Consider the following 268,888-nt stretch of genomic DNA (forward strand, 5'->3'; position numbering starts at 1 on the left):
CCTACCTGCACTTGCTATTTCTCTCCTCTTCTGTGTGTCATTGTTACAGGAGCAGAAGAGCTTGGCAATTTTGTTGGAAGGACTAATGAGACTAGGGTGGGTGTTCAATTTGTAAGGGTCTCTGCAGGAGAAGAATGAAAATAATATTGTACTGTATATTAGGTAATACCTACAATTTCTGTATCTAAATATATATGAAATGAACATGTAAAATGGCATGAATGGTAAACACATACTGTAGGGTGCCATTTCACACTAGTTTTAAGAATATGCTGCACAAGGGTGGAATATCATACACTGAGAGGGTCATTTACTAAAATCTGAATTTATCTCATTTAAATTAAGAAACCACAGCCAAACTCCCATACCTGATTTTTCCTTATTTATTATTTAAAAAGCTCAATTTAATCGGTTCGGGGAAAAAAAAAAGAGTTTTTCTCTCCGAATCGCTCGATTTTTCATAACATATTATTAGATTACAAAATAGAGGGTTTATATAATGGGCCACATGCCAGAGTGACACACCAGAGATGCATTACAATTACAGGACTTTTATCCATCATTGTGAGGATGCAAACATGGCTGATATTTATACTCCTTACAAGCAGAGGGAAAAGGGATATATCATGACATCATGGAGATTCATCAAGGTTTCAATAAAACTTTATGAACACCGACACTCTCTTCTCAACACTAGACAGAACAGTGTAAGGAAGTGGTCATCAACAGAATGATACACATTATGCTAATAACCCAGACTGAATACACTTCCGCCCAGCAACTAGGGATTATGGAAGTGTAGGGATTTAAAACCATAGGGTAGCATTAACCCTATGGGTCGCTACATCAGTGAGAAGGGTTTCTAACTGACAGTGTACACACTAGGGTTGCCACATTTGCCAGCAGCTAAACCCATAAAAAGGAGGCGAAGCAGATAGCATTGGGACGGGGCAGTGATTTTGGGGTGGGAATGATGACATCTAAGGAAGGCACAATAATGTCAGTGGAGTTATGACGCCGGGGCAGGGTTAGTGCATCACTAAGACGCAAATGGCTTGATTTCTGTTGCTTTCTGAATGTTTTCAACCGGACAGGTTTTGAACAGACAGTCCTTTGAAAAACTGAGACATCCAGTTCAGAACCACAGGGGTGGAAACCCTATCTCTATCTATATTCTGCCTGATGAGTAAGCCCAAACCTCTAATAACAGGTATGGGATCTATAATACAGAAATTGTTTATCAAAAAAAGCTCTGAAATACAGAAATGCTAATTTAGAAAAACAGTTGGTTATATTTGATTGATTGGACATTGATCTTTTTTCAACCCAACAACTATGTAACTATAATTTGCTTTTTTGTTTGTTTCTGTAATAATAAGAAATTAACTGTACTTGATAACAACAAAGCCATGTTTCGGGTTTCAGAAGGCAGAAAACCAAACAGAAAGTTGAGACCAAAACAGGCCTTAGAAAAACCGAACTCTTCGGGTCAAAACCAAACAGGTGGCAACCCTTGTACACACACTAGTCAAACACCCCTATTCAACAAATCCTTCTCACATTAGTCCCATCCTTGTTCTGAGCTTGTCAAATTTGGATTTTGGTAGTGGCTTTGTCATAGCAACCGCTATTATAGTGTCAATCTTGTGTTTGCCATAAAATAACTCACATTTGGAGCTTGTTGAATGAAGCTATTTCTTCTTCCAAAAACGACACTGTCTGGCTTAAAACCAGGTGGCATCCCTAGGCAGCAGGCTGGGTGTGTGATCACTGGGCTAGGGTTCCATAGCTTTGAAATCCGGCCCTGTTTGTACTGTACATATGTGGGCAGTAATGTGGGATAACAGAACAGCATTCATATAACATTTTTCCCTAGAATGGGGCCCTGGACCTTTTCATGGGCTTGACTGGTTTATAGGCTGGTAACATTAGGTTGCACATCTGAGTGCTATGTTATAAAGGCATTCACTATATATTTGTGCATTAGTGCGTAATTTCCCGCAGGCTGATAATGCAAAGCTGTTTACTAGTATGCCATTTGCTGCAAGAGCAGAACATAATGGGGGTGGTATGACTGTTTTAGAATAGGAAAATAAGGGGGGTGACAGGGTTTTTATTTTTTTTTTTGCAAAAAGCTGGTGTTCATCAGACCTATACAATTGGTATATGACTATGGACAGCACTCCAAGTACAGTAGTTCATTTATATCAATCCAACAGATTTCCTAAGCACCAGGCAGTCTGTGGAAATGGGAAGAATCAGTGCAGAATCACTTCATGAGCAGAACTGTAAGTCAGCAAAGTAATTTATAGTGTCACACTGCATTATGGGACTCTACTTAGTGAAGCAGAACGACGCTTGACAGTTTTGTTCCCCTTGAGGATTTTTTTTAACTGCCATAGGCTTTTCTTTGCACGGTTGTTTCAGATGGACACCTGACACTGGAAATTAAAAATGAGCAGTGAGTTTGTGCCAGCTGCCCCTGGGTTCCAAGGTCTGAAGCCTTCTGTGATGGTAGCACTGAGAGGAATTCTGCATGAGTAAATACAGAGCTGATTGTGGTACCAAACAGTAGCATAGAACCTCACCAACTCACTAATAGAATCATACCATTCAACTACTCCTCCTCGGTACCCTTCAGCAGCCATTATGAATGAGCAAACTCTTTGGATTTCAATTATTCTGCTCAATCTCTTATTACACCTTTCAAGATTGAGACCCAGTTAACCCTTTCCTATATTTGCTAACTGTGTAACTGAGTAAAGACTCAGTTTGAGTTAGTAAAAACACAGCTAGATTACTAGTATCATTTATCCCCCATTCCCTCTCAACATATATATGCAGACTGCTAAGGACATACTGTAGGTTTGTATTTGCACCTAAATACTATGAGAAATGCTGGTGGTGTTCCTGCTAAGATTATGTTGTCAAAACAAGTTGAAATGCAGATTATTTTAACAATCGTTTTTTATTATTTTTTAAGTGAAAAGTACAATATTTTCAAATGAACAAACAATAACAGTAGTGACAGTAAACATTATTAACTGTATGGAGTCTCTACCGTGTCTAGGATAACTGTAAAAATAACAAAATGCAAAAAAGGATGCTTTTTTGTTTTTGCATTTTTACACACCGCGATTGGCAATGTATAATGACATCTTTGTATCTGATACAATCTCCTAAATGTGTCCTGGTGTATTATTGGGGTTTGTTTTGCATGTATTTTTATGGTATGGCCACACAAAAGCTGTGTTTATACCATCTGATCAATGATCTGATTAAAACATATTTAATAACAAGAGATCTGTCAAGCATAGGGTGTTCAGGTTTTGCTTGATCATTAAGGATGGCTGGGCCCTGTGCCATCATTTCTACTGAAATGATGACATGATATTGTAGTTAAATACTTATATTTGACATTCCTAAAGCACTGAAGAGGGAACTGTTGTGAAGTTCAAGCATATATAAATATAATTTTCCACTTGCTGCATGGTGTAATACCCAAGATTTTTATTACACATTTCCACTGGTCTCCATGAAAAGTCCTCCCCTGCTGTCACCCTCCAGCACCATTCTGAGATTGTAAATTGCAGTTCTGAGAATGGTAGCAAATCAGTCAGATTGCAGTGGAGCATGACCTTTGTGCATCTGATTAAGGACCATTTGATGTGCATTTTAATAGGGTTGTATTTCTTAGGATGGTTATATAAGATTCATTGTAATGAAGCACTGACAGCTTTCATCTCATTGAGTAGGTTACACTGAAGTGGAAAATATTCTGTATGGTTCACTGATTAATAAGGTTTTGCTACATACATTTCCCCTTAAATGCAGGATTATGCACGACAAAAACTTTTTTTTAAAATGCATTAATAGGTTCTTAGCAATACATGAAACAACTATATAATGCATGTCTGTTAAAAATGCTGTACCTGTTTTGAGATACACATGATGTGATGTTTCCGATCTCCTTGAAATTCCTTGAAAGTGATTTATGGGCTCCCCCTCTAATGCGTAAAGGGGAACGGTTGTGAAAGTGAAAATTTAATATAAGCTTCATCATACTGAAATAAGAAACTTTCTAAATACAATCAATTATTATTGTCTAATATTGTCAGACAATTACTTTCACTTTCCATTCAGCACTTCCTAGATGTGACTGCTCTCCCCACATTCCCCCGTTCTCTTCACCATTTAATTGTGTAGCCAGGGCATGGGGATGGACATCAGGTCCCCCATTCTGGTGCACAAACAAGATTCTAAGATGATGCAAGGCTTGTCTTAATAACAGTGTGCTTGCTATAATTTTGAAATCCCAGACTGAAGGAAGAAAGATTCAAATAATTTATATAGTGTAATTAAAGTTAATTTTTCTTCACTAATGTGATAAAATAGGATTTTGAATAATTTTTTTGGGTGACGGGTCCCCTTTAATAATATTATTTATTTTCCCGACCCTGGAGACACTATAGCTGTGTACTGGATTTAACATTTCATTTTCCTTCATGTATATGGGACCTGTATAAAGAATGCTTGGGACCTGTTGTTTTCTGGATAACGGGTCTTTCCTCAATTTGGATATTCATATTTTAAATCTACTACACAATCATTTAAACATATATATGTTTTGCCTCTAATAAGGATTAATTATATCTTAGTTAGAATGTGCAAGTGCAAGGAAAGGAAATTATATTTTAAAAAATCTTAATCATTTGATTAAAATGGAGCCCATGGGAGATGGCCTTCACATACTTGAAGCTTTCTGGATAATGGATTTCTGGCTAATGGATCCTATACCTGTATACCTGTATAGAATTACACAAAATACAAAGCAAAGCAAAAAAAATGGGGTTGGTGGTCTGTACAAAATAATGAAAGGTATATGTCCAATTCCTTCTAGTTGCTCTGTGCAGCAGCTCAGTTGAATAAACAAAACATCAAAAATTGAAAGGAAAAGGAGCTCCAGCAGATTGACTGCAAAAGATTTATTCCAGGTAGTGGCAACACAACATGTTTCGGTTCAGAAACCCTTTATCAAGTGTACGGTCACACAATTCAAGTGCCGCTTGGTTATGTTCTCTCTCTCTCGCTCTATACAACCCAAAATCATCTGGGAAACTGAGCACTCCCCTATCATTCTGCAAATGGTAAGGTCCTTGTATAAATAAGGAAGGATATGGAAAGAGTGAGCAGGTTTACAACAGGAGTTGTAGATCCTACACCTGTAGCCCAGGCAGGACACTGACAGTTCCACCACATATTGCTTGGAGGGGATTTTGTTGTTGGTGCCAGTAACTTCTGCTACAATGGTAATGTCAGTCAGTGAGGCAATGGTACCAATACCCAAAATCAACCCAGAAATTCTATATGTAGGGCAAGCCTTAGTTACAGTGGGGCCTGGGGCAAAACAATCTGTAGAGGTCCCTTGTGTATGGGGATATTTACATTATGTATATACTGTATATGGGCAAACATAACTTACAATACACACTGTCCTTCTCTTGGTATCATTCTTGACCCTATAAGCAGTCCCTGCTCTGACGCGCATTTCCCACTGTATACATATGTACCCCCTGTGGGCACCATAAACATTGTGGCCTGGAGCTATTGTGGCCTCATTCTGTTTGTAATCATGACGCAGCTACTAGGGTCCAGCAGCTGCAGTGACATGCTGCACTTTGTAAGTTGCAAGTAAAGCTGGCCGTAGATGTAAAGATTTTAAAAAGATCCAATCGTGAGACCACAATTATCTCGAAATGATTGTTTAAATGTACGATGTGTCCATCAACTAAAAAGATAATTTCAGGTGATAGTGCCAGCAAAAGAGAAGAGTAGCTGCCTGCTTCGCCCTTCAAACCTAGATAGATTGCACTGGGACCAATAAAGATTTTTAAACCTGGACGATAAATTTTCTGACAGATATAGGCCAAAAAATCGTAAAATGTACGATTGTTCGAATTCTACTAACTGCATGGGGACCTTTATCCCACTCGCTCAGTCTCAACAGTGAGCCGCCTCATAGGAACTGCACAGAAATAAATAAATGTGGGAAGAGTTGGGAAATGGAAACAGGGTGGGGGGGACTGGAGTGGAGTCTAAGTAATCAGAAAGTGATTTGCTGCAGACTGTAAAGGTTCCCCAGTCAGATCACTCTATGTGGCTTTGCTAGCTGTTAATGTGTGTGTGTGTATGAGTGTACATGCGAGTGTGTGGTCCTCGCTCTTTCTGCTCTGTGACTGCATCCAGTCAGTGCTACACTATTACCAGCCAGAGCACACTGGAGCTGCTGATCGCCCTGTCCACACTGCCATCAATGACTCGGCATCAGAATATCGCCCGTCACTCCGCCTGACACCTCCGCTGACAAAGAATTAATCCCGGACAGGCCGGAGAAGAAAAAGGAAAATCTTTGTCAACTGATCATGATTTTCTTTTCGTGGAGCATTCCAAGGCAGTCTACACTGAAGGGGGTTTGCACGCCCCCACCTGTCAATCAGGAAGCAACCTGCCATAGCTCTCTATTTTCTTTAAGACCTCCTCCCCTCCAGTGCTTGAAGGCTTTCCCCTAGTATAAAAGAGAAAATGGGGGGGGGGGGAATACTGTCATGGAATGCTCCAGGAAAAGAAAATAACGGTAAGTTGACAAAGATTTTACTTTCTCCTGATAACATTCCCATGAGAGTCTACACCTAAGGGACCTACCTTAGCTGTCTTAGGAGGGAAAAGAACTACATCACAACATACTGCTCAAGAAACTTTATGGAGTTGCAGAAATGAGAACTTTCCCCCCGAAATTACTATCAGCAGATGCTGAAATATCAATTATATATGGTTTCACAAAATTTTAGGAGTGCTCCATACTGCTGCTCTACAGATATCTTCCAGTGATTCTAGCCCCTTAATTGCGCAAAAAACTGCCATATATTTGGCTGAGTGTGCTTGTACATCATCTGGAGCCTCCTTGCCTCTGCATTTGTATGCTAGTTGAATACTGTAGGTAGATCCCATGGCCTTGACAACTTTACCTGGTCTATTATGTTGCAATCCTTGCAGGAATTGAACAATCAAAAGATTAGCAGCCCATTTGGTTTGAGATAGGACTCATATTGCTGTGACCTTTTGATAACATTTTTATCCACTCCACTCTGTAGTCTTTATGTGCACAACATTTAATGAAAACGGAGCATAACTTTTACTAGTGGAGAATTTTCTGGCCTGAATCAAAGTCCTGATTATGGTGTAAAGCCCCTTACCGGAGCGGCGGGTCTTCCCAATACTGCACATGCGACAAGTGAAATGCAAGGCGACTATGCGTACCAACGCATTCCAAGAATGCGTGTGGGCATCTTGTCGCATGAACACTTAAAGGGGCCAAGCACTATTTTCAAAATGCTTGTTTATGAAGTTTACTTGTACCCTGGTGTTGTTACGTTATCTAATCTGACCGTTGCTGACCTCTGCCTTGATCCCCACCTGAGAACCTACACTGCCTGACCTCGGATCCGATGACTATTCTTCTGCATTCCCCGTCTGTACTGCAATATATGTCTCTCTAGCCTCTCTCCACTGCTGTGCTTCCTGTCCCAACCCCGGGTAAGCCTCCAGCCAGTGTGAGGTGCTTGAGGGTCTTGAATCATCTGAATCCGGCTTAACATACGGAGTCTGAAAAATTCAAAATTTGCCACTCGATCTCCATACCATCAGTGGGTCTGGATGGTAGATTGGACCCTGCTTCAGCAACTTGGGTATTATTGGGATTGTCCATGGTCTGGAGATCACATATGTAGTAGCTGCGGAAACCATGGTCTCCGTGGCCAGTAAGGGATCACCACTACTACTTCCATTTGTCTAATCTGGTTTTCGCCAGTACCCTCGAAATAATGGGTGAAGGAGGGAACACATAAATAAGGTCTTGGCTCCATGAGAACGAGAATGCATCCATTTGGATTGAAGGTCCTGAAACAGAACAGTGGAAGTTGTGATTTTTGTGCTGTTGCCATCAGATCCATCTCAACTGGTCCCCATTTCTAATTGATTTCCTGAAATGTGCTTCAATTCTGGGACCATTCCCCCAATCTGATCAGGAAATCTGCTGATACATGGTCTTTCCCTGGAATGAAGACATCAGTTAGGGATAAAAGATTAATTTTTGCTCAAAAACACATTTACCAAGTGATCTTCATCAACATGACTCTTTGTCCTGATTTGTTTCTTTACATACTGTACTACCGCACAGTTGCTGTGAACCCTGACAGCCTCAGCTCTGAATAAAAGGCCCTGAGAGCTAGTCGGATTGCTTCTAATTCTCTTTGATTGGAGGACCAATTCTGCTGGTACCTGTTCCACAGTCCCTGGGTTGACAAACTTCTTAACAGGGCCCCACATCCACTCTTGCTGCCATCATTTATCAGGTTCAGATGATATAAAATTGCAAACAGTTTCCCCTATAGAAGATTCTCTGCTTTTGTCTAGCATAAGAGATCATGGCGAACCTCTTCTGGTATATCTATCATCTTCTGAAGATTCTGGTAATCCTTGTCCCACTAATTCAACTTGGCAAATTGAAGAGGACATCTGAATGCTGCAACAGGAATTGTCTCTGCAGCTGCCACCATCTTGCCTAGTACCCACAAGACTTTCTTCACAGGAACTGATTTCATTCACATACTAAATTCTGCTGTCTGGGAGCCAAGTTTTCATTTATATAGGGTCTATCGAAACTCCCAGAAATAGTATTCTCTGGCAAGGCTGTAGCTGTGACTTCTCCAAATTTATTAGCTTCTATAGTAACTTCTGTAGAATCAAAATCACTTTGTCTCTGGGAATGTCCAAATGGATGTTTTCATTTTACCAAGATGTTGTTGGGGTACATATAGATTATGGTCACCAGTGTAATCAGTAGCCTTGGAAAAACCCGGGGAGCAATGGACAGACTAAAAGGGAGACTTGTATACTGGAAGTGTTCTTCTTGCAACACAAATCTCAAGTATTTCTGAAAAATAGCATTTTTTAAGTATATTTAAATACGCATCTGAGAGGTATATTTTATATATATATTAACCAATCTCTGTAAACTATATCTTGTAATGCACTTCTTAGGGACTCCATCTTGAACCCAGGCACATTGATCCTTCTGTTTGGCTAACTCAAATTTAGGATAGCACTATATTCTCCTGACAGTTTCCTCCTCAATTATTTAGGCACTCTCTTGATCACCCGTTTCTGTAATAAAGATTGAATTATTTCTTGCAATACTTGAACCTTTTGACTTTTTTGGGGCATTTTTGATAACGAAAATGTATTTTTCTCAGGTTTGCAGAAACTGAATAATGTTAACTTATTCTGATGGTCTGCAAGACCCAACAATCTAACATGTTTTGAGCCCATATATCCCAAAACCTCTGAAGTCTGCCTCCTACTGGAATATGATGGGCTCACTTCATATCATAAGTACTTAGGTTTAGAGTGTTTAGACTACCTTTTGCCTGACTAAAAAAAAGCGGAGACTGACCTCCTCTCCATCGCTGTGATCTTTGGTTTCCCTTGTCCCTTGGTCTCTGAAACTCTGATATATATTGTATATTTTCCAGAACTTTTTTTTCCTGTGGGAGAAATGAAGATTTTCCTGCAGTAACTTTAGCAATATGTATCCAAATCAAAATGACATTTTTCCTGCATAGGAGCTTCTTCCTCATCAACATATTCTTCAGATAAATCTGTATGGTAATCGGAGTCAGAGTTAAAGGAACCGTTCAGTGTAAAAATAAAAACAAGTTAAATAGATAGACTATGCAATATACAAAATGTTTCCAATATAGTTAGACAAAAATGTAATCTATAAAAGCTGGTATGAGGAGATGTCTAACATAACACAACTTCCTGCTTTTCAGTCCTCTAACTCTGAGTTAGTCAGTGACTAAGGGGGGGCTACATGGGACAAAACTATTCAGTGAGTTTGCAATTGATCAACTCAGATTCAAAAGCAACAGTTATGACCCATGTGCCCCCCCTCAATTCACTGATTGGTCACTGCCTGGTAACCAATCAGTGGAAACCAAGAGAGCTGCAAAGCAGGAAGTAGTGTTCTGGTTGTTATGTTACACATCCAGTCACTCCAGCCTTTATACATTACATTTTTGGCTATTTTAGAAACATTTTTTATTTTTCAAATCCTATTTCCCCAGTTTTTATTTTTACACTAAACAATTCCTTTAAGATCCTCATCTAAACGTGTTTGGGATCTTGGCCTTTTTAACAATTTATTGGTAGCTTTTTGTACTGCTGATTCTGCAGTATTAGTCAGAGATGACACCATCAATTGAGACAAATCTAAAAAGTCTTCAGACATTTCCCCAGCAGCCATAACTAAATATTTTCTGCACTTGCAAAGCAGGTCTCTCTCAGGCAGTACAGTTCTTTGTGCCTCAGATTCAAAAGGTCTAAAAAGAAACCCAATTATTACTACAATGCCATGCAGTAACACAAAACATAATGTGTACATGTATACAGGGCCGCCATTAGAAATCACAGAGCCTCGTACAACAAAACAAGCCCCACTCCAGATCCTGCCCACACTACAGTTAAAAGACCACAAAGACAGCAGCGCTAAAAATGGTAAACCCCCCACACACAAGTTAAAAAAAGCCATTGATGGTCAGGGCCCCCTATAAGTTAAAAAAATCAAAAAACTCTTGGCGCCAGGGCCCACCATAAAGGTTTTTTAAAAAAAACATTGGAGCCAGGGCCCCCATTACAAGTTAAAAATAAATAAAATGAGAGAATGTATTTTTAAAAAAACGTTGGTGGCAGGCGTTTAAAAAAAACAAAAAAAAACACATTGGTGTTCAGTAGAACTGAACTCATGACTTCAGGACTTTAACTTTGGCTCCTTTTGTGACTTTGGGTCTTTTTCCAGCTTCAGGACTTTTCAGCGCTCTTTTCATGGCCTCAGGTCTTTTCGCAGCTTCTGGGCTTCAGGTTTGTCTCTTTTTATGACTTTGAGTCATTTCACGTCTTCAAATGTGGCTTGTTTCGTGCCTTCACAAATTCAGCTTGTTTCGTGGTTTTAGGTCTTTTCACGGCTTTGGCTGTTCAGAAGAGGAGGCACGGCTTCGGCGCTGTCAAGGGGGCCCGGCTATTTCTAAAAAGTGCAGCACAGCCGGGCCCCCCTTTAGGTCTGGGCCCGGTACAGGGGTACCCCCTGTGCCCACCTGATGGCGGTCCTGCATATGCTCTTTCTTTGGATACATTCACCCCTCAGATCACCTAAGCCAGTGGTCCCCAACCTTTTTTGCCCCAGGCCAGGGACCAATGTAAAGCCCTAATTTTTTCCAAGAACCAAGGGGCGTCAACTGTGCGTGTCGCAGAGCCAGGCCAACATGGCCGGGGCGCCCCAGGCAACCTGGGCAACCACGGCACCAGCTAAATGCGTGCTGGAGTGCGCATGCGCGAAATTACACTCAGGTGCGCATGCACAGAAGCACAATTGAGGAGAAAATATCAGCACCAGTTGGGGAGAGATGGGACCGGACAATGGGGTAGGCGACAGAGGAGGTACGTGCCTTTCGCCCCCCCCCCCCAGCTTTGCGCCCTAGGCACGTGACTACTCTGCCTACCCCTAGTTCCGGCCCTGGCGTTTCGCGTCAAATTTCGTGCATCTACGTCAAACTCGGACTCGGCGGCCCATTTCAAGTCCGCGGCCCGGTGCTTGAAGACCCCTGACCCAAGCGACCTCTGGCTGGCATTTTACATAGTGCAGCAGATCTAAATAATAATAATAGCCAGGCATAAATAATAAGCACAAGATATAAAAGACAGGTCCCCAGATGGTTGGTACATATGAAACTCAGAAGGCAGCACACTGGATCAGCACAGGAATGTTCCACAGAACGCCAGCTTCCACGTGTCTGTTTAAGGGCACATTCCTGTGACATCATCGCTTCCTGGTTACCAGCATTAAGTACAGAACAAGCCCTGGTCCCATGGAAGGGCCCCCGGGTAGTGGTTTAGCAGTCAGCGCTAAGCACTGGAGCGTCAGTACAGGGAGAGAGAGCAACTGTGACTGGCATGCAGGGGGTGAGTCTTTTGCTCCAGGCTAGGAAGGGAAAAAAGGCACTGTAGAAGGGAGGGGGAGGGCTTAAAGAAAATGGAGAGCTATGATAGGCTGCTTGCTGACTGACGGGCAGGGGCGGGGAAATCCCCTCCGGTGTAGACTGCCATGGGAATGCAATGTGAAAAGGCTGCTACACAGTGCGAACAGCTGAGGAAACAAGCCGGGCTGCTGCTGCTGCTGCTGGAGTTGGACAAGTGACCCGCCGGGCTGTTCAGTTGCTTCTGCTGCTGGAAGTGCAGAGCGGGGAGAGCTAACATGACTAAAGTAGCGCCGTGCACGGATATGGCAAAGTACAAGGGGATGGTGCTTGGTGCTTTGACTCAGGGAGAGCAGCAGCGCCTGTATTCTGCGCACAGAAAGATGCTGTCAGCGAGGCAATGGAGGGGCAAAACACGCAGGAAAAGGAAGGAGCTTTTTTGGGGGCAATTGTGTTTTATGGGCTGCCTTTTGCTCATCAGCACGTCTGTCTCCCAGTGGACCGAGGCATCTGGTAAGTTCCCGTCATTAACGCTGCTTTAATGCTCACTACTTGGGAACCTTGCTGGTTCTTTCGCTATTAAGGCGCTAATTATCACCCCTACTGGGGGCAACAGAAGAGCCAAGCGTTTGTGGCTGCCCTGACACTGAAGGTCACATTGATGATTCTGCAGGGCATCTTTATTATCTCTCAAGAGCTGACACTTGTCTTGCACTTGTCCACAGTTGCTGCTGTTTTTAGTTGGCATGAGGAGATTGGTGCAGTTAAATAGCAAATCGGTTTAATGTATTAATTAACATGTGTTTGTGCTGCCTGTGTGGTACCCTAAGAGGTGAGACTGGTGAGATCTCTACATGGGACTTCACTTGGGCAACATCACATCCTATGTCAGAGAGATGGATGCTCAGCATGATGATGAACCGGGAAATCTGAGATTTAACTATACATAACAAATAATTTGACTTAAGACTCATTTACTATAAAATAGGTGCAAGTGCTGGCACCCAGCAAGTCCTGGGGTTTAAAATGATGTCCCTTACAGTGCCATTGGTTTAGTATCTAACTCTATAGGGAACTGCTACATTTGTGTCAGCTGTCTATATATAATAAAATAATAAACTATATCACTTGCCAAGTGCAAAGTGCTTTCTGTACCTTGTGCCTTGTGCCTTTTTTGCTCCTTTGTTGGCATCAGGTTTGTGGGTCTCAACAGTGGAAAAAAGAAGAAAAGGGGCATTATGGTTAAAAATGCATGTTTTTTGCACTTTGCATGTTTTGCTTGTTTGCTCTTTGTCTGCCTCTATGAAGCCCTAATCTGCATTGGGAGATATATATATATATATATATATATATATATATATATATATAGGCACATTATGTTGGAATGGTGAAGTGCTATTTGCTTCCTTTATTTCTGTAAAGTTTACAGAGATACACAGTGTGGTTGGTACAATACAAAAACAATTAGGAAGTCATTGAGCGAGGCAACTAGTGGCATAACAGTTTCGTAGCTGATCCTTCTGCGTTTTGTATCTGTCACCCATGGAAAAGTTAGCAGACAATTACGTGAATGTCGGTGTACAAGTGCAATGATTCATAAGGTTAAGCGGATTCAGAAAGGGAGGCTAAATCTCATTCTTTTTTTCTGATGGCTCTGCAACATTTGTCTTGACTCTTCACATTTTAACAATGCCATCTGCAATCTGTTCATGTATGTCGGAGCTGCACTCAGCTGCTTTAAAGGGAAAGAATTGTCTCATGTGAAAAAGATTGAACTTCACAGATGATCGTCAGTCTCTTGACAGTTATAAAAGGATATGGAAAGGTGACGGTGCTATTTATTCAGCCAGCTGGAGGCAGGGCCTGACTTAGAGATGTGGGGGCTCTCCAACTACAACCCTCCTGCTTGCTGAACTGTAACACCCCCTTCCCCCTACACATAGCTTGCAATCCCCAGATCCTAAATACAGTCCAGGCTGGAAGATATTTTATCTGTAATGACATTTCTTCCTTCTTCTGTCAGTGAATGTTACTTGAGTATGACAAGCGCTTTATCCTAAAAGGAAATTGTATCTATGTAACAAGTAGTAAATGCTGTCTGCTGCTTGGTAAAAGAGGTTATACTTCAGAAGGCTGTCTGTAACATTCCTGCACTGTGGGGTTCATTTACATAGGGTGCACGTCAGTAATATTCATGCAAAAATATTGTTTCCTGCTAACCTCTATATTTTGAGATAGCAATAGAAATCCAGGTGGGTACTCTGCACATACTAAAACATACGGGGCTTTATCTACAAAGTGCAGGGCAGGCTGCAAAGTGCAAAAACACAGGTTTATACCACTTTGTGTTTTGCACTTTTTTCATTCTTGCACTGCACTTTGCACCATGGATGCAAATACCTGCAAACCTTCTATGAACACAGAGCTGCTAGCATTTAGTAGTATTATATTCATGAGGGCCAGGCTGGGGGAAGCACTTAGGCATCTCCTTCTGTCCTTACCCCCCCTCCAACTTGCACATCATTTAGACACATTTTAGGGAGCACAGATTGAAGAGTATCCTTACTGCCTGCCCTCTGGAAGCTATGAGGGCAGGGTTGACTTGCACCCATAGAGCTGCGCTAGGGGGTACTATTTTGTACCTCTTACTGCTCCAGCACTTGTATGCAGGGCCTCTGTAAATGACTCCTATGGAGCAGTAGTAGCTGACAATCTGTGTATTATTGTACTAGAGGGAGTGAGCCAGCCATTGCGTGTTTATGGCCATGTGCAAAAAGGACACTAATTTGAAAAGGTAAACTGAATATGCAGCAGCAGTATCAGCATGTGTGCAGTTATACAGGAATAGGATCCGTTATCCAGAATACGAACAGAAGTTAGGCAGAAGGGGATGAAGGTATTGGCACTGGTCTTGCCACACGCCAGCAATGAATCCAACAATGAATAAAAAAGCCGATACCTTTTTATACAACAAACAGGGTGATCCCAAGCTTTATTCCATGGTGCTCTTGACATATTTCAACAGATCAAACATATCGGGACCGCATGACCCTTCATCAGTGATAATATACAAAAGAGACTATATCCGTTATACAGAATACCGCTATCCAGAAAGCTCAGAATTACGAACGGGCCGTCTCCCATAGACTCCATTTTATCCAAATAATCTAAATTTCAAAAATAAATGATTTCCCTTTTCTCTGTAATGAACCAGTACCATGTACTTGTTCCAAACTAAGATATAATTAAATCAGCAAAACCAGCATTTTGGGTTTATTTATTGTTTACATGATTTTCTAGTAGACTCAAGTTATGAAGATCCAAATTATCCTATTAGCTTTTATCTTGGAAACCCCAGGTCCCAAGCATTCTGCATAACAGGTCTCATACCTGTAACCCCCTGACACACAAGAATCAACAGATATTGTTTCTATCTATATACATCTATGCGGTATCAGCAATAGGCAACCACTTCTTGGATTCCACCACCTTGTTTTGTTTCAAAACATTACTAAAATTGTGTTCTAGTTTATACTTAAACACAGCCTTAAACAGTGCTGAGTGTTTCTTAACTGCCGTCTCTTTGGGTTTCTATTTTCCACTTGTCTTATTGTAAGTTGCTTTGTGGTTTTGTCAAGATCTTATCTTTTCCACTCTGTCAAAATCTTCTACTAATTGTCCAAAACGCTTTCCAGTTCTACTACATTTCATGAAGTGGTTTTGAAAAGGGGCAATTAAATGCCTTGGATGGGTCCATTAGCCTGGAATTCTAACCTGGAATTACCTGTTCAGCATTGAAGTATTGTCTATTAAGCATAAATGTATGATTTGATTTCATGTTGTGAGTACTACACATGATCCCATGTGCTGCCAGCACATTCAGTGACTGGATGTGATTCGTGTTAACTTTGTCAGTGATGGGGCCTGGAGACTGACACTGAGTGACTGAAAGGAGGCTTGGGAACAGGTGAGACGCAGTCTCTAAGTCACTGCATTAGCCCTGAGCAGCTGGGACGGTGGCAAGGAGAGAATCGCATTGCTTTCCCACACAGAAAAAGGTTTAGTGTTGCTGTGAAAAACATTTTTTTAACCTTGTTGTGGAAGAGAGCACAAATCAGCTGACTGATCTAAATCACGGGGAATGAACTGACATTTAGATGTATGGCACGAAAAAAGTATATTTTTATTTTATCAAAAATGTCTATAAATAAAGTAGTGTTATATGGGGGATACAAATTGTGCTTCTATGGAGGAAAACATTTAGTGATTCTGGTGTTTCCCATTGAAATAATTCAGAATACATAACATATAATAATTATTTACCTGTTTACTATATGAACTCAGGCAGGGTAGGACTGGGCTGGCGGGAAACTGGGAAAAAACTTGGTGGGCCCAAGCCAGCCCAGACCCGCTCCCTGATTGGTCGAACTGAAACAAAAACATGTGCGGCATGCTGCACCCACTGTTCGCACATGCGCATGGAGCGCCAGATTTTGTGCAGGTGTGTGGGGGCCCCTGAGGTTTAGAACCCGGTGGGCCTCAGCTGCGTCAGTCCAACCCTGAACTCAGGGCAGAGGATCACCATATGCAGATTACACTAAAATAGGCGGGTAATAGGTTCAGGGCCGGACTGGAGCCTTGGGGGCCCACCGGGGCTGCAAATGAAGAGCCCTCCTGGTAGTTCCGGGGGTCCCCTCCCAACCTCCAATTCCCAGGCCTGAAGCACCATAGAGCAGGTCCAGCTCCTTAAATGGCCAGCTGGGGGAGCAGGTCTGGGCCCATAAGGGCTGGGCCCCCCCAGGTTTTTTCTCAGTGTCCTGCCCGGCCCAGTCCAAGTAGGTTTATTCTTGTAGTTGTCTTCAAATTGAATATGTTTGTTAAAATAGTAAGAGGTCCATCCTTTATCTGCAACCAAGGGGATGCCACAAAATGCAGCGTAAATACATCCATACCTTCTTTTTTTGGTTAAAGGAAAACTATACCCCCAAAATGAATACGTAAGCAACAGATAGTTTATATCAAATTAATTGGCATATTAAAGAATCTTACCAAGCTATACATATTTAAGTAAATATTTAAGTAAATAATGCCTTTTTTTTGCCTTGAACCACCATTTCGTGATGGTCCTGACCTGACCAGAAATACTACAACTCTATGGGGGGAATTGACAAAAGTGCAGATAGACCATTTTTGGAGTAAAAGTGGTGGTAAACTGGTGTAAAATACTTTCAACATATTCACAAACAGAAATCCCCCTAAATTCTGACTCAACACCACTTTTAATTTTTTAATGAAAGAAAGACCGTTTAAAGACATTTTTATGAATTTATCTTTCAAACAACATAAAAATGGAGCAAAAAAAAATATTTTTTTAAATGGAGTAAAGCTCAGTATAACTCTTCCCCATGTGTCAGATAAATTCTAAAATAATCTGCTCTGCTTTGGTTCACCCAATCTTCTATGCACACCTCTTGTAGTTGCCCCATTGGCGAATTAATAGGGATTAGCATTTTATAGTCAAGGCACAAATTTCTGTCTAACCCTATAGGCTTAAAAGACTCATTAACAAAACAAGTAAAACACTAATTAAACAAAAAAAAGTGTATTTTGTACAATTGTATATGTCGTTTTTAACTCACACGTGTATTATTTTACTAGTTTTACCTTAATGAATGAGGCAATATTAGAAACTTGAGTGAATATATTATCTAAAGAAGTGAAGCCTCCAAGCCATTTTTTTAGTTTTAGCAGCAGACACTTGACCTAAGATAATAAAACATATTTCTGATACAAATTTCTATATTATGCAAACTAGCATTCTTTGTGTTTAGACCCTTTTTACAAAAGTGGAACTACACAAATAGGTAGATTTAGAAAATTTAGAAAAAAATAAACCCACTCCCCTGGAAATTCAATTTTGATGGCTAACCGACAGGTTTAGTAAGAGCTAAAGACAAATTCAGAAAAAATGTCATTAAAATGTTGTGCGAAAGACAAAATCTGAAAACTGTCTGTTTAAAAGACAAATTCACGAAAGTGGAGATAGAGGTTTGTGAATTTAGTCGGAGATCCAACATTTTTATGTCCGCTTTTATTTTGTCTCAATATCACCTCTTTTTTGAATTCTCCCCTAATTGTAACAGGAAAAAGTGTTGAAGCAAAAGACAGAACTCTGTCTGTTAATTGGCTCATGTGACCTAACATGTATGGTTTGTTTGTGTGCACCCAAGGGGTGGCCCTTATTTTTTAAAATGGCAGTTTCTCTTTAGGATTACCCAATGTCACGTACTATTAAAAAAGTATATTACTATGAAAATGGTTTATTTACATGAAGCAGGGTTTTACATATGAGTTTTTTTATTCAATATATTTTTATAGAGACATACATTGTTCGGGGGGGGTTAGTATGTTATAGAATGGCCAATTCTAAACAACTTTTCAATTGTTTTTCATTTTTTCTTGTTTTAAAGTTTTTGAAATATTTACTATTTCCATTTGACTCCAGCTTTCAAATGGGGGTCACTGACCCCATGTTAAAAAATGCTCTGTAAGGCTACAAATGTATTGGTATTGCCACTTTTTATTAATTACCTTTCTATTCAGGCCCTGTGCTATTCATATCCAGTCTCTTATTCAAATCTATGATTGGTTGCTGGGGTAATTTGAACCACTGACCCCATGTTAAATAAATGCTCTGTAAGGCTACAAATTTACTGGTATTGCCACTTTTTAGGGATGCACCGAATCCAGGATTCTGTTCGGGATTCGACCTTTTTCAGCAGGATTCAATTCGGCCGAATCCAAAATAGAGGATTCGGTGCATCGCTTCCACTTTTTATTAATTATCTTTCTATTCAGGCCCTATGTTATTCATATTCCAGTCTCTTATTGCTAGGGTAATTTGGATCCTAGCAACCAGATTGCTGAAATTGCAAACTGGAGAGCTGCTAAATAAAAAGCTAAATAACTCAAAAACCTCAAATAATAAAAAATGAAAACTGATTGCAAATTGTCTCGTTATCTCACTCTCTACATCAGGGGTTCCCAACCAGGATAGGTGCATTAGCAATGGTAGTTACTAGCAGAAAAGTACTATATCCAGAGAAGCTAAGACCCTGTACCTAAGGACATATGGAGCACTCTTTGATTGTTTATCTGCGACAGAGATAATGTGATCCATGAACTTAAAGGTGGGTGGGTTCACCTTTAAGTTAACTTTAACCTAGTATGTTATAGAATTTTATGCAACTTTTCAACTGGCCTTCATTTTATGTTTTTGTTTTTAATGATTTACATTCCTCTGACTCTTTCCAGCTTTCAAAAGGAGGTTACTGACCCCATCTAAAAACCAAATGCTCTGTAAGGCTACACATTTATTGTTATTGCTACTTTTCATTACTCATATTTTTATTCAGGCTTTCTCCTATATTCCAGTCGCTTATTGAAATCAATGCATGGTTGCTAGGGTAAATTGGACCCTAGAAACCAGATTGCTGAAATTGCAAACTGGAGAGCCACTGAATAAAAACTTAAAAACCACAAATAATAAAAAATGAAAACCAACTTTAAACTTAGATTATGGAAAAACAGTAAAGAATAAATAATGGAAAGTAATAGGAAAAAGTCTTTATTTCTGGGGAATAACCTAAAAACAACTTAATTGAAAAAAGTGTTTGGAAGGTGAACAACCCATTTAAGTTGGCAATACATTTAAAGATCCCCGGATTGGCGAGGTTGGTGAAAATTCAGGCATATCAATCCTGCATGTAAACTGCCCCTCACTGCCTGATATCTGAGTTGCTATTCTGTATTCAGGGAACCTTATTCTGTCTCTAATATTTATTCCAATATACATTAATGTCTGCACGGTGATTAAATGTGCCGGCTGTTTCCAGGCCTTGATCGCATAAGCCAGAAATGACAAGATAAATATTCACAATCAAAATTTGTGTAAACATGATGTTTTCCTGAAAAATAATTTTGAAGAATCAGTTAGATACAATATCTTCTGCTGCATGGCTCTTGTTTGGCAGTTGGTGAAAGCTTAGCCTGAATGATTTGTCACACGTGATTTGATGCTCACTTATGAATTTAATGATTCATTCTCACATGGACAGTGAGTGAAAAATCACAAATCTAACAAATAATGACTTCTCTGCATCACTAGAAGCTTTTTTTTGTTGCATTAACAGCATATTCTTACTCAGAGACTGTCATTTGCACTTAAATTTTACTAGATCCGGAATGCTGTTAAGAAGTGAGGTCTAATATCCATCAGTTATAATCAATAATCCATGAATGGAAGTATAGTGCAATATTAATAATAATAATAAGAAGAAGAATCAGTACTAAGAGATATATCTCTTCTTTATAAAATCTTTTCAGAAGCCCGTGGCTTGTACCAGTCAAGGTGTCCATACACAAATAGATCCACTTTATTTGTCCACCCAGAATTCACATCATCCCTGCGAAATTTCCAATATTTATTTTGCATGTAGGGAATATGCGTTACTATGGGTAGGAGTTTAAATTAGTATAATACACAAGAGCCACAAATATCCCGTAAATTATATAATGAATAAAGTACCCCCTCTTGTAAATTATAAGGATATTATAAGTTACAGAGGGGTTTCATAACCATATAAAAATACGAGGCTAAAGGCCGTGTGTTTTTATACAGGTAATGGAACTCAGAGGTAACTTCTAATATCCTCATATTTTGCAACAGGGGGTACTTTATTTATTATAATACAAAAGTTTCAGTGACTCATGCGACAGAAATGACATCACTACTCACCCTTTATAACTGATGACATCAGTACTCAACGTTTATAAGGATATAATTTACAAGATAATCATGGCTTTTGAGTATTATATCCTTATAATACACAAAAGCCATGAATATCTTGTAAATTATATCCTTATAAACGGTGAGTTCTAATGTCATCAGTTATAAACGGTGAGTAGTGATGTCATTTCTGTCACATGACTCACTGAAAATTGTGTATTATAATAAATAAAGTACCCCCAGTTGCAAAATATGAGGATATTAGAAGTTAACTCGGGGTTCCATGACCTGTATAAAAATACTCGGCCTTCGGCCTCGTGTTTTTATATGTTCATGAAATTCCTTGGTAACTTATAATGTCCTTATATTTTACAAGAGGGGGTACTTTAATCAATATATAATACATGTCCTGTAAATAGGGTGGCCACCTTTCCGTACGGCTGAGACCGGGCAGGGGGCAGGTCAGTGACATCAGTGGGTGGGGCAATGACATAGATGGGAGTGGCTGTGCTGTCAGGGGGCAGGGCTATGTTGCAGCGATTGGCTGATCGTCGTGTCAATCAAGGGAATCCTGCCCGGTTTTCCTTATTTTGAAAACCGGGCAGGAAGTTTTGACCGGGTCAAAACCGGACAGGTGGCAACCCTACCTGTAAATAATATCTTTTATAAATGGTGCTTAGTGATGTCATCAGATATAATAAGTGCTTAGTGGGGCATGACTCTTTAAACTTGTGTTTAGTAACCCGGTTGTCACCTTGGAGTTTCATGACCTTGTGGCCCCATGCTTTTATATGGACATGGATCTCCTACAATAGGGGGGTACATTATTGCCTATATTATTTACCATTCATTATAAAGGGGGTAATGACCATGTAAAGTCATTGAGCCACAGACTGCTTGTTTCTCTCTGGCAGAAAGCATTTCTCTCCTAAAGTGCAGGCACAAGTCACATGACTTGGGGCAGCTGGGAAATTGACAATATGTCTAGCCCCATGTCAGATTTCAAAATTGAATATGAAAAAATCTGTTTGCTCTTTTGAGAAATGGAGTTCAGTGCAGAATTCTGCCGGAGCAGCACTATTAACTGATTCATTTTGGAAAAAATGTTTTTTCCAATGACAGTATCCCTTTAAGCAGAGAATACAGCGGAACTTTTAGGCAACAGAAGGCAGATAGGACACGTTATTCTTGTACTATTTCATCAGAAGGAGAAGTGTCCAATATCTTGTCTCCCAGCTCTCTCTCACTTTAAAGGACCAGTGACAATAAAACATTTTTTTTAAGAATTTGTTAGTATGCTACGAAAAAAGACACCAACACATATTAAACTTTAAAGTTGCTAAGTCTTTATTAAGAAATATTTTACAGAAACTTGGCTTGAGCTCCTCTTCAGAAAAGACGATCGGCAATCCAACGTGCGGCACTCCATTTCTCCTCCCTGCTTTCCTTATAGGTGATAGACAGGGAGGAGGAAACGATGGATCATCGCCCTGTCGATGTTTCTGAAGAGGAGCGCAAGCGGAATTTCTGTAAGTTATTACTTAATAAAGACTTAGCGATTTTAAAGTTTAATATCTGTTGGCATCTTTTTTTCGTAGCATACAGATGAATTAAAGAAAATTTTTTTTTGCTGTTACTGGTCCTTTAAAGGGGTGACACCTTCAAGTTGACTTTTATTATGTTATAGAATAGCTAATTGTACACAACTTTTCAATTGGTCTTCATTATTTATCTTTTATGGTTTTTTAAGTTATTTGCCTTCTTCTTCTGACCCACTCCAGCTTTCAAATGGGGGTCAACGACCCCATCTAAAAAAACAAATGCTCAGGTCCTCCCCTATTCATATTCCAGTCTCTTATTTAAACCAATGCATGGCTGCTAGGGTAATTTGGACCCTAGTAACCAGATTGCTAAAATTGAAAACTGGAGAGCTGCTGAATAAAAGCTAAATAAGTCAAAAACCACAAATGATAAACAATGAAAACCAATTGCAAAGTGTCTCAGAATATCACTCTCTACATCATATGAAAAGTTTACTGAAAGGTGAACAACCCTTTTAAAAACCATGGGGTGCGGGAGATTTTTGGGAAGTCCTAAGGCTGCATTCTGTCTTAGTGCTCTAACCTTAGGCAGATAGGAAATGTTTTTTTTTTGTCCTATTTCATCAGAAGGAGAAATGCCCAATAACTTGTCCCCCAGCTCCCTCTCACTTTTATAGGAAAGCTTGACTCTGCTCAGGGCCGCTCCGGCCATGAGGCAAGGTGAGAATCTTGCCCCAGGCGGCACTGAGCGTCCAGTTACCAAGGGCGGCAAAAAGCCACCTCTGGTAACTTTAAGAGACGAATTTCTGTTTTTTAAAACAGAAATTGGCTCTTCTAGTGCAGCAAGCGCAATAGCGCTCACTGCACTAGCGATACGACCCCTCCTCCACCCGCTCCAACGCTGGAAATTAGAGGAGCGGAGCAGCCGGAGGGGCGGCCCTTGAAACGTGCCTGACTCTGCTTGTACTGGTGCTTTTCAGCCCCAAGATACCCCCAAGCTTATAAAAATAACTTTATTACAAGGTGGACTGTCCCTGTATAGGGACAATGCAAGCTTATTACTGGTTACTTTAATTCTCTAAGGCAAGGTACAAATTACTTTATTGATTTAGAAAGTAACACCATCAAACAATATCAGATCAAACAAAACAACAGCAGTGAAAATGTTTCATAGCATACTGTAGAGTTCTGCGTGGGTCCATTTTTTGGAACCCGTACCTGCAATCCACAACCCGGACCCACAACCTGCAATCCGCAACCCGGACCCGCAACCCGCATTCTTACCCGCTTGGACCCGCTACCCAACCCTACCAGCAAAAACCCGCAACCCGGACCCACTGACCATCAAGAATCAGAAAGTGCTGTCATTGTAAACCAGAAGTGACATCATCGAAAGTAGGTGTGATCAGGAAAAAAAAGGAGTAAAACAGGTCATTTTTGCCATTGTCATTGTAAACAGGAAGTGACATCACATCATCGGAAGTAAAGTGATCAGAAAAAGGAGTAAAAATCGCTATTGAGCCCGACCCGCAGAACCGCACCCGCGTCTGTACCCGTACCCGGAAATTCTACCCGCAACCCACAGGGTACCGCAGGTTTTTGCAGGTAACCCACAAGTACCCGACCCGCTGCAGGACTCTAGCATACTGTATTGCATTATTGTTAGGCTAACCATGAATTATACTAATTCCACAGTAGCAGTAAGACACATAAAAACCTCTAGAAAAAATACTGAAAAATACAATGGTAGCTTCTTCTCTGGCTTTAAAGAAAAGTGAGAGTTTCTACTTCTAAATGAAAAACATGTAATACTTTAAAGCAAAGCAGAAAAGGTTCTTATAGAAAGGTCAGATAGAAAGGATATCACTTGATACCAAAATCCTGCTTTGGAGGTTCTACAGGTAAAGAGCTCCACACTGCTGCTGTGAGATTTTCCTTAACTTTATACAAATTGGTAGATTTGCTATTGAAGTTAATAGCGAAACAAACAGTGGCATCAGTATAAGTTATCGCTGTCACCTAAAATCTTTTAATTTTATCCCCTCCCCTTGCCCCATTCCTGATAATAATGATGATGATAATTTGTTAAACTGAAATTGCATATCAGCAAGGATTTCTTCTTGGCTCTCTCGATTTAAAGGGTGGTTTACCTTAAATTTTTTCTTTATAGTTCTTAAAATACTTGCTTTCTTCTTCTAAAAATCTTTCCAGCTTTCAAATGGGGGTCACTGACCCCATCTAAATACCAAGTGCTCTGTAAGTATTTATTGTTATTGCTACTTTTTATTTATCATTTTTCTTTTCAGGCTTCTCCTATTCATATTCCAGTCTCCTATTCAAATCAGTGCATGGTTGCTAGGGTAATTCTGACTGGATTATGCTGTGTAAAATGAAGTTCATCGAAAAATCTGTGTAAAAGTGTGTTTAATTTTAAGCAATAAGAACTCCAGATTTGCCACCGTTATTATACATTGCTTCCGACCGAATCACTAAGAAAAAAACACCGATTTATGCTGGTTTTTGCTCCATTTTTTACATGGCAATGCCATTTTTTTCCGGAAAAGGTGGCATGGCAACCCTACTCATGAGGAAACTTTGGGCAACTTCAGAAAACTGGAGACACAAGAGTGGTACGTTCTGTTACTTCAAAGACAATAGGTGGCAGGATTTCTGTATATTCTGACACAATGAGGGAGGGGTGATCTAATGGTCACGGTGGTTCCACATGGGAAGTAGCTGTGTAATTACAGATCTGCATTGGAATCATTCACTGCCTCTGATCCTGCCTCTGAAACTGCCTGAGCCTTTCATGGTGAAAGGGATGAAGAGATATTAATTTCATGGCAGTACAGTTAATGAATACATTTGCATGAGTGGAAATGACTAATGTACACGAGATGTTCACGTGCACGTACCCTAGGCTTCATCCTCAATTAATTAAGGTTATTTTCAGCAGTGCTTTCTATATTACACATGGACCGACTCTTTGAAGTCCATTTAAAGATTGGCTTTTCAGCTTTTTCAAGCTAATCGAGCTTACCCTGATATGATTAGCTTGGGCAGGGAAACAGGCTTTCTCACGAGTAGCACAAGAAGGATACTGAGGCTCAATAACAAAGTGCCACTTCAGTTGCGCTTGCACAAAGATGCCCACGGTTGTTGTCACTAATCATTGCCATTCGTTAAAGGTACTTGTGCCAGTGCTGTTTCCTTACTGGTATAAAGTAACAGTCCTCTCTTGCTTTATGGCAGTCCAACATTAAAGTGCTGTTTCACAAGATACAGATCAAGATCAGAGGGGTCATGTACAACCTCAGGGGGTGCAAATGCCTCTAAGTGCTCATTTATAAGCATTTGCAACTCCTTTAGACCAAACTCGGCCCCTCCAAACTAAATCAGCAGCTTTGCGGTCTCGATATGGGGCCAATGGATCCAAGAATGAAGATTTCTATAATAAAGACAGACTGTTGATTGAGTCTAAGTAGCCGGATCATAGAGAAAACCCATCAAACCTAATCCCTGGCTATATTTGCTTAAAATGTAATATTTTCCCAGATGTTATATCATACTTCCCAACATTTGAAAACTGCAAAGAGGGAGAAAAATAATTTTTGACCACTCCCATTTTGTGGCCACACCACCTAAATACAGCATCTGTTTTACAAAATTTGGCAGGTTATGGGGAAAAAAACCATCTAAAGAAAAAACAGCACAGTTCTGGAAAAAAAGTTCTCTCGACAGATGAAACCAAGATCAACCTCTACCAGAATGATGGCAAGAAAAAAGTATGGAGAAGGCGTGGAACAGCTCATGATCCAAAGCATAGCACATCATCTGTAAAACAACGGAGGCAGTGTGATGGCTTGGGTGTGCATGGCTTCCAGTGGCACTGGGACACCAGTGTTTATCCATGATGTGACACAGGACAGAAGCAGCCGAATGAATTCTGAGGTGTTCAGAGACATACTGTCTGCTCAAATCCATCTAAATGCAGTCAAGTTGATTGTTAGGCGTTTCATAATGACCCAAAACATACAGCCAAAGCAACCCAGGAGTTTATTAAAGCAAAGAAGTGGAATGTTCTTGAATGGCCAAGTCAGTCATCTGATCTGAACCCAATTGAGCTGCATTTCACTTGTTGAAGACTAAAGTTCAGACAGAAAGGCCCACAAACAAACAGCAACTGAAAGCCGCTGCAGTAAAGGCCTGGCAGAGCATTAAAAGGAGGGAACCCAGAATCTGGTGATGTCCATTAGTTCAAGACTGTCATTGCCAGTAAAGGGCCTTCAACCAAGTATTAGAAATGAACATTTTATTTTCAGTTTTTTAATTTGTCCAATTACTTTTGAGACCCTGAAATGAAGTGATTGTGTTAAAAAAAGTCTTTAGTTCCTCACACTGTTATGCAATCTTTTTGTTCAACACACTGAATTAAAGATGAAAGTCTACAGTTCAACTGCATCTGAGTTGTTTCATTTAAGATTCATTGTGGTAATGTACAGAACCAAAATTAGAAACTATTTATGGACCTAACTGTATTTAAAGGAGAAGGAAAGGCTACAATCTCTATCAAAAAGGTCTATATAAATACACCAGTAAACCCTCAAAGTAGTTCTGCTCTGAGTCTTCTGTCAAAAGTAACTAAGCATTTCTTTCCTTCTATTGTGTACACATGGGCTTCTGTATCAGACTTCCTGTTTTCAGCTTAAACAACCAGGGCTAGGGCTTGAGCATGCTCAGTTTACTCCTCTCTCCCTATCCCCCTCCCCTCCCTGCTGTAATCTGAGCCTAGAGCAGAGTGAGCATGGAGAGACCCAGGCAGGAAGTGATTTTACACCAAACTAATATGGCACCAGCTATCCTAAACAAACAGAGACAGTCTAGAGCTGTTACTCAGGTATGGTAAAGCATTCTGCAGAATAAATATAGTGTTATAGCGTGCTCTAGTGTGGCTAATCTATTGGCAATAAACTGCTTTGGTAGCTTTCTTTCTCCTTTAAAAAAACAAAAGACAATATTATGGCTTGTGTTAGCTATAAAAAAAATCTAATAAAAAATGAAATTGTTGTGTTAAATGAAACTTCAAATTAACTGTTCCTTAAATGAAAAGTACAACATTTCTTGGTGGAACAATGAAATGAAATTAACTGTGTTTATTTATAGATATAATTACAATAGGCACATCAAAAGAGATGCACATTTACATTTTTCATAATGATCAGTTAGGAAAATTATGTTTATTCACCGTGGCTATGATCTTTTTGAAGTGGATATAGTGTTACAGTGGATAATACTGCATGAAGAATAGAAGGGAACCACAGAAAGAACTATATATAGTCCACCTGAAATTAAGCTTCCTAGATCTTTTATTTCCCTTCACTGCTTCTGGGGAAGCAGCAGTGCACTAGACAGCATTTCTACTGTAGAATTCAGTGGCAGCAGCAAAGGAATCACAAACAATTTAAGGCTGCTCTTTATTAGCAATGATGTTAGATGTGTGTAATGTTACCATGTGTGCAATACTTTTCTTTGATGTAACACAGCAGTTAAGGGAACCAGAATTCAGAGATTTACAGTATCTTAAGAAACATATCCCTTTGTTTATACAGGTATGGGACCTGGTATCCAGAATGCTCGAGACCTGTTTTTTTTCCGGATAACGGATCTTTCCATAATTTTGAACTACATATCTAATAGAAAATCATGTAATGTTAAATAAATAAATAAATAAAGGCTGGTTTTGCTTCAGATGAGGATTAATTATATCTTAGTTTGGATCAAGTACAAGGTACTGTTTTTATTATTTATTACAGAGGAAAAAGGAAATCATTTTTAAAAATTTGGATTATTTGAATTAAAATGGAGTCTATTGGAGCCAGCCTTTTCCTAATTCTGTGCTTTCTGGATAATGGCTTTCCTGATAATGGATCCCATACCTGTACACATACATTTAAAAAATTTGGAACATTTTAAGGAAACACATTGTTTATTAATTCTAGTTATGCTATATAATTTTATATGTTAAATAGAAAGTAGATATTATTTAAAGATTACCATAAGCACCTGCTGAAAGTGCTTAGTACAGGTATTGAATCCATTAAGCAGAAACCTGTTATCCAGAAAGCAAATATTTATATTTAAAAAATGGATTTCCTTTTTATCTGTAATAATAAAGTAGTACCCTTGTACTTGTTAACCAAACTGCATTAATCCATATTGGTATCACAACCATCCTATTGGGATTATTTAGGGATAGATTTCTCAAAATGTGAGTATGGAGTTTAATAAATAAAAACTCACCGACGTTCTCTTCATTCCTATGGAATTTTGAGAACAGTATTTATCAAATGGTGAGTTCTAATTTTCATCCATTGATAAATACTATTCTAAAAATCCCATAGTAATGAATAGAACGTGGGTAAGCTTTTATTTATAAAGCACCCACTTTTTGATCTGCCCCACTAATGTTTAAATAATTTTTTAGACCCAAATTATGGAAAACCCCTGTATGTGGAAAACCCTATGCCCGAACATTCTGGGTAACAGATCCTGTGCCTGTACAGTGAACTAGCTATAATGCCATGTATCTTGCTACAGACTATGGGCAAAATATAAGGGGGCAGATTTACTAAAGGGGCCGAAGTGTCTAACGTTTTCAGGGGCTTTGCCGATTTACTTACGGACGCAGGCGTCACTTCGCTAGCAAAGGAGACAGATGCTAGCGGTGATTCGCACTCTTAACGCCAGGTGACTTTCCACTCTGGCGAATGGACGTTACTCCACAAATTCACTAAAAATGCAGATTTTACTGAACGTTACCTCTTTCACCAGACTTGCCTTTGCCAGCTCAGAACAGGCGAAGTGCAATGGAGTGCATAAATCTTCCTCATTCTTCTGTTACTTACATCATATTTTTTGAGTGGAAAAACTTCAAAGTCCAATAAACGCTGGCTTCTTTTGCTTTTTTCAGGGTAATAAGCTGCAAAAGTGTTAAAATTTTTTTTTTGTGTAACCGGTTTGCCCCATACATTTTATAACATAAGGAAATATTATTTTACACTTTTGTTTTGGGCTTTTGTGATGGGCAGGAGTGCCCATACTTTTCTAATGCGAGGTCTACTTTTTGTCATGATTTCCCATTATGATCTACATCCATAAAAGCATTGTTAGCATTTTGTTCCGGGGGAAATATTACTTAAATATTGATTTATGAGAAAATGTATATTGCTATATTTAACAAACAACTATTTTTTATGTGACCATAACATAATACATATCTGAATGAAAATCATGAAATAGGAGGGTGATTTAGACAAGCTGTTTGTTGACAGTGTCTTGAGATCTACTGATCACCAGCTAAAGGGCTACTGGTAGATCCCGATCTACTTTTTGGGCACCCCTGGTGTAGGGCATTTTAACAACTCTATTGACTTTATTAGGGTTCCCTTGGCATGTGTAGGTATGAGTGTAAATGTAATGTATTAGATGCAGCATGTAACATAAAGAGTTCCATTCAACTTTAAATTTCCCACCGTCTGCAAATTAGCCTGAGCGCAAGACCTCTAGCGAAGTTGCACTAGGCAAAATGGAACACTTCTTCGTTTTGATTTGCTCTCATTGCCGAAGTACCGCTAGCAAAGGTTTGCCAGCATCCGATGCCCAGGACGAAACTTTGCATTCTAGTAAATTAGCATTTTCTGAGCGAAGTTTCACCTGGCGAAGTGTTGCGACGGGTGCGAAGCCGCCACTGCTGAATTTTCGTCGGTTAATAAATTTGCCCCAAGAGGTTTTCCTGATATAGGTATGCTGTGGAATACCAATAATGGTCAGGGCAGCTGTTATGCAGAACTAGGGTCTTAAGTTTGATTGGTTCCTGATAAAAACTATAATATTGTGTGTAAATGGGATAAGGACACCATCACTTCCTATGGTCTATAAGTGATCTGGAGCAATCCTATTTAGTATCTGTTTTATAAACTCAATATGATGCTTATATTCCCCAATATTTGTTTTTTTCTTTTCCTACATTTTACATTTTATATTACATTTTGAATTATGAGATGCTGTTAAGCAGGTGGTTTCAAGCGGTACAATCTCCCTCAACAGTATTGTTCAGAAATACATTTTTATTTTGTCTGACATGTACAGGCTTTTCCTGTTGTAACACAGGCAATTTACCAAGTATTTTAAAACTCCCACAAGGCAGAGGAGAAATGTTCTATTTCAGTGTTTCCATTGTGAAGAGCGAAGTCTACATAATGCACAAGATGTATTGCATCCCTCACTGGAGATACAAGTAATTGATTTAAAGGCATTGCTATAGATCTAGGTCTAGGATGTAACTGTTACCAGAAGTGTAAGTGATGTAACATACAAAGCAAAAAAAAAAAAACAATAAAGAATAGTATTAGTGAAGTGTTAGAAACAAAAATGGGTACATTTCTATTCCCCTAATTTGAAACGGTTCCATTTGCCACTATGGGGATATACTTGGGTATGGTCGCAACTGTCTATCGATGTCAGTCTTTTCCCTTGAATCTTTCGTGTTTTTTTAAACTAACCAACCACACAAAATGATTTTCATAATTTTATGTCCAAAAATGAGTTCCAACTCTAGTCCCTCTTTGCAGTATTAAACCCATAATCATTTATTTGTTATAAAGGGTAAGTGTGTTATTCTTTTCCTCATTATTCTTGTTTGAGCCGAAGACTCAGCTACAATGTGTACCTTGAAATTTTGATTTTTAAATGTTGGCACTGGTGTATGAGCTGTTTGTGTTATATGATACAGGGATGGGACCTGTTATTCAGATTACTCAGGACCTGGGGTTTTCGGGATAAGGGATCTTTCTGTAATTTGGAACACCATACCTTAATTCTGATAAAATCATGTAAACATTAAATAAACCCAAGAGGATTGTTGAGAAAAAGGAAGTAATTGAAGAAATGTGAATTATTTGATTAGAGTCTAGTCTATGGGAGGTGGCCTTCTTATAAGTCAGAGCTTTCTAGATAATGGGTTACCAGATAATTTATTTATTCTGTCAACAAGTTTATCATATAAATATATAACCCTTAAGTCTAAATCTAAAGAGAGTTTGTTCAAGTTTGTCAAGGCCTGCTGGCAAACCACCAGCATCTCAATGTATTTCATTTTTGTTTTCAAATCTCTTGGGCATTGGGCCTCGTTGTAGAGCCAAATACAATTATTATGCAGAATTCATGTGTTGCCTTCATGGGTCAGGGAGGGCAGAGATATGTCCTTGAAAACCCATTAACCTTGCTATTAATACATTTATTGTAAATGCAAATAAAGTCACACACCCTCACAAATATAGATATAATAATTCAATTCCAAACTCCATATCCACAAAACCCACCCTTGTAACTGTTGATAGTATCAATTCAATTCAATAAAACAAACTCGACCAAACTCCCATCCATGATTTTACGTTATTTATTAATAACATACCTCGAAAAATTCAGTTCGGGAAGAGTCTCATTAAAACCCTGAAAAATCTTGAATCGTACTAAATTTTTAGATTTGACGGATTTGAAACACTTGAGTTATTGCCTAAAAACCCAGAATTTTTCAGATTTTCGTATATACACAATTCCATCAAATTGGAAAAGGGACATCTGCCATTGGCTTCTACAGGACCTCGACAGGTTTGAGATGGAATATTTTCAGATTCTCGAAAAATTCAAGTTTTTTTTCCTCAAGTCAGAAAAATTTGAGCTTTAATAAATAACATTGCCTATACAAAGGATTTTAGTTCTCAGAACAGGACACAATTGCTTCATTTCTGTTTAGGGTGGATCACCGTGATCTCTCCTTATAGTGAAACTTCTTCCTCCAATAGATAATAATAATTAAAATGAGGCACATAAATAACTTCTTTCCATAGGAACCTGGTGAAGAAATTTGGTTTATACCTCCTGCTTTTATTATAGCCTCATCTTTATTATTAACAATGATGTTCATACCACTTTGTATCCATCAACATAGAAATTTACAGATGGGCACAAACAATAGCTATTACATTTTTGTCATCCCCAAATTTCCTGCAGTCTGCCTCTATTGATAGATATATGATGTTTTCTGCCAAACCTATTGATACCCCATTCTACTGGCAATGAGACCTTCCACTTTTACAACTGTTCATTCTTCAGTCTAAAAGAAATGCTGCCAATCTCTGCCCCAGCACCCCCCCCCCCGTCCTTCTGTCTGTTTTCTATTGTTAACAATATACATTATTAATCCTTTATATGCCAAGTTCCAACTACCACTTACTTCCACCAAAATATTATTCTGCCATCTGATATAATGAATACTTATCTAAGCATTCTGTACTAGTCATGACCTTCTACCATCATGCATTTGGTTCCTTGTTCTGGCCCAGTGTGCCATTCACCTCAGTTGACATTTCATCTTTCATATGCTTTGGCCCATAAAACATTTAAAAAAAACAATACCACCAAAGATGCAGAAGAGTACTGACAGTGCTGAGATGTATGAATGCCTTGCAACATTTGCTTGATGCATCTGGCACACCCTGTGTGTTTTTTCTGGCAAATTCTTTTGCTTCAGAACCACAAACTGCAACACCCCTCACCACATTCACATTATAAAATAAAAGTAAATAATAAAGGTTTGGCTTAAAATATGCTATTACAGAATATTTACATAGAGTAATTAACCAGGTTTCATTCTTTCTTAAATATAACCATTGCTCAGTCAGCAGCAGCAAGTACAAGGTACTGTTTATTAATATTATAGTTAAAAAGGAAATTATTGTTAAAAATGTATATTATTTGCGTAAAATGGACACTAGGGGTTATATTTATCAAAGAGTGAAGTTAGAGATCGCCACAGTCCGCTAGCGTGAAATACCGCCTCTCTCCATTAATTTCTATGGGATTCTTAATGGGGTATTTATCAAAGGGTGAACTTTCACCCTCTGATAAATACACCTATAAAAATCCCATAGAAATGAAAGGAGAGAGGCGGTATTTCACTCTAGCAGACTGTGGCGATCTCTATCTTCACTCTTTGATAAATGTACCCCAATAGGAGATGGCCTTCACATAGTTTGGATACATTAGTTTCATACCTTAAGTCTACTAGAAAATCATTTAAACGTTAAATAAACCAAATAGGCTGGTTTTGCTTCCAATAAGAATTAATTATATATTCGTTTGGATCAAGTACAAGATACTGTTTTATTGTTACAGAGAAAAAGGAAAACATTTTTAATTTTATTATTTGGATAAAATTGGGTGGTTTGCAAAAGCTATATTAAATTCGCGCAAAGGCATAACTTTTCGCATTGCGAATAGTTTTTCTGTTACCGTCTTTTATTACATTCCCCCGTATATTCAACTGTATTTATATCTTGCACTTTGAAAATCAATTTTTAATCATACTTCCTAGTAAGCAGAGCCCTCCCATCCAGGGGGGTCATGTTATTAGTCCACCACCCACCTTGCCGACCCTGACCCATAACCATGCCCATTATACCCTAAACACACCAGTGAACAACAATATACCTAATGGGGGTTATTTAGCAAGGTCTGAATATCCGAACCTCGAATAATCCGTAGTTTTCGGAGCAAAAAAAATAAATATTTTTTGAGATATATTAAAGTCAGATGGTCTAAAAACTCAGAATCCAAAACCCTAGCATCTAAAAGCTCTTGAGGTCCTGTATAAGTCAATGGGGAAGGTCTCAGTGTCTGTGCTGAGGTCCATACCGATATCCGATGATTTCTGCGCAAAAAACTAAGAAGAAATCTTAGTTTTTGCAGAAAACTGCAAACAATTTACTTTTCGGGGAATGCTCCGAAGTTTGCCCGACCCTATTTTTTTCTGTCTTTTTTCTTAATAAATAAGGTCCATTCGGGAATTCGGAGTTGCTGGAAGTTTGATATTAGAAATGCTGAGATAAGTTCGGACCTTGATAAATACCCCCATTATGTAATACACTTCTACAATGGAAATGCAATCAAAATGAGATTTTTAAGTTTCTGAGGGCCCCCTGACTGGAATACCCCCCTCCCAATAGCGTCCCTGAACATAATTTATTACCTTGGCTGGCCAAACTTCCTCTGAAGCTGTGGCTTTTGGGCGTGATTCAAATACCAGCCAAGACGGCTGGCATTTTTTTAGTTTTTGAATTATTTGATTTTTCTTCTGATCTCCAGCTTTCAGATGGGGGTCACTGACCCCGTATAAAACCAAATGCTCTTTAATTTTACAAATATATTGCTATATCTACTTTTTTTCTTACTCCTCTTTCTATTCAGGCTCTCCCCAATTCATATTCATAGTAAAGATTGTTTCTCCAAGTTATATTTATCTTCCATTGCCTAGATTAAAAAATAGACATTTTATATGAATCTTTGTTTTAAAGGAGAAGGAAAGGTAAAATACAATTAGAGTTATATACTGTATATTGCCCCTTGAGTGAAGAGCTACTTACAGAAATGCTGCCTCTATACGATTTCCCCTTCAGCTGTATTCCAAAAGCGTTGTCAAAAATATTGTAAAGTGCATATAATATAGAAGGCATCCCTCTGCTGATCGAAATCTGCTATATTAGGGCTTGCACATGCTCAGAATCAATCAACCAAGCCTGTACTTCCCCAGGCAAGCGAGGCAAGTGTTTTGGAGCGTTGAAATCATGAAGCGAGGGGTCATAGGGGAAGAATACATTTTGGCTATACGCACTTTCGGAACATAGACACAGGATGTGACGCGTACATCACCAAGATGCTGGTCGCAAAGTCCACAACAGGGATTTACTTCTATTTGCTGGTACAAGAAATCCACAGCGAAATGGGTTATTAAAGTATGGTGTTTCAGGAGGGGGGCATGCAACTAACAGTTTAGAATAGCTATTAAACATTAGCTTTCCTTCTCCTTTAAGAATCAAGTTTTTCAAGTTTTATCCAACTCTGTTAAAATTTTAACATAATGTGCTAAAATCATCCACTCTGGTTTTTTACGCTTATTTACTATTACATTTTCCCAAAAATTTGCTTTGTGGGAAAAAATCAGATTTTCACGATTTTTTCGGATTTTTCACCCGAAAACTCGGATTTTTTCAGATTTATTCACCCGATTTCTTATGCTTTTTGCCCGAAAACTCTTTCCCCAAAAAACTTTTTGCGTGAAACCCAGTGCACCTCAAGAAATCATTGGGACTTCTCCCATTGACTTATATGCCACCTCGACAGCTCTGAGATGCCGGATTTTCTGATCTGGGATTTTCCATCCTCATGGTTTAATAAATTCTGAAAAATTTGTGATTTTTTTAAAAGTCCGATTTAAAAATTTTTAAAAAATGTAAAAAAATTTTTGGGATTTTTGCAATCGGAGTTTAGTAAATAATCTTAAATTAGTAAATAGTCTTACAAATTGCAAGGCTACAGCAATAAGCAATTGCTGTATGCACATTCTTAATTCCATTTTACTTTTTAACATAGTTCAGGTATGGGACCTGTTATCCAGAATACTCAGGACCTGGGGTTTTCCAGATAAGGGGTCTTTGAATAATTTGGATCTCTATACCTTGTCTACTAAAAATACATTAAAACATGAATTAAACCCAGCAGGATTGTTTTGCCTCCAATAAGGATTAATTATATCTTAGTTGGGATCAAGTAGAAGGTACTGTTTTATTATGACAGAGAAAAAGGATATAGTTTTTAAAAATGTGAATTATTTTATCAAAATGGAGTCTGTGGGAGATGGGCTTCCCGTAATTCGGATCTTTCTGGTTAACTGGTTTCCATAAACAGATCCCATACCTGCAGTACTTATGTCCCAGTCTGTAAGCATTTACAGCATCAACACGTCATCTATTCTGTTTGCAAACTCATCTTCTCTATCCATGCTCAATTTTTCATTGAATGCACAATGTAGTGACATCCTTCAAAGAACAACAAAAGTACAAATCATTGTCAGTAACACTTGGATCCCTCACTGGTCTAGTAATAAGCACGGTACAATGGTTTTACTATACTGTTTATGCTGAATGGTCCCGTACAGCAGGGAAGATCCATGGGAGTACAGTGACTAAAGAATATCCCTGGTCGCTGGTCAGTGTGTTTTTCAGCAAGTGGAGAACAAGGGCTCCAAAATTTAGTCATTGTATTCACTTGGCGGTGTCTAACTAATTGGCACCTGTAGTGATTTGCACTTGTCTTATCCTTACTTTAAACTGAGTACAGCATTAACATTTCCTTTTCTTTATTTGGATGTGTCTCACCCATGCCTCATGCAGGGGCATTTCTGTCATGACAGTAGATACCCACCTTACCTCTGGCGGCACTGTTGACGGAGCAGCAAATAGCCACCTTCAGGATAAAGTAAACCTGCTCCCATTGAGCACGGGTAATTTTGAGATCAGATTTTCCTGTTTTTCAAGCAGCTCAGACTTGGAGACAGACAGGCTTTGCTGCCTAAGGCACCAGGTTGCCCTCGTCGCCCCTACCAAGGCTTACAAGTAATGGATTAAAGTGCAGTTTAAGAAAGTAAGCAATTATGATGACTGTCCTACACATAGAATAACAAGAAGAACTATGCAAAATGGATAACAAGAAAATGAACTTTAATTATAAAAATTATTACTTTTTTCCTTCCGTATGGGAATTCATAATTATAGCAAGAAGGCAGGGGCCATTTTGTGAACACTATTATTAAAGGAACAGTAAAACCAAAATATGAAAGTGTTTTAAAGTAATGGAAATATAGTGTACTGTTGCCCTGCACTGGTAAAACTGATCCGTTTGCCTCAGAAACACTACTATAGGTCATATAAACAAAGCTGCTGTGCAGCAATGACGGAAATTGAAAAAATGCTATATGGCTAAATAGTGGATAATAGATAACACCATTATATTCTACAGAGCTTATCTGTTATCTGTTGTGTAACCTGAGCCCTTTCTCCTTTGAATGACTGCCCCCATTGCTACACAGCTGTTTTATTATGACAGAGAAAAAGCCTTGCGTCATCTCAAAATCTTGTTTATGCACCAGAATGGGGGACCTGATGTCCATCTCCATGCACTGGTTACACAATTAAATGGTGAAGAGAACGGGGGAATGTGGGGAGAGCAGTGACATCTAGGAAGTGCTGAATGGAAAGTGAAAATAATTGTCTGTCTTGCCTCTATGCCTAAGGCATAAAGGAGGAGCAGGCAATATTTGATTGACAGCGGAGATTTTTAATTGAGTTTACCACAGCTATGAATGCATAAAAAATAAAAAAATGGATTTCATGTTTAATTTAAAAATGACTTTTATTATACAGCTTTTTATGTCTGGGTGACAGGTCCACTCTAATTACTAATTAGCCTTATTACAACATTTGTATTCTATGTGCACTGTATATTTTGAGTCAGTCCCTAAACCCAGTAAGTGACAGCAGCACAGAGCATGTGCAGTGAATTAGCAGAAAAGAAGATGGGGAGCTGCCTCTGTGGAGGCACACATATTTACTTCTAAAGGGTTGTGGTTGCTTTGGGGTGATATAGAAGCCAAAAACATTATGTACAACTACATAACTACTTCTTTAGTTAAGCTTTAGTTCTCCTTTACGGACAACCATATTCATTCCTTGTGTATGGGTGTGTTTACCATAAAGGCCCCCGTGCAGTATCGTAGGCCCGTCTGTTCATGTAATACAGAGCTGGAAATGCACAGAGGTTCAACCCAAGAATTCCCACAATGGCAGTGGAAAGTTGTGCAAGCAACACTTGACTGGGTGATGTGTTTTTGGTACCAGTGATCTACTATGTAGCACATAAATAACTTGCAATTTATTATCAAAATAATCTATACAAATAAACCTTCACTATAGCCAGCATACTCCTTTGCTTAAAACTGCCTTTTTCAATGACTGTTGATAAAGTACATAAGATCCTAGCAACCAGATAGCTGCTGAAATTTGGAATTCTGGAGAACCGCTTGACACAATGCTAAATAATCAAAAGGAAACATAAAAATAAAAAAATAAAGACCAGTTTCAAATTGTTTCAGAATATCACCGTCTGCATCAAGCTGAAAATAGAACTAGCCCTTTTGAGCTTTGGACATTCTTCTCTTGCAGTCCATCTCCAATGTAATGTGTTAATACCGAAAATTCCTTATCTATGAGTCTATTTCCAGGCCTCCTGTGATACCATTCATCTTCTACAAGAAATAATAGAAATGAAGTTGTGAGCGCTCCGACACTTCATGCCTTAAATAAAAGTAATGTTTTGCAGCAGTTACCAGACTGGTAATGTATATTAGCTTTATTAATGCCCTGTGGGCCCTGCACCCACCATGGTATATAGTATTGCTGTATCTATTTTATTTAACAAAACATCAATAACACAAAGTGAGGTGACTTATGTTACACAAAATGAGGCGACTTACTGTTGTTATCAGTTCCAATATCTATGGCCTCAGAGCATTGAATGTTAAGGACAGCCTGAGGGACAGTAGGCTGTCCTCATATTCCTGGACCTGTGGTATGATGACTTATACAACAATGTTGCTATACAATTTAACCTTGTTTTTAGAAAAGGGGTAGGGGTTTACCAAATTTGAGATTCTAGCAACCCTAGAATTCCAAATAATCAACATCATAATCAGTTAATATGCAATACTGACAGGGACTTGGCAAATCTTGACCTCTTTTAGGGTCTGGCCACACGAGCAGATTCGGGAAGAATAGTCGACCCAATGACAAATCTCCTCTTCTTCGGGCGACAATCTCCCAGAACTGCCTTCCCCCTGCCCTCCACCGGCTAAAATGATAATCGCCTGGGGCAAGGCACACGACACAATCCGTTTTCCGAAGTCGCTCAAAGTTGCCTCATGAGGAAAATTTCCTAGGTGGTACACAATAAGGGCTTTGATGGTAGCCCCATGTGGACTGGCAGACTATAGGAGGTTCTGTTTGGCAGTGTAATTAGGGGCAGATTTACTAAAGGGCGAAGTGACTAACGCTGGTGAAAATTCGCCAGCATGACGTCATTTCGGAACTTCATCGATTTACTAACGGTCACCGGAGTAACTTCGCTAGCAAAGGAGATAGACTCTAGAGGTTCTTCGCTCCCTAACGCCAAGTGAATTTGCGCTCTGTCGAATGGACATAACTAAGCAAATTCACTAAGATGGGGATTTTACTGAACAATACCTCTTGCGCCAGACTTGCCTTCGCCACCTCAGACCAGGCGAAGTGCAATGGAGAAGATAGGACTTCCTAAAAATTTAGTCCCAAAAAACGCTGGTGTCTTTTCTTTTTTTCAGGGTGATAGGCTGCAAAAGAGTGTAAATTTTTTTTGGGGTAACCTGCTTCCCCCCTACATTTCCTAACATATGGCACATAAACTATACACTGGGCTCATGTGTAGGGCAATATAAAAACTCTATTTTATTTTATTAAGGTTTCCTGGGCTTGTGTAATGTAATTTATTTGCTGCAACATATACATCCATTGATTTTAACTTCCCGCCATATGCAAATTAGGCAATGCTGGCGCAACTTCGCTTCGCGCAATAACTCTAGCACAACTTTGTCAGCGTTCGGCGCCCTGGACACAACTTTGGATTTTTGCGAATTAGCATTGATCTGGCAAATCTATGTATGCCAGGTCTGGACCTTTATATGCAGGGCACAATGAGTGTTACTACAAGAGCTATTGAGATATTACCGTGACTACAAAGAAAAAATCTGGATTATTGGCAGTGGAAAGGAGGTTGTAGTCCAACAACTAATGGAGGGTCAGTAGTTGCCCATCAGTATTGCAATAAGGGATGTTGGGGAAAAAGTAATAGTGATAATCTGTCCCTTTATAAATCCTTTTTCATCTCCTTCAGTTTGGGATAACAGCCTGGGCATCAGTCCAAAAATAACATGAGTGCAGAGATTTCAGTCAAGGAGAAAGGCTAGCCAAGCTAAGATTGTATATATTATAAAAGCTCTGCCCTAAAGGGGATATGATTACGTTGTACAAGCATATTAAAGACCAGTAGAAGAAAGGAGGTTTCAACCAAATAAGCATTTAAAAAAAAAAAATGTTTGGGCAATGGAGATGTGAATATGCATGCTCTGTTTGTTTTAAAGGGGAAATACATTAAAGGAAAACTATACCCCCAAAATGAATACTTAAGCAACAGATAGTTTTTATCAAATTGAATGACATATTAAAAAATCTTACCAAACTGGAATATATATTTACATAAATATTGCCCTTTTACATCTCTTGCCTTGAACCACCATTTCATGACTCTATCTGTGCTGCCTCAGAGATCACCTGACCAGAAATACTACAACTCTAACTGTAACAGGAAGAAGTGAGGAAGCAAAAGGCAGAACTCTGTCTGTTAATTGGCTCATGTGACCTTACATGTGGTTTGTATGTGTGCACAGTGAATCGTACGATCTCAGGGGGCGGTCCTTATTTTTTAAAATGGCAATTTTCTATTTATGATTACCCAATGGCACATACTACTAAAAAAGTATATTATTATGATAATGGTTCATTTACATGAAGCAGGGTTTTACACATGAGCTGTTTTACTCAGTATTTTTTAATAGAGACCTACATTGTTTGGGGGATATAGTTTTCCTTTAACCCCCTCTGTGTTTTGGTAAGCATACTTATTAGTCATATTCTATATATGGGAATGGTATAATCACAGAGGTTTTATGTTTTTATGTGGTGACATACATGGTTTTATTTAGAACATCAATGATGGGGGTCTGTTCTATTACATATAATATTACCATGTTTATAGGGCTCAGAAACATGTGTGTTACTATCAATTTTCTAAGACAGTTGTTGAATTGAAGCTATAATGCTATAACTGTATTGCTGAAGTTATAAATAATAAGAAAGGAATTTGGTTCCTTAAGGTGCCATGGAGGCACTCGTATGTCATTAACAAGGTAAGGATTAAAGAGGATATATAAACCTGAAAGTGAAATGTTGCCTAATTAAACAACTTAGATCAATAGCGGTAAAGGTGTTAAGGTTGTTTGTAAATGTCATTGCAATTGAAATCAGTATCTGCCTGTCATGTTCTGCTCGCTGGTCCTGACTTTTGAACAATGTAGCAATATTAATCTTTTCTGCAGCCAAAAAGGGTCTGTTAATCATCCGGGTTTTGCTACATTGTTTCAAAAGTCTTTTGGCCCGCAAGTCAAAGAACAGCAAGGGACTGGTAGATTCTGCTTTTACATGTATTTATTTATAAATCACTTTAAGAAAATTTCGTATTTGCGATGGATGTTTATCAGAAAGCCGCTTAGAATTCGATTTTCACTAATTTAAAAAACTTTATATTAGGGTTGATATCCCCATTAAGTCAAACAAAAGATAAACTAATCAAAAAACTTGCACACAGTTGACACATAGTAGGTACACATTTATTGTTCACAGCTGTTTTTACTCACATTACCCAGTCTTCTATTTCCTAAACCCCATGCCTTTTATATTGATCCACTTATTAGTCCTTCCTAGGCCAGTCTCTCTTTCTTCCAAATCTCTCTAATAAATCATCTTCCCTTTTCTTCTCATCTCATTATGCTTCTTATCGATCCTCTTATTGGTCACCATTGGCCTGTCGTTCTGCATCCTCCTCCTTTCTGATTTCTGTCATTATCTTTGTCTTTTTTACTCTAATTTATTATCTCTCATCTCAATTCCAATGTTTCCTCTTTTTCTGCTTTTTATCCCCAGTAAAACTGTGCTCAATGGAAAGTGACCTGCTGTGATTTTCTATTGACACTACTATTCCCGGAAAAAGCATTGGCAATAAAAACTGTGTGTGTATCATCAGCCTTAATCTTCCAGGTGCACATGTGACAGAGGCCTTTAAGATTTTTCATCTCAGACAAAACTCCATTGGTTAGATTTGCCCAGGGTTAATATAGTCATGTCCAATGGGCATCTGCCTCGATTTCCAGTCTAATAGCAATAAGCTCTCTTAAGACATGCATAAACTAAATGGCAAGTAGAAACTTTTTATTGTGTGAAATACACACAATGTAGTCTTGTTTACCCTTTATTCTGCAAGAAAGCACAACATTCAAAATCGAATCCCACATTTTTACTAAGATTGCTTTATACCTTAAACACACATCCTCTTAGGCAAGTATAACATTGTTGTGACGTTTTACCTAATTCTTTCTTTTGTATGTGCAAACCAAGAGCTTTTCCATTTAATTGGTATTCCTTTCCTAAAAAAGCATACTAGGTCACAAACAGAATGAAAAATACAGTAGTCCAAGTGGTATTCTAAAAGATTTAGGGGATTAATCGCTGACCTTTAGCTTTAGAAGCAGCAAACTTCAAATTAAACTCCGTACAGGCTGGATGGCTTAGTGGAAAAAACACTTGACTTGTACATAGTGCAGCTGGCTTTCATTTCAGCTTGCATTCTTGGAGATACAAAAAAATGTGTGGTTTGTTCTGCTACAAAATAGTCAGACCTGAATTCCCTCTGTTCCATTAAATCAAGGCAGATCATGGGGCATCAACATAAACGGAAACTGACACTCTGCTCGCTAAGGCATTCTCAAGCACAAATGACTGCTGTGATTGAACTCAATAAAATAAAGTCCACCAGACATAATAATTTGAGGATAATATAGTAATATCATGTACAGTCTTGGTTCAATGCAGAGCTTGTAACCATATATTCTATGTTATAAGTGAGTTTATAAAACAACATAAGAGAATATATACCACGCTTACAAGAGCCAAGGCGCCTTAATCTGTTTTACTTTAGCTGCAGTTCCATTGGGAGGGACCTTGCAGTAAAATGCCCTAAAACATGGTTTTACAGGGCAGAAAAGGAAGCATGAACTGTGCATTTTTGTACCATCAAATAAAACAGGGACGTGTTAAAAGGGACCTACACATTCCATAGCAGTGTTGCTTCACACAAATGGTGTTGGACTGCTACTCCTTGCTCACTCCTATATATTATTATAGGTTATTAAATCATGGCGAGAGCTGGATTTTTAAGCAGTCCTTCTCTGTTAAATCTTGTTCCTACCTAACAGCGGCAGATATATGCATGGACCGTGTTCTCTGTTCAAAAACTGGCAGAAATTATAATGAAAAAGAGGCAAACTGGGATATTTTAGTACCAGAACCTGGGACATGGGACCATGAACCCTTAAAACCATAACATATGGGAGTCCGCTAAGTTGGGCAACTTAACTGTATTTGCACCAGACATCAAATAAATAATTCGCCTTGTCTGCTGCTTCTTTATCATGTAATTCTGGAAAGACAAAACTGCACAATAGTCATACTGCTTGTGTTGAGCTGGTCGGCAGGGATCTGATTGGATAATTCCTGTTTTATGTGGGACGTACAGGGCAGTTGTTTCTGGAATGTTTGTGTTTTTGTAGGGGGTACATGTATGGGATCCATTATCTGGAAACTCATTGGGGTATATTTATCAAAGAGTGAAGTTAGAGATAGCTACAGTCCCCTATTTATCAATGGGTGAAAAGTCAAAGTTCATTCTTTGATAAATACGCCTTTCAAAAATACCATAGAAATGAATGGAGAATGGCGGAATTTCACTCTAGGGGACTGGTGATCTCTAACTTCAATCTTTGATAAATATACCACATTATGCAGAAAAGTTAAGAATTACGGAAAGGCCATCTCCCATTTTATCCAAATAAAAGAATGTAAAACTTATTTCCTTTTTTGTCTGTAATAATAAAAGTGTACAGTATACATGATCCAAATTAAGATATAGGTGCCGAGCAACTTCATTTCTACATTTTAGTAAAGCTCCAAAAGCCCAGAAATGGGCTGGCATTGGGGTTAGAACAGAACAGATCCAAGTACTTGTGAAAGTGAAATGTGGATATTTTGTAATGTAATCATTGAGCGGAGTAGGAAAGGTTGGGACTGCACAGAAATTTGGGGAGTTTATACATTTGCCTTGCTTCCTGACACCTGAACTATTTCTCATCAAATCCAGACAGTGTTAGTAGGTGTTCTGTATGCATGGCATATAAATGAACCAGTGATGTTACTGACATGGAAAAACGTTTCTGAAACAACATAATACAGTATATTGAAATAAAACCCTGCATGCATTAAATTCAGGATTCAGTTTGGCATTCGGTTGAATTCAAGTACTTTTGTCAAGATTCGGGCAAATCCTTAGGGTTCAGTTGAAAACCGAGTTACTTTTCAGCTCTAAAAATAAGTTTTTAATAATAACAATTTCTAGACAACTGAATGTGACATTTTTCTTATTTTTCCAAATGTAAACATTGAAATTGGGACTCAGATTTGGTTTGGTATTTGTCCTAAAGCCTAAGGATTTGGTGCATCCCGAATTAAAGTACAGTTTAGATAATAAAAAAACTGATTGAGAATAACAGAATCTCATTTTACTGGTTGTGAATAGACTTCTTTTATTTGCAAATGTTGTTTTCTTATGAGTGCGAGAAAAGAAAAAAGTCAGCTAATGGATTCAGCCTTCTGGTGGTGTTGATTGCACAGTTTGTATAAAAAATTAACACAAAAATTATTGTGTAAAGAATATTGGGTAAGCAAGTGTGCATTTGACCCACTAGTACATTGTGCATCTGCGGCAATATGTTGGTTGTTAGGTCAACATTGGACTGAGCAACACTATTACTAAAGGCTTGTATGCCCTTTAAATGCAAAATTGGGTTATTAAGGCCAAGCTGCCTGCAAATCTTAAGCACAGGGTATCCATCAAAAGCTATGACCCCATTGATTTCCTTGCTATTTCCTTAGTGAACAAAATAGGAGTTTATATACTCTATGTAATGCCTGTGAGTGGTGTCCTTATGAAATGCACCAGGAAAAATATTATTTAACATCTCTTAAGCACAACTGTCTCTAAACCACAATTGTCTCTTAACCACAAATGCTTCCAGATGCCTTTAAGTACAGTAGGCTAAGAATGTTGGGAGTTGTAGTTTCCAAAAGCTGGAAGATTGCTGGATTCACACACAGCCTTTCTATAACATCCCATGTTGTTGCATTTTCTCATTGGACAGTGAACGGAGCAAAGGAATGACTGCTCACAAGCAGCCGGCCGTGATCTCACTTGGAACTCGACCAAGTGTGTCAGTGTTGATCAAACAAAAACTCCACTCCCTGTGTAGAGGACAAACTTGCAGAAAATGCCCATGACAGAAACAATAAATAAAGACATCAGATAAACACGTGCGTTGTGCACTCTGCTGTCATTAGCTTGTGGATGGACTTGGCACGCTCTGGGAACTCTTCCTGTAATGCGGTTTCTAGGATTTCCTGCAAATTAATGATATGTTGCTGGGGTTTGCAGCTTCTCCTTTGCTGGGTTATTTTCCTTATTGCCGTTAGATAATTAATCAGTTGGGTTTTATCAGGTTTCCACCCAAAATCTTCTTTATATTATTCATGAGAATCATGAGCAAATGTATCCAGTGGCAGATTATGGGAGGATGACCATAGAGGCAGAAAGACATGGCAGAATTCCAAAGCTGTAGGGGTGTCAGGACTGTTTCAGGACATTTAGCAACCCAATGCACCCCACCTGTTATTTGCTCTCCTAAACAACAAGGGAGGGGGTTCACTAGTGTAGTGAGGACTATTATGTACCTCTGTCATGTTAAAAAATGATATTCCACTCCAAAGTTGACCGCTTTTTGTCTCTGGTCTGGAAAAATGTATTAAGATTGACACCCTATCTTATGGCACAAGCACCCCTGAGGGGACCCTGAGTGTCTTTAAGAAACACTACAGCTCAGCATAGCATTCAATTACAAATGCTAAATATTATGCTTTGAGCTTTTGTACCACACCAAGGCAACCACAACCCTTTTAGGGTAATAGCACATATGGCTGCTGGAGGCACTTTAAGCCCCACATTGAACAAAAAATGCAGTGCTAAAGCAGCCAAACCAGGCCCACCATAGACTTACAATGCAAATGCCTTTTCTGCTGACTCCCAGCTCATGTCCAGACTTCTATCTGTTCCTGGAGCTTTGGAACAACTCACGGTATACTGTACACTACAGTATAACATTACATCACAGCATAGCAAATGTATTCTGCGTGATAATTGATTAATAATCAGCCTTGTAGCATCAGACCCTACTTTCTGCTAAAGCTTTAATAATTTCCAATGATTCCCAGGCTTAGTTCTTTAGCAGCAGCCCAGAGTACAGTGAGCATGTGCAGGGTCACTGACACTCAAAAGATCTAATAAGAGCCGAAGATGAGAAGCTGTTGTGAATATCTTTTAATTGGTGCAGCAGTGAGTGCCTATTTATGCCTATTATACTGCCTGATTAAGACAGGGTATTTTTGCACCAGCATGTGAGTACACCTTGTGCATCATATACCACAAATAGGTATTTTGCTTTCAGACACTGTCTATATATCCTCCTTTGTGAGCACTAAAGTGTAAATAATCTACATTAAAAGATGTTGTTACCCATCTTCTGTGGTTTTGATTCCACCCATACATTTTCCATTGAGCACAGAAGCATTTACCTGTGCTGTTTAGACATGCAACACTCATTTGGAAGATTACCTGTGCAAACTAGTCTGGGCTAGTATTTATGGACTGAAGTTAAAATGGCAAAACTCTGTATTATACAACTAAGAAGCTAGCCCAACCCTGGCTTGTGTTTGGAATGAGTGTCCATCTTCATTTTGGCTCATGGCGGATGCTGGGAGTTGTAATGGAAAAGCAGTAGGGGGAGTAGTACATTTTTTGACATTCCTGACATAAACTTAAAAAAGCATACCAAGAGTGTTCTAGCTTTGTGGCCCCAATATGTTTGGAACCCATTGGCAAATGTTTATCGTTCTGGGTAGGTTTGGGAAAGTGCAGCAAATTAAGCAAATTTCTTTATAGTTTACTACTAATACCCCCATAGCTACTAATCATCAGATGCCAATGCAGTTAAGCATTTGCTTAAAGGAAACTGCTTATTGGATGCAGAGGGATACTACCTTGCTGCTGGGCTTGACACCTATTGAATTGTAGAATATTGTCAGGGAGATGCTGGGGGTGGGCTGAAGATGTAGGATGGGTGGAACAGTGATATAACGGGCAGAACAATGATGTCAGTGGTTGGAACGAATACATCAAAAGGTGGACTGTGGGCATACAAAGAAGGTAATATTGAGCAGAATTTGAGGCGGATCAGGGGCGAAACAAATGAATCAACAGTAAATTTGTATACCAGCGTCATTCTTGCTTGCTATTTTGCTAGCTAAGCTGGTGAAATACTGGTCAGATGACAACTCTACCAGCCAGCGCTAAGTGTGCTGTAAGCACTTTAATATGCATATGAACCATGTTGTATGACTTTGATTCACAAAGGCTATTTATTAATGAGTGGAAAATCTGTATCAAAGTTGTTGCCCAGAATAAAACACAGTTATTAAAATAAATATCTGTGAATTAATATACTGCTTAAAAAAACAACAAACATTTGTTTCTACTTAAGAGTTGCCTTTATTTCTTTATCAAGCACGTAATCATTGCCATTATCAGGTCAAGCTGATCCTAACTGTCATGTGCCAGATAGACAGCGTTCTGCCCTACAGCTATTGCAGAACTGTAATACTCGGCACAGAAGCTTGCCTTTCTTTCTCAGCATTATGGGGCAAATTCACTAAGCTGCGAAAATACACTAGTGACTCCTTTGCCACACTTCGACAGGCGAAGTTTCGCCAGGGCGCTGCTAATTCACTAGAATCCGAAGTTGCGCTCAGGGAGGTGAAACCTAGCGAAGTTGCACTAGCGTTAATTCATCAAAGCGAAGTTACGCTAGCGATGCCTAATTTGCAGACGGTGCCAAGTTAAAGTACAATGGAAGTATATGTAGCAACAAAAACATTACACTACACAAGCCTGGGAAACCTTCATAAAATAAAATAGAGTTGTTATTTTGCCCTATACATGTGCCCACTGTATAGTTAAGTTGCCATATGTTAGTAAATGTTGGGGGGAAGGAGGGTACCCTAAAAAAATTTACGATCTTTTTACGATCACCCTTAAAAAAGTAAAAGACGCCAGCGGTTTTTGGGACTTAGAAAAAATTTCAACTTTTTTTTTAAGCAAACCCTATCTACTCTATTGCACTTCGCCTGGTCTGAGGTGGCGAAGGCAAGTCTGGCGCAAGAGGTAACATTCAGTAAAATGCCCAAGTTAGTGAATTAGCGTAGTTACGTCCTTTCGCCATAGCGCAACTTTGCCTGGCGTAAGGGTATGAAGTAGCGTTAGAGTAGGTCCACTTCGCTAGCGAATATACGCCAGCACCCGTTAGTAAATCGCCGAAGCAACAAAATGAAGTCACACTTGCGAATTTGCGCTAGCCGTGCTTTAGTGAATTTTCCATCCTTTCTGCAGGAAATAGAATGCAGAAGAGAAACTCTATCCTGGGTCCAACAATACCAGTAGTGGTTGCCTAGTGGATCTCAAGTAGCCTTATTTACTCAACAGAGAGTGTGTGACACCAATATATCACTCCAATGAAGCCCTAACCATGGTTTCCAGCCATCTAAGAAACCTGAATTAAAGCTGAACCCTAAGGGTAAGGCCACACTAAGCGATAGCGCGGCGATTTGACTCGCCGCGACTATTCGCCGCGACTTTTAATCCTCAATCGCTGGCGAAACTTTGGCGCTGGCGTCTATGGGGAATCGCTGCGTAAAAACACACGCGGCGATCTTTTTTCTATTGTCGCTCGAAATCGCCTCGCTAGGCGATTTCGAGCGACAATAGAAAAAAGATCGCCGCGTGTGTTTTTACGCTGGCGATTTTGCGCGATTTCCCATAGACGCCAGCGCCAAAGTTTCGCCAGCGATTGAGGATTAAAAGTCGCGGCGAATAGTCGCGGCGAGTCAAATCGCCGCGCTATCGCTTAGTGTGGCCTTACCCTAATTCCACAAAGGTGTCCCTGACAGTCACTGCATTGTAGCCTGGGAGGGAAACGTTTGCAGAAGGTCTTAAATTATTTCTCCAGATTTTACATATTACATTTTACTAGTGACCTGCCCATTAAATATGCATAGGGTATAGGTTTTTCTAATCCTTTTATGTCTGTTTTAATTTCAAATGGAGTATATCATAACTTATCTGTACCAAACATCATGCCGTTTCTTTGATTAGAAAGAAGGGAAAAAGTGGTTAAATTATGTCCATGTAATCTGATCATGAGTTAAAGAAGAATACGTTTTGCATGTGCTTGTACATGATAAAACATATGGTATTTGCTCTTTTAACCTAACACTAGCATTTTAAACAATATTAGAGTCTCTGGCAATTAAATGTCTTCACTGATCATATTTCTGATTTGTAATTTGTTGTTAATTGGAAGATATATTTTAAGTATCATTACTCTCTCCACCAAATCTACTGCACTATTTTAGTTGTCCTGAAAATAAATCAACCCCTTGCAGGCCAAATTTCAAGACCCTCAATGATTTGAACAATAGAAACTAAGCTATACGGGTAGGGGACCGTTATCCGAAATGCTTGGGACCTACGATTTTCTGGATAAGGGATAGTTACGTAATTTGGATCTCTATACCTTAAGTTTACAAAAAAAAAAAAAATCATTTAAACATTAAATAAATCCAATGGGATAGTTTTGCCTCTAATAAGGAGTAATTGTATCTTAGTTGGGATTAAGTACAATGTTCTGTTTCATTATTACAAAGAAAAAGGAAATACATATTAAAACATTTTAATAATTTGAATAAAGTGCATGGGAGACGGCCTTCCTGTAGTTTGAAGCTTTCTCGGTTGTGGGTTTCTGGATAACAAATCCCATACAAGAGAACAGTGGTTATGTCTACCAAGCTGTACTAAGAAGTTAATATCAAAGGCACAAGAATGAAATGAATTGTAAACAAACTGCCACATGCAGATGAACAGTGCTGTAAAATGTAACTGACGGTAAATCTGTTTTAGTTTTAATTTAAACTGATGTGATTGGTAATGATTACATGGACCAACGAGCTGCCAAATAAACATTACCCATGTGACTTCTGGGTAGCAGTGGTATATGGAGGCCAAATTACAGCTGAAACTGACAAACTTGGATGGTTATTATAACAACTGTAAGAATGAATTGCTTTGTGCTTAGCAGCTAGTGCCTTATAGACAAAGGCTGGATTAAATGAACAAAATGCATGTGGGGAAAAAAAGAGAATGGGTATTGATTTTAAAAGCAGATGGAGCAGCCCACTTGGAGCCTTTCATTCCCAAGGCAAGATGGGCTCCAAATGTTGTTGCACAGTAGTGAGTCCTTTTAGGTTCCTTAAACATTAGTAAACATGCAAAGTTGGAATGATTATATTCATTTTTAGGAAGTAGCAATAGTTGAATATGATGCAAGTAGTCTTGATTGACAATGGGAACATCCAGTCTATCCATTAAGTTCCAAGGAGCACAAACAGCCTTTGGCTTATCTTAGTAAGATGCTGCCATTGTTGAACAACAGTTGGAGATTATTTGTACTTGAGAAGGGCAGACATAGTGATATTAAGGTGATACAGGTATAGGATCTGTTATTCAGAAACCCGTTATTCAGAAAGCGCGAGTTACGGGAAGACATATACCATAGACTCTATTTTAATCATATTATCCACAATATTTCCTATTTCTCTATGATAATAAAGCTGTACCTTGCACTTGATCCCACCAAGATATAATTAATCCTTATTTGATGTAAAATAATTCTGTTGGGTTTAACTAATGTTTACTTTATTTTTTAGTAGACAAAGTATGAAGATCCAAATAAAGGAATTACCCCTTACTGAGAAAACCACAGTACCCAAGCATTTTGCAGGTCCTATACCTGTACTGTACATCCTAGAAAAAGAGATGCTTATTGCTTTTTAACTCTTCTAATAGGATGAAAGATCAGGATAGGTGTTCACAGTAAAGACAAGTCTCTTACTAGAGGATCCTTTCATTAAATGGGTTATTGGCCCTGAAGAGCATATAGTGGAAGTATAGTGCTTTTACCCCTACTCAGTCATCACTCACTTGGGGGCAAGTTTTGGTTTCATAAAAACCAGGTGCACTGCCAAACAGAGGCTCCTGTAGGCTGTCAGTCCATATAGGGGCTACCAAATAGCCAATCACAGCCCTTATTTGGCACCCACAGGAACTTTTTTCATGCTTGTGTTGCTTTCTGACTCTGTTTACATTTGAATGTGGCTCATGGGTAAAAAAAGGTTGGGTAGCCTCGTTCTAGAGCATGCTCATGCTGATGCAATTAGTAATTATGGAAACAATGGTTTATCTCAATACTGTGCAGACAATAATTAGGAGCACCCAGGAACTTTAGCAAGAAAGACCTATGTTCGGTCATTGAACCCGAGTCTCTGGTGTCCTTAAATTTTCAGGCTGAAATATGACGTGGGCTCTGCCATCTTGGATTCGAAGCAGAGAGCTCTGCAACAGAGTGCTCCTGACAATTTAAATATGAAAACATTTAAAAAATGTCATCAAAAATGGTTGCATTGAGTTGTCCAGAACTTTAAATAAATAAACTTTGGCTAAATACTGCAAAAAGTAGGATTTTACTGAATCCCAAACCAAATCCTGCATTCGGTGCATCCCAAATAATGGTCCCCTTAATTTCCTTGTGGCTGAGGTTCTAAATATACAGTTAGAACGTTCTGTAATAAAAGATGCATCTGCTTGTCACCAAATATCTGATGGTTGCTGTGGGTTACCTGGACAGAGGTTTTGCTTTTTATTACTGTACCCTTTTAGGATCTGAGCAAGCATCTCACAAGTCAACACGGCTGGAACAATAATGTTTTATTTGAACAGCTTATTATATTCATTGATGACTTTAGATTCCTTTTATGAGAAGTTAGGAGAGTTAAGAAAGCTCAGCTTAGGCAGACCAGGCAAAGCTAAATAAGTACATTATGTACCTGACCTGTGCGACAAAAAAGTGAAAAAAAGTTTTATGCTATTATAAAAATGAGTCTATATTTGTAACAGTGCTAGCTGGTTTATATGACTTAGGGATGCACCGAACCCTGCTTTTCAGGGTTTGGCCAAATCCCCAAATCCAGTGGTACGAATTCAGCCGAATACGGAACCGAATCCCAACACTTCTTTTGTACAGGAAAAGCTGGCGCACGGATTTTTTTAAGTTATATATATTTTTTAAGTTATATAGGTCATACCAGCCAACATTTTGGAAATTAAAAGAGGGACAAAATAGTTGCCGCACGTAGCACAGCAATTTTTTTTTACAACGCCCATTTTTGTGGACACACTGCCTAATTACCATGTTCATTTTACAAAATTTGGCAGGTTATGAAAGTTTGAACACATTTCTGTGTTTTTTTTAGTTACGGTATTACAGTTTTGCTAATGAAGGTGAATTGCCCTTTAAGCTGTCACAGCTTCCCCAAGACACCTGTTATCTTATATTGTTATTTTAAGATTAATTAATTTTGTAATTACTTATTTACTTATCTGAAATTGTTACAAAAGTTTCCAAGTGCACCTGGTGGCTGTTCTGGGCTCTCTGCCAAAAGCCAATTAAGTTAGAAACATTGTTTCTTTTTCTGGCTGTTCAGTGCAGAGAAAAACTCGACTGTACAAATGAGGGACAGCAGGTTGAGAGGGACTGTCCTAAAAACGGGACAGTTGAGAGGTATGATATAGGTTTCAGATTCAGTTCGGCTAGGCTCTTGGGTTCAGCCGAATCCTACTTCTGATAAAAATAGCTCGGAATCAGCCAAATCCCAAACCGAATCTGGAATTCAGCGCATCCCTAATATGATTAAATGGGCCTTATTTATTTACACTGGACAAATTTGCCTGCAGCAAGGTAATCCAAGGTACCTACTAAGTGGTTGTTCTGGGTTGCTTCACTGGGGCAAATATGCCAAGTATTAGTGAATGAAACCCATTCCAGTATATGTGAAGAAGAATGTGGCATCAGAGAAAGCAAATCATTATCATTTTCAAAAATGATTTCCTGTTTCTCAGTAGTAATAAAACAGTACATTTTACTTGGTAACTAAGCTGTCTGACTCCTTATTGGAGGCAAAACAATCCTATTTGGTTATTTAACATTTAAATGATTTTCAGCAAGGTTTGGTGATCCGAATTACAGAAAGACCCGTTATCTGGAAACCCCTAGATCCTAAGCATTCATGATATATCAATTATTTTTAATTTTATGTTACCTATTATCAACAAAATCACTAATAGTGCAATACTACATTAGTACATGTAATTATTCCACAATTAGAATACATTTACCAGTCTTAAGGTGGCCATACACGGGCCGATAAAAGCTGCCGACAGACCGTGTTGGCAGCTTATTGGCCCGTGTATGGGGCCCCCGACGGGCTTCACCGATCGAGGGCCAGATCTCGATCGGATGGGACAAAAAATCCCGTCGGATCGCGGCCGCATCTATTTGTTGATGCGGTCCCGCGATCCGACCGCCCGTTAGGCTAGGGCCCACGATCGGATCAGCCCAATATTGCCCACCTCAAGGTGGGCATATCGGAGGGAGATCCGCTCGTTTGGCGACATCGCCAAACGAGCGGATCTCTCCATGTATGGCCACCTTTACAGTACATTACTAATATTTACTGCTTACCAGGGTCAGACTGGGCCTGCAAACTTAGACCCATTCCCTGAAAGAGACTTTGAGTGCTATTCCCTGACTTCCCTCCCTGGCCCGAAGCAGGAGAACCATGTGTGTGGGGGGGGGGTTTGGTGCAACTGGGGTCACTACCTTGTGCATCTAAACTGTGCAAGTTCAGGGACAGGTGGGGGGATGCCTGCGCCACCCCGTGACTGCCCCTCGTGAATACAGTGTTGCCAAATGCAGGGAGTGCTGTATTCTTCGGGTTGATGCAGGTCTCCTCATCTGCTATGCAGCCTCTTTTTTTGCCCTGTAATTCTCCTTTTCAAGAGCCCCACATACTGCTGGCAAGGCAAATCTTACCAGCAAGGAAAAGTGAAAGCAATACAATGTTTGTGTTTTATGAGAGCTGAGTGTGTATATTGGGGGACGAGTAACAAGGCAGATGAGAGGAGCTGTGTGTTATTATACGTGTGTGTGTGTGTGTGTGTGTATACTATGTACAATATATTTGTACTATGAAAATGCAAATATTGAAACATATGGAAGCAGTGATCAGACAAGACCATACATCTTTGATCAGTAAGCATAATGAGATGGCCTCAGAGTACTATAGGTTCATCTTGTCCATTACTAGAGTGATGTAATGAGGCCATGCATTAACCATTCAACGGCATTATTATCCCCTTGGATCCCCTCTCATCTGCAGCCCATATCGTCGTTAATAAAAACCACAAGCCCTTTGTGCTGCCGTGCCAAGCCAAGAAATTTAAAGTCTCTGCAGAATGTTACTTTTCTATCAACGATTATGTTCATACAGATATTGTTTCCATTAACAATCCGACTGCAAAAGTAACGCCCATTTCAGAGAGAACTCTAATGAGGTTCCATAAGCTAGTGTTTGTCTATGAGCTAAATTGCGGTTGTTAAGGAGAGGTTATACAATAGTCTCTATCTATATTAAAATATATTGAGGCGGGTCTAACCAGGTTCATTCTCTATTTTCTAGCCTGCCAAGAACATTAATAAACATTAATAGAACTAACTAATAGAGCTCAGATAATTATGCTTGTGTCTTTTACAAAGACATGGGGGTAGTTATTCAATCTGAAAAAGGATAAAAGACACAGATCACATAGCAGATAAACTCTGTTGAATACAAGAGGTTTTGATTCACGTGTAAGATCTAAAGCTGGCCATACACTCAAAGATCCGCTTGTTTGGAGAGATCACAAAACAAGCAGATCTTTCCCACCTTGAGGTGAGCGATATAGGGCTGATCCGATCATTGGACTCTAGGGCCCAATGACTGGATCACAACAACGGGTGGTCAGAGCAAGGACTACATCAATATGATGCGGTCCTTACTTTTTTTTTTGGAAGATTTCTGCCCAGATATTGATTGGGGCTTCATACACAGGCCAATAAGCTGCTAACACGGTCTGTCGGCAGCTTTTATTAGCCCGTCTATGGCCACCGTTAACCTATCATATTCTACAAAGCTTATCTGTTATTTGCTGTTTAACCTGTGCCTTTTAGCCCTATTTTACCTTGAATGGCTGCCCCATGGCTACAGAGCAGCTTATTTGGATAAACTACAGCAGTGTTTGTAAAGCAAACACACCAGTGGTACCAGTGCAGGGCAACAACAGTGAATTATATTTGAATTAATTTCATACATTTTCATTTTTTTGATGTTCCTGTTCTTTTAAGAGGACGAACATGTAATCCTGGTTCAATGATTACTGATTTTCTGCTGTAAAATAGGGCAGGAGCAAAATGCTTGTCCCTTTGAGCTACATACACTTGGCACATGCACGTAGCCTTTCCACCAACTGTATCTGTGCTTGGCATCTTCACTTAGTGTTCACTGGTGCTCCATTGACTTGCACATTTTGAATGGCATGCCAGGGTGCCAATGTTTCAAACCCTCCTGCCTTTCCTGTATGGAGGCATTGCCAGTACACACACTATGCAAATTAGGGGCGGGGAGGGAAATCGCATGAGTGTTTGTCACAAAACAAGGAAGTAAAAAATGTTGTGCCCTTCCCACCCTAATTTGCATATGCAAATTGGGATTGGATTCAGTTTGGTATTTGGCCGAATCTTTTGCGAAGGATTTGGGGGTTCGGCCGAATCCAAAATGGTGGATTCAGTACCATTTTTGATCCCAAGAGAGTTAGAAATTAACAAAGTTTCCAGCGAGACAAAGGAATCCAGTCTTGTTTTTTGCAGCACTGTTTGTTGGGGAGTGTGATGTCAGAAGTGTGCACCATTCTATGTTACCTTCGTGCCAATGATGTTTGTTTGCTTCTCCCATAGTTGCTGTCAAGTACATGCTGGGTGTTGCAATTACAGAATCTCTGTTTGTATTGGTCAATATTTAATGTACTTCTGGGGATCATAATAGAACTGTCGTGGATTAACTAATGATCCTAATAAGAGGATAATGTAAAATAGATACATATTAATGGGATGGACATGTTGCATAACTGAATTATTATTGTATTCCAAGGTTAGTACATATTGCATCACTCTGGTATTTACAAGGAGTGGCTAGTACTCAGTTGGCCTTTGCATAAGTCAGTTAATATATATATATATATATATATATATATATATATATATTTATATGTGTGTGTGTGTATATATATATATATATATATATACATATATATATATATATATATATATATATATATATATATATATATATACATACAAAAACAAAGAATTTAGCTTATCCATGTGTTGCAATTAAAATCAGTCTGGTGCATGGGTGTGTGGCTTATATCATATACAACTTTAAGGAGCAATTGGATTAGAGGGAACTTGTCTGTATTTGGTAAAAAGAGACACTTTTAGTTAAATGGTTTGTACAAAGTGTGCATAAGCTGATTCACCCTGCCAAGACAGTGTCCATACATCTGTCCTACATTTTATTTTTTTTGGGAGTGGAAAGACCATACCTGCTTCTCTCTTTATTTAGCATGACCTCTTCCAAAGAAACAGTCAGCATTATGGGCTTTTAAGTAATCTGTAGGACTGTGTTTAGAGGGTCGAGTGTTACTATATATAGTAACGTAGTAAGTTAGGTTGAAAAAAGACACACTTAGATCAAGTTCAACCTTTTTAGTCTATATTGTATATAAACTGCCTAACTGCAAGTTGATCCAGAGGAAGGCAAAAAAAAAAAAAACGGTCTAGTCCCTGGATCAACTTGTACTATGAGCTATCTTCCATAACCCTGTATTCCTTCATTTGCTAAAAAGGAATCTAATCCCTTCTTAAAGCTATATATTAAATCAGCCAGTACGACTGATTCGGGGAGAGAATTCCACATCTTTTGAATTTTAAGACAGAATCTCCTTTCTTCTAATCGGAATGTCAGCTGGAAGGACCCACTGGTAAATAAAGCATAAGAGAGGTTTATGTACGATCCCCTTATATATTTATACATAGTTAAGCGCCTCTTCTCCACCGTGATCAACCCCAACTTTGCCAGTCTTTCCTTATAGCTGAGATTTTCCTTTTACCAGCTTAATTGCTCTTCTCTGGACCCTCTCTTATTCAATAATGTCCCATTTGAGTTCTGGATATGGATCATAAGCATCATTTTTTTAAAGACTACAAGACAGGGACTTACTGGGTACTGGGTATAATTGGAAATCAGTTAAATCAGTTATAATAATAACCCTGGGGTACATACCAAGAAGGATTAGCGTTAGGGATCCAGGAAGGGGCAGGCTATCCCATCTTAAAACCAGGCTTTCCTGTTAAAAACTGGACAGAAGGCAAACATAGGTAGAGTTGCCAAAGGGCAGCTGCTGGGTGGGTGTTGCATAATTAAGATCAGCAGTAGGTAGAACACTAAAGTTGGCCTATTCCCAGTACAGACTGGCAGGATATTTGTATTCCATAAGGATACCATGCCTCATAAATGTGGCACAAACATAGTAGATGTGGGAATACAGTACTAATTCATAATTAAAATTGTCCAGATATCCATCAGGCTCTTTTGATTTTTCCTTTGGGACAAGGACTGCATGAAAATGTTGATGCAGTTTTCTTCTGACAGCTTGCATTCGCAGCAATTCTGATCACATTGTTTGACTGCTGGCCAAATTTAGGCGTATGGCCAGCTTTAGAATAATACCATCACAACTGACGTCCTTCAGAACAAAAAAATTTTCTTAGCTGGAACTGAGTTGGGCATATTTATTATGCTGTGTAAAAAAAAACTTGGGTGACTTCTGCCAGAAGCAATGTAAAATAATGGTAGGAAATCTGGAGTTTTAACTTTTTATACAGTTTTTTCCACTATTTATGTTTTACACAGCATAATAAATGCCCCAAATTGTGTGGACCTACACCCGCACTAGAGTCCTGCATCAATCTGCAAAGTTGGCTGTTTTTTTGGTGGAAAAAAGTCCTGATTTCTTGACTATAATCATTCCTCAAACACTCTTTTGTTGCTTGTTTCTGCCCGGTCCACTTTGCAGCGTGATTTCATTTCTGGATTTTAGAGATTTCACAAGTTACATTAGGTAGAGGGTCAGATCTTGGGAAAAGCAGGTAGCAGGTCTGTAGAGGTCTGGGTTGAGCACAAGTCTGTGTGTTAGGAACCATACAGGTCATGCTCTGAGCCCTAGGTAAAAAAGAGAAGCTCAGAAAGTAAATTGAACTAGGAGGATAAATTTGCACTATTTTACAGTATATTTTCTTAACCATATCATTGAATTTACCAATGAAAACTACACATCTATCCCAATAGAAACTTGCCATTTGAGTCTGACACATGGGGCTTTTGTACTTTTTGAAAGTATTGTTCCTTTAGAACAAGTACCATGCTGTTTTTATTAAAATACATCTTTGTTCAAGTGTTGTTGGAGAATGAGAAAGACGCGAGCGAGTCTCTGTCTATAAGCCAACAGGTGTCTCGTATTGGGATTCTTTTTTTTAAATGCAGAATGGTAACATTACTGTAGATCAGGGAAAATGATATTGTTTGTCAGAGTATAAAAAAGTAATACAGCCAGCAGTTCTTCTTGTTTCTAGTTTACTTAACAATTGTCTTTCCAATCAGTGTGAAAATGTGCACAGAAAGTTACAGAAATCAGATACTAAAGAGCTATGGGATCTGTTATCCGGAAACCCGTTATCCAGAAAGTTCCGAATTACGGAAAGGCCGTCTCCCATAGGCTCTATTATAATAAATTAATCCAAATTTTAAAAATTATTTCCTTTTTCTCTGTAATAATAAAACAGTACCTTGTACTTGATTCAAACTAAGATATAATTAATCCTTATTGGAAGCAAAACCAGCCTATTGGCTTTAATTAATTTTAACATGATTTTCTAGTACACTTAAGGTATGAAGATCCAAATTAAGGAAAGATCCGTTATGTGGAAAACCCCAGGTCCCGAGCGTTCTGGATAACAGGTCCCATTACTATAATAAAACTGATACTATATAATAAAACTGAAGCAATCGTATCAGGAACTCACTTAGTTTGTTATAGAATGGCAAATGCTAAGCAGCTTTTCAATTGGTTTCATTATTTATTTTTTTTATCGTTTTTTAAAATGATTTGCCTTTTTCTTCTGACTCTTTCCAGCTCTCAAATGGGGGCCACTGACCCTATCTAAAAACAAATGTTCTGTGTATATGGTTATTGCTACTTTTTAGTACTCATCTTTCTATTCATATTTCAGTCTCTTCTTCAAATCAGTGCATGGTTTCTAGGGTGATTTGGACACTAGCAACCAGATTGCTGAAATTGCAAACCAGAGAGCTGCTGACTACAAAGCTAAATAACTCAAAACCACAAATAGTAAAAAAAAAATGAAAACCAATTGCAAATAGTTTCAGAATATCACTCTCTACATCATACTAAAAGTTAATTTAAAGGAGACGGAAAGGCTGTATTTACTTGGGGGTGCCAAAAGTTAGTCACTCCCGAGTGATTGTATATACTTACCTTTCACCCTGGGCTGGTGCTCCGATCAGCAGAAAATAGGCCTGGAACTTCTTCCAGCGAGTGATTGGCTTCCTTCTACTTCTTTTTTTTGCGGGGGGCATGCACTGTAGCACGAAAAGCCAATCTTTAATGAAAAAGTTGGCTATTTCGTCCAACTTCGCAAGCGTCTGCCCTGGGAAATTTAAAGAAAGAAGAAGAAGGAAGCCGATCGGTATGTGGTGCTCACTGGAAGAACCCCCAGACCAGTGCAGTTTTCTGCTGTTATGAGCACCGGCCCAGGCTGTGAGTTAAGAATATACAATCACTTGGGGTGCCTAACTTTTGGCACCCCCAATTAAATAGGCCTTTCCTTCTTTAAAGGTGAACAACCCATTTAAGGTATGGTGATCCCCCTGCCCCAAGATTTCAGATAATAGATGCCATACCGGTAAAATGATAGAGATACAGTCATATGGGAGCAGCATATAAGGGTAAAATCACAGCTCTAAACCTTGCATATCTGCCAACAACCAAATGAGCAGTAGACAATCATTTAGAAGTATGGGTTGTCATACTAGCAAATACAGGCTCTGATCTGATTAATAATCAAACAATCGAAAGTTTATAAGGCTTTTCAACACAGTCACTCCTGACCAAGATGCCAGCTTATTAGCATGATGACGGAATATATTTGGCCATGGGTATGATCATGTGACCGGCTAAATCACACTAATAGCTAGTTGTTTGGCAAGGTCCATCATTGTGCCATCAGCTTTTGTTGTTCATGGATATCTAACATTGCACAGGGCAGTACAGAACAGTAATATTCAGCTGTATAGAACTGAAATTATATAATTTGTATCAACTCTGTGATGATGCAGCCGCACCAGTAAGTAATGTATTGTTTGCACTTATGCTATTAAATAAGTAAAATCATGTATTTATCTTGCCTTATTATTATCTTTTATATAGGGCTCTTACATTGGACACAGCTCTAACATTCTATAGAATTTTTTTAATAGATTTTTTGTACCAGTACCCTGCTCCTGAAAAGCGTCCTGTCAGACAGGAGTCATGCATTAGTATTTTATATTATTTTGTATTTAGAAGATGTTTCTTTCTGCACTGGGCTGATTTTAGTAAATGCAGAAATTATCATCCGATTTTGGTAGATGCAGAAAAATATCATCAGATTTTAGTAAATGCAGAAATGATCGTCACTCGCGCTGAAAATTATCTGTATCCTCTGCTGATTGATTTGGAAGATTACACAGCTAATTGCACATTATTAAGAAATATGTCATCTGTATGCAGAGCAGAGATGTGCCAACATGTGGCTTGCCAGCTGTCGCCCTAACTGCCGTTCCATTTTATATGTATCCTTAGCTGATGGCTTAAAAAAAAAAAGAAGCTCTCTATGAAGAAACATATCATCCAGACCACAAACCAAGCCATTTCTAGCCAGTGTTCTTTGCTTGATGCTGCACTTCAGATGGAAGGTTTAGGCAGCATGAGGTTGGCGGCTGCTGGTTGTTGTTGCCATAGATGAGATTTGAATTACACAGTGCTGTTCATTTTTGGAAAGACCCTGCAACAATGCCCACAAATCAGGAAACAGAACCAATGAAATACAGTGTACAAATCATAAGGGGTAATTTATAAAAACTGTCAAAACCAATTGGTTGCTATGGGTTACTAGACCTGGGGCATTGCCGATTACTTGCTATGAGTTACTAGACCTAGGGCAAACTCAGTTGAACACATTCATCAACACTAAGCAAATTTGCACCTGGACAGTAACCCACAGCAATTAGTTGCCATCAGTTACTGCAATAGTACAAATATGTCCATTGTTTGTAAATGACACCTAATGATTTCAATTATATTACTCTAAGGGTGGGGACACACTCTAATATTCCGGGGAGATTAGTCACCCAGCAACAAAACTCCTCTTCTTCGGACTTTGTTTTCCAAAGTCGCCCGAAGCTGCCTCACGAGGAAACTTAAGGAAACTAAGTACTCCGAGTGCCATCCCACTGGCGATTTACATTCTAGCCGGTGGGAAGGCTTTTCAGGGAGATCAGTCGCCCGAAGAAGAGGAGATTTGTCGCTGGGCGACTAATCTCCCCAGAATCTTAGCATATGTCACCACCCTAAACCAGAAAGACTTTTGTAAAAAAGGGGTGGTACAATACATGTGGCGCAAAGTTATTCTCCGTATGTGAATGAAACTTGCACAGAGGTAATGACATCATGAGGGGGAGGATAGTGACATCACAGGGGTGGGAACTGGGAAGATGACTGTGGTAGGAGTAGGATTTGCTGTAGATTGAGGGATTAAAATGGATCAGTCAGTGAGTTTAGTGAGTTTCAAGTGGAGTTGACTCTTGTGAAACAGTGTTCAAATGCATGGTTAAAAAATTCCCTGATGTTTGAGAAATGTTCTGTAAATTGCTTGGAAAAGTTCCAAAAACCCTCAGAATGCAGGGAATAATTATGTGGCTGCCTCAGATTTCAGTAGATATTGTACTCTTTCCCCTCTGTACCATTATACATTAGTGGACGATGGGAGAAGAAAAAGTGTTTTTTTGGGGGGTATTGACGGAAAACTGGTATTACTCTTTTGAGCGGGAATTCTAAAGGTGTTTTCTGCCCATGACGGAATCCTGGATTGCCAGATCTTTTTTAATGGGACCCAAAATCAGTCGTGATTTCACCTCAGGACCCTAGATCACTTCATTGCAGTAGTCTAGTTACTAGGAACAGTAACGCCAAAAAAATGAAAGTATTTTAAAGTAATGAAAATATCATGTACTGTTGCCCTGCACTGGTGAAACTGGTGAGTTTGCTTCAGAAAAACTACTATAGTGCCCCCAGCTTATTTAAATCGACAATAGTAGTGTTTCTGAAGCAAACACAACAGTTTTACAAGTACAGGGCAACACTGCATTATATTTTTATTACTTTAGAACATTTTTGATGTTACTCTTCCTTTAATGATGTTTGAGTGTTGAAATTTTGGCAAAAATCATGTTGCGATCCCTTAACTACAGATTTCAGTGACTTGAACTTGAAGTAGCGAGAGAGAAATAAATAGCATTTAGGTGCCAGAACATAGGTAGAAAAATATCAGCGTGGTCTTTCTTGAGAGAATTTATTGACCAGCATATAGCCTGCTGCTCAATTGCCTGCTGATTAAAGAGGTTGTTTCACCTTTAAATTAACTTTTAATTCAGAGAAAGATAGCCTGAGAAAAATTGTAGTTGGTTTTCATTTTTGATATTTGGGTTTTTGAATTATTTAGCTTTTTATTCAGCACCTCTCCAGTATTTAATATCTCTAATCTGGTTGCTAGGATGCACATTGCCCAAGCAACCATGCATTGATTTGAATAAGATAAATATGAATAGGAGAGGCCTGAATAAAGAGGCAAATAATACAAAGTAGCAATAACAATAAATCTGTAGCCTAACAGAGCATTTGTTTTTTAGTATGGATGCACCAAATCCACTATTTTGGATTCGGCCGTACCCCCGAAACCTTCATGAAAGATTCGGCTGAATACTGAATCTGAATCCTAATTTGCATATGCAAATTACAGACGAGAAAGGAAAAACAGTTTAGACGTCCTTGTTTTGTTACCAAAAGTCAGGCGATTTCCCTCCCCACCCCTAATTTGCATATGCAAATTAGGATTCGGATTCGGTTCGACCGGGAAGAAGGATTCGGACCGATTCCAAATCCTGCTGAAAAAGGCCGAATCCCGACCCGAATCCTGGATTCGGTGCATCCCTATTTTTTAGAAGGGGTCAATGAAAGGGTCAATGAAAGTGTCAGAAGAAGGCAATTAATTAAAAAACTATAAAAATGAAAAAGTGAAGACTGATTGGAAAGTTGCTTAGAATTAGCCATTCTGGAGCATACTACAAGTTAAATTAAAGTGAACCACCCCTTTTAAAGGAGAAGGAAAGGTTAAAACTAAGTAAGCTTTATCAGAAAGGTCCTCCTAAATATACCAGTAAACCCTTAAAGTAGTGCTGCTCTGTCAAAAGAAACACTGCATTTCTTTCCTCCTATTGTGTACACATGGGCTTCTGATCAGGTTTCCTGTTTTCATCTTAAACCTCCTTGCCCCGGGCATAAGCATGCTCAGTTTGCTCCTCCCCCCTTCTCTGCTGTAATCTGAGCCCAGAGCTATAAATCAGCAGGGAGAGACTAAGGCAGGAAGTGATGTCATACCAAGCTAATATGGCAGCTGCTTTCCTAAAAAAGCAGAGAGCTTCTACAGCTTTCTACTCAGGTATGGTAAAACATTTTACAGAATAAATATAGCATTCTAGCTTGCACTATTGCAGCTAATCTATTGGCAATAAAATGCCTCTGTAGCTTTCCTTCTCCTTTAAATGCTATGTCTGCCAGGGACGTTACTGTGCTAGATAAGGACTGAAGGCACAACTGAAAGAAACAATTGTGTAAGTTTACCCATATTCACTACAATTCCTGCCATAAAACAATGGTAAGGGGGGCCAACAGAAAAAACACTAAAACGCTCTGTGTTTACAGCCAAATGGGAAAAATTACAAGACTACGGCTTCTAATCAACAAATTACAGATTACACGGAAGTGCAAATAAACGCGAGGAACAAAGTGTGCCCTGTATATACATGCAATATCAATGATAACTGTTTAGGTGGAACAACTGGAAGACTTTTACATGCATTTCTAATGTATGTTTCTATGACTGCAAGTGATTATCTTCTACAGCCTTTGTAGGGGGAAGTTCATGCATCTCCTATAATTGTACATTGGCCTGAAAGGAAGCTGATTAGAACCCACTGATTGCTATAACAGCTCTGGTACGGCTCATTGATTCATGTTTCAAGAATCTTTACTGGCAAAAGGCTTTATTATTTAACTGTTACTGTAAATGCTATTGATCTTGTAGCAAAAGTGCAAAGCAGTTCCGTCCTAGTGGAGGACCACATGCCTGGACCACTTGATATAAGCCAAGGGTTCCTCTGACTTGTGAAATAACTATTGCTAATGTGCGGGTTTCCCGACATTTGTTTAAATGTTTAAACTAAAAATGTAGAAATACACGTATAGGACCTGTTATCCAGAATGCTCGGGATCTGGGGTTTTCCGGAATAGGGATCTTTCTGTAATTTTGATCTCCATACCTTAAGTCTACTAAAAAAGCATTTAAAAATGAATCAAACCTAATAGGATTGTTTTGCATCTAGTAAGGATTAATTATATCTTAGTTGGAATCAAGTACAATGTTCTGTTTTATTATTACAGAAAATAAGGGAATCACTTTTAAAAATCAAAATTATTTGATTAAAATTAAATCTATGGGAGATGGCTTTCCCGTAACTTAGAGCTTTCTGGATAATGGATGGATGCTACACTGTACTCTACAACCATTTATAAAATAGAATTACAAGCTCACATACATATATACTGGTTGTCTAGTCTACCAGTCTACATTTAGCTGGTTGAGTTGGGGGAGTTTTCTTCTGATTTTGGATATAAGATGCCTATGGTGTCCCTCTTTTTAGGAAAATACTAACCACACTGTGTAGAGTAAGCACATCTTATGGTTGATGTAATGGGGTTTGGAGTTCCTGGATATGTCCTAATGAAGCTCAGAGTGATAATCTAAACACCACTCATTGGTCATGTAGACCAAAGTGACTTCTTCCCTGCCTCTCATGAATACAGTGTTGTTAAACATAGGCAGCTCTGTATTCATGGATGGACACAGGTGCTGCCAGCGAGGCAAAAAGCGTGGTGGTTTTAGTCTGTTGTCAGTAATTGAGCCTTTAGCTTTTTTATTCATGGTAAGTCTTGTTATTATATATTATTTTTTTTCTGATGAATGAAATACTGTTTTTTTCTTTCAGGCTATAATAGTGTTGACTATTTTGACAATGATCTAAGCAATGCAATAGAAACCAATGAAAAGTGGAGTGGACGTGGGATACTTTGGACAAGTGATGAAAATGTGACTGAAAGCCAAAGAGAGACCAAGCATCGCAAGAATTGTACAGAACCAGGTACAGCTTACAGCTATATGAGTTATGGGATGCCAAACAGTGGAGATCTAATCATTGTATGGAACTTATAGTAATCACATTTTCATCGCCAGGTTTGTCAGCAGCCTTATGGTTATTTTGTGTAGAAATTATGTATTACAAATTCCACTTCAATTCTAATGCTGTTAGGGCTTTTCCAAGCTAATGGCATATTACATGTGGCTACATATTACATGTTTACTTGGGTGTTTAATGCTAAAAGTACTTTTTACTCCTTTGCTCCATTGTAAGTAGGGTGAATGCTGCCTCCCATTTGACATATCCATTTCGTTTTTCTGAAGGCTTAATGCAAATTGCCATTTGTACAAGCTACTGTTAATTTGCCCTGTGTTTAGGCTGTAATGTTGACTGATTATCATTAGGGACTGTGGCACCGGGGGCACTTTGTCTGTGTCACAAAAACACTGCATTTTATTCCATGAGAAGCACTCTGGCTGATGGACCAAAAGGCTTAGAGGCCTATTCAGGGCCAGATTTACATACCGGGCGCCCCTATGCTCGCTGTTGTTGGTCTCCCCCATGCCCTCCCTTTTATTTGCTTAAATTTTCATCGGGACCAGAGCAATATTTAAAAAACTATTGTATCACCTGCTCATCCCCAGTGTTTGTGAACAAATGGCAGCATGTCGCCCCCTAAAATCCTGCCACCCTAGGCCCGGGCCTCTCAACAAATCCGGGCCTGGGCTTATTTATCAAAGGTCGGATTTTAGTGGTTTTAGGGTTTTTTTTGAAACCACGACTAAACTCACAAACTCTAAACTCTAAAACTATGAGCGATCTTAATAAAGTGAAGATTTGATTAAAAAAAGTATAAACAGAAAATTATTATGAACGATGCGCTAAAAAACCTCGAAAAATTAGAGTTTTTCTGACAATTACAAGTGAAAAAAACCTCTAAAAGTCTGAATTGATTTAAAACAGTCGAATAGGATCAGCACAGCTCCCACTGACTTCTATGGGACCTCAACATCTTTTACCTGGCGAAGTTTTGTATTAGTGTTTTTGTGGTTTTTACACTTGATAAGTCGAATTTTTAGAGCTTTTTGAAAAAAAATAGGTAAACCACAATTTTTTTGAGATTGTGGGGAAAAAATAACCGAGATTGAGATCCTTAGGGGCCTATTTATTATTCTGTGTAAAAATGGGAGGACAAGATCATCAATTAGATGATAGTCACTTACAAGTTAGGAAACAAAAGAAAAGATCTGATTGGTTACTGTGGGCACCATCAACAGTGATGTTTTCCTCCAATTTTTACTAGGGATGCACCGAATCCAGGATTCGGTTCAGGATTCGGCCTTTTTCAGCAGTATTCAGATTCGGCCGAATCCTTCTGCCCAGCTGAACCAGATCCGCATCCTAGTTTGCATATGCAAATTAGGGCCACAGAGGGAAATCACATTACTTTTTGTCACAAAACAAGGAAGTAAAATAATTTCCCATTCCCACCCCTAATTTGTATATGCTAATTAGGACTTGATTCGGTATTTGGCCGAATCTTTGCGAAGGAGGTTCGGGGGTTCAGCCAAATCCAAAATAGTGTATTCGGTGCATCCCTAATTTTTATATAGCTTGATAAATAGGCCCCTTGGTTCAGATTTTTTTGGGTTGAGGTTCCAACAGGACTCTACAAACCATGGGCGTTTAGCATAGATCAAGATTTCTGAGAGGAACGATGAATGAAAGCTGTGACACCAAAGATTATAGAAGATATAAGAAATAAAGATATATGAAATAAAGAAATAATAAGAATAGGAAATAAAGAAAAATTAGACCCATGCATTTCTTGATCAGCAGATTTTACAAAAATCTCAAAATGTTCATATGTACCAAACTCTTTGTGCATCACTAGTACCATGTAAGGTATTTTGTTGTGTTTTACATGCAGTTATAATTACACTCTTTTCCCATATCTCAGTTGGGGATTAGTGGAAATGCTGTATTCAGATGTACTAAATATGGAATGAGCTATAATTGTCTCAGATGTGCTCTTTGTTTGGTGTCATGTGACTCATCTCTCTGATGTTCTAATTACATTCTGTATGTACAGTATAATCGCTTGCTTGTCTAGGGTGCCTGCGCTATAAATAGCATCTTGTTTTGTCTTTCCTTTACTTCTGGGTCACATACAGCGATGGTTTGGAAGCAATTTGCGAGTAAATAATAGATCTGTAGGCTGAAACATTTTACAATCATTTCTGTACTTGTTACCAATTTCTCTCATTCTAAAACTAGATCAAGCTGTGACTAATACCCCAGGTATATGGATTAGGAGTATTAAACCCTTAACTGAGTTTACCAGGTGTGGAACTGTCATGGTTTAGGAGCCATAATTCTCTCCAATTGTTCATCTTATTGCTCCTACAATAACATCACAGCTCTTCAAATTCTTATCAAACGGGTTGTTTACCTTTAAATTAACTGCTAGTATTATGTAGAGTGATATTCAGAGGCAGTTTGCAGTTGGTTTTCATTTTAGAGTTATTTTGTTTTTTATTCAGCAGCTATCCGGTTTGCAATTTCAGCTATCTGGTTGCTAGGGTTCAAATTCCACTAGCAACCACACATTGATTTAAATAAGAGGCATGAATATAAATAGGAGAGGCCCTGAATCGAAAGATAAGCAATAAAAAGGCAATAACAATACATTTGTAACCTTACAGAGCATTTGTTGTTAGATGGGGTCAGTGACCCCCATTTGAAAGCTGCAAAGAATAAGGCAAATCTGGAAAGAAGCTCTGTGTGTCTTCACTCTTCGGGTGGTGGCATACGGGAGATTTAGTCACCTGCGATAAATCTTCACTACTGCAGGCAACTAATCTCCATGAAATACCTTTCCACTGGCAAGAATTTGAATTGCCGGAGGGATGGCATAAGCCTTGCCTTCCTTGTGAAGAAGCTTTGGGCGACTTCAGAAAACCAAAGCAACGCATATGCCATCGCGCTGGCGATTCACATTCTTGCAAGTGGGAAGGCGTTTCGGGGAGATTAGTCGCCCGCAGTAGCAAAGAGTTATCGCAGGTGACGAAGTCTTCCTGTGTGCCACCACAGTAAGGATGAAGACACACAGAGCTACTAGTAGCAGCTACTTGTCATGGCTACAAAATAGACTTTGCTAAGACACTAAGTTTGTTTTAGCAGAGGTAATTCTCTCTATTATAGTGTTCTCTGGCTTTTCTAGATTTGTCATTGAAAGCTGTCAGGATCAGTTCTAAAAATAAGGATTGGCTAACAAAATCGTTTTTCTACAAAGCCAATGAGTCAAGTCTGAATATCTTCTATAAACTATATCATAGCATCCCAGCTAACTCTAGAAACATAATTGCTTGTAATTAAAGGTGCTAAGGAAAGTACAAATGCTGTGAAATGTGTAGAGCTCATTGTAAGCACTATCTATGTCTAGGGAAAGGTCACAAATTGAAGGGGTTACATTTATGCTATGTTGCTTGCTTTATTTGATGAGCATATGCAAAATAAAACTGGATGTCAGAAAAAGTTAATATTTAAAAAAGTGAAACGAGCTGAGTCAAGTGGATTTGCTTTGCCAAGATAGAAAATAGAATTCTGTATTGAGACGAATAAAGAATGCAAGATTGTATAGAATGTGGCATGCTAGTTTGGTTTGTAAAAGTCTTGGCTGTAAAACCACAGCTCCTTTGCCAATAAATTCTATTTGTTACTGATAAAACCAATGTGTTTGGAACAGCTTTGACTAGTGCAATTTCTTTACCTGGTGTCTGCCGTGAGAGCATGTTTCTTATTTTTATAAATGATTCTGTAGATGGAGATATGAAACTTGGCCCTCTTAATACAAGTATAGAAAACCCGTTATCCAGAAAGCTCTGAATTAGAAGAAGACCATCTCCCATAGACTCAATTTTATTCAAATAATCCAAATATTTAAAATGTAATTCCTTTTTCTCCGTAATAATAACACAGTACCTTGTACTTGATCCAAACTAAAATATAATTAATCGTTATTGGAAGCAAAACCAGCCTATTGGGTTTATTTAATGTTTACATGATTTTCTAGTAGACTTTCGGTCTATTAAGGTCTAATAACACATTTAATTGAGTACCCGGGTATTGTTAGGGATTCGAAAAAGATTCCCATGCAAATAATGCCAGTAGGTAATAAGTATTGTTCAATCAGAAATTTATACCAAATGCCCCAGTTGCCTTCCGGCATAAGCAAAAATAAATCATATGTTTTATTTTACCTTTAGTGAAACAAATGGATTGATGCTACACCTAACACATTGATGATATGTCCAGTTTTTTAAAATGTATGTGTATTTTAAATTTTGCATAAATAAAGTGTGTTTTACCTAATATATTCCCAGTAGTGAGACCCCCTGTTTAAGTAATTCTCCACTATATGGATTCTTTTCTTCTTAAATGTATTTTAACTTTAGTTTGTGAGGGGGAACTCTGGGTGAACTTTCCTTTAAAATATACTGGGTATTTATATGAATGTTGCACCTCTAGCTACAGCTTTGGGATATTTTTTCTTATGCTAATTAGTGTTGTATTCTATATGTTAGTTAATAAGAAGTCTACATCACTCATCACATTTGATCAATGTAGGAATATAGTGAACCAAGAAAAACTGAGTAAAATATATTCAACTCTGATCAATAATCGAGGCCTATGGTCTCAATGCTGTTCAGGTGCAGCCAACAATTGTCATAGAGCCAACATGTGCCCTCTGGGTTTTGCATCAAGATGAACGAATCTGCTGAAAATTTATTTTGCTCCCTTGCTTGCTCAGGCAGCCAGAAGACTAGAGAAGTGGTATAATATACAATGGAATCATTCCAGTACTTTCACTCATTGGCAAAATAGTTATTTGCCTGTAATGCTTTTGATAGATCAGTGCGTATTAGTGCAAACCACTCAAAAAATCTTGCAAAATCTTGATTTATTTTCCTATCATTTTGACAGCAAAGAAGACTGTAGGAGCCACCTATAATTAGTCTTTGTGCCAAAGTGTATGGTGACATTGCAAACATTCCAAACACTGTAATCATAATGTTGTATGGTCCATTTACCAAAACAGCACAAACTTGTTGGGACTACCTCATGCCAGTGGTGGCTCTACCACAATGGTCCACTTATTTGGATCAAGCCCCCTTTGAAGAGCAGCATTTATCTAGGGCCCTCTTAGCCCATAACAAAGAAAAGCTGGCAATACACAGGCCAATAAAAACTGCTGCGACCAAATTGGCAGCTTATTGACCATGTATGGGACCTGGGGGCATGTGGGTGGCCAAATTGGGCCCTGTTCAGCCATAACCCTAAGATTATCTAGGACTAAGTCCCAAACCTTTTTTGGCACTACAAGTTAATTATTTATTTCATTTTCAAGCTTAATACCTTGTTTTAGCTAACAAAACTTTGGTTTACAATCTTACAACGGTTTGATTTTCTCCATTCTCTCTATTCTTTGCCTCTTATTCACCGCTATTTTCTATTCCTAAGAGTCCAGGGTTGGTGTTGTTTTTATAGAAGATAGCTGTTCATAACAGATAGTGAAGTTAACAATCGAGACCACTACAGGTCCGGACTGAGAATTAAAATAGGCCCTGGCATTTCAGGTACACAGAGGCCCAATCAGCCCACATAGAGGCCCAAACAGCCCCCACCAGCCCACTAAATAATGACTTTCTATGGGACCTTATAGCAGCCCCTCTGGCATTTGCCAGAACCCACAGATTGCCAGTCCGGGCCTGAGACCACAGTCCCTGGAACTCAGCTTTGTGGTGTCCTAAGGGTAGCAGAACTGAGATAGATCTTATGGGACAACTCCACCTTCTATGAATTTCATTTTCAAAAAGCTTTTAACTAAAGTAATTTGAGCATGAAATTCTATTGAACTAATTACCTCATTTAGCACCAGTCATTTTATTTGGATAAAAACAGTTTTAATTATTTCTAAACAAGTAATTTTGGCACTGTATTGTGGTGGGCAAAATTCTAATTGAAAATTTCTTGGGGGATCAGCACTTAGCACTTTAAGTAACACAAGTAGCACAACTGATTCGTATAATTAAGTATTATATACACTAGTGAATTCATAAAGCACTTTGTGTCAACATAGGAGAGGTTTATCAAGAATACATACTTAATTTCAATTTATTTATGGCAAAGAATCACATGATTTGATACAATTGGATGAAATGATTGAAGGGTAATTAATTGGTTTTATGTGAAGTAATTGATTTAGAGGCTAATTGATTTAACGTTGAATTAAGAGAATATCCCTTTTTAAAAATCTGCTTAATTCATTAATAATTGGGGAATACAAGGTAATCATTTTTCTTCTTATTCTTAAGAATCCACATGCAAATGTAAAAAGAGTTCGGGAGCAACACAAGCATGAAAATGTTGCTGGGGATGCCAAATAAGGGATGTTATTGACTTTTTGGTAGCACCTTTGTGAACTGGCAGCATACAGGAGGCTCTATTTGGCAGTACACATGGTTTTTATGCAACCAAAACTTGCCTCCAATCCAGGAATTCAGAAATAAGCACTTGATTTGAGGCCACTGGGAGCAAAATCCAATGGGTTGGTGAAAAGCATGTTGCTTATGAGCCACTGGTTGGGGATCGCTGATCTAGGATATCAAATGGGATGACAAGGGATGTGTGTGTCTTCAGCTATGATCATTTCCCCACAAATTCCTCCTATTATAGGAGGAATTTGTTGGGAAATGATCAAGCAGGAACTGGTCTGTTAAATCTTTTGCCGTACTTTTACTATTTTTAATATATGAAGTGTTTTTAATATTCTGTTTTTCTTCCTGGGTTTGTTTAATAGCTAAATTGCAAAAGCCTCAAATGGTAAATAATGGATCTTTTTAATCTTTGGCTTTCACGTTTATTGTTTTTGGATAGTGTTCCTCAGAGATGGATGGCGGTCGGCTCACAAATAGTTTTTTAATGTAATGATTATGAAGGCCATGTGGCTAAATATATTTACATTCAATAAAAGCTGATGTTCGGCCTTGAGTGTTAGCATTATCTTAGTGTTGTAATAACACAAGATTTGAAACAATTAAATGTCTAATGCATTAGCAGCCCATGTGATCATTAATGCAATAGAAACTATAGGCCTGTACCAAGTGCTAAAGCTGACATCTGGTGTGTATCCTAATGGAGCCACAGTGCACATGTGTTTAATTAAACCCATATCAACATTTTTTTGCATCAAAAACATTAGAACTGAGACTCATTTTTCTGAGTTTTCTCATATTTTTTTTAAACACCTACCCTGCACCTGTGCCATATACCCAAGTATTCGACTGCCATTTGTATTTTCGTTTGATTATGTTCCCTTTTGTGTATTGAAATTGTTTGCTAATTAGTCACTAATTGGGTAAACTTGAAGCTCTTGGGGCAGGAATGTATTCCCTCATATTACATAATGTTATATTTATAAGGCAAATGTCCTAAGCTAAGACCTCTGAAACCCAGGCAGGCAGTTTTGGTTAGGACAGCCCATGTAAAAAGCTCACTGACAATTGGAGAAGACAATAAAAGTAGAGTGGTGGTGGGAGGCCACAAGGGCCCAGACTAGGGGTAGGTTTTAGTATTATGTAATAATAGTGATAGTCTGAGACATTTGCAACTGACTTTCATTTTCAATTATTTGGGTTTTGAGTTATTTAGCTTTTTGTTCAGCAGCTCTCCAGTTTGTCATTTCAGCAATCTGGTTGGTAGGGTCCAAATTACCCTCGCAACCACGCACTGATTTGAATATGAATAGGAGAGATCCTAAACAGAAAGATGAGTAATAATAAATAGCAATAACAATATATTTGTAGCCTTACAGAGCATTTGCTTTTCAGATAGGGTCAGTGACCCTCATATGAAAGCTGGAAAGAGTCAAATGAAGAAGGTAATTAAACTACAAAAAAATAATGAAGACCAAGACTTGGAGTTCGGCCATTCTATAACATACTAAAAGTTAATTTAAAGGTAAACCACCCCTAAGGATTTGGATAACATAATTGTCAGTATATAATAGCCACCAATATAGCTTTCCAATATACATTCATTAAACATCTGTGATTGTTTTAAAGCTATTTGTAAAATTTGTGTCTAGCTGTTTTTAATATCTGCACTGCTAGGCTGACTCCTGAAACAATGTAGTAGAAGCCGACAGATTAATAAACTTGGAAGATAATGGATTGTTACATTGTTTCAAGAGTCAGAATAAAAGAACAGAAAGAAATATTGCAAAAACATTTGCAAATAACTTTCAAGCTATTGAACATTTTCTAATGATGGATATTGGAAAGTTATATTTCTTTTATCGTGCAAAAAAATAAATATCTTGGCCAAAGTTCCCCTTTAAGATTACAAGAGGCTTGTATACCACTCCATCCTCTTGATTTATTTTCAGATTTTTTCATGGTTACCCTATCCTGTCCCTCTTGTTTCTTGGTGTCAGTCACACAAGAGAACATCATCTTTATATGACAGAACAACTCCTATGAAAGAACAGAGACAAAAGAGTATGGTGGATGCAAAGGAGCAAGAAGCAAGAGGAGGAATGTTTTATATATATATATATATATATATATATATATATATATATATATAAAAAACGGTGGTGCAATGCAATGAACTGGCCAGTGAACACAAGTAAGATTTAAAGCAGCATAATCTGTATAGAAAACTTGACAGTCCCTGTGCAGCTGCAGTTGAAAAAAGGATGGGTAAGCACAGGCCTGTGAGCTTTCCGAGAACTGAACAGTATGCATCCAAGAGATGTGTTTCCAATCATTTTCCCCCTTGGAACTCTGCGTCCAAACTTCACAGCAGCTGCTCGAGTATTAAAATGAAGAAAACAAAATGATTGCCGTGATTGGGATGAACGATGGAAAAAAGAAGTGCAAACACACCTAGCAAATCCCCAGACCGATTTTAGAAAAGAAATGTGTTCAGGTCCAGCCTATTTCTCTTTGATTTCAGCTGAAAATGCTGCTAGAAAATGACCAATACAGAGAGACAATAAAACAAGGATTTGTGGGTTTTGAGTTATTTAGTTGTTTATTCAGCAGCTCTCCAGTTTGTTATTTCAGCAATCTGGTTGGTAAAGGATGTGCCATCATGACCAGGGGCAGTTGGGAAATTGACAAAATGTCTAGCCCCATGTCAGATTTCAAAATTAAATATAAAAAAATCTGTTTGCTCTTTTGAGAAATGGATTTTAGTGCAGAATTCTGCTGGAGTAGCACTATTAACTGATGCGTTTTGAAAAAAACATGTTTTCTGATGACAGGATCCCTTTAAAGCCCCCTGTATTTCCCCCGTATACCTGGAAGTCACTAGTTCATCATTCATGCCGTGTATTGCTTTATCCACGCCGGAGCAAATGAACTAATAAGCTCCACTCATACAAATGTTCCCTCCCCTAATGGCTGCCAGCACACACTTAAACTGATGTTTTCTGTCTGTAGCCTAAGTTCACCCCTTAGTAATAATAATGTCACGATTAGATAATTTGTCTCTTGTATCTGTATGTCCTTAATTTACAAGTGGCACAGAATTGTAATTGGATGCTGTACAGTATGTCACTGTAGCCTGCAAGCACCAGCTAATATGCTTAGCTCAAAGCATAATAACTGAGCTGTGATATCAGTTTAAACACACCTAAACCCTCATTACATTTTATATTACCTTCCTGTATAGGAAATACATATATCAACTGCTTCTTCATCTTTCATTTCTTGCAACAAACTTGTATGTAGGTAATTAAAATAGCTTTTATTATGCTACAGATAATATATACCTTATTCCCAAATATGCATTCCCATATTTAATTATGTTCACATAGCACATTATATTCTTTCACTTTGATGACATATTCAAGTAGCTCTGAGTCCATGGTTGTATCTGTCGGTAGTTGAAGTAGTAGAAGGGAATTGTTATGTCTTCACCCACAGCTATAATAGTGAGGGTTATAACTGGAAATCAGGTTGCTGTATCTTAATGTGATCCCATTTAAGAAAGTCTTGCAAGTTTTATGCTGTGTCTCTGAACTTTGCTCAGATCTGTTATTTAATCGCTATGTTTACAGTTGCACAATTAGCCGAAGGGGGATATAAGGAGGGGGGTTCTATCTGCACTGTAGAAAGGTGCATAGTAAAATGTATGTAAGAACTCAAAATGGTTTTTGGCACACTATTTACCTTCCTTAATCTTATCCAACTTGCACTCAGCTATTTGCAAAGAGTACCTGTTACATGGAGACAGTCTCTTCGGTGGAACTGTTCAGACAGCACAAGCGTCAGTAATATAGTAACATAGTAAGTAAGGTTGAAAAAAGATACACGTCCATCAAGTTTAACTTGTTAAGTCTATATATAACCTGCCTAACTGCTAGTTTATCCAGAAGAAGGCAAAAAAAAAACATTTGAAGCCTCAGAGGGGGGAGAAAATCCTCCTTCCAAACAGACCAGTCCCGGGATCAATTTGTATTATGAGTTATCAAATGTATCAGCCTGTACGATTGATTCAGGGAGAGAATTCCACATCTTCACAGTCTCATTGTAAAAAATCCACTTTCCAAATATTTAGCTGGAACCTCCTTTCTTCTAATCGGAATGGGTGACCTCTTGTGAGCTGGAAAATATTGTATATTTATACACATTTATATATATGCCCCCTTGAGCACCTCTTATCTGGAGTGGTCAACCCCAATTTGGCCAGTCTTTCCTCATAGCTGACATTTTCCATACCTTTTACCAGCTTAGTTGCCCTTCTCTGTACCCTCTCTAATTCAATAATGTCCTGTTTGAGCGTAGGAGACCAAAACTGTATGGCATATTCTAGATGGGGCATTACCAGCGCTTTGTACAGTGGAAGAATAACTTCATAGATTCTTTAGACAATGTCATTCACTTAACAAACAAGTCCACAGTGCTAGTGGATGCTCAGATTGGTGCCTTCCCCTCAGAATCTCCTAATCCTGAGCCTGACTGCTTGAGTCCCTATGTTGGTGGGTGGCACCAAGCGTACTAAACCTTCTAACCTCCTCGTTGAAGCCCCAGCCTGCTCAACTAGCTGACCTTATCAAGCCTCTCGCACCTAGAGCAATTTATTACAAATCTTTCCTAACACAGTCTTCTCCTACTGAGGCCTACCTCCATCTCAGTTTCTTCCGGCACCAACCACCCCCTCCAACAAGTGGAGAACACAAACAGAGAACAGAATATGGTATTTACTTTTTTATAGATCAGGGAACCCTGACACCCTTGGCTAAATACTGAACTACCCGTAAAATATTTTGACCTGAAATGGGAAACAGCTCCCCCCCCCAAACTGCTAAACAGGACCAGCACGTAGCTGTCCTAACCCTTGTGGTGATTGCCTGAAGTAAAGGTAAGGATTAGGCTAAAGGATTTTGGCATAATAGACCCTAAACCTTTATCTTTATTTAAATGGAAAGTCATCAAGAGCGAGAGAACTGCACTCCATAACTTTACCTGGAAGGTGGGTTATTATTTTGTGCTCATGGAGTATGTTGTTATTATGAAAGTAGTGTCAGTTTGAAACATGCAATTGTGTATTATTGATTAGCTCTATACCTCCATACACCCCATCCCTGTAGTACATTCAGCGAGTACTGCCTTTGAAGTCATCTGTTGTCCTAAACGAAATCTTTTATCAATTGTGGCTGCACTGACAAAAGAGAGACATTTGACACAAATGATCTGCCATTGAAAAGGAAGCTAAAATTAGAGATGACACATAAATTCTTTATCTTTGGAAAAATAAAAAGTGAGTAGGAAGAGTGATGAGTCTCCTAGTATTGAAATAGACACTGCAAGATTTAGACAAATGAAAGATGACATTGGGTATTCACAGAATATTATGCATCATAAATGCCTTTCCGTGTTTCCAGTTGAGTTAAGCATTGTCCTATTAAAAGCAATTTTTACTCAGAAGCCAATATTAATATTTATTTGGATTTTATCTTACATTTAATGTGTGTCCTGTGCCATATCCTTTATGGAAATATCATGGATCTAAACTTGAGCAAGTTTAGAGGGGTTGTTCACCTTTAAATTAAATTTTAGTATGATGTAGAGAGTGATCCCCTGAGATATTTTGCAATTGGTTTTCTTTTTTCATTATTTGTCGTTTTTTAGTTATTTAACTTTTTATTCAGCAGCAATTTCAGCAATCTGGTTGCTATGTTCCATATTAACCTAACAGCCATGCGTTGATGTGAATGAGAGACTGGAATATGAATAGGAGAGGTTTTGAACTGAAAAGTAAAGAGTAACAAAAAGCAACAATAACAATAAGTTTTTAGCCTTACTTAACATTTGTTTTTTTTAGATAGGGTCAGTGATCCCCCTTTTGAAAGCTGGAAACAGTCAAATAATTAAAAAAAATATAAAAAATAAAAAATGAAGGCCAATTGAGAAGATCACTAGAACTATAACATACTAAAAGTTATCATAAAAGTGAACCACCCCTTTAAAATTTATCTCCTGATGGGTCTTCTGTGTGAAAGCAAAATTAACACAGGGTAAGAGCAATTAACAATTAGGACTTTTATGAAAAAATGTCATATGATCAAGACTTTCTTATACAGTATTTGCATATCAGATACATACAATTATTGCATTGTTTCCCTAGTGATCAGGGTGGAGGTAATGTAATAGATGTTACAACATTTGCACCAGGTCTAGACAAGATGGCCAGTAATTGCTACCCAATGATTGGTTGCTGCAAGAGTATGTAGTGTAAGGAGGTGGGACTTCCTCTGTTGCACAAGCTATAAAGAGGAGGATGCAACTGCCAGTGACAGGTAAAGATCTGGATGAGTAAGTCCCACCCTCCTAACATAATATGGAGGAGAATGTTTTCTTTGCTTACAGATGGGTTAGATCTGTGGGAAACTTAAAAACAGTATCTAAAAAACAAAAACTGCACAACCCCTGGGCTATTTTTATCTCTGGAATTCACTGCTAGAATTAAGATCACAAATGTCAATATCATTTTAACTTTAAAGTGTTTGCAGTAACAGGTTTCCACATATATTTGCTTAGGCGCGTTACTTCACTTTCATTATAAATCAAAATGTGTCGACAGCCCAGACAGTTTAGTATGAATGTGACAACATGAAAAGCTGCCAGCCACTGAGTTTCCCCTTCATTTGCAGAAGTTTTGGCATGTTTAAGGGTCCTTCTGGTTTGGCAGACACCCACTGCTTTATAAATGACTGATCACGAGTGAATGCTGGGAATTTATTTGAAGCTAGTTATAGTCCTGATATGATTGCATTAATAGTTTGTCCAATCAGAACATGAAATCAATAAACTTAAAATGCAGTCTGTTGCTTCCGGCTGTAAATGTATCATTTGGTGTCAGTTATGCTGAAGCTGACAAAATCTGGTGGCACATCAGCTGTAACTAAGAGATAAAAATGTAACATCTAAGGTAGTGGGGCTTTGTAGAGCTTACAATCGAACGTCACTTTTATGGTTTAAAATTCCACTTACAAAAAAAACCTTTTCAGGGGCCCAGAAAAAAATGGTGTAAAATCTGGGAAAATGTAAAATCAGGGAAGTGCATTATGTAATGTGGATATATTCAGTCTTATTTACTGTGATGCTAGGTAACACAAGGTAACTCAAAGTAACAAGGGAAGATTTATCTGAATTCCAAGTCAAATTTTAGGTAGTAATAATAAATCTTGAGAAATTCAAGTTTTCTTTTTACTATAAAATCTGATTTTTTTGTGAAAAAAAACTTGAATTTTTCAAGATTTATTATACCCCGAGGATGCAAAAAATCTGAATCCGAAAATCCGCCATCTCAGACCTGCCGAGGTTGTATATAAGTCAATGGGAGAGGTCCCATTCCTATTTGTAAGTTTCTGTGATCTGCACTGAAATTAGCCCAAAAAAATTTACTATTTTGGGCTTTTTGGGCAAAAATTCGAGAAATTCAGATTTTTCATGAAAAAGCTTTATTTTATTGAGTCTTACCCAATCCAATAAAATTAATCTTTTTTATTTAATAATAAATAAGGTCAAATTTTGGATTCTAGTGTGGTCTGACTTTTTTAAAATAATATATCAGAAAAAATCAGATTTTGAAAAATAACCCCCTTACATTTACTAGAGATGTGTATTGCAGTTCAGGTTTAGAAAATCTAAAAGTTAGTAAATCAGCCTGTTGATATTGTAACAGCATTAGTCTGGTTTTTAGTGGGGGTTTTTAATTGCAAAGTGCGTTCTGTGAGCAGGGTCGGACTGGGGGGCCAGGGGCCCGGGGCCCACTGGGGCTACAGTTTCAGGGACCCCCTCTGGACACCCCTGCACCGCGTGTGCGTTTGGACAGAAGCGTGTGCGCTTGGACGAAAGCATGTGCGCTTGAGCAGAAGCACGTGTTCGCGTCACCGGAAGCGTGTGCATGCAGGTAAAAGAAAAGCAGCACAGGGTGCAGAGCTGGGCCAGCAGGGACCACAAGAGCCTGGGGCCCACTGAGTTTTTTCCCGGTGTCCCGCCGGCCCAGTTGGATCCTGTGTGTGAGCATGTCAGGAAAAGGGTGGCACAGAGTTGGATTGCCATTAAAAAATTGGTAGTGATGCTCTGCACTTACAATTCTCAATATAGCCACTTATGGGCTGCACCCTAAAAACTGCCAGCCTATGCATGTGCCCTCTGGTGCGTCTGATTAACAGCTGGACAGTATTTCAGGGTTCTATACAGGTTTGAAAGTTTAAAAGTTTAAAAAAATTTAAATATTTTTTGCAAGCAACGTTACAGGTCTGCCCCTCTGACATCATGGCCCCAACCCTTTGTCCAGATTTTGATGCCAGCAAGGGTGGCAACCCTAGTGCCTATATAGAAAATACAGCCCTGGTTTAATAATAAGATTTAAAAAAAAAAAAAAAATAAGATTTTTTTCACTTTTATTATTGTACAGGTATAGAAATCAATATCTGGAATCCTGTTATCAAAACTTTAGCAGACTTAAGGTATTTATTATATAAAATATAAAAATAAATTCATTGTAGAGTTTAGTTCTCCTTTAAGATGTGGGGATTCAAATCACGGAAAGACCCCTTATCCGGCAAACCCCATGTCCCAAGCGCTCTGGATAGCAGGTTCTATATATATAGATATACCTGTATTTATTTTCTAGGTTTTTTTTTGTTAAAAAATAATCTGTTAATCATTTAAGTTTGTTTTTCTAACACTTAGCCACACACACAGACACGCTGACACAGTTGTTCGTGATATTACAATAACACCGGTACATTTGTTTCTTTGCCGTTTTCCTTTCTATATCATTTGAAGCTAAGAAATATGTTATTCTGCATCAGGGAATAAATACACAGTTGACATTTAAATGTCCTGCTCCTCAAATCTGATTACCATAAACAAAACACAGCAAATATACACAAGCATATTTTGTTGGAAATGATAAGAGGGTAGAAAAGAAGGTTACACACTAAGGGGCCGATTCACTAACTTCGAGTGAAGGATTCGAAGTTAAAAAAGTTCGAATTTCGAAGTTTTTTTTGGGCTACTTCGACCATCGACTACGACTACGACTTCGAATCGAAGGATTCTAACTAAAAATCGTTCGACTATTCGACCATTCGATAGTCGAAGTACTGTCTCTTTAAAAAAAACTTCGACCCCCTAGTTCTGCATCTAAAAGCTACCGAAGTCAATGTTAGCCTATGGGGAAGGTCCCCATAGGCTTGGCTGACTCTTTTTGATCGAAGGATATTCCTTCGATCATTGGATTAAAATCCTTCGACTCGTTCGATTCGAAGGAATAATCCTTAGATCGTTCGATCGTACTATCTGCCCTAAATCCTTCGACTTTGAATATCGACTTCGGATTTTAGTTCCTAGTCGAATATCGAGGGTTAATTAACCCTCGATATTCGACCCTTAGTAAATCGGCCCCTAAGCAGTTGAATGAAATAACATGCACAAACATGAATATTCTTCATTAGGCTTTTATTTCATTGTGAATCTTAATTGCACATTGTGAACCTTTAACAACTGGAAATTTTATTACATACACTGTGAACGTTCGCAAAAGCAGTTTGGTCACAAAATTTGCGAGGAAGCCATTGAGGTCTTAATCAGTCGATAACGAAGCATATTACAAACAGGTGTACATTTGAAATTGTTAGTAGTGTAGCATCGAGCAATATGTCTGAGGAGAAGTGATGGGCAAATCTGACCCGTTTTGCTTCACCAAAAATTATTGAAAAGATGAAAATTTGCCAAAATGCATTGAAGTCTTTGGGCGATGATATTTTTTGAAATGCGGCAAATTGCATGTCAAATTTTTTACATGCAACATTTTATTCCCCACCCATTATAGTCGATGGGCATCATTTTGTGATGAAACTTGCCGAAACATTTTGTTTATCACTAATGAGGAGTAAGGAGCAATGTTCATTGTTGTTGATGCAGAGGAACCCTGTGCTTTGTACCTGCCTTTGACCTCAGGGGTGCATTTTGCAAGTCACATCTAACAAATGCTATATTTCATGTCTGCCTAATGAAGGCATTAAATTTAGGGTTCCCTTGTGTGAGTGCTCTTTACCTTGTGCCAGATTCATAAACGGCCCTGTCAGTACAACCTACATAAGCATTTACATGTGGTGGAATGGAACACATCAAAAAAACATCGTACAGAAATGCATATATTGGAAACACATACAGGTTTGGGATCCGATATCTAGAAAGTGGAAAGGCAGTCTTCCATAGACTCCATTTTAAGCGTTTTTTTAAAAGTATTTTCTTTTTCTCTGTAGTAACAAAACAGCACCTTGTACTTGATCCCAAAATACAAGATATAATTCAATCCTTACTAGAGGAAAAAAAATCCTATTGGGTTTATTTAATGTTTACATATATTAATTATACTTAATATATGGAGATCCAAATTATGGAAAGATCAGGGGCACTTCAATGAGGTGAGTTTAAAAACTCGCCTCAGACGGCAGCGTCAAACAAATTAGCAAGGGCAACAAAAAAGCCGTTCCTGGTAATTTTAAAGGAGAACTAAACCCCCTTGCTAATAGAAACCATTACCCCCTACCCAGGGCCGGATTTACATAGTGGGTGCCCCTAAGCTCACTGCCATTCGTCGCCCCTTTCCCCTCCCCTGTATTTGTGCAAATTTTGATCATCGGGCCCAAAGCAATGGGGATTGGCGCACGGGAAATTTAAAAAATCATTGTATCTCCAGCACATCCCCAGTGTTTTTGAACCAATGTGAGTGTGGCTGGGCAGCATGCCGCCCCCCTAAAATCCTGCCGCCCTAGGCCCAGGCCTAGGTGGCCTTTCCACAAATCCGGACCTGCCCCTACCCTCCATAGTCCCCCCTCCCTGCTCCTCCCCGCACAGGTGTTAACATCTGTAAATGCCCCTAAGCCAGTAAATACCCCTTGTTGCAGAGTCAGCGCAGTGGAGCTCACGGGCACCATCTTCCGGTGCTTCAGTAATCTTCGGGTCTTCTTCCATGCTTTGGTAATTTTTGGCACATGCGCAGTTATCACGAAGTGGAAGACTGCTCCAACAGTGCATGCGCCTAACGGAGCACTGAAGATGGCTTTGACTTCTCAAAACTTAGCCAAAGACTTATATAGGTTATAGGAGGTCCCCCATAGGCTAAACAGCAATTTGGCAGGTTTGAGGTGGTGAAGGGTCGAAGTCGAAGTTTTTTTTAAAGAGACAGTACTTCGATTATCAAATCAAATTGAATTTTGGCCTATTCGATGGTCGAAGTACCCAAAAATTACTTTGAAAATTTAAAGTTTTTTAATTAGAATTTTCACTTCGACCCTTAGTAAATGTGCCCCAAGTGTCCCTGGCCTAAGGATACACCAAATACAAGATGTGATTTAGGATTCAGTTTGTAGGAATCCTTAAAATCATATGGTTTTTAATCTCTGGAAAACTGAGCGTGATATTTACGTAAATTTAAATGTCATTTATAAATTAGAGTTAGTGTTCAATTCGGTATTCAGCCAAGTCACTTGTGGATGATTCTGTTTTAAGCCAAAACCCAAAAAAATGGTTGATACTGTGCATACTAAACAAAGAGACTGAAATTCTGCAAAAAATTGGTTCAGTGTAGGCACCAAATTGTCGGATTTTTTTGCTTTTTGCATTTGGCCACTGAGGTCCAAGGTTTTTGTGTTATAATAAACTGGGAAGCTAAGAAAATTTGGGCAAAATAGTTTGCAGTTTTTGAAAAGCAGCAATGGTTTTTGAAAAGCAGCAAAAGCCTACAAAACACATAATTTTAGTAATATAGTGAATAAAGTACCCCCTCTTGTAAAATATAAGGATATTATAAGTTACCGGGGAGTTTCATGACCATATAAAAACCACGAGGCCGAAGGCCGAGTGTACTTCTAATATCCTCATATTTTGCAACAGGGGGTACTTTATTTATTATAATACACAAGTTTCAGTGAGTCATGTGACAGAAATGACATCAGAACTCACCGTTTATAACTGATGACATCAGAACTCACCGTTTATAAGGATATAATTTACAAGATATTCATAGCTTTTGTGTATTATATATATATATATATATATATATATATATATATATATATATATATATATATATATCCTTTGATATATAAAGTATTATGGAAGTGCTGCCCACTTTTTCCTAAGTGATAAAGGTGCTGTTGTTTTTCATGGCTTTTCTTCAGCTTTAGTTAAAAGGAGACTCCTGTATATACAGAATGTGCCTCTTGCATTGTGTCTAAAAGCTCCCAAAGGCAGAGACATTCTGTATAGTCTGTACTCTGTTCTACACTATTATCTCCTGTGTATATATTGTAATGCTATCTGTGTGCAGTTCTCCGTGTGTATACATGTATACAATGGCACTTGTGCTACAGGAGATAACCCCAGACAAGGAAACACTTGTACAGGCATGTTTGTCATAAATGCAATGGCACAGGTTGTTGCCTATGTTGATTCTCCTCTCTTGCAAAACAGCTGAAACACAATTCACTTGTGTAAACGGGTGTGTTACATCATTAAGTAATGAGATATAAAATCCATTCAGAAGGATTAAAATTACCATAGGCATGTTCATGTTATTATAGGGGAATTTCACCTTTAACTTTATGTTATAAATTGGCCTATTCACACCAACTTTTCAACTGGTCTTTGTATCTGATTTCTGTAGTTTTTGAACTATTTGGCCTCCAGCGTCAATTATGACGCCCACGAATTGACGCTGGCATTAAAAAAACGTGTTTCGTGAATTTCGCAAGAAATTTGCGAATTGTTCGGCGAAACGGGACAAATTCGCCCATCACTAATGACAACGTATTTGAGCTAAGCCTTCTGTACTATTAGAGAGTGGTCCCTCTAACACTGCAGAATATGTTGACACTTTCTCTTAAAAAAAAGTCCTCCTCTCTACATCATATTGTAAGTGAGGCAGTAATCGCCCTAATGCAGCATGGCAATAGGTAATCTCTTTTTGCTGCAGAACAAAAGGCTGAATAATTCAAAAACTACCAAAAGAAGACCAGTAGCGAATACCATTGTCATTATACTAAAAGTTATTTTTAAGGTGAGCTACTCCTAAGGAAACAGTTAAGAGGAGGGAAACGTATGGAACATGAAAGGACTGGGAAGTGGAGCCACAGACAAGAGTTGCAGGAGGAGCAAAATGATGAGACAAGGCAAGCAAAAGGTGCAATACAGAAGAACATTGCATGTGATAAACAAGATGAAACCACTGTTATAAAATATGAAAAGTAGCAACAATATGCCTGCTGTTGTGACTTTGATGGCACTGACTAATACATTTCTTCCTACCGCTGAGCTCCAGCGGATTACTTGTATATACAAAACTGCCTGTGGATTTTCAGCAAGTTTTTTGAAAATGAAGGAAGTTCTGCTTGGTTGCTCCTAGGTGACCAATTGCAAACATTTGTCTAAAGCCTGCCAGCCAGTTATGAACAATTTGGAAGTGAGGACGGAGATTTTTTAGCTGCTTTACCCCATACGAAAACAAAACATAATATCCACGATAAGTTTAGCAATTTATAAGGCATTATTTACCTCTAAGTATGATCTTTCCCTATTGCCCTTTCTTATTTATACTGCCTCTCACTATTCTCTGTCTAATAGAAGCTATTTCTTTATGTCTACTTTCCATGTTTGAAGGCAAAATGGCAAATACATATTTTAAATCGTCACAAATAAAGGGTGCTTTAACCTCAAGCCAATGGGGCATAGTTTACTAAAGGATGAAAGTGAAAATTTGGTTTAGGCTTACCAAAAATTAAAATTCCCCTCCACAGCGCCAATTAACTAAAAGGAGAATAAGACAAATTAACTTTGACTGGTGAAAATTCTCTTTACATTGGAGTAAATTATCATCTCTTCACCAGGTGAAATTTCTCTAGTGAATAATCTCCAATTTACTAAAAGCTCAAGAATGAATTTTCGCCAAGAGGAATTTGTCCAGGTTCGAAACTACCATTATAAGGATGGAGCAGCTGCTTTTGAATCACATTATCTACATCACCCACTTCATGCTAATTTTCCATTTCTTCATGGCAAAAATTCTCTACTGGATTTTCCCCACTACCATTGTATGGGGGAAAATATATTGGTGAATTTTCACTGAGAATTTATGCCAGGAGAAATTTCTCTTGAAAAAGTGTACTAGCAACTGTGAAGTAAAAATACACCCTGCAGATTGAGGTGCAGTTAGACGAGAAGATATTCCCCAATTGTTTGAAAAACAAGAAATTGCCAGTGCATTGTACTCTTTTAAATATATAAGGAATGTGCTTTAAAAAGTAGTGTTTCAGACTGATTTATTGAAAATTTCTGCAAAAACCCTACTAGTCCCACCCATCTGTTCCACTTCCTGCTGCCTTCTTTACCAGGCTGTGCAGTGGAGCCCGCACTGTAGGATTGGTACCAATCAGCATCTTGGCTGACCTGAACTGAAACCTGTCTTTGCGTCTGTGACTGCAGGGCTGTGATTGGCAGTCCTCCTACTGTGTTTCTGGCAGGGATTGCTAGGACTTGTCCACCCCTCAATTGAACTTAGACAAGGACTTAGCAGATCTATAAGAATCTCCAATAAAGGGGCCATTAAATATTAATCTTTTGCCCAAAGTAAAACCATGGGCTGCAACAGTGAGGGTAATAAATTATTATTTTTATATAGTGCAAACATATTCCATAGCTCTTTGCGGGGATTGTAGGGGTCAATTGTGACTACAGATTCAGTGACCTAAGTGCAATTTTTAGCACAATCAAATTTTTTTACCCATAATGCAGTGTAATTGCATTCACCATAGAGGCATGATCTTTAGTTGGAAGCAGTTGGGTTGAAAAGTCTGGTTGTTATAATTTCCATAATGAGAATGAAATACGCAACCTCTTCTTTCGGTAATTGATGCAGGCTCCTGTGGAAACGCTGGAGCTACCGTCAATTGGCGCAACTATCCGAGAATCAGAACAGGAGGCATGAGCAAATTAGCAGAGGTACATGGAGCATATGTTGACGCAATTGCCTTTAATGAATGGGCTGTTCTGCACAACTGACTGTAGCCCAACCACAGCTGCACTTGCAATCTTAAATGACCTCTACTACAATATCCACTACCTCGGTGGGGTTTACATTCTAAGGGGCAAATTCACTAACCTCCGAAAATCCACCAGTGACAGCTTCGCTTACATCGCAAAACTTTGCCAGGCGTAGATTCGCCAGGACAATGCTAATTCACTAAAATCCAAAGTTGCGTCCAAGGCGCCGAACGCTGCCGAAGTTGCGCTAGCGTTACTGCGGCAATCAAAGAGAAGTTGCACTAGTGTTGGCTAATTTGCTTACACCGCAAAGTTAAATGGACGTATATGTTGCAGCAAATACATTACATTACACAAGCCCGGGAAACCTTAATAAAATAAAATAGAGTTGTCATAATGCCCTACACATGAGCCCAGTGTATAGTTTATGTGCCATATGTTAGGAAATGTAAGGAGGAAGCTGGGTACCCCAGAAAAAAATTACGATCTTTTGCAGCCTATCATCACCCTGAAAAATTAAAAGTCACCAGCGTTTTTTGGGACTTATTTTTTGAGGAACTCCTATCTACTCTATTGCACTTTTCCTGGTCTGAGGTGGCGAAAGCAAGTCTGGCGCAAGAGGTAACGTTCAGTAAAATCTGCATCTTAGTGACTTTGAGTAGTTACGTCCATTCGCCAGAGCGCAACTTCGCCAGGCGTAAGGGAGCGAATCTCCTTCGCTAGCGAAGTTAGGCCTGTGCAATTAGTAAATCAGCGAAGTAATGAAATGACGTTACGCTGGCGAATTTTCGCTAACATTAGTCACTTCGCCCTTTAGTAAATCTGCCCCTAAGTCCTCATCATTCATCACACATAATCAGGAGCCAATAAACTTAAATACAGCATTTCTAGCCATATTCTTTTTTTAGGCTTTAACATTATTTGCCAAAATTTTCATGTGTAAATAAAATGATTTTTGCCTGGAAGTATCCCTTTAGGAATAAAGTCAAGTTAGTAAATACTCAGTAACAGTATGGTGTACAGTATGTCCGTCTGTCTTTCCATCATGTAATTGTAACAAACGGGTCTACGTTACAAGAAAGCCAGTCGTTGCTCATTTCTTTTCTGTGCTCATAATTTCATTATCTATCAAAGCAGGCATTGCAAGCCAACTGAAGGGAAAATAATGACTTTAATCAAAAAACCTTACAGCAGTTTGTTATAATAATGCAAGTTAGCAGCCTATTAGTCGATGTGTATCAAAACATACAGATAATATTTAAAAACCGAGGCCAGAAGACATAACACTAATGGCTTTCAACACACGCACACACAAAATTTATGAAGTATTCTGGCAAACAATTAGCAGAATAGTGATTAAGTGATTACAGAAAAAATCATGGAATGAATTAGTAACGGTCTTCTCCAAAATATATTTGTAAGTAATAAAAGATGCTACAGGTCTAGTAACCATTACCAACATATCACTTGTTTAAAGGGTTTGTTCGCCTTTGAGTTAACTTGTAGTATGGCGCAGAGAGTGATATTCTAAGTCAATTTGCAATTGGTTTTTATTTTTTATTATTAGTGGTTTATGAGTTTACAGTTTCAGCAGTCTGGTTGCTAGGGTCCAAATTACCCCAGCAACTATGCATTGATTTGAAAAAAAAAAGACTGAAATATGAATAGGAGAGAGCCTGAATAGAAAGGTAAGTAATTAAAAGTAGCAATAACTAAAAATTTGTCGCCTTACAGAGGATTTATTTTTTAGATGGTGTAAGTGACCCGCATTTGAAAGCTGGAACGAGTGAGAAGAAGAAGGCAAATCATTAAAAAAACTATAGAAAATAAATAATAAAGACCTATTCTATAACGTGCAAAAACGTAACCTAAAGGCAAACCCCTTCAAAAGCAAATATTTTATTGGATGCTATGGGTTACTTTGGGTTAATTCTTTTATTCTGTCCTGAATGGGAAAGGACAAGGTTGCCACCTGCTGCTATTTCACTAATCTAGCCTCTAATATGCCAGCCAAGGGGGAATATGTACATGTACTTGCTGGTACATTTGTAGTCCCGCCCCTCTGGCCCACCCAAAATCACATGTCCCCACTCCCCCTCTAACTTCCCTACAGTTTTGTAAAACTGTACCAATTTGACTTTGGTACTTTCCATGTTTGAAGGCAAAATGCCAAATACATATTTAAATTCCTCACAAATAAAGGGTGCTTTAACCTCAAGCCAATGGGGCATAGTTTACTAAAGGATGAAGTGAAAATTTGGTTTAGGCTTACCAAAAATTAAAATTCCCCTCCACAGCACCAATTAACTAAAAGGAAAGGTGGAAAGAGTTAGAAGAAGAAGGCAAATAATTCAAAAACTATAAATAATAAAAAATGAAGACCAATTGGAAAGTTGCTTATAACGGGCCATTCTATGACTTATTTAAAGGTGGTAACCCTACAATATCTGTCTCTCCCTTGATCCTTGTCACAAAGCTGTAAAATGAGGCTAACAAGAGGGTTACAACTGAACTGGGGAACTTCACTTGAAATTAGAACTTTATATTCAATAACATCAACTTTGCAAGCAACATCACTTGAAGGAAACTTGGCCATTTTCCAATGTAAGTAAATCTTGCAACCCGCGGCGTTCATTGTGCCAGACTTCCTTACCACTTTAGATCAGAGTGACACGGCGCAAACTCCTGGAACCGTTTAACATAACCGAAGAACACAGTGATCTGATGAACGACTTTTACCTAAGGAGCTGTTGTGTGATCAACTTGAGTTATACTGTAAAAATGTCTCACTAATCGTTAAATCAATTTCATTGCAAAATAGACCTTAGGTTTTTATGAGCAACGCATTTCCACCAATTTGGTGCTGACCTTGGTAAATATATTTCTGATATGATGTGCTGGGACTGAAAACCCTCCATATCAACTCTGTGTTTTCAAGCAGTTCTGGATACATTGAAACAAACCTTTAGACATTAATATACTAATAAAGAGATACATGGAGTTGAGCTTTAACAGGAGGTATTTTACTCTTTCAGATATTTCTGGCTTTTCTCTTCCCCCAGAGAGTGTGAACATTTATCGACTTGTTTCATGTGCTTCCAAAAAAAAAAAGTTATCAAACACAGTAAAGAATCCATAAGCTCTGTGCTACATTTACAATAGTAGAATATGAGCAATAAATTTACTGGCTGGTGGGGGGAAAATGTATTCATAGAAACTAGACTGGTAAAGAAATTCTGTTTCCAATTACTTTGAGTGTTTCCAGAAATGAAGGGTTAGTCTGTGCTTATTTTCTTTCTGGCACCATTGGATGTTAGGCTGAGAAATCCTTCCTTAAAGGACCGCTAAACCAAAAATGCAAATTGAACCCATTTGAAAATGAATTTCAGAACATTCCTAAGTAAAAAGTGTGAGCAGAGCAGACTTTTTACTGAATGTAAAATGGTAAAATCAGTTTGACTGTAAGGTATTTGTCCTCTGTTATGAGCTAAACGGAATGTTCCCCTATGCCTGCAGCCAGATGAATGAAAGAGGAAAGAGTAAGGGTAAAACTACATAAGATAGGGACATGCTGAGAAATAGCAATAACCATGGCCTCAGACACAATCACATATATAGCTGGGTTTAGGCTTAAGCAGAGAGTGCTGTTACCCTGGGCCCAATGTTGAGGGGGTCTCTTTGGGGAAAATAATATATAACAATATAAAGAACATAAAGAACATATAGGGGGCTATCTATTAATCCTCAAATTGTTCTGGACAAGTTTTTAAAGGGGAAAACTTGAATTTGTAGAGAAAAACCACCTTGAATTTTTAGAGATTTATTATACCCCAAAGCTGCTAAAAATAAAATACTCTAACCTGTCGAGATCATGTAGAAGTCCATGGCAGATGTCCCTAAAGATTTTCTTGACATTGTGATCCGCACTGGTTTTACTCAAATAATCCGATAAATTTGAGTTGTGAAGGGGACAATTTGAGTTTTCGGAGCCTCGGTTCCAAAAAAGTTGCACGATTCGAATTGACACTTGATATTGTCACTGAGTTTTTTTTTTCTTTCCAAGAAGAATTATCGATAAATGATTTTAATATGTGGATGGGAGTTATGTCGACTTTGTTTTAATAAAAAAAATTGATAAATTTGAGTTTTAGTAAATACCCCCCTTAATGTTGCGTAATATATCGGAAATACCCAACCCACTGGCAGCAAAAGGGGCAATTTAGTTCCGCAGGTTGTACACACAAGGTTTTTATACATTTTCTACCCTCTCACAAGGGGGCAAATTTACTAAAGAGCTAATAACTTTTTTTTTTGCAAAAATTTACCAAAATTACATTTTGAAGGGACATCAGCAAGAAGACAATTAAGGAATTAAGGCGACCATAGACGCACAGATAATATCGTACAAAACACATTTTCAAACATGTTCGGTGCGTGTATGCTGGGAAAAGAGCCGACTGATATCGGCAGAAGACTTGGATATTGGTCTGGTTATCGATTGGGCTGGATGGAAAATTTTGATTGGGTGTCTTTGAAGGCACCCAAACACTGGCCATTGTTAGTGCTGAATCACCACATACAGGTAGAATTCTATTGTTTCTACCTGTATATCTGACAATTTAGCTCTACACGTGTGTATTGAAATGAATGATCTTTCTTGTTACATCTATTTCCATCTTTAGTTAGTGAAATAGCACAGTGCTAGAGAAGTTTTGTGCCATTTCGCCAGGTGGATTTTCACTCAGGCAAATGATCGTTAGGGAGAAAATTCTTGAAGAATCTCTTGCTGATGAATTTTCGTTGGCGAAAGTACGCCAATTGTTCTTTTGGGGAGATGATGTTTTGCCTTTGATAAATATGCATATTCGCTACAAAATAACATCTGATGTACTTGCACAAAGTATGGCGGAGCCATCCGAAGTGAAAATTTGCACGTAAGTAAATTTGCCCCAAGGAGTCCCAGCAGTTACCCTTTTCTACTTTCACTTCAGCTGTGATTAGTATTTGGACAGCTAGGGACTGGTCAAACAACCAGTTTGACTTCCAGGCATAGCCATTTGTTTTGAATCTCTTTCCCTGAAAAATGTATTTCCTGGAACTATCCTTTTTTTTTGGATAGAGGTGATTAGGGGTATAGGATACTAGGCAGAACTACTCAGATCCAAATTGTAGATGAAACTCCAGCAACACCACAGTAAATTAAATTTCCTATTGGTTTTTACCATTTAGAAACCCCTAATTCTCAGCACAATAGCAACAGAAATTACAGTTTAATAGCCTACAATAATGATGCAGAGGTGTAGAATGATCCCTCAAGAATCTATAAAAGCAAAAAAATCACCAAAATGGTAAGTGATATGCATCTGGGTGTCCTGAATGGTTGGCTATATGAATATATAAATGGCTGGTAGCTCAACCCCAGTTGGAGAACCTGTGGGTGCTAATCCTTGTTTTGCTTTGTGTAAGCAAAAGATGATACTTGGCTTAAGACAATACTGGCAGAACACATAGCACTTTCACACTCTCTGCTGTCTAAATACCAGGAACATCATCTCCCTTGTGAGACTGCTTGAAGGAAGAGCTGTGCTATGTTTAGCTTCCAGCGGATCCTTAGATAATTATCATACTCCCCAACGTCATGATGCCTTCACTTGCTTTTGAGAATTACTTTCCAAGCCTGAATCCCAAAAGGGGAATAGGAAACCACTATACTGTTAAGTCAGCTCTCTTTGTGGTTTGTCTTTGGATCATATTGGAAGCCATGTTTGTTTTCCTGTAAACGTACCTTGTTTAAAGGGGGGGGGGTATCAAATCCAAGTGGAAGAGGTGGTATCTGAAAAATATATGTCAAAGGAAAAGAAGTAGTCTGTGATATGTGATAAGGCAAGGAGGGCAAGAATATCAGACACTGCAAAGAAAAACATCCATGGGAAACAAGTGTTTTGTGAAAATGATAGATCATTGCTGGCAAAGCCTACACAGAATCACAACAGTCTGGTAATCTGAATCACTAGCGCTTGGCCCAGTAGTATAACTAGATTTTACTGGGACCAACAGTAAATTAATTTTAGGGCCCCCAGCATATCCAGAGGTTGTCCTGTTTTACAAATATATGTTGAAATTGCTCATTAATTAGGGTCTTGTGTGGCCCACTGAACCTCCTGGTCCGCGACCCCTGCAGCTGCAGAGTCCGCTGCCTCTGTAGTTACACCCCTGGACTGGCCCATTGATTGGTAGCTTTGTAGAATGTGATGAGGTGTGCTGAAGCAACACTGATTGGACACTACTGATATAAACAAACCATTTCTGAACCCATTGTTTACTTAGGGAAATCTCTTAGTTCATGTGATAGCAAATTAATACATCATTAGGGCAGAGACAAACGGTCAGATTCGGGGAGATTAGTTGGCCGGCTGTCCACCTTGCTGTGCACCCCAAATGATATTGTGGACTGACAAGAAGGGAGTCTCAATGCCTGTTACATAGACATTATAATGCAAGTAACACTTTAAGGGTCAGTCCTCACAAGCAGATTCGGGGAGATTAGTCGCCCCAGCGACCTCTTCTTTGGGGCGACAATTTTCCCGAACTGCCTTCCCCCTGCCCTCAGCCGGCTAAAATGAAAATCGCCTGCGGCAATGCATACGTGGCGTTTCATTTTCTGAAGTTGTCAGAAGTTTCCTCGTGAGACAACTTCAGGCGACTTCGGAAAACGAAGCACCACAGTTCTGGGAGATTGTCGTCCCGAAAAAAGAGGCGATTTGTCGCTGGGGTGACTAATCTCCCCGAATCTGCTCGTGTGGACTGACCCTTAAAGGATTGTTCATCTTTAAATTAACGACTAGAATATGAATAGGAATGGGGCTGAATAGGAGCAATAAGTAGCAATAACAATTGCTGGATAAGGGATCCCTTACCTGTAGTATCTTTTTATTGTCTGCGGGTTGGCAATATCTATAGAGGCTTATAGTCTGACATCTAAAGAGAGAAATGTTCTGGTTGTTCAGATTCAGTCTTAGAGAAGGGCTGTTTAGAAGTTCATGTATGGCATTTGCAAATATAAAAATTATGCAAGAAGAAGCTCTCATTGTAGCGAGTGGCAGATTAGGCTTGTGGGAGAGACGAGCCGATGAAAATAGGGACAGGTTTGTCCTTTGATGTCAGCAGACAGACATTGTTTATAAGTGGCTCAATAGTGGCCATTTATATTTATTTTTTTTAGGTAAATGATCATACTGTTTTCATAATGGCCATGACGGGGATCATAAGTTTAACAAGTCAGTCCTTCAAACCATCATGTTACAGCGAGGAATCTGTGTTAAATTACAATTCACAATTGTGTAAGTTTTTCCAACATACTTTAAAACAAAGCAGATTTGCTGAATGCTTTGTTAGGGTGGATTGGCCTCGGGACAAAGATTAAAAAGGAGGGATTATACAGAACCTCAGCACATCTATATTTCCATATAGATTTAAACAAGGGAAAGTTGTGCTCAAAACTAATTTATAAAAACATTAAGTGGGGGGTGCAATGAGGTTGTGAGCACAAAATTCATAAAGACAAATATATTCACATAGACAAATACAAGAAGTCCTCTGCACTCAACCCATTATCAATATATTAAGGACATTGAAACATTTTGTGTCTTAAGCTACCAATAATGCCTTACCCTTAAAATAAAACAGGGATTGTTTGTCCATATATTGCAATAGATTTAAGCTGACCAACTACTTCAAAGTAGTAAACTTAAGGTATGGGAATCCAAAGAGAAAAATCCCTTATGCAGAAAACCTCAGGCCCCTAGCATTCAGGATAACAGGTCCATACCTATATATCTCTATAGAATTTCAGCAACTTTGCGCTTCATCATGATTGGGCACTTACAACTTGCAATGTCCCTTTAAAAATGTTTCTCATACCACATCTTTTATAACAAACCAAGTAGATAATAATACAGAGTACAGGTATGCGATCCGTTATTTGAAAACCCTTTATGCAGAAGTATGACAGGAAGGCCATATGACAGGAAGGCCAATCAAAATTATTTCCTTTTTCTCTGTAATAATAAACAAGTACCTTTTACTTCCTAACTAAGATATAATTAATCCTTATTTGAGGCAAAACAACCATATTTGGTTTAATTAATGTTTAAATGATTTTTTTAGTATTAAGCTAGGAATTTACAAATTATTAACATTTTATTATTAATATTTATTTATAAAGCGCCAGCTTATTTCGCAGAACAAATGACAGAACAATCCCTTAACTCAGGTCCTGAGCATTCTGGATAACAGGTCTTATGCCTGTATAGGAAATAAAAAGAAGTAATGACAATATAGTGCATGATCTTCAAAGTTACATCTTTAAAAATGCAAAGGAAAGTCTTGGATCAAGATTAATGTTATACATTTGTGCCTTACTCCAAGGCTAAGTAGCCCAAGGGATCCTTAGAGAGATAAATACCCACTAACCAATAGTATGAGTATATGTGTTCATCTCTCTTGCTAATACTTTAATATTTTTGTTTTCATACATTACCGTAGTTTAAATGCATATTTTTAATGATGTCCCTTTTAAAACACATGAATAAAAATGATATGACTGCAATATCTTGGGAAAGCAATACCTTTGTAGGGAAACCCATATGTTTTGAATTCTTCTAAAAATATTGTGCACATCTTTATTACTTCCCTTTGGCCTTCAGCCCAGTAAATCATGTTACCGCAAGTTCCTTAATGAATTGTTTTGCCTTGACTCTGGGAATGGCATTTGGCATCGGGTGAATGTAGACAACAAGTATTCCAGAGCCAGATTCAACTGGGTGCATGTTGTACATGTATAGGATCTATTATCCTTTATTGGGACTTGCTTGGACCATAACTTCAGTCCAATAAAACTTATTTTAACATTAATTAAATCCAATAGGATTGTTTTGCCACCAATATGTATCAATGCAGCTTAGTGACCATCAAGTACAAGATACTGTTTTATTATTACAAAGAAAAAGGAAATCATTTTTGAAAACAAGAATGATTTGCTTTAAATGAACTCTATGGCAGATGGCCTTCCAAGACAGCCTTAAATATCAACCAATGTGGCTTTAAAAGAACGTCGAAAACAGAGGGGAATCCATTTGATAATTTAAAAAAGCCACCGGTGAAATGCGCATCAGGGCATCCTGAAAGGTGTAGTTCACATTTAAATTAACATTTGGTATGATGTAGAGAGTGATATTCTGAGACAATATGCAATTGGTTTCCATCTTTAATTATTTGTAGTTTTTGTTTATTTAGCTTTTTATTCAGCAGCTCTCCAGTTTGTAATTTCAGCAGTCTGCTTGCTAGAGTCCAAATTCCCCTAGCAACCATGCATTGATTTGAATAAGTGACTGAAATATGAATAGGAGAGGCCTGAAATAAAAGATGAGTAGTAAAAAGTATCACCAAAATTACATTTGTAAACTTACAAAGCATTTTTTATTAGATGGGGTCAGTGACCCCCATTTGAAAGCTGAAAAGAAGAAGGCGGCAAATAATTTAAAAAAAAAACTATATAAATGAAGGCCAATTGAAAAGTTGCTTCAATTTAATCATTCTATAACATACTAAAAGTTAACTTAAAGGTGAACCACCTCTTTTCATTGTCTTTAGAAAAAATTTGGTCACAATAGGATGGGTTAGGTTAAGTAGCCGATAATTGTGACTGCAGCCCCTTGGCTTCTGCTAACTCCATCTTTGTGGAGTCCCCAGGAACTAGAAAAACGAAGATAGAAGCTTACGGGACTGCTCCACCATTCTTTTATTTCCAATTTCCATTCTTATCCTCAAAATTAATGTGGTTCTTTTTAATTGTTTGGCCTAATGAAAGATAACACCTTCTAAACCTTTTCATTAATGTATTAACACAATTATTTATTGCACTTCAGTGAATTTCAAGCAACTTTGCTATATCCATCATTTAAGAAATATACAGACTTTTCATGATCAGTACTTGGCCAACTAGGTACCACCTCATTATAGTGGGGTAATCTCTATAATAATTGGATTATTTTTTCACTGAACCGGAGTGCTGCTGGAATATATTTTGGAGATTGGATTTGACCTGGGCAGACAGAGTCACAGACGGCACCCGGCGCTGCAAAGAGCGGTGAGAATGATTGTGTAGCACTACCTTCTATGTATACTCTATAATAATGGACATTTCATATTGAGTAATATAGCCACAGACAAGGGTCACTTTCCTCTTAATTTTAATTGAACCGGATTTTACCTTTAGTGGTTAGAGTCAGGGAAGTGTAATATTTAGTAGAGTTCTAGTGTCTGTTACCCCTTTCCCATTTTTGAGATAACGGGAGGTGAGACACAATGAATACAGTGTAAGATACCAAAATCCAAACTGTTGTAAACGGGGGGTCTGTAAAACACTCTTTTCCCTATCAGGGCAAGAGTTAAGGGTAGGCAGAACTGGCACCTGCCTGGGGCACAACAAATGGGGGGATGCTGGGTGGGTACATTTTAAAGTGTATTCTCCCCTCTTGTTACTGTAACCTAGGTGTCAGTGGGCCCTCCTGCTTCTAAACATTTGGCCTATTTCATGACCATTACCTATTTCTATGAGAACAAAGAGGCTAAATAGATGGAATAATAGATTATAGTATGTAAAAAAAAGAGACTAGGAGGATAGAGGTTGAGTGAGAAGAGGAATAAAAATAGTACTGAGAGTGGACCCCTGGTCTAAAGTTTTTTGGTGGGCCCCTGGTTTCCCAGTCCGACACTGTCCTCACTGTGTCTTTTACCCATTATAAGCCTCTTCTCCATGTGCTGGCCCCAATATGCAGTTTATTTTCTAAATATTTATGGGGAAGTTCACTTTAAATTTATCACCGGGCTTAATATTAATCTAGACCTTATAAGTCTTGTGATTAACGCTTAGTACTGGAAAACATCTACCTTCTCTGTTTGCAGCAATAATAATTACAGGTTTCGCCGGCATGTATAAGCAGGTAAATATTTGGACACTAAAATGGAATGTTCCACCAGGTCATTGATTTAGTGTCCTATGTATGTTTGAAGAAATATCGTTGTTTATAAAATTCCATTCAGTGTCAGTGTAACATATGTCTTTGCTTTTAGCAGATCTTCTTTATATAACTACATGATATTGTTTGCTTCGGTGAGTGCTATAATAAAATGTGGGGACCATCTGTCAGACATTTTCTAATCTCAGTTGGAAGCAGTTCTTCTGTTTAATGCAGGTACACACATTTAAGTATGGTTTTCAGAAAATGTATGTGAAGTTCACTAGAACACAGAGGAGAAACTTTACTTACACAGAGCCCAAAATCCCAAGTGTCTCGCTATTGATTTCATTCTGTATTGCTACTCCATGTGGCAGGTAGGAGCTGGTAGGACCTGTAATACCAAAGCAAAAATGGTTTTCTGTGCATATAAATATGATGTAAAGCATTACCACTTCCCATAAGGGTCATGTATTAAGTGCACAGTAAGGTACAAACTGCACCAAAATGCTTCATATCCCTGCACCTACAAATGCAAAGTAGAGCACAAAAATCTATGCCTACCATTATAACAGTGATATTTGCTTTAGAGGGGTTTCTATTGCAGGTTGCCGCAAATTATGTAAAAAAAACCCATAGCTATATATGCTTTTAACCAGGCTTCAGTTACTGATTTGGCACTTAAGTCTGCCTTATATTATATGATCTGCTTGTGTGACATGGTTGCCATGATTGCAGCTTTATCCTGTTTACTTTAAAACAGGCCAAAATGTACTATATGGTACAGGTATGGGATCTGTTATCCGGAAACGCATTATTCTGAAAGCTCTGAATTACGAAAATCCCATAGACTCCATTATAATCAAATAATACAAAATTTTAAAAGTGATTTCCTTTTTCTCTGTAATAAAACAGTACCTTGTACTTGATCCAAACTAAGTTATAATGCATCCTTATCGGAAGCAAACCCAGCTTATTGGGTTTATTTAATGTTTACATAAGTTTCTAGTAGACTTGAAGTATGAATATAGGTATGAAGATCCAAATTACGGAAAGATCCATTATCCGGGAAACCCCAGGTCCCATGCATTCTGGATAACAGGTCCCATATCTTTACCTCATCCTTAAATATTTATCTCCCGGAAGAGAACAGACTTCTGCTACATTGTTAAAAACAGACCAAAATGTACTGATAATTCAGATTTTTTAAAATGATCTCCTTTTTTCCTGTAATAATAAAACAGTAACTTGTACTTGATCCAAACTATGATACAATTGACTCTTATTGGCGTCAAAATGATCCTATTGGTTTAATTTCATATGTAAATTTATACAAGATAGGAAACTAGAAATTACGGAAAGATCCCTTATCTGGAAAAACCCCAGGTTCCAACAGTTCCCATATATTAGTATATGGTACTAATATTTGTCTCCTGGGAAGAGAACTGACCTCTGCTACATTGTTTGAAGAAGCAGAAAACACAAAGGGATAAACAACTACCGCTTGTTGCTTTGCTGCTAGATTTATCCGAACCATTGACGTGTAATTATTACATACTGGAAAGTTGTTAGAAAAGTATTTCTTTTCATTATGCAAAAAAAACTATTTTTCTGGGTCGGGTTCCAGCTTTTTTTTGTTACCCTTTAAAAGACTATGGTATATAAAAGTCAGACTGGCTGAAAGAATTAATCCCTTTTATCACAGAAGAGCCTGCAATTTAATGTTAGTTACTCCTGCATTGATGGAATTAACGTTAATCCCTCTGCCTTTGCTCTTTGGCCATAATCTTATTTATATAATGTGCGCTGTAACATAGCATCAGATTAGGGATGGGAGCCCGTCGTCTTTGCTGAGCAAAAGATCCTGAATTAAAAGCAAGCATATTTCTGTGAAGAAATAAGGGCAGAGATATGGCACTGCATTTGCCATTAGTCAGTGCCTGCAAACGCCTGCTAGTAACCAGACTGCAGATTAGGGGGTGAACATAGAAGGTATGTATATATTACATGGGTGGATATCTATTACTCTCTATGGGACATATTTACTAAAGGGCACAAGTTACAATTTGCAGTATTTTTGCAAGAAATGAACACTCATCGATTTACTAAAATGAGAGAATGACATATTTTTCATAATTAACATTGCATTGGTGAACATTCACATCTTTTTCCCAGTGCAAAACTTTCAATATTCGCCAATTTATCAAGAGTTCAAGGATGAGTTTTCTCAAACTACCCTTATAAAAACAGAGCAGCAACTCTCACATCTCAGGTCATTTTTTCATATACTCCGCATTACAATTGTATGGGGGAAAATGCGCTGGTAAATTTCTTCTAGCTCCATATTATGGAGCTAGAAGAAGGGGAAATTCACACTTTTGTACATATGCACCTATGTGGAAATGAATACATCCTTTTCTGCAAATATAAAACATTGTTAGGTTTATTTAAAACTGCAAGTGCTGTGTGCAAAGTACAATTTCAGCTGCAAATAGAAATTTATTTTGTCCATAATGCATTTTTCATAATTCCAGTGTAATTATGGCTGCTCAGGGAGTTACGCCCGATGCCTACAAATGAACATAAGTGTGCACGTGTATGGTTGTATCTCAGCTTATTTTCAAAGTAGACATTGTATCACTTCTGGCACTTACGCTGGCAGTAACTCTAAGGTTCCCAGAATTAGTAGGCACAAGTTCATGTGATTCAGCAGAAGAAGCAGCATGGCTGCTGTAGCAGTGGGCACAACTATATGGGCATGCAAGGAGCAGGTTTGGATACAAGTAACTTTTAAGGGGTGGTTCACCTTTAAAGGAGAAGGAAAGTTGAAAATTAAGCTTTATCAGAAAGGTCTATATAAATAAACCCTCAAAGTAATGCTGCAGAGTCCTCTGCCAAAAGAAACACTTTTCTTTCCTTCTATTGTGTACACATGGGCTTCTCTATCAGAATTCCTGTTTTTAGCATAAACCTCCTTGCCCTGGGCGTGAGCATGCTCGGTTTGCGCCTCTCTCCCTCACTTTTTTCCCCTCCATTTTCCCCCTCCCTGCTATAGTCTGAGCCCAGAGCTATGAGTGAGCAGTGAGAGATTCAGACAGAAAGTGATGTCACACCAAGCTAATATGGCAGCTTCTATCATAAACAAACAGTGAGAGCTTCTAGAGCTGTTTATGTAAAGTATTCTGCTAAATAAATATAATGTTAAAGCTTGCACTGTTGTGGCTAATCTATTGGCTTTGGTAGTTTTCCTTCTCCTTCAAGTTAACTTTTAGTATGTTACAGAATAGCCAATTCTATGTAACTTTTCAATAGGTCTTTATAATTTTTTTATCGTTTTTAAATTATTTGCCTTTTTCTTCTGACTCCAGCTTTCACTGGCCCCATCTAAAAAAACAAAAGCTCTGTAAGGGTTAGGCCACACTGGGCGTTATGGGGAGATTTGGTCGCCTGGCGACTAATCGCCTCGTCTTTGCGGCAACCAATCTCCCCAAACGCCTTCTCTGACTCTGCGCCGGCTAAAATGAAAAAACACCGGCACTTATCACATGCATCGATTCGTTTTCTGAAGTCACCCGAAGTTTCCTCGTGAGGCAACTTCAGGCGACTTCAGAAAATGAGGCGATTAATCGCCAGGCGACCAAATCTCCCCAAAACGCCCAGTGTGGACTTACCCTAAGGCTACACATTTAGAGGCACATTTATCAAGGGTCGAATTTCAAATTCATGTGAGTTTTTTTTAAACTCCAATAAATTCCAAATTCAACCAATTGAAATTTATTATTAAAATAAACATTTTTAAAAGTGAATGAATTGAATCGACCCAAAAACTCAATTTGAATTCGATTCAAATTATATAAATTCTATTTGATGTCAGGAAGGCTTCAAACATCACCAAATTGATCCCTGGACCTCTCCCTTTGACTAATACAGTAATTCTGCAGGTTTTTGGTGGCGGATAGTCAAGTTCTTAAAGGGCCAGAGTATGATAAATCTTGAATTTCAAATTCCAATCAAGTTTGGATAATTCCCTTCGACCCTTGGATAATTTCACTTCGACCCTTAATAAATCTGCCCCTTATTGTTATTGCTTTTTATTACTCATCTTTCTTTTCAGGACCTCTCCTATTCATATTCCAGTCTCTCATTCAAAACAGGGCATGTTGCTAGTGTAACTTGGACCATAGCAACCAGATGATCCATCTGAAGTTGCAAACTGGAGAGCTGCTAAATAAAAATATAAATAACTCAGAGACCACATATAATAAAAAAAAATGAAAACCAATTGCAATTGTCTTGGAAATATCACTCTCTAAATCATACAGTGTCAACATACATGTGGTTTCGGCTGGTTGGCTGAGGATGGCGGCAGTCATAGTTCAACAGCTTGCAGATGGCTTCTGATTGCTTGTGCATAATTTAAACCATCACTAAATTAGCTCAAGGAACTTTGTCTAGATATTTAAATGTGTTTCAGTTAAAAATTACTTCATTTGTCCTTCAAGTAGGTATACTCATAGTAAGAAAGTCCATCAAGAAAATCAATGTATACCTCTTGGCTGCTATTGCACTCAATGAAATCCCAAGCGAGTCTATAAATAGAAACCAGGACATGAGTGTTTTATCCTTCACCAGGCTTAGTCAATGCCTTTCTAGATATATATATATATGTTATATTACATTTACTATTAATTGCAGGGTTATCCAGAACGAAAAGGATTTCAGTTTTGCTTAGAAAACTGGAATGGAAAAATGATGTTGCTTTGATAATAGATAATAGAAATAAAGTTACTTGATGTAATGCACACTGCCCAGTGACTGCAGGGCACAAAAAAGCAGCAGTCACAAAGGAGCTCTGATAACAGTAAATGATTGTGGCCATACAGCACCAAGTGTGTGCGAAAACTGATGACAAAATGGTTATAACATGAAATGGTTTATGATTTTACACCATTTATCCTGTATAAAATCTCTTACCTAGATAAATAAAAAGGTGTGTGCTCTCTCTCTTTATCTAAAAAGCTCTGATATACGGAAAGGCCATCACCCTCATACTCCATTTTATCCAAATAATCCAAATTTTTAAAAATGATTTCCTTTTTCTCTGTAATAATAAAACAGTAGCTTGTACTTGATCCCAACTAAGATATAATTAATTCTTATTGGAAGCAAAACCAGCCCATTGGGTTCATTTAATGTTTCATTGATTTTCTAGTAGACTTACACAAAGATCCAATATCCGAAAAACCCCAGGTGCCGACCATTCTGGATAACAGGTCACATAATAAACCGTTGACTGTTATAGGGATTCCTTAACCACACCCCTTAATACATCACCATCTGTTTACATTACACTACAGGTATATAGAAGCCTCCTGTATATTCTATACATTTTATTTGCCATCTGTCTTGGGGGGGGGTGATAGGGCTAAAAAAAAAAGAGCTTCTTAAATAGGTAGCATTCCCAAAATATCCCATTAATGCTGCCAACTGCAGCTGTGGTGCAGAAGTGTTCCTTTTAAAGGAATAGTAACACCAAAAAATTTAAGTGGTTTAAAACAATGACAGAGTAATGTACTGTTGCTCTTTGCTGGTAAATCTGGTGTGTTAGCTTCTGAAACACTACTATAGTACTATAGTTTATATAAACAAGCTGCTGTGCAGCCATGGGGGCAGCCATTCAAACACAGGAATCATAGTAGATTACAGGATAGGTTCTGAAGAATCCCATTGTATACTACAGAGCTTGTCTGTTGTATATCCTGTGCCTTTTCTCATTTTACAGCTTGAATGGCTGCCCCTATGGCTACACAGCAGCTTGTTTATATAAACTATAGTAGAGTTTCTGAAGCAAACACACCAGTTGTACCAGAGCAGCACAACACTTTCATTTTTTGGTGCTACTGTTCCTTTAAGGGATACCCCCATTCTCTGACATGGACATATGGCAGCAGAGAGAATTTTTTTCATGGCAACATGACATCACAGACACTTTATAAACTAAGCTTTTCAGGGATTTAGGATTTCAGGGATTGCATAAATTCGGGAAAGCTAGGAAGTGAATTGGATCTAATCAGCGCATAAGACTTTAGTAGAATTAAATAGTGGTTTTCTCCATATGTGCTTTGTTTCTGATTCATCCAGTTTATTTAGCTTATATAGCCCAACCCGTGAGGATAGTGTGTGAGTAGAATGCTTAATGTATATTTATATTGATGACTCGGCCCAGACTTACAGTTGGAGGCAGTAAGGATATATGGCAGGCACACACTGGTCCCACATTAATAAAACAAAAAAAGAAAAAAATAATTTGCTGTAAAAACACATCAGCTACAAAATGAGCCTTCTCAATATAGCACAAAATCCATGTGTGCTATAGCAGACAACACGTGCGTGTATATAGTAAGCTGCAGGCTATTACACTTTTATTGACCTTGTATCCCCAAATGAGCTGCTATACCCTCAGCCACATATATCACATATCTTCACAGCACACATGACTTATAGGCATTTCAGTAATAAGAAAATATCATTTCAGAAGAATTTACAACAGGTTGTTTAGCCTGTCAGTGTCAATCCATAGAAATACTATGATGCTGGCATGGAAGAGGATAAAATGAGCAGTAATTGGTATATTTCCTGTCAGGGCTAATTACATCTAAAAGGAACGATTTTCTTTTTTTTGCGAAACCTCACAGTAGAGATGTAATATGGTTCTGTGAGTAACACACGGCACAGATATTTATTTATGGGTCATGCACTGCTCTAAAAGGTGGAGGGATACAAGTATATTGCTTGTGGGGGTTTATAATTCAGATTGTAGCTCTCTGTCAGCTATTCAGCTGCAAATCCTTCCACTGACACCCTCTTGCCTTACTATGCACACAATCCAGAAGATACAGCCAGGCACGAACTGGCAATTTGTAAATTCTGGCAGCTGGCCATTGTCACTATTTATTGGGTCTGTTTAGACCTCTATGTACATGAAATACCAGGAAGGGCAAGATTTAAAGCTGGTGCGCTCCTAGGTGGCTCACACCAACGCCCCACCCTACTCACCCCTCCACTCACACTATCCCCCCGCTCACAAAGCCCCATCTGCTCACATTTGGTGCTGTTGCCCCTATCACCAACACTGGGGACAGCATGATGCCCACTGGGGCGCATCTGAAATGGGGACTGTGCGGGGAGACTTTGAAAGTTGTTTCAATTTCCTGCCCAGTTCTAGAGGGGTCAACTTTGGGCAAAGCTGTTCCCGGGGGACCTCCCTATATTTCCGAAAGATATCTACAAAAGACATCCTGGATAGTTAGAGGCACATTTATCAAGGGTCGAATTTCGAATTAATGTGAGTTTTTTAAAACTCCCATAAATTCCCATAAACTCGAAATTCGACCAAACAAAATTTATTAATAAAAAATAATTTTCTCAGTTCAGACAATTGAATCGACCTGAAACTCAAATCGAGTTAGATAAGAAAACCTCAAATCGAATTTAAAAACTCGAATGTCAAGAAGTTTGCAAACATCACCAAATTGATCCCTGGACTTCTCCCATTGACTTACAATAATTCAGCAGCCTTTAGGTGGCGAATAATCGAATTTGAGTTCTTAAATGGCCAGAGTATGATAAATCTCGAAATTCAAATTCAAATTAAAACTTGAATCAAGTTTGGATAATTCACAATTTGAATTTGAGAGTTTTAACCAAAAAAATTATTCTAAAATTAGAATTTTCACTTCGACCCTTAATAAATATGCCCCTTAATGTGCATGCCCAGCCAGATTTTAAAGAGAGCATGCAGAAAAAATTGGGGGAAGTCGTAAAATTTGGGTGAACGCAGTAGGATGACAGGAGACCAGGGGGAGAGAGTCAAATTCAGGTAACTCCCAGAAATAGGGGGGGGGGGGCTGACAACTCTGCACTTTTCAGATGCAGCCAGTGAGCTAATTTTAGTGTATTTCGACTAGGGAATAGTCCAAATTCGATTTGAATTTGAAAAAAATTGATCGCTGGACCTCTCCCATTGATTAATACAGTAATTCAGCAGGTTTGAAAAATCAAAGTTTTTTTAAAATTCTTTGAATAGAATTCGTTTGAATATGTTCTGTATTCAATTCAAACGATCAAATACAACCTATTCACTCTAAGTTAAGAATTTCGATATTTTTTAATAAATTTCAGTTGGTCTTTTTTTATTTGAATTTCAAGGTGATGGGAGTTTAAAAACTCCCATCACCTCAAATTTAGACCCTTGATAAATCTGCCCCTGAGTCTCCAATCTGTAAATTCCTAGGCATTTAGGATTGGTATTTGTGGGTTTAGTTGGTTATTGACTGTGATTATTACAAGGAGTTCTTCAACTTCAGCTGCTATACAGATATAGGCATGGGCTAAATCAGGTTAGTGTTTTTTTTATGCACCAACATTGGCTTCCTTTAATTCAAGGAAGTTTTAGTAGTAATGTTGGGAGCACTAATTAGTTTTATGCAATTCATCAGCTCTGACACGAAAATCTTTTCAGCCATTATAGATGTTCAGTGTGCCTCATCCAAGTAATTGTAAATCTATATTCCATTTTACATCCCTGGTCCACACAGAAACACATAATAAAGTGGTTGTTCACCTTTAAATTTACTTTTAATTTGATATAGAGAGTCATATTCTGAGATAATTTGCTATTGGTTTTAATTTTTTATTAGTTGTGGTTTTTAAGTTATTTAGCTTTTTATTCAGCAGCTCTGCAGTTTTCAGTGTCAGCAATCTGGCTGCCAGGGGCCATATTACCCTAGCAACCATGCATTGATTTGAATAAGAGACTGGAATATGAATAGGAGAGGCCTGAATAGAAAGATGAGTAATACAAAGTAGCAATAAAAATACATTTGTAGCCTTATAGAACATTTATTTTTTAGATGGGGGTCACTGACCCACGGAAGAAGTCAAATAATTCAAAAAGTATAAAAAAAGAGAAAATGAAGGCCAATTGAAAAGTTGAGAGAGAGACTGGAATATGAATAGGAGAGGGTCTGAATAGAAGGAGGAGTTATAAAAAGAAGCAATAACAATAAATATGTAGCCCTACAGAGCAGAGATTAGGGATTATGTTTTGTCTTTATTTGCTTTTAGACTATATCAGTTTAACAGAATTTCACAGATTTTTATTCAGGTCATTTTTGTTTTGTTTTTTCTCATTTTTCATGTTTTTGAAACTGGGCCAAGAAGACTCATGTTCTCCATATTAGGGAAATGTAACCTTCCTCTAGTCAATATTAATATTCATGGTAAATTCTACAAGTTAAAAATGTGTCTTTCAAGTATTCCTTTTCAATTAATTATGCAAAACTTGCCTGTCACAAACTCAAGTCATACAAATGGTGTTTCTTGTTTTAATGATGAGTTTTAATCATTAAATTACGCATAGTAGCTACTAGCTATTTAGGGAATAAAAAATGCCCATATTTGGTCGACTTGGGCTTATTATATTGCATTAAATAATAGGTATGCTTTTTGTAAGATAACTGCACACATTTTTGAGGGTAAATATAATGATGATGATAGCAGAATTAAATTTTGTTCCTACCAACTTTTCAATTGGTCTTTTCTTTTGTTTAGTTTTTAATTGTTTGCCTTAATTTTCTGACTCTTTCCAGCTTTCCAATGGAGGTCACTGACCCATCTAAAAACAAATGCTCTGTAAGGCTATAAATGTATTATTGCTATTTTTTATTCCTCATCTTTCTATTCAGACCTTTCCTATTCATATTCCAGTCTCTTATTCAAATCAATGCATGGTTGCTAGGATATTTTGAATAAAAAGCTAAATAGTGCCCCTTCTTCTTCACAGCTTCTCTGAGAGAATCAGTATCCAGATATATAAAGATTGGGACATATTAAAATAATGGTAGTAGGTAATGGAATACAGGTATGGGATCTGTTATCCGGAAACCTGTTATCCAGAAAGCTCCGAATTATGGGAAGGCTATCTTCTGTAGACTTGATTTTAATCAAATAATTAAAGTTTTTTTAAACTGATTTCCTTTTTCTGTGTAATAATAAAACAGTACCTTTGTATTTGACCCCAACTAATATATAATACATTCTTATTAAAGGGAAAACAATCCTATTGGGTTTATTTAATGTTTAATTTATTTTGTAGCAGACTTAAGGTATGGAGATCCAAATTATGGAAATTATGGATCCCATATCTGGAAAACCCCAGGTCCCGAGCATTCTGGATAACAGGTCCCATACCTATATAGGATAGTGGATAAGTTAGCAGTTTACTCCCTCTTTTGACAGCTCAACTGGAAAGTTTCGATTTCTCTGCGCTGAACAGCCAAAAAAGATACAATGTTTCCAACTTAATTGGCTCTTGGCAGAGAGCCCAGAACACATACTTATATATACATTTGTAACAGTTTTAGATAAGATAAGACGTTAGGCCCACAGCTTAAATGTCAATTCACCTTTATTAGTAAAACTGTAATAAAACATAAAAACTACAGAAATGTGTTCAGACTTTCATAACCTGCCAAATTTTGTAAAATGGGCATGGTAATTAGGGGGTGTGGTTGTAAAAAGGGGCGTGGTCAAAAAATGGATGCCGTTCGCGAGCCATAGTTTTTTGTTCCTCTTTCCGTTTCCAAAATGTTGGGAGGTATGCAATGCTACTGGAGTTCTTTTTCAGAGAAGGTTAGGTTTGCTAATCCCCAGATTAACACCCCCATCATTTTTTCTTTCTCTCTAGATATATGTATATATATATCTCGTATATATTTTTTAAACAGTGACAATTAGCTTTGTAGATAGTAAATGATTTTTCCCTGCTTTGAATGTATATATTTATGCATCTCTTGACAACTTCTCCTTAAATGGAAGCCTTTGCTTGCTGGTCAGTTTGATTGATATCTGTAAATGTTCTATGTGTTTTAGCAATACCTCTAGTACAATTCCTTCCTCCCAGAAAGGTTTCTTCAGTGTCCAATTTTAGAAATAGAAACACTTCACACATCCCTTTTACCGGCACATGTTTTTAAACAGTTTTGCTCTTTGGGAACATTTGAGTGGCTGAGCACTTGTTCCTTCGCTTGTCCTATTAAAACCTATTAAAGCAGATCCCGTCAAGAAGACCTAGTTGAGTGTGCTGTGCTAAATGTATTCTTTTTTGCTCATAACTTATAAATGGATATTGAACGTGATGCTTACAGCTACTTTGTTGATATACAGCATAACCACATCCATATAAAATATTCAGAATAATTTTTCAGATTCCTAGTAAACATTTGATCTAGGTCATAGTACTTTATGACTATATCATGTAGCAGCTGGCAGAAGATGCTCCCCGGAGCAGTTGTGAACGATTGTTATGATTATCCATTAAGGGGCAGATTTATCAAGGGTCGAAGTGACAATTTGAATTTTTAAGTAATTTTAGTGTACTTCGACTAGGGAATAGTCCAAATTCGAATCGAATTTGAAAAAAAAAATTGAAAATTCGAATATCGAAATTTATCATGCATCGTCTCTTCAAAAATTCAACTATCCGCCATCTAAAACCTGCCGAATTGTTTTAGCCTATGGGGGACCTCCTAGAACCTATTTGGAGTCATGTGGTGGCGAATTTAAATCAAATGATCGAATACAGTCTAGTCACCCGAAGTTAAATTTTTTTTTTAAATAAATTTTGGTTGGTCTTTTTTTAATTCGAATTTTGAGGTCATGGGGGTTTAAAAAAAAGCCCATCACCTCAAAATTCGACCCTTGATAAATCTGCCCATAAGTCTAGGTTGTTTTGGAATAATCCTTATTGGAGGCAAAACAAGCCTGTTGGATTTATTTAATGTTTAAATAATTTTCTAGTAGATTTAAGCTATGACGATCCAAATTATGGAAATATTCATTATCTGGAAAACCCCAGGTTTCAAACATTCTGGATAACAGGTCCCATACCTGTATGATAATATTTTTGTGTGAAAGCATACATTTACAGGTATATGACCTGATTTCCAGAGTGCTTGGGACCTGGGATTTTCTGGATAGTAGATCTTTCTGTAATTTTGATCTTTATACCTTAAAGGGCACCAATCATGACCAAAATCATTTACTAAGCAAATACACTATGTGAAAGTTCAAGAAATTCTATTTTTAAAACCGTTAGAATTGTTTGTATAATGTAAATGATCAGCTCACTATACCTTCTTCAAGATCTCCCCTATCTCCACTGCAGTTCTAGCTGAGGCAGGCATCTTGGATTTCACTGGCTCCTCCTACCTATATCTTCCCAGCCAACTGTAGCTCTGAAATCTCGCACATGCTCAGTTCAAATTCCATTTTTGCTTATCAACCCTCCTTCTAAGCTATTTTCAAATCAGCCAAACCTGTGTGTTAGCTGCTGTACAGTAGTGCTGCCACCTGCTGGAAGTTAGCAGGTGGCAGCACTTCTAGTGGATACTTCTAGTGGAGGAGTTTACTAAAACAAGGCATTCTGGGTAGAATACTCAAAGCAGTGTTACAATCTGAGCATGCTCCTGAAATTTGCACATTAGAGTCTCTGTTAGAGTCTCAATATGGCCTCCCTCAGTGAAAGAACCCATTTGACAAAGTAAGGGATTTTTTTAAAACCTGCAGTTTTTTCAAAAAACTATATATGTAGTTTGATTAAACGTGTTTAGCTTGTACTGGTCAGATTGTTAATATGTGTTTGATTTTGGCTGTGATAGGTGCCCTTTAAGTCTAGTAAAAGATCACTCAAACATGCATTAAACCCAGTAGGTTTGTTTTTCCTCCAATAAGGATTAATTATATCTTAGTTTGGACCAAGTACAATGTACTGTTTTATTATTACAGGTATAGGACTTGTAATCCAGAATGCTCAGGACCTGGGGCTTTTCGGATAACGGATCTTTCCATAATTTGGATCTTCTTACCTTAAGTCTACTAGAAAATCATATAAAAATTAAATAAACCCAATAGGCTGGTTTTGCTTCCAACAAGGGATAATTATATCTTAGTTTGGATCAAGTACAAGGTACTGTTTTATTATTACATAGAAATTTTTTTTGGATTATTTGGATAAAATGGAGTCTATGGGAGACGGTCTTTCCATAATTTGGAACTTTCTGGATAATGGGTTTCCGGATAACGGATCCTATACCTGTACTAAGAAAAAATGTGACTTATTTGAATAAAATGGAGGCTATGGTAGATGGCCTTCTTCGTAGCTTTTTGTATAACTGGTTTCCGGATAACGAATCCCATACCTATCATACTCGCAGTCACATTCTAAATAGACCCATACACTTAAACATTGTATGATCCTTAACACTTACCTTGTCATACTGGTCAAACCAGTGGGTGGTTTCTATGTACAGGGTCACCTTATGCAATATATTGCAGACCCAGTGCTGCCCCCAGTACTTACCTGGAGCACACAAACTGGAATGAACCAGATCACAAATATACTCTCCACACTAGAAGAACCAACATTCCCGCTGGTTGTCGCCAAACGAGTGGATCTCTGCCCGATGTGCCCACATTGAAGTTGGCAATATCGGGCTGATCTGATCGTGGTCCCTAGTGCCCAATGATCGGATCATAATGCAGAAGAACGAGCAGTCGGATCACAGGACAGCATACACGCAGAGATGCACCCACGATCCGAAGGGATTTCTTAACCAATCGAGATCTGGCTGACTTTCGGCCAGATATAGATCGGGAAAGCCCGTCGGATGGCCCCACATGGGCCAATAAACTGCAGACTCGGTCTGTCGGCAGCTTTTATGGCCCGTGTATGGGGGCCTTTATCCTCATTGTACAAAGTGGTACAGATCATTTGATACATGGGCAGTTTATTCATTTAAGGAGCAAAAGCAGATTTGAAGGAACATAAAAAGATTGTTCTGTTCAGATGGTTGGATTGTTCATTTAAACCAACATTACAGACATTTTCAAACCTGCTCAACGGCGAAAGGACTAACAATCCATGGTACAGGATCCATTATCCAAATTACAGAAAGGCTGTCTCCCATAGACTGCATTTTATGAAAATAATCCACATTTTTAAAAATTATTTCCTTTTTCTCTTTAATAATAAAACAGTAGCTTGTACTTGAGCCAAACTAAGATATAATTATTCCTTATTGGAAGCAAAACCAGCCTATTGGGTATTTTTAATGTTTACATGATTTTCTAGTACACTAAAGGCATGGAGACCCTAATTACTGAAACATCCATTGTCTGGAAAACCCCAAATCCTGAGCATTCTGGATGAAAGGTCCCATACGTGTACAAAGATATTTGTCAGGAAAATCCTCCTGTTATACCTGTTTTAGGGCAAGGTGCACAAAAAAAAACAGCTTTCAAAAAGATACAAATGAACTCTCCCCAAACTGTTATTTCTCCTTCTCTCTGTATAGAATGATGTACAGGTATAAAGGGAAGGATTAATGCGGCAGAAATTATAGCTATTTATTGGCAGAACCTTTCATGCGATCCAAGCTTTTAAGCAATGTTTTAAAATCCAAAACCACCAAGAGAAACAAATGGAAACTAATTTAAGAAACATTACTTTGGAGGCAAACGCACTTCCATTCATATAGACGTATCGATTGAACGTTCTTAGTTGGTTTTCGTTTGCTGCGGTCTTGCTGCTGCATTCAGTTAAAGCAATGCATTAGGTGGAATTGATGCTGCCTGTGCTTACAGAACGATTTTCAATATTGTGAGGAAGAGGTTGCTTCCTATTGAATATATAGTAAATGATTAATGTGTCTGTTGAAGTTTTATATATATATGTGTGTGTGTATGTGTCTCTCTCTCTCTCTCTCTCTCTCTCTCTCTCTCTCTCTCTCTCTCTATATATATATATATATATATATATATATTTTTTTTTTTTCCGTGTGTAAAAAGGGGTTACTGATCACACTCTGCTGATCTCAACAGGGTGCAAAAATAATTGGAATGGATAGAGCTGTCATTTCATGTGTGTTCCCAAATCTCTTTGAAATGTTGTATGTATCTTGTCAGTGGTTGTGGCTGGCAGAAATCCTGCTCTGCAAATTCTAATGAACGGCATGGCAAAGGAAATAGTCTTCTTGCAAATCCATGCATTTTATTGCTGTCAGCCTACCGGACCGGTACAGGTCAACAGAAGATGAAGCCTCCTTCAAATGTATTCTGTATCTGACTTTAAAGCTTTGCAGTGTATTTCAAAATGAATAATAAAACAGTGTTATATATGCTTTCTGCATATTTGTTCAGCCTTAAAGGACTGGATATATAGGTAAGCTGTGCAAAATAAAAAATGTTTTTAATATAGTTAGTTAGACATAATAGCCAGAACCCAATTTCCTTTTTTGCAGCTGTCTGATTGGTTCGTACAGATCATTTCCTTCTGAATTTGACCTACATGCTAAGGATCAAAAGCAAACTAACCATCTTTCAAGTCTAGGGTTGCAGTGTCGGACTGGTACACTATCGGTCCACCCAAAAACCTTTGACCAGGGGCCCACCAATTAATCTTAGACCAGGGGCCCACTCTTAGTACTATTTTTCTTCCTCTCCTCACTCAACCTCTATTCTCCTAGTTTCTTTTCTTTACATACTATAATCTATTTTTCCATCTATTTAGTCTCTTTGTTCTCACAGAAATAGGGAATGGCCGTGAAATAGGCCAAAAGTTTAGCAGCACGAGGGCCCACTGACACCTGGGCCCACCGAGACTTTTTCTGATTTCCCGGTGGACCAGTCCGACACTGTAGGGTTGCCATCTTCTTCCAAGACACAGACCGGCCGAAAAGGGGGGGCCTGGTTACTTCAGGGGCATGTGGATAATGTCAGGGGGCAGGGTGGGTAACATCTGAGGGTATGTCCGTGATGTTGGAGGCAGTGTTATTAAGTGGAGATTGGCCAACTGCTGCACCATTCGTTTTAAAGCCCTGATTTGGAAATCTATACAGTCAGTTTTCACCCAGACAGCCCTCCCGAAAACTGGGCTGGTGACAACCCTTACTCAAGTCCCTGACTAACTAAGAATTAGAGAAATGTAAAGCAGAAAGTTGTGTTCTGGCTATTGTGTTATCTGTTTAAACAATAACAGCAAATAAAAGGGATAATAAAAGATATATAATCTTTAAAACATGCATATAAAGGCATTACCAGCATCACATTACCAGCAGCGCCGATTCTTATGAATAAGAAGTCTGAGGTGAATGCAAATGCGCTCTCTCACTCTAGTAAAGCCGAATTTCCGTTTTCAAAACCGGAAATTCGGCTCTTAAAGGTACCAGGCCCGGCTTTGAGTTGCTCAACTCACCTCATTGGTGGAGCGCCCCTGATTACCAGTACAATATTTAGCAAGAACAATACATATTTAGCATATGATACTTTGAGAGCAATATGTTATGCCATTCCGAGCATATAAGCAATGGGCAGGGTCGGACTGGGACCGGGATAAAAACCAGTGGGCCCCGCCGGCGAAGACCAGCTCCCTTCATGAAACAATTGCGGCTGCCCTGACCTCCATACCTGGACCCTGTCTCAGCAGTGAGTGAGGCAGTGGGTCGGAAGGGGCTATGCCACTGAAGTAGCAGCCCTGGTGGGCCGTGTGTCCTCCAATCCGACGCGGGCAATGGGTAATGGAAGGTCATTGCCAACATATAATAAAGTGAGAGCAATCAGAAAAGCATAAAGGTATCCCCAGCATAGCATGCGGGCAGTGGGTTCTGCATTCCAGGAACCTTATACATGGCAGCAAGCTTTACACATTACCCCATATATAATAAAAAGGCACTACATTTGACCAGGAGCAGTAACGCCATGGCAACCAATAAGATGTATTCTTTTAAACAGATGACCAGTAAATGCTACCTGCTGATTGGTTGCTTTGGGTTACTGCTCCTGGGCAAACCTAGTGTATTTTATTACATAACCCCCTTAGATGTTAGAAGCAATGGCCATTGATGCCATAACCACATGATGCAGTAAGACAATGTTGATTCAGAGTGGTGAGAGCAGTGGATAATATTACCTGAAACATATTATACAGTGAGAGCAGTAGATACTGGCACCCAAGCTCATTATACAGTGTAAGGTAATAGGCTAATGGTACACCAAGCACATTATATAGCAAGATGTAGAACAGGGGTGCCCAAAAGGTAAATCGGGATCTACCAGTACCCCTTTAGCTGGTGATCAGTACATCTCAAGACACTGTCAACAAACAGCTTGTCTAAATCACCCTCCTGTTTAATGCTTTTCGTTCATATATTGATGTTCATATATTGATGTTAAATAATAAATAGTTGTTATATAAATATAGCAATATACATTTTTTCATAAATCAATATAATATTTAAGTCATATTTTCCATGGAAGAGAGTGCTAAAATGATTTTGGGACAACATCGCTAAAAGTAGACCTCACATTAGTAAAGTATGGGCACTCCTGATGTAGAATGTCCAAGCGGAAAAGTCATTTATTTCTGAGAAAAGACTTTCTGAGAAACTTGTGGTATGAATGACCTAGGTCACTGTACAAAATGTACAGATATGAAGGTGTCCTTCTACTGGACCTGAGAGGCTAATTATAAACATGTCTTACTGGTTATTTCACATGTTTTCATGGTTTTTTTTTCTCTAAAACTTGTGGAGATAACTAAAAATACTGCCTGGAAAGAAGATGAATGAATGTTGTGACATACTGACATTTAATAAGTGAGCGCCACAGAAGCATTGTCCTTCAGAAGTCCCTCTGAAATACCATTCTCTTAGATTTCCCCTCAAGGAAGAGATACCAATTAGGTTATCATGTCAAAGATGCACTTGAGTTCAGTAGTTTCTGTAAAGATTGCCCGAGATGCGCCTAATTAGAAGTACCGGACTTCTTTGACTTTTATGACCTGAACTTAATTTGGATATTAAAATTTTAGAAGATGCACAGACAACAGATCTCATGTGAGTTATGGACTGGACGATTTAATGAGATAAACTGAATGGTAATTTGTATGGAATTATAAACCAATTAAATTCAAAATAATCTTACAGTGCATCAGGTGGACAGTAGTTATATACGACTTGCTTCTAAAAATGGGAGCTATATGTCTTGCATAAACATCCCTTGTTATATGCACAAAGGTTAAATATTACTTATAGGTTTTTGATATTTTGACCTCATCAAAAACTTTGAAGTATGAGGTTTTTGTTGACCTATGGGTAGTAATATGACAGTATTTAAAAGGGCTGATCACCTTTAAATTAACTTTTAGTATGCCGTAGAGACAATTTGCAATTGGTTTTTAATTGGTTTTAAGTTATTTCATTTTATTTATTCAGTAGCTGTTCAGTTTGCAATTTCGGCAATCTGGTTGCTAGGCTGCAAATTACCCTAGCAACCATGTATGCATTTGAATAAGAGACTGGAATGGGAAAAGGAGATGACCTGGATAGAAAGAGGATTATTAATAGCAACGACAAATTTGTAGCTTTACAGAGCATTTGATTTCTAGATGGGGTCAGTGACCCACATTTGAAAACTGGAAAGAGAAAAAGGCAAATAATTAAAAAACTATAAAAAAAAGGACCAATTTAAATCTTGCTTAGAACTGGTCTTTCTCTAACAACATCATGGCTGTGAAATCTGATACCAGTGTAATAAGATATGGACTTTAGCGATGGGCGAATTAGTCCCGTTTTGGTTTGTCGCATAATTTGCGAACTTTGTTCCCAATTCCTGAAACAGGCAAAAAATTAAGGAAACGCGTAATTAGACACCGGCAGTGTCGGACTGGCCCGGCGGGATACCGGGAAAAAACCCGGTGGGCCCCGACCCTCGTGGGCCCCCGCCGGGCCAGAACCCTTCAGTAGATATTTCCAATCGGAAAAAAAAATCTTTTTTTTCTCGCGATGCGCAGCGCCGCCTGCGCATGCGCGCCAAACGGCGCTGCTGCGCATGCGTGCCGAGCGGTGTCGATTTCGCGCATGCGCGCCGAACGCCACTGTTGCTGGGCCGACGCGTTTTAGTAGGCCGGCGGGGGGCCCCTGGACAGCAGTCCCGGTGGGCCCCGGGCCCCCCAGTCCGACCCTGGACACCGGCGTCAATTCGCGGGCAATATTCCGACGTCGTCGACATTTGACTCTGTAGAATTCTTTCCTAGAAAAACCATTCAAGTTTTTATTCATGCATGAGTTCCACAGAGGTAACATTTGCTGTTGTCATCCTAAAGTGGTATCATAGCCCCTTTAGAGACCAGTCCTCAGATATACACAATGTTGAAAAGTAACTAAAGGTATGGGACCTGTTATCCAGAATGCTCAGGACTTGGGGTTTGCCATATAAGAGATCGTTCAGTAATTTGGATCTTCATACCTTAAGTCTACTAGAAAATCATAAAAACATGAAATAATCCTAATGCACGTTTTGCTTCTAGTGAGGATTAATTATATCTTAATTCGATTTAAGTAAATGTACTGTTTTATTAGTATAGAAGTATTATTATCAACATATCTATCTATTTTACAATTCAGGTTAATTTTTTAAAGGAGTTGTTCACCTTCCAAGCTTTTTTTTTTTTTTTGCAGTTGATTTGTTTTCAGTTTGTTCACCAGAAATAAATACTTTTTAATGCTTTCCAATTTTTATTTTTTTTTTCCAAAATTAAAATTTGAAGTTCCTGGTTTTTCAGTCTGTCAGCTCCGTAATCTAGGCACAGATTCTGAACTGTTACAATTTGCTACATTACTGATACATTTCTCAGCAGCATCTGTGGGATATCAGTAACTATTGTATCAATTCTAACAGCTGCCTTTAATAAATGGAGGGATTCCACTCAGCAGGGACAAAGATAAGAAATGTATCGACTAATGAAGCAATTTAGAACATCCCTTTCCCCCCTTTCCAGAGCTGCTTCAGAAAGACATAGGTGAAAAATGAAACTTTATACAGGTATGGGATCTGTTATTCGGAAAACCCGTTATCCAGTGAGCTCCGAATTACGGAAAGGCTGTCTTCCATAGAATCCATTATAATCAGATAATCCAGATTTTAATTTAAAAGGATTTCCTTTTTCTCTGTAATAATAAACTAGTAGCTAGTACTTGATCCAAACTAAGATACAATGAATCCTTATTGAAAGCAGAACCAGCCTACTGGGTTTATTTAATGTTTACATGTTTTTATATTAGACATAGGGCACGAAGGTCCAAATTATGGAAAGATCTTTTATTCGGAAAGCCCCAGGTCCCATACCTGTACTTCAATATTAGAAAAACTGACACAAATAGAATGTAATGGGAAATAATCTTCATTTCTGGTGAAATATCTAAAAACAACTGAACTGAAAAAAGTTGGAAGCTGAACAACCCATTTAAAAAGGAATAGATCATTTATAGGATTGGTAATTTATGGTGATAACTGCCAACATAAGGGAATGTTCCAGACTTCAGTGAAGAATTTAGGTAATAGTTTTAGCACTGCCCAGATTTAAAAGCATGGCTGCAGTCACATTTAGTCACATTTAGGATACAGATGACAAATATATATGAGTAAATGTCCGTAACTTTAAGTATGATGTAGAGAATCATATTCTGAGAAAATTTGCAGTTGGTTTTCATTTTGTTTATTATTTGGGGTTTTGGAGTTATTTAGCTTTTTATTCAGCAGCTCTCCAATTTGTAATTTTAGCAGTCTGGTTGCTAGGAACCAAATTACCCTAGCAACCATGCAGTGATTTAAATGAGAGACTGGAATATGAATAGGTGGGGATCTGAATAGAAAGAGAGGTAATAAAAAGTAGCAATAACAATAGATTTGTAGACTTAGGGTAAGGCCAGACGAGGAGATTCGGGGAGATTTTGTCGCCTGGCGACTTATCGCCACGTCTTTTGCGCGACTATCTCCCCAAACTGCCTCAGCATTTTTTCCCCATAGGCTACAGCGCAAAATCGCTTGCGCTAATGCACACGCGCGATGCGTTTTCAATAGTCGCCCAAAATTGTGAGGCAACTTTGGGTGACTATTGAAAACGCATCGCCGCGTGTGCATTAGCGCAGGCGATTTTGCGCTGTAGCCTATGGGGAAAAAACGCTGAGGCAGTTCGGGGAGATAGTCGCGCAAAAGACGTGGCGATAAGTCACCAGGCGACAAAATCTCCCCGAATCTCCTCGTCTGGCCTTACCCTTACAGAGCATTTGTTTTTAGATGGGGTCAGTGACAGTGGAGTAACTACATATCACTGGGCCCCACAGCAAATTATTTTTTAGGCCCCCAAAATGTCCTGTTTTACCAATATTTATTGAAATTGTATATAAATGAAGGACTCATGGGTCCCCTATACCTCTTGGGCAAATAATTCAAAAACTATGAAAAATAAACAAAAAAGACCATTTGAAACGTAGCTTAGAATTAGCCATTCAATATCATATTAAAAGTTATCTTAAAGGTGAACCAATCCTTTAAGTTTGCTTGTCAGAAATAATTGCAAAATCTAAACGGCATTTTAGATATTCATTTAAAGGATTCAATTTGTATCCGTACCTTTATACCTGATCCATTTGTTTTTCAAATCATATAAAGTGAATTATTAAACTGATTTCTGCAGATAAGGGCTCTGCTGTTTTGTCCATTATAATTTCTGCACTGATCCTAGTGCGAGATACGGAAGAAAGCTATTTTAGGAATTACACAAAGTTATTTGCTTCCACTTATACATGTCCTACTTCCCACTGCAAAGAGCCATCCAAATCAAAGGCAGAAAATAATCTGCCTAGGACATTCAATATGCTTTCCTGCCAGAAAGAAGCAATCAGAGTGTGTTGGAGTGTTCAGCAACTCATCAGGCTGTGCCACACAGGGCAGACGAGCTAACAATGAAATCTGGACGCTGCTTAAAATTAATCTTCCAATAATATAAAAGGAAGTTGATTTACGAAATACTGATTAAATGATGTTAACGTGTTTAATGTGATCCCCCAATATAGGATAATAAAAAGAGGTTTTTTAATAGCGTTAAGCTAGCCGAATGTTTGAAAGCTTAAAGAGTATTCGTTGATAGCTGAGCTGGTCAGGATTTCATTTATCTTCTGGAAATCATGTGAAATACTTACAGTATATATATGTCAATTATGTTTGGTTCATTCCACAGGATGATTGGCCAAACTGATTATTTTGGGGTTGCAAACAATATTCATGCCATTGTATGCTTGTCTAATAGATATAGAAATGCTATGTCCTTCTGTGCACTTTCACTTCCACACAGTTCTACCCCTACATGTGGCATCACATGCTGGGGAGGAATACAGGGTTGCCACCTGGCCGATATTTTACTGGCCTGGCCAGTAAAAATTATGTTTGATCCCAATGTTATTAATAGGGAAAAAAGATAAATATATAGGAAGGCCGGTATTTTTTCCCCAAAAAAGTGGCAACCCTAGAGGTATAGCTAGGAACAGTGCAAAGGAGGCTGCAACATTTGTAGGGACTGTAAAAGCATTCAATCATTTCTATCATTTATTATATCATTTATTATGTTATGTTGGCACAGGGTCGGACTGGACATGGGGAGGCCCACCGGGTTACTAACCTCCGGGGCCCCCCGTGAGCATGTGCGAATGGCGGTGCACACGCTGGTGCACATGTACGGACGTCGGCACGCAAACATGCGTCAGTGCCGATGCGCGGCGTTCATGCGCAAGGCGCATGCACGGATGCTGCAATTAATTTTATTTGGGGGCCCGGAGAATGGGGGAAGGTGGCTGGACCAGCGGGGGCCCATGAGGGCTTTTTCCCGGTGTCCCACCAGCCCAGTCCGACACTGGACTGGGATATGCGGGGCTCACCGACAGAAGCGCTCCAGCCTGTCACGACACCTGAGGCAGCGTTTGAAATGCCCCTGCCCATCGCGATTACCTTGAAATCGCCGACGGGGGTCGGTGGCGCATTGCTAGCGCAGAGACCGAAAATTCTTCTCTCTGCACTAGAGAAACCGAATTTCCGGTTTAAAAAACAGAAATTTGGCTCTTAAAGTTACCAGTAGTGGCATTTTTGCCACCCCTGGCAACCAGGGGGGCGCTGCCTCCTGAAGCGAGTGCCCCAACTCACCTCATTGGTGGAGCACCCCTGCTCACCGCAGCTGATGAGGGGGGAGGGGACCAATGGCACAGGAGAATTAAGGACAACAGTGCAGCAGGTGGGGATTGGGTCTGGGTCAGCAGGGGCCCACAAAGTCTAGCATACCTCCCAACATTTTGGAAATAGAAAGAGGGACAAAACGATTGTGCGGAGTGCTGCAAATTTTTTGACCATGCCCATTTTGTGGACACACCCTCTAATTATCGTGTCCATTTTACAAAATTTGGTACGTTATGAAAGTTTGAACACATTTCTGTGTTTTTTCTGTGTTATTACAGTTTTGCTAATAAAGGTGCATTGCCCTTTAAACTGTGAGTCCAAGTTCTCTAAAGAGACCTGCTTAGATTGTTACAAAAGTATTTATGTATCTATTCTGGGCTCTCTGCCAAAAGCCAATATAGTTAGAAACTTTGTATTTTTTTTCTGGCTGTTCAGTGCAGGAGATCAAAGAGAAAGTCGGGACATTTCAGTAACAAACCCGGGACTGTGGGTTGAGCTGTCAAATTCGGGGTTGTCCTGTGAAAAAAGGGACAGTTGGGAGGTAGGGGCTAGGGCCCACTGGGTTTTCCCCATGTTCTGCAGGCCAGGTCCTACCCTGTGTTGTCACTATATTATTTATTATTATTATCATCATCCATTATTTATATAGCATCAACAGTTTTGCTTTTGTTGCACCATTTGTATTAGCCCAACCTTATCACTTTAACACACACACTAGGGTCAATTACCCTGCCTGTATGACTTTCATTTAGGGAGTGTGTACCTGGAGGAGACCCACACAGACGCAGTGAGATCCTTCCTTGCTAACAGTGCCCTAGATGGAAACAAACTTGTCGCACCAGTCCTGCAAGGCAGTTCCGAATCCTTTGTTTTGAACAAACAGGATCCTTGGAATTTCATGAATTTTAAGGAATTAAGGAACAAATATGCAGATATTTGCTGCTTATTAGATTGTTCCACTATCCCCCCTCGTATTCCTTATATATCATACAGATAAGAAGAAAGAGGACAGTCTAGAGCTCAATATGTAGCTGCAAATGCACTTATTTCACAGTCTTGTAGTGTCCCATTTTTTCCCCAAGCCTTCATCATTCAAATTAGTAGTAATTACTGCTGCGGAATGCCACCAAAAGGACGGAGTCAAAAAGTGAAATGATTTTAATGAGATTTCATGCATGATTCATATATTTTCTTAAATGTAAATTCTGTCATTAATCTTTTGAATATAAATGCCAGGGACAGTGTAAAGGTGGCCATACACGGATAGATCCGCTCGTTTGGCGATGTCGCCAAACGAGCGGATCTCCCTCCGATATGCCCACCTTGAGGTGGGCAATATCGGGCTGATCCGATCGTGGGCCCTAGGGCCCAACGATCGGATCCTAGCGTTCGCCAAACGGGCGGTCGGATCGCGGGACCGCATCAACGAACAGATGCGGCCGCGATCCGACGGGATTTTTAATCCCATCCGATCGAGATCTGGCCGACTTTCGGCCAGATCTCGATCGGGGAAGCCCGTCGGGGGCCCCCATACACGGGCCAATAAGCTGCCGACACGGTCTGTCGGCAGCTTTTATCGGCCCGTGTATGGCCACCTTAAGGCTGATTTGCTGAACACTTACATGTGCAGGTGATCAATTACAACGTTGCTGTTTAAACTGAAGAGTTTTTAGGTATTAGGGGGTTTATGTTAATATTCTTATTCTTAGTATGTTGTTTGTGCTGTTGAGTAGGGGGTTGATTCCTCCACTTGTTAATGATCTACAACTTCTAAAACTACACACCCAGGGGAATTGGAAGTGTAGCTGTTTTGATACCAGAATCCTCTGATTATAGCATGTGATAGGGGAGCATAATGAAAAGTCAAGCCCTTGGAAAATGTTCAAAAATGTCAAGAGGTTCCAGAATTACCACTAAGGATGCAACAAATCCAGGATTCGGGATTTGGCCTTTTTCAGCAGGATTTGGATTCAGCCGAATCTTTCTGCCCGGCTGAACTGAATCCGAATCCGAATCCTAATTTGCATAAGCAAACAAGGAAGTAAAATATGTTTTCCCCTTCCCACCACTAATTTGCATATGCAAATTAGGATTAGGTTCGGTATTCGGGCGAATCTTTCTAGATGGATTCGGGGGTTCTGCCGAATCCAAAATAGTGGCTTCAGTGCATCCCTAATTAGCACCTGTATAGGTGTGCCCAAATGGTAACTGTGATCTAGTGGCAGATATTCAACTTGTGATGTTTAAATGCTTTACATACATCTATATCATAAATATTTTCCTTGTAAACAGAAGCCATTACAAAGGTACATCACTTTAAAGGGATTATTCACCTTTAAATGAGATTTTAGGGGGTTATTTATTAAAATCCATTTTCTTATATTTTATTTAAAAAACCATAACCAAACTCCCATGCCCGATTTTAGCTTATTTATTAATAAAAAAAAGTGATTTTTATCGGATTGTTGAAAAACTCGAGCGAAAACTCGGATTGTACAAATTTTTTTTTCCGAAAAAGCTTCTATTTTTTATTTATTTGGTTTATTTAGTTTATTTAATATTTAAATTATTTTTACGTAGACTTAAGGTATTAAATTACGGTAAGATCCCTTATCTTGAATACCGCAGGTCCCGGGCATTCTGGATAACAGATCTCATACCTGTACTACAAAGTAAATCAGAATCTGTAAACTAGAATCTATATACAGGTACGGGACCTGTTATCCAGAATGTTGGGGAACTGGGGTTTTCTGGATAACGAATGTTTCCATAATTTGGATATTCTACAAAAAAAACATGGAATTATAGCCAACAGGCTGGTTTTGCCTCCAATAAGGATTAATTATATCTTAGTTTGGATCAAGTACAAGGTGCTGTTTTATTATTACAGAGAAAATGGAAATAATTTTTAAAAATGTTGATTATTTTGATAAAATGGAGTCTATGGGAGATGGCCTTCATGTAATTCTGAGCTTTCTGGATAACAGGTTTCCCGGATAACAGATCCCATATCTGTATATATACCCCCACAATACTTTACCTTTTCCTCTGTAACAGGACAACAACTCCCACCAAGTTTTCATTGACAAGCCTTGTTAATAGTCACATGACAACAGCATCAGGAGGCTTGTGGGCTATTCCTAATGAATAAAAAGTCATTTTTAACAGTCTGTTAACACATTTTCTCCATATGAATTCATATGTCATGTAAATATGTGCATTTTTAAATATTCTGCACAGCTTATGTTTCTATTTAGAGTTTTTGTTTTGTAGTGCTCATGGTTTCAAATCATGAGTACTGTACGTATGAAATTAAGCACCAAGGAATACAATTACTGGTAATATATAAGTGGGAGGGGGTATAATCTGCATGTGTTTGTAATATAAATTTAATTATAGGCTTACACAAAGCATGCCAATAACTCCCAAAGCCAAGGCATGATAATAAAGAGGTTGGAGTTATGTTTCAAGATCATTTATACAGTACACAGCCAGATATGACATTTCAAACAATAACACAGAAATAGAATGTAAGTTTCTAGCACCACTTATTTATGCAAGCCACTAAATGTTCTCATCCAGTGAGTATCCCCTGCTAGCAGAGAATGTTCCTGATGGCATATTTATTTAAAGGCGGAGCAAAAGCCAACTCAAAATGGGAGCTATCATTTAGAACAAATGTCTGAAAGTTAGAATGAAAAAATAAATGACAGCTTAGGCTCAGAGAAATGTTTATGTCTGTCCTTGACTTTTAAAAACCTTAAGTACTTTCTCAACATCTGCGTGTTTGTGAGCAGGGTCTGATATGTAGTGTTAATGCTGCTAAATATAATCTTCTTTTCTTCTTTTATGGAAGCAAAGATATGTACTACACACTTCAAACAAACTGTACCAAACGTTGAATTTTTGGGCTGATTGTTGTCATTCTCATTCTAGTATGTAGTTTAGCCAGTTGTGTGTATGAAACATTGAATTTTTGGGCTGATTGTTGTGTCATATTCATTCTTTTATGTAGTTTAGCCATTTGTGAGTATGAAACATTGAATTTTTGGGCTGATTGTTGTGTCATACTCATTCTTGTATGTAGTTTAGCCAGTTCTGAGTATGAAACTTTGAATTTTTGGGCTGATTGTTGTGTCCTACTCATTCTTGTATGTAGTTTAGCCAGTTGTGTGTATGAAACATTTAATTTTTGGGCTGATTGTTGTGTCATACTCATTCTTGTATGTAGTTTAGCCAGTTGAGTATGAAATGTTGATTTATTGGGCTGATGGGCTGATTGTTGTGTCATACTCATTCTTGTATGTAGTTTAGCCAGTTGTGAGTATGAAACGTTTTTGGGCTGATTGTTGTGTCATACTCATTCTTGTATGTAGTTTAGCCAGTTGTGAGTACTCAGGAAGGAGGAATGCTGAGCAGATAACGATATTGCAAAGGTCGAGTAGAAACAGTCTCTTTCACATAGGTTCAAACTCTCTTAAAGGGCTGGTTCACCTTTAAGTGAACTTTTAGTATGTTGTAGAATGGCTAATTCTAAGCAACATTTCAATTGATCTCTCATTTTTCTTTTCTATATTTCTTGAATGATTTCTTCTGACTCTTTCCAGCTTTTAAATGGTAATCACTGACCCTATCTAAAAAACAAATTCTCATTAAAGCTACACACCTAGGGGCATATTGATCAAAATCCAAGTTTGTGGGGAAAAAAATGCAGATGGAAGCTTATTTGAGAAAAAAAACGTGACAATATATTCCCGTGCATGTTTTACACAGAGAAAAAAGTAGCATGCCAGTGAGAATCTCATTGCCCATTGTCTCTAAAAATCTGGAATCTCGAACTGGGAAAAGAAATAAAGTTATTAGAGAACATTCCCATTGACTTCTGTACTACCTCGCCAGCTTAAACTTGCCAAAGGTTTTCTGGCGACTTTTCGTGGGTTTTCTTTATACTTCCAAAATGTTTTTTCTGGCTTTTTGATAAATCAGCTGACCCTCGCCTAGTCATATTCCAGTCTTGTAGAGTAGAGTAGAGTAACGTTGTACTTACAAAATTCAAGAATACACAATATATTGTACCAAATCTGGCTCATGCAAGATCACCCATGTATATTTCCCCTTTAAATGTGTAGTGTGGACCAAAGTTAAGCACTCAAATGCCAGCTTTGACTTGCAAGGTGCAAACCTTTACATCACACATAACAGACTTCAGTGATACTTTGAACTGATTTGTAAGTTGTAAAAGCAACAAGTAAATACCTTTTGTCTCAGCACGAGAGATGCTTTTGCAAATGAACTTGCTTTGTGTCTTGTGTTGACTAAATACCAAGTAAAGCACTTACTGTATTTTCTGCATAACGCTACAGATCGGAGATGAATCAAAGTCCCTGCTTCTTTTCTGTGGCAAGTGGCCTTTCAATGCTGAATGGAAGAAAGTGAAGAAGCCATGACTCATTGTAAGAATCTTACAAAAGAGGGTGAAACATCTCAGACTTCTTATATTTAGTCCAAGTCTGGGTGCTTTATTACTTGTTCTGTGCTGAGCAGAAATTCAAAGGAAGCTGTATATTGTTAAGGCTTTTGTCATAGCCCTTAGGTATTAAAGTGCCAATTTACACTATGCTCTGTAAAAAACCATTGTCAGTATGTTATTGCATTTACACATTCCCATGCACGCAATAATCTCTTCTCTACAAAGTTTTGCTCCTCTGTATCACGCTTTACCTTTCCAGGACCCTGTTCACAAATTACATATTATCTTTATACTAAGTTTGCAGTTTATGCGTGAGCAAGTGCTATGCCAGTGATCCCCAACCAGTGTCTCAGGAGTAGTTGTATATTGCTCACCAAACCCTTGGATGTTGCTCCAAGCAGCCTCAAAGCATTAGCTTATTTTTTAATTCTTGGCTTGGAGGCAAGTTTTGGTTGTATAAAAACCAGGTGTACTGCCAAACAGAGCCTCCTGTAGGCTGCCAGTCCACATAGGGGATATCAAATGACCAATCACAGCCCTTATTTTGCACCACCCAAGAACATCTTTCATGCTTGCGTGGCTCCCCAACTATTTTTACATGTAATTTTGCTCATGGCTAAAAAAAAGTTTGGGGACACCTATGCTATGCTGTGTGTTAGGTTATGTTGGCCAACCCAACAAGGGGCTAATGTGAAGAAAGAGGAGCCAGAAGATACAGTATGCACAGAAAGCTTATACATGCCTTCTGTTGTTGTATAACCCCACTGGTATATATAGTTGCTATTTCTCTTTGTCTCTTTCATTATCTTGCCTCACATTAGGGATCCCAAACCTTTTTTACCCATGAGCCACATTCAAGGTCGAACTGGAGCCTTGGGGGCCCACCAGGACTGCAAACAAAGGGCCCTCCTGGCAATCCCCGGGACCCCCTTTCCAACCTCTAATTATGTGGCCCTCATCGATTGTATGCGCTGACATAGTTGCACTGCATGCTCATATGCTGACACATCGCACCGGTTTATTTCTTTATGGGCCAGCCGGGGGGGGGGGCAGGTCTGGGCCGGCGGGGCCCATGAGGGCTGGGGCCCACAGGGGTTTTTCCCGGTGTCCTGCCGGCCCAGTCCGACACTGGCCATATTCAAATCTAAAAAGAGTTGGGGAGCAACACAAGCATGAAACATGTTCTTGGGGGTACCAAATAGGTGCTGTGATTGGTAGCCCCTTTGTAAACTGGTAGCCTACAGGAGGCTGTGTTTGGCAATACACATGGTTTTTTATGCAACCAATACTTGACTCCAAACCTGGAATTCAGAAATAAGCACCTGCTTTGAGGCCACTGGCAGCAACATCCAAGGGGTTGGTGAGCAATATTTTGCTTGTGAGACACTGGTTAGGGATCACTGCCTTACATGATTGCTGTGGAAGAAGAGAAGTATGTGGACTGTGGGGGAAAAGGAAAAGGCTAGGGTCAAAGTGTTTGATGTTGGTTATTGGGTAATAGTGTAAAGAAGAGGAACAGAAATAAATATAAAGTGAGATTTATCCCATGAAAAGGGTTTTTTTTAAGCACTGATCAATGTTGCAGAACATTACATCATGGTTGCATAGCCCAGTTTCTTTTTTATTCATGTAAACAAACACAAAGAAATGAATGAAACACAAACCAGGCGATTCAGTCATGCAAGAGTGATATGAATCTCTCGATTTAGCCGGAACCTTACCTCACTTTGATAATGTTTTAAACAGTACACCAAAGTGATCTTGTATCTTTAATGAATGTATTGACTGAGATATAACGTGGCAGCAAACATATGGTTCCCCTGTATTTGTCTCCACTGAAACTGTCATTGTGGCAAGACAGCGGAGTGTATCCATCTGAGTTGAGAAATATAAACGAATCCTGCTCTGCACGGTCATCGAACAAGGTGCTACTCTATCAGTAATGCTCTTTGTTCTGATGCTGATGTTGCCATGGGAACAGTGATGTCATTGTCATGCCATGAACCCCCGTCATCATCTTGTACAACGTAGACTCCATATGGAGGAACATTTATAGGAGGTCGATCAGGTATTGTTTATGAGGAGGGATTGACAGAGGTTGATAATATGGAAGAAAGTCCAAAAATACTGGTACAAGTAATGAACAACCTTAATCCCTGTGCTCATGTCCATAATTTCATGCTATGACGAAGGCTGAACTATATTAAGCTTTCGCCCTTGCCACATCCTGATGAAAAACCACTTTCCCATTCATAATTAGCACAAATATGTCAAGAGACATTGTGCAATGCAATTATAGGTAGCCAAGGATAAGTGTCGTAAACGTGTATCGCAGGTAGCCTATGGCAATACAATTCATTGCGTGCACTTAACATGATCAGCAGTGCAGAACAGGCAAAATGAAGTTGATTTGCATCAGTTTTTGCCGTTCTGAATTTAACTCCTAAGGTTGCCAAGAGGATTCTGTGTAAAACCTAAATGGTACCAGTGATAGGAACTGCCGATCCGAAAGCATAAGGTGAAATGAGTGTAAGGGTCAGCCGAGTGCAAGATATATCAGCTCTGTTCTGTGCCTAACAGCATGACTCTGTAATGTTCCTGCTCTATTTGGCACAGAACTGTAACAGTGTACAGGTATGGGATTTGTTATCAAGAAACCTGTTATCCAGAAAGCTCCAAATTACCGGAAGGCCATCTCCTATAGTTTCTCTTTTATATAAATAATCAAATTTTTTTTAAATGATTTGCTTTTTTTCTATAATAATAAAACAATACCCTGTTCTTAATCTAAACTGAAATATAATTCATCCTTATTTATTGTTTAAATTGGTTTTTTTTTTGTAGACTTAGGGGCAGATTTATCAAGGGTCGAATTTCGAAGTACAAAAAAACTTCGAAATTCTTCGAGATTTTTATTCGATGTGAAAATGGTTGTAGAAGGTCCCCATAGGCTAACATAGCACTTCGGCAGGTTGAACTTGGCGAAGTATTGAAGTTTTTTTAAAGAGACAGTACTACGATTATCGAATGGTCAAATATTCGAACGATTTTTACTTTGAATCGAAGTCGAAGTAAATTCGAAGTCGTAGTATCTTATTCGATGGTCGAAGTATCCAAAAAATTACTTTGAATTTCGAATTTTTTTATTTCGAAAATTCCCTCGAATTCACCTCGACCCTTAGTAAATCTGCCCCTTAAAGTATGGAGATCTAAATCACAGAAAAATCCCTTATCTGGAAACCCCAGGTCCCGAGCATTCTGGATAACATTTCCCATACCTGTATAGCAAGTAATGACCCTTTATAGATTTGGAAAATATAAGAAACAACAGGGATGGGTTTTTTTGCAAATGAAAATATAAATGTAATGGCAGCACAGGGTCATTATCTTGTATGTATGTATGTATGTATATTTTTATTTGTATAGCACTCCTTGAGGGCAAAGCACAGTACAGCAGAACAATAAATAGAACAACAAATAAACAAATAGAACAAACAGGGGATACATTATTAAAATAAAATTCACATACCGGTAAATATAAAGTAAAATTACAATATAGATTAATCAATGTCACAGAGACAAAAAGATGGAGCTAACTGCCATGTAGGACTTACAGTCTAAATGGGAGGGTACAGACACAATTCGGAGAGGTATTAAGTGCTTTGGATTAACCCCTTAGGTTACATTGTTACTTGTAATAACCGTGGTCTTAGCAATTTTTCTCTCTCTCCCTTTGCCTGAACTCTTCATTGGTTTGAACTGGGGGCTATCCCCTCTGTGAATTGCTAATGACAGTCTGTCTGCTCTGACAGACTGACAGAGGTTCGAATTTCGAATTCATGTGTTTTTTTTAACTCTATTAAATTAGATTTTCTTCTAAATTCGATTGGGGGGTTATTTATCAAAAAAAATCTAATATCTAAAACTCAGAGGAATTTTACCGACCTGAAATTCGAATTCAACCAAACTCTGTTTGAGTTTTTTCCTCAGAAAAAAACTCAACTTTCAGGAAGGGTAAAAACATCTCCAACATGTCACTGCACCTCTCCCACTGACTTATACATGCATTTGGCAGGTTTTAGGTGGTGAATAGATACTCTGATATTTTGGAATGACTCCCTGATACATTTATATTAGTGTTCAGGATTTAAATAATGCCTCCTTGTTTTGAGCAAGGCAGAGCTGTGTTTTTGGATGGACTGAAGAAGAAGGAGGACCTTGATGTGCCAGCAGGTGCAAATTAACAATTCATATAAGCAGGATCCTCAAATCCAAACCTTGATTACACGGTGTCTTCACATTTGTGTGTGTGCATTGGGTGGAAGGGATTTACAGCACCTACTACATAAACCACAATTATGCTTCTGCAACAACCAAAATGCGTAATAAAAAAAGTGTCAATTAGTGTTCAAAATAGCCTCTAATTCCTGCTAATTGCAAGGAAATACTTATTTTTGTATAATTAGTGATGCAATTCCACGCAATTAGTTGTGAAATGTAGTAAAAGCTTTTGTATTGCAAAGTACAGGTGCATGAATGAAAGCAGAAGGAAAAAAAATAAATAAATAAAATAAAAATATATAGTGAATAAAGTACCCCCTCTTGTAAAATATAAGGATATTATAAGTTACCAAGGAGTTTCATGACCATATAAAAACACGAGGCCGAAGGTAACGCCAAGGTATCTTCTAATATCCTCATATTTTGCAACAGGGGTACTTTATTTATTATAATACACAAATTTCAGTGAGTCATGTGACAGAAATGACATCAGAACTCACCGTTTATAACTGATGACATCAGAACTCACCGTTTATAAGGATATAATTTACAAGATATTCATGGCTTTTGTGTATTATATATATATATATAAAGCAGCAAATGAACCACACTCACAGATCTTTTACAAACAACATTTTTTTTATTTTATTTCAACTTTTCGGCCCCTAAACTCGAGCCGTCCTCAGGAAGTGCATATAACACAAACAACATCGCCTTAAAAAGGCAATAGTGGTGCCAAAGTACAACCGTGATGTCATAGCAAGGTGTGCATGCCATCACTGACTAAGTATGTCGTATCAGCAGTGGAGCTTTAGTGGGTGTGTGCTGATATCATCGCATTTGTAAAAGTGACCAAAACTCATAGAATTCACATCTACGTAATACACATTCCCCCCATTTGGTACTGCAATATCAGTGATCTCTCCCCCATGAGTGTTTAGAAAATATTTAAAAACAAGGAGATGATGAGCATCTCATCCAGTAATACAATCGTTTCACAAGTCACTAATGATATGCACACCTTGCTATGACATCACGGTTGTACTCTGGCACCACTATTGCCTTTTTAAGGAGATGTTGTTTGCGTTGTATGCACTTCCTGAGGATGGCTTGAGTTTAGGAACCAAAACATTGTTTGTAAAAGACCTGCAAGTGCGGTTCATTTTCTGTTTTGGATATTTATCTCTATAACCAGCAACAAGGCATTCGCTATATTGGATTTCGAGTGCACCAGCCTGGAGTTATATAATAAATATATATAGAGAGAGAGAGAGTCTCAAGTACTGGCACTCACAGGATTTGCACAAAAAAGGAGGAAAAAAGTTATCTGATGAATAAAGATGATGGTTAATTAAGCCTTAATAAGTGTGAGTGCCAATTTACTTTAGCACCCAGGTCTCTTTATTTACAATTGAGGTGTGCAGCTTTTACTTATGGTGTATATATATATATATATATATATATATATATATATATATATATATATATATATATATTTATATATATATATATTTTATTTTTTTTATTTTTTTTTAACTGTGAGTGGGGAAGAAGGCATATGAAGGGAGAAGGCTTTAGCTTGTATGAGCAATATAGTATGTAGGTATCTTGTTCTTCTGGTAGAGTTATAAGGTTCCCTTTTATAATATAAAAGGAGAAGGGAATTCCAGTAAGCCTTATTTGGTTCCACTCAGTGGATTGAAGAAGTACTTAGTAAGGAGGTGAATAGAGAACCCCCGCATAAGTATGTGAGAAAGGAATAGTCCTATAGTAGCTCATTCTAGCTGGTGAGAGCAGCCTTTGGCTCTAAACACATTACTAGTTGGATTTAGAACCCAGTAGGGGACATGAATGAAGCTCCTGTTGGAAGGATTTGGCTGGAAAGTGGTAAACCCCAGCTGTACAGTACCAGGCACTCAGATGGATCGTAAATAAGAGGGCAGTTGGGTCACCTGAGGAGCCTGGGTAGAGAACTGAATACAGAGGAGGTCTGTGGAAAATGTTTTGCCAGTCTGTATTAAAAGTTGTTTTAAAAGTTGTTTTGATGAATACAGTAAGAGTTACATTTGTCTTACCCCTAGGTTACCCCTGTATTTTTGTTTGCAGGCAGTTTTCTACTTTCCTTCTGCTGCAGACCTTCCTGTATTGTAATCGCAAAGTTCTGGCCATCGTGAAATACACAGGTTTCTTAAACTCACAACTGAAATGTTAACACTTGAGAAGTTCTGAGAAAGTTACTTAGTCAGACATAATGCCACTCTCAAGGTGAAATTCCCCCAAGGCTACACCACTTTTCCCTGAAGATAAAGCCCATCAACAAAAGAAAAAACAGATGAAGTTCTCAAAATGCTTTAAAAAAAAAAAGGTATTACAAACCCAAGCAAACTGTGATATCTTTGCTAAATATAGAAGGGTCATATGACACTTATAAATCTAATAAATGCTTAAAATCATAATAAGCAGTGAATTGGTGAGAATTAACAGACCGTTTTGGATTTATAAACTCCAGACATCGTGCCCCTTGTTTTGTTTTTTTTTGGCTTATTTATTTATTCTTATTATATTTCAGTTGTACTTCCCTTTAGTTGGTAACGACTTGCTTTCATCTCTGTACTTTCTCTTCAATTAGTCGCTTTGCAGAGAAGATGAGTGGCAGCTTGATAAAATGTTGGGTGCAGCACACACACAACATGAGTACAGGTATGGGACCTGTTATCCAGAATGCTCAGGACCTGGGGTTTTGCGGATAAGGGATTTTTCCGTAATTTGGGTCTTCATACTACTAGCAAATCATGTAAACATTAAATAAACCCAATAGGCTGGTTTTGTTCCAATAAGGATTGATTATATCTTAGTTTGGATCAAGTACAAGCTGCTGTTTTATTATTGGATAAAATTGGATTAAAGCTGGATTATTTGATTATAACAAAGTCTAAGGAAGACGGCCTTTCCGTAATTTGGAACTTTCTGGGTTTCGGAATAACTGGTCCCATACCTGTATGTGCAAGGTCTGAGCTTTCTTTATGCAATTAGAATCAGATATCTTCTTGCAGTTAAGTAATACCTCTCTCTGTGGGGCTGCTGCACATACAACATTCTACACCATAGATTCCAAAATTATGGGCTTTGCTGAGATTTGTCTAGAGGGGTTGTTCACCTTTGTTGTATGATATAAAGAGTGATCTTCTGGTCTTCATTTTTTTTTTTTTTTTTTTGAGGTGTTTGAGCTATTTAGCTTTTTATTCAGCAACTCTCCAGTTTGAATTTCATTCATCTAGTTGTAAGGGTCCATATTAACCTAGCACCCATGCATTGATTTGAATAAGAGACTGGAATATGAATAGGAGAGGGTCTGAATAGAAAGATAAGTCGTAAAAAGTAGCAATAACAATAAGGGAATTATTTGCTACACCTTGAATTTATCTGGTCAGGCTTTTTGGGGCGAAAACTGGAATTTTTCGAATATTTTCGAGATTTATTATACCGCAATGCTGCAAAAAGCCCAAATCTGAAAATCTGAAATCTCAGACCTATCGAGGTCCTATATAAGTCAAATTAGCCCATAAATTCTAAAAATTCGGGCAGGCAAAAGGTGTATTTGAAGAACAAACGGGCATTCAGAATGACAGTGGCACATAAGAGCTACTTACCCAATATGTATCAGGAAAAGCTGGCTAGAGATTGTGCTGCATTTTCCAAAACTGCTACCTTTAATGGCACTGCATGAGTCACTGACAGATGAAAAACACAGTGGATGTTTTCTTTCAAGACTTCTGCAATACTCCGGGCAGACGTTAATGAATGTGTTTTACCAATTAGTTTCTCCTCTTCCCTTTATTATTACTGTACATATTGATGATTGCATTTTAGAGGCACAAAGAACAAGTCTGCTGTTAGTGACTCACTGGGTAGATGCAAATGCCCCAATCCTTCAGTAAAGGCTGATAAACTGGAAGCTTGTTTGTAAGCTGATACTTTGTCATTCTACTAAATGCTGCCATTGAAGATCCAAAGTGCAGCATGCGCAGGGGCAAGGTAGCCATTGCATTTAACTCCTGCTTTAACAAGGTGGTAGTTACACCCAGCACAATTATTTTCCCATTCGGATTAAGGGCTCTTACTCACTGGCGTTCTGACCTGCGCTCCCCTGCATTCCGTTTTTTGGCGTTCAGCCGCAGGGGAGCGCAGGAATAGACGCATGTCATTATTTCAAATGGGGCTGTACTCACTCAGGCGCGTGTAGGCGCCGAACGCAGGAAAAATGCAGCATGTTGCGTCTCAACCTGCGTTCGGCGCCTACACGCGCCTGAGTGAGTACAGCCCCATTTGAAATAATGACATGCGTCTATTCCTGCGCTCCCCTGCGGCTGAACGCCAAAAAACGGAATGCAGGGGAGCGCAGGTCAGAACGCCAGTGAGTAAGAGCCCAAAGGCACACAAAACAGTGCCAGATTGAAGTAGGTGCATTTGCTGGAATGCTCAGAGAATAGTGCATTGTGGATAAAAAAATCCAATGTGTGCCATTTTTTGCATTTTGCCAGTCCTCATAAATGAGCCATTGTTATGAATTTTTGCTCCTGCTGCTACTGTTGTCACCTGTGATTTGTCACCTTTGGGAGATCGCGTCGCAGGCAACTCAAAATGCCTTTTAATTGGTGCGTGCAAAACATTTTATATGCAGCCTTATCTTGAGACAATGCATTCTTCTGCATTTTGCTACAATTAAGCCGGACTGTTGCATCAAAAGTTGTACATGCAACAATCCCCATTCTTCTGGATTAAAAAGTATTTTTGGAGTCTTTGTCAGCCACGGGAGTGGTGATCTACTGTAAGCAACAAAGAGCATGTGCCATTACCTTAGTTTTATCATTATTACATACTAACATTATCCTTACTGTGATTATGTGATAATGCAAGCAGTAGACTTTAAGGGGCAAATTCACAAATTGGCAAAAATTCGCCAGCGCTGGCTTTGCAAGGCCGCATAGGCCCGGGCCTAGGGCGGCAAAAAAATAGGGGCGGCATGCCGCCCAGCCGCATTATGGGGACGCATGCGTCCCCATTCATTTACAGCAGCTGCGCCGGCGTTTTTTCGCCGGCGCGCTGGGAAGGGGAGGTGAGGTGGACGCTAGGACCGCGCGGCCGCTAGCGTTGGCTAGTTAGCATACGGCGTGTAGTTAAAGTACAATGGCCCTACATAAATTACACTATACAAGGCCAGGGAACCTTAATAAAATTATATAAAGTTGTTATATTGCCCTACACATGTGCCCACAGTATAGTTTAGGTGCCATATGTTAGCAAATGTAGGGGGGAAGGAGGGTACCCCAAAAAAAAGTTTACGATCTTTTTCAGTCTATCACCCTTTAAATAGGAATAAACGCCAGATTTTTTTTCGGAACTTTTTTTGAGGAACTCCTATCTACTCTATTGCACTTCGCCTGGTCTGAGGTGGTGAAGGCAAGTCTGGCGATAGAGGTAACGGTCAGTAAAATCAAAAACGTAGTGAATTTGCGTAATAATGCTCTTTCGACAGACCGAAAATTCACCTGGCGTTAGAGTGCGAAGTTGCGCCAGAGTCTATCCTTGACTAAATTACGCCAGCGAAATTACGCCAGGTACCGTTAGTAAATTGGCAAAGTGCCGAAATGATGTCACACTGGCGAATTTTCACCAGCGTTAGCCACTTCGCCCTTTAGTAAATTTTCCCCATAATGTGGATAGCCCTTAAATTTTTATTTCCTTGGCAAACGTTTTTTCATTCACACTCAGAAATAAATTTAATTTGTACATCTCTGTTTAATGCACAGGTGTGGGTTTATTTGTATTTATTTACTTTTACCAAAATATGGCTCTTACAAAAGACAGAGATTTTTCTTGCAGGTATTGGTTTGATTTGAAGTGACCCTTTTTTATTCATTCCTTTCAGCTCTTCATGAATTTCCCAGTGACATATTCTCAAACGAGGACAGGAGACATGGGGCAGTCATCCTACACGTGTTATGTGTGAGTGCATATGTTCTTTTTTTTTTTATACAAGGACAAGATATTCTGTTTGGTTATCATGGGATATATCTATGTGACAATGACATTACTGCAGTGCCCATTGGGGAAAAGTGATCTCTTAATTCTATCATTATTATTATTAATTCTACGAAAATACGATTTAAACATGACTTAAACCCAATAAGATTGTTTTGCAGACAATGGCCTTTCTTTTATTCAGAGCTTTTTGGATAATGGATTTTTCAAATAACGAATCCGATATCTGTGTATTTATATATATATATATATATATATATATATATATATATATATGAAAAAGGTCCCAACAGGGGACCAAAACTTTGGATAAAGATGCAATAAAAGATTGTTTGTCTTACATCAAAGGAAGTGCTGGTCTGTGAAACATTGGTGTATACAAGATTTACCGTGCACCCCTGCCTTTATCAAGATTGATTTTGGAGTGCGGATACTCATCTGGAAGATATATATATATATATATATATATATATATATATATATGGCGGGGCGGCGCTGGTGTATTAAAGCAACCCGGAAAGCAGATGCAGGCACGGGCTAAGGGAGGGCGTGTGGGGGTCGGTGCTGGTCGGGAAAATCCCGAATGGGATCCATTATCCATTGTATTGTGTGTGTAAATAGTACAACATTTAACAGGACTTTAGAAAGCACAAAAAGAGTTTAATTAACTCGGAAACCCTAAAGTCCTGTTGAATACTGTACTCTATACATGTATTATTGTTTGGTGTCCCAGCTTCCCATCTTCAGTCCTTCAAACTAGAATACTGGGTCCCCTGGGTCCCTTGTGGAAATTTCTCAGAAGTGGCAGATTAAATGAACTGCCGAGATTCATTTTAGGCAGGGAAATAAACTGATGTCCGACCGTCTGTGAACTTACTAAGACTTCTATTGATCTTGGAGCCAGCGCTTAGCACTCCAATCAGGCACTTGTAATCATTTTGATTGAAGCTGAAAACAATGGGCAAATATAGACATCACAATGTAAAAGTAGTGATGAGTTTTTTGGTGAAGCAGTCATTGTCTGAAATAAATGTATGTACCGGTTAGAGATACAATCTGTAACAAAACATTTTTAAAAAGTAATATATAAGGGAAAGTTTATTTGTACCAACCCCCCATATCAAACACTGTACTGGAATCAGGGAAGAATTAAGGGAATATACCCTCCGACTTTTATTTTTGCAGAAAGTGGTTTTCTGAGCTCTTTTGCATTGCATTGTGCATTGTGCTTATATTTCCTTTCTTTAAGTTTTCATTTTATTTTTTTGAGATGCAGAAAGAATTCTCCACTCAAAATCCTTTGGGCTCTGTGAATGTACTATGTTAATGTGTTAAGTGCTGAAAGGATTGAACAATGCTGTTGTTGCCCTTTATCATTGTATATGCTTTGTTATGTACTGTGATTATGTTATATTGCAATCTGCTTTCTAAAATTTGATCACAAAGGGTACAGTGCCATGCTGGATTGTCAGAATGCCAAAAATATTGTGGATGTACTTGGCACTATGATGAAGGCATTGACCCTCCATCAACAATAAGTTGCATTGAACAACAATGGCCATAATACCCATTACACACTTATTGTTATCTCTTAATTGGAAATCCATTATCAAGAAAGCTCCAAATTATGGGAAGGACATCTCTCATAGAGTCCATTTAAGCAAGTATTTCTAATTTTTAAAAAGTATTTCCTTTTTCTTTCTTTCTCTCCTTTTTTCTAGTAATAAAATAGTATCTTATATGGAGATCCAAATTATAATTTATATAATGATTCATTTTCATTTAAGGACTTAAAGGGGCTTATTTACTAAAATCTGAATTTGTTTAAAAAAAAAAAACACTCAATCAAACTCCCATGCTCAATTTGACCTTATTTATTAATAAAATGATCCAAATTAATCAGATTGCGGTAAAACTCAGTAAAATCGAGAGACAACCCGAATTGCTCAATTGTTTTGAGTTTTGACCAAAAACCCTGAAAAAGTCAGATTTTTAGGCTACACCCAGCGCAGACGACGTTAACTTCAAATTGAGATACTGTAGGTACCTCTCCCATTGACTTATACAGGACCTGACAGGTCTGAAATGGCAGAGTTTTGGATAAGGCCGGGGTATTATAAATCTCGAAAAATTCAAGTTTTTTCCCACAAAAACAAGTTTTTGCCAAAAAAAAAGCTTGATCAGGTTTAGTAAATAACCCCCTAAGTCTACTAAAAAATCATTTAAACATTAATTCAACCCAATAGGATTGTTTTGCTTCCAATAAGGATAAATTATATCTTAGTTGGAATGAATTACAAGGTACTGTTTTATAATTATAGAAATAAAGGAAATCATTATTTAAAATGAGAATTCTTTTCTAAAAATGGGCTCTATGGGAGATGGCCTTCCAGGGCCAGGCCAAGGGGTAGGCAGAGTAGGTACGTGCCTAGGGCGCAAAGCTGGGGGGCGCTGACTCTCTGTGGTTTTTACTTCTTTTTGCACTCCTGCACATGCGTGTGAACGCAGGCTTGTGCCAATTCACACATGCGCCCGTTCAACCGTTGTTTTAGCAAAATGCTCATTGTTTCCACTTAACATCAGGTGCAGTAGTGTTCCCAGTACTTGGCCAGTGAAATAGAAATGTGAACATTCATTCCTGGGGATATACAGTATAAAGCTCCAGGTTTAAATCTCCTAGGTGGGGAAGCTATCACTGCCTTATGCAATACTTTTGTGTTTTCAAGTGGACTATGGGCTTAACTGTGAGCCAGTCTAAAGCATTCTTATGGCAAACAATGCTGTAAAATATTATTATGTTAAAAAGTCTGGCATTCATAAATATCCTAATACATCCTGAAACATGAGATAATCTTATTGCACTGTAAAGCTTGTAAATGATCAGCCCAATCTTCCTGAAGCCATGGGCATTGGAAATTACATTTTTAAATTAAAATTTATCCCCCCCCCATCATTCCATATCATGTATTGCACATTATCTTTGTATGAACAAAACCGTGTGCAGCTTTATATTTATCTTACTGTAACTAGTAATCTGCTGTTCGATACCAATCATCTTGTCTCCTATCATCATTTCTGTTCAATTTACTGTACCTATATGAGCAAATGTAACTGCATGAAGGTTTATGTTGATGGTTTAAAAATAGGTCCCTGGGTTAATTTGGGAGTCAAAGAAGAACCGCAAGAGTACAATTTTATAATTTCCTCGGTTTGAAGCCGTGAGCTAATTATTTCTTGTTTCACTTGGCCTTTACAAAGCTCTCCCTCGACTTTCATGGAAAGAAATAGCTCTCTAAATGACATTAACGTACCGAATTAAAAACATATGAGTGCATTTTGCGTCAACATGTTCCTGCTGCTTTACAGTGTTAGAAAAAAGCTTTTCAGTGTATTTCTTTACTTCAGAAAGCTGGCGCGAGTAGATTTATTGACAGAGTAACGGCAGGGATTTGAGACACTTTTGTTGATTATAACAAACCTTTCTTCCAAAATACCAACACCATGGGACTTTTGTGCAACTTTATATTGTGCTTGCTCACTGGGGACTCTATTTAAAAAGTAATGGACAAAGGGCATGTGAGTCATTTAAGGCGGCGTATTTGATTGCAGATGAATCATACATGTATCGCAGCAGAGCTGGTATGGATTCACTCGGATAGCGAGCAAATAAAAGTACTTTTAGAATGCAGGAAAACACAATAACCTTTGGAATGAGAGAGTCAGGGAAATGGAGATAGTAGATTGTTGCAAAATAGCTCATGTTATGGATGGTTTCTTCTTCTGACTACTCATCAGCCAACAAAGGTATTTACTAGAAAAATAATACACAGTTTGAACAGAGATTGCCCAATTCTCCCCTCAGGTTTCTGGGATATCCTCACATGCTATTAGACCCAGTCATTGAACTGCAAGGTAGCATTGTTGCCATCAGGCAATGGGAATAGTCATACAGACAATTTAAAGAAGTGAGATGTATTAACTACAGGTATGTAGGGTTGCCACCTGGCCGGTATTTTACTGGCCCAGCCGGTTAAAAACTTGCCGGGGCCGGTATTACAAATTTACGGGCAATGTAGTTGCCGGTAATTTGTAATACCTTAACAAAAGCCATTGGCCCTCCGGTGGAACTTACCTTTTGTTTGTCTTCTTGGCATTGCGCGGTGTGGCCCGCCCCTTTATACACAACCCATATGGCTCCACCCATTTTCCATCATGGCCCGCCCCTTTTTGCGTCACTGCCTGCCCCTTTAGTTCCTGCTCCCACCACTGACCACTGACATTGTAATGTTGTTTTTGTAAACAATAACTTTAAAGAAAAACTTATTTTTTCACCTTTATAAACCATTTATCCCCTTATGTTCTTATATATTTACTACCTTTTTGGCAGCCATTCCTTTACGATTTTCAGTTATCCCCATCATAATCGGCACCCAAAATCCAGAACCAATGCTAGGCTCCCTGGTCTCAGCTCTTGCTTCCACCTTTAACAGATGCGTTTCACCTGGGGAGGAGCCCTCGGCTAAATGGATGCCGCCAGGTCTTATTAAGAGAGGAGCCAAGCAAAGGGTTCTGGACTAGCAGAGGGGCGCGATCCTTAGCAAAGTCTTTTGGGCAGAAGGTCACAGTTCAAGGAGAAGACAGAAAGCTTATTCAAAACCAGGCCGGGTCGGTGCAGGCAGAAAACAAGCGGAGTCAAACAGGTAGAGGTCAAAGCCGGGAGATCAATCAAGAATGGTCGAGACAGGCACGGGTCGGAATACGGATGTCAGAATAGTCGGTTACCAGGCAGAGGTTGGGATCACAGAAATCAGGAATAGTCAGGCAAACAGGAATCAGAACACAGGAATACTCAGGATAGCACCCAGGAACTCTCACAACTGGCAACCAACACAGAACTGAAATCCCTTTAAATATGTTTGAATTTGGCGCCATTGCGTGCTGACGTCACCACGCCAGCGCCAATGCGCCTATAAATAAAGGAGATGCGCGCCAAGTGCGCACTAAGGAACCTGCACAAAAGAGGAAGGAAGGCAGCGTGGTGGGTGTCCCCGCCAGCCCCCAGGAAAGCTTGGGACCTGAGGTTTTTCCATAATCACCTTAAAATGGAGACGGTCTTCTAGTAATTTGGAACTTCTGGATATCTGTTTTTAGATAAGAGATCCCGCACCTGTAATAATAAAATTGTAGAGCATATTTAATGGCATACACATTCCAGAGAACTCATCCATTGTGTCCCTAGCTTTTAAAATATGCAGCGCTAATGTAATTATAGGTGAAATATGGAGTTGCCACGGCCCAGTTATTTAAGGGCCGTCTTGTTTAGAACCTCCTGCCTGCTTTTTAGATCTGTAAAAACTAATCCATCTGCATGGTGTTTGATGTCATAGTCCTTCCCACGACATCACTGGCCCAACTCTGAACATAATTGGCTTATCCCTTAATGATATGTTGAGTATAGTATGCTGGTACTTTTTGTGCAGCAGGATTTGGGTTTGGAGCTTTGGAAAGTTTGCACCCTTTTAAGGGCAGTTAATATATTTATTTATAAGAAAGCACTGAATACATCGGGCTCATTTATGTAAACAATGCGCAAATTTGCACCTGGGCAGTAACTTATAGCAGCCAATCAGTAACTGGCTTTCTTCGGCCACCTGCAGGTTGAGCAATGAAAGCCAAACTGCCCAGATGCAAATTTACCCAGTGTTGCCCATAAATGAGCCCCATAGAATCTCTAACTGCTGTTTATCCCGAAATTAAAGATCATTTGTTTACAGTTGTAAAAGTAGGTATCCCTAGAAATAAGAGTGGTTATCCCTAAAAATAAGAGTGGTTATCCCTGGAAATAAGGGTGGTTATTCCTGGAAATAAGAGCATTCCTTCCTGATTTGCTATACTTTTGCAAAGTTGTTTTTGATTTGAAATAGCACTGCGGTAAAATTAATGTTGTAATCCTTCTTTTTAATGGAATCCATAGTAGAGTGCTATGGTTCAGTGCAGCCAACAACACCCCAAACAACTGCATTTGATTGCTTAAAGCAGTCAAACTAATGAATTGGCACATTTAAAAAAAGCTGATAAGACAGTTCAGGAAAGTTTTAATACGTGAGCTTTTGGAATTCCCAGTTCCATTTTTTGTAAATCTGCACTTTAATCGCATCATTGCACCGCCTTGCTTCACCCAGCATCTTACTCCTACTTCCCCCACTCCTGGCTGCCTCTGCTCTTAGAAACATAATCAAATAGAAAATAGCCTCACAGAGATGAACAAAGTGAGCAAAAAGGAATAAAGCATGAAAATAATGGTTCTGATGCATTGCTATGAAATGAGATGGCTTGATTAGGTATGTGCCATCTGTTGCTCATAGAGTCATATTCAGCTGCCTCATTAGAACTGTGTACTTATGTTATAGCTTTAAATATTTTGAAGATTGAGGTTTTTCGGTATCTATAATTCAATTAACCATTTCCCTTGTTTGCTTCCCTATATTTTGCTTTCCCTTTCCTCGATTCTAATGCATGAAACCTGTAGTTTTTATCATTTAATAAGGAAAACTGTTTCATTTACATTGAATCATTCTCTTCAAAACGCTAGCCCTCAAATTAATACTTTCAAATGAGTATCATCATAAATATCTTGAGGATTAGACAAGGACTGCATCTGTGCAGTGATGGGCTCCTTTCAGTCTCCATAAGTTCATAATATGATCTCATATTTCATCAGATCCTCTGGTTGAGTGAATGTTTCCTTGCGTGTATGCCGAGCTTTAGTCTAGGCTACTTTTAGCTATTTGGTGAAAAATAAATTTATGTAAAATTTTTTGCATAAATTTCTTAATTTAGCTTCAATTTAGAAGTTTGTATTTCATACATTTGGGTTGATATATCACAGCTGTTATCTAGGTTATCTTTGCCTATGATTAAGGGAGTGATTCCCGAAACGCGTAGGGCGTTGGATCCTTGTTTTAAACTGGAATAAAAGTACATTCCAGTGTATTCGGAGTGCCGTCCTTTCTTTTCGAGGTCTATGTGAATTTTAGCAGCGGGGACGCTGCAGACAGAGCACCCGACTGGAGCAGCAAATGGGAGTGTAAACTGGAGCGGCCCCTTTTGATCGAGTCGTTATCTAGGTATAGACTCATTGCACCCTTGCCTCTCCTCCCAGCATGATCGCAGTCTACCAGGAACATTACCAGGATCTACTGGTAGACCGCAATTGACGTCCCGGGCACCCCTGCTTTTAGAGTTTTTTAGGGGTTTTTTCACTAGTAATTGTCCAAATGTCAAAGTTTTAAAGGATTTACAGATACTTGGAATTTTTTTTTTAAATTGTTCAGCACTTTTTTTCATTCGTGCTGTTTCTAAATTAATCTTGTAATAACTTTCATGGCATTCGTGGTTTTAGAGAAATAGAGTTTAATTATGGTTTCCAAAGCTCTAAAACCACTAAAATTCAAACTTTAATAAACAGGTCTCTAAGATCCGGATCCCTGTCTGCTAAAAACAATTTAAACACAAAATAAGCCCAATAGGATTGTTTTGCCACCAATATGGATTGATGCTGGATAGTTGCCATCAAATACAAGGTACTATGTTATTACTACAGAGAAATAACGAATAAGGAAAACATTTTTAATTTGAATTATTTGCTTAAAATATACTCTATGGAAAGTGGCCTTCCCATAATTGGGAGCTTTCTGGATAACAGATAAGGGTTGCCATACCTGTAGTAGCAGTTACAAAGCATGTCAAGTTGTATTTTCATTTTGAATTGGGTGTTACTCTTATCCCTCATGAAGTCCAAACAATGGTTTTATGGGAGCACTACCCTGCTAATAGAGTTCTTTTGTGCTACATGTGCACTGCAATCACAGACAGTTAGGGGGTTATTTAAGTTTGCATTTTTCTGGTCGGGCTTTTAAAGGGGAAAATTCTATTTTTTTGAGAAAAAAAAACCTTGAATTTTGTGAGATTTATTATACCCCAGAGCTGACAAAAGTCTGAATCTGAAAATACTCCATCCCTTGAGGTCTTGTAGAAGTCAATGGCAGATGTCCAATTTAAAGATTTCATAGTCTGCACTGGGTTTCGTACAATAATCAGAAAAATTTGGGGTTTTGGGCAATAACTCGAAAAAAGTTATTTGGGAGTCATATCCGAAAAATATGATTCTAGTTTTTTCACGATTCTACCAAGACTTTTCCCAAACCGATTTTTTCAAGTTATTTGATTCATCAATAAGGTAAAATTGTGGATGAGAGTTTGGTCGAGTTATCTCAACCAAAGCTAGTGACAGTCTCCCACTGAAAATCATACGATCGGCAATACACGCAGAGATATTATCGGCAGCCGACAGAAATTTTCTAACCTGTCCGATCGACCAAACGACCGATCTCCGCCGGACGAAAAATGTCGGGACTCTCCACACACGGTTCGAAAATCGTACGAATCCTCGATTCGTACGATCAGATCTTTGCGTCTATGGCCAGCTTTAGGCATAGAGGCGGCCGAGGCAAGCAATTACTTTCACTTTCCATTCTGCATTTCCTACATGTTGCCTACCCCCTCCCTGTTCACAATCTATAATTGTGTAGCCAATGCAACGGTATGGGCATCAGTTCCCCCCATTCTGGTGCATAAACGAAATTTGGGTGTTACAATGCTTGTCTTAGTAACAGTGTCCACAAAATGGCTGCTGTCTGCTTGCTGGGTGGTGAATTACAAGGCTGTCTACAATATTTAAATAATTTATATAGTGTATGTAATGTTTATTTTGCTTAACAAACACACTAGATACAAATTTGGAATTATATCTTAGCATGACAGGTCCCCTTTAATATTGCAAATAAATAGTGATTTTTGACGTCCTGGTGCTCTGTATTCTAAGGCTTTTACATTCCCTCTTGGAGACATGTAACAAATACAAATTGGTATTCAGTTGGTCATGGACCTATTAATTGACCAGCAGCCCAACTTTAGATCAGTTAAGGGATGTTTTTTTTTTACAAACCCTCAATGAAAGTTTTAATCACTTAAATGCCTTAACTATTTATTTTAATATGCCTAAAAAAGACCTCACTGCTCCATTTGATTAAGTGTGTGTCAAATTGAAATTCATTTTGCCAACAGTTTAGGAGGAGACCTGAACACACATTATCAATCTGTACAGTTATTGTATTTCTTCATAGAACCCAACTAAAGCAATGCATCAAGCCAATATTACTCCTAACAAATATAGTGTCTTCAGTGCTCTTACTTATTTACCCCAGCAAAGACAATATGCAATCAAGCCACATCTGCCTCCGGGAAATTGGCCGTGTGTTGCAATGCACAAAGCAGCAGTTGCCTTTGTCTCACTAATGCTATAAAATTTCTTAACCTTCTTTGAATGTGACCTATATATAGCAAATCTATTTCTGCACGAGCCATTATATGATCTCCTCTGCGTTTCTCAGCAGAATTTTGACAAACAAATCAATCAAAGGTTTTCTCTTCCAAGGTGCCCTAAAATAAATCACAGATGCGTTTTTTTTTGTCACTTGCCTTTTACAAAATCTGAGATGACTCGAGACTCTTATATTCTTTTTATTTTACAATATATAGTTTTTGGAATTTGGTTCTTTCTCTAGTTTGATATTTAACTTTAAATAATTTTTTTTCCCAACATAAATGGTTGAAGAAGAAAAATGGTTTCATGACAGTTTCAATAATATTTCTTTATATGTAACCTTCAAAAAAATACCTTGACCCTTTTGGAACCACAGGGGAGAGTCAATTTCCTCAGTCGCTGAAAGGAATTGATTTGTAAAGTGAAACCGATTCTAAACTGAAGCAACTGTTCCACTCGTATGGACGAGCATTTTTAACAATTACACATATAACTTTATGTGGAAAATGGTTTGACAGACCTACAACGAGCTGGGGAGGTCATTTTCATTCCTCCTTTTTTTAAGGTCATGCTTTTGATTTGTCATATGGTGCAATGTATGCGTGAATAAATGAGGTTTATGTTGGAAATAAATGCTGTCATTTTTTTAGTAAAAAAACAAGTCATACTCATACATGTAATTTTAATTATACTAAATCCTTCTGATTCAGAGTAGTTGTTTTAATTAGAATTTACCTCTCAATTAAAAAAGAACAAACATTTTGAATACCATTTTGAAAGTAGATCCTTGACTACTGCTTATCTCAGGGGAGTAGGGATTAGCTTTATGAAGCATTGTACATTGACCATATTCAAAATTTTAGAAGCTGGTTGGTAAATAAAACCACCTACAACATTTGTCCCAGCCCTGGTGTGTGTCTTGAGATGATGTCTCCCTGACCAATAATCATTGATTCTTCCTGCTTGGAAGTTGGATAAGGAGTTTTGGGTTGGACGCTGACTTCACTTGAATTATTTGCCTAAAGTGGACTCAATGGGTGATGCCCTTTCTATAATTTCTGAATAAGGGATACCATTTGCCTCGTCTTATGGTTGCCCCTGGAACAGCAAAAGCCTGAATATTTATTGCCAAAAATAGCAAACTGGAACAACAAAACAAAATAATTATCAACTCTAGCTTTAGTATTACTAAAAATACAAAATATCAGGTTTGACCACAGGATCTAATTGTACCAGCTGGAGGGCCCTTGCTTGGACATCATACATATATTTTCCAATTCTCTGGCTTTTGACAGAGATATATGACCAGTATCAAACAATCACATAGGTGAATACATAAATCCTAAGGCTTATAAACATTTTTTTCCTGCATATAAAAATGGGATCATGACCTTTGCAGCAAATGACGTTCTCCTGTGAGTTTGTAGGTTACAAGGTACAGGATATATGTAGAACACTCCAGCATACATCAGATTTGTGGCTAATGACATTCATAGGAGTCAGGGCAATGGACAGTCATATGAGCTGATCAATAAAGATGTACAAAATAATTCATCGGGGTTTCAAAGTTGTAAAATTTTTGGGTCCACCAAAACATTTTGCAAAGAGGTGGAAATGTTGAGTTGTTGAAGAGATAAGTATGATATGCAGCTATAAAAAAATTGCTTCATCCAGAGTACAAGAAACATTAAATTGAGAAAGTGTTCAGTAAGTCCTTCCCTATTAGCGGCATTTGCCAATATTTACAAATTGGTGACATAGAAAAGTGCAAGATGTGATATAGATATTTAGGGTGGTGGGTGGAGAAAGGCAATGTACATGAAGAATGTTGGATGTAAGAGGTGATCTGGATTAGTGGTGGAAATTCAGCAAGAGACGTAAAGGAATTGATTATCAAGTTATTGGAGTATTGAAGGTACAGTGTGCTCTTCTGAGAAATAAATGGAAGCTCTATCACAAGGGACAACAATGATTGAGAAAAATTGTGCAAGCACATATTTGCTGCAATGCAACTGGGTCATTGCATTACAATTGGTTTACTCTTATTGTCTAAGCTCCATTCTAGACTTAGCCATATAAAGCCAAGCTTTATCTGTCTGCACCAGTACATAATAGACTGATTATGCATAATGAAATCCCAATCCTTTTGGAATAACTATAAAACAACAATGTAAATTCTCTGAGTACATAATTAAAGCTATATGAAACATTTTAAAGTAACACATAGGAAAAAACGAGGATGCAAGAAAGATCTAGAAACAAGGGTAATTGCTGGAAGAGATACTTTTGCCTTTACCTGGTCATTGAGCTCCTCAGTTTATTCTAATATAAACTGTTATATTCTTATAATACACAAAAGCCATGAATATCCTGTAAATGATATCCTTATAAACGGTGAGTTCTGATAAATAAATAAATAAAGTACCCCCAGTTGCAAAATATGAGGATATTAGAAGTTACCTCGGAGTTCCATGACCTGTATAAAAACACTCGGCCTTCGGCCTCGTGTTTTTATATGGTCATGAAACTCCTCGGTAACTTATAATATCCTTATATTTTACAAGAGGGGGTACTTTATTCACTATATAATACACAAAAGCCATGAATATCTTGTAAATTATATCCTTATAAACGGTGAGTTCTGATGTCATCAGTTATAAACGGTGAGTTCTGATGTCATTTCTGTCACATGACTCACTGAAACTTGTGTATTATAATAAATAAAGTACCCCCTGCTGCAAAATATGAGGATATTAGAAGTTACCTCGGAGTTCCATGACCTGTATAAAAACACTCGGCCTTTGGCCTCATGTTTTTATATGGTCATGAAACTCCTCGGTAACTTATAATATCCTTATATTTTACAAGAGGGGGTACTTTATTCACTATATAATCCAAGTGCTGTGAATATATTGTATAATATATACATATTAACAGTGCTTAGTAACGGCATCTGTAATAGTCGGCGCTTATTGTTATACCGGTTATTTGTGAATCATAACTAAATTTTTAGAAAAATAATATACATCTCTGTCTCAGACGCTGGGAATTAGGCCTATGGTCTTGGCTTTTTATATGTTCATGGAGCTACTCAGTGGCTTATAACATCCTTTTTTATTACAGTTGGGGGAACATTGTCCTATAATTGTTTATGTATATTTGCGTTTATGAATCACTGCCGTCTAGGGTTGCCACCTGTCCGGTTTTGACCCAGACAGCTCAGTTTTCAGAAGGGAGGCCTGGGTCAAAATTGCCTGCCCAGCTTCCCAAATTAGGAAACTGGGCAGGATTTTCCAAGATTGTCAACCACTGCATGGAGCTATCAGTAAATATAGAGATGTTTAGCCATTTGCTTCTAGCATTCATGGTCTAATTGACATGGCTGCAGTCTATGAACTGCTCATATATAGGTTATATTTACAGAATTATACCACCACCTCATTAGGAAAACTATTACTAGTAATTTAACACAAACATAAAGAAATTTGGCATTTATAAAAAAAAAAAAAAACCTTTGTAGAGCAAAGACATTTTTAAAATATTTCAGCTTTTACTAAAATATAAGTTTAAACTGCCTGACCCCGCAGCATTATAAAAAATCTAGGTTATAGTTGCATTTTCATGCGAGCTAAGATTAAACGACAATGTAAAGGTGGATTTAATCCCCATCTACAGATAGCAATCTTTATAGTTATGTAGAGCCCTGAAAATCATTTTACTATATGTGGTTTAAGGCGAAAATGTCAAGGAGATTAAATAAAGACACTTTGAAGCAAAACATTAAATTGAGGTATTAACTAGCTTAGTCTGTCTCTTAAAATCATAAAGCATTTGCAAAAGAAAAGTGCTTATAGATATATTTATTTTAATATGGGTAAGAATATGCATTAAAGGGGCATTATGTGGATCACTTATGGGTTTAATTTTTGTAAGATTATTTTGTTTGCTGAATAAAGCACTATTTAAAGGAAGGGCACATTTACTTCTGCAAGCTCCAAGGGCAACTTTTCCCTGTAGTGAGTTGTGCCTAAAACCACTTTCATTAAAGGGACTTTAAGATGCACTCCATGTACTTTCTTATAGTGGCGCTCGGCTCCGCTCAGTCTTTCCTGCCTTCCATTCTGAATTAGTGTAACGTACTAGTTAGTTGGAACCTTTGGTAATTGTGGGTACACACAGATGTACAGGGCACCCCTGTGGGTTCCGCTGTTCACCGACGCCCTTTTGGGGCCACGGGCTTTCTGCTGCGGAACTGAACAAGGGATTGAACCTGGAAGGGCAGCATTAGGGGGCTGCCCACAGTTACCTTTATGGTAAATACAAAAACCCAAACCACAGCCAGATACTTGCTGCTTAGTTCGGAAACAGAGCATCTTGACCACCTCTGTTTTCTGCCTGTAGCAGTCAAGAATATCTGTCATTAATTTATACTACAGGTATGGGATCCATTATCTGGAAACCCATTATCCATAGACTCCATTTTATCCAAATAATCCAAATCTTTTTAATAATTAAACAGTACCTTGTATTTGATCCCAACTAAGATATAATTAATCCTTATTGGAAGCAAAACCAGCCTATTGGCTTCCTTTAATGTTTAAATGATTTTCTAGTAGACTGAGAAGCACATTTATCAAGGGTCAAATTTGAGTTTTTTTTTAAAGCTCCCATAAACTCCCATCAACTTGAAATTTGACCGAAATGTATTAATAAAATAGAATTTTGAAAACTTGGATGAATAGAATGGACCTGAAAACTCAAACCGAATTGGATTTGAATTTAACAAATTTGATTATAGTTTTTTCCTCCAAAAAAAACGTGAATGTCAGGAAGACTGCAAACAACTCCAAATTGATCTCCCGTTGACTTAAACAGCAATTGTGAAGGTTTTCGGTGGCAAATAGTGAAATTTCAGTTCATAAAGGACCAGAGTATGGTAAATCTAGAAAATCGAATTAGAATTTTTTAAAAAAACTTGAATCGAATTTGAATAACTCCCTAGCCTAATTTGACAGTTTTGACCATAAAAAAAACTTGAAAGTTTGAATTTTCAATTCGACCCCAGATAAATCTGCCCCTTAAAGTATGAAGATCCAAATTACATAAGGATCCATTATCCAGAATACCCCAGGTCCTGAGCATTCTGGATAACAGGTTCTGTACCTGTACTGTGATAGTCAATATATTACATGGAAACCAGTTATCCTTGCATTTCCATCATCTAAAGATCATTGGAGTTTGTTCTGAATGCGCTGCTATTAATGCCGTATGTTTAATTTATTGAATTTATGGGATACATTTGCCATGTGCGCCCGAGTTCCAAAATGAGTGGAATGAAATTTCTTTGGGGATAAATGTAAAAATGTTGTGTCCCTCGTCTTATATGTACTGCGCATTGTTGGTAGTACTGATCAGTGTTCAGAATATTCTGATGTCTAATTCCTAACCAGACTCTATGGAGCAGTAATTGAAAAGCAACGTTAGGATATAGAACTGAATGTGGGATACACATCCCCAGAGGATATATAGGCCAATAAAGTGTTGCCCTATTCATAAAGCATCAACTAGGAATAGCTTGGTACTTTATGCAATTCACTAGAAGTTATTTATAGTTACAGACGGTATTGTTCTCGGAATGTTACACTAATGCTAATATACATAGCCTTTTTGGTGCTTAAAACAACTTAAGGGTCATGGGGCTCTCATATAATTTTGCAACCACTCCCAGCTGTAATATGAGCAGATGAGAAAAAAACGAGATGTTACAAATAGCTGCTTAAGCAATTTTTTGTATATCAAAGTGGTTTGAAGCCCCACTTGGATAATAAGAAAATTGCAATGTTTCAGCATATTTAATAGAGGTCACCGGGGTCCTGGAATCAAAGACTTCTTCGAAACCAGTGAAAAATGACTGACGTGTCATTGCCTTCAGAATGTTGCAGGATAAATGAGGTGGACAGAGAAAATCCAAAATGGTGGGAAGCAACAAACAGGCACAACATTAAATGAATAAAGGGAATAAGCGTTGACAGAAGAGAATGAGGTCTACAAGAAATAAAGGGAATCAGTCGTGGAACAGGTTTTCATTAAATTGCCAAGAGTCTTGTACTGGAAGAATTAGGTTATGATGGGCGGTGGGTACAGGGGGGCCAATTATGTTGGAAAACTATAGTGTGACTTCTGTTAGTGTTTATTTCCGGTAATGCTGGGGCCTCTAGAAAGTGAATGCTAAAGGCTGGTAGTGTATGTAATCTATATAAAAGATAGGCAGAAATGTTGAATGGGAGGGCAAAGAACATCATCATGAGTACAGGCCTTTGCTAATACAGGTATGGGATCTATTATCTGGAATGCTTGGGAGTTTTTCAAATAAAGGTTTTTTCCCCATCATTTGGATCTCCATACCTTAAAGGGGGTGGTTCGCCTTTAAATTAACTTTTAGTCTGTTATAGAACGGCTAATTCTAAGCAACTTTTCTAATTGTCTTCATTTGTTATTCTTTACAGTTTTTTAATTATTTGATTTCTTCTTTTGACCCTTTCCAGCTTTCAAATGGGGGTCACTGACCCCATCTAAAAACAAATGCTCTGTAAGGCTACACATTTATTTTTATTGTTACTTTTTATTACTCATCTATCTAATCAGGCCTCTGCTATTCATATTCCATTCTCTCATTCAAATCAATGCATGGTTGCTAGGGTAATTTGGACACTAGCAACTAGTTTGCTGAAATTGCAAAATGAACAGCTACTGAATAAAAGGCAAAATAACTTATAAACCACAAATAATAAAACATTTAAAACAATTGCTAATTCTCTCAGAATATGACTCTTACATCATACTAACAGTTAATTTAAAGGTGAACAATTCCCTTTAGTTAGCTTAAAAGACAATTATACATCAGATATGATTTATGCAGTGTAGTTACCTTCAAGTCTAAGCTGTTTTTTTTTATTATTAAAGAGAGGAGCAATTTTTTAAATGATTTGCTTTAAATGGACTCTGTGGGAGATGTCCTATAGTTTGGAGTTTTCTTGCATGTCATGTTTCCCATACAGGTATGGGATCTGTTATCCAGAAAGCTCCGAATTACAGGAAGGCCATCTCCCATAGACTCCATTATAACCAAATAATTGCAATTTTTAAAAATACTTTCCTTTTTCTTTGTAATAATAAAACAGTACCTTGTACTTGATCCCAACTGATACCATTCATCCTTATAGGAGGCAAAACAATCCTATTGGGTTTATTTAATGTTTAAATCATTAAAGTATGGAGATCCAAATTATGCAAATTATGCTCGGCCAACCGCCGAACACCATGTCATAAACACGCCCGCGCTACATCACCACCTTGCCCACAATGTCACCAACCCGCTCCTGTGACATCATTGTTCCACCTCTTGCCCAGAGTTTCCAGCGAGGAAACATGACAACCCTAAACAGGTCCCATAATTGTAGTACTTAAAGGGGCCGTTCACCTTTAAGTTAACTTTTGGTATGTTATAGGATGGTTAATTCTAAGCAACTTTTCAATTGGTCTTCATTGCCTTCTGATTCTTTCCATCTTTCAAATGTGACCCCATCTAAAATCAAACGCTCTGTACGGCTACGGATCTATTATTATTGATTCTTTGTATAACTCATCTTTCTATTCAGACCCTCCCCTATTCATATTCCACTTCCTTATTCAAATCAGTGCATGGTTGCTAGTGTAATTTGGACCCTACCAACCAGATTGTTGAAATTGCAAACTGCAGAGCTGCTGAATAAAAAGCTAAATAACTCAAAAACCACAAATAATAAAAAATTAAAACCAATTGCAAATTGTCTCAGAATATCACTCTCTACATCATACTAAACGTCAACTCAAAGGTGAACAACCCCTTTCAGCAAGAAACAACTTACTGTTTTGAATCTTTTCACAGATAAACTGACACAAATCAATAACTTCTTGTTTGTCTTCATTATTTGCCATCATCTGGTTCAAAGGAAGTTGTAAATTGTTCTGACAGTGTTATCCTTGCTAGGTCTACAAGTAATCCATATAAATTTAACCTCCTTAGACAAATGCATTCAGCTATAGAACACATATTCCTTTGCCTCACTCTGGCCATTAGGATCGATTTTTTTTTTTTTTTTTTTTAAATTGTCATTAATGTCATCAGTGTCTTCCAAGAAGCCCTTTACCTTTATTCCATTTTACCTTTATTTCATTTTACCTTTAGAATTAAGCCAGGGGGCTGCTCAGACTTACTGCTTTGTTTATGGCAAGAGTGCATCAGAAAAAGACCTTCAGCTTCATTTTACTACTAAAACCAACCAAAAAGAATTTAATTGAAATTATTCACAGTGCTCCTCACACATTAGTATCTGAAGGGATTCCCCATAAATGTGTGAATATGTATAAATATCAGCACTGAAAATAGCTGTCCATCTGTAACACAACATATGTGAGAAGAAGAAGCAGAGATCTGGATTGTTTGGGTACAGCAGGCATTGTGCTACTCTACTTTGAAATAAAAACATTTTACTTGATTCTGTGGCACCATAGATGGAAATTAGGGTTGCCACTTGTTCGGTTTTAACCGAACAGTTCGGTTTTTCTAAGGCCTGTTTGGGTCTCCAGTTTCTGTTCAGTTTTCAGCCTTGTGAAAACCAAACACTAATCCAGCCAATAAATTGTGAGGTTAATGTCTTATTACAGAAACAACAAAAAAAAGAGCAAATCAATCAAAAATAAGAAACTGTTTTTCTAAATTAGCATTGCTGTATTTCAAAGCTTTCTGGATAACTGATTTCTGTATAATAGATCCCATATCTGTGATTAAAGGATTGGGCTATAGTTAAGAGATAGGGTTGCCACAAGTGTGGTTTTGAACTGGACATCAAAATTTTCTGTCCGGTTTACAACATTGAGAAAACTGGATAAAAAGCCAGCTAGTTGTGTCTAAAGGTGGCCATACACAGGGAGATCCGCTCGTTTGGCGACATTGATGTGCCCACATCGAAGTGGGAGATATCAGGCTCATCCGATCGTGGGCCCTTGGGCCCAATGATCGGATCAGAATGCAGGTAATACAGGCGGACGGATCACATTAATGCATCAATGAACAGATGCGCCCGCGATCCAACTGGGTTTTTTTAACCTACCTGATCGACATCTGCCCTACTTTCGGCCCGATATCGATCAGGAACTGTCGGCAGCTTTTAAGGGCCCGTGTATGGAGGCCTTTAGTGACGCAATAACCCCACCCTAGCGTCATAACTCCATCCACTTCAATGTGTCCACCACTGCTCCAACCCCAATGCTATCTGCTGCACCCCCTTTGTTCGGGTTTAGGCACCAGCAAAAGTGGCAACCTTAATGGAAATTTATATGCCTTCCTGCTGCGGGGCCCCAAACAATGGGGATAACATAGACTGGAGTGTAAGGGCAGAGACACACGCTGCAATTCAGGGAGATCGCCCAACGAGAAATCTCCTTTTCTTCTCCCCTGCCTTCCCACCATCTAAAATGCAAATCGCCTGGCGGGATAGCACTTGGAGCGTTTTGTTTTCCGAAGTTGACTCACGAGGAAACTTCAGGCGACTTCGGAAAATGAAGCAAGCTGAGTGCCATCCTGCCGGCGATTTATATTCTAGGCGGCGGGAAGGCAGGGAAGACAGTTCGGGGCGATTAGTCGCCCCGTAGAAGAGGAGATTTGTCGGCGGGCGACTAATCTCCCCGAATTGCAGCGTCTGTCTCTGCCCTAAGGAGCCTAATACAATATCTCTGTATCTTTGTCAAGTGATGGGAGTGGTGATAATACATTTTAAAAAATGGCAATGGATAGTGCAATTGGTCAGTTTGGTGATTTTCAGACAAATGGACCAGGCAGTGGCCCATATGTGTGTACAAAACAATATCATTGCCTGATCAAAATCTATAGAGAACTGAATGGTTTTATACTGATTATGTGGAGAAATATGAGCCACACTGGTTCATCAGAGTATAACCTTAAAATTGATGGCCCCCGTTGATCTGTAAGCCAGTTTTAGTTCTCGTGTGGTTAAGTTGATCACACATTGGTTAATCAGACCAACTGGTGCAGCTTTTCCATGAAGATGTTGCTGTCAAACTGTGTGCTGAGCTGCAGGATATCACTTGGCAGCTATATTCCTGCTGTTTTGCAATTAAGGTTCTACCAACTCCAAAGGAGTCATTTATGATAAGGAACACGGTGTGCAATGTTTTGAACCTAGGGTCCTGCAACTGTACTGTTCAATTCATCTCTACCTGTGTTTGGCAGTCTCAAAAATAGTCAGATCTTTTCAACCTTAGACTTATGTTTATGCCATTGCATTTGGTTTGTGAATAATGGAATAACCCCTTTTCATTGATTTGCTCTGTGAAATGAAATTGTGATTTACAGCTTTAAACAGGATTTTTTTATGCAAAGGCTGGATGGATGACATTGACTCTCAATAGGTACAGTTTTCTGCAGTTATATTTTGCCATTATTAGAAGGGAGGACTTAGTTCTGTTTAGGTTTTTGCTGATAGAAAAATATTGTGTTTTTGATGGCTTCAGCAATTATTGTTTGAAGAAAGAATAGCTGGATTTACAAAGAGCAGCCAAGATACTCATTGTGGGGTCTCCTTGCATTTACTGACCCTTGGCAGATTGGGGAAAGTTTTAATTCAGCTGTGTTCTTAGAATTAGCCAAAAAAAAGTAAAAGTTATCGTTAAAGTGAACCAATCTTTTAAATTATGCCACATGATCCTATCTATTGAATGTTCAGTTTGTGTCTCTCACAGTTAGAGGGTTATTTATCAAAGTCCAAATTTATCTCAATATTCTCTGCTACAAACTCCGATCCCGCTCGAGTTTTTTATGCTTATTTATTATTTAAATTTTCCCAAAATTTGCCTTGCTGGAAAAAAATCCGATTTTCAAGACCCTTTCCGATCAAGATCTCATCCGATCATGATTTTTTCAGATTTTTCACCCGAAAACTCAGATTTATGCCCGAAAACTGTAGGGTATTGCACTAAACCCCAAAAAAATTATTGGAACTTCTCCCATTGACTTATATGCAACCTCGACAGGTCTGAGATGCCGGATTTTTGCAATCCCTAAGCATGTGTGAATTGTCGTACATGAACTATGTCGTTTATGAAGATTCCAACTTTTACCAAATTTTATCCTAATTTTTGGGTGTAAAATATTCGACATGCCTTAAGGAATAAAGCCCCTAAACATAGCTTGCAGGCCATAACTTCACTCACCCACCCCTAAAGGATTGACAAAACATGAAGTGTCAGAGAGGTGCACGACTTTGGGTCTCCCTGGGTACAGGCGTGTCACTGCCCAACACACAGATGGAGTTGGAGTTGCAGAAACTTATTCCAGCTCTGTGCACCTTAAAAATTAACTGTGATTTTCTGAGCTCATTCAAAGTAAGTAGGACTAGTTATACACTTGACAAATAGGGGAAAAAAAATATTTGAATGCGAGTACCACTTTTCTCCCAGATGACAGCAACCAACCGGCCATTATTATCTCAGATCTGTGATAGGGCAGTTGAAGACACTGATATTTGCATCACATAGTATACCCAGGTTTGGAATGGATCCTTTGACCGAGCACCCAGCCTAGCTAAACATGCAACATAAACATACAAATATACAGCATAAACAGACAAATATACAAAACATACAACATAAACAATACCAGGACAAAAAATATGAGTTTTTTTCAAAAGCAATAAACCAAAAAAGTGGTTAAAAGTTCAAATCCATTTATTAGGACAATACAGGTGAAGGCCTAACGCGTTGTGTGCCTAATGGGGCACTTACTCATATGCTTTTTCATTTTTTTAATTTGTGATACAACATAAACAGACAAATATACAAACATACAACATAAATATACAATGTAGCTCGTAATACTAAATAGACATATACGTGTATGTGCAAGAAGTCAAGAAACATTCTGTTACCATTCTGTTAAAGTAATAAATGGAAAATGATTTTATGTACTGTATATCTCATTCTGTTACTATTCTCCATTGTACTGATTCAGAAAAGGCTCCACTAAGCTAATATTTCCAAACTGTTCCGTTTTTGTATTATAATACTTTTTACTTTTTCTAACATTTTTATCACAATCTAATATTTATGTTTATGTTTGTACAGTATGTGCTATGCAAGGTACATTTCAGTCTAAGGCAATCATTAAATCCAAAAAGTAGCAGGGCTGAACTCTGGCAAGTTGTATGATGTGTTGGTGGTACTCCTGCAGGGTATCCTGTGGTGAAACCCTAATAGATCAATGTGATAGAAAGGAGGTAATTGCAGGAAGTCCACGGCAGCAAGCTGAGTCTGCAAGTGTATCTTTATTGGGGTAGTGAACAGCACACTACATGTTTCGGGCAAGGCCCTTTATCAAGGGCCTTGCCCGAAACATGTAGTGTGCTGTTCACTACCCCAATAAAGATACACTTGCAGACTCAGCTTGCTGCCGTGGACTTCCTGCAATTACCTCCTTTCTATCACATTAAGGCAATCATTAGACTGATGTCTTTAATAGATTTCTTTCAGTTTTGATTAGGGATGCACCAAACCCACTATTTTAGAATTTGGCCAAATCCTGAATCCTTTGTTAAAGATTCGGCCAAATAACAAACTGAACCCTAATTTGCATATATAAATTACGTATAAAATAGGGATAGAGAAACGCGTGCGCAGCACATGGGTAAAAAAATGTTACTTCCTCGTTTGTGTGACAAAAAATCACATAATTTTCAGATTCGTTGGATTAGGCACTTGGATTAGGTAGAATTAGAATCCTGCTGAAAAAGGCAGAATCTTGGCTGAATTTTGATGGACCAGAAACAGTATAGCTTTGATAGAATTTGGATGATCAATGACAACCTATGTTCTCTAAATTAAAATGTTTTTCTTTTTACTTCCCCAGGCAATGTACATGTTCTATGCCCTTGCTATTGTCTGTGATGACTTCTTTGTCCCATCGTTGGAAAAGATCTGTGAAGTAAGTAATCATTTTGAAGGTTCTTTTTGATAGATAATACAGATTTTCACTTTGTTTTTATTGTTTATATTTTTGGTTTGTTCCCTTAGGCCTTGTGTTGCATTGATTAGTTAGACATACTTTACATATATATATATATATATATATATATATATATATATATATATATATATATATATATTTATCACAATCCATGACCCTTTTTAATGGAAAATAATGTGTATATATATATATATATATACACACACACACGCGGGTATGGGATCGGTTATCTGGAACCCCTTAAAACCCATTATCCAGGAAGCTCCTAATTATAGAAAAGGCATCTCCTATAGGCTCCATTGTAATCAAATAACTCAGATTTTGAATATTAATTTTCTTTTTCTCTCTAATAATAAAACAGTACCATATACTTGACTCCAATTTATATATAATTAATCCTTATTGGAAGCAAAACAATTTCTTTGGGTTTATTTAATGTTTGCACAATTTTCTAGTAGTCTTAAAGGAGAACCAGTTGCGTAACTACCAGGGGTAGTCTAGCCTTGGGGCCTGCAGGAGCCTTGATAACGGTTATCGCAGGCATCTGGACAGGGGAAGATTTTTCACCGAGCATGCCAGCAGCACTCCGGCGAGCAATTCATAGGGGGGAGGACCCAAAATCCTATTTTTGTATTTTTGTTAATGTTTTGATTTGAAGGTTACATTACTATGACAGCCAATTCTGTAGCCTATTTAGATCCTTTGAGACACTCGTACAGTAGATACAAATAGATCCATTTCATGTAATGCTCCCTTGCTCACAGTACAGATGAGGTGCTGCCCCAACCCCCTGCCAGGATCATTAAGTGGAATTATGGGCATATCAGTCGCTGGTTAATTGGCGATCGAAGACTGTGTAATGGGATGAAAAATCCATCCAGCCAAGCAGATTTAAGGGTAAATTAAATGAAGGCCTGGGACACATATGAATGCCCTGTTAGGCATTATATTTATTGTGTGTAGTAACACTGATCACAAAAAAAGTTCCAGCTTTAATAAATGTAATATATAGCAGTTTCAGCTGCATGAATGCATGCAAATAGCAAGGGACCCTGATAATTTAACATAAAACAAAAGGTGCAGATACAGTATGAAAATTAAAAGAGATTACTTCATCATATTTTTTCTATTTGGCATGTTAAATTGTGATCTGTTGCATCAGTCTCACTCATAACCTCAACACACAAACAGATTCATTGATTCATATAAGCAACAATATAGCATTTCCAAGCAGTGTTGATTTATACAGGTATTGCCCTTTTAAGTCCACATATGACATTATAATTATCAAGACAGAACAAGGTTAAAGAAACTTTACTTACATTAATGCCTTAATAATCAGCGGTTGGCATTTGTAAACTTCCAAAAACATTCAGTTTTTTATTTGTTTAAATGAAGTATAACTATAACTTTATAGGTGCTATTTACTTTCCTCCGAGGGTGAAGTGAGCGCTAAGGGGGACCAGTGCACACCCCTTAGTACTAAGTTAAGAAGCACTTGTGCCCCGGGCTAACCTGTGCTCTGATCCTAATACCAGGTTGAAAATCTGTCTCGAGCAGCAGGGCTAAGCACCTCTCCTTTGGGTGACTAATCTCCCGAAAAGCCTTAGATTTTAGCCAGCGGAATGTCCCTCGGATCGCTTCGTTTTCCAAAGTTGCCTGACGAGAAAACTTTGGGCGACTCAGAAAACGAATCGCTCTGACTGCCATCCCGCCGGCAATTCAGATTCTACCCATCGGGAGATTAGTCGCCCGAAGAAGAGGCGATTAGTCGTCGGGCAAAGAAAATCTCCCAGAATCTTCCTGTGTGTCTCTGCCCTAAGATTTGTGCACTTGTACCTTTTATCTACTCTTAATGCTCTAGCACTTGCACCCTGGGGTAAAGTAAACAATCCCTATAAGGGTTTGGCAAGACGGGCAGAGTTCGGATTCGAACTGCCTTCCGTCTGCCTTCCGTCTGCTTCAATGAAGAATCGCCTGCGCTAATGCACTCGCGGCGCTTTGATTTCCAAAGTTGCCTCACGGGGAAACTTTGGGCGACTGCCCCAACCTTAAGAGCAATGACAGACAAGGAACTTTATCAGCCATGAGAAATCTCCTCTCCTGCGTACAATAAGCTCCTGAAATACCAGCCCTTCCGCATTAATTGAATTGCCACATGTAAAGCACCTTACATGATCCCTGGTTATCACCTTTAAATGCAGAAGTAGGTATTGACAATTACCCAGGATTGTGGCATGGGGTGATTCAAATGAATGCAGAGAGGCAGGTATTTTTTCAGGTTCTTTAATAATAACGTGAAAGGAGATTCCCCATGGGCGATAAAGTGCCGTGTCTATGGTAGCCCTAAGGGTGAAAACACACAGAGCTATTAGTAGCAGCTACTTTTCAAGGCTAAAAAATAGACAATAGTCGTCACTGACTTTGCTAAGACACTACATGTGTTTAAGAAGAGTATTGTCAATATTGGCAGGGTATTTTGTAGTCACAACAAGTATCTTTTACTAGTAGCTCTGGAGCTACTAGTAGCAACTACTTGTTGTGGCTACAAAATGGCTAAAAACAAAGGCAATATTGAGAATTGCCTCTGCTAAAAAAACACATAGTATATTAGCAAAGCCAATTATCACTATTGTCTATTTTGTAGCCATGACAAGTAGCTGCTACTAGTAGTTCTGTTTGTCTTCACCCTAAGCTAAGGTATTAAAAAGCTGAAATTAAATTTCTCTACCCTTTCTGTAGCTCCTGCTATAAATACCTCTACACATTCCCTAAATATGAAATAGAATTTAATCATATCAACTACAGCTAACAATGCTGCCCTTGTCCTTTGTGTGGAAATGATCTATCTTTTTATTTTCTTTGCAGAGGTTACAACTAAGTGAAGATGTGGCAGGAGCTACTTTCATGGCAGCTGGCAGCTCTGCCCCAGAGCTTTTTACATCTGTAATAGGTATGATAAATAATTTTAACTACTGAAAGGGACACTGCTCAAGGCTGTCTCTGTTTGCCTTGTATCACGTGTGTGTGTGTGCAGAAATCCATTATGCATACTGATATGACCAAAATAGCTCTAGAATAGTAAGTAGAGCGGTTTTACAGCAATCTGGATACATTTTGTTGTTCCTTCCACTAGATCACGCTTTAGGTTGCCACTACATCCTCTTTGCACCTATAAAACACTCTGGTTGATATTTAAAATGTCTGTTGCATATTAGAGGCTTTGTTGTAAAGGAAACACTTTTAAGTTGCTCACCTCCAGAGGTCCCTGGTATGTAGAACCTCATCCTGTTAGAAAACCAGACATATAGTGCTAAATTCATTTGCTTGAAATTTAGATTGACTGCGCTAGTTACTTTGCATCATAGCAGCATGTAGACTTTAAACATATGTGTCTGATTTTAAAAGGGTCGGCAAACCTACACAGTATACAGGGGCGTAAATACAGAGGAAGCAGACCCTGTAGAGTAGAATAGGGGGCCCAGTGAGGCCCTAATTAATAGCCAAGAATAGGCCACCTTATCAATATTTTGGGGCCCTAGATTGAATTTGCTGTGGGGCCCAGTGACATATAGTTACGCCACTGACAGTATACTTAACCTTGAATGTAAATTCAGGGCAGGTTGGTCCTGAATATCAATATTAAGATGTGTAGTTGTGCTGTCATGTCAAACCTTTAATACTGGAGTTAAAGGAAAAGGAAAGGCTTTTGACGCTTTTGTGCTTATCTAATAGAGGGCCCCTTGGTCTACCTGAATTAATTTTTCCAGAAAATGCTGTCTCAAGTAGTGTCTGCTTGAAGTTTACGCTAGTTCTTCTTACTTGCCATATTCTTTAAAGGAGAATTCAACCCTTTAATGAAAAAAAAACCCCGTACCCCATGTAGACCCCCCTCCTTCCTCCCCCCCCCAGCCTAACTGCCCCCTCCCCTGGGGAAATGCCCCATACTTTATACTTGCCCCTCGGTGCAGATTCTAGCATCGGAGCTCCACACAGCCATCCTCCAGGTCTTTGGCAAGCTGAGTGATCGGCATGTCGGTGCATGGGCAGTTGGAGCAATTTGCCGGTTTGCAACAACTGCGCATGCTCCGAAACTCAGGAAAATTGCCAAAGCGATGGAAGAAGACGAAGACCCGGAAGATGGCTGTGTGGAACTCCGATGCCAGAATCTGTGCCAATGGGTAAGTATAAAGTATGGGGCATTTCCCCGGGGGGGGGGCAGTAACGCTGGAGGGAGGGGGGGTCTACATGGTGTATGGGGTACGGGATTTTTTTATTAAAGGGTTGAATTCTCATTTAAAGTGACATCAATAAGATGGCGCTGGCAAATTAAATGTGCATACGCCAAGAATATTCCTCCCCCTGGACACAAGCACTTCTAAAAAGTTTCTCTTGAAATCAAAGGCACACTCCTGAGGATTGCCAACGTACATACAATGACTATTACTTTAACGGACTGCGCATGACCAAGAGTCTTGGTCTTGGTGAAATCAAGATGAATCATGGGACTTTTTCTAAATGTACACATGTGTTTTGTATACGCTGAAGGGAGAGAACTGAAATATAGCAGAGGAGAATGACAAGGACAGATGGCATCCTTATGGGACCCTTTCCTTGTCCTTTAAGAAATCCATGTCTTAAATGGAGAATCAGACATTCATTTCGAATGCCCAAAAAAAAATGCCCAATCTCCCAGTTGTTCTGCTGAAGTACAGCCTCAAGCCTCCTCATTTGACAAGTTGATGGCCCCAGGTCTCCTGTCTATGCAAAAAAAAGCACTTAGAGAAGTGAGAAAGTCAGCTGAGAAATGTTGTATGTGTGTCTGACAGCTGCAAGGCTCCTTGTTAAATAGCCAGAACAGGATTTTGGATTTAAAGTCACGATCTCTGGAACACTTATTTAGTTGATGTGAGATGGTAGCCCTGCAGCGTGTCTCACATATGTACTGCACGTGTAGAATTCTGGGTGGTTCTCTATGTCATGTATAGTGCATATCCTTGGGAACCAATAACTTCTGAGCATGCTGAGAATTTAGTATTGTCATGTGGTCAAGTGTGAATGTTCTGGTTTTTGTGCTCTGCCAACTTTGATAGAGAGAGAAATGCTGTCCCATATGGAAGGGTAATGTTGTTTGCTGCATTTTGTTACAGTCAAGTGCATGCTGGTAACACAAAATATTAAATTGCACTTGCATCAAATGGTTTGGGAAATGCTTACTGGCTGGGCACGTTCATTTGGTGGTTAAGTGAATCTAATATGTGACGCAGCTGAGTCCGGAGCAAGGTCTGCTGACCACGTGATGACCCACAACCAATCCGTGCAACCACTATGATGTAAATATCTCAAGATTACTGCACCATTTGCCTTTGCGAAAGCCTTCACGGGGGTAACGTGCATCATTTGTTTAGCTCCATCGCTTGGGCACATTAATAGCAAGCAAAATTGTGGGGGGACAGCATCTCAGAGGGAGGCTGAATGGTGGATATTCATGTAGAATATTGGCATACGACAGATTGACCGTTAACATCCTTACTGCACCCCTATAGACTTTTCATCTGGATAATTGCTCTTTTCCAGTATAAGGTGTTACGTTACACAATGGCTAGGGAATAGGCCATTTATCATTAGGTGCCTCTGAGAGGACAAAGTGATAGTTAACTTTTTTTGCACACCATATTGGATATAATGCCTGAAGTGATTTTTACTTAAGGATTTGATACTCTATTAAATGGTCTGTCCGCTGTTCCTTTTTACAACAATAACCACCGTAATTACTGCAACCCATATACTCTCTTCAGTAGTTCCTTCTTTCTCGGTACTAGTCCATTTTTCCATACATAAGAGTTGTCAGCACATCTATATTGGCCCTATTTTGGACTCTGAACTAGTGCTGGCAATTTGTTAGAAGGTGCGGAATACCAACATTTCCATAAAACAGAATCTAATAGTGGACTTGAAACCCATTCTTGCAGTAATAGTAGGTGTGCAAGTAATTACAGTCCTAACCCCAATCTAAGAATGGCAATTTACACTTATAGATTTTTGAATGATATATTGTGTATGTTGGTATCTTCCCTGTTACTGACAGGTTGCTGATAGGAAGACCTCTCCTGCATTTCTATGATGAGCAGGGAGGTGTATCATCCGTAACAATGCATTATATGCCCTTTGCACTTTGTGTAATATACATCAATAGAGGCATGCCTCAATAGCGTTGCACACACAAAAGCATACAAAGTGAGGCAGAAAGTAAACTTGAGAATATTCACAAACAAGTATAGAGAGGAAGATGCATAGAAAAGAAAATGAGAGAAGGTATGAGACATGCATACAGAGATGTACACAGATATGCGCACAGAGACAAAGAAACATGGATAAAAAGACAATCAAAAAGAGATATGCAGAGACAGGGAGACATGCACACATAGAGAAATAAAGGTGCACAAAGTCAAGGGATAAGAGGAGTGAGATTGATCCCCACTACAGACTACTGTGCCCCTTTAAGTTCCTATGTACATAACAGATCTTGCTCACTTCCTAAGAGAAAATTTATTTTTCAGAAAGTGATTAAACTCATCATATATTTTGGATTAGGTTTGATTCTTTATTATAAGCCAACATCAACTACAGGATCCAGTGGTAGAAAATACATACTGACTGAAAAGCACTGAAAGGGAAATGACCACATATAACAGTGCTTCAATCAAAAGACTGTCCATGACATCTGCGATAAAACATTGTATTGATGAGACCCTGTCTTGTCTACTCTCATTTCCTCTATGCAACCTTCCCAGAGGCAATCATTTCTCTAACCTCTTGCCTTGAATACCTAATGAACAGAAGCTATTACTGCCTACCAGTTGTACTTCAGAGCATCTCTGGAGAAAACTTGATTCCATCTTGATTCCTGGGAGGTTTGAAAGTTTGCAGTGTTATTCTAGCACATATGGTATGATCCTTCATTCTCTGCAAGGACTTTTTTCCTGCCATTCACGTTCTCCTTGGCCTGACCCCCCAGAAACATTCTGCATGCTATCTAAAAAAAACTCAACTGTAGTGAGTGTAGAGTCCTGCAAGGGGTCGGGTACCCGGTGGTTACCCGCAAAAACCTGCGGTACCCTGCGGGTAGAAGTTCCGGGTGCGGGTAAAGACGACGGTCGGCGGTTCTGCGGGTTTGCAGGTAGCAGGCCGTGCCGTGGGTCTTCTCAATATCGATATGTACTCCTTTTTTCTGGTCACGTCTACTTCCGATGATGTCTACTTCCTGTTTACAATGACAGCACTTCCGGTTTTACGCCTTTTTTTCTGATCACGTCTACTTCCAATGATGTCAGTTCCAGTTTACAATGACAGCACTTGATTGATTCTTGATGGTCAGTGGGTCGTGGGTCCGGGTTACGGATAAGGTACTTGCGGGTCAGGTCGGGTAGCGGTTCCAAGCAGGTAAGAATGCGGGTTGCGGGTCTGGGTTGCAGGTACGGGTCCCAAAAAATGGACCCGCGCAGGACTAAGTGAGGCTCTCAAATCAGAATACTACTATAGCTAACGCATTAACACTTAGGGGCAGATTTACTAAGAGTGAATTTTAGAAGTACAAAAAGTTCGAATTTCAAAGTAATTTTTTGGATACTTCGACCATCGAATAGGATACTACGACTTCGAATTTACTTCTACTTCGATTCGAAGTAAAAATCTTTTTTTTTCTGAAAATATCCGTGTCCAATCCAAATAACCTCTCCAATAGTAAGATTCAAAAGTAGGCCTCCAAAATTAAACTACAGAAGCAAGAGAATTCACCACTGAGAAGCATCCAGTCAGGAGAAGTTTCCACTTTTGATGTATAAGGTGCTTTAATTAATGCAAGCTCAATATAAAAAAACATTATGTAACAAGGTGGGGCTGTAGAGGCATGAACATTGGATAATAGAATGAGAAAAAAGCTGAGAGGGCACAGATTGCAGAAGGAGCAGACAAACTGTAGAAAGGGTGCGAAGATGAGATTAGGTGTATAGGAAGAGGATTGAGTTGGTAGTGAGTGGGCATGGAGATTGGGAAATGAGTGGAGAATGAATGCTGAATGAATAAACAGAATTGTGCTTAGCTATGTATATTTAAATATTGCACACAACCTTGGAATAGCCACTACCTGCCTAAAGCCTTTGTCTTAGTAATATGATTTTTAGAAAAGGGAATATGAATCATAACTATAAAACACTGAAAAAGCTTCATTCATTTATATTGTTATTTAGCTTAGAATTACACTCGCTTTCGATATTTGTGAACGTATTACAGTTGTACATCGATCCATTTAAACTGGGTGTTTCTATCATCCCAAATATCATTATATTAAAGGAATATTTATTGACTGTTTTTTATAAAAAATAAAATCAATGCTGCAGCTGAAATAATGTATATAAAAAGTACACAGCTTGGAGGAAACACCGTACTGTAACTCTGGGTTAATCATCAAACATCAAAAAAAAGTACAGGTATGGGACCTGTTATCCAGAATGCTCGGGAACTGGGGTTTACCGGATTTGGATCTCCATACCTTATGCTACCTAAATAAAAAATCATTTAATCATTAATGAAACCTAAAAAGATTGTTTTGACTATAATAAGGATTAATTATACCTTAGTTAGGATCAAATACAAGGTACTGTTTTCTTACTACAAATATAAAGGAATTTTACAATTTTGAATGATTTAATTACAAGGAGTCTATGGGTATGGAGCTTTCTTGACAATCAGTTTCTGGATAACAGACACTCAGTGGGTGTAACGCACTGACACTCAATGGGTTAAACACGCCAGAAACTTTGTAAAAACACTGTTCCAAGAAATGAATTGATACCACGTTCTTGTTAATTGGAACGATTCCTTCTCAGTCACAAAGCCATGAACATTATTCTGCAGAGAAAGAGCTGGAGCCTGGATGAACGAGTGCAGGAACTCGGTTCCAAAATGGTATTACCACTGAAAATAAACACATGGTTGAGTATTATTGTGTATGCTATCTGAACACTGTTTCTGAATTATGTACAGAACATGATTAAAAACACACGCAGGTCGTTGCACTGTAAGCACTAGAACATTCTGCATTTTGTGGTTTTTACATAGATTTAAACGGTCTCATTATGTTTAAATCATTTTTTAAAAGTGATTGAAAGGTGTTACATGGTTTATAGAAAGGAAAACTACATAAATCTCCCTTGGATCATGTGGGCTCCCAAATCAGGCTGATAAATATAATGCTACGGTGTTCTACTGTACAGTCACTGTTACACCAAAAGGAATTGATTAGCTTGGGCCATATTGCAATCATTACTCCCATCACTAGAACCGAGCAAATTGCTGCAGAGATAACTATCAGGGATAGAGATCTGTACACTATGTACTGATTATTAGTTAGAAATGGGGGCATGCACCTCGACATAGCCGAGAGAATGAAAAAACCAGACGTATTTCCATACATTTATTCCTGGTTTCCATACATTTTATTCCTGGTTCACTTGTACAGAATCAGAAATTACTTATCATGTACCGCAACAAAGGGTTTAGCACAATAAACTTTCCTACCATTTTTGAAAATGATTCCCGTTTTCTCTCTAATAATAAAACAGTACCTTTTATTTGATCCTAACTAAGATATAATTAATCCTTACTAGAGGCAAAGCAATCCTATTGGGTTATTTTCAGATTTTAGGGGCAGATATACAGTATTAAGGGTCAAATTGAAAATTAGAATTTGAATTTTTACATTTTTTTATGGTCAAAACTGTCAAATTTGACAAGGGAATTACGTATGCAAACTCGATTCACGTTTTTTAAAAAAAATTCTAACTAGATTTTCAAGATTTATCATACTGTAGCCCTTTAAAAATTTGAATTCGACTATTTTCCACCTAAAACCTGCCGAATTCATGTATAAGTCACTGGGAGAGGTGCATTGTAGAAATCCAATATACTGCAGCACACTGTAATTTGTGTAAAATTTGAAGGTGTACTTTATTGGCTCAAATACGAACAGACATGTGGCAACGTTTCGGGCCTCGCAGGACCCTTTCTCAAGCCAATAAAGTACACCTTCAAATTTTACACAAATTACAGTGTGCTGCAGTATATTGGATTTCTACAATTGAGGTTTGGATCCGTGGCAGGTGTGATCGAATACTGCTAGAAGTACCTGATCCGAAAGGATATATTGTCTGAGGTGAGCACTCCATTTTTGTGTGGGAGAGGTGCATTGACCAATTTGGAGTTGTTTGTAGCCTTCCTGACATTCGAGTTTTTTTGTTCGGATTCAATTAAATTTTTTGGGTCGGTAAAATTTGAGTTTTAGATATTCAATTTTTTTCTTAAATAACACCTCAGTCGAATTTCAAGTATATTCGAATTTCAGGGAGTTTAAAAAAATTCACATGAATTCGAAATTGAACCCTTGATAAATGTGCCTCTATATATGTATTTTAAGCAGACTAAGGTATGGAGATCAAATTACGGAAAGACTCCTTATACGGAAAACCCCAGGTCCCGAGCATTTTGGATAGCAGGTCTGGCCACATGGACACAGATATGAAACAGGGGACCAGGGAATGTGCATTGATCAATCCCTTTCTATTTTGTAAACAAATGTAAACTAAGCAAAAATAGCCTTTTTGGTTGATGACTGTGATTAGTGACTTAATGGATTGACTGATGTGACTGATTAGAATCTGTTCAGATTTGCTACGGGTAAGGGCATACCTGGCGTTTTGGGGAAGCGATTAGTCACCGGACGATTAAACCCCCCCCGAATCGGCAGGTGTGCCCTTACCCTAAGGTTTGAATGGTAAATTCAAATTTTTCGAGTTGATTTTTTGGTCAAAACTAACAATTGTCAAATTTGAATTCAAATTCGAATTTGAGATTTATCATCCCCCTACCCTGGAAACAACTCAAATTCATTAGGTGGCCATCTAAAACCTGCAGAGTTCATGTAGAAGTCAATGGCAAAGGTCCTTTGACCCATTTGAGGATGTTAATAGCCTTCTTGACATTCAAGTTTTTTTCGGAGGAAAACTCGATTCAAGTTGCATTTGAATTCCATTAGAATTCGATTCAAGTTTTCAGGTCGTTAACATTCAATCGAATTTTAGACGTTCAAGTTTTTTCATTAATAAGCTCCCATTCGAGTTGCGAGATCACATAAGTCTAAAATTCGACCTTTGATAAATAATCCCCTTCGTTTTTGGAGGGCTGACAGATAAGCAAATGGTAGGCAGTTTATTTGAAATCACAAAAGGTGACCAGTACTACCGTTTCCTATTCTGTGGCCAGTTTAAGGATTATGTACCACGTTTCCTCTGCAGTGTGTCTCCTACTAGGGAAGATCAAGTGGACGTTACATAAACATAAAATATTTGGAACAAATTGAAGAAATTGTATACGTTAAAAACAGCTGTACAGAAAGGGGCCTTTCCTCAAAATGAGCAATGTCCTGAATTTTATTGTGTTATTTTCTTGCATAAAAATTATGCAATATAACAACTGCAAATTGATATCATTTCCTGTAATTAATCATTTTTGCATGTGAAATAATGAGAAACAGGGCACTGCACAGTAGGATTCTTGTGTTTTGCTTAATACAATGAAATGGTGTTCCATGCTAAAAACAAATGAAAGAAATGTTAATCTCCAAATCTGTATTGCAGGGGTATTTATCACAAAGGGAGACGTGGGTGTTGGAACTATTGTTGGCTCAGCTGTTTTCAATATCCTCTGTATAATTGGAGTCTGTGGGCTGTTTGCAGGACAGGTAAGATCAATGCTGTTAATATTATACAGTGTATCTCAGAACCGTAAAAAAAAAAAGTGGATTGAGTGTGAATTAATTGAATTTGAATCCCTCTAATGGCCACCCAGCTAGCGGCCTCCTTGGCCTTGTGCCAGTGCCAACTCCCCTCCAGTGCCTAAAATACAGACAAATAAAATGTGTTTTTGGTTCATTAATGATCAAAACGCAGGGTCTTTTTGATATGTTCACAATCAGATGTTAACTTGAAAGGTGTTTTGACTCTACTGTATCTATTGGATATACCAGTACGTTATAACTATTTCTGACACAACTTTACTATCCTTACTTCAAACAAATTGCTTTGTATGATAGATGTGTTCTATTCATAAGGGACACTTGTGAGAGTTTTTGAGTCAAAGATCAATTTTTTGGGCCTTTTTCAGCAGGATTCAATCCTTCTGCCAGGCCGAACCGAATCCTAATTTGCATATGCAAATTTGTCACAAAACATGGAAGTAAAAATGTTTTCCCCTTTCCCACCCCTAATTTGCATATGATTTGGATTCGGTTCGGTATTTGGCCGAATCTTTCGTGAAGGATTCGGGGGTTCGGCCGAATCCAAAGTGGATTCAGTGCATCCATAATAGATATGGGTATCAGGGCCGGGCCAAGCCAGCCGGGCGCCCAAGGCAACCCGGCAGCCCTCTTTGCCCCCTTGCGCGCAGGACTTCGAGTGTGCATGCGCGCACGGCCAGAAGTGCACATGCGTGCACGTCAGAAACTGCGTGTGTCAGGAACTGTGGCATAAACTGCGCATGCCGGAAATATTTTAATTAGTTAAGGGGGAAGAAAGTGCCGGTGGGAGAGAAAGGGACAAGGGGAAGGCTGAAGAAAGAGGTACGTTCTTGGTGCCCCCACTTGATTGTGCCCTAGGCACGTGCCTCTCCTGCCTACCCCTAGTTCGGACCCTGATGGGTATCTAAAATTTATGTGAGGGTATGGAGGGGTGTGTATGGATGCTGAGTTTTCATTTGGAGGGGTTGAACTTGATGGACTTTGTCTTTTTTCAACCCAATTTAACTATGTAACTATGTAAAATTCGACCTTTGATAAATAACCCCCATAGTGTATAATCACATCACATACCTCTCTTTGTTCTAGGGACCAGAACTACACTATGTACAGGTACTATAGCATACCTGCAGGAACTCGGATGAAGCAGCGCACACTCTCCTCACAGTTTGGCAGTTTGAGCCCGGTGCACAGTGTAGAGGGCACGGCAACCCCCCAGGAATACGTACAAAACATTCCTTTGTTTTGTACTATAGCATACCTCCCAACATTTTGAAAATAAAAAGAGGGAGAAAAAAGTTGCCGAGCAGAGCGCGGCATTTTTTGACCACACCCATTATTGTGGCCACACCTCCTAATTACCATGTTCATTTTACAAATTATAATTACTTGTTTCCTTATCTTGAAATCATTACAAATGTATCTTATCAGCTGCTGTGGCTGTTCTGGGCCAAAAGCCAATTAAGTTAGAAACTTTGTTTCTTTTTCTGGCTGTTCAATGCAGAGAAAACAGGACTTTCCAGTTCAAATGAGGGACTGTGGGTTGAGCTGTCAAGAGAGGGACTGTCCCTCTAAAAACAGGACAATTGGGAAGTATGCTATAGAAAGTGTCAGACTGGTCCTTTATAAAGGGAAGAATTACACTCTCACCCTTTAAGTCTAAACCACTTTTGATGATTTTTTTTTACCAACCCCAAGATGCATAATCTTACATTTATCTGCATTGATTTTGATCTGCGATTTTGATACCCAGATTGCCAGTTTGTCTATTTCTCCCTGCAAGAAAGGTATTTATTGAATACATTTTGTCATTTGCAAGATTCACTGCACTTAATGACTTCTTCCAAGTCACAAACCAAACAAGAGTAGACCCAGTATTAACCCCTAGAACATCAGTCCAATCAGAGTATGTATCACTTGCAGCATTCAGCCAGTTCTTTATACACATGAACCTCAACATCATTGTCCATTTTCCTACATATTACACTACAAAAGATCTGTTTAATACATTCAATATGTCCTTCATAGACATTTTCTCTTCTATTTATGATTCTCTTCTGCCAGTTAAATTGATGAATGTGATAATTTTACCAACTTGTGAGTAACTGCCCACTACAGTTGTAAGCTTACGAGTTGTATAAGCTTATTAGTGTATTCGCCACAGAATGTAAACCTCTGTCAGTACTGACATTAAATCAATTTTCATCATATCCATTAATGTAATAACAGATGAAAGAGAAGAATTGAAACTAAAAAATGTTAGTACAAATATGGGATGCTTTATCCAGAAACCTGTTATCCAGAAAGCTCTTAATTACGGAAATGTTGTCTCCTATATAGATTTTATCCGAATAATTCAGATTTCTAAAAAATATTTTATTTTTCTCTGAAATAGTAAAGCAGTCCTTGTAATTGATCCCACGCAAAACCGGCATATTGGGTTAACGTTTAAATAATTTTCAGTAGGTTGAGGAAAAATCAACGATGAAGATTCGAAGGATTTTAATTGATCGATCAAAGGATTTTCCTTCGATCAAAAAAACCTTCGAAAACTGATGGGAAAGGTCCCCATAGGCTAACATTGTTCCTCGGTAGGTTTGAACTGCCGAAGTATGTAGTCAAAGTTTTTTTTAAAGAGACAGTACTTCGACTATCGAATGGTCGAATAGTAGAATGATTTTTAGTTTGAATCGAAGTCGTAGTCGAAGGTTGTAGTAGCCTATTCGATGGTCGAAGAACCCATTACTTCGAATCCTTCACTCGAGTTTAGTAAATGTGCCCCTTAAGGTATGAAGATCCAAATTACAGAAGGATCCATAATCTGGAAAACTATAGTTCCCAAGCATTGTGGATAACAGGCCCCGTACCTGTACTTGTACGTGAAGCCCTGGAATCTTGATTGCATTCATTTTTTTGTGAAAACTGAATAAAACCTTTCCATAAAGAATGGAGGTTTAAGATAAAAGATGTATAAGGACAATATTTAGTGATATGTATATGCCGATTTGATAGGGTTATGCAATAAGCCCTTTCTAGGGATATTAAATGATCGGTTGGTTTATATGGTGTTCAAAATTTATAGTATAAATCTACCAGTGCAATATAGAATATCACTATATGCATGATATCATGCTATTAAAAGATTTAAAGGTGAACAATCCCTTTAACAAAAAATGCATTGCTGTCCAGGCCCCCACCTAAAATTCACTTGCTCCCCACTCTCAGCTGTCACCCCCAATGGTGATACTCCTAATGAGAAACAAACAACACTATACAAATACAACAAACACCATAATATAATTCCTGTGCTCAAACTGCACTTGTCAAAATAAATATGTGACAGTGGGCAAATGCGCCCTTTAGCGTATGTTCTCTGAATATCAAATAACCTGGCCATGATTACGCCAGCAGTCTAACAAGTGTTGTGGGCAAGGACTGTTTAGAGAATGTTTCTTTTCTCTGTTTGATAAACATACCCCAGAATAATTTTGCTGCAGAGTATTAAATTGTGTAGGTGTTGAGGCCTTTGCGTATGTCAGATCTACATAGTCCATAGTCATCACCTAGGCTGCCGAGTCGTCGCTACCAATATTTCCTGACTGGGTTAATACATTTATAACACTTTGCCTGTTACATGTGCATTATGTATTGAAGCATTGTCAGTCCTGCTTGTATTAAGCAACATGTTCGTCAAAATCACATTCGCAGCAGGGATCATTTTTTCAAGCGAACAACCAAGGCCTTAAGTAGGAGGGATGCTTTTATTTACTGCCAATGGTTAATATGTTTTCATTAAATGAACATAAGTGCTGGCATGAACGAAATATGCGCTACTGATTGCTCTTGCTTTGTTGTATAAATTATAGCAGACTGCTTTTTCTAATCTAGACTCCTTTGTACTTTCACTGTTTGGCTCTAACTACTTTTTAACACAATGGTTTGTAAGGCACGAAAAAAGTTTCAGAAAATACATTAATGTTGAGTGTTTAGGAGAATTTGACAGTTGCTGATCAGTGCTGCTGTGTATGCCCATATTTACAGGGATGTAACTACTGAGGAAGCAGACCCTGCGGTTGCAAGGGGCAGGGCCAGAAATAGGGGTAGGCAGAAGAGGCAGCTGCCTAGGGTGCAATGAAAGGGGGCGCTAGGCAGCTACCTCTAAAATTATATTCTGCCTACCCCTAGTCTGTGTTGGCACCCCTCAGTCTTACTCCCCTTCTTTCCCTCTGTCACCCACCCCTCTGTTGTTCTCCCCTCGCTCTTGTCACAATCCCCTCTGTCACTCTCCTCTCCATCACTCTCCCCTTTGTTGATCTCTCCTCCGTCGCTCTCCCCTCCCTTCCCTCCATCGCTCTTCCCTCCATCGCTGTCCCTTCCCTCCATCGGTCTCCCCTCCATCTCTCTCCCTCCTCCCTTCCCTCCATCGCTCTCCCCTCCCTACCTTCCATCAATCTCCCCTTCGCCGTGGTTGGGCACGTGAGTGGGGGTGGGTGACTCGCTGGGATGCCTGGGGTGCCCTGCGGGCCTGATCCGGCTCTGGCAAGGGGGCCCAGAAAAGCTGAAATTAATGGGCAACTTTCATATATCTTGGTACATTGGGTCAACTTACCAATGTTTGGGGCCCCAAATTGATTCTATTGTGGAGCCCAGTAATATCTAGTTAAGCAACTGCATCTACAAAATGAGTACAGCAGCCAGCTGCGGCGTGGGCTAGGAATTCATATGATACATTATTAATATGCCAAATTTGTCCTTACAGGAAGATGTGAAAAGAGATTGCACTGAGATGTTTTCAAATGTATAACTGTTATACATTGGTAATGCTAATAGGAACTTGAAGTATGATTTTCTGCCATATGACAGTCAGCCAACTGGCAGTTAGTAATTGCCTCAAACAAATGTCCTTCAGCAACTGTTATGATGCAGCATGATCCTCCAGAAAGTTCTAAGGAAATTTGCCCTTGCTTATACACTGTATGTGAATAAGTAAGTGTAAAAATTAGAAAAATGCAAAAAAGGGGGGTTGTGGGAGCACTTCAAGGCTAAGTAAAAAGATATTTAAATACAATGGAAGTGCTACTGATTTGACCAAATGAACTACAAGCATAGAAAAAAGGGAGGATTCGTCAATGCTCTTTGCCTGGTCCCTTGTCTCATAAGTAATTCAGTATAAATGCAAGTGCATGTACAGTAGAATCCCCATTTCACGTTTTTCAGGGGACCAGAAAAAAATGATGTAAAATCCCGGAAAATGTAAAATCAGGGAAATGTATCATGCATAATATATAGGTGGGACCAAAAAACAAAAAGGAAAATAAGGGAAAACTTAAAATCAGGGAATGTAAAATTGTGGTTCTACTGTATTTACAAAAACAGGGTTTTTTGTTACAAGGTTATGATCATTATGGTGCTCCCTAACTATTTACCTATAGGCAGATTTTATTCTTTGTGTGACAAATGCTCGTTCGTTTCAGATCTACCATTAAAGAAGGACTAAACCCTAAATATGAATATGCTAAAAAAGCCATATTTTACATACTTATTGCACCAGCCTAAAGTTTCAGCTTCTCAATAGCAGCAATGATCCAGGACTTCAAACTTGTCACAGGGGGTCACCATCTTGGAAAGTGTCTGTGACACTCACATGCTCAGTGGGCTCTGAGCAGCTGTTGTTGCAAATTATCAGGCAGAAAATGAGGTTGGCCTGTAGCTGCTACAGGGGTGATTATTAAATTCTGATGCTAGTTGCACTGGTTTCTGAGCTGTTATGTAGTAATTATCTGTATTAATTACTAATCAGCCTTATATTGTGACATTTATATTGTATGTGTACTGTATATTGTGAGTGGGTCCCTAAGCTCAGTAAGTTCTGTTCTGGCCATGAATTGACAGACAGCAATCATATGAAAGTCAAGAAATCTTGTAACCTGTCCAATCGATTGAACGACCGATCGCCTAATTGCCGTGGCACCAAAAATGTCGGGACGATCACAGATCAAATCATCACTTTATCTTTGCATCTATGCCCAGCCTTAGCCTTCTAAATGAAACCAGTGCCTAGGTCAGGACTCCAAGAAATATATTTCAGCAGAACCCCAATGTGCTCAATAAATGTGATTTATGTGTGCCTTAGGCAACGTTTCGGGCTTCACCAGCCCTTTATCAAGCCTATACACCGTGTAACATACAAGCCTTAAACATACTGTACTGTATATGGGAAGGGGAACACATCTCAAACCACCCTCCCAAACAGTGACTCATCTAGATAACCCTGTAGAATGGATAATACATTGTATTTTTATACATTCTCACTTGTCCATAGTACATCTTCCATGTGGTGAGTGTCAATGCCTAGGTCAGGAGACACTTTATACTGTTTTCTATAACTCTCTCTGTGATGATATCAATTGTTTTCCTACTATGATGTGTAATATTATTTATTTTATTTTATTTTTGGGGGGAGTTAGGCCTAATTAAGACTAAAAATCTTATGGAGGAATATCCTAAATCTGCTTTATTTGTGTAGAATGCTGGAGGTTGCCCGACTTAGAGCATGTCAGTGCCCTGCCACTGGCTACTAGTTGGGTATTTAAAACATAGATAGGATCTGTAACATGTGACTGTTTAGGTTTTACGTATTCAAGTTCCAGGGCTGCAGCAATTTTAGTTTAGCATCAGCTGTAACAAGTTGATGCCCTGTTATATGATTTCTCTCAATTTCAGGTCATTGTAATACTGAGCATTGCTGGCACATGCTGCAAACGAAATAGGAAGTGGCCATTTACACATATGTTTCTAAAAAGTAGGCAAATGTGTCCTAATTCGGTTACCATTTATTTTCATATTTTGCTACTTCAACAGTCTTTAGATGCATTCCATGAAAAATGAATTTAATATCCCTGTAGAATGTTTTATTGAAGAGATTAAGATTTACTTGTGCTGCTTAGTGCTTCCATAAGGCTATCTTGCATGAGCCCTAATCTGTTAAGCTTTAATTTCACTGACAGAAAGTAATTTAGATTGGCACCGTCACTGCCCACTGTTTGTGTGATTACATTCTGCAATTTTGCTGTCTAATTCTGGGCTTAACCAGTCTTGTTTACCACTGTAAACTGCAGCTGAAAAATTGAAAACAGGTAGCTTTTCCCTCATTCATTTTTAGTACTGAAACAACATTTATTCAGATAATCCGATATTAAAAAGGCCAGATTGTTGCTTACCAAATGTCTACTGAAGCTCTAAGAGCTGGGGCTGTAGTGGAGCTGACTGTTCTGTTGTAGACCTGCATTTGATACAGGGAAGCTAAAATCTGAATTTTTACTAGAAATGCTGGTACAGGGATGGGACTTATTCTCAGATAGTGTAGAGTTGGATAGTCCATCACTAACAAGAAGTACAGGTAAGGGATCCGTTTTTGGGGAACTCGTTATCCAGAAAACTCCGAATTACAGGCAGGCCATCTCCCATGAAACTGCATTTCATCCAAATAATTCAAATTCTAAAAAATGATTTTGTTTTTGCTCTGTAACAATATAACAGTACCTTGTTCTTGATGGTAACTAAATTGCAGGAATCCATATTGGTGTAAGAACAATCCGATTGGGTTTATTTTATTTTTAAACTATGTTTTAGCAAAGGTATGAATATACAAATTACAGAAAGATGCATTATCGGGAAAACCCCAGGTCCCAAGCATTCTGGATAACAGGTCCTCCTGTATATCTGTATTATCTGTATTGCTGCTGCTATCATTCTTCTTCTCCAGCCTTGCTGATACTTCAAAAGGAGAAATATGATTATGTCCTGTCAAGTAGCACAATGATCAAACAGTTAAATGTTACATGTATGACAAGTTAATTTACTGGAGGTTAGAAATGGCACAATTCCAAGTGTTTCACTTGCAAGAGCCTTACGTAAGGGGAAGCTGATTGAACTGGATGTTTGGAAATCACTAGTTGTCTCAGAGCAGATCACCTTAGATTTTTTAAAGGGGGTTCCCATTCTTACCATAAAAACCTGGGGTGTAACTACAGAGGAAGCAGACCCTGTGGCTGCAGGGGACCCCAGAAAGCATAGCCCAGACTGGCAATCTGTGGGTTCTGGCAAATGCCAGAAGAGCTATTGTAAGATGCCATAGAAAGTCACTATTTAGTGGGCTGGTGGGGAGCTGTTTGGGCCTCTGTGTACCTGTGATGCCAGGGCCTGTTTTGACTCCCAGTCCAGACCTGGGACCCATGAGGTCCTAAACAGGTCAACCTCTAGACATAATAAATAATTTGCTATGGGGTCCAGAAATATCTAGTTATGCCACTTTTCTTATCATCTTATCATCAACAGGCTTTTGTTGCATAGTTCACTTCAGTAATACACAACTACTTACACTATAGGGCCAAAAGTGTATGGTCTCCTGCCTGTCCTGTTCTTATGATATAATGAAAGTTCCCCAGCCCTGGTTTTCTCTCCTAAAACTGATGGGGCTTGATGATCGTTATATTTACTTTCATTTTTCAGATTTTAATAGTTTTCCATGTTTGTTTCAGTGCACAACCCTTCTAGCAGTGATGTCTGCAGTGTAGAGAAGTTTCAAGTCATTGCTGAACAAAAATAACACTTGTGCGGAGTGTCTGACTGTAAAAAATGCAAATTAAGGACTATAGGATTTTTTAAAGGAACCCGTTCCTTTCCTACAAGGAACATCTAAAATCCCTTTGTTCCTCAAAAGCCCAGAGTAGAGATCTGAAGCACGAGCTGGTGGAGCAGCGCCGGGTGCGCAGATGGAAGCCATGTGCACATTTTAAAAAGTGGTTGTGTTCTTTTTAAACCATCTACCGTTCCTTTTATCATCATTCAGATATTCAGCAGACTCATTTGGCTGGCAGAGGCAGATAGCCTGAAAATATGCTGTAGTCAAGATACTCTTTTCTTTTGTTGTTTAAAATGTTCTTCTGGTAGTTATGAGTCTGTTATAAACTAATGGCTTTTTATCATGTGTATTTTTGAAAAACTTTCAGTATTTTTTTAGAAGTTTACATTGTGATTTGGGTCATTTTGGCAACTTAGGGTTCAGAGCCCAGCTTTCCTATAATACCCTACTGATCTCCACTTTTTACCTTTGTTGATGGGCTAGACAACATAGGGGCTGACTCCTTGCGGACTTCTATTTGGCACCATCAGTTTAGCACACTGCACTTCCAGGTTGGCTTCTTGCTTTTTCCACCCACCTGTTGTGTTAAATTTAATTTGTCATGCAACATTTATTTCAGTTGAAAAATTTCAAATAGAATATTCATCAGTGCTCACCAACTCCTTGAATGTTGCTCTCAGTGGCCTCAAAGCAGGTGCTTATTTTTGAATTCCAAGTTTTGGTTGCATAAAAACCAGGTGTACTGCCAATCAGAGCCTCCTGTACGCTGTCAGTCCATATGGGGCTACCAAATAGCCAATCACAGCACTTATTTTGCACCACCCATGGGGCATTTTTCATGCTTGTGTTGTTCCCCAACTTTTTTAACATATCAATGTGGCTCATGGGTAAAAAAGGTTGGGGACCCCTGGTCAACATGAAGTGAAGATGACAAAGCTGCTTTAAGGCATGGCCCTTGGCAAACATAATATTGCTGGGAATCAGGATGCTCATCCCAAATCAATGACGATGCCCTTTAATCTGTAATTACACAAGAAGCAGTCATACTGACACACTTCCTATCTATGTGTAACACCTATTTGGGCCACTCGGGGTTAATTCGCCAGCTAGAACACTAGAGCATGGGTTACACGCGACTTACACCCAGGGCAGGGCCTTCGCTAAGTGGAAGTGTTCCCTCTATGGTGTAGTGCAACTTCATTCCCCCCAGGCTACTGTGCACACAAAAACAACTTGGGCGCCAGGAGGTTCTTAACAATCAGGAACGGTTTATTTACTATGCACGAGGCAAGTGACCACTGGTTTAATACTTACGCAGGAGCTTGAGGAAAACAGCATATTGAGAGTTCACACAGATCAAAGGCAGGCTCACACAGAGAGTACACAGGCAAATGCAGAAGAACCTTTCCCTCCTGGAAGTTGTCAGGAAAGCAGCTTCTACCCTACAGTCCCTCTTCACTGAGGTCCCTGACTGGAGGCAACACACAGAGCCTCTGGGAAGCTACTCCCTTACTGCAAATCCTTTTTGGAGCTTCAGCTGCTCTTTCTCTCTATCCTATCTGCCTTTCTCTCCTAGAGAGACTATGACAAGTCTGCCCTAGTATATCTGTTCCTCATTCACGGGGTTGCCTGGTCCCCGACTTGGACACATGACTTCTTCTGGGCCTATTGCACTCAGTTCCCCTGAGCACATCCAGCTGGAATCACATCCAGAGGCAAAAGAGGAAGAGGCCACTCCCTGCACACACTATATAGGAGTGAGTCAGAGCAGTGTCATCAAATCTCTCAGCCTATCACTGTAAAGGTTATTTTGTAACAGGGATTCTACCCAATGACCCAAGGAAATGGTGAAAAGATTAACTCTATAGGGCCTGTATCCTTATAGGGCCCTACATATGTTTTTTTCTATTCTATTATTATGAGTTGTGCCAGTTAAATACTATAGGTGGCAACCCTGTTAAGAGAGAGCTCCTACCTCTATCACTGAGGCAACTTTGGGCGACTATTGACCATTAGCGCAGGCAACTTTGCGCTGGAGCCTATGAGGAAAAACGCAGAGGCAGTTCGGGGAGATAGTCGCGCAAAAGACGTGGCGATTAGTCGCCAGGCGACAAAAACTCCCCCGGAATCTCTTCATGTGGCCTTACCCTTAAGGAAATACAGCTGTACAAGTAGGGTGGCCACCTGTCAGGATTTCACCCGACAGCCCGGTTTTTGTAACAGCTGTCAGGTTTTCAAAATTAGGAAATCCGGAAATTGACATTGAAGCGAATGACATGGCGATCAACCAATCGCTCATCGTCACATCATCAGTCCTGCCCCTGACGTCACCTGCCTGTCACCGATGTCACCGGCCCTTCCCCCTATGTCACTGACCCGCCCCCTGCCCGTTTTCACAAAAAAAGATGGCAACCCTATGTACATGACTCATTTTAGTTGCTCTGAAGAGCAATATTTCGTGAGATTTCAGAAGCATTTGTAAACTTGTATAAGGCCTTTAGAGGACCAGGTTTGCTTCTTTTGGATTTACTGCCCTTGGCAGTCATGTAGTAGTCATGTACAGTGGGTCTTCATCCCTCTCCCTTCTTAGAGGGGTAAGAAAGGCCTGATATAAGTGGATTGTGCAGGAGGACCATCCAGGTCAGACTGGCAATCAGTGGGTTCGGGCTAATGCTAGGAGTTCCTGTAAAATGCCATTGAAAGTCACTATTTATTAGGCTAGGGGGAGCTGTTTGGACCTCTGTGTACCTCAAATATTAGGGCCTATTTTGATTCTGAATCCAGACCTGGGACTATCTGTAGATTGCATGAATTCAGGTCCTAAGCTTATCTCAATAGGGGAGGATATAGGTCTTCTGCTGGAGCCCAAGTGCAGAGTTTTTCAGTCACAATTATTGGACTGAATGCCCATGCAAAGATAATTTAATTGTAAAATTGGGATTAAATTGCAAGTGTGGCTTTGTTGTCACTCTCTTAAGTCTCCTGAGTGCTGTCATTTGTGGAATGTATACGTAGAGAAATGTAATAAACTATAAAATTATGGGTATACCACTGGTTACAAGAAAGGAACTGGCACATTTAAATACAGTTCTCAGACTGGCCATCACTGAACAGAACCTCAAGCTTTATGTTGAAATACAGGTATAGGATCCTTTATCCTGACACCTTTTATCCAGAAAGTTCCTCATTATGGGATGGCCATCTCCCATAGACTCCACTATAATCATATAATTCAGATTTTTTTAAACTTTTTTCTCCATAGCAATAATACAGTACATTGTACTTATTAGAGGCAAATTTTGCTATTGGGTTTATTTAATGTTTAAAATTTTTTCAGCAGGTATGGAGATCCCAATTATGGAAAAATCCCTTATCCGAAAACCCAAATTCCCAAGCTTTCTGGATAACAGATCCCATACCTGTATATATTTGAACTTTGCTTTTGAGTGTGAGTTTTTTTTTTTTTTAATTGGAAAAGGCAAATGCTCATAGGTTGTTTCTTATTAAAACATCTGCTACCTGTCCATGGGGCGTTCTGCATGTCTGTCACAAAAAAATATGCACAGGTAATAATGGATGTCAGGTAGTTAGAAGCATATGCCACATGAGCCATAGCCCTGAGCAAAAAAAAACCTTTTATCATGCATGTTTTTCCAATGGACGGCAACACACAAATGATGTCAGTGATGGAAGCGAGAGAGTATATTTTCAAACTACTGTATAAGCCTTGACTTGGAAGAATTGGGTGAAGTTAAGATCGCCATAAACGTTAAGATTTTTCCCTCCCTAACGACCAATTCATGCGATCCGACAAATCCATAAAATTATTGTGAGGTTAGTGGGCACTGAATGATCGTGCATCTATTGGTTTTTTTTGTCCGACACCCACAGCTTTCCTAGGTTCAACTAGACCAGGGCTGCCCAGACCTAGTTATCCTGGCATCTACTCTCAACCACTGGCCCACATCAGGAGATCTACCATATATACTAGAGTATAAGCCGAGTTTTTCAGCCCCCAAAATATGCTGAAAAACTCTACCTCGGCTTATACTCGGGTCAAGCGCAAAAACGGTCACCGGCGCCTAAGAATATTCACCGGCGCCTTAGAATAGTAGCCGGCGCCTAAGAATATTCGCCGGCGCCTTAATATAGTAGCCGGCACCTAAGAATATTCGCCGGCGCCTAAGAATATTCGCCGGCGCTTAGAATAGTAGCCGGCGCCTAAGAATAGTCATCCAAAAACGAGATTGAAACTTACCAGAAGCTGCTGCATTTCTCACCCTCGGCTTATACTCGAGTCAATAAGCTTTCCCAGTTTTTGGAGGTAAAATTAGGTACCTCGGCTTATACTCGGGACGGCTTATACTCGAGTATATACGGTACCTTTGCTAAAAATAGGGGGCTGTCTATCGTACGATTTTTGTATCTACTGTATGTAGCAGAGTGTCCTATTATTATTCTTTCTTAATGAGCACAGGCGATTTAACTAGTATTAAACAGCTTGGTTTAATAGCCAACTGTGTCATCCAGAGTCCCATAGTCTTAAATGTGAGGATAAAATTGTTTTTAAAAATATATATTTTTAGCCTTTTCATTGTTTATAGTTTACAAGTACCTTCATTTAGAAAAATTATTTTCTAACCCGAATTTCACCCAAATGTAAAAGTATGTGGATAAATTATTGGGTATCATTTTGGTATTATTTTCACAAGTGCTTTATATTGGAACATCCCTACCCACACTGGAGTAACACTATCACACAGTTTTCAGAAAAGCAGTCAAGCTATCACACTGATGGCGTTACTCCAGTCTACCCATTGTGAGTAAGATGCCGGTGTGTTTGCTTCCGCTTGTGTCACCTGTTGCAGAATCTACTACCTGTTGACTTCTGGGTACCGAGTGATTCATCTGTATCACAAACAGGTAGAGCAGAGTATTTTCTCAGTGCGCAGCAATGTGGGTATTGATCCTACTGCTAGCAGGTGAGTAGTCCCTGACATGGGGAACTGCTTTTTAACAACTTTACATTCGTATGCCCCTAATATTGGGCTTGTTATTTACCGCAGTGGGGCTACAAATAGCAGCAGCTAGACTATAAAGTGTGCTTCCGTTCACATAAGTTCCCAGACCTCGTCAAATTGATTTAAGCTGGCCATACAGACCAAGTCGGCAGCTTATCAGCCCGTGCGTGTGGCCCTCCGACGAGTTTCCCCGATCGATATCTGCCCAAAAGTCGGCCAGATGCTAGAAATCCTGTCAGATTGCGGCCGCATCTGCTCATAGAACTGACCGCCCCTTGGTGTTCTTTCAGCCCGATATCGCCCACCTCAATGTGGGCATATAGGGGAGAGTGTATGGCTACCTTTAGAAACAGGGAGGGGCCGAGGTGGCCATCTTTACTAAGGGGCCGTGCGTTCCACAGCGGGAGCAGTGGCGGGTGTTCCACGTCCCCTCCTCTCTGGTCCAGGCAGAGGCAGCAGGCAGGTTGCGGTCTACCAGAAACATTTCCGGGATCTACTGGTAGACTGCGATCAACGACCTGCGCATCCCTGAACTAGACAATATCACTTGAAATGGCCGTTTTAGTTGATGGACAAATCGTACATTTAAACATTCGCTTCAGGATGAGCGTGGTCCTATGATACTGAAAAAGATCTTTTAAAAATCTTAACATCCATGGCTACCTTAAGGGCAAGATCCCTTGTAATCACTTCAATAAGCATTATCTGTATCACTTTACAGAAACCACTTCAGCATTCACCATGGTAATAGTTACGCCATTGCAGTTTATCCACAGTAAATAGTCGCTTTACTGGATGGGCATTCTTGTCCTCTGGAATGTTTTGTTTGTAAGGTAAACAGAGGACAGAACTGATATGCTCCCATGAGGAGTACTTAAGTTGCACTTTACACAAGCTTTGTTCATGGAAATCCAGAGCACGTCGAGACCACTTGGAAATAATTTGTTTAGCCTACTAATAACAGGAACAATAATGTTTCAATGGCAGCTTTGTGTGAAATATTATGATATAGGGGGTGTCTGTTATACAGGTAAAGAAGGGATAAGGCTGGGGCCTGACGATTGTGGAACTGCTCCTGCTCTGCTCCTGCTCTGCCTGCACCCGAAACATTGTCCCCACTGGAGACAGGGACTGTGGATTTCAGCACCGAAACTTGATATACTCCCTTCTTTTATGCGGAGCCTCCACCTAAGTTGGTCTTGGTAGAAGATTAACCTGATAGCTCCAATGGCGTTATCATGAGTCCCTGTGTTTAAGAGGCCTGACAAGGTTTCCCCTATACTGCAACAGATGTTAAAGGGGTTGTTCCACCTTTAAATGTACTTTTAGGGTGATGTAGAGAGTGATATTCTGAGACAACTTGCAAAAGAATAAGTAACAAAAAGTAGCAATTATTTATAAATGTGTAGCCTTACAGATCATTTGTTTTTTTAGATGGGGTCAGTGGTCCCCATTTAAAAGCTGGAAACAATGAAAAGAAGAAGGCAAATAATTCATAAAATAAAAATGAAAAAAAAAAGAAAGAAAAAAATGAAGACCAATTGCTTAGAATTAACCATTCTATAACATAATAAAAGTTTACTATAATGTGAACCACCCCCTTTAACTACATAGGATGGGATACATCCCAGGTTAAACTAATGACAGCATAGAATCCCTAATATTTGGAAACCCAGAGTTTAAATATGGTATATTTTATTTGTTGTTTCATTGGTGGACCTCTAAAAAATGCCAACCAACTATATGGCCTTTCTGACTTCATAAAATGGGAATATTGAAGCAAAAAATGTTTCCCTTCCAACTTTATATTTCTATAAATTCCCCAATTTAAAAAGATACATCCATACTCGCCACAATTTTAAAGGGGCAGTTTACCTTTACATTAACTTCTGAGACAGTATGGAATTGTTTCCAATTTTTGATTATTTGTGGCTTTTGATTAATTTGGCTTTTTACTCAGCAGCTCTCCAGTTTGCAATTTCAGCAATCCTGTTGCTAGGGTCCAAATTACAATAACAACCATGCATTGATTTGAATAAGAGACTGGAATATAAATAGGAGAGGGTTTGAAAAGAAAGGTGAGTAGAAAAAAAAGTAGCAACAACAATAAATTTGCAACCTTACAGAGCATTTGTTTTTAGATGGGGTCAGTGACCCCCATTTTAAAGCTTGGACAGAATCAGAAGGCAAATCATTCAAAAGCTATAAAAAAAAGCTATATATAAAATAATTAAAACCAGTTGAAACGTTGCTTAGAATTAGCCATAACATACTTAAGGGTGTTATTTATCAAAGTCTGATTTTATCTTAACATTTTCTGCTGCAAACTCCAATCAAATCCACTTATTTATTATTACATTTTCCCGAAAATTTGCTTTCCGGGAAAAACTATTGTGTTGTACGAAACTCAGAGCACATCAAAAAATTATAGGGAGTTCTCCAATTGACTTATATGCAACCTCGACAGGCGCCGGATTTTCTAATTTGGACTTTTCCATCCTCAGGGTTTAATAAATTCCGAAAAATTTGTGATTTTTTTAAAAGTCAGATTTTTCTGGATTTTTGCATTCCAAATTTAATAAATAACCCCCTAAAAGTTAACTTGAAGGTTAACCATCCCTTTAAGACCATTTTTGTGCAAATTCCACATCACACGCATTCCAGCTAAAAGATCCCTTACTTGTTCATGTTCCTTTGTACACAATGGCAAATGTATACTGCATACATTCTTTTTTTTTTTTTTTTTTTCAAAAATGAAAATACATTTTTTTTTTTCAAATATAATACATCTTGAAGTTGTTATATGTGTGTGGTTTGTGGTTTATTCTGGATTGCAGTCGTTGGCTGTCTGACAAGGATACAGCTCAGAATTGAACAATTGCTGGACAGGTTGAGGGTTATTTCCAGGCCATTTCAGCATTTACTGCCTAAAATGAATAATGAGTCAAGCCCTGCAGTAAAGTCAGAATCTAAATATATGTTTATTTGTCATCGTCATTAATGTACCCAAAATCACAAAAAAATAAATATATGAATCAGAAGTGCCAGACTGGCATCTTAATGAAAAGAAATTCATTTATTGCCTCTGCTTTTCAATTGTGGGTTTAAAAAAACGTCTGTCTGAGGATAAAGCTTGCTCCCACAGAAAGTTATGGGATAAGTAAATAGAATTTGAAAGCCTTGTTTGAGTAAAAGGCTGCTCATGAGTGTGCTATATGTAGCAGGTTTCCGTTAGAAGATGCCCTTGTCAGTGACATGGATGTGGAGGTGTTGCTACAGCAATCCCAAACACTTGGTAGTCATAACCAAATGAATGACGCAAAACCCAACATGAGATTTTATTGTGGATATCTTTTAATTATTATCGTTATTCTTATATTGGACTATTAATTATATAGCGTGCTAAACACCGTTTTCGACCAGGCTCAATGAATCATTGCCACAGGGAACTCACATTTAGTGAAGGCAGGAAGGGATGATACAATATACAAAAAAGGGGGGTTGTGGGAGCACTCAAAGGCTAAGTTAAAATATGTTTAAGTACAATGGGAGTGCTACTGATTTGGCCAATTAATCAATGCACTTTCCCTGGTCCCCTGTCTCATATGTAATTCAGTATATACAGTATGCATGTGTTTACTAGAACAGGGGTTTTTAGTTACAAAGTTATGATCAAAGGGGGAAATTCACTAACGGGCGAAAATTCGCCAGCGGTGGCTTCGCTGCCTTCACCACACTTCGCCAGGTGCAACTTCGCACAGACAACGCTAATTCACTAAGTTGCGAAGTATCGTCGAACACTTCCGAAGTTGCGCTAGCGTTAGATCATTTGCATACATTGGGACGTATATGTTGCAGCAAATAAATTACACTACACAAGCCCAGGGAACCTTAATAAAAGAAAATAGAGTTGTTATATTGCTGTACACATAAACCCACGGTATATTTTAGGTGCCATATGTTAGGAAATGTAGGGGGGAAGGAGGGTACCCAAAAAAAATGTGCGATCTTTTTCAGCCTATCACCCTGTAAAAAGGAAAAGACACCAGCGTTTTTTTGTCAACTTTTTTTCAACTCTTCTATTCAATTGCACTTTGCCTGGTCTGAGGTGGCGAAGGCAAGTCTTAGTGAATATGCGTAGTAACGCTCTTTCACCATAACGAAAATACGCCTGGCATTAGAGTGCGAAGTTGCAGTAGTCTTTCACCTTCGCTAGCGTTATTATGCCAGCGCCCGTTAGTAAATCATCAAATGCCAAAATGACGTCACGCTGGTGAATTTTCGCCAGTGTTAGCCACTTCGCCCTTTAATAAATTTGCCCCATAAAGTTGATAAGCTATCATACCACATCAAGTTAAACCCCATATGGTGGTCCCTAACTTGTTTACCTCCGGTCATAGTATAAAAAGGATGCTGTGTGAAACAGGGTATACAGGCATGTGCCAAAGTAAAGGCTTCCAAATTCATCTTAGAATTAATTACGTACAGGTCATCGGTAATTACATACCTTTATACGGAAGTCTATTATTCAGAAAGTTCCAAATTATGGGAAGGCCATCTGCCATAGACTCAATTTTAATCAAATAATTGAAAATTTAAAATGATTTTTAAAATGACTTTTTTTCTAAAGTAATAAAACAGTACCTTCGTTGTACTTGATCCCAACTAAAATATAATTAATCCTTATTGTAGGCAAAATAATCATATTGGGATTATTTCATGTTTAAGTGATTATGTAGTAGACTAAAGGTATAGGGATCCAAATTACATAAAAAGATTCCTTATCCTGAAAACCCCAGATCCTGAGCATTCTGATTATTGATCAATGGAGGGCACTCTCAATGTACCAAAAGTTTAAATAGTTTTGTTAAGTACAGGTGTAATAAGCCCAAAACATGCCCCCATACAAGGCATAACAATAGGCTAAATCTAATACGAATAAACAGACCGAGTGGTATTGCAAAAGATATATATTTACAAAATCATAGGCAATCACTGAAATAAATCAATGTGTTCATACATACAAAATAAGACAAAACTGTCAGCAAAGTGTACAGCTCAAGCATATATACCACGCAAATTTAGTCAAATGCAGATAATCAGAAAAAGGAAGCGGATACCTTCGGGGGCACATTTACTATGGGTCGAATATCGAGGGTTAATTACCCCTCGATATTCGACCATCGAAGTTAAATCCTTCGACTTCATATATCAAAGTCGAAGGATTTACCGAAATTTAAGGAAAAAAAGGAAAAACGTTCGACAGAATGATTCGAAGGATTTTAATTGTTTTTCCTTCGATCAGAAATTGCTAGGAAAGCCTTCCCCATAGGCTAACATTGGTGCTCGGTAGGTTTTAGGTGGGTGGTCGAAGTTTTTTCTAAAGAGACAGTACTATCGAATGGTCGAATAGTCAAAGTTTTTAGTTCGAAACGTTTGATTCGTAGTCGTAGTCGAAGGTTGAAGTAGCCAATTTGATGGTCGAAGTAGCCAAAAAAATACTTCGAAATTCAAAGTATTTTTCATTCTAATCCTTCACTCAAGCTAAGTAAATGTGCCCCATACCTTTGCCACAGATTGAGAATTACCCCGACATTTTGGCTAAAAGCCTTTCTCAAGGGGAGAAAGCATTCTGGATAACAGGTTCCGTACCTGTACTACATTATAATGTGTCAATATATTACATGGAAACCAGGTATCCTTGCATTTCCATCATCTAAAGATCTTTGGAGTTGGTTCTGAATGGGCTTCTATTAATGCTGTACTATGTAGATCTAACATGACTTGACATCATACTAATTTACTGCTAATTATTTCCTTCCTTGCGTCAGTTCTATACCTAATGGGGAAAGTGCTCTCTACACAAACACAATGTACAGTCGTTCGTTACTCTCGTTTCAGTGGTGTTAAAATGAGCTGGAAAATAAATGTTGAAGCCAGTTTGTTTTATATGAAAGCTAATGTTGTGACATTCAGAGATGTATATATGTAAAAACTTTCCAGAACATCACGGAACAAAAGCCTTATGACAGGGTAGGTGCCATTTTTCACTTGACTGGGTTTCTTTCTGCTAAACTGTTTAAGCTTTGGTGTCGCTGACATTTTAAATAAATTGTATTTTATAAAGTAACAAAGGGAAAATAACCTTAGTGCTATCAGTCTCGCTGAATAATACTCGGCCGTGTGTGCTCTGCCTCGGATTAACCAGGAAATGAAAAGGACACAAAATGGAAAATTATTTAAATCTGTACATTTAAATATGTTTAAATGTGATTTCTTGGAGGCAGAAGTCCTGGTTTTATTGCAGTGTGTCTGCTCTGGTTCCTACAGACATTTGTTTATTTGGTGCATAAACAACTTCCAGCCCATTCAGTCTCGTGCTGTTGTGTTCATTGGAACCTGTAGTGGAACAAACACACGTGATGGCAGGGCATGAAAGCCTTATGTGTTTTTAAATAAAGATATTGTCATGTATAGTACAAAGTTCTATTTGGGAGTGCGACTGTTTTCTGGTGTTTGGAGCCATTTAAAAGGACACAGAGGTGTTGAACACCATTGGCTCATTGTATTGTGGTTTAAAAACTAAAATATATTGGAATTAAAAATTTACAGGTATGGGATTCGTTATCTGGAAACCCATTATCTAGAAGGCTCCAAATTAGGGGATGGGCATCTCACATAGACTCCATTATAATCAAATAATTTAAACTTTTAGAAATGATTCCCTTTTTCTCTGTAACAATAAAACAGTACCTTGTATTTGTTCTCAACTAAAATATAATTAATCCTTACTATATGCAAAACAAGACTGTTGGGTTTGATTAATATTTCAATGACTTTTTAGTCATCTGCCCATTAACATTCTCAGGAACGGAGCAAAAAACACAATTTAAAAAAAAAATAGCATGAATGCCTTGTAAGATTTATTTTAATTCAGGTGAGTTTTCGCCAGTGTCAGCTTCGCACCCCTCACACCACTTCGCCAGGCGCAAATGCGCTACAAATAAGCTAATTCACTAAAATGCAAAGTTTCGGCCCGGGTGTCGAACACTGGCGGTTTTCACTACCGTTACTTCGGCAGTGCGAGCATTTCATAGCAAAGATGCGCTAGCGTTCATTTGTGCCTACAGAAAATTCGCTAGTGATCTTGCACTTAGGTTAATTTGCATACGGCGGGAAATTTAAAGTTGTATTGAGGTTTTTATTATAAATGGTGCAAATGCTTGAAGTTACCACTTTTTATTAGACGTGTCCAGGGAACCTTAATAAAGACAAGAGATTTAATATAATGCCCTACACATGAGCCCACTGTAAAATGAATGTTCCATACGTTATAAAATGTGTGGAGAAAACTGGTTACCCAAAAAAAGTTAGGACTTTTCCAGCAAATCCACTTAAAAAAAGGAAAAGTCGCCAGAGTTTTTTGAACTTTATATACTTTATGATACAAGTTTCTATCCGTTTTGCCCATTGCAAGAGCAGATCTGACTGTGCATATATGCCCAAATAATTTAATTTCAAGTGGGTGTGGGATAGTGATATGCTGGTCGGGATTTCCCCGACCGGCACCTGACCCTAACTCGCCCGCATCTGGCTTCCTGGTTGCTTTTATAGACCCGTACTGACTCGCCCTGCCGATGACATCACAAATGGGGCGGGGCGAGCAGGTGCAGCGTCTATAAAAGACGTCAGGCCGAACCCGCCCGACCCACGGTTATCGGCCTGGCCCGAAAATCACTAGTGTGGGATACCACTGCCAATGAGGCCACAAGCCACACATCAACAGTGTCACAAACATGGGAAAATTGGCCCTGGTCCAGTAACCCATAGGAACCATTAAACGCTTTTGTAATGGAATGTAAAAGTAGCTGCTCACTAGGGCTGCCACGATGCCACCCTGGATATCAGACCAATGGAGTGAATAGTAACCAGTATCTTGTATATACTGGAGATGACCAACCTATGGCCCTCCAATCTAGTAGTGGTGGGACCACAGCTACAGCCCCTTGTATCCCAACAACAGCCATAGTGGAATATGGCTCAGGTGGGACCACACTAAGATGCACACGGTTTCCGTGTTCTCTGGCAAATACAGATGGTTGATTTCTTTCTCAATTCAGTGGAAGATGTATCCTGATAAACACGTACAATGGCAATATCTGGGATGTGCAAGCTGGCTCTGCCACATATATAGACCCTGTTGCTCATTGAGTTGTACCAAAACAATCAATCCCTTTAAGCTTAGCTAATGTGATGTGTATGGCCTTGCCACTAAAAGAGACAGCTCAAGAACATTAGATCTAGGAAATAGCATGCAATGTCATACAGCCAATCCTGCGCTTTGTATTCCGTACGACTGCGAGATGTGTGGCTGAATAAATATGTGGCCCATAATGACACTGTTACAACACACCATCTATAGTATGTCCAGCAATCATGTGCAAGAATAAAAAAAATAGAAGTTTTTCCTCATCTTCACACATTTTTACTCAAATTGCCCCCACATTTATAGATGAAGAATAGTTTATTTAAATAAAAGCTCACTGAGACCAGGGCCAGACTGCCCATGGAGCCTGGGGTTTAATACTATTAATCAATATTTATCAAAATTTAGATTTGTGTTACGTTTGATGTTTTTTCTACTTCTAATAAAATATTAACTATAAACATTAAACCTCAAATAAACAATCAACGAATAAACACAAATGGTACCGTACATATTAAAATGAAAAAAACTCGAATGAGTTTTTCCGTGTTTTTTTTTTCTTAAAGGGGTTGTTCACCTTTGAGTTAACTTTTAGTATGATGTAGAGAGTGATATTCTGAGACTATTTGCAATTGGTTTTCATTTTCTTTTATTTGTGGTCTATGCGTTATTTCGCTTTTTATCCAGCAGCTCTCCAGTTTGCCATTTCAGCAGTATGGTTGATAGGGTATAAATTACCCTAGAAACCATGCCCTGATGTGAATAATTTGCAGGTTGAGCACTCACCGTATTTGTGTGGAACTGATGTAAATAAGAGACTGGAATATGAATGTGAGAGGGCCTGAACAGAGTGATAAAAAGTAGCAATAGCAATATATGTGTAGCTTTACAGAGCATGTGTTTTTAGATGGGGTTGCTGACCCCCATTTGAAAGAAGAAGAAGGAAAATAATTAAAAAACTCTAAAAAATAAATTAATAAAGACCAATTGAAAAGTTGCTTAGACCTGGCCATTCTGTAACATACTAAAAGTTAACTTAAACATGTTTTTTAAACCATTAATCACATTCATGATTTATAGCCAAAATCCAATTGCAGGAATAAAAAATACACTTGCATGGTAGAAATACATTAAACCTGCATCTCATCTTGGCTAGAGGGTCCACTTTACTGGTGAGATATTTTCAGAATATTCTTTATAGATTTTGAAACTTCTGTCATTTAGCTGTAGTTAGACTACCACTTGGAATCGCACAGTTATACTGTTAATTCTACTCCCACCCACCTTGGAAGTGGCCTCCAGCTTTCTTACAATAATGGCACAATAAATATAGGTCCCACCCTGTTGGCTGCAAATATTAATATTCTATTTGAAAGAAAGATGGTGAAAATGTGTACAGTATATGAACATAGTATACAGTGATCCCCAACCAGTAGCTCGTGAACAACATGTTGCTCTCCAACCCCTTGGATGTTGCTCCCAGTGGCCTCAAAGCAGGTGCTTATTTTTGAATTACAGGCTTGGAGGCAAGTTTTGGTTGTATAAAACCAGGTGTACTGCCAAACAGAACCTCAATGTAGGTTGACAATCCACATAGGGGCTACCAAATGGCCAATCACAGTACTTATTTGGCACCCCAAGAACATTTATCATGCTAGTGTTGCTCTCCAACCCTTTTACTCCTGAATGTTGCTCTCATGTTTAAAAGGTTGGGGATCCTTGGTATAATGTATCTAATTTGATGATATGTACACAATCAACAAAGTAATGGGCATATATAGATTTTATGTACACAATCAACAAAGTAATGGCCACATATCGATTTTTCACTATTAATGTGACTATATTCCCAGCCTGTCTCATATACATTGGTGTAAATCATGAGCAGGACTGGAGCTGAGACCATCACTGTACAAACTTCAAGTTTAGTTTAGAGAAGCTCACATGTACAGTATGTGTGTGAATATATATATATATATATATATATATATATATATATATATATATATATAGATATATATAGATATATATAGATATATATATATATATATATGCGCTTGATTTTTACCTATTGCTGATGATGATGGAATCAGTAAATAATTTGGAGCCAAAGTTTGACTCTGAAGCTTATAAACACAAGCATAGGCTAGGCATGAAATAGAAGCACCAATAACTACTGTATTCTACTGTCTGACTTTAAAAATACATTGAAATAGATCAATGTAATATAGTAGGCTTTCACATCAACAGAAATAGCAAACATTTAGTTGTTTAAATTCTGTTTAAACAGGTTGGGTATAAATAATCCCTATATCTCCGTTTGAAGACTGTAAACATTTGAGGTACAACGGGAAATATGTAATGTAAATATTCCTCTTTCATGTTTATGAGGTCAGCATTGCTGCCAGGAAGGTTCCATAGGGATTCCACGTTCCCCTCTTGAAATGCTAGTTATACATAGACATTCTAGATACTGCATTTATTTGTCCTGCTCAACTGAGCTTAGGAGGGGATGCTTTCTAATTACAGAATGATGAGGTCTGTCTGTAAAGCTACTAAGAAAATGTTGGGCTTGTTCCTGTTTTAGAACTACTTGGGCATTTTTTTATGTGTCTGGCTACTTTTTGGCTGACCATACCCCTAACACCGTTCCCTTAATAACACTGTACCCCATGTAACACCAGGTCACATTTACTCTGCTGTTAGGCTGGTTTAAGTCAGTGGTCATCAAACCAGTTCAGTTCAAGTCCTACTTAAAGGTCCAACCTTTATCCTCTTGAAGGTTCGGCCTTTGGTCAGGTCATAGTTTTAATAGTTTTAACAATATCTTGGAAAGCAAATGCATATTCATTCCAGATATCACCCTAACTGACCTTCAGTCTGGGCTTTCAAATGCAAAGGGCCGTTCTCTCCAAATTTCACCCTAAATGGCCTTTAGGCTGAGCCCCCTGCCACTGCCCTAAGTTTACTAAACACTGGTGTTAGTGGATTTTCATGATGTTTATGCTGTGGCATAGGTAGGAAGGAGGCGGGATCAAGCACTTAAAAAAATAGTGAGTTTTGTCCAAACAGTTACCTTCATGAAATCTAAATAACACAGAACAAGAATCTGGAAAATGATTACGTATTCAACTTTTAATATTGCATCTCCTGTTAGTTTATTATATCCGTTTATAAATGGGAAATGGTATTTCCTGCTGGGTTCGTCATATAGCTCTTAATATACGTTCTGCTTAGATCCTAAGTTTACTCTTGTGATTTTTATTTAATCTTGCATTATATCCTTGCTCTAGGAATTTATCTTTCCATCCTTGGTTTAAAACTCTGGCACTAAACAGTTTATGGGAGCTAGACAGGATCTGGCAGAGAATTCTAAATCTAACCGTTTCTATTAGTTGATATTATCTAGTTACAGGAGCTCTGTCCAGGGATATAGTTGTGCTCATCTTCCAATTACTAGACTTATAAAAACATTGGTATAAACGGGTCCTGTCTCTGAATTAAACAATGTTATAATTGGGCCTGAACTAAGGGTAGGAAGACGAGGCACAAGTTTGTGCTTTTGTCCCCACTACCACCAGCTCCCACTGGAGCCAGGGTTGGTCTGTAAGAATTCCAACAGGATCCCTAGTGGATTAGGCCCTAGGGAGCCCCACCCTGGGGCAATTCTCAGCAGCACATCCTTATTTCCACTGTGTGCCTATATAAAATTATGAAAATATTAGCTACAATATTTGCTAGCAGTGTTCTAACCTGACTAATGCACACATCTGACCTGGTATATTTTGTTCAGTAAATGTCCCCCAAAATCAGAAAACCTGGTAATGTATATAAGTCTTGGAATTTTACTAAATATACCAGTAATGTACAGGCTCTAATTGCAGATGGACAAAAGGTTGTCACTTTTTACTAGTTAATAGGGATGTCGCGGACTGTTCGCCGGCGAACTTGTTCGCGCGAACATCGGCTGTTCGCGTCCGCCGCAAGTTTGCGAACGTCGCGCGACGTTCGCCATTTTGGGTTCGCCTTACCTGGCGCTTTTTTTTGACCTCTCACCCCAGACCAGCAGATACATGGCAGCCAATCAGGAAGCTCTCCCTCCTGGACCACCCCCACACCCCCTGGACCACTCCCCTTCCATATATAAACTGAAGCCCTGCAGCGTTTTTTCATTCTGCCTGTGTGTGCTTGGAAGAGCTAGTGTAGGGAGAGAGCTGCTAGTGATTTCACTGATTTGAGGGACAGTTGATAGTAAGTTTGCTGGCTAGTAATCTACTTGATACTGCTCTGTATTGGAGGGACAGAAGTCTGCAGGGATTTGAGGGACATTTTAGGGTAGCTTTGCTGGCTAGTAATCTACCTTCTACTGCAGTGCTCTGTATGTAGCTGCCTGCTGTGGGCACTGATCTCTTCTGATCTCATCTGCTGACTGCTGTAATAACCCAATAGTCCTTGTAAGGACTGCTTTTATTTTCTTTTTTGTTGTTTTACTTTGCTACTTTAACAGCCAAGTGCTATTAGTCTAGCAGTGTTGGGGAGTGGGACTGGTGTGCTACTGTGCTGCTCCTAGTAGTTCAGCAGCACCAACCCGAGAATATTTTTTTTTTTTAATATACATATAATTTTTATTTTTATTTTACTTATCTTACTGTTCTTTAAGGTGTCCAGTGCTGTTTGCTGTTCTTCATAGTAGTGCACCAATAGTAGTGCACTTGCAGGCATTATTTGCCCAGTGGCCATCTAGCTGTGTGAGCTTGTTCACATTCTGTCTAAATATCAATGATAATACCGTCTCCAGAAACACCACCTGAGTGACGTTTTTCAAGCAGCAATAATATATTCCGTATCCACCACTGCTGTAGTGTATACGTTGACCTTGTAGGCATTATTTGCCCAGTGTGTTCTTCATTTTCAAACCACTGCCACTTAGCTGTGTGAGCTTGTTCACATTCTGTCTAAATATCAATAATAATACCGTCTCCAGAAACACCACCTGAGTGACGTTTTTCAAGCAGCAATAATATATTCCGTATCCACCACTGCTGTAGTGTATACGTTGACCTTGTAGGCATTATTTGCCCAGTGTGTTCTTCATTTTCAAACCACTGCCACTTAGCTGTGTGAGCTTGTTCACATTCTGTCTAAATATCAATAATAATACCGTCTCCAGAAACACCACCTGAGTGACGTTTTTCAAGCAGCAATAATATATTCCGTATCCACCACTGCTGTAGTGTATACGTTGACCTTGTAGGCATTATTTGCCCAGTGTGTTCTTCATTTTCAAACCACTGCCACTTAGCTGTGTGAGCTTGTTCACATTCTGTCTAAATATCAATAATAATACCGTCTCCAGAAACACCACCTGAGTGACGTTTTTCAAGCAGCAATAATATATTCCGTATCCACCACTGCTGTAGTGTATACGTTGACCTTGTAGGCATTATTTGCCCAGTGTGTTCTTCATTTTCAAACCACTGCCATCTAGCTCTGTGAGCTTGTTCACATTCTGTCTAAATATCAATAATAATACCGTCTCCAGAAACACCACCCGAGTGACGTTTTTCAGGCAGCAATAATATATTCCGTATCCACTGCTGTAGTAGTGTATACGTTGACCTTGTAGGCCTTGTTTGCCCAGTGTGTTCTTCTTCTTCTTCATTTTCAAACAACTTCCATCTAGCTGTGTGAGCTTATTCACATTTTGTCTAAATATCAATAATAATACCGTCTCTAGAAACACCACCCGAGTGACGTTTTTCAAGCAGCAATAATATATTCCGTATCCACCACTGCTGTAGTGTATACGTTGACCTTGTAGGCATTATTTGCCCAGTGTGTTCTTCATTTTCAAACCACTGCCACTTAGCTGTGTGAGCTTGTTCACATTCTGTCTAAATATCAATAATAATACCGTCTCCAGAAACACCACCTGAGTGACGTTTTTCAAGCAGCAATAATATATTCCGTATCCACCACTGCTGTAGTGTATACGTTGACCTTGTAGGCATTATTTGCCCAGTGTGTTCTTCATTTTCAAACCACTGCCACTTAGCTGTGTGAGCTTTTTCACATTCTGTCTAAATATCAATAATAATACCGTCTCCAGAAACACCACCTGAGTGACGTTTTTCAAGCAGCAATAATATATTCCGTATCCACCACTGCTGTAGTGTATACGTTGACCTTGTAGGCATTATTTGCCCAGTGTGTTCTTCATTTTCAAACCACTGCCACTTAGCTGTGTGAGCTTTTTCACATTCTGTCTAAATATCAATAATAATACCGTCTCCAGAAACACCACCTGAGTGACGTTTTTCAAGCAGCAATAATATATTCCGTATCCACCACTGCTGTAGTGTATACGTTGACCTTGTAGGCATTATTTGCCCAGTGTGTTCTTCATTTTCAAACCACTGCCATCTAGCTCTGTGAGCTTGTTCACATTCTGTCTAAATATCAATAATAATACCGTCTCCAGAAACATCACCCGAGTGACGTTTTTCAGGCAGCAATAATATATTCCGTATCCACTGCTGTAGTAGTGTATACGTTGACCTTGTAGGCCTTGTTTGCCCAGTGTGTTCTTCTTCTTCTTCATTTTCAAACAACTCCCATCTAGCTGTGTGAGCTTGTTCACATTCTGTCTAAATATCAATAATAATACCGTCTCCAGAAACACCACCTGAGTGACGTTTTTCAAGCAGCAATAATATATTCCGTATCCACCACTGCTGTAGTGTATACGTTGACCTTGTAGGCATTATTTGCCCAGTGTGTTCTTCATTTTCAAACCACTGCCACTTAGCTGTGTGAGCTTGTTCACATTCTGTCTAAATATCAATAATAATACCGTCTCCAGAAACACCACCTGAGTGACGTTTTTCAAGCAGCAATAATATATTCCGTATCCACCACTGCTGTAGTGTATACGTTGACCTTGTAGGCATTATTTGCCCAGTGTGTTCTTCATTTTCAAACCACTCCCATCTAGCTCTGTGAGCTTGTTCACATTCTGTCTAAATATCAATAATAATACCGTCTCCAGAAACACCACCTGAGTTGTTGTTGTTTTTGTTTTAAAAATAATGCCAGGCAAAGGCAGGCCGCCACGCAGAGGCACTAGGGGCCGTGCTGCTATGCTATCCTGTGGCCCTAGGAAATTGCCCAGTTTTAAAAAGGCAATGACCCTGAACTCCCAAAATGCTGAAGAGGTAGTTGACTGGCTTACACAGCACACCCCATCCTCTACCGTTTCTAACTTTACCACAACATCCTCATCCTCCACTGCTATGGGCACCCCACGTAACACTTCCTCCACCACCGGTGCCCCTTCTTCACTGGAGTCAGAGGAGTTATTTTCACATGAGTTTCTTGAACTGAGTGATGCGCAACCATTATTGGCAGAAGAAGATGAAGGAGATGAGGACGTTACACCAGATTTAATTCTGGCAGAGAACACAACAGAGATGGACATAATGAGTGATGACGAGGAGGTCCCCGCTGCTGCTTCCTTCTGTGAGCTGTTAGAAGAAATTGATGCATCTGAGGAGAATGATGATGAGGAGATTGATGTTTTGTGGGTGCCCAGTAGAAGAGAGCAAGAGGAGGATAGTTCAGATGGAGAGACGGAGAGTCAGAGAGGCAGGAGGAGAATAAGACTTAGAAGAAGCAGGGAGGACAGCTCGCAGGGAACAGTAGGGCAACAACATGTATCGGCACCTGTGGTCAGCCGGCCAACGCACCCGCGATTGCCGCCAACGCCGCCGACTTCTACTTTTACCCCCAGATTGCCAGCCTCAAAAAGGTCAGCAGTGTGGGATTTTTTTAATGTGTGTGCCTCTGACAAAAGCGTTGTAATTTGCAATGAGTGCAGTCAGAAACTGAGTCTTGGGAAGCCCAACAGCCACATAGGTACAACTTCTATGCGAAGGCACATGAACGGCAAGCACAAAGCACTTTGGGAGCAACACCTCAAAGGCAACAGGCAAACTAAAAGCCACCCTCCTTCTGGTCCAGCATCTTACTGCTCTACCTCTGCTGTCCTTGACCCGTCTGAACCACCCTCCACTCCGCCTTCCACCTTGACCACCAGTTCCCATTCCCAGTCATCTGCCCCCAGCCAAGTTTCTGTGAGGGCCATGTTTGAGCGTAAGAAGCCAATGTCTGCGAGTCACCCCCTTGCCCGGCGTCTGACAGCTGGCTTGTCTGCACTCTTAGCCCGCCAGCTTTTACCATACCAGCTGGTGGACTCTGAGGCCTTCCGCAAATTTGTAGCAATTGGGACACCGCAGTGGAAGGTACCCAGCCGCAATTTTTTTTCAAAAAAGGGAATACCACACCTGTACCACCATGTGCAGAGCCAAGTCACCGCATCTCTGTCACTTAGTGTTGGGCCAAAGGTCCATATGACTACTGACGCATGGTCCTCCAAGCATGGTCAGGGCAGGTATGTCACCTACACTGCCCACTGGGTGAACTTGGTCATGGCTGGGAAGCAGGAAATGTGTGGCTCAACAACGACAGTGGAGTTGGTGTCACCGCCACGGATTGCACGCGGTTCTGCCACCACCTCTACTCCTCCTTCGCTCTCTACCTCGTCTTCTTCCTCTTCTTCGTCCTCTGCTGCTGGGTCCTCCTCCTCCTCCACACCTGTGCACCCCCAGCTCCCCCTAGGCTATTCGACGTGCCAGGTACGCCGTTGTCATGCTGTCTTGGGGATGACGTACCTGGAAAGCAAAAACCATACCGGATCTGTACTCCTGTCATCTCTGCAGTCACAGGCCGATCGGTGGCTGACCCCACACCAACTGAAGATCGGAAAAGTGGTGTGTGACAATGGAAGCAATCTGTTGGCAGCACTGAGACTGGGCAATTTAACACATGTGCCCTGCATGGCACATGTTCTGAATTTAATAGTACAACGTTTTGTCTCAAAGTACCCAGGATTCCAGGACGTTCTCAGGCAGTCCAGGAAGGTGTCGGCCCATTTCAGACGTTCCTATACAGCCATGGCACGCCTTGCTGACATTCAGCAGCGGTACAACATGCCAGTCAGGCGTTTGATTTGCGACAGCCAGACTCGCTGGAATTCAACGCTCCTCATGTTGGAACGTCTGCTGCAACAACAAAGAGCCGTCAACAAATACCTGTTTGAACTGGGTGGTAGGACTGGATCTGCAGAGCTGGGGATTTTTTTCCCCCGTTACTGGGTGCTTATGCGCGATGCCTGCAGGCTCATGCGCCCTTTTGAAGAGGTTACAAATATGGTCAGTCGCACCGAAGGCACCATCAGCGACCTAATACCCTTTGCTTTCTTCCTGGAGCGTGCCGTGCGACGAGTGACAGATGAGGCTGTAGACCAGCGTGACGAGGAGCAGGAAGCGCACGATTTCTGGTCGGAATCACCAGAACGAACCCAGGCACCTGCTGCAACGCAGGGAGAGGTGTCAGAAGTGGAGTCAGAGGAGGAAGGTGGCTTTGTGGAGGAGGAGGACCAACAGGAGCAGGCTTCCCAGGGGGCTAGTGGTGACCTTTTGGGGACCCCTGGTCTTGTACGTGGCTGGGGGGAGGAGACCGTGGATGATGCAGTCCTTGATAACGAGGAAGCGGAGATGGATACCTCTGCATCCAACCTTGTGAGAATGGGGTCTTTCATGCTGTCATGCCTGTTGAAGGACCCCCGTATCAAGAGGCTTAAGGAGAAGGACCTGTACTGGGTCGCGACTCTACTAGACCCTCGGTACAAGCATAAAGTGGCAGAAATGTTACCAACATACCACAAGTCTGAAAGGATGCTGCATTTACAAACCAGCCTGCAAAACATGTTGTACAATGCTTTTAAGGGTGATGTCACTTCAGGAACTCATCAACATTCCAGGGGCAGAGGTGCCAGTAATCCTGCCACGAGCGCACCTGCAAGGACAAAGCACTTTGGCCACTCTGTAACGTCAGACATGCAAATGTTTTTCAGTCCAAGGCAGCGGCAGAACCCTTCGGGATCCACCCTCAAAGAACGCCTCGACCGGCAGGTAGCGGACTACCTGGCATTAACTGCAGATATCGACACTCTGAGGATGAACCCCTGGACTACTGGGTGCGCAGGCTTGATCTGTGGCCAGAGCTGTCACAATTTGCCATGAACCTCTTGTCTTGCCCCGCCTCAAGTGTCCTCTCAGAAAGGACCTTCAGTGCAGCAGGAGGGATTGTAACTGAGAAGAGAACTCGCCTAGGTCACAAAAGTGTGGATTACCTGACATTTATTAAAATGAATGAGGGGTGGATCTCGGAGGGTTACTGCACGCCGGAAGACTTGTTCTGAGTTTCTGATTCTGACTCCCCATGCAGCTGTCCTTCTCTGCACGCCTCATGACTCCACATACAGCTGTCCTTTAGCTTCCTCCTCCCTCCACCACCGTTACAAACTAGGGTGCAAACCCTACTGGTTTAATTTGAATCCAGGTAAATCCTGAGTTTTTCTGGCCTCTGTGCTTCAGTGGCTGCGACCAAAAAAAACAGAATATTTTCAGCATTTATATGGCATATTTTTTCTGGCCTCTGTGCTTCAGTGGCTGTGACAAAAAAAATGAATATTTTCAGCATTTATATGGCATATTTTTTCTGGCCTCTGTGCTGCAGTGGCTGCGACAAAAAAAAATTAATATTGTTTGCATTTATATCGCATATTTTTTCTGGCCTCTGTGCTGCAGTGGCTGCGACCAAAAAAAACAGAATATTTTCAGCATTTATATGGCATATTTTTTCTGGCCTCTGTGCTTCAGTGGCTGCGGCCAAAAAAAACAGAATATTTTCAGCATTTATATGGCATATTTTTTCTGGCCTCTGTGCTTCAGTGGCTGTGACAAAAAAATGAATATTTTCAGCATTTATATGGCATATTGTTTCGGCCTCTGTGCTTCAGTGGCTGCGACAAAAATAAATGAATATTTTCAGCATTTATATGGCATATTTTTTCTGGCCTCTGTGCTTCAGTGGCTGCGGCCAAAAAAAACAGAATATTTTCAGCATTTATATGGCATATTTTTTCTGGCCTCTGTGCTTCAGTGTCTGCGACAAAAAAAATTTATATTGTTAGCATTTATATGGCATATTTTTCCTGGCCTCTGTGCTGCAGTGGCTGCGACAAAAAAAATTAATATTGTTTGCATTTATATGGCATATTTTTTCTGGCCTCTGTGCTGCAGTGGCTGCGACCAAAAAAAACAGAATATTTTCAGCATTTATATGGCATATTTTTTCTGGCCTCTGTGCTTCAGTGGCTGTGACAAAAAAATGAATATTTTCAGCATTTATATGGCATATTGTTTCGGCCTCTGTGCTTCAGTGGCTGCGACAAAAATAAATGAATATTTTCAGCATTTATATGGCATATTTTTTCTGGCCTCTGTGCTTCAGTGGCTGCGACCAAAAAAAACAGAATATTTTCAGCATTTATATGGCATATTTTTTCTGGCCTCTGTGCTTCAGTGGCTGTGACAAAAAAATGAATATTTTCAGCATTTATATGGCATATTGTTTCGGCCTCTGTGCTTCAGTGGCTGCAACAAAAATAAATGAATATTTTCAGCATTTATATGGCATATTTTTTCTGGCCTCTGTGCTTCAGTGGCTGCGGCCAAAAAAAACAGAATATTTTCAGCATTTATATGGCATATTTTTTCTGGCCTCTGTGCTTCAGTGTCTGCGACAAAAAAAATTTATATTGTTAGCATTTATATGGCATATTTTTCCTGGCCTCTGTGCTGCAGTGGCTGCGACAAAAAAAAATTAATATTGTTTGCATTTATATGGCATATTTTTTCTGGCCTCTGTGCTGCAGTGGCTGCGACAAAAAAAATTAATATTGTTTGCATTTATATGGCATATTTTTTCTGGCCTCTGTGCTGCAGTGGCTGCCACAAAAAAAAATTAATATTTTCAGCATTTATATGGCATATTGTTTCTGGACTTCTGGTTCAGTGGCTGCGACAAAAAAAACATAATTTTTCAGGAAAGTACACATGCCTAATTTTTCAGGGTTCTGCAACAGTGGCAAAATCGCATCTTTTATGGTCACCGCAGGTGATCAATAAAGTAGACCAAAACTGGGCCCACACTGCAGAATCAGTGTTTTTTGGTTCACTTCACTGTACATTGAATTACCTCTGCCTGACCGTGCACGTGCGCACAAGCACGGTGACTGCTAAACACACCACTACAGAAATATTGCCACCAACAGGACGAACATCCTGGAGGTGACAAGCAACTAGTAATTAAAAACTATTATTTGCTCACTTGACGGTATCATTCATTAAAGCTCTTTGCGTCTTTTTGCGTTGCAGTAAGCACCGCGTTTCGTCTTTGCGTGTGAACAGGCTGTAACCTTTACACGACTTGATTGGCATGTAGACGCCGGACGTTTTAAAGCATTTTATTACACAGGTTTAGAAATGTAGTGTGATTTCTGCCCTTTACAGCACAAAACGCAGCGCTGTGTCAACAATGGATTTTTTAGAAACATTTTTGCCCTTGATGCCCCTCTGGCATGGCACTGTCCAGGTCGTTGCACCCTTTAAACAACTTTAAAATCATTTTTCTGGCCAGAAATGTCTTTTCTAGCTTTTAAAATTCGCCTTCCCATTGAAGTCTATGGGGTTCGCGACGTTCGCGAACCGTTCGCATTTTTGACGCAAGTTCGCGAATATGTTCGCGAACATTTTTTCCGACGTTCGCTACATCCCTACTAGTTAAATAAAAAATACAGTTTAACTTGCAAACTAAGTGAATATTATATATATATATATATATAATGCCTTTAGGGAATGTTCAATCTGTGTAACCCAGTCTATGGAAAGCTATGTGGAAGAGAACATTGAGTTTCTTGTTATAGCAAGTATTATCTACCTACTCCAATTGTCTGCCCTCTGTGGTATTTGTAATTAAGTTGCTCAGGATTTCCCCCAACCACCTGTCCTGTAAACATCGACCATTCCTTTCCTGTTTCTAAATCTGGTTCCTCACAGATCACTCCTGTTTTCTTCTTTTACTGCTCGGTACTGAAAGCCCCATTGGCACTTTTTGTGCTTATTTTAATGCAGATGGCACCCCAGAATATTCTTTATTCAATTGCATACCTCATACTCTGAGAGGCTTGGTGCCACTTGTTGTTTTCTCAACACCAGACATGGGCAGCAAAAGGCGTTGAATGGGTCTGTACTCCCATAGTACATTAATATAAATTTCAAAAAAGGTCCTTGTTCCTTAGATAATAACAATATTCTCTGCCTTGTTCAATGATCCAAAAGTGATTGGTCCTTTGGTCTATATAGGCAACCAATCATCCAATACAGCATTTAATGGGACGTTCAACTTATCTTGCATTTGGATGTACTTTAAATGGGTGGTTCACCTTTAAGTTAACTTTAAGGGGCAAATTTACATATGGTCGAATATCGAGGGTTAATTAACCCTCGATACTCGACTGCCGAATGTAAATCCTTCGAATTCGAATATCGAGGTCAAAGGATTTACCGCAAATAGTTCGATTGAATGATCGAACGAAAAATCTTCGATCGAACAATTAGATCCTTCGAATCGTTCGATTCGAAGGATTTTAATCCATAGTTCAAACGATTTTTCATCGACCGAAAAATTGTTACAAAGCCTATGGGGACCTTCCCCATAGGCTAACATTGCACCTCGGTAGGTTTTAGTGGCGAAGTAGGGTGTCGGAAGTTTTTTTTAAAGAGACAGTACTTCGACTATCGAATATTCGAACGATTTTTAGTTTGAATCGTTCGATTCAAAGTTGTAGTCGAAGTAGCCAATTCGATGGTCGAAGTAGCCAAAAAAAACATTCGAAATTCAAAGAATTTTTTTATTCTATTCCTTTACTCGAGCTAAGTAAATGGACCCCTAAGTATGCTAAATACTGGCCAATTCTAAGCAACTTTTTCATCGGTCTTCATTATTTATATGTTGTGCGTTTGCCTTCTTCTTATGACTCTTTCCAGCATTCAAATGGGGGTCACTGACCCCATCTAAAAACATATGCTCTGTAAAGCTACAAATGTATTGTTATTGCTACTTTTATTACTCAGCTTTCTATTCAGGCCTCTCCTATTCATATTCCAGTCTCTTATTGAAATCACTGAATGGTTACTAGGGTAATTTGGACCCTAGTAACCAGAGAGTTGCTAAATAACTCAAAAACAACAAATAATAAAACATTAAAACCAATTGCTAATTGTCTCAGAATATCACTCTCTATATCATACTAAAAGTTCATCTAAAGGTGAACAACCCCTTTAGGCAACTTTGCAACTGATATTTTCCTTTTAATTTGTGCCTGTGTAAAAACACCACAGTATTCTTCATACTCAAATTCATTTATTATGCTTCATACTAGGTTCAGTTTAATTAAAATTTCTTATTAGAAATTACGGATGCACCGTATCCACTATTTTGGATTCGGCCGACCCCCCTAAATCCTTTGCAAAAGATTCGGCCGAATATCGAAACGAATCTGAATCCTAATTTGCATATGCAAATTAGGGGTGTGAAAGGGAAAAAAAATTTCACTTCCTTGTTTTGTGAAAAAAAGTCACACGATTTCTCTCCCCTCCCCTAATTTGCATATGCAAATAATTTGCATATGCAAATTAGTATTCGTTCAGCCGGGCAGAAGGATTTGGCCGAATCCAAATCCTGCTAAAAGAAGGCAGAATTCCGAACCGAATCCTGGATTCGTTGCATCCCTATTAGAAATGGACCTAAATAAAAAAAGAGAGATAAAAAAAAAAGAGAATAATTATCTGAGGAATTTGTTAGTGAGCTCTACATACACAAACCCTGGGCATAAGAACCAAAGATTTTTATTATATGCATAATGGCCTGGAGCTGGGGTTACATACTTACACTGGGTGTCCATCTTTGGGGATGGAGGACTAACAGAATTAAAGTTTGTTAATACAGGTATGGGACCTGTTATCCAGGATACTTGGGGACCTGGGGTTTTCCAGATGAGGGATCTTTCTGTAATTTGAATCACCATTCCTTAAATCTACTAAAAAATTATTTAAATATTAATTAAACCCAATGGGATTCTTCTAGTAAGGATTAATTATATGTTAGCTGGGATCAAGTACAGGGTACTTTTTTGTTATCACCAAGGAAAATTAAGTCATTTTTAAAAATGTTAATTATTTTATTAAAATGTCTATGGGAGATGGCCTTGCCGTAATTTGGAGCCTTCGGGATAATGGGTTTCTGGATAACAGATTCTATACCTGTAAATGGTGTTTTTTAGCCATCTGTAAATTAGCACATGGGGTAGTGTATGTTTTATGTTCTGTTCAACATAATGAGAGGGTCTTTATTTATAACAGTGCTTAATTAATATCAAAGCATAGATTTGCTATTGAATAAAAGTACAATGAACTTGCCATTATTTACAATTACTTATATGTCTTGTACTTCTTCCTACTGGCAGGTTGTTATGCTCTCGGCCTGGTGTCTGCTGCGGGATGCCACCTATTATACTCTGTCTGTCATCGCTCTCATTGTGGTAAGTACTTTACCCTGTATTCTGTATAGTGTTCTTCAACACATGCATGCATGGAATAGCTGTGTAAAAACTGCATACAATATATAGTCAGAAAAGGGTGGCTGGTTTTGCAATTATAGAGCACAATTGGAAAGATCATCCTTTAAGGGTAAGTCCACACTGGGCGTTTTGGGGAGATATGGTCACCTGGCGATCTAATCGCCTCATTTTTGCGGCGACCAATCTCCCCAAACGCCTTCCCCGACTCTGCGCCTGCTAAAATTAAAAAACGCTGGCGCTAATCACACGCGGCTGTTCATTTTCTGAAGTCGCCCGAAGTGAAAACGAATTGGAAAAGGCGCAGAGTCAGGGAAGGCGTTTGGGGAGATTGGTTGCCGCAAAAACGAGGCGATTAGTCGCCAGGCGACCAAATCTCCCCAAAACTCCCAGTGTGGCCTGACCCTAAGTCTTCATTACTTTAGATTTAGAGAGGAAGGTAAATAAAGGAGGTGCTTTCAGATTATTTTGTTTTCCTTGTACCAGCTCCACTCTTAACTCCTCCCACTGAGCCCCCAGTTAGTGAGCGTTGACAAGGACCCTGGGCAATTATAGCACCCTAAGCAATTGACTAGCACTAATGAGTCTACAAAACTTGGTGGACATACAGATAGGGCCAGAGCTTTTTCAGACAAACTATATTGGCTTAAATAACTATATTGTTTTTAGGGATGCACCGAATCCAGGATACGCTTCTGGATTTGGCCAGGATTTGGCCTTTTTCAGCAGGATTCTGATTCAGCCGAATCCTTCTGCTCAGCCGAACCGAATCCTAATCTGCATATGCAAATTAGGGACAGGGATGGAAATAACATGACTTTTTGGTCACAAAACAAGGAAGTAAAAAATGTTTTCCCACTCGGTTAGTATTCGGCCAAATCTTTCGCAAACTATTTGGGGGTTTGGCCGAATCCAAAATAATATTTTACATTTAAGCATGGAGACTCATACAAAGGTATTTAAAAGTATTGTAGGAAGTTATATTATCCCTTAGAAATACTTGTCAGTGACCCCATTTGAGAGCTGGAAAGAGTAAGAAGAAGAAGGCAAAAAATTCAAAACCCATAAAAAAATAAAAATGAAAGCCAAGTGAAAAGTTGATTAGAATTAGCCATTCTATAACATACTAAAAGTTAACTTAAAGATGAACCACCCCTTTAAAGGGGCAGTATACCCCTTGTACAATGAATAGGGCTGGTGCTAAACATAGTTTTTGCCTGTTTATCTATAGTTTTTGTGATTTCTTGGATGTTTGATTCTTGCAATGTGGATAATTAGATTACAAGTGCTCAGATAATTTCTCTGTATAATGGACTTTGGCTAACAAAACAGTAACAACAAAGGGCAAGGGAGGGGGTTGTAAACTGGAAATCTAATTATCTACGTCGCAAGAACCAATCACGGAGTAGCTTTCGTTACCCTGCTTGCCCTGCTTAGCTTAAAGGAGGAGGAAAGCTAAGGAGGCATTTTATTGCCAATATATTAGCTGCAATAGTGCAAGCTAGAACGCTATATTTATTCTGTAGAATGATTTACCATACCTGAGGAAAAAGCTCTAGAAGCTCTCTGTTTGTTTAGGATAGCAGCTGCAATATTAGCTTGGTGTGACATCACTTCCTGCCTGAGTCTCTCCCTGCTCACTTATAGCTCTGGGCTCAGATTACAGCAGAGAAGGAGGGGGATAGAAGCAAACTGAGCATGCTCACGCCTGGGGCAATGAGGTTTAAACTGAAGGCAGGAAGTCTGATACAGAAGCCCATGTGTACTCAATAGAAGGAAGAAATGCAGAGGACTCTACTTTGAGGGTTTACTGGTATATTTAGGGTTTACTGGTATATTAAGGTGAACCTTTCTGGCTTACTTAGCTTTAACCTTTCCTTCTCCTTTAAGAAATAAAAAATTGTTGTAAAACAATACGTAAAATGTATGTTCTGCACAAGCCCTATTCATAGAATTAATGTTGAACAATGAGGAATAACACAATTGAAACAGTTTCTGTTTTAAGGCTGCATACTAATGCAAAGGTGTTTAAAGGTATTGTAGGTGCCGATGATCCTTTAACACAGAGATTTTGAAAATATGAGGCTGACCCCCATAGCAGCATCAGAGCATAAGCTTTAAGAATCCAATAAGAAAACCAGTTAGCGGTTGAATGTTAATTCACTGTAGTTAGGCCCAGTCCCAGGCCTAGGACAGCGCATTTAAAGGGGCAGCATGCATCTATATTTCTGGGTTTCTGAAGGACACTTGGAGCAGAGTTACAGGAGAAGCAGCAGAGCCAAGTGCATTGGGGGTAGGGCCGGGGCCACACACATGCGTTCGGGGTATGGTGCTTAGGAGGCGGTCAGCCTAGTTGTGCCCCATTTTCAAATCCATAGTGGACATAGATGTGACTGTTACAAACATGTGATGAGCATTTGGGTATGAATCTGAAAACTCTGCCAAAAAGCTAAATATTTATACTAGGTCACCTGTTTAAAAGCATAGATCTTATTGGTTGCTATGGGTAACTGCACCTGGGCAAACTTCCTAGCACTTTCATTCGTATGCAGAAACATAACATAGACCCATGTGTTGTAATGTAGATGCATACAGGTATGGGATCCATTATCCAGTAACCCTTTATCCACAAAACTCTGAATTACGGAAAGCCCATCTCCCATTTTATCCAAATCATCCACATTTTTAAAAACTTTTTCTCTGTAATAATAAATCAGTACCTTGTACTTGATCCAAACTAAGATATAATAAATCCTTATTGGAAGCAAAACCAGCCTGTTGGGATGATTAATGCTTTTTTTTTTGTAAACTTAAGGTATGAAGATCCAAATGACTAAAAGATCTGTTATCTGTCCCGAGCATTCTAAATAACCGGTCCCATACCTACAGTATATATATATTGAATTTGCATTCTTTGACATAGTTCTTGTTTGCCTTTTTATTCTCACTTGTGTCAAGATAACCCTTTAAAATGTGACGTTTGTTTCCTAGCTCTGCTGTCGGCATGAAATATGTCTGAAATCAAATGAGCATGATACATACATCACAAAGTGCGTCTAATGAATAGAGAAATCATGTCTGATGGGCATTTCACTAGGCCTTTAATTAAATGTGTACACAGAAAGCTACAAGAAAGAAAGGAACAGACATGTGTACAATGTGTTAATTGTGCCATAGAATACAAGGTGTGTGTTGTGCATCTGCTTTCTGCCTATGAGTTTCCTATGGACACATGAGCCGCCGCCATCACTTGCGCAGCTGATTGAAATGTACGGGCGCTTTGCATTATCATAATTATCCTAATCTCAGGCTCATTATGTAGTCAATCCGCCAGCTGCATAAAAAAGAGGCTTTTGGGCATTTGGTCTGTCTGTTAGATAAGGAAATTGTTGTCTGAGAAATATTCTTATCAATGGGATGCAGCTGAGCTGATTTGCCTGAGGATCAGTCGTGTTTGTACAGAGGAAGATTTGGTGGGAAGTCTTTATGGATAACACATAATGGACTGCGTTACACAGGAGGAGCGTTGTCCATTGTGAGCCTGTCTTATAGGTAGCTAATGGACTTCAACACCTTTGTATGGAGAAAGGCCGGAAAGAGAATAGATTTGCCTGGTTGACGCTTATTCTGTAGCACAAAATCGCATGGATAATTCTTGTTTCTCGCTGTATTATCATATTGTCCTGTTGGTTTTTTCTTATGGTGAGATTTCCTGAAACTCTCCACGGGGCTTATTTTACTAAACGGCTCAACTGCATTTATTCTGCAACTAAATCTCTACATTTAACTGATAATCCTCTCTTCCTTTTTAATGCACGTGCTGTCACTTTGTCACTTTTACATAGTAAGGATGCCCCGATTTGGGTTTCAGCCAAGCCTTTTTTTTTTTTAGCAGGATTCAGATTTGGCTGAATCCAAGAGCCTGGCTGAACCAAATCCGAGCCCTATATAAAGCAAATCATGGAGGATTCTGGGATTTAGCCAAATATGGAAAATGTTTGTTCGGTGCATCCCTAGTACGTAGATACTCCTAGAAATGATCTTTTGCATTTTATGGTCATTCATAGTTACATTCAGTAACATAGTTAAGTTGGGTTCAACCCCTCTAAATGAACCATAATGACCATAGTATAGTTTAATTGCTAATAACAAGAGCTACAGGCCACTATGAGCACATATAGGACATTTCGTAGTCGTTCTTTTGCACACCTTCCACTCATGTTCAGTGCAGCTTTTTCCGATTTTTTGCACAATCTTGTAACTTTACTATTGTTGCTGCAGAAATGTATCCTGGATGGCATTATACAGACCCAAACACGTGCCCTCTTCAGTTCCTATAAATATGGCCTTCTATCTTCCTCATGGCAGTTGCTCTTACACAAGTGTCTAAGCTCCCATGGAGCTCCCAGTCCATATATACTTGTATAGGTATGGGACCTGTTATCCTGAATGCTCGGGACCTGGGGTTATTCTGTAATTTAAATCTCCATGCCTTGAGTCTACTAGAAAATCATTTAAAAATTAAATAAACCAAATGTTTTGCCTCCAATAAGGATTAATTATATCTTAGTTGGGATCAATTCTCAACCATGTGAATGTGTAAGATCTAGGTGTGATAATTCGGAGCTTTCTGGATAATGGGTTTCCGGATAAAGGATCCAGCATCAGACTATTTGTATAGTAAATGCAGTCAGATGTCCAGCTAGCACAGTGCAAATCTCTGTTTGACTCATGCACAGATTTTCTGCATTTGGTTATCCATGTTTCTGCCAGAAGTGAAATAAATGCATTGTTCGGTGACTTCTTATGAAAGAGATAAAACTGACTTTCCTTGACAAATAGATTTCAATTTGTATCAGTCTTGCAAAATACTTTTTTTTCTAATGACAAGGACAGATTTGCCTTTCTTTTTCAGAGCTAAATTCTGCTGTTTATCAATCACGTGGATGCCCAGTATGTGAGATTTGAATTTAAAGGGCAAATGATGCATTGTTATATATACACGCTTCATTGGCGCAGCCTTCTAGGAAACATTGTATTCACTGGCTTCTGTTAGATTCTGTGTCTGGCATATGGGAAAGTTGTATTGTGGTGTCATCTAGTGGTGACCTGAATAACTTTTCAGTACAAAGGATGGAGGAATTTGTGGTACAGTTAAAGCTATTTAATTTTTTGCAGTAATTTTGCTGCTTTATATATAGGTATGAGACTTGTTATCCAGAATGCTCGGGACCTGGGGTTTTCTAGATAACAGATCTTGGATCCTCGTACTTTGTCTTCATAATTTAAACATTAAATAACCCAATAGGCTGGTTTTGCTTCCCGTAAGGATTAGTTCTATCTTAGTTGGGATCAAGTACAATGAACTATTTCATTATTACAGAGAAAAAGAAAATAATTGTAAATAATGTGAATTATTTAAAAGTCTATGGGTGATGGCCTTCTCGTAAATTCAGAGCTTTCTGGATAATGGGTTTACAGATAATGGTACTCATACCTGGATAAATATATATATATACATATATATATATATATATATAAAGTTCAGAAATACCCGCACTGAATGTGGACCAAAACATTGGATACACAAATATGAATAATAATACTTGATGGGTTATTGATATTGGAGTGCGGGTCCTTCTGAACTTTATATAACACTAATTGAACCAGCACCCACTGCAATTGAAGACTGACTCAGAATGTGAGTGTTTGGTTACATATATATATATTTTCCAATGAGTATCCACACTCCATAGCTGCTGTCAATGGCGGGTGCACGGTAATTGTTTATGTATCAAAAATCTTCAGACCGGCACTCCCTTTAAAAGTTTAGTAATTTTATTATCATTCTGTAGTATCTATTCTGGATACTACAGAATGATAATAAAATTACTAAACTTTTAAAGGGAGTGCTGGTCTGAAGATTTTTGATATATATATATATATATATGTACTGCATACAGCATTGTTATAGAATATTGTTTTTTCCTCTCTAGATAGACATCAGCTTTATGACCCAAAAATCTGTTGACAACCAGTTTTGCACCTTGATTATATTCCGACTCTTGTTATAGGAAAAACATTTCACCTTGGGAGACCCACCCTAAACAGCGTATAGGGACTCATATTTGGCAATGCAGAGTATTGACAAGTATTAAATATTTCAAACCATGATTGGTAAATCCTGAATATTTTATTTTTCTATTTGGTTTGGTGAAAGTCTCTGCTCATTCCATGTAAGTCTAAAACAGTGGCAAATATATTTGTTTTTTTGTACAAACTCAAATTAGCTCTGGCTTAAATGAGTACTGTTATAGGAAAGGAGGTATATAAATAATGTATTTAAATATAGTTTGTTGTGCTGGAAACATTAGAACAAGGTCAAAGAGAATAAACATTCCATATTGTAATAAGTAATGTCAGTGAACTTATTTATGTCATATCCCAATCATACTTTTTTTTGTTTTCATTTACAGTTCATTTATGACGAGACGGTTTCCTGGTAAGTAGAAGTTATTTTATGCAATTTGTTTTACTATAAACTGTACTACAGAATTGGCATGTCTCTAGTTGTACTAATATTCTATACCAATACTGTTACTGATAACAACACAGTTATTATGACAGACAGACAGACAGACAGACAGATGTATCAATGTATGGTGGGCAAGAGCAAACCCAGATTTTACATTTTCCAGGCAACCAAAAAAACTGGGAGAGTAAAATTAGGGTTTGACTGTAGAATTGATGTGAACTGTAAAAAAATGACTTAAAATGAGAGAAAAATAATTTCATAGGGGACACAAAAAACCCCCCCATAAAATCCCAGCTTAAAGGGGTTTTTCACCTTTGAGTTAACTTTTAGTATGATGTAGAAAGTGATATTTTGAAACAATTTGCAAATTTGTACAGAGCATTTGTTTTTTAGATGGGAGTCAGTGACCCCCAGGGCCGCATCAGAAATCGCAGGGCCCCATACAACAAAATTTCCTGGGCCCAGCCCACCGCAAGCCCCACCTACAGGTCCGCCCCCCACTACACAGTAAAAAAACAAAAAAAATATTGGTGGCTAGGGTACCCACATGTTAATAAAAAATAAAAAGATATTGGTGGTCAGAGCCCCATACTATACTGAAACTGATTATCATTTAGTGCCCCAATGGGCCTCCTATACCCCCAGCAGGGTCTGCTTGCACTACAGTTACACATAATCATAGAGAGGCTGAGACCCAGGGTCCATTTCTACATGTGCCGTACAGGCAGTGCTTATTTATGCAGAGAATTGCTGGGAGCTGATCCAGGAGCCTTTCATGTTCCAAATACTTTTCCATAACCACTGAGTAAGACAAGCTGATAAAAAGTTGCTGGATCAAATCCCATGAATATCTAACAAACTTACACCAATGAAGTCACTCTGGTGGTAAAAACTGACAGGGAACACTTCATTATTGCAAGATAATATTAATACCTGATGCGGCATGTAATAAAGTTGTGCTGCAGAGAAGTCAACTAACAGCTGCAGAGCAGGGTGGTAGACTTATCCTTTAACAACATAATCTGAGTCACAACTGCACTACAAAAAATATACAAATGGGACCATACTGGCCTTTTACTGGTTACATGAGTAACATTTATATACACAGTGATTATAGGCTCTACAGAGGGGACGATTGCACTGGGCAACAGCCACACAGTCATTTTCATTGCGATATTTATGTTCCCACTCAAGACTGAATGTTGATTGATTGGATCCAAGTTGTGCTTTAGTTTGGTCGTGGTGTTCTCTGTAATTCCTGAAATCAAAATTCCCTGGGTGCCCAAGTGAACTTAAGCTGATAAAAAGAGAAGGAAGAGTTTATTTTAGGATCCCTATGCTTTGCATCATCCTGCAGCCTGATAATTATGGGAGATGTAGTCCAGAAACAGAGTCACAATGATCACAGGACTCACATTCTATAATAGGCAATGTGTATGTTGCAAAAGAATCCCCAGAATGCTCGAAGGCTGCAGGACTCTGCCCCATGAATACAATGCTGCCTGCATCTGTGCTTTATTCATGAGCAGACGGAGGATTAACAGAGCCTCCCTTTCACCCCTTACCTGTGCTACCACTTATCTTATGGCAAGCAGTAAGTACAGTGTTGCATTCCCTACACTCTAATTGTGTGTACCATAAGAAGAGTAAATATATATATATATAACACTTCCCCAAGCAGTGGCGTCCTGGGGGTCCTTGCCGGAGCAGCCCAAGGGGGGACAGTATCGCTAGTGCGGTGAATGCAATTGTGCACTAGCAGAGCCTGAAATTCCTATGGAAAAAAAACAGAATTTCAGCTCTTAGGGTAAGGTCACACCTGGCGATTCGGGGAGATTGTCGACTGGCGACTAATCTCCTCTTCTTTTGGGGCGACTAATCTCCCCGAATGGCTTCCTCCTGCCTTCCGCCAACTATAATGAAAAAACGCCTGCGGCATGGCACACGCTGCGCTTCTATTCTGAAGTAGCCCGAAGTTTCCTTGTGAGGCAACTTTAGGCAACTTCGGAAAACAAAGCTCCGCATGTGCCATGCAGCTGGAGCTGTTACATGTGTGTTGCTATTATAAGTATAAATAAACCCAATATATCTTAGTTGGGATCAAGTACAAGGTACTGTTTTATTATTACAGAGAAAAAGGAAATCATTTGGAATATTTAGATAAAATGGAGTCTATTGGAGACAGACTTTCCATAATTTGGAGCCTTACAGATAATAGATTCTGTTCCTGTTTAGTCATACTTGTTTGCACATTTATTTATTTACAGTGAAACCTCGATTTTAAGTCCCCTGATTTTAAGTTTTCCTGCATTTTACATTTTTTATTTGTGGTCCCGCCAATTTATAATGAATTTCAATGTGTGCATTTCCATGATTTTAAGTAATGTTTTCCCGGATTTTAAATCAAAATTTTGTTCTGAAAACATGAATTATTATTATTTGTGAAATAAAGAGGTTTAAAATACTAACAAGATCTATATTTTGCAATGGTTCTGCCTGTAAATGTTTTATGCCAATGAGTCTGCCCCTTATACAGTCCTGCACCAATCACTTACTGCTTTAGGTTGTGTATGTGACTGACAGAGAGGCCTTGCCCATAGTGTAATATTTATGCTGCAAAGCTAAACCCTTGTTATTAACACAGTAAATATTGTATCTCAAAGTAAAACAGACTCCTGTGCTTATATCCTTTCAGTACTTGAAGAAAAAGTTACTTTAACACATTTTCCTGAATTTTACATAATTTTTTCCTGGTCCCCTGAAAAATGTAAAATGTAACCTTTAGACATGGCATGTTGGTGGGGAAATTTGGCATCATATAATAATCATGTGTCTCCTCCCAGGTGGGAATCCCTGATCCTTGTCATGATGTACGCTGTTTACATTCTCATAATGAAGTAAGTACAAAGACACAGGCAGGAGTACAAACTTGTGGATCAAAGTCAAGGGTCCTAATGCCCCCCTATATTACTGCTACATGACTCCTTTGTTTAAAGGGGTGGTTCACCTTGAAGTTAACTTTTAGTAATGTTATAGAACTGCCAATTGTAAGCAACCTTTCAATTGGTTTTCATTATTTTATTTTTTTATAGTTTTTGAATTATTAGCCTTTTTTCTTCTGACTCAATCCAGCTTTCAAGTGGGGGTTACTGACCCCATCTAAAAAACAAATGCTCTGTAAAGCTACAGATGTATTGTTATTGCTACTTTTTATTACTCCTCTTTCTATTCAGGAACTCTCTTATTCCTATCCCAGTCTCTTATTGACCCTAGTAACCAGATTGCTGAAATTGCAAACTGGAGAGCTGCTGAATGAAAAGCGAAATAACTAAATCTATAAATAATAAAAAATTAAAACCAATTGCAAATTGACTCAGAATATCACTCTCTACATAACCCTAGGAGTTAATTTAAAGGTGAACAACCCCTTTAAGTGAGCTTAATTCGGATTCTGTGCCTACTCCTTGAAACCAGTATGGGTACATTACAGTTTGCCTTTTTTTCTTAAAGTATTTAATACCTAAGTTTTAACTTGTGGCATAGCCCCCTGAAAGTCATATCAATGGCAACTGAAGCCGTTATTTATGTTTGAAATAGCAAGTTGCTTTGATTTATTGGAAACTGACTTACATGGAGTTGATTCCTGCGCAGGTTCAATTCATCTATACATCAGTTCTTCGAAAGAACGAAAAAAGGAGCAGGCAACTTGGCAAATGGTCTGGCTGCTAATTCAGAACTAGATGACAGTGTCCACTGTGAAGCAACGATGGTGCTCCTCAACAAAGGTAATTGTAATAAATTCATACAACTGCACTTAACATTCTATACTTCTGTCACCCAGGTTTAGTGAGAACGGGGCAGAAAAGGGTATGCAATCACCCTGATCCACGGAGGTTGTATACATAGACGCTTCTCTGCACCTACCTCCTTCTCACCTCCTTCTTCAAAATTTGAAGGGAGATCAAAACCACAAAGCAGTGTGTATGAGAGGACATGTTTAACTTCTTATATATTAAAGGGGTTGTTCACCTTTAAGTTAACTTTTAGTATGATGTAGCGAGACCATTTGTAATTGGTTTTCATTTTTTATTATTTGTGGTTTTTAGATTATTTATCCTTTAATTTAGCAGCTCTCCAGTTTGTAATTGTAGCAATCTGGTTACTAGGGTCCAAATTACCCCAGCAGCCATGCAGTGATTTGAATAAGAGCCTGGAGTAATAAAAAGTAGTAAAGACAATAAATGTGTAGCCTTACAGAGCATTTGTTTTTTAGGTGGAGCGAGTCAGAAGAAGGCAAATAATTAAAAAAAACTACAAAAAAAATAAAAAATAAAGGCCAGTTGAAAAGTTGCTTAAAGGAGAAATTTTGTGTAAAAAAATAAGAACGTACCAGTGCGTTATACTCATATTGATATAGAAGAATTGTGCTTAAAAAAGTAGTGTTTCAGGCTGATTTATTGAATATTTCTACAAAAACCCTAATAATCCCTCCACTTCCTGCTCCCTGAATTCCCAGGCTGTGCAGGGGAGCCAGCGGCACTCAGCTCACTGCACTGTAGGACAGGAACCAATCAGCAGCTAGCAGGACCTGATAGGAAACTGAAGCCTGTCTGTGCTTGTGTGACTGCAGGACTGTGATTGGCTGCCCCCCTTCTACTGTGCTTGGACCGTTAGGACACGCCCACCCCCTCATTCGAAACAGGGACCAGTGAACATCTATAGGGAGCTCTAATAAATGGGCTGCTAAACATTTGGCCTATTTCTTGGCCATTCCCTATTTTTGAGAACAAAAAGGCTAAATAGATGGACTAATAGATTATAGTATGTAAAGAAAAGAGACCAAGAGAATAGAGGTTGAGTGAGGAGGAAGAATAATAGTACTGAGAGTGGGCCCCTGGTCTAAGGTTTTTGGGTGGGCCCCTGGTGTCCCAGTCCGACACTGGGCAAAGGACAGACATGCATTCAGTATAAATCATATTTACAAATAACTTTAAAATCGTTTACAATTTGTTATTGATTTCCACGCCTTTATTACACTGCACAACAAATCCAAAAACTGCAGGTTTTCATTTATTCCGTTTATGGCATTACATAAGGAGTGAGTTACTGTATACCAGCAGAGTTTCCACTTTTTGTGACTATTATTTATATTTATAAATGTGGCCATTAGATAGACTGTCCCTGCATGTATCACTCAGAGTTCCGACTCATGAAAACCCACTGTATGTTTTTAACAGGAAATTGTAATCGCAAAACTTCCGTCATAATGGTAGACGAGTTGCTTTCTGCGTATCCACACCAGCTCTCCTTCTCTGAGGCCGGACTGAGGATTATGATAACAAGCCACTTTCCCCCCAAAACCAGACTTTCTATGGCCAGCCGAATGCTTATAAATGAGGTGAGTTTTTCTCCTTGTACTTTTTGCACAATTAAAAGATGTTTCATCAATTAAAAAGTTTCATCCGTCCTGGTGATGCATCACAATAGGGGTAATGTAATAAAAGCCGCACAGTTTGCAGCAGGTCTAGTAACCCATAGCAACCTTTCATATGTTTCCTTTTCAATAGGTGACCATTCAGTGCTATAATGCCTGCTGATAACCTTCACTTGTTAAGGTTTTAAAATTGATCTTTATTTTGCACATTTTCCTTTTTCTTTAATTCTATTGGCTAATCACAAGGCTTAATTGCTTTATGTCAGAGATATTGGATTTACGTCCGTTAGTTGTCTGTGAATGGCTTCACAATGCGATTGATTGTCATTGGCAGGAAGTTTAAACAACCTTTCTAGATATACAGCTATTAATTTACAGCACCACCGACCTTTCCTTCCAGAGGCAGCTTGAATATGTATTGATTTTATTCATGTACATCTGTGTTTCTTGCCTTGTTTTCAGAGGCAGAGATTAATAAACAGCCGTGTTTATGTCAATGGCGAATCGGAAGTGTCTATCAAGATTCCGATCAAGCATGCAGTGGAGAACGGAACAGGACCGGGGAACTCTATGGAGAGGAATGGGAACAGCAACAGAAGAGACGAAGTTGTGGCCGAGGCTGGCAATGAGACTGAGAATGAGAACGAAGACAACGAAAATAATGAGAACGATGAAGAGGAGGAAGAAGAGGAAGATGATAATGATGGGCCTTTCACCCCATTTGAAATCCCATGTAAGATATTCAATGCACAAACAAGATAAGGGATCACAGATCTTTACTGTCCCGAGCCACGTCTGCAGTCTCCCCCTGGGTACAGCACTGGCAGTGATATAGGGATTTTCCTTGACCAATGCACTTTTGTATTGGGAGTTTACAGATGAGACTGGAAATATGTACAAATCTGGCAGCCTGCTGCAACTGGCTATAATTACACCTAATACTTATATTTATTGTACGGAAGTTCTTGCTGCTTTGTGCCAGAGCACATGTTCTGTTTTTGTCAGGTTACTGGTTATTATTTGTCTTTACATTGCGTTCATTTAAACAACCAGTAGATGTCACTAGAATACAGCCCACGCCTAGCAATGGTTTCATTCAGGGCTCTCAAACTAGAGGCCCTCAAACATGTCTTCAGTGATAGGTTATAGGCCCACAACATGAAGAAAGTTGCACAAGAACAGTTTTGTTGAAGGCATCTAGACATTTCTGTTATTCGTTCATTCCACTGCTTCATTAAGGAAACTGCAAAGAGTTGTTGCTGCAGTAAATGTGGGGGAGATGCATTCTCTTCAGTATAGGGATCAATGAGGAGAAGCACACTGTAACACATAGGCCACAATTGTGTATTTGTGCAAATAAATACATATATATAAATCACAATATAAAGTTGCCTGGGTGCAGAGCCACAGAAGTGTTGTTCAATTCGAAAAGTCCACGCACTCAGGTCTTAAAGAACAAAAAATATATTTAAGTTACTGGGAGACAGTCTCCCAGTAATAAACTTAAATATATTTTTTGTTCTTTAAGACCTGAGTGTGGGGACTTCTTTTCAAATTATATATTGGATATTACTTGTGTCTATATATACATTGTATATGTATACATACACAATTCTACATTGTTTGTAGGTGGTTGATTTTTCTTACCCAGTGAATATTTTGTGTCCTATTTATAAACAGCTGGAGCAGCGAACAAGGTAAAATGGGTGGTGACGTGGCCCCTGTGCTTTCTCATGTACTTCACTGTACCCAACTGTGCAAAACCGCGCTGGGAGAAATGGTTTATGGTGACTTTTGCCTCGTCTTCTATGTGGATCGCAGGTCTCTCTTATGTGATGGTGTGGATGGTAAGTGTATGACACAGCTTCCTATATTGTATTTAAATGAACTGCTCTGTTAGACTAAGGGCTCACGTGGGAGATCCACACACAGAAAAACACCAGCACTCACCTACACTTACACTATACTGCTGAGAGATCAATCCAGTTCTGTGGCTCATATTGTATATATAATATTATGCATCTTTCCTACAGGTCACTATAATTGGCTTTACTTTGGGTATACCAGATGTAATCATGGGAATTACCTTCCTCGCTGCTGGCACCAGTGTACCTGACTGTATGGCAAGCTTGATCGTAGCAAGACAAGGTTTGTGCCTGAGGGGACTTTCACCTGTGCTGGGGACCCTTAGTCCAGTGGACAATTAATATAAAAAAAGGGTGAAGCTAATATAATGTTTTCAGAAAGAAGGTCTCACTGATAAGTATGCATCATAAAGGATCTGCCATATGCAGCCAATCTGGCTGGAGCTTCGTGTAGAGTTCACCCTAATAATGAAAATGTGCAGCTGCCAGGCCTCTCCTATACAATAAGATATACAATTAAACATATAAAGAAGGAATATGCAATGTTTTGTAGGTGATGAAAACATTGGTAGCATTTAATTTAAATTAGATATCAATACTGTGTCAAACTGCAATCATTTTTATCTTATGTGAGTTTTTATCGGTATGGAATCAGTTATCCGAAAACCCAATATTCATAAAGCTCCAAACTGCAAGAAGACTGTCTTTCAAAGACTTCATTTTAATCAAATAATTCTAGCTTTTTAAAAATGATTTCCTTTTTCCCTGTAATAAGTAGACAGTCCATTGGACTTGATCCCAAAAATATATAATTAATACTTATTGGATGCAATACAATCCTTTTAATTCATGTTTAAATTATTTCTTTAGTAGATTTAAATGATAATGACACTAAAATTGTTCTTTTGAAAATATTAATCTACATTAAAAGTTACCTATAGGTCATGTTAAGTTTTTCTGCTTTTGTACATAATGATTACTTGAAGTTCCTTAACCTGACTGTTTTGCCAACCTGACTGTCTCTTCTTAACCTGACAGTTAGAGTTTCTAATGCTAACAGACTACTGCTGCACAAATATGGCAGAACCCTCATAGAGGAACAGGGTAGTAAGAAAAGTAATGTGAAATCAGGCAAATACTTTTATGGCAAAATTATAAATAGAATTCTTAGAAAATATTATGATAGATAATAAAAAAAAGGTTATTTTCTGATGTCAGTATCTCTTTAAGCTATGGAGGTGCAAATTATGGAAATACCCCTTATCCGGAAAACCCAGGTATTCTGGATAACAAGTCCGATACCTGTTTTTGCTCTTTTTATTTTTCCTAATCAGCCACCCCCCATTTATAATTTATTCAGGCCACTGTCTGTCTGTAGTTAGGGTAGGGGCACACTGGGCGATTCGGGGACATTTAGTCGCCTGGCGAATAATCGTCTTTGCGGCGACTGATCTCCAGAATGCCTACCCTCTCGCTTGTGCTGGCTAAAATGAAAAATCGCCTGCGATAAAGCATACGCGGCGATTAGTTTTTCATAGTCAACCGAAGTTTCCTGGGCGACTTTGGAAAACGAATCGGCACGTTTTTCATTTTAGCCAGAGCAAGAGAGAGGGAAGGCGTTCGGGGAGATTGGTCGACGCAAAGACGAGGTGATTACTCGCCAGGCGACTAAATCTCCCTGAATCGCCCAGTGTGCCCCTACCCTAAGACCCTAACTTAATGTCATGGAAATTTATAGACCACTTGAGATAAAAAAGATAACGTTTATTTGACACGAGCTGCGTGGATTCTGCGCTCACCACATTACAAAAGCGATCCCAAATTGGCGAGCAGTAGAATAAATGGTTAAATAATGCAACAGAACACATTCTACATACCGGCACGTTGTAGTCTTTGCCAGCTCTGAACAATATTGAAAATAATATGTTGCCTCCCCTTCTTTCTCCATGTAGGTATGGGAGATATGGCTGTATCCAATTCCATTGGAAGTAACGTGTTTGACATCCTGATTGGGCTAGGCCTTCCCTGGGCATTACAGACTCTTGCAGTGGACTATGGCTCTTATGTAAGTACCCTTAACATTATGGAAAAGATCACAGCCTCTAGATTTCCTATATTCGTAGTATCTGTATCTGTAACAGGAACCAAATAGAGATGTAAAAACAGCTACAAAGCATTTATATGTTCATTGAAATTATGTTATTGATTGTTTTGCTGAATATTTATTCCATGTGTATTGTGGCTGTAATGTTTGGTAATATGTAAATATCAGCAGATGCCCAGCAGCCTGTTCTTCTTCTGCCAGTCCTTTCCACATCTACACCTGGTTGCTTTTTTGTGGGTGATTATCAGTTGTGCCCTGCAAAACAATCATGTCTCTTGTCATACTGGTGCTAAGTCTCTTGACTCCACTGCTACTCATAAATGTCATGTCTTCCAACTTAATCGTCATCTCCAAGTAGGTCCTGAGCTTGTGACCCGTGGACCACAAAAGTAGGCCGTACCACCGACAACTATATTATATCACTGACAATTGACTGTGTTTACATTTATATTTAAAAAAAAATGATGTTCAGAGTGATATCTTGAGACCATTTGCAATTGTGTTTTTTATTTTTTATTATGTGCAGTTGTTTAGTTGCAATTTCAGCAAATCTGGTTGCTAGGGTCTGAATTACCCTAGCAACCATGCATTGATTTGAATAAGAGACTGGAATATGAATAGGAGAGTAATAAAAAGTAGCAATAACAATACATGTGTAGTCTTACAGAGCATTTGTTTTTTTTGGAGAGATGGAAAAAGTTAGAAGAAGAAGGGGAATAATTCAAAAACTATAAAAAAAGAAAAAATGAAGGCCGATTGAAAAGATGCTTGGAATTGGCCATTTTACAACATACTAAAATTGAACATAAATTAACTTTTGGTATGATGTAGAGAGTGATATTCAATTTTAATTGGTTTTCATTTTTTATTATTTGTGCTTTTTGAGTTATTTAGCTTTTTATTCAGCAGCCCTCCAGTTTGCAACTTCAGCAATCTGGTTTCTAGAGTCCGAATTACCCTAGCAACCATGCATTTTTGGATAAGTACACCTGATTAAACTTTTTAGACCAGACTTTATACAAGAGGCACAGGCACTGCTCCCCAAACACATTACCTAAATATTAGGGCCCCTGTTTCCCAATACCTGAGGCCGTAATGCAGTGAGGTTGGTTGAAGTTATCAAATATTCCATGACTGTCACTGCTGAGCTGTAACATGTGCATTGGATTTAGCTGCCCTAGTGTATAATATCTGGTTATTCTTTAAAAAGGTAAAAACCTGGCTTTTTTCCTGTAGTAAAGTATTTAGGTCAGACATGCCTCAAAAAGTGTAATTTTCCTATTCTTAGCAGTCACTTGTTAGAACTAGCAACATCAGTAATAGGCCTGAAGCAGAAGTAAAAGTCATTTTCCACAGGAATCTTTCCCTGAGTGTGACCTTAACGTTGCTGCTTTAATATATCTGCCTATTGTCTTACTGCAGTTCAACTGAGAACACGACTCGTGCAAGCCAACTCTTTAGCTTTCAATGAGCTTGGAACGCTTTAAAAATACTTGGACTTTGCCAGCATGGCGTCTTCCTAGCAAATTACAGATTTTGTTCCAAAAAGAGCAGCTGTGAGATCTATTAGAGTCCGTTCTGCTTCCTGGCACAGTGAATTCCTCGGCTAGTGTTATTTCCCAGTGCACTTGTACACACACAAAAAATCAAGAAAACCTACACAGTTGTTACTTTCAGATGTGATTTGCATACTTACACATATGTGTTGTTATGTGTGAAACTATATAAGTGTTTTAACTCAAGGATGTCCATAGAGCACTAGATATTCTAGTCCATATCTTATGAGCTACGAGAAAAAGATTATAGCCCACTGCACACGTGACTTGGACACATTTGAATGAGTTGGCACCATTGATTAGTCTCAAAATGATGCCCTCCTCCATTAATCTTATCTAGGCTCAACTGAGCAGACAATGCCATTGGTCTAGGATCTCATTAGGCTTTTGATATGGTCCTAGGGCTGCTTGCACTCCCCATGTGATCCAACTTTTTGTTATTTTTTATATTTAAATAAACCTGATTTGGCCTGTAATGCAAAAAATGTTACCAAGCCAAGATAACTTATCTGTATATCCAGCTTTCTGCCTCAACAAATTTTCAAATTTTAGAGCAGTATAGCTCTCATTATTATCGAAGGGCCAAAAATGCATTTACATTTAAATTTTTAGAAACTATAGACCCCGACCAGTGGCTCATGAGTATCATGTTGCCCACCAACCCTTTGGATGTTGCTCCCAGTGGCCTCAAAGCAGGTGCTTATTTTTGAATTCCAGGCTTGGAGGCAAGTTGTGGTTGCATAAAAAACAGGTGTACTGCCAAACAGAGTCTCCTGCCAGTCCACATAAGTGCTACCAAATTGCCTTTTGTGCTACCCCAGGAACCTTTAGTATGCTTACATTGCTCTCCAACTTTTTTTTTAAATTTGAATGTGGTTCACAGCTAACAAAATGTAGGGATCCCTGAACTAGATCATGAACACATCTTATAAGTTTGACTTTGCACAAGAACCTGTGTTTAGCAACATGTTAGGCATTAAACACAGGGTGCATTTTGGCTCAAATATGTGTTCTTTGGCTGTAAAGGTGGTGCCCATAGATTCTGTACAAAAAATCCAAGAGAAACCAGAAAAGGCCTCAATTAAAAGATTAAACTTCTAGTTTTAATGTTAAAGGACAAGTAAAGTGCTTTAAATACATCACCTGTGCATGATCCAAGAGCATTTATCTTTGTATCTTTATTTAGAAGTGGCCTATTTATATCAGTAATCACCAACATCCCGGCTAGAGTTGCCACCTGCTAGTATGTTACCTGCCTGACCGGTAAAAATAGTGCTTGATGCCAATGTCATTAATAGGGAAAAAAACACAATATAGGAAGGCCGGTATTTTTTTCCAAAACATGTGGCAACTCTAATCCCGGCTCATTTTGCATTTGGAAACTATACCTGAAAAATGATCATGTATGAATCGGGAGACAAATATGCATATATGTACTGAGAACTACGGTCACCTTGCCTGCTGCGCCGGTTTAGTCGCATATTTAGAATAACAAGAGAAAAGGCATGTAAGAACCAGGAAATCTCATATTGTTATGTGAGAGGTAAAATGAACTTACAGTGCATGTTCCTCCACCAGTTCTGGTATGGCACACGTTTTTAATTACACAAGCCGTTTGATTTATTACTATTTACAATTGTTCTGCGGCAGAGCAGCTGTATCAGAGAGTTGCGCTGAGCTAATGACATTATTTCCTCTGTTACATCTTGTTTGGATTACCTCAGTCCAGAAACCTCCATATCCCAGTTTGCCAATAGATAGGATAATAAGACTACTCCAGCTGTTAGGAAAGGAGAACTGTTTCCAGGAGGTCATGAGCTTGAATTTTTACGTGTGGCTGTTACACCGTGCCAATGCTTCTACTAGTGTCACTACATAGTTTTACAACTGGTACCACTGGGTGTACAGCAGAAGTTATACTTCTCATAGAGCCAGTTACCCCCATGTGAACCTGGTACTAAGGTCCCTGGCTTATTACGTAGACCCTGGATTGGACATTATATACTACTTGTACAAGCTTGTGCCAGAATTACAAATGTCCAAAAGGCTGCAGAGCTTTCACATTTTGCTTTCCTCAACATTATTGTGCTCCTAAATGAAGAGCTAATATAGCACTATGTTTAGTTTTTCATGTTAGCACACAAATAACAAACCCAAACAAATTTAGGTTTTCTTCACATGTCTGTGTCCCATAGAAAATTCACTGAAACAGTAAACTACTATAGTTTTAAGGACGATCAAGAACTGAGAATTAAGCATTCACTCCACCTTGCTCTTAGGTTGAGCCCAATGTAGAAGAGCAAATCAATGTTCTACACCAGTGACCCTCATCCAGTGCCTCGCGAGAAACATGTTGCTCACTAACCCTTGGATGTTGTTCTCAGTGGCTTCAAAGCAGTTTCTTATTTTTCAATTCCAGGCTTGGAGACAAGTTTTGGTTTCATAAAAACCAGCTGTTCTGCCAAACAGAGCCTCATGTAGGCTACCATTCCATATCGGGGGCTACCAAATAGCCAATCACAGCCCTTATTTGGCAACTACAGGAACTTTTTTTTCATGCTTGTGTTGCCCCCCAACTCTATTTACATTTGAATGTGGCTCAGGTTGGTGGTAGACAGGGAAATTAGTCGCCCAGCAACAAATCTTCTCTACTGCGGGCGACTAATCTCCCCGTACTGCCTTCCCGCCTGCAAGAATATGAATTTCTGGCGATTTCTGATTTCCGGCGGTTTCACGAGGCAACTTCGGGCAACTTCGGAAATCCAAAGTGATCCTGCCGGCAATTCATATTCTTGCCAGCTGGAAGGCAGTAAGGGGAGTTTAGTAGAGAAGATTTGTCACTGGGTGACTAATCTCCCGTCTTTCACCGCCCTTATTGGTAAAAAAAAGGCTGGAGATTTTCACAGAAACAAGTTTGCTGCTGGCAACTGAAAACTTGTATTTGTCGACGATTTACTTTGCTTTTTGTGTTTTACAGATCCAGCTAAACAGCAGGGGACTCATATATTCTGTTGTTCTACTGCTAGCATCATTGTTTGTTACGGTATGTATAAAGGAACACTGGTATCATAAACAGTGTAAACGTCAACTACAGATCCTATGATTGCACAAGCCTCTATGATTTTGACAGTTGTGTATTCTGTCAGTTTTTTGCCCTGGTTCATCAATCAATGGTGCCACTACAAGCAGAGCTGAGTCCTGGCTGAGACCTTCTGGCTCCCCACCTGAACTGCCTGCAATTAACTAGGGATGTTGTGCCCCAGCTATTTCCTAGCATGTATATACAGCAGTCCTGTGGATAAAAATTTAATTTGTGGTTGGTTTCTTGTCCTGCAATGAGTAGGAGAGCCATTTTCTATCATAAGTGGCCATAGATACAGAAGACATTCTTGCTTTTCTTTAGAACAGAATGGGTTCTGTGCATAGTTCCTCTTGATAGGCAATGTATATGTATCCTTAATAACCAGGAAACAAGAGTCATACAAGCAGGGTGGACTGGCCTTCCATTGTATCTCCCAGTGAGCAACTGTCATTTTTAATTTTCACTGCCTATTATATCTAACCAGTAAACCCCCGATTCTCTAAAGAATCGTTAATGAAAGAATGGTAACAACAGTGAGGCAGCAAAATGCGATGGGTGCTGATTCACTCTGCATCCCCAGGCAGCAACTGGCGACGCTAATTTGTGGGGATGTAGAGTGAATCTGTGCCTATTGCTTGTTATTACCTATCTGCTATTAGAATTCTTAAATTTTGAGTTTATTGGTAGTAAAGTGTTACTGAAAAATTTCTTTATAAACAACATTTTTTGTGAAAATGTTCTCCTGTCCTTGAATGAGTTCTCCCTGGTGAGCTGTACTTAAAATCTTGACTTTAACATCAGATGAACGCTGCACTCTTGAAAATGCAACATAAAGTTGACCATGACCAAACACAGGCTCAGATAGGTAAATGCCGACTTTATCCAATGTTTGTCCTTGTGATTTGTTGATTGTCATGGCAAATGCAGCCTTAATGGGGAATTGTCGTCGTTTAAGTTTAAAAGGTAATTCCTGGTCAGAACTGGTAAGGTCAATTCTGGGAATCAAAACAGTATCACCGCTATGGGATCCTGTAAGCACTTCTGCCTTGATAACATTTTGTCTCATGCTCTTCACAACCAACCGTGTACCGTTACATAAACCTTGCTTAGTGTTAGGGTAGGGGCACACGGCGCGATTTCGCCGCGATTCTGCGCTGGGCGAGTTGTCGCTGCGTTTTTTAAGCCGAAATAGCTTTGCTAACTTTGGCGCTGGCGTCAATGCAAATCGCGGCGAAATCGCTGCGCTAATTCACACGCGGCGATTCTTTTTCTACTGTCGCCCGGAAACGCTCAGCGAGGCAACTTCGGACGACAATAGAAAACGAATCGCCGCGTGTGAATTAGCGCAGCGATTTTGCCGCGATTTGCATTGACGCCAGCGCCAAAGTTAGCAAAGCTATTTCGGCTTAAAAAACGCAGCGACAACTCGCTTAGCGCAGAATCGCGGCGAAATCGCGCCGTGTGCCCCTACCCTTAAGGTTTCTTAACAGCATGACTATTGTTCCTACTTTGAGTATAAGATTGTGTTGTGGTAATCCAGCATTGTTGATAGTGTTTAAATATTCTAATGGGAAGTTAAGTTTCTCACTTTCGTCTTCAGAATCAATACAGTCAGTACTCAGAAAGACACAGCTTTGTCCAGGAAGTAATGCAATCACTTGGTTGTTTATCATGTCAACATCAATATTTTTTGGAGATAATATAGCCCGTTTTGCTAAAAATGGCCACCCACGCAGGTACGCAACCGGTTCCCCTCCTAGAGTGACGCTAGCGCCGCCATTAGACAAACTTGCAAAGGAGTAGCAAGATGGCCGACGCTTATACAGACTTTAGTGGGCGGATGACAAACTCGCAGAGGAGTAGCAAGATGGCCGACGCTTATACAGACTTTAGTGGGCGGATTTGGCAGTGGGCGGATGACAAAGTCGCAGAGGAGTAGCAAGATGGCCGACGCTTATACAGACTTTCGTGCAGGTACGCAACCGGTTCCCCTCCTAGAGTGACGCTAGCGCCGCCATTAGACAAACTTGCAAAGGAGTAGCAAGATGGCCGATGCTTATACAGACTTTAGTGGGCGGATGACAAACGCGCAGAGGAGTAGCAAGATGGCCGACGCTTATACAGACTTTAGTGGGCGGATTTGGCAGTGGGCGGATGACAAAGTCGCAGAGGAGTAGCAAGATGGCCGACGCTTATACAGACTTTCGTGCAGGTACGCAACCGGTTCCCCTAGTGTGACGGTGAGCGCATCTGCCTCCCTAGATCCTAACCTTCCAGCGGTCGCCGCCTGAGTGAGCAGGAAAGAAGAGGCGGCGGGAGGCAGAAGGAGACGGTGAGCGCATCTGCCTCCCTAGATCCTAACCTTCCAGCGCATCTGCCTCCCCGATCCTAACCTGTTCTGATCCTAACCTTCCAGCACATCTGCTAATCGAAGGCCGCATCTATGTCTTTCGGCTGAAGTTGCGCGCGCATCTCATAGATCCTAACCGAAGTTGCGTGCGCATCTGCCTCCCCTCCACTCGGGACATAGATAGGCCTTCGGTTAGTATATAGGATAATCTAATTGCTGTGAGAGTGGCCGCAGATTTTCTGAAGGACTAGTCCAACAAGTAGTAATGCTGAAGAGACTTTAAATCAGACAATAAACAATATATAAAAATATCAAAAGTAAATTAATTCATAGATATTTAAATAGTGAATTAAATATTAAAATTAACCTTTCTGTCTCGGCTTAGTGTTTTTGTTCATGACCAAGTTCCAAGACTCCACAATGTGGGTAATATTGCTATTGTGCATGCACATACCACCTATATCTTTGTCTTACTTACTGTCACAAGGGGCTAATTTAAAACAAACCCCAGTGGAGCTCTTGAGGTTCATCGCTTTGTGTAATAACGATGTCTTGCTTCTCCCATGCAGGTGTGTGGCATTCGCTTTAACAAGTGGAGGCTGGATAAGAAGCTTGGTGTCGCTTGTCTGCTGCTGTACAGCGTCTTTCTGTGTCTCTCCATTCTGACAGAGTTCAATGTCTTCACTTTTGTGAATTTGCCCATGTGTCGGGGGAACTGATGGGCTGAGAATAACGGATCCGGACCTCACTCACCTTTACTGTGCAATACAAAGACCCCACACCCATCATAACGCATGGTGTGCGCTGAGTTTGTGAAAATATGTTTTAGTCATTGTTCTTGGGAAAAATCTTGCTTCCTGGTTTTCTTCTTTAACTTTTATGGGGTGAGGCTTTTCCCCTACACACTTTTTTTTGTGGCTCTTCAATCTTAATTCTTATCATTTTGATCTTTTAAACAGAGACCAGGGTACTAGATGAAACAGCTGCTAACTGGCCCTGAGCCAGCCTAAACCATATCTGCTACAGATCGTTGTTGTTGTGGTTTTTTTTTTTGGTTTTTTTTGGAGAACTTTTAAGTTATTTGGTGGACAACTAATCTAATTTATGACTTTAGATTGTTTAGACAATTACAGATGAAACAAAAGGATTCGTTACATGGGTATCAAAGGATCCAGCTCTCAGACCCTCTGTTGTTGGTCACATCGGAACAAGCCGCTTGTGAGCATTCCATTGGTTGAGAACACCAACCCGAAAGGCCGCAAGTGCATGGTGCCATGTGAATGTCTCTGAGGATGAACGTTGGCCCTGTATCAAAAGAGACTAGGGAAAGATTATTTTTTTTATATAATGAACAACTTTGTCTCTTTATGAAGAAAAGAAGAACTGTAGCCAATTGCGAGGCAGTAAGACTGTTCTCCTCTTTGAGACTTTGTCAAACCAAATCGGTATTTTATTGAAAACAGTTCCGAAACAGAGGAGCTTGTACTATTGTAGTCAGTAAAACGGGGTGCTGTGTTCATCGTGTACAGGGCGCTGCAGTATCCCCACCAGCGCCAAGCGTTTTCGCTGGATTAGCGCCCAGGTTATAATGTGACAATGTCAGCTCCTTGTGTTAGTCCAAGCTCACAGTCTACGTGGTACAGTATTTTTTATAGACATGGTTTCATAGTCGGCCGTAGCCTCTATGTAAACCTGTCCTTTTTATTTGTTAATACAGTTATGGACACTGGTTTCTTTTTTTTTTTTTTTTTTTTTTTTTTTAAAGAAAAAAGGAAAAAAAAAGAACATATTTTTGCACAAATGCTTTTTTGATGACGATACAACACACCACTTCTTTTTTTTACACTGGATTTGGCTTCAGTTATTTAAATTTTTTCAGTGGCGAACAAATTTATAAGGGATATCACATAGCAAGGAGGGGTTGAATTCCCCCGGGCGATCCAATTGTTCATAATAATCGTGTTTGACGAGTTTGTATAGCCAACTTGCCACTGTCCATTTAATGTTTAATGCTCCGTCTTATTGAATAAACTGAGGAGGGAAATTGCGGGTTACCCCCCCCAGCAGCCCAACAACACAATATGTCAACATATCACAATATGTGAGTGTGATTATTGCAATATCCATGACTCCATTTATACGCAGAATTGGCGTTCAGTATCCGCTGGGAAGTCCAAGTTAAACAGTCCCTCCCTTAAATGATAATGCATGTGCAGGACGGAAGAAAAAAAAGGCAATACTGCCAATGTTGACAGTCATGAAAGCTATCGTATATTCAGGGATTTAATGGAAGATAACTGCACTGCTATGTTTATTTTTGTAAGTAAAAAAAAAATATTATATATAGATATATATATATACACATGCATTTTCATTGTGGTACAGTGTCTTACATAATTACTATTACAACAGAAATATGCTTTATTGATAGGTGAAATAATGTTCTGTTTTTATAAAGCACAGGTTTGTTTAGTTGTTATCTTCCAAAATAAATGGGATACTGCATATAGCAGTATTACAGTAGTAATTACAACCCTGCAGAATTGACAAGAGGGGACGGTTAATGCCTAGAGTTGTATGTTGCATTGTGGGTGATTTTGGTGCCAGTCTGTCATCCAAAGGAAAGCAGTGCCGAATTTTTAGTTTAGTAGGGGCTTATTTTTTATGGTTATTGGGATGATCAGTGTAGAATTGGCCATTAACTCCAGGGACATATTTAGCATGATATTAGTAGTTGTAGAACTGCTAGAAAAACCTCAAAACATAAGATCTCAGATTGAAACATGTAAACAATTCAACACCAATATTTAGGGAATAAAGTAAAAATCAGTGGCAGAAAGTATACGCAACAATGCAAGGATTTTTTCCTTTGCACACGTGTCATATACGTTTTGTGAACTTATGGTGCAGAGGAAAAAATACTTGCGCGCTTTGACGTGTGTGCTAGTGTGTTGTGTATGTAATAAAATGTCTTACAGGAAAAAAGGTTTTTTTGTATCATAAATATGACCCCCACCTTCAAGCGAGTCTTAAAATAAATATGATAATGGTATTCATCATTGCAAGTGTAATAAACTGTATAATGAACAATATTACACTGCAAAATAAGATCCTTTTTTTATGGCTTCCGTTATGGCAGCGCTCAGGGTCACAATGCTGATTTCCTGTTCCCAAATCTACTTGAAGTCCAATGTCAGAACTAAGGTATTATGGGTTACTGGCCTTTGCCTGTTTTGTTTCCTATGCTGTGCACATGTGGCAGTCAGTATGTAAATGAACCTTAAATAAGTAGAGTAAATAAGGAGAAGTTCAAGCTAATTTAGGTGCTGCATATTTATCATCAGAAATGTTTCAAAAACATTCATTGTTGATAGATATCAAGCAGGGCTGGAACTAGGGGTAGGCAGAGTAGGCACGTGCCTAGGGCGCAAAGCCGGGGGGGGCGCCAGGCACCCACCTCCTCTGTCGCCTACCCCCAGTCCGGTGCCCGACTCTTTGTAGTTTTTACGGCTTCTTGCGCTCCTGCGTATGCGCACGAATGTATCCCTCGGCAATTTGCGCATGCGCACATTCGTGCCAATTTGCGCATGCGCAGAAGCGCAAAAGAAGTAAAAACTACTGCTCTTCTTGCGCATGTGCTCTTGGGTTAAGCCGGCGCCGCGTCCGCCGGCTTGCCTTGGGCGCCTGTGCAGCGCGGCCCGGCCCTGATATCAAGTATTGATATTAAGGGGGTTATTTACCAAAATCCGAATTTATACAATATTTTATTTAAAAAAAAAACACGACCAAACTCCCATGCCCTATTTTAGCTTATTTATTAATAAAAAAAACTTGATTTAATCGGCTTGTGTAAAAACTCGTTAAAATCAAGAGAAAACCTAAATCCTGAAAGGGTAAATGCACATTTAGGGAATTATTTATTAAAGGTCGCGTTGTGTTTTTCCTGAAAAATTCAAGTTTTCAAGGGTAAAAACTCAAATAGCAATATAGCAATATTTTTTGGCTGCCGGGGTCAGTGACCCCCACTTGAAAGCTGAAAATAGGCAGAAGGCAAAAAAAAAAACACCAATGAAGACTGATTGAAAAAATGCAAAGCATAAGACACTTTATAACATAACAGTTAACTTAAAGGGCAAGGCAACCCCAAAATAAAAAGTTGCCTAATAAAAGAAAGCATAATTCTAAGCAACTTTCCAATATGCATGTATTAAAATGTTCAGTATTTTTTAATTTATTTGTAAAACCACTTGCTAATGAAAGCAGCATTTGCTTAACTCATGGTTGTTAAACAATACTGCAAAAGTCTTGTAGTAGTAGTGATGTGTGGGCCGGGCAAATACCCGCGGGTCAGATGGGTTTGGGCTGACCTCGCACCCCTCTTCTGGGTCAAGCTCTTCTTCCAGCTCTCCCCGCCCGCCACCTTACACTGCCGGATTTTATAGCCGCGTGCCCCGCCCCTTTTGTAATGTCATCGGCGGAGTGGGTCTATAAAAGGAACACGGAAATCGGGCTCGAGCAGGCGCGGGTCAAGGGAGGGCGGATTTTGGGCGGATGCTGGTCGAGAAAAACCTGACCCTCACATCACTATTCTCCAGCAAAGACTGGTCTGTTAATCAGCTGCCTTTTCTTACATTGTATCAACAGTCTGAATCATCAGTGCAGAAAATAGAAAGGGACAGACAAACACTGTTTTCAATAGTAATAGTAATACATATACAAATAACTTCAAAAACATATGAAATTTGTAATGAAGGGATATTGCAAAGTTTCTCAGAGTTATGTTTTCTTTTATTTGGCAAAAAAAAAAATTTTTTGGGTTGACATTCCCTTTGAACTACCATTTAAAGGCAAAGTGCTGATATTTTGCTGCTATACAGAGAGTTAGGATAGTTCATACATACTAACGGAACTAATGAGATCACTGATGTCAGACTGCTGCTAGTTGTCCCCTATTATATGTTACTGTTGACTGAAAGCCATTGTCATAATGAGAAATGCTACTTGTTCATTAGAGATGTCGCGAACTGTTCGCCGGCGAACTTGTTCGCGCGAACATCGGGTGTTCGCGCTCGCCGGAAGTTCGCGAACGTCGCGCGACGTTCGCCATTTTGGGTTCGCCATTGTTGGCGCTTTTTTTTGCCCTCTCACCCCAGACCAGCAGGTACATGGCAGCCAATCAGGAAGCTCTCCCCTGGACCACTCCCCTTCCCTATAAAAACCGAAGCCCTGCAGCGTTTTTTCACTCTGCCTGTGTGTGCTGAAGAGATAGTGTAGGGAGAGAGCTGCTGCCTGTTAGTGATTTCAGGGACAGTTGAAAGTTTGCTGGCTAGTAATCGTTTTGATACTGCTCTGTTATTGGAGGGACAGAAGTCTGCAGGGGTTTGAGGGACATTTAAGCTTAGGTAGCTTTGCTGGCTAGTAATCTACCTTCTACTGCAGTGCTCTGTATGTAGCTGCAGTGGGCAGCTGTCCTGCTTCTGATCTCATCTGCTGACTGCTGCAATAACAGTAGTCCTTGTAAGGACTGCTTTTATTTATTTTTTTGTTGTTTTACTACTACTACTACTATAAGAGCCCAGTGCTATTAGTCTAGCAGTGTTGGGGAGTGGGACTGGTGTGCTAATCTGCTGCTCCTAGTAGTTCAGCAGCACCAACTTTAATTTTTTTTTTTTAATATTCATTTTTTTTTTATTTTACTTTTTTTTATTTTACTACCGCTGTAGTAGTGTATAAGTTGACCTTTTAGGCATTATTTGCCCTGTAGGCATTTTTTGCCCAGTGTGTTATTCAACCAACTGCCATCTAGCTGTGTGACCTTGTTCACATTCTGTCTAAATATCCATAATATTACCGTCTCCAGAAAAAACACCGGAGTGACTTTTTTCAAGCAGCCATAATATATTTTACGTAATCCGTATCCACCGCTGTAGTAGTGTATACGTTGACCTTGTAGGCATTGTTTGCCCAGTTTTTTTGGCTGCAGCCACTGAAGCACAGAGGCCAGAAAAAATATGCCATATAAATGCTGAAAATAGTCATTTTTTGCCATACGTTGACTCAACGTATATGGCAAAAAATGACTATTTTCAGCATTTATATGGCATATTTTTTCTGGCAACTGTGCTTCAGTGGCTGCGACCAAAAAAACTGGGCAAACAATGCCTACAAGGTCAACGTATGGCAAAAAATGACTATTTTCAGCATTTATATGGCATATTTTTTCTGGCAACTGTGCTTCAGTGGCTGCAACCAAAAAAACTGGGCAAACAATGTCTACAAGGTCAACGTATGGCGAAAAATGACTATTTTCAGCATTTATATGGCATATTTTTTCTGGCAACTGTGCTTCAGTGGCTGCGTCCAAAAAAACTGGGCAAACAATGCCTACAAGGTCAACGTATGGCAGTTGTTTAAAGAGAACAGTAGATTACTAGCCAGCAAAGCTACCTAAGCTAAAATGTCCCTCAAATCCCTGCAGACTTCTGTCCCTCCAATACAGAGCAGTATCAAGCAGATTACTAGCCAGCAAACTTACTATCATCTGTCCCTGAAATCACTAACAGCTCTCCCCCTACACTATCTCTTCCAAGCACACACAGGCAGATTTTTCAGATACATTTTTGCCCTTGATCCCCCTCTGGCATGCCACTGTCCAGGTCGTTGCACCCTTTAAACAACTTTAAAATCATTTTTCTGGCCAGAAATGTCTTTTCTAGATGTTAAAGTTCGCCTTCCCATTGAAGTCTATGGGGTTCGCGAACCGTTCGCGAACCGCTCGCGTTTTTGCGCAAGTTCGCGAATATGTTCGCGAACTTTTTTTCCGACGTTCGCTACATCCCTATTGTTCATGGCTTGGAAATATTAAAGCACATTATGTTTGAGTGAGACACGTTTTATTACAGAATTCTTTTTGATAAAGGTTTAACGGAGAAGTAAAGGCTTGGGGGTGCCAAATTTTAGGCACTAGTGATGTGTGGGTCGGGATTTCCCTGACTTGCACCCGACCCTAACCTGCCCTCCCTTGGTCTGCACCCGCCCACAAAATCTGCTTCTACAATAATCAAGTTATTCTTCCTCTGTCTCCTTTCTTGCAGGCTTTGAGTTTGAGACAGTTATTTTCAAAGTTCTGATACAATGTCTGGGCAAAGAGAGCTCACAACAACGTGTCTGAACTGTTAAAGGGGTTGTTCACCTTTAAGTTTAAGCAACTTCTCAATTGGTCTTCATTATTTATTTTTTATAGTTGTTTAATTATTTGCCTTTGACACTTTCCAACTTTCAAATGGGGGTCACTGACCCCATCTAAAAACAAATTCTTTGTAAGGCTTCAAATATATTGTTATTGCTGCAATTTATTCCTCATCTTTCTATTCAGGCCTTTCCTATTCATATTACAGTCTCTTATTCAAATCAATGCATGGTTGCTAGGGTAATTTGGACCCTAGTAACCAGATTGCTGAACCTTCAACCACATTGCTGAAATTGCAAACTGGAAAGTTTGTTTTAACTGAAAAGCTAAATAACTATAAAATCACAAATAATAAGAAATGAAAACCAATTGTAAATAGTCTCAGAATATCGATCTCTACAAAATACTCAATGCTAATTTAAAGGTGAACAACCCCTTTAATCAAAGTGTGACGCCAGCTCCTTCATATAGATACACAGATTGCTGAGAGGGGGAGAATGAAGAGTTAACGGGATTATTTCAGAAACAGGACCCAATTTTAATGTTTCTTATTTCCATGAAACAAAGCTCATGCTTCATTTTCATCTTTAAACTTCAATAGATAGGGCTACAGTTATATTCAGCCTTAGGCCCCAAAACTATTGCTGGACATCACTTCCAAGCATTCCCAGACAGCTAACTGATCATGGATATCCCTAAGCACAGTGGGGCTCATTTATAAACACCGGGCACATTTGTTCCTGGGCAGTAACTTATAGTAACCAATCAGTGATTACTTTTTAAAGCAATCATTTGATTGGTCACCATGGGTTACTGTCCAGGTACCCAGTGTTTATAAATCACCCCCAGTGTTTAATATTTACATTATGTTATAGTATTGGCTTGGGCTGCATTTGAATACAGACCTGCGGGTGTTTATGTGAGTACAGGTAACATTGTCATTTTCTTTTGTAACAACAGATTATATTAAAGGAATTGTTCAGTGTAAAAATAAAAACTGGGTAAATAGACAGGCTGTGCAATATAAAAAATGTTTCTAATATAGTTAATTAGGCAAAAATGTAATGTACAAAGGCTGGAGTGACTGGATGTGTAATATAATAGCCAGAACTCTACTTCCTGCTTTTCAGCTCTCTTGGTTTACACTGACTGGTTACCCTGGTTACCAGGCAGTAACCAATCAGAGACTTGAAGGGGGGCCACACGGGTCATATCTGTTGCTTTTGAATCTGAGCTGAATGCTGAGGATCAATTACAAACTCACTGAACAGAAATGTACCATGTGGCCCCCCTTCAAGTCGCTGACTAGCTCAGAGTTATAGAGCTGAAAAGCAGGAAGTTGGATTCTGGCTGTTTTATTAGACATCTGTTCACTCAAGCCTTTATACATTACATTTTTGGCTAACTAACTATATTAGAAACAGTTTTTATTTCGCACAGCCTATCTATTTATACAGTTTTTATTTTCACACTGAACTATTCCTTTAAGGCAATAATATAAATCATGATACACAGTTGAAAAGGTGGATTATCTCCCCTACCTTTAATTTCCCCTTACTGAATCCCTTTTCCTCTAATAATATGATATAGTTCTGCATTCTGCTACATTATGACAATGTGTTCTCACAGCTAGTTATTTGCAACTTTGTTTGGCATGAAGGCTGGTTTCACACCAGTTACTGCATTTTTCTATATAATCACTTTTAAACCATGTGTGTGACCTATCCCTTCCCCTGCAGCATAGATAAAGCCCAGCATTCTGGCAGATGTAGAAAAAAAAATATATTTTTTACTCACTTTGAAGTCCCATGAGTGCTCCAGTTTTTCATGTGGACATTCATTTCTATATGAATATATATATATATATATATTCTAAATACAGCTGGGATTACTTAGCTATGTCTTTGGTGTGCTGAACTACTCTGTATTTTTATATATATATATATATATATATATATATATATCAGCAGTAGAGATGGGGGGTGCAGGTGTACTTACAGTTCGATGAGACAATCCATGCCAAAGATTGCAGCAGGCACTCACAGATCCATGAAAATTCCAAGAAGAACAGCACTGTTTTCAAAGTTAAAAAGCCTTTATTTCTTCATGGCTATGACCGGAGATACAGTATCAGACTGTATCTTTGGTCGTAGCCATGAAGAAATAAAGGCTTTTTAACTTTAAAACGGTGCTGTTCTTCTTGGAATTTTCAGCATTAAGTGAAGTGTGGCTACTATTGGAACTGCACTAAAAATCCTGAGGCGTGTGTGCTGACTCAAAAACATTTTTGTACAAGACTCACAGATCCATGGACAGGCTTATAAGTAAAAGGAGGTTTGCAAAAAACGTAAAATATACAGACAGCCTGATGCATTTCATGCACCAATGTACCGATTGATAGGCTTCATAGCCCAGCATAAAGTTCTCTATATACCTTATGTTTTTATAATAAAGTAAAATGTTTCTTTAATTTATACACCTGCCTGTAGATCTGTGCTGCCATCTTTGATATATTAATATAATTATTATTTCTGCCTGAACTTTAATTTATCTGACTAACAGTCAAACATTGAGTGATTTGGCCCCAGAAAGTGAATGTTAGTGGAAGTTATGGCTTTTCTGATTCAGGTTCTGAGGTGGGGCATCAGTAAATGAAATGAGTTTGAACTAGCCAGCTGCTGCTCAAGTGATGCCAACATACATTATCCTATTATGTGATGCCTCAACCTTATCCTGTTATACCAGCAATGTCATGATGTGATATTGCATTTATGCTACCTGTCAAAAAGATATCTGGGTGGGGTGCATAAATATTAGTGTCAGGTTCCTTAGCACTGTCCCCCAATATATTCAAATCCATTTTATTTGGAGGTGCATTATTCTTTAGAGTACTTGCACAGTGTCACAGCTAAGATAATGTTGTTACGACTGCACATGTGTGACATTGCAATAGGTGAAAGCCGATATCCAGAAAGCTCCGAATTACTCCATTTTATCCAAATAATCCAAATTTTTAAAAATGATTTTCTTTTTACTCTGTAATAATAAAACAGTATCTTGTACTTGATCCCAACTATGATATAATTATTCCTAATTGGAAGCAAAACCAGCCTATTGGGTTTATTTAATGTTTAAATGAATTTCTAGTAGACTTAAGGCATGAAGACCCAAATTACAGAAAGATCCGTTATCTGGAAAACCCCAGGTCCCAAACATTCTGGATAACAGGTCCCATGCCTGTATAACAAAATTATCCATTGGATCTGTCATCCCAAAACCCGTTAACCGGAAAGCTCTGAATTACATAAAGGCCATCTCCCATAGACTTACTTTTAATCATTTCATTTTTTAAAAATGATTTCCTTTTCTCTGTAATAATAAAACAGTAGCTTGTACTTGATCCCAACTAAGATATAATTAATTCCTATTGGAGGCAACACCAGTTTATTTAATGTTTAAATAATTTGACATCCAAATCACAGAAAGAAATCCCTTATCTGGAAAATCCCAGATTCCAAGCATTCTGGATAACAGATACCTGAATTAATATTGCCCATAGCATAAAAAGGAAGTTAGAGGGAGCTAAGTAATACTGAAGGCATCCTGAGTGCCATGTAAATAACTAAAAACCCTTGTTAATTGAATTCTTGCCTATTTCTTTAGTTGTTAAATGTATATATGATTGGATTCTCAAAATGTGCTCATTTTTACACAAAATAGATATAAAGGTAAAGTTACACTGCACTCACAAAATAGCACAGTGATTTTTTTTTTTATTTATATAATGACGTGGGCAGTGGGAAGATCAAGGCTATGGTTGTTATTACATAGTGGTGCTACACCATAACAGAAAACACTAAAAACATCAATGATACAAAAGTGGGTAACGGAGTTTTGCTAAAGCTAATTGTGCTTAATAAATAGCTTAAAAGCTAATTGTAGTTAAATAGGGGGGCGGGGTTTCTTCATCTTTCTGTATTCTGCACTGAAGACTCAAGGGACTAAATAAATAGGGGGTGTGGAAAGAACTAATATATGCACATAAGACTGAAACGCGTGTTTGTATGAATTGATCACATAAAAGGCAATGTGGGCATGTGAGAAATTCTGGATGTGGCATTGCCCAGTGGCATACACACAGAATTGTTCCCCTGTTTCCCATCCTTAATGGACTTGGCCACACTGACAGATACACCCAGGTTCACTATATATATATGGTTTTTGGGCTTTGTGTTACCAATTCTTGTAATATAGGTTTTATTAACATAATTTATGGATCAGTTCTTGATAATGATTTAGAAATGATTTAATATTTTAGATTTCTGTATATAGGTACTGAATTGGAGAATAAAGGGATATATATATGTAGTGATATTGCACAATGCTGATCGGAAATGATGTTGGTTTGGGTTCTTTTAATTGGTGTTTTCATTCTCTTGTGTGATGTGAAATTGTTTCTAGTTCTCTGCACTGAGTAACAAATAACAGCATATCAATATAATATCCTTATGTGGTCACTAGTCAGCAGGCATGCTGGGTATTGTAGTTCACAAGAGGCTCATAGACAGAATTTGAGAACAGTCAGCAGTCGGTCGCTTAATTTCTCGAGTGGCTTGGGGGGTTGCCATGCTTCTAGGACTTGGCCCTTGTATTGTAAAGTGTATATAGGAACACTATATGAATGGCTGCACTTTTTAGAGAAATGTAGTAAAAAAAGGCACCGTTTGCTCTTTACATCACCACTTTTTTTCACATCAGCACAACAATAGCATCTTTGTAATGCTAGATCAATGGCAGCCATTTTGTATCAGAGGTTGAGTACAAATATCTCAGGAACCAGGGACTCTTTAGAGTTCACAGAACTACCGATCGGCATTCAGAGACCACAGGGGTCATGTATAGAGACACCAGATACAAAAGGGTGACATTTAGTGCTCATTCAAACAAAGACAACTTGCCTCCATGTTCTGAGTGTGCGCTGCACTTTGTGGCAGGTAAAAAGTCTGCCGTAAGGTGCAGATATGGGTGGGTGCAAGGAAGTCCGTTTTTTTTTGCCTGCCATATGACTCTGTTGCATCCTGCACTCTCCAGCTCAACCCGACATGCCCTGCCGACCCCGACCTCCTCCCCACCTGAAATGTTGGGTATTCCCCCTGACTCCCCTTGCTCAAGGCTGCAAAGGAGAGAAGTTAAAGGAACAGTAACACTAAATAATGAAAGTGTTTTAAAGGTATGAATATATAATGTACTCAGGCCAGGATGTGTGGAGAAGCCACCAAGGCCCGGGCCTAGGGCGGCAGGATTTTAGGGGGCGGCATGCTGCCCACCCCCACCCACATTGATGCACAGAGATACTATAGTTTTTTTTTTCTCCATTGCTCCGGTCCTGATGATGAAAATTTGAACTAATAGAAGGAAGGGGACGACGAACGGCAGCGGGCCTGGGGGTGCCCGTTATGTAAATCCAGCCGGAATGTACTGTTACCCTGCACTGGTGTATTTGCTTCAGAAACTCTGCTATGTTTTATATAAACAAGCTGCTGTGTAGACATGGGGGCAGCCATTCAAAGCTGAAAAAGGAGAAAAGGCACAGGATACACAGCAGATAACAGATAAACTCTGTATTATACAATGAGATATTATATATACTGTTTATCTTGTGCTTGAATGGCAGCCCCCATGGCTACACAGCAGCTTCTTTACATAAACTATAGTAGTCTTCCTGAAGCAAACACACCAATTTTACCAGTGCAGAGCAACAGTTCATTATATTGCCATTCCTTTAAAACACGTTAATTTCTTGGTGTTACTGTTCCTTTAAAGGTACGTGGGGAGAGAGGGAGACGTGGCATCTGGCATGGCCTGTGGCGGGGCCCCTGAGATGGAAATCCCTGTGGGCTTCAGACACCCCAGTCTGATACTAGGTACAAGCGCACCCCAACTTTTGCATCTGAATGTCTCATCCTGCCCACCCCTGATGAATACTGTGCTGCTGAGCAAAGGCATTGCTGTATTCATCAGAGGGAACCAAGGTCTCCATTTTCTAATGCAGCAAACTGCGGTCATGTTTTTTACAGTACAGGGCATGGTGTAAAGTGCAGAAAACATGGTTGACTGTGTCTTGTTTTTGCACCTTGCCCGGCACTTGATAAATGATCCCTCCCGAGTTTCAGTAGATTTTTTGTCTTTGAAGTTCTAATAAAAAGAAATATATAAATATATATACAGACATATTTTTGAATGAATAAGTAGGACTGCGATGCAATACGGCACATATAGCCTCAACGGGGGTGGGGGGAGGGGCGGCTTTGTGTCAGGACTGGTGATAAATTTAAAAATCTCTAGAGATTTTCTCTGAAACTTTGTGTTTTTTTTAATGTAAGGAAAGCTATTTAAACTCCTATGTGAAGGACTGCTGAATATAAAGTGTGGCTGGTAACAAAGACGGGGAAATAAAGTGTATAAAGTATTAGTTACACTTTAGTTGTAAGGAACATACTAGAACCAATTTGTTTTTGATACCTGTAATAGAATGTAAAGTAACATGGAAAATAATGTCCAAAGTTATTATCTTAAATGTGTGATTCTATGTGTTCTCTTTTTTTTTTTCTTGAAAAGTCTCTATTTAGAAATATATACATTTATACATATGCAGTGTATGTAAATAGTGCAATAAATTTTAGAGAGACCTATTTCATCCCTAAAAGATAAAGATATTGGTGGGGTTTTTTTTCTCTCTGTCATTTCTTTACTATACGATGTCTGTTCAGCAATGGGGATCGTGTGTGTTTTGGGATGGACATGAAAATGTGGGTAAGATCAATGAGTTTGTGCTTGTGGAACAGAGGACACAGGAAGAACAATGCGTAAGCCTGAGAATTCTGCTGATTTACAGTGATGTGGTGAGAGCACATGATCTATCATAGATCCCACTCACAGTTACAGATTCATTTCTGTTCCCCGATATCAGTTATAAGCACGGAAATGACTCTATTTTCATGTAGTAACAGGCCCTCCTGCAATCGTACCTCCAAGTCCCCCACTAAGTACAGGCACTAAACAAATACTGCTTTAATCATGGTCCTTTTTGGTTCTGTAGGGTGTTGTCCAAGCAGATGGCACCTGGTACAACCCAGGAGGAATTTTTTATATGATTATCAAAACAGGATATATATCTGCCCTCCTGCACACATACCAATGGAGGCCGTAGCCAGGGCAGCCATCAGGGGGGGGCAGGGGGCCCCGAGGGTAAGGGGGCCCCGGCCACGCCACACTTACTTGATTATCCGGGCCCCCCATCTTTCTGAGAGCTGCTGACTTCGGGAAGGCCTGAACGTTTAAGGGGCCCTGGCCACCAATTTTCTTATAATGTGGGGGGGGCCCCTGGCCACCAATTATTTTTTCTCATGTGGGTTCCTAGCCATTTTTTAATGGGGGGGCCCTGGCCACAAATGTTTTTTTATGGGGGGCCCTGACCACCAATATCTTTTTATTTTTTATTAACATGTGGGAACCCTAGCCACCAATATTTTTTTTGTTCTTTTACTGTTTGGTGGGGGGCGGACCTGTAGGTGGGGCTTGCAGTGGGCACAGCCCAGGGGCCCAGGAAATTTTGTCGTACGGTGCCCTGCGATTTCTGATGGCGGTCCTAGCCGTAGCAGGTGGACTTTGGCCACGAAACACTCAAGTGCACTGGTTTTATTTTCTTCCAGATATCAGAGGCAGACAAAATAGCCATGTCATAGCCATAAGGGATCTGACAGTTACTACACTGAAACTCAGCCTGTTCACCCTAATGAAGGCACTAGTAAGCACCCAGTGTTGGCTTCATAACATTCCCTGTTATTTAGTATTCTGTGCACTGAGCCTTGAACCCACTGGAGTTCATCCATCACAGCCACAGGTTTTGCCAAACACCAAGGTCCAAGTCGTTCCCAAAGTTCCATGCATTTGCCAAGCAACATTTCTGAACAAGTCTGTGCATCTCCAGATTCAAGAAGATAATGTATGGTCTGGGGCTAGTAAAATAAAGATTTGTGAAAACTGCAAAACAGCTCATAAGTCATGTTTCTCTGTAGCCTTTGGTTATTTGCCGTGTGAGCAAATGAGTTACTGTATGTTGCAATATGATGGCGATTTTATGTCATGTTTATTAATTGTATTTCACTGCGCAACTGACATTGTATGGTCAGATAACCTGGCAAGTATGTGCTACGTCCAACACCATACTCGCTTGGTTATTGCTCTGTGATGAGTGACTGAGGAATGTCTGTGTGTGTAAACATATAACTGAGCTCCAAAAGTTCTAAAAATTGGGCTCCTCTGCTGCCGACCAACTGATGAGCTTGGCCCAGGGCAATGAGTTTTTGTGCCGTTCTGCATATAAGAATCTTTTTTTTACATTTTACTATTGTGCAAAATCTAGTCACAGTAATATATTTGGTTGAGGATTCAGCTGTATCCAAGGATTTTCTGTGCAATTTTGATTTAGTTCAGTTATAACACTATTGCTGTAAAGAATCCTAGGGAATGCAAACTATCTAGAAAGCTCTGCTATTGTGCCTTCCTCATGGCACAAACCTACTTCTAAACAGTGTCGGACTGGGGTGTTCAAGGTCCACCAAGGCTGTGGTCTGGAGAACTCCAATAGTGAGCTCCAGCTCCTCCAAATGCCATCCCCCCTCCCCCTTCTGCATACCGATTACCTTAATTCCCTCTTGCAGCAGTGATCTCGGGCAGGGGGAATCATCGGCACCAAAAGTTCCTGGTGGGGGGAGCAGGCAGTGGTCGGAGTGAGCTGCGGGGCCCACAATCTTTTTTCCCCCAATGTTTCACAGGCCCAGTTCGACGCTACTTGGAAAGGCAAGAGGTTTCTCCAATAAAGGGCCAGATTCAAATCAGTGAGAAAACGGTTTATCACGTGAAAAGTCATGAACAAGATTCATTTTCAGATGCAATTCAATTCAGAAAAAACTTATCTAAAGGTTTATCATGTGAAAACTCTATTGAAGTCTGTGGGAAAAAAACTGTAACTGAATTTGGAGAAAAGTTTTTTCTCCTCAAATTTAATCTTGTACATGACGTAATAAAACTGGAGAAAACTATGTGGCTAGGGTTGCCATCTGGCCGGTAAAAATGATGGTTAATCCTAATGTTATTAATAATTTTTTCCAGAAAAGATGGCAACCTTGAATCTGGCCCATAGCCGGTTATGTCGGGGCAGATTAAGGGCAGAGACACGCTGCGATTTGGGGAGATTATTTGCCCGATTAATCTCCCCAAATCACAGCACGTCTCTGCCCTTAAAATTCAGATTAGGCCCCTATAGACTGAGTTGGCAGCGGCTCTGACCTTTCTTTATCTATGTTATCTGTGTTGAGATATTCCCATGATAGCAACAGCATTTTAATGTACCATAAAATACACAATGATGTACATATAGTAATATAATGCCAGAAAAAAGGAAAATAAAAATGAAATGACTTCTACACTGACTCAGAAACAGGAGGCAATTATAGCAAAAAAAGGATGCTAGGTACACCAAGCCCATATCTATATTCAATCCAGGGACCCCAGGTTACTAAAAATTTCTGATGTGTGTCTAATAAAATGCTGGTAATTTTTTCTTGGGACATAATCCAATCAATTTTGGATTGGATGGGATCAAATGGGATGTGCTTTTGTTTCCAGGTATGTGCTAAGGTCTTTTTAGCCGCTGACATGACAAATGTGAACAGTCGGAATTGGGCATGGTTCAGTCCCTAGTACCTAGTAAGGCTAATGCAGGGTCGCTAGGCAGAGAAACATCAAATATAGAGTAGACCATGTTGAAAACTTTGGATCTGATGAGACAAAAAGGATGATTCAGTGTGTGGACATTGTTTGTGAAGGCTTTAGTATTGTCACTGCTGAGTCACCACTGGCCACTAATTGGATCATTGTCAGGGGTATAATTATTGATTAAAGGAGCCACTGTAAACGCTGCGGCGCTTCTTGTACAGACAAGAGGCGCATATTTGGGGCATGAAGCTGTATTTCCACACATTATTTGCTGACAATTGTTGCTTTGTGGTCTTCAAAACGTGCAGTGCCTGGAGCAGAGACACCCTGCTAAACCCCAAAGATGGATCTGATTAGTGTAAATGTTAATACCTCCATTTTATTAGGTAATAATGTCATTTGGGGATAATACAGTGCACTGAACTACACAAAGTATTTCAGCTGGAAGAAACATTTCATATCTCCCCTCTGAATAAATACAGATGTAGACTCTCATTGCTTAATCATTTCACGATGGTTATATCATTCAGTGACTTGTTGACAAAATCCCAAACCAAATCAAAGTCTTGTAATAAAAAGAAAAAGTCTTGCGCTTGTTTGGCCGGGCGTGAGCAGCCGCAGATGTCTGACAAAGAACCACTGTCAGGATTCCACTGAATGCACCATCTCTCTGCTCTGCCCTGGGATTTCACTTGTTGGGAGCTGTTCTTCCATTTCTGGCCCCATATAATCCCAAACAAATAAGCAGCACTGGATCCGTTTCCATAAGAATGTAGATTTGAATTGTTGCTTTGTTTCCATTTATTTGAACAATATTTTGGTCCAGAACAAAGACACAGTTATTGTGCCAACGATTTTTGCTTAAAGGATAAGTAAACCTTTAAAATAAGTGAATGTAAAATTGGTGAGAGTTCTACTGAGTGCTGGTCAGTTTCCAACCAGTTTGACCACAAAGTAGTCAAGGAAGAAAGAAAGAGGCTGTTCTGATGTTCTTCTGCTTAGGAAAAAAAATAGAAACCTCCCTCAAATCTTTCCTAAGCAGAAGTATATCAGAGCAGTCTCTTTTTTTTCTCCTGACAACTTTCTGACTACTTTGTGGTCAGAATGGGCGGAAACTGACCAGCAGGTGGGCTGCTTTAACAAAAAACTAATTCATATTAACAGTACATGTATCCCTTAATATCTTGGAATTGGAACAAAATAAATAATGAATGTACATTGCAAAAGTGCATAGAATAGCACTCTCATCCATTTTACATTCACTTATTTTAAAGGTTTACTTATCCTTTAAGCAGACGGAGAAGCACACAATTACATTCGCAGTACTATCACCCATGGTTGGGTGTCCCTGTGGGTTCTACCCCCATGAACATCATAGGAAACCACTTTAAAACTAGAAGACATTTCTAAATTCATCTAATATTCCCCTCTATAAATATGTCCATGGCCGGACACTTGTCTCTAAAATAAGTGGCAGGGTACCAATCCCAAAAACCAAATTTCAACCAATGCCCCCCCCTAGGCCTTTCGTATCACCCCCACTTGCACCCTTACTCCCTTACCAACTGCCACTCCCCAATAACCAACATTGGGGACTGAGTAGGTAGATGGGCCTGCCACAAATCCAGGCCTGGTCAGTCCTACACTCACTTTCTAATCTAAGTCATTAAGAATCCTTATATAGGCATTTCTATAGAGACTAAATTTTAGTTGCAACTTGCTTTCCATGGTTAAAACTCCCAACTGGTTCCCCTTTTTAATGACAACCTCTGGGATAATCTGGCTGTGGCTGGGAATGCTGGGAGCTACAACATGAAGCCATCCACCCCTCCTGTAGAAACTATAGCTAGTGGGTAAGATTTATTCACCACTAATACATTTCTATAAAGATAAAATATCCTCTGTACTCTCCCATAGCAATATATTTATGACAGTAAGACATTTTGTGCATACCGAAAACTTGAACTGCCTTTAATGCAGTTGGCCAGCTTGAAACACTGTATTCTGGGGAAAACAACTAAGCAAATTGCACTCTGCACACTGTGTTTGTGGAAGTAAATAACCCTTGAAGTCATCTAAAAATCAGACACACTAATGAGCTGACAAAGACGGTTTAGGGTAGGGACACACTGGGCGATTTGGGGAGATTTAGTCGCCTGGCGACTAATCGCAGCGACTTTTCTCCCCGAATGCCTCCCCTCACTCTGCGCCTGGATAAAATGAAAAGTCGCCGGCGCTAATCACACACGGCGATTCGTTTTCCGAAATCGCCCGAAGTTGCCTCACGAGATTGGTCGTGGAAAGTCACGGCGATTAGTCGCCAGGCGACTAAATCTCCCCAAATCGCCCAGTGTGTCCCTACCCTTAAGCAAGAGAAATCAGGTGCAATAGCTGAGGGCTGTGCTACACAGGGAGTATTGTCCCTTCTATTGACATCAATGGGAAGCACAAAGCACAGGTGAATTGTTCAGTCAATAAAAAGGTGTTACCTGTAACATGTCCTTCCTATTGATGCCAAAAGGCATCACTTTCTGCCCATAGTGAGTAGGTGGAGTAACAAATAAAGGCAACAAGGGCTGTTCTGCAGACGTGCTTGGGCTGCAATTGGTCCCTATCAGCCTTACTGCAAAAGCCATTACTAATTTATAGTGATTTGCAGGATGCAAGAGCTGCAATCTATTTAATTAAGCCACTTAGTTAGTCACTAAGCAGTTATAGCAGGGAGGGGAAAAGGACTAGGAGCAACCAGAGGCTCTTATGCCAACATATTGTATATTATTTTTTCTTACTGTACTCTAATTTACTATCTAACTCTGCAACTAAAAAGGTTTTTAATATTTAATATTTCTATTACATTTAATTATAAGGAAAACCAGCTAATTGCAAGATCAGGGATAGGATTCATATTGGCTGTCTGTCAACTCAGACACACCAAGGGGGTTATTTACTAAACCCCGAATGCCAAAAACTCGAAAAATGTGTGGTTTTTTTTGTATAAAATCCGAATTTTTAGTGAAAAAAAACCCAGAGGATGGAAAAAGTCTGAATCTGAAAATCCGGTATCTCAGACCTGACAAGGTTGAATATAGGTCAGTGGGAGAAGTCCCAAAGGTTTTTCGATCTGCACTGGGTTTCGTGCAATAATCGAAAGTTTTCGGACAAAAATCCAAAAATATCTAAGTTTACGGGTGGAAATTCAGAAAATTCGTAATTTTCAAGATTTTCTGTATTTTTTCCCGCAAACCAAATTTTCAGAAAAAGTGTATTAATAAATAAGACGAAAATACCCATGCGACTTTGGTCTGAGTTTTTTTCAGAAAATATTGAGATCATTTCAGAATTTGATAAAAAAAAAACCCAAGTCTGCATCTTACTGGCTTATGTATGGGACCCCAAATTATTCCTGATCTGGGTCAGTTATGGATTGTGAACATTGGAAAATCACATGGTGTGAAAACAGTGCCAGGCTGTGAATGAGATTGACTTGTGAGCCTGCATGGGTCCAGTTTGCCCCACAATTTATGCAGAATCAGGCAAAAATCCAATAGTTTGGCAACAACTCCAAACAAGTGAATCTTCCTGTCTATGTTCAGCTCATTTGCGAATACAATATATTAATCATTAAATCAGGCTGAAAATGGACCTTATAAACCCATAGCTCATACTCATGCTGTACCGGGACTGATTAAATGTGGTCAGTATTTCATATTGTAGCAGCAGTTCCCCTTTAGTTTATTTCTGTTGATGCAGGAATCAGCGAACCAACATTCTCGACATTAATTAAAAACTATTTATTTGGCAGTGACAAGGAACATGACATATGGGATTCGCCTAAAAATGTCAAAGAATGGAATGCATTCAAAGTGACTGAGATATGACATCTTGTTGGTGCAATAAATTGCAGTTATGCACTAACAGAACCCCTCTGTATTAGGGCAGCAGAAAACAGGGACAGCTCATATATCAGCTCAACTCTACAGAATGTGTAGTGCACAGTCTGAAATTCATATTGGCAGGTTGGGATTCCCCGTTCTGCTATAAATTCCAGGTTTGAGAGGTGTTCATGTTGAAGAATGACTTCAGGGGAAGTCTGTCACTGTCATATACATATACACTGCATATTCCATAATATCTCAAGCATATCACAAATAACAAGCATAATTAAGTGCGGGGTAATTTCCATTAAAGGGGTTGTTATTTTAGTATGATGTAGAGAGTGATATTCTGAGACAACTTGCAGTTGGTTTTCATTTTTTATGATTTGCAGTTTCTTAGTTATTTAGCTTTTTATTCAGCAGCAGTTTGCAATTTCAGCAATCTGGTTGCTTGGGTCCAAACTACCCTAGCAACCAGGCATTGCTTTGAATAAAAGACTTTGCAATTGTTTTTCATTTTTTACTATTTGTATTTCGAGTTATTTAGCTTTTTGTGCAGCAGTTTTCAGTTTCAACTATCTGGTTTCTACTGTCCAAATTACCCTAGCAACCATGCATTGATTTGCATAAGAGACTGGAATATGAATAGTTGAGGCCTGAATAGAAAGATGAGTAATAAAAAGTAGCAATAACAATAAATTTGTAAGCTTTCAGGGCTTTTGCTTTTAGTTGGTTTCAAAGACCCTCATTTGAAAGCTGGAAAGAGTCAGAAGAAGAAGGCAAATATTTCAAAAACTTTACAACAGAAAAAATGCAGGTTAATTCAAAAGTTGCTTAGAATTAGCAAAAAAGTTAACTTAAGGGTGAACCACCATGAAGCCACCTTGAATGCTAGTGAGGTCTCAGACTGGGGTTTATAGGTACTGAAGCAAATCTGTAAGGGTAAGGTCACACTGGGAGATTCGGGGAGATGTAGTCGCCCGACGACTTTTCATTCTAGCAGGTGGAAGCAGTTCTGGGAGATTAGTTGCCCCAAAGAAGACGCGATTGGCCCCCTCTCTTTGGCCCCTCTCTTTGTTACAAATGAGCAGTATAAGTGTCCTACCAATCCTTCCCATAAAGCATGGCAGAAAGCAGCCTGCAGGAAGTTTGGGGAGATTTTTAGAAAAGTACAGAAGGCAACTTTTCAAAACACATTCCTGCTATTTTTAGAGGTGTATATTGCAATGGCAAATATTTGTTCTTGACATAATATGCGTTTTCATCAGTCGGATAAATGTAGTTCGTACCTGCGATTTCTCACTTCTTATTTCTCTAGAACATCCGACACGTCGCATGCGTTTTGTCGCATAGCAACGTGCCGGCTCCAGACACGTCGTGGAGTTCTATATTCAATGGAAATTTATTCAAATCTGAAACTGCACAACGACCCACCTTCATAAAGGGGTAAGCAAAGCATGAGGGTCAGTTATACACAAGCCTCTTTTTTCTATTAGGCAAATAAAAATAAAACTGCAGAGACTCTATAGCCTCAACATTTTGGGAGCGGCCCAGGATGTGCCACCTGTAATAAAAATAATTGTAAATCGTGCTTTAGGCAGCAGGCTCATTACACGCAGTAATCTGATTTTTTGATGGATTGCTATGTAAGCTATGTATGTATACATTCCCTTTCACAGCTGAGGTTTTATGATGGAACCATTAAGGGCTAGTCCACACGGGGAGATAGCGACGCGTTTGCGGTCGCGGCGACAAAGCGCCGCGACAGTCGCCGCGACCGGCGCAGGCGACAGTTTTGTATGGGCGTCTATGTAAAAACGCCTGTGCTAACCACACGAGGCGATGCGCTTTTCAACAGTCGCCTGAAAAAGCCTGGCAAGGCATTTAAATTTAAATTTTTTTTTTTAAAAAACAAAAAAAAAACAATGGTGGCAAGGTGCCCCTTACGAGTTAAAAAAAAATTGGGGCCCCCAAAAAAAATGTTTTAAAAAAAAGATTGGTTGCAGGGGCCTATAGAATATTAAAATAATACATTGGTGGCCAGGGGATTAAAAAAAAAAAAACACACAAACTGGTGTTCAGTAGAATTGAACTCATGGCTTCAGTACTTCAACTTCGCCTCCTTTCGGGTCTTTGCGCTGCTTCAGGACTTCAATTTCGGCTGTTTTCGTGACTTCGGGTCTTTGCGCTGCTTCAGGACTTCGGCTGTTTTCGTGACTTCGGGTCTTTTCGGCGCTTCGTGACTTCGGGTCTTTTCGGCGCTTCGGGACTTCGGCTTTTTCCGTGACTTCGGGTCTTTTCGGCGCATCGGCTTCGGCTTTTCGGCACTTCCGCATTCGGCAATGCAAGAGGCAAGACGTACGGCTCGGGCGCTCGTTAGGGGGCCCGGATCTTCAAAAAATGCAGCGCTGCCGGGCCCCCCTGTCCCCCCTGATGGCGGCCCTGGTGGCATGTAATAAATAATGTAATGTTCCGCAAGGGATGCGCCAACCCTTCTGAAAAGTGGAATAAAGGAAATTATTTGTGGGAATTCCCTTTCCCTTTATAAAGGTGATAGAAATAATGTGCTAAATATCTTTGGCTCTTTAGAAACCTTGCAATGAGCAACAAAAACCACAAATGAATGTGCTAAACCAAAAAGATTTGAAAAGCTCTGGGTTACGGATCCCACAAGATGCTCTGTGCCACTCCACGTAATGTCGATTGTAGCAGTGATGGAGCTTTTGGTTTTCTGGATCTGCTCTTATGCCAATACCAAACTGAAAGATAAGAAGCTTCTACCTGCATCTGGCTAGGAAAAGACTTTTTAAAAAACATTTTATTGCCGACACTTTCAAATGTAGGCAGCGGTTACAAAATGCTGGAAAATACCCCTTCAAGTAATCATGGTAATCATACTAACCCTGCAGGTGCCATTGCGATATCACTAGAAAATGCATTTATGAGCAAGTTCAAGCACAATTGCAGAGTTAGCGCAGTTACCATTTTCTTCTATTGAATGCTATTTTCCTGCATTTTGTCACCTGCCAACAAGTGAGAAAAGAAGTGGGCCCGGCTAAAACCCACTGCATACCACTGCTTATTGGCTTCTATGAAGGCATAATAAAACCTTCTACACTTACACAATGTAACATATTTATAGTTGGCAAGTAGCCACTTCTAATCTCTATATGACATAGACCTTATGGGGCAAGTTCACTAACCTCCGAAAATTCGCCAGCGATGGCTTCGCTCACAGCGCAACACTTCGGCAGGCATAGATTCGCAAGGACAACGCTAATATACTAAACTCCGAAGTTGCATCTAGGGCGCAGAACGCTGGCGAAGTTGTGCTAGCATTACTGCGCCTAGCGAATCGAAGTTGCGATAGCGTTGCCTAATTTGCATACGACGGGAAGTTAAAGTTGAATGGACGTATATGTTGCAGCAAATACATTACACTACACAAGCCCGGAAAACTTTAATAAAACAAAATAGAGTTTTTATATTGCCATACACATGAGCCCAGTATATAGTTTATGTGCCATATGTTAGGAAATGTAGGGGGGAAGCCGGTTACCCCCCAAAAAAATTACGCTCTTTTGCAGCCTATCATCCTGAAAGAAGGAAAAGACGCTAGTGTTTTTTGGGACTATTTTTTTAGGAAGTCCTATCTACTCTATTCCACTTCGCTTTGGTCTGAGTTGGCGAAGGCAAGTCTGGCGCAAGAGGTAACGTTCAGTAAAATCTGCATCTTAGTGAATTTGCGGAGTTACATCCATTCGCCAGAGTGCAAATTCGCCTGGCGTTAGGAAGCAAAGTACCGCTAGAGTCTATCTCCTTCGATAGCGAAGTTACGCCAGCGACCGTTCCGAAATGACGTCACGCTGGCGAATTTCCGCCAGCGTTAGTCACTTCGCCCTTTAGTAAATCTGCCCCTATGTGTATTACTAAATGACTGTATTTTATTAACTGACGAGACCGTTCTCCTCACAACGAATGGAATCATAATAACAGTTGACTAGGTTAAAGAACACATTAAAGGTATAAAACAATATACTGAGATTATACTGACCGATGAATGATTCCCTTAGAATGCAGGAATTGGAGGGCAACCATCATCTCTGCTGTGTAGAACCTGTTTAAAAATGAAAACAACCATATCACATCAGTTTCTCATGCTTCTCTTGAGAAGAGAAGCAAAATGCACTTTTCTCTGTGCTGAATAGTGTAATATGCACAAGGACAAAACACACACACACCCTGCCAGGAGCACAGTGATACATAATGTTCCTAGTGCTTGTGCATGCCAATATTAAACGAGACCTAAAAAGCGCATTTATTAAAGGGGAAGTATACTGCCTTGTTCAACATGAGTGCAATGTCTGGGGCTTGTACTTTTTGCCTCTTCTTTAAATACTGAAAATTCTGTTGTTTTACTTATTTATTGAGCTAAACAGGACACACATGTTTGGTCTTTACAAGGTAGCTAATTATATTACAAGAATCAACCCCATCTCTTCACCCTATATATATATATATATATAACCCAATCTTGCCCAAAAATGCCTTCCAGCTAGAGATGGCAAAACGTAGGTCAAACTGGACTCCTTTTCCCAGACTGGCCCTCACTAAATGGAGGAGGAAGGGTGTTGTTAAACTATACCTCTATGATGCGGTATAGGATGGTGAATAGGATGCCAGAGGTTCTTGTATAGCAAAAAGTGTATTGTAAAACACAACAGGGATATACTTACAAATCTTCAGTGGTAGATATATGATATCAGATATATTCAAAGCAGAGCTTAACTCTTGCACCACTGTAGAGACACTTAAGATACACCTTTAGGTTAAAAGCTAGTGGTCCAGATCGCCTCCAGTGTAGAGTGACTTCCACCGGAAGCAATGTAAAATAATGGCGGCAAATCTGGAGTTCAAATGGCATAAAATAAATCACACATTGATAAACTCACCATTTATTTTGAACAGCTTTTTACACCGTTTTTCCTGTGAGTTTTACTCATCCATCCCATTTTTTTCCTTGCCCCCCCATGCACTCCATGAGGTACATTTAATAAAGTGTGAATAGACTGTGAAGATGTTTAAGCCTATGGAACTTAACATTTATGCCCCAGCTAGGGATAAGCCCTTTGATGCTAATTTATGAATAAAACACACTGAAACAGAAATAGTGGGTGAAAGTCGGCCACAGCTTTATTTATACGTATATATTTATTTAATTCCCGATCCTTGCCATTTCAAAACTTATCTTGTTAACTGTCACGTATATGACCTTATATATCTTACCCCGAATGCCGGCCACTGTATGCAGTGGGCATGTGGTGTCGCCTTTTATACTAGGCCGAATACAGGCAAAGGATCAATAACCACCACTAGGAGTTCGTGTAATCCTACACAGAACTCCGACCTCCACCCAGAAGAGAAATGGCTCTCCCTACGCCATCGCGCAAGCCCGACAAAAATATATCTAAACCGACCTCACTAAGGTGAACCCCGTCAGCTAACAAGGGGGTATCCATTTCCAATTGCCGGTGCCGAACCACCACCCAGCCCTGGCTACGCACAAAACGCGAGATTCTTTGATTAAGCAGGGTGCGGGATCTATCAACTGCAGCAACATTGCGGGCACCCCTCCACGCCAACCTGGGCACCAACTCTGACCAAACTATAACCAAATCCATAAAAAATGGGGGGAAACGAACAATATCGGATTTTATGAGAGAAATAAGCTCAGCTACCCGAACTTGGCACAAATCATTACCCCCAGCTTGAATTACCAGTACCAGCGGGCCATCATAAGCTCGGCTAAAGCGAACCACCTCAGGGAGTACTTGCAGCCACCGCATGCCACTGATGCCTCGCCAAATCACACGTGTGCCGGAAAAACCAAGGTTTTTTCCCCCTGGACGAATCTCCGCACGCTGTGCCACTCGACAGATGTATGAGTGCCCCACCAGAAGCACCACAGGAGATGATCCGTCTGTAAAGAAAATTCAGTTAGTAAGAAGCTGCGGTCGAATGTAACCAGCATAACATTTCGATTTCCATCTGCCTATGCTCTTCAATTGATCCTCACTCATGCCCTGAACACTAGCCTCCGTGGCTGCCCCTATTCGAAAGGAATGAGTCCCAAACTCCTTGGAGTTGAGCCCCAACGCAGTCAAGCATTTCTTAAAAATAGTATCAAACTGATATCTAGTCAGCGGTGAACCATCCTCATGAGACAAAAAACACACACCCTGCTTCCGAACCGCCGCAAATGCGGTCGCAAGTCTTGCCGGGCAAGCTACGTCATCAATTGCTGAAAGAGTCACCCAAGTCCCCTGCCCATAGATGTCCGTTTTAGATTTACGGATTCGGAAGCGGATGAAGGAGTTACCAAGAATAACGTCTTCCGCCTGGAGGCCACCTGGTTTGACCTTACTCATGGGGACCAGTTCGCTGATGCGAAGAGCACCAAAAAATGCCAAGCTAAAAGCAGTTTGAAACAGGGAAATCTCATAAGGGGAACTAACTGCCTGCTGCAGACCCAAAATTAACTGTCGCAGCAGCGCAAAAGAGACGGGCCGTCGGCTCTCCCTTTTGACTACTTCCTTCTTCCACCCTTTAAGCGCCTGCGAAATTACAAAATGTTTCGTCGCGTCATGCCAACCCGCCAACTTAAAATAAAAAGCAAGCCCCGACAGACGTCTCTGAGCCACTGTGGCAGAATAGCCATCTGCCCTCACTTGCAACAAATAATCTATTGTGAGTTGCAGCCTGTCAGCGTCACTGGCTAAGGACCTGCCATGCCCCATCTGTACCCACTCAGTCCAAGCATTACCGTAACCCTTCCATGTCGCTGCCGTAACCGATGCCTGTATCAAACTCATAAATTCGTCTCCACCAGGGGCCACAGGGAAGCTGGGCATTCCGTACCCTCCTCGTCTGCCTCGGGAGCCAGCAGTCGAAACGTTGACCACTGAAAACGAGAAAGAGCATCAGCAATGGAGTTGACCTTCCCTGGTACGTGCCTAGCACGAAACCAAATGTTATGGGCTAAGCACAAATACACCAAATGTCTCAGCAATGCCAAAACAGGAAGGGAGGAGGAAGATAACCCGTTAATGCAATGCACCACACTCATATTGTCCGTCCAAAAACAAATCTTGCGATTGGCCAGGCCGGGAGCCTAGAGCTCAAGGGCAACTACGATGGGGAATAGTTCCAATAAAGTTAGGTTCCTGCAAAGACCAAGCTCGAGCCAGGTGGCTGGCCAAGGACCCGCACACCAGGAATTCCCAAGTACGGCTCCGAAACCAGTCAAACCAGCCGCATCAGTGTATAAGGACACCTCACTGTTTTGGACCTCCTCACCCAATAAGCAAGTATGGCCGTTGTAGATGCCTAGGAAAGAGTGCCAGACACTTAAGTCCTCTCGCAACTGTTTAGTAATGCGAATGTGGTGATAGGGTTTTTCAACACCACGAGTGGCCAGAGACAGCCTTCGGCAAAACACTCTGCCCATAGGCATAATGCGGCAGGCAAAAACCAATAGCCCTAATAATGATTGCATTTGTTGAAGTGTCACCTTTTTTCAGAGTCGAGCCACCGTGATGGCGTCCTTCAATTTTTGCAATTTGTCTTGTGGCAACCTAAAAACCATCAAATTGGAGTCTATTTCTATGCCCAAAAAAGAAAGAACCGTAGTGGGGCCTTCGGTTTTATCCAGTGCCACTGGCACCCCAAATTTCTGCATGAAAAAGTGGAATGCGTTCAACAACGAACCACACACCTTGGAAGATCGGGGCCCCACAAAAAGGAAATCGTCAAGGTAGTGCAGCGCGGAATTGAACCCCGTTTCAGTACGTACTACCCATTCCAAAAATGAGCTGAAAACCTCAAAGTACCTGCAGGAGATTACGCAGCCCATAGGTAGGCATATATCATAGTAAATAGCATTGTTGAAATGACACCCCAGCAAATGAAAGCAATCATTGTGGACCGGGAGGAGCCGGAAAGCTGATTCTATGTCCGACTTAGCAAGGAGCGCCCCTGAGCCGGCTGCCCTAACCAAGGAGACAGCCCTATCAAAGGAAATATACGACACTGCTGCCGCCGCTTTGCTAATCCCATCATTCACAGATGTATCCTTTGGGTAAGACAGGTGGTGTATCAACCGGAATTTTCCGGGTTCCTTCTTGGGTACCACGCCCAAAGGAGACATCCGCAAATTGGGAAAAGGCAAATAGTCAAAAGGGCCGGCTACCCTGCCAAGCTGGACTTCTTTAGCTAGTTGCAGCGCAACTACCCCCGGGTTGTCCACGGCACTTTTCAAGTTTTCAGCAAATGTAGGAAAGGGCGAGTACTGAAAAGGGATGAAAAACCCATAGGTAAAGCCAACTCTAAGTAGGGCAGCTTCCTGCTTCTTGGGATAACTGTCTAACCACGGGGACATCCTTTGTACGCTCACCGGGGTCCTCTGGCTTACCGGTGCCAATACGGGTAGTAGGTTTGAATTTCTTATAGCATCGGAGTGCCGAATGGGCTCCTCCGCAAGTGGAACACTCGTGTTTGAACTTACAAAGGCTGTAGAACCTGCAGTGTCCCTCATTAAACAACCAGCAGGAACCGGGGCGTCTAGTGGCCGCTGCACTGGGTGCCCCAAGGGTATGTTGTGCAGCGGGATATTGAAAGGGTTGTGACCTCTGTGAGGTCATCAACCGAAGCCAAACATCAGTCGCCTTGCTATCCCAACCCAGATCCGGTTTAAGCGCTAACCGCCTCCTGAACTCCTCGTCATATCTCCACCACGCAGCGCCCCCATGTGTCTTGTAGGCCCCGTAGATTAAATCCAAGTACACGAAAAGCTCAGAACATTTATTGGGAAATTTCTGGCCCACTACACAGGCCAGCACTGAAAAGGCTTGTAGCCAATTTCCAAAAGTCTTTGCTACTTTTACTTTTCTGTCGTCAGGCTTTTCAAAACGCCTCTCCCGGTCAACTGTGGGCTGATCCGGTGACCATATGTCAATATATTCATTGCGCCAAATTTTTTCCCCTGATATCAGTGGAGATATGGCACCCTAATGGTGTAACACCACAAAAATAGGAGTCTTTCAAAGGACAAGTTAAAGAGGGTTGGGATGCTGCCGAAGCAGTTCCTAGTAAATTACCCATAATAGACCGTAAAGCATTAAGGACTTCTGAATTACCTCTCAGCAAAATGCCATCACTTCCAGCCTGTAACAATGGGTTGGGAACTGGTAGAGTAGCCGTCGCTGTCTGCGGTGCAGGAACTGTAGTAGCTGCCTTCCTTTTAAGGCGAACAGAGTCTCTCTCTGAGGAGGAGGTGTCTCGTGCACGGGAGGCGGATGAGCTGTGGTCACTGTACCCCGGACCGTAGCGCCTATGCCTGGAGGCTCCCCTATTGTCCAAAAACCTATCTGGGGACCTATCAGTGCTACAATGACGTTTACACCCGCCAGAACCTTGTGATGCAAGATCCCTAACCGCTACTGACCCTCCCATCCCATGTGATCCCCGCCTGTCTAGCCTGTACTGGCTTGAAACCCTATGTGCAGGGAGTGAGGTCGGAAGCCGGGAGCCGGGATGGTATAAGGGAGGAGGGTGAAATAGGGGCGGAGGAGATTGATGAATCACAGGTGTGTGTACAGGCTGAGGCCTAATGGCCTGTGATGGTGCCGTATCAAAATTGGGCAGCTCTCTTTCCTCAGAGTTGTATGCCATGGAATCATGAAGCTCCTCAACTAAATTAGCCCCTGGGCCCCCCATCACCGTGCGAACCCCAGTCGGTATGCCACCACATGGCCGGGGGGAGGGGGGGATCATGGAAGGCGATGGGGAACGACTTTGCATATGCCCCTGACCACAACTAACATGACCTGGGGAGTGTAAACGTGACTGCAACCCAGCTAAGGTTGGTTCAGCAGATGCATGAACTTGTGCAGTCATCTGTAACTGTGGGGCTGTTACTGCCGGTGTAGAAGTTACAACCGGTACTATGGCTGGCTGAGCTCTCTTACGAGCTGTAGGGGGACTGGGGCTTAATCTAGTGGGTGGGCGAGAACGGCGAACAGGGCGAGCCCTGGTGCCTCTTACCCCTTCTCTCCCAGATCTTCCTGCTGCCTTATCTTTTTCAGTGTAGAGGAGGTTCTGCAACCACTCTGTACCCTCTTGTGCCATCCTAGCCTGGATCTGCTGCAGGAGTGCGTCCTCCATTTCAGAAGTTGTGCCTGTAGCTGCTATGGGCGCCAAGAGGAAGCTCAGTGGGAGGCGCTGCCTTATAAGGCCGTTCCTGTGTACAAGCGCGCATGCGCGCTGCGCGATGACCTCACCCCCGTTCTTGCGCCTGCGCAAAAACGCCAGGCGCAAAGACTCCAGGCGCGAACACGCTGGCGAATTTACGCCACTGTTTACTAAGGGGAAACTCCCACTCCCAGTCAGTAGCGCTTTCGCTACTTGCTTCAGCGCTGCTCATTCTCTTCACCTAACTTCCCCACAGTTTGCTTCACTTCACCAGGTATATTTTCACAACATATCTCTATATATATACTTAAAATCCCAAGTTCACTTTTTCAAGATAATTGTGGTTAATTTTCTTTTGAGCAAAAATTCTCTGCGAAAATTCACCAGTATATTTCACTATACAATAGTAGTAGGCATAATTCTTTAAACAATGGTCCTGTTCGCCATTTAGTAAATAGGCAACATTTTGGCGAATTGTCTCTTTGGCAAATTTTCTCTAAACATCCATAATTCGCTCTCTGGTAATTGTGCCCTTTGTATCATTCTGTATTTCTCTTCATTCTTGCATTCTCTATCCTTTGACCCCACTTCACACATGTGATTTTTAACCTCAACTCCATGTTCCATTTTTGAAACTTTACCAACCATTCCTTCTAGGATTCCCTCCCTCTTTACACAAGGTTCCTTCTTTGAAACCTTAACCCCCAATTTTATGTAAGATTTTCTTCTTTGACCACTAAACCCATGTACCATTCTTTCACAGTGGCGTAACTACTGGGGGAGCAGGGGGTGCGATTGGGCCAGGGCCCGCACCCCCTCAGGGCCCCCCGGCAGCTTGCGCGCCAGTGACTTCTGGTGATTCCGGGCAGATTCCTGGCATATGGAGGGTGGCAGGGGGCCCGGCTGCACGTCCTACGCCAGGACCCGTCCCCCTCTAGTTACGTTGCTGTTCTTTCAAGTGGGGTAACTTTGGCCAACCACCACCCACACCTGTAGGCTAGTTGCCAGAAACAGGACTGAAGGCAGGAGCCCCAACTGTATCCACAGAGTTTGTAGTATTGTATTTATGCATGGGTTTATTTATTTGCACGCAGCATTATACTGCAGAACAATTAACTGATAGAGTAAACAGGGGGCAATACAATAATAAATGCAAATACATATAAAGTACAGTTACATTAAAAATTAAGTGTTAAAGGGCATGTAAAGGCAAAAAAATAAAATCCCATTTTTACTTTCTTTAATGAAAAAGAAACCTATCTCCAATATACTTTAATTAAAAAAATGTGTACCGTTTTTATAAGAAACCTGACTGTATGCAGTGAAATTCTCCCTTCATTTACTGCTGTGAATAGGAATTGTCAGACGGTCCCTAACTGCTGAGCAGGGAAACAATCATACTTAGGAACAGCAGGGGAGCCCCCCAACTTACTTCCCAGCAATGCAGAACTCAAGCAGCTTTGTTTATGTTGATCCCTAAGCAGCCCAGACCACACTGAGCATGTGCACAGTCTTAGGGGCACATTTACTTAGCTCGAGTGAACGATTAGAATAAAAAATACTTCGAATTTCGAAGTATTTTTTTGGCTACTTCGACCATCGAATTGGCTACTTCGAATCGAACGATTCGAAATAAAAATCGTTCGACTATTTGACCATTCGATAGTTGAAGTACTGTCTCTTTAAAAAAAACTTCGACCACCTACTTCGCCACCTAAAACCTACCGAGCACCAATGTTAGCCTATGGGGAAGGTCCCCAAAGGCTTTGTAGGCAATATGGGATCGAAGAAAAATCGTTCGATCGATGGATTAAAATCCTTCGAATCGTTCGATTCGAAGGATTTAAACGTTCGATCGAATAGAATTGTGCTAAATCCTTCGACTTCGATATTTGAAGTCGAAGGATTTAACTTCGAGGGTCAAATATCGAGGGTTAACTATTCGACCAATAGTAAATGTGCCCCTAAGTCTTGCAAAGATGTTTAATAAAGTTGCAAGATGGTGACCCCCTGTAGCCAACTTTGAAAGCATAAATTTTGTTTGATTAGTCTTGTGGTGCAGTAAGTTCATGTTTATATTTAGTATACAAAATACAGCATTGCTAGCCTTATTCTATTTTAGACTTTACATGCCCTTTAAGTGTTTAAGAGAAGAGGAAGGAGGTACTTTCCTATAGAGCTTAAAATCTAACAGTATTCAGTATTGCTCATATTTTTGACCTGGTCAGTGTCGTAACTATAGAGGAAGTAAATCCCACGGGCAGGGACAAGAGGGCCTGGACCACTGCGTATGCTTCCCCAAAACCCACTCAGCTTTTTACGTCACTGGACCTGTTATTAAATACAAGTATTAAATAGTAAATTGTTTTTATATGCTTACACCTGAACTGTAAAGTCCCCTCTTATAACAAAAAACTTGTTAAGAAAGTAAGAAACCATTGTCTTTTTAACCCAAGGTTATTTCTGCCATGAGGCATGGTAAGTCTCACTGTACCTGGTAACCTAAAGAGTAGAATTTCTGTTGTGCCCTGTAGACTTGCAATCTCGCCCCTGGTTCCAGATCAAACTTGTTAGGTAAGGCAAACATGGCAATTCATATTCTATTATTTATATTCTCTTGTTGTTTGTTCTCCATACCTTCCCCCTTCCTACATGTCTAACAGAGAATTTTCTGGGCTGGGTCACATGACAATACATTACAGCCTGTCAATCAAACTATGTAATTGCATTTCTTTTTTTAACCATGTGTATCATGAATGGGGCCCAGTGCACATATAATTTAGAAATTATGCAAATCTGCTGTTAATTTGATATGTATACATCCAAACCAGTGCAGCAAAATATTTTTGCCTTGATATCTGCCTGTCTATCAGTCTATCTATCCACCAACTATCTGTCTTGGTGAATTAAAAAAACCAAAAGAAATCACATAAAAATATTTTAGAATGAAAGTTCAATATTCTGGCTTCTTAGTGTTAAATAAGACATTGCAATGTCTGTTTAAAAGCTCACCCTGGAAAAGCCAAGCAAGTAAATGCAAGTGCAGTGTGTAAGAGCAATTTCAGAAGAAAATCCCCATCGTTTTTTACTAACAATGCAGCACTTCCCCCATGGTGCCAGTGTAATTGCAGCCATGCTCTGTGCTGCAATTCCGCCCTATGGGTCAAAATATGAAATTGCACTTGCCCTGTGCCACAATATGTGCAAGTTGATCTACCATTTTCAGAACAGGAGGAGTTTGAGTCATCTCTGAATCATACATTCACATGTGATTTACTGGATGCAAGTTGGGTGTGCCCGTCATGGCCAGATTTAAAGCTGGTGCACCCTAGGCCACTCATACCCCCCCTGCCCCCCACTTGTATCCCCATCTTACTAGCATATTCTCCTCTGCTCCCCCCGGTGCTGTTCCCCCGATCGTTGGCCGGGAGATTCACCAACTGTCAAAATTTCCTCCCCATATTAGATATGGCCAGCAGCCCCTGAATTTTGTCACCCTAGGCCTGGGCCTCTGTTCTGCCCACAAATCCAGGCCTGGTGCCCGTTGTCACATCCTACCAGTGTCAGACTGGGATGCCAGGGGCCCACCAAAAAAACCTTAGGCTGAGGGCTCACTTTCCAAACTATTATACTTCTTATCCCCACTCAACCTCTTTATTCTCCTAGTCTTTTTTCTCTACATACTATACTCTATTCTTCCATTATTAAACCTCTTTGTTCCCTTAAAGAAATAGGAAATGACCATAAAATATGCTGAATGTTTAGAAGCAAGAAGCCCATTGACACCTGGGCCCACCGGGAGTTTTCCTGGTTTCCAGGTGGGCCAGTCCGCAGTGAGAACACAGGAACTACTGTCAGGTTCAGGATGGTAGTAACTACACAGTTTCTCAGTTTTAAAGGGCATGTAAAGGCAAAAAAATTAGATCCAATTTTTACTTTCTTTAATGAAAAAGAAACTCTAATATACTTTAGTTAAAAAATGTGTACCGTTTTTGTAAGAAACCTGTCTGTATGCAGTGAAATTCTCCCTTCATTTACTGCTGTGGATAGGAATTGTCAGATGGTCCCTAACTGCTCTGCAGGGAAACAATCATACATATGAACAGCAGGGGGAGCTCCCGCCTTACTTCCCAGCCATGCAGAACTCAAACAGCTTTGTTTATGACGATCCCTAAGCAGCCCAGACCACACTGAGCATGCGCACAGTCTTAGTCTTGCAAAGAAGTTTAACAAAGTTACAAGATGGTGACCCCCTGTGACCAACTTTGAAAGCATAAATCATTTGTTTGATTAGGCTTGTGGTGCAGTAAGTTCATGTTTATATTTAGTATACAAAATACAGCATTTCTAGCCTTATTCTATTTTAGACTTTACATGCCCTTTAATAGGCGCAGTTGTGCACCATTCATCAGAAGAGCCAGGATGGATGCATTGGTAACCATATGGAAGTGCAGGAGCATATTTGGACATGAGTACCGTAATTAATCGCCTCAGTATGAGTTTTGGAAGACTTGGGGGCAGATTTATCAAGGATCGGATTGAAAATTCAAATTTTCTAGGTTTTTTTATGGCCAAAACTGTCAAAATCTACTAGGGAATTATTCAAATTCGATTCAAGCTTTTTAAAAAAAAAAAAAAAAAAAACATTTTCGAGATTTATCATACTCATAGACCCTTAAAGAACTTGAATTTGACTATTCTTCACCTAAAACCTGCCGAATTGCTGTTTAAGTCAATGGAAGAAGTCCTGGGATCAATTTGTTGTTGAGTTGTTTGGATCCTTCCTGACATCGTTTTCAGAGAAAAAACTTGAATCCAATTAGATTCAAATTCGATTCGAGTTTTCATGTCTATCCTACTCACCCGAGTTGAACAAATTAGATTTTTTAAATAAACTTCGATTGGTCGAATTTCGAGTTCATGGGGGTTTATGGGAGTTTTTAAAAACTGACATAAATTCGAAATTCGACTTTTGCTAAATGTGCCTCAGAGACTTGTATATGCATTACTAAATGACCCTTTATGTTTTAATGACATTTTTCCCACTGAAGGGCACTGTTCCATAGGGTTTTACGGTTTATATTTAAATCTACCACTGATGAGTATGGCAGCACTGACTTAAAAGTAATATTTTATTATTTAAAAGGTGCCTAGCATAGGGCAGATCATTTGAAAAGGGATTTTACTACTATAAGCAGTTAGAATGTAACCATTCCCTGCATTTCATTTACCCATTCCCTGCTAACAATGTTTATTCTATGTTGACAAGACAATTAACAGCCTAACTCTAGAATCTACATTTCTGGGTCAATAAATGCATGACAAATGGCACAGTGATCCCAGAGTGCCATACTCTGCTGTCCATGCATTGAATATAAACTGAAGATAAACATGATTCATAATTACAGGTATGGAACCTGTTACCCAGAATGCTCGGGACC

At 39.3% G+C, this 268,888-nt stretch overlaps 1 protein-coding gene across 1 annotated transcript; it reads left to right on the plus strand.

Moving 5' to 3' along the window:
• The first annotated feature begins 12,024 nt into the window (after nt 1-12,024).
• LOC108716110 (sodium/potassium/calcium exchanger 3) lies at nt 12,025-234,792 on the plus strand. Its single transcript, XM_041562667.1, has 17 exons — nt 12,025-12,602; nt 65,933-66,085; nt 137,534-137,610; nt 159,993-160,067; nt 162,978-163,062; nt 171,803-171,906; nt 209,319-209,393; nt 215,906-215,931; nt 218,808-218,861; nt 219,616-219,749; nt 221,202-221,362; nt 221,861-222,131; nt 223,079-223,245; nt 223,432-223,546; nt 225,216-225,328; nt 229,901-229,966; nt 232,925-234,792. The coding sequence occupies exons 1-17, from the start codon at nt 12,368-12,370 to the stop codon at nt 233,072-233,074; spliced, it is 2,061 nt and encodes a 686-aa protein (XP_041418601.1). The 5' UTR covers nt 12,025-12,367; the 3' UTR covers nt 233,075-234,792.
• The last annotated feature ends 34,096 nt before the right edge of the window (nt 234,793-268,888 follow it).

This window comes from Xenopus laevis, chromosome 5L (genome assembly GCF_017654675.1).
Source record: "Xenopus laevis strain J_2021 chromosome 5L, Xenopus_laevis_v10.1, whole genome shotgun sequence".
NCBI classification, from domain to species: Eukaryota; Metazoa; Chordata; class Amphibia; order Anura; family Pipidae; genus Xenopus; species Xenopus laevis.

What these genes read in the sequence shown, in the direction of transcription:
- LOC108716110 (XM_041562667.1), top strand. Translation starts at nt 12,368, where the DNA reads ATGACTAAAGTAGCGCCGTGCACGGATATGGCAAAGTACAAGGGGATG. An exon ending in GTGGGCTGTTTGCAGGACAG is followed by an intron (nt 171,907 to 209,318) that starts GTAAGATCAATG and finishes TCCTACTGGCAG; the next exon opens with GTTGTTATGCTCTCGGCCTG. An exon ending in CTTGATCGTAGCAAGACAAG is followed by an intron (nt 223,547 to 225,215) that starts GTTTGTGCCTGA and finishes TTCTCCATGTAG; the next exon opens with GTATGGGAGATATGGCTGTA.